The sequence below is a fragment of the Sparus aurata genome, chromosome 24 (assembly GCF_900880675.1).
Source record: "Sparus aurata chromosome 24, fSpaAur1.1, whole genome shotgun sequence".
In the NCBI taxonomy this organism is placed as follows: Eukaryota; Metazoa; Chordata; class Actinopteri; order Spariformes; family Sparidae; genus Sparus; species Sparus aurata.
Window position 1 is genome coordinate 5,868,635 of NC_044210.1, and position 288,358 is coordinate 6,156,992.

The following is a 288,358-nucleotide window of genomic DNA, read 5'->3' on the forward strand; positions in this document are numbered from 1 at the left end:
TGTCTTTCAGCTAATTGTTTTGGCTCCCACCTACTTAATGTTTTCGTCTACTTTTCAGTCACACTGCTCTCATTAATGTTACCTACATTTATAAGGCTTTGGTTTATATATTAAAAAAAAAAACCTGCATTCTAGCTGCTGAGCACCAAACGGCAGATACAGTTAGCGACTAGCTCGGGAACATTTCGCAGCTAAAAGGCCATACATCTCTGTCAGGATGTGCTGTTAATAAAAAAAAGAGCTAAAGAGAGTGAGTGAATGTCTGAAATTACATTCATCAGATGGCCAAAACTGCTGTTCGCCATATCTGCTAGGTGTGTGTAAGTAGCTGTATGCTAACAAGTTTGCCAGATAACCTTCGTAAGATGTCACTGATGGGTTCACAGCTTGTTTCTGCAGTCAAAAAAAATGAAATACTGCAAGTATACATAATTTTTTTCATTTATTGTCCTTCACTTCAATGTTTCGTTTTGGTTCTCGTGCATGTAATAGGTCTCGAAAGTCAAAAAGCCCAAAGTCCACACCAACGGGTGCTCCCGTCTCCCACAAACACTGCTTCTGAAGTGCCTGAAACACCTCGTCGTTAATTCCGTGACTTTGTGACATCACACTACGTCACCATGTGAAACATTCACATAATTTATGCTTAGCAGCTAGTTTGGCGCATACAAATTCATGTATCACAGCTGCCCTGTTGTCGTAAGCGGTGCCGGCTCAGCCGTGTGCGAGCTGACCAATCAGAGCAGGGAGCAGACTGACAGAGAGATTCAGATGAGTCAGGTCAGGTGTTTGTCCCAGAGCTGCATCACACTGACAAACTATTCCACTCTGCCCTGCCGTTTGAACCTCAGTGGTTTTATGACCGGCACACATCAAGGCTTCAGTGTTGAAAGCGGAGCGCTGCGAGTGTACAGTGAAGAAAGTGAGGATCAAGCCCATCCTTGGACCATTATTAGATGTGGTTGAACCTCATCTTTTGCTCAGGACTACAGTTTAAACACCATATTCTGCGGACCTACTGACACACAGAACCCTCCATTTGTGGTCGCCCCTGCTGCACAATCTGTAATCAAAGATTTGTGCTGCGGAAGTCATAAACACACGCGGAACACACACGCATGTGTATTAATCTGGCGTGTGTGCGAGTGTACATGTTGTAAGTGGATGTTGTGGCATATCTGTATTTATGCATGTGTTTTGCAAGAGGGACAGAGATGGGTGGGAGGCAACAGGCAAACAGCTGGCCAGGGCTTTCACACCCTCTGCGAAAAAGCATCACGGCCACTTCTCAGCAGAAAACAGCTGGGGTTGTCACCGCTCCGATACACCACCTTTCAGCATGCGGCGCGTGGGAGAGGAGAGCGAACGAGCCAAGTGAAGTGAGTCAGATTGAATTTGTGTCAAAAGCATTTCTTTGCACAGAAAAAAAAAAAAAAAAAAACATTTGGTGTGGTGCTTTCCAGGGAAACAAAAAGACACAGAAATTCAGTTATATGCAAGAGAAAAACAAGGATAATGGCCAAGAACGGGGGGAGAAGACTCGAGGGAAATGAATGAGAGCGGTGGGAAAGTAAAAAGGAAGTCAGGTGAAACGCATATGAAGAGCAACATCTGTCAATCAGGAGGATGGAGAGTGAGAAACGCAGGCGAGCTTGCCCTGAAATGTGAGAAAAAGAACAGAAAGATAGGCTAAAAGATGACTCTCTGTGTAGATATGAGGAAGAGCACGAGCTCTGAGGGGCGGGGGAGCGGCTTCCAGACTCAAGTTCAAGCTCCTCTCCCCTTAGCTCTGTGGTTGCAATTTCCCCCTCTTTATTGTAACCCTAACCCAGGCAGCCCGTATGAAAACACTCTATCTGTGGGCTCGGAACGCACTTTGACGTCAAGAGGGTTTTCCCGCGGGGCCTCGGGGACCCTTCTCAGAAGCGGCTGCCCACGTCAGCGGAGGTAAGCGCGCCAAAATCGCTCTCGTCCAATTGCCAAATTGCTCTCGCACTCAGGTCGCCCCTCCGTGCGCGTTGTGCTCCCGCGGGACGAAGATTATGCGGCGAGGCACGAGTTCAGTGATGCAGGCCTGTGTGGCTGCTGCGTCCAAGTCAAACAGTGGCCTTGTTGTGGTGGTGATCAGCTGTGAGGTCTGTGTTTTGTTACTCGGAGCACAGATCTTTAATGCTGGCGCAGTCGTGACTCAACACACAGGGTGATAATAGTTTTTTTTTATTGGGTGGTAAGCACCCTCACTAGTGTGGGGTTTTTCCACTGCACTTCTCAGAGGTCGCGCCGTTCCTGCAAGATTTGTTTTGAAATTAAAAGGTGCACTACGTAAGAAATCGCCATTGTAATTCATACTCCAATAAAATAGGGCCAAGTGTATCACCAAAGATAGCGCTAACTGCTGCTAACTGAAGCTGCTGTTTGACTAGTTAGCTCAGTTAGCCGTGCAGTAAGCGGACGTGGAATCAGAAAAGGGGGCTAGCTGGTTAGCATGCTAACTTCAGTACACAGATGTCTTGAAACGATGTCAGAGCAATTTTTTATTCACATTGTGTTGATAATTATAGTTCGTTTTTGACTTTTTTTCAACTTAAATTCTTGCATATTGCACCTTTAACTATTTGCATAAAGTAAACAACATAGTGCATAGGGATACTGGAGCTCCCAATGAAATGTATCCATGGTATTTATTTATTTCATTATCATTAAAGCTTTGCTTAACAAGTTAGTCTGACATGGTTTATTTCTATATGGAAATTAAACAGTAATGTAAGGTTTGCAACCATTTTAAGGTATTGGCAACCAATTCGTGGTCGTTTGCCTTCAATGGCAACAACTTTTTAAACCTAGATTATAGGGACAGCAGACATCCACCCAAAACTACATCATTTTGTAGTGTTTGTGTTGCATTGGTCATATTTAATTATTGCTGATACAATCAGAACCGGGTCCAGGCATCCGATTTAGAGATGGTGATTGGATGCGGGGTGAAAAGTACAATCAACATCACATACCGAATGCGAAAACTGATTAAACTGACAACGAACCACACGAACCTGCAGAGAAAAAAAAAAACAAAACAAAGGAAACTTTTAAAGTTTTGGCAGGTTAAGCATCCCGGCATCTTGGAGCCCGGTGGAAAATTATACTGTGAATCATGAACAGCACACAGCTCGATAAGTGACGCATCGGGACCGCTGGTTTGAGGTGGCGTGTGATACAGAACCACAGGGCTAGAAAGGGATCTGTTCAGCTCATGTAAATACTCAGACTATTAGGTGAAATGCTTACCGTCTTTTGCTTGGTTTCCCTGTGGTATGAATGCAACAACATCACGTTGACAGACACAGTAATGGCACCTCCGAGTGAGGTGTCATTGGAGCTGCGGTGTTCAAACAAGTGATTGGCCATTGAATGTGCGTGGCGGCACAGTATAATGTCAAAGTCCTGAGTCTCTGTGATGGTAAGTGCACCGCTCACGTCAACATGCATGCATAATGTTGGCTTAACAAAGCATAACTCGCATTAAAAATTGACATTTTTCTAGTTCACCGGCTACCCAAAGCACTCCTCTCTACACAACACTTGTCACATTGGCTGATTCACACACGCACATACCCACGATATTTCTATGCTCACACATTTTCCAATCAATGGACCAGCCACAGAGAGCAGCTGAGGGTTCAGTATCTTGGCCGAGGATACTTCGACGGGCAGCTGCGGGATCCGGAGATCGACCACTGACCTTCCGATGAGTAGACGACCCACTCAACCTCCTGACCCACAGCTGCCCCATTATTCCAAACATTCTTATAAACTAAATATTTGATTTGAGGACATATATTCTAGCTCCTGCTCTCACTAATTAAGCAAGCCTTTAGCTTATCCAGCCTCAGTTCTCTGCTGCCCGGACCTAACCCGGGCGACCTCATAAGCGGTCTCACAATTTTCGTTGCACAATGAAACTTTTTATGTCAAAATCTTGTGGTTTTAACTTAGCATAGTTTATTTGATGATATTTGTGGCTACTCATTTCACATTTCTGAACTGTGCGCGATGCTTTCAGACTCAAGTTTCACTTTTTTTTTCAGTGACCCACAGCAGATGGAAGTTCTGAGGTCGTGAAACTCATTTTTCACATTTGACTTTGACCTCACTGTGCTCCGAGCGGTCATATGTTGCCGTTAGCGAGTTTACCTCTGTGCACAAACCACAGAGGTGGAGTGAACCCAGAGTCAGGCTGCCCGGAGATTCACTGCACACCCAGAGGAGAAACAGGCCGGGACAACGTCTAAAGGACGAGGATCAAACACTTCAGGTTCAAGTCCGGCGTTGCTGTAACTCACTGACACATAATCTTGTGTCCCGGAGCAGCGACGCAGCAGAAGCCTATAAAAGGTTCGCAGGAGCTCCACAGGTAACACCTGTTGAAACGTCGGAAACCCTTGCAAGAAAGGCAACAACATCAGCACAACAACAACAACAACTGTGGCCCCGGCCGACTCGTCCCTCTCATCTCTGGTTCATTCAGTCTCCTTGAAAAGCGTGTTGGTCCATGCTGGCGAGGGCGGGAGGACCAGCACCGCTCTGTAATCATGCCTTCTCTGTCCTAACAGACAGCTGTGTAACCAGGTGAATCGCACCGCTTTCATCCTAATGACAACCCCTGGCTGACTGCTGTCAACGGGGCTAAAGGGGCTTAAGGCCAACTGCAGGGAGGATTAGGAACAGGACTGGGAACAGCAATAGGTTTTCCATGCAGCTCTCGGCTTCGTTACGTAACGAAAATCTGTCTTTTATGGAGAGCGGGAGCGCCGGTGGGATAATTCACTCCTCTGTGTCGTCAAAACGCACGGAGCGAGAGGCGACGCAGTCCGTGACGTCGAGGCGCCCGAGCAACAGCTGGACACCGAAACCAGGTGCACGTTGGGAAAACACGACGGCGAGGAGACTGACATTGAAAAACACACACGCCTGAATGTCAATATACGACCGGAATCCAGCCACATGTGGCCCGATCAGCGCTCGACACGTCCACGCAACGCACTTTCACATGGGGATCGCGTTAATCAGCATGTGTGAGTGGGTTGCACAAGCTGGTTCACTTGTGACTTTTAATCAAGCCATCGCCTTATGAGAAGTGTCGATGACTGACTTTACACAATACTTTTACTCAATGAAATGAGAAGTTGCATTTTGGGGAAGAATTAACAGACTGCATCAGTCGGATGAGATCAGAGAAACCACAAGCACCGCGAAGTTCCCTTTTCGCAAGAACTTTGGCCGAATTCTTGTGAAGGATTTTGGGAGTTTGCTGAAATATTCCGTATGGTAATCGCCTTTCATACTGGACAAGAAACCAACAAAACACCCAGCGACATCTGGCTAAAGTGGCCTCCGCGCTGACCGGCTGTGTTCAAAGAAAAATCACCCGCTTTGCTTTTTTTTTTTGTGCATCAATCGTCCGTTACAGGCACTGTCAGGGTTTTACAGCTTGCATATCTTGACATTGACATTGTCCGTATGTCAGCTTAGCCGTCCTCCTCCACACACACACACACACACACACGCACACACACACACACACACACACACACACACACACGCACTCCCTCCTCTTCTCTGTCCAATTTCTCGGAAGAGGCACAGGGGAGATGTGGACAGAGCATAGGCCTCTCTCTTTCTGTCAACCCCCCCCACCACACACACACACACACACACACACACACACACACACACACACACACCACCATTCCACCCTTTTCCCTTTGTTTCAGCTCACTTGGTGACTTAGATACAGGATGGTAGAGCTCGACTACTTTCTCACATCAGAATTAGCCAAAAAAAATAAAAAATCTGACACGGTAGATGCATACAAACAGCCGGAAACACCACGTCCTATCGGTGAGCGTCTTGTAGATTTCTGTTTCTGATGTTCAATTCATTCCAGGGGTTTTGCCGTGGTTTCCTATATTCCCCCAGAATGCATTTCACCAACCGTGACGGGAACAAGCCTGGACGTGCTTTCAAGTCACACTTCAGGGTTGATCATAAACAGATTACACACAATCAGATGACAGTGATTGCATGATCTCCCCTCACTCCCTTTACCCAGAACGCACCCTGTCAGTCTTGTGGCCGCGCTGCATTCTGGTTAAGTGAGGCTGCCGTCAATAACAGCAGGGCAAAGGTGCTGCAGCTTAAACGACATCGTTTTCAAAGACGCAAAGTCAGAAACGCACAAACCCTGAAAACACAAACAAGAAAGTATGTATTATTTCTTCTATGTATTCGCAGAGCGCTCCCCCTGGAGGCCTGGAGCACTTCCAATGTGGCGATGATGAAGATGTTTTCCTAATTTGCTCTTTAGAATAATGCACTCCTCTTTTTGTGAGCGTAGGGTATCAGACTTCCTTCCACCGTTAAAAAATGAAGCCTCAACACCCAGTAAAAGGTCGCTGCCATAGTGCACAGGTGATTTTTCATTTAGAGCCAGAGTCTGGCCATGTTGGAGCTGACCCTGCTTGGACAGGTGTCACCCAACAGCTGCCACCTGCTGATGGATCCACTGGCTATGCATCAGAACACCAAGTGGCCGGGCAGTGAAATGTAACAGTCTTTAAATTTGCACAAAAATACAAAGAAAGATGGCCAAGCCGTTCCATATTCCAGCACTAAAAGCATCATCTTGACAGCGTTTTGCGTCAGCCAAACGCTCGCTCTCTGAAATCTGTGTTTAGTTCGACGGAGGATTTTCAAGCTCCGCTGCTATTTTCAAATATGCTCACTGTAATCTAGATATTAGTTGCTTCACTCTGGCGTTTTGGCATAAACAGCGGGGCCCTGCTCTCTAAGGAGCCGTCTGAGCAAGCAGAAGTCAGAGTGTGTAATGTGAGAGCAGCTGCAGACACCTCGCTGCAGCTCGGGCAGAGGGAATGAAGCCAGACTGCCCCCTAGAGCCAGAGAGAAGAACTTCTGGACAGAAAAACACTGCACAGGGAAGCATTTTCATGAGGTTCCATTATTTATAAGTGCTACGTTTGTCCTGACTCAAACACATAAAGACACAATATCATCATGAGGTCTGACTGCATGTAAAGATGGACCTCATCTGGGCAATCTTGGTTTCTTTTTGCCATGTTTCATGTCAAAAGAAGGCTTTTTATTTTTTTAATTAAGCAAAGATACATGAACTCTCTCAGACCTGCTGACTTTTATTAAGATGCTTATCCCTCGTGGAGGTTCACAACATCCTCTGTCAAGCTGAGAAAAGCCATCAAAGCATCAAGCGGCACATTTTGATGACTCCTCACCACTGCAGTCGTGTTTTACAAGCTATGCTGCGTCAGGAGGCTCAGCAGCCTTTCACAGGCCTCGTTTTCATTCCGGCTTTGAGTGGAGCATGTCGCCGCGGTCCCCATAGAGCCAGCCTTTATGAACTTATTTCAACTTGAACACCCTCTGTTAAATAATTTGGCGTTCCCGACTTTGAAATGTCTCTTTCTCCTAAAAAACCAGTACAGACACTGCTGAAGGCAGAATTCTCCTCTTGCGTAATTACCTCTGGCTGAAGGATGTGGCGGTTTCCAGTGCGAGGGCCGCGACAAAGCAAACCGCCAGACTGGGGTTTATGATGCTTAGACGTGCTAATTAACTGACTTGCAGTTGCCTGTTCGACATCTCCCCATTCAGCCACATGTGGATATCAGCTCAGCGGTGAGTCGCGTCTCTATAAACTAGTTTCTTGTGCTGTCGTGTAAGGACATGTTTTTCCTTGACACCAATTTATGAAGGTGAAGTAGGAATAATCATATCATCGACAAAAACCCATAAAAGCTTAGTCACCTCATCTAACACAAGCTTGAATAGTCAATAGCCATGCCAGCAGACCTTGGATTTGAACTTAGAATTCGAATTGAGTTCACCCCGATGGCAGTGAATTTCTCTGTTTACATTTTTAAAAATTATATGAAAAGTTTAGCAATCACGCTTATTTACTTTCTTGCCCAGTTGGAAAGTCGATACCAGTGCATACCTGCCAACACCAGTATTATTAAGCCTTTCTCCCACTGTCCTCCCAATGGTAATTTCTCCCATTAAAGGTCCAACATGTAAAAATTGGACATCAGTAAAATTCGCACTCCAGACAAATATGGGGCAGCATATCAGCAGCGAGAAGGCTAACTGCTGCAAACCGTAGCTGCTGTTGGCTGGTTATCTTAGTTAACTGTAAAGCTAGCAGTCGGACTATCACCTCTTGAGGTTAAGTGGCCTGAGACTAGCTTGACTAGCCAGATGTCTCTGCAACACGACTTCAAAACTGTTATTTCTTTATGTTGATCATTTTTGTACATTTTTTTAGTGTTTTCAATTTAAACCCTTCTTACGTATTGCACCTTTATCGTTTTTATAATGATACAAATTAAATGGGTGCTTCACAGTGGCAGTGTAAGGTATGTGTCGTTATACCTGGCAACCCAACCTAAAGGTAAGCGTGGTAGCTGAAGCACTTCGCTCTGCTGAATTTGTCACTAAAATACACTTATACACTTGGTAAGCTTCCATTTCATATGATTTTAGATTGATTTTACTGTGAGCTATACATTTCAGAATAATTATAAGTAAATATGAAACAACAAGCCAGGCAGCTAGCTTATCTTAGCACGAACATAAACTCCCCATAAAACTAGAACTTAACACTTTGTGTTAGAGGTGCAAAAGTGCATTTGTTTTACCTTTAGACTATATCGTTCTCAACATATCAACTATTAATGCTGTCTTAATGCTAAAATATGCAAGCCTGCTGCTAGCTGTAGCATGACGTTTACTGCACACACAAGAGTGGTGTCAATCTTCTCATCCAACTCTTGGCAACAACACAAATGAGCATGTTTCCAGAGAAAAAAGTAGGGCGGTTAACTAGATAAATATAACCTTATTTAATCAGTCAATCAGTCATCTGTGGAGGTTTTAATTCTCAATACATCCCAAAAAAAAGCCACCCACAGCTGATTTCGGATGAAGCAAATACAAAAGGTTTCAACAGTGGCCTCAAAATAATGACAGCATTTTGACTGACTGCAGCGAGACGCCACGTTCACCAATTAGCATTACCACAATAACCATTATTAACTACCATGAAAGCTCAAAACATGTTTTATACGCCTTATAAATGGTACACATAGCTGCGGTAACACGCTCGATGCCGTGCAAAAGACTCAATTGTTTCATTCAACACTTGACGCCGACAGGCAATATAAAGCATAGATGCATAAAATCTTTTATAGCCGGCCATTAGCTGTAAGCACGTTAGCTGTTACAGTGCTGCAATAAAGCATGTTTCATTTCGCTGCAAGTTGATGGAGTGCTTCATTGTTGAGGTGGTTTGTTGCCACTTGTTGGCAGCTTGATTTTGCACTGAAATGAACTTTTTTAGAGGGCTGTTACTGATGGGAGGACGTGAACTGATTGATGGCATCAGTTAGCCGGGATGAGAAGAAAACCGCAGAGGCTCTCACCGCTGAAAGGTAACCTCTCTGACGTCACAGGCGCGTACAGAGAAAGGAAAATCAGGCGTTGTGATCGTTTTCGCGGTGAGGCAGAAATCTAAATGACACGGATCAGGTTTTTCGGAGGGATGGGAGATCATCCAAGACTTCAGAGATGATATGGCCCGTTCAAGCTCAAACTCTTTATTTGAAGATGGAGATCCAGTGACAGGAGCGCTGTCTGTTTCTAATTTGTCACTCATCTGTCATCAACCCTTTAGACGGTAAAGATCAACTCCTTCTGCTTCACGTGCTTGCCAGACCCATTTTTATCATCGCCTCACGTTTGCGTTCCTTCCCCTATCCCGGTAGCCAGTCTATCCCTCTAAGCCTCTCGTTCTGCTTTTCTCCCTCTCCACCTCTTCCCATGGGGGTGAGTGGGTAGGATGTGACTGTTAGAGTCATAACAAGCCGGTGGAAACGAGTCAGACATGGGAGCCAGCAGAGGAGCCCTGCTGCTTCGCCCACCTTCTGATGACTTTACAATGTGACAAAACCGCTCGTCCTTGTTTCACCAAAGGCGACGCGTGTGCCAGCATGCTGGGGAGCGCCCAACGAGAATAGATGAAAAATGATAACAATTTGGCAGGGGGTTGGAAAAGAGGATTGAGTTGTGGCGAGCTGAATTTCTGCATCCATGGATCTTTTGTTCCCACACACTTAGGCGCACCAATAGGTCCAGGAAGCCTAATAGCGCTTCAAGCTTCCTTCCTCAGGGAGAACCAAGCAGCCCACTGACGAGCTCAGCAGGAGCCTTCTGATCCACCGTCCACTTATCTTCCTTTTTGTATGTAGCTATTGGTTGGCTTGCAGAGCTATGTGGCCATCTGTCAGTTACACTCGAAAAACTGTTTAATGTTAACAAGACTAACAGACTAAAGCCAAGCCAGTGGCTTCCCAAGTCCGTATGTAAAGATGGAATATAAGTTACATTTCTGCATTAAAAGTGCTAAAATACAACTAGACCTGCGTAACATATTAGTCCCAAATGTTTCCAACAATGTTCAAACTCTGAGAAATCTGTAATTTTACTCAGGGTGACTGTGTGTATTTGGTCGCCTCTTACTATACACTGATTAAAACCACTGACAGATGAAGAAAATAACACTGATCATCTTGTTACAATGCAGTGTTCTGTTTGGAAACCTTGCAACTTGACACGCACAACCCACCAAATATTGGTGCAAACCAAGTACACTCCCTCATGGCAACAGCAGTCCCAGACAGCAGTGCTTTTCCCATCATCACAATGCACCACACCACAAAAACTGTTCCAGAACAGCTTTAGAAATGTGACAAAGAGCTGAAGACATCGACCTGGCCTCAAAACTCCCAGAATCTTATCCATCACGTTTGGGACGTCCCAGAGAAAGTCAGATTCATGGAGGCCCCACCATGGATTGTCCTTGGCACTGTGCCATCAAGGCGTTGACACGGGACTTTTAGGCAATGTTCTGTCGTGTCTGGCATCACAGTTTTGGCAGCAGATCCTCTCTGTCCTGTAGGTTGTGAGGTGGGGACTCCATGAATTGGAATTGCTCCGGCACATCCCATGGATGCTCAATCGGTTCGGGATCAGGGGAATTTGGAGACCAGGTCAGCGCCTTCAACTCTTTGTCATGTTCCTTGGGCCATTTCCTGTGCAGTCTTTGTGGTGTGGCGTGGCGGCGGGGCGTGGCCATTGGAAAGTGCCATTGCCATGAAAAAGTGTTTGCCAGGACTCAAAGTTTCCCAACAGGTAAACTTGTGGTGGTGCTAATTGAAAGAACCTGCATGTCAGCACCAGGTGTCGTGGCATTCCGTTAAGTATTTTGCAAGATATTTTACCCTGGACTAAAGTCATGGAGAGGTCGACAGTTCTTCTCAGGGCATGATAACAAAAAAAATACCTCTTCCACAACTTAACTGAATAAAAATAGAAAATGAAAATATTCCCAAGTCTCCAGAACAAGCACTAATAAACTGAGGCATTCGTGCTGGCCAAACTGAGATATAAATAATATTCTTTTCACGAATACATTTTTCTGCCCACTCATATTGTGTGGGCAGACAATGAGGAGGTAGACCAAAACACTGTGGCAACAAAATGCAGATGCTGCGTCTACACTGACGGAAATTATACAAGCAGAAGAAACAGGTTTTACAGCAGCTTTTCTGCTGCTGCCCAAATTTTTGTGATGCTTTTTATCATTTCTGGCATTTCAACTTTCCATGAAGATATTGAAAAAAGGCAAAAACAGAGCTGGGTTCTAATATACTTTGAGGACTTTAAATGCTGTTAAATTCTTGAATAAACACAGTGAAGTGCACACACAGTGCAACAGGAGCCTCTCCGGTGAGAGTCGACTCGCGCTCGGCCCGCTGCAGGGGTCCTGCTGTGGTCAAGCCAACTGCAGGAATGCAGACTGGTATCCCAAGGGCAGTGGGTTAAGAATCTCTCTGTCTGCTTCTCTTTTTTTCCCCGTCCACCCAAAACAGTCCAGGGCCGTGGAATGGTGTTAAAACAACAGGGCTCTCTTAAATTAGCCCAGTGCGAAAGTCCAATTCAGCGTTTCCTTCACGGTTCAGCAAGAGCTCTCCCTCCCTCCCTTCTTCCCTCCCTCTCCAATGCCGGGGTCTTCTGCAGGCCACAGCTATGGAAACCCAATCCAAACAGCCAAGTGATGGAGATGGAGGTCTGACTTGGCTTGACTCGGGTGGCAGCTGGCCAGCTAACCAACTTTCTGTGTGTGCCGTTGTTTAGCTCTTGTGCCTCGCCCTCGCTCGTGTAAACAACGCGGCGAGCATGATGCAACCGCGCAACTGCCAATGAAACCAGGAATAGCTTCTAGGTGTGTCTGTCACTGATTTAGATGAAGTTAAACTTTCGATCTGCAGCCAGTTTAGCTGCTTTCATTTGCCATCAATCTTAGCAGATGCTAGGATGTCTGTTGTTATGATTGTATTTATCCAGACTTTATGAACTCAATGCCCCATCCTTGGAACAAGGCTAAGCATATTGTCAACTCATCAAAGACAGAGCAAACCGCTGGAGCGGGCGATCATCTCCAGATCTGCTATTCTCTGCTCTTGCGAGCCGTCTGCCGTCCGTGCCATACTAATGAAGATTGATTCATATGTGTGTCGTGACTGGGCTGAAACAGGATGCTGATCCGACTGATTTGCTTTACATCAAGGCTCGGTCCAAAAGTGTGTGTCTGTGCATGCTTTCCTGCTGTGTCTCTCTCTGTCTCTCACACAGTTGGATACAGACTTGGACTCCTCCGACTTTTTTTCCCAATCCAAACCGCCTTTGTGGCTTCTCTATTAGAATCAGTCACCCACAGGTTTCTGACCTGCTGACCATGAGCCCCGTCAAGGTATCCGTCATGCCCAATAGAGACAGGATGAGGTTGTGACCTTGACATCCAGAGCCAAAGAGGGCAGTTGTAGGGATCCACCTCCCCTCAACACAGAACCTTTCCCAGAGTTACTCTGAGATTCTTGATAAGAGAGTTTCCGGTCCCATCACTCTCCCTAGCTCACGATCTCCAGCTCAATACCTCTCACCAGAGTCCATATGTTAACAGATACATCGAAATACACCGAGGGGTGTCATTTTTCCAAGCGCGACTTGCAATTTCAGATGTGCACGTGAGGGTAATGCAAGTGGGACCGCAAACCAATCTCCACAACCTGACCTTGTCTCCGACTCTGACACAGAACTCTCATATTGCCAAGGCTCATTACAGGCTAAAGTAGAAGCAGCAGATCAAGGGAGCTCCCCAGCAGGTTAATTTCCTCGACTAACCAAATCTCCCACATCAAATGGATCACCTTTCACTCCACCTAAGCTCTGGAGCTCTGAAGTCCGCGACTGAAACTCGGACAACCTCCAACTTTTACTTTGAAGTCGTAGAAATCAAAGTAAATGTCATTTGAGCGACAGTACCTTAAAAAAGGCATTTGTAAGGGAGATAAGCTTATCAAATGGACTGCAATTTCCTTATGAAGGATAGACTCCACTCTAATCTTGAAAGGGCAAAAAATTCTGAATGACCCCCCTGTCCCATTTGAAATTGCAGTATTTCTCCATCACCACGGCAGATTTTGCTGAGTCACACTGCTGTGCCCATGCTTCCTGCGAGCAGCCTCAGCTATTGTGATGGACTTCCTGACCTCACTTCCATAGAATTTTTTGCCCTCTCAATAAAGTTTCACTTCCCGGTGGCTTGACACACGCCCATGCCCTTCCACAACTGCTGGGAATAATCAAGGTCAGCTCGGCCTCCACCTGACGGCCCACATCTGCAAAGCTTTTCACGCCCCCCCCCGCCCCTCACCGTCCCGCCTGGGTGTCCCAGAACAACAACCTTCCCGCATCAAAAGCAGAATCATCGGTCGGTCATTCGCATGTACGGTATGGGAGGAAGTCAGGGCATTTAAGGGAAGCATTACATGCAACTTCCTCCGACCGCGGAGCAAGGCGACATGTATCCAGGTTATGACATATTCAAGAGTTCCTTCCTGGTTGTCCAATACTGGCTTACTGTTAGACTGATTAATATATACAATGGGATGAGAATAGAAGAGAATAGAATAAAAATAGGACCGAAATGAATAGAACAGAGCTTAATAAGTCAGAGCAGAAGAGTTTAAGTGAGCCAAATTGAACTGAACAGGGCATTCAGCAATTCCCACTGTGGGTGTTGAAAGGCTCTCTGATCTGCAGTTTAGCGCTCAGTCCACAGAAGCAGCGGCAGCAGCAGGCAGAAACCCTGAGTCTCCGAAAAGAGGTCAACCTTCTGTTTGGATAAAAGCTCGCTCCAGCTGATCAATGCTCTTGGAGTAGATGGCAGAAGTCTGGAGATCAAAAGGCTTCCGCTCCAGAAAGTATGAAATGTGTAACATCTGAGATGTTGCCCCGTCGTTTGAAACCGTAAAACTTTGAGACTTTATCAAAAGTGAAAAGTTTGGCAGGCCTTTTTAGGAGCTTGGGAAGAGCCAGTAACTATTTCAAAGGCACGTGAAGAAGTGTTCTTCAGAAATTCCAAAGATGTGAGTAAGGCCAAAGAATGCCCCAATTTAAAAAGCATATTTGCACTGCTTATGATTAGTATAAATATGGCTCTGAGAAGTGGACATTTCACTCTGTAAGCCTCAGAGTTGTACAAAATAACCATCATGCTGAACTCTAAGCTGATCTCATGCCCAGTTTTCAGTTCAACGCCCAAGGCATACTGTTCATGCCTTGAACCACAACGTTTTTAACACTTGTGCTTGTAGCTGGCTGCGGGTGAGTGAAGTCACAAATCAAAGGGAGCCAAAAGCAACTGATGGCCCTCTGACATCTTGTGAAGCTATTTTCCATGTATTATTTATTTCTTTTATTTCATAAAGTGGTGATTTTCAGAAAGACTTCAAAACAGGGAGGAATTTCTGGTTTTCATTCATACCAATGAATCAAAAGACTACTTTCAGCCCATCCACAGGCCATGTTCTCAACTGCAGATGTTTCTCAAGACATGTGGTTCTCCACCAACGTCCTGCACTCCTGTGTGGCGCTGAAAGTGAACAACAACCCCGCAATGCAATCTAGATACAGGAACCAGGCTTATACGGCGAGATAGGCAGGAATAGCTTCCATGTGTGGCTTATCTGCCCTACAACCCAACAATGGAGCCACAAAAACTCCCCTAGATTTAAATCTTTGTTGACAATAACAAGAACGCAGTTGGTAACTGGGCTAATTACAGTTGGTGGTGATCTGGCACATCACCAATGACTTAATGCTTCACGAGGTTGGTCAACAATGGTTCAATCACTCTTAGAGCAGCACCAAGAGATAACCTCTCCTGTAAACATTTGGTTTCTCTAACTGCACCCCTGCTCTGGCTCTTGAACAACTCAGAAACAGCCAAGGTGTTGACAGTCTTCCACCTCACTCAGCAGCCGCTATGCCAGCCCCCTGCTATTACCATCAGCCTACTGGAATTGAGCGGCCAGTCTGGTAAATGATGTCAGAGAAAGTGGCACCACTGGAAAACAGCGGCCTCGTAACGGGAAACTGACGAGGAGTCACCTGTTGCCCAGCGTCACGCAGCTGACGAATGCACCAATGCCAGCGTACCGACTGTCAGATTATATTAAGGTCTGAGATAACGAGTGGCGCTGTTGTAGAGCCGAGTCTGCAGCCTCAGGGTTTCACTTGGTCCAACTCACATCCCACAAAGATTTTCTGTTCTGGCAGAGGTTTTTATATTCTGAAAACTCATAATCGACTGCCAGGGAGTGAGGGCGAAGGACTCGTCCACGCACAGATCGAGTTCGCATTCGCTCAAGGAGCCCTCTCAAGTGACACTAAATGCAAAACGGGGGAATTACCGGCCTTTAAAGTTCGAGTTCGAGGGGTCTCCTGCGTGGTGTAACTCTAGACCTAGAACTGTGACAGGAAATGCAGTTATAGCTCCACCTTGACAATCAATGGTGCTGTAATTATCCCCGATGCAGCCCAGGAGTCTAGTAGCTGGGGGAATGATGATGATATAGGATACAGATGACGCACGTGCTTCCTGAAGAGCATTCATCAGGAACATCCTTTTCTTGACTGCATGTCAGGTCAAAGATGTGGGGTTTGATCCACCCCGATGAGAAGGAAGACGTGGGAAGAAAGAAGAAAGATGGAGACAGAAACGGAGTGAAAGGAGAGAGGGAGGTCGCTCCCCCTCGTCAGCTAAAGGCGATGAGAGGAACAGCTGTCGGGAGCTTCCTTTTTGGCTACGTAAATCCACACGCCCCACACACACACACAGGCACGCACATCTTTATTCAATTGCTCAGTCAAAAAGGCCTGAGTCCTCCTGGGTGGGGTGATGATGGAGGGTAATTATGGTGACACCTCGCTGACACCCCACAGCTCACCTAACAATCTGGATCTTCCTGCTTTGTTCGTCTGCCTCTATTACTACTACTACCACCCTGCACTCCAGCATGGCTACCGCAGGGGTGCCCCACAGTCAAATGGCTTCCTGACCCATTTGTCTGGAGCCAAGGGTGGGGGCACTGCACGGGGAGGATGCACTGGGTGTGTGGACAGTGGAGGCACGGGAAGAGAGGGAGGAGAGGGTGGTTTTTTGGCATCGGATCCTGAGGCCCTTTTACTTTTTTTCCCCCTCCTTCCTGTGGTTTTATGGCCTACTTACCGGTAGCAGACTTTCATCTGGCTACGAGAGGGGATCTCTGGCAGATCTGTTGCAGAGATTTTGACAGGGGCTCCAGGAGGAAAGGGAGCTCCAGCAGGGCTCCTGCGCTGGACCGGATGACCCAGGGGGGCTTGCAAGTTCTTGGGGCAATTTAACACCACTGGGTGGCCCATTATGGTGTGAGCTCGGTTGTGCAAAAACTACTGTGGGCCAGATCGCGTGAGGGCAAACATGATTTCAGAATATTTTAAATCTGGCTGTAAACATTCTACAACGGCTTGGTCCAAATAATGGCTAAAATCCCCCAACCAGCACCTCCAAAACTCAATAATTAGCACTTTATATCTAACTTGTTTAGTACAATATGTAAAAACTGAACACCTTTTGGATTCAGGGGGAAGCATATCATCAGAGTAACAGCTAACTGCTGCTAACTCTAGCTGCCATTAGCAAGTTAGTTCAGTTACCAGCTAGCGGTCCAATTAGCTGAACACAGCCAGCCCAGACTGGTGACTCTGGGGATGCACTTGTGGCACATGAGCTTTGGCCTGCCGAGGCTAGCTGGTAAGCATGCTAACTGTCACTGCTACACAACTCATTGACTTCTTTGACATGTCAAACCTGTTATTTCCTGTTAATAACCTATCATTATTGGATATTTTAGTGGAATTCTCACATATTGCACCTTTAAGCTAAGCTAACCATGTCTCTTAGCACTCTCTGCCAAGAAACGAACAGAGAGAAAAGTTAGCCACTAGTTATAGAACATAGCGGCACAATTAGCAGCTAAAGAGTCAGATATTTCCCTCTGGCCTCGGAGACCAAAAGACAGCTAGAAGGCGATGCTAACATGTTTTGCTAACATAATAGGTGTGGAAGGTGACGGTCACGGTAACATTTTACCTCACTTGATCCCGTTCTCGTGCTTTATATTGGACACTCGGCAGAGTGGGTGAGGGGAGTACTACAATTAACATCCACCCCTCTGTAAGCTGTTGTCTCTGAGCTTATAAAAGGGGCAGGTCAGTTATACAGCACACCTGAAACACATTAACCAATTAGCTGAGCAGGTAGGAGACTATTAAAACGTTTCTGTACAAACGGAAAGCACATGATACCACACAAGTGGAGCACCAGCGGAGAAAAGCAAATACAGACAACACTTAACGCAAATTTGCTCCATTTGGGGCAACATTATCCTTATGAAAGATGATGTGAAAATAAACAGACTCTGATGCATGAGTCACAACTACAACCAGAGGAAAAACCGCACAAGCGAGACCTGTTTTGCACAGATGAGATCCGATACGACGGGGAAAATTCAAAAACTCTGAACGCGTTTTAATCCTCGATGATGGCTTCTACGATGGATCCCTTCGCTTCAACCAGCTGCAAAAATGAATCCTATTGTCGTCATCAGAGGAAGATTGGGTTTTGTTACAAAGCAGGGCCACCCAGGCTTTGGTGTTTTGGATGAACTCACAAGTACGATCTATAGTACATTGTAGCAGTAGTATTCTATATGTTTACTTGCTTCCAAAAATGAGATTGTGGGTTATGGAAAAAGCTCCATCGTCACTTGGTTTATGTTGTCTGTTTACCAATCCTAGCACAAACTGATGGATATGGAAGATTGAGATTTTCATGTTTTGCTTGGTTAATTCTTGTACTTGTTTTTTTGAGCCGTGAGCAGGCCGCTGCCTGAAAGACAATGAGAGACAATAACGCGCCGTGTGTTTTCGATTTTCTGGAGTGAATATATAAAAAGCTCAAACCTGGGAGGTTGTGTGGGAAAAACCTCCTGCCCTCTCTGTAGTCCCGGAGCCCGAGGCGGAAAAGTCAAGCGTGACACATTAAGTACTGTGATCTGGATCACCTGAGTGTGTGTGTGTGTGTGTGTGTGTCTGAGAGAGAGAGAGAGAGAGAGAGAGAGAGAGAGAGAGAGAGAGAGAGAGAGAGAGAGAGAGAGAGAGAGAGAGAGAGAGAGAGAGAGAGAGAGAGAGAAAACAAGAGAGAGACACAAACTGACACAGAGAGTTGGAAAGAAAAGTCGAGGGCAAAAGTCTGATCTGCTCTCTGTAAATCACACTGGGATTGTTGTCAAAACATCACCAGGTCTCCATGTGTCTCAAATTCTTTATGTGTGTGTGGGTGTGTGTGTGTGTGTGTGTGTGGGAGTACTGTAGGTGGCATATATCTGTTCTTGTAGGTCAGCAAGTGGGTGGGCAGAAAACGCTCCGAGGCAACCCCACTGTTTTGTTTTGTTTTGTTTTTTGCCTTCTTTCTATCAGTAAAGCGTGCCGTCCTGCAGATGCTGCGGCCGCTTCAGAAACCGTTCGGCTTTTTGACTCCGATTGGCCGCGGCGTCTGGACTGAATAGGGCCCCAGTGTGTTTGTGCACTGATCCGCCGCTAGCCTTTTTCTATAGGCTACTGTATCACAGGAGACATAAATCATATGGTTGCAGGGGAAGGTGATCCAAGATAAGTGATGGAGTAGGTGTGCCGCAGTGCTGCGTGCTGTCAAGTTGTTGTTTTTGCAGTGTATAAAGGAAGATATTAGTTGACAAATAGGGTTAGGGTTCTTTATCTTTCTTGCAGAAATGCACATATGCAAGCTCATTAGATGGATTAATTTAAAGGTAGGTGGTGGACTTGGGATCTTTAAGGGGCTGGGGCAAAAAAAAGGGTGCCAGCGTGTAGAATAGTACGATTGGAGGCCCCTTTAACACATTCTGTCAACTGGAAGGACATCCTAGAGGGCCCTTTTGGGGTTTTTTTTAAACATGGGGGCACCAGGGAGAGCGATCAGAAGTGTTCCTGTGTCCGTTTGTAGTCACGCAGATCACGTGGGCTCTGGTTTGGTCCATGTACAAAGCAAAAGAGGCAGAACCCGTTGGCTGAAACACGTCGGCTATCGTTCCACACTCCAGGTATTGACACACAATTCCCGTCATTTTTCCTCTGCAAACCAAAGCCGAGATAACCACTGTGGCATCATTACCATCCTCTTTAACTCAAGGTCCACTTTGAAGGGTTTTTTTTCAGAAGCTTTCATCATCTCACAGCCTTTTAACAGGGGATCCATTTTATCATCAGTGCAGAGACTGTCATAGTGAAATAAAAGGGTTCAATAAAAGGCACTCAGAGCCACAGTTTACCTGCCCTGTGTAATTTATCATTGGCAAATGCGTTTGATTGTTTACTTTTCCCTTTGACAGGTGTTTGTTTGGGAGCTCGCCGGCAGCCAATCGGTTCCCGGTGAGCCCCTCCACCAAACGTTTCAGCATTTCCCCCCGCCGGTTCACAGAATATAAACATTTAGACTTCATGGGTAATTTTCCTGTCAAAGAGAGATTATGTGTCTGCTCGGCAGTTCCCTCCGGTCTCCTCAGAGAAGTGTGTCACCGAAAAAATGGATTCAAACAGAGATCGGATCGCTTTTGTTTTTCTCAGCAGTGCAAATATTTTGGGAGTGGGGAGATTGGGTTTCACTTCTCTCTTTTTTTTTTTTTTACTCTCTTTTCTTTTTTTTGTAACCGCCCATCGCTCCAAATTGTCGTATTGGAAAAAATCCTACACGTGCAGTCTGAGCCAGGAAAGTTTTCCCCGAGCTGCGGCCCTGTCTGTTTTTATGGTGTGCTGAGAGGCTAATTGGCTTTGCAGACGGGCCTTTTCCCCACAGTGACCCGCGGTGCTAACGGCCTCAGCGCCCGTCCAGGCAGTGACAGCTTCACTTTAGCTAGCTGATTGGCCCAGGAAAATTGAGTGGGGTCAAAATTGCGTGTTTGAGTAGGCAGACAGGTGATGAGCCTCCGCTGTGAGTCACCGCCAGACACTTATATCCAGAAATCTGCCTCGGCAGCGCCTGGAAAACGTCGGCTCACGTTTCGGCCCGATGCGCTCGCGAATAAAAAGACCGAGTGGGATAAGAGTGATGTTTTGTTAAACCCATATGTCTTCCACTTGTCATTTTCTGCCTGTATTTGGCTTTCTGCACTGATAGAAATGGATTAGCACGTTTCAAGTCCCTGACAGATCTTAAGGCAAATCATTTCCAAAACCTCCTACGTGCAATTGAATCACTCCTCAAGAGAGAGACCTTTACAGTCGAGCGAGGGAACAAGATTTTTTTTATTTTCTTTGTCTTAACTGTCAGACTCCCACATAAATGGCAGCGTACTGACACGGTGATATTCTGCAATAATCCTCCGTGGGTGGCAAACCTGGGACCAGTAATATTCATCAGCATTTCTTAGCACTGATGCATCACATTTTAATTTAGCGCTGGTGCCGAACCACTTACATGGTGAAAGAACCAGCCTACCTGCCCCTACATGAATTATCATGCCCCCGGTGGGAGTGTGGCGGTAAGGGGGGGGAGGGCACGTGACTCCCGATCCAGCAAAACAGTGCGAGGGGAGAGAGTGGGAAACACAGATGGCCTCCGCAAACGAGCTGTGACCTGAGGCCGCCGAGAGGTGGGAGTCCCGTGAGGCGGTGTGGGGCGTGGGCCAAACGAGGGCAGGGGGAGGGAATCTGAGACAGTTGATGGGTGCATGTGTGTGTGTGCATCAGTCTGTAGACTACCAGCTTTACATGGAGAGCCAGCGCACGGGACCGAGAGAGAGAGAGAGAGATATAGAGAGAGGAAAAAAAAGCGAAAAATGTGTGTGCGCATATGTGTTAATCCTCAAAGACACCCTGTCTGCGCTCGGGGCCCTCTTGTCTCCGGCTGCGATCGCGTAAAAAGTAGGTCACGTTTTTATTGCGTTTAATTATGTTTTGTCAAAGCCAGGGGGTTTAGGTTACCGAAAGGGGGCTCCGGGGATGGATGGGTGAGGAGTCCCCCGAGCGCAGGGCCCGCGAAAGCGCACATAAACACATGCACAAGTGCACAAAACAGAGACACTGCACAGGAGACGTGTTCAGGCGCACTCTGTTTACCTGGGAGAACTCATTCTCAGGTTTGGATGTGAGGTTACGGGCTGATAAATCATCGGTTTTTGCACATCTGTTGAATTCACATCCGAGGCAAAAACAATCATAAAAGAAAATCATAATTTTTTATAGCCCCGGGCCGCACTGTGCTCTTACCGGTGTTCTGTTTTTTGACGACCGAGAGCAGGCCCCGTGCCCCACTCGGTTGATATAAGCTGCGGCAATGCTGCTTTGTGTTACCATGTCATGCAGTTGGTACAATGATTACAGCCATGTACAGCAGAGAAAGTAAGAAATAGCCTCTGTGTTGCATTCAAAGCATTGTCACATCAATAACAAACCCCAGCACTGAACAGGACATATAGCCCAAACTTAGTGTCAATTATCACACGTTTTTACACAATATTTTTGCCAAAAGTGAAAAAAAAACCAACAAAAAAAACATATTTTTTTTCTTTTTTGTCCAAGCACCATTGGCTCCCAACGGGTCTGAACAGGTTCAGTTGGGGCATCCGTGCGCTACCTTAAACTAGCTTTAATTACAGTCTTTCCTGCAGTCTACCACTAACTTTAAGGAATTTACAATCAAATAAATACCATATCCCGTGAACAAACCCACTAGTTCAGCCTCATTTCATGCAGTTTTCGAGCCAAAACTATGTTAAAAAAGAAAAATCCTCAGTCATAAACATATCACAGTTCAAGTACAGATTTTGAAAAATATTATGCTTGTAATGTCCTCAATAAGAAGGTTTGTTTTACGATGAAAACTCGATCGTGACCTTCTCCGGGCAAACACAACACTGTTTTAGAAAAAGAATGTAAACTTATTCCACATTTGGCAAAAAAAAAAAAACCCCGCCGGCTGCAGGACGCTCCAGAGACTGTTTGTTTGCAGTTATATAGACTAATTTCTTATAATCAGTCCGACCCGTGACTCCCACCAAAGCACTTAATGAAGTGATCAGATAAGGTGTTCCTGTTGGCACCCTGCACCACATGAAAACATTTGAAAGAGGTGGACCTGCATAGAGGACTTGGCGCTCGGTATTGGGTCTGTTACTGGGGTTTTGTACTGAAGCCAAGGACAGATTATGAGACAAAAGGCCCTGAGCCACTGACACATAAAAAGGACCACCAACCTACTATACAGGACCGAGACACCGAAGCTCAATCCCATTTCCAATTATTACCCCGACCCCTCGCTTTTCATGTTCCACTTTACCCCTCAGGACATTTTTTTTTTTTTTTTTTGGTAGTTTTCTTTGTGTTCAGTTTGCATTTATTTCAGAGGTGTTTTTTAGAGATCCTTATCCTTTGGGTCTCTGGGCCTCCACCCAGCAGTTCTATTCAGTAATCCATCTATTACCGAGCCAACAGGATATACAATCTGTTGAACTGTACACAAGCCCTCCGGTTATTCCCCTAAAATAAACAACATCACTTACAATATTGTAACGCAGAGGGGGATGCTACACGTGGACAAGAAGAAGAGAGTGAAAACAGCTGAGAGTCTTTCCCCCGGAGAACATATTTGACTTTCCTCAACTATATTACAATTAAATTAGGATTTGCGTTCAGATTGTCAGTGTTTGGAATAAAGCCTCCTTGGCCTGCTATAGCCAACATCCCGCCCCTGAACGCACCATTGTTCCGGCCTCGCGAAGTTTGTGATGTTGTAACCCATCAGGAAGAGACCTTATTTAAATTGAACTGCCAAAAGCAAACTTTTTTATTTCACTTATCATGTTGAGACAGATGTTGATTGCACAATGTAATCACAACAGTGTAATGATATGTCCCTGTTATAGACTTAATGAATGAGTAGACTCGTGCTTTTTCTCCTGTTTTATTCTAAAAAAGCCTTTTAAAGTCACAAACATTTCACTTTAATTCTTCAGTGAGCATGCCTCTTCCTTATTTCCAAAGTGGGGCCGATCTTTACTCCGCGGAAATTTGAAACAAATGCAGTGTGTCTTGTGTTGTCGCTAGTTGCTAGGCTCTGAGGAAAAAAAACGGAAAGCGATCCGATTGTCGACGAGACGGCGTCGCCAGCAGCAATTACGCCTGGTCCTTGTACATGAGTGCAGCAGTGCCTTGGTCTAATGCTCATATCGGAATGTTAGCATGTCGATGGATGGAACAAATCCCCTTTATTTTTGTTTTGTCACTTTCTACTTCCTGCTCACCTGTGTTCCCAGTGTTCCCACCTGTGTTCCTGTGCTCCTCCCGAGTCTGATTTCCTCCCCCACACCTGTGTCGCTAGCACTGCCCTGTTCCCAGTGTCTTTCCACCTGCACCTCACCCCCTCTTTACATTAGCTGGTAATTAGCTTGTTCGTCTTGTTCCGTCCAATGCGTCTCCTGTGCTCCTGTGCCTGTTCCCCAGTCCTCATGTGTTCCCTGTGTTCCCGATTTTCTCCTTGCGGTTTTCTGGTTTGTCCTCCGTTTTGGATTTCTCTTTAGTTGTTTCCCTTGGACCTTCCTTTGCCCGTCTTTTGTTACTTGCTTTTTTTTCAACTTTGGATTTTGGGGATTTCATTGGACGTCAGCTTATTTAAGCTCGCTTTTGGCGTTCAACGTGCCTGCCTCCCCGAGCTCCGTATTTGATTTCTCTCTTGTTACACGTGACACAAATCTAGTGGCTATCCATCTGATCGTCAACCTAATGGTGGTGCTAGGGGAAAAGGGGATCGAGGTATGACCAAATTCAGCAGGATTCGTCCTTGAAGGCGCAAAGTTGGCGAGATATTTACCCCGGATCGAAGCGGTGGACGCACCAGCATACCCACATTTCCATCTCTTCAGCCACTGGTGTGTCTAAATATACATACAATTACTTTTATACACACATACACCTGCGCACACACTTGTACTGCATCCTAAGTGAGGCACCTTCCCTCAACAACACTCACTCCCAAACCCCAAACCCACACTCTAACCAGAACCGTACACCACACCGCTAACTGTAAAATAACCTCTTCTCAAAGTTAGATTCGACCGCAGTGACTTCAGCATCCACAAAATATCTTTGAGTTCGTCCAGTTCAGACGAGTCCTCAAATGTACCGCAGCGTGTACACACACACACACACACACACACACACATATGGGCATATCCAGAGCTCAAATACAGCTGTTTTCTATCCTAATCAGCTTTGTCCAACTGTACTTGTCAATAAATTAGCTCTCCTGCGCCATTATTTCTCATTATCGCATTCTAGAATTGCCTCATTGTGTGTTAAACAGTAGATTTACCATTGCTGTTCTTGGATTTACCATCCGTTTTAGACGAAATCCTCTTTCCAAAACATCCCAGCTGTGTATTTTATCGACTATTTTGTCTCACAACCTTGCCTCCTCGCTCTCATGGATGTGTCAGGATTTCTTGTTTTTGCTGTAACAGTGTTTACCTGAATGCAAAAGGAGAGATTTATTTCCCTTCGCCCGATCCACGCGCCTCATCACGAAACCATGCATCAGCATCGCGTTTCATCACGTAACCTCAAGTCCCTGTCAAACAGATGGCTGGAGTTTCAACAACACATTGCACCATCTTGATCCTGATTGAATTAGTGGTCAGCATGGCTGTCAACAGGACGCCGCGTTCCGATGCAAATCGGCCTCAGCTGTTTGTCTGTGTGTGATCGAGACCGAGGGAGCTCGCGGCGGTTGATATGGCTCACGTTTCGCAGTGGTCGTGGGCCGTGGATCCAGCGGGTTTATGAGCTGCTGCGCTGTGCTGAGCTCATCACCGCTGACCAGGGGACCCACATTTACATGGTAACAGACACACACACACATACACAGATCTGCATACATCTGTACGAAAATCCCCTGAATTGAAGTGATTAATGTTGCTATATCGACAGCAGGGCCACGCAGTATCAGATAACCAGAGGGAGGCAGCAGACCAGTGCTGACTCTGCAGACTTCGTCGTGGCAAGAGTTACTCAGCCTCTTTTTAAAGCAGCTGAAAGTGCGAGCTCTGCCTTGAATCATCACATGACATATTTTAAATCAGTGGTGTTTCTATGCTTTAAAGAAATTTGAAAAACTTGTCTTGTTGCTTCAAAGTTTGGCATCAGTTAAAAAGAGTCAGCATCTCCTGAAGGGACACATTTAAAAGTGGGACACAAGAAAGACAGCTATTAACGATGGGAGCTGATTAAAGAGGCTTACCTTGTTTCAAACATAACGGCGAGATTCTCAAAAACAGAGAAGTGTTGTCCTCAAGGAGACACGTGGTACTAGCGAGAGCAGAAACAGTCGATGTCAGCATCTGGGCGACGGGGGGTCTTTTTTTTTTTATTTGCCTGAAACCGTGCCTTTTTTAAAATAAAGTCCAACAGAAACATATGATAGTAAAATATCAGAGTCGTACTAACCTCAAGTGATTGGTAATACCAAAACATTTTCCACCGCAACAGCACTGTTGACATTATTCGATTTTTAGCATAGTCAGAATGACTGGTTATGTTGAAGCTTTGGTTTGCCTGTCTGATGTTATCAGTGACGGGTCTGACACGTTTGGCTGTCAGGAGGCGGCAACTGCAAAGAATTAGGCGCTCTTGTATTGCGAACAGGCCCAATAAACCACTGGAAGTCACACTGAGAGCACTCCTGATGCGTGTCTGCGCGCCTTGGTTCTGCTTTTGTCTTCATGAGCTCGACGCTGTCGTCCCCGCTGCTGCAGTCCAATTGATTTCAAGCATTCGTTCCCTGTATGACCAGACAAACTCTAACAATGCTTATGTTGTGATATTAGGTCCCAGCTAATATTTTCTTCCAATTCCCAAGCTCAAAAAAAAAAAATTAGGCCACGTTCATTATTTGGAAGATTGCTTTTTTTTTTTTTTTTTTTTTTTAATTTCTTCAAAATCTCCCTCCAAATCTGTTGACACTCTGAGCCCAAACTGTAAGTGGCTGCCAGATTATTGTGTAATTTGAGCAGTTTAAGAGGCTAATTAGCTCAAAAGTCAATCACTTTAAACCCGACGCGATGAAAGTGCTCGGTGTGCGGCCCTATGTGTGCGTGTGCGTCGCCGGGCTACGCGTTTGCAGCTCATTGTCCGCTCACGTGTGCGAGGAGGACGCACGAGAATATGGAGCACTGTAGTTTTGTTCGTGCAGACGTGGCCCTGACCACCTCTGGAGCCCCAGAAACTGTCCAGCTGCTTCACACTGATTCACATCTGGGACGAGTCTGGTTGCGGTTAAAACGTGAGCACGTGCGCACACACACACACACACACACACACACAGTAAATCCCCTTACACATCCATACATACAGAAGGCATTTCCACTTTCCCCCCCCCCCCCCCCCCCCCCCCCCCCCCCCCCGAAAAATGCCTACCTCAGCGATGTCCAATTGTTTTTGTACCGTGGCCTTGTTGTGGCCCGTGACCCCCTTTTTTCAATTCTGTAAAATATGAACAGATTCCACGGAAAAGCGGGGAGCTTTCCCAGTAGAATGGGGGTGAATAAACACACCCACCAGTCTTTCCTTTCCTCTCTTCTTCCTCTTCTCTTTCTTTTTTTCCTCTCCTTCTACCTATACGGCTCCATCAGTGTTTGTCTGCTCCGGCGAAGGCTGACCCACTTGGCGGAGGATCAGCGGTGCGGTTCGAGTGGGATTAACACACACACACACACACACACACACTCTTCACAGACTGCCATCAGGTACAGTAGCCTCTATAGGATAACTGTGGCATTGTTTGTACACTGAGGTGATTTTGAGCGGGTCCTTAATTTCGTTAAGGCCATTTCTCCATACTTAATCGCATTGCTCTGGACCTGCAGTTGCCCCCGAGTATTAAACACACGCTGCCTTCAAGTCTAGTGAGAAATATTAATAGGCCTACTGGTTGTGGGCAGTCCAGCCGCTCTTGCTCAAAATGTAAAAGCCTACAGAGAAGAGAAGACTCTCTTTAAACCAGGTAAATAGATAGAAGTTTCCAGGGACGGTCACTGGGGGAAATTATTATGGATGACACTGCTGGTGCTCGGAGGATCTAGCGTAAGTAACAAGGTGTCACAATTACTGATGCACAGGCCTCACCTTCAAGGCCTTAAAGCATCAGCTAAGTCGGCTAGGCAAAATAATAGTGTTAGTGGTTTTCACATGCTAACATTAGGAACCATATCGAGCTTCTTCGGGAGCTGCATGACTGTCCGTCTCTGTCCCAGGGCCAGCGTCCACTGCCCAAGCTGACTTCAGCGCTGCTAGCTGAGGCCGCACTGTCACCAGTTACTGTCGTCATGGCGGTGGCATGATGATGTCTTATGCACAAAGTTTTTAGATATGTTTAAATATCAGTGCAAGTCTATTTCCAAGAAGTGACACTTGTACACATCCAAATATGAACATGGACAAAGTGGGATTGGTGATGAGGGGGAGAAGATGAGGGGGATTTTCATTTTGCAGTGACATGTACAATAAGTAAATACCTGTGTTCCATCCGTCCAGAGAAAGCGCATAAAGAGTCTTACACGTTTTACCCGACTCATCCCTTCGACAGGCACGGAGAAGCCAGTTTGCCGAAAAAAGCTCATTAAAAGATTTTTGGGTTATTGAAGGGTGAGTTAAGAGCTCCCGTGAGAGATCGCCTATTGCGGCGTTCAAATAAGATTAAAGGTGAGGGTGAGCTTAGAGCTGATTCACACAAAGCAATACACACACACACACACACACTTGCACATAAAGTGGCTTTGCAATGTGCCTTTCACGGGATCGGTCAGAGGCGACATATTGTTCCTTGCGCATGGCAGCACTGGCAGAATTCAATTGGGCCTCAAGATAAAATGTCAGAAAATCTTCCCCTATTGGTCTTTGAATTTCAAAATAAATACAGTCTTAACATTTTTGTAATCTTCTCCAGTGTCAAGGTTTTTTATTCAAGTGGGTGATGCCGCGGAAAAAACCACAGTGCAGACAGGCCGACACACAAATACACTCATTTACCCATTCTCTCACACTCCTGGTCATACTTTAGCCTCGTCTAGACACACACACATGCGGAAACGCTCGGTTGCATCGACAGAAACTCTGACACGCGCTGCTAACTAGACACACAAATAATACATGAAGTCAGACATGCACACAGACACTTAATGCTCGACCGCCGTTCCCGCCCGCGCTCGCTCGCCCTCTCATCTGAAGCACAGGGCAGCCTGTCAGTGTGTGAAATGAGCTGGAAAAGAGCGAAAACAAGGGGAGAAGAAGCGGTTGAGAGGAATGTTAGTCCAGATCTCTCAAAACGGGCAGATCGTTGCCCGGCGAAACCAATCTCGCCGCAGCGCGCGGCCGCCAGCGGGCTCGCCTTGCAGGAATGCAAATACGCCTGAATGTGATCAATGTGGGCACTTTCGGGAGAAGTCGTCCTCTCGCAGGCCTGACAACTGACTCGCAGCTTTCCCCTCTGGCGATGCACGGGGGTTTCGGAGTGGGATGTTGGCCTAATTGCGGTGACTTGCCATATGCTTTGAGAGAGGAGAACGATACATCATCATTGGACATATGCACACAAACACCCGTGTGCACGTGCAAGCATGCATACTGGGTTTGCTGAGGCCTGTTCGGAGCCAAGCAGTGATAAATCTATCTCTCCTCTATGAGGTGTGCAGCAGGAGAAAGTTTTCTTGCCTGTCACATCAAATCCGCCCCGCAAATATCTGGCCTCGGAGGAAATACTGCAATCTGTGTGTGTGTGTGTGTGTGTGTGTGTGTGTGTGTGGGCTTACAGTTTTGTTTTTTATTCTGGTTGGCTGCCAGACGGATGAACTTTTCCTCGCAGAATAACACAATGAGTGCCAGAGCAGTTTCAACAATCCGAAAAAGTATTTGCGAGGAAACTTTTTTCGCCCATGAATCTGGCGCTCGATTCAGGTCAAAGCGACGTAAAAAAGAGGCGTGCGAAAGCGTACGCGGGGAATGAATGAATGAAGCCATTATGCTTATTACGCTCTATTCTGGGCATTGTGCGCTCACACAGGAGTCGCAGTCGTCCGCCGCCCGGCCCCCCGTTCCTCCTTTAGTTACACTCACACAGCGGGGCTTGTTGACTTTGGTCCGGACTGACGTTGTCGCACAGCGGGGGCGCAGCGCCTCGCTAGAGCTCATTTCGGGGTGGAAAGTCACTGCTGTCTTCCTCTCCGGAGAGAAGCCGAACAGAAATAGGTGATCCCCGCTGCCAGAGACCCAGACCTAGGTTGCCCAAAACCAACCCTTCACTGAGGACACCACTGTTCTTCTGTAAGTCAGCGAGTGCATTTGAGATCTGGTAATTTTCTCATGTCATGCAAGTAGAGTCGAGTGCGCCCCACACCATTTGCAGGACCTTGGGAGCTCGAAATCTACATTTGCTGGGATATAACGATCATGTAATGAATCTGTTCCCAATTAGTTTGGGTTATCTGTAGCAGTTTTTGGTGGGAGGGGTTTGTCAGACTGAGGTTTCCATTAAGAACCATTTCCATCCAAAGCAACCTCTCTGGAAAAAAAGAGTTATTCAAGGTTTTTCTTTCTTTTCTTAAAGTGTTGCGATAAAAAGATCCTCCAATTCAAACATTGACCTTTTTTCAAATGGTTTTATATGTGCATGTTAGCTTTGGGGTTTTGCTGCTTAAGTGTGCGAGCTCACACCGGGCTGATTTAATTTGAGCTGACTGAGTAAGTATTTGCTTTTATTAAAAGTTCTGGCTATTAAAAAAGGGGCAAGATGTAGATCTGTGTGACACTCTAGATGGAACCCTTGGAATAAAGAAGGCTCTCTGTAGAACCCGCTGAATGGGTTCCAGATGAAATCCGTGGAATATAAAAGAGTTCTCAGTGGAACCACCTCACTGGGTTCTTATTGGCCCCATTAGAAGGTGAAAGATTCTAGATAGAACCCAGAGAGAAAGTTCTGGGTCGAACCGTTACACCATTAAAAAGGGGGTTTCTGGGTGGAACCTCCAAAGATAATTCTAGGTATAACTCCTTGTGTTAGGTTTACAGGTAGAATCTTTATAAAGGGCTGTACCAAGAACCAAAAAGGGTTTTCCTATGGGGACATGCCAAAGAACCCTATATGGTTCTTGTTAGCCATTTTAGTTGTAGAGTTTATGGAAACCTGTGCTTTACTCTGCATTTGCTGCCACTGAACAGAGTAAAACTACATTTAAAGACAGAGAGGAGAACAGGAAGCCGATCACTGACATTTCATCAATAAAGCATTAACGGTAATGTTAAACATGTGGTTAAGGATCATTCTCCGGTGGGAGCCTTGACTGACTCAGCCCCGCTAAATCCCCACATGCAACGTGTCGCTGATGATTAGGAAACACCCGGAATCTTGTGTCAGACCTGTAATCTAGAATAGTACATCCTTTATGATGGGGCTGACTGTGGCAAGGTCCACTATTTCCATCTCTTACAGTAGGTCACATTCACTGCACGCGTAAATTTCACACATGTTTGTAGGTCAGTTATGTGGGCAGAAAAGAGCAGAAAACCACACGAGGCGGCCACGTGCCAAGCTTGTAGTCAAGCCACTCGGTCCCGACTGGAAATTCCAAATGTGAACTTTCCATGGAGGGTGTACAGAGACGCATTAGTGCTGCTACTACTACTGTGATTCATTCCTCACCTCAAATGGGGTCACGGTTGCTCACAATGTTGGACACAACCTCGGTGAAGAAGTGCAGCATGTAAGCATTTTTAAATGGTAATATATCATTTTCCAATTAACGGTAATACCTTGGTGAAATTTCCATAAACACATGAGATTTGTGGCCCTTTTCATGCCAGCGGTGTGGGTAGCGCTTGTGTTTCCAAATTTCCCATAAAGCCTCGACTCTGGTGACGCTGCATGTTTTTGCATGACTTTAAAGATGATTTTTGCACCTGCTTTGGTGTCGTGCCATAAGGCAACATTTCACGTGCTGGAGAGCATTGCTGCAGATGTTTTGTAACAGCAGCGCATGATCATTTATGAGAGTTTTAGCATGCTACCATTGACTTCCACTGCTTCTCAGTAGCTTTAAAACTGTCTGCCACACCATGCAGTCAAGAAAAATTCTGACTCAGCGAGACAAACTGTAAACCTCTGTGCCCAACGTACCTGATGTTTAGCATTTATATTGTTTACCATGTTCAGCAAGGTAGCATGCTAACATTCGCTAATTAGTTCACAGCAGAAATACAGCTGAAGCTAATGGGAATGTCATTAGTTTGCTCATGAACTACTGGATAAAGTGACATTTTGATGAAGAGACTTTGTTGAAAAGTCAGGGATCATCAAATGTATTGAGGTTCATCCTGAAGGGAGCTTGAATATCTGTATTTACAAGAGGGCAATCCAAAGCACTTCACTAAAAACCAAAAAGATCATCCTCAATGAGACGTTAAGGTGAAAGACGGGATCTCAAATGTCAGTCATGGCACGACATCCAATGGTTGGACCAAAAAGATGGGACTACTATCCAATAGGGCTGGGTATCACCAGGTACCACGCGATACGATACTATCACGATATTTTGCCCACGATAACGATAATATCACGATACAGTGATTCTGCGATAATCGATATATTGCAAGAAATTTCATCCACGATACATCACGATATCTGTGTCAATGAAGAAATTCAGAATTTATTGACTGTACTGAATCCATTTCACAGGAATGACAAAATATTGTCAATCAATTTCACATAAATGACAGCCAAGTAAACAGAGAGTATATTGCACAGTGTCTCTTAACACACACACTGACTACAACTATCATTAAATGTCTATATGTGTGGGTTTCAAAACTACTTAAACCATTTTTTAAATTTTATTTGGTTGTATACCTATGTTTGAATAAAGATAAAGCTGTCCTCTGAAGAGGGGTGGAGGTGGTGGGCCAAAAAAAAAAAAAAGTTTTTTTGCTTTTTTTTACATTTTTTTATATCGATATTTGGCACCAGTGTATCGATAACGTACCTCAAGACGAAATATCGCGATATATCGTAGTATCGATATTTTGGCACACCCCTACTATCCAAGAGGCTGATACTGTCCCTACAGCCACGACGCTAGCAGCATAAAATAATATACAGGTGATTTCAGGAGGCCCGTTGTGTACAGATGAGATGACCAATCAGATGGGAGTTGAGCTGGGGCTTAGTTAGCCATCCTCTCAGTCAACCCAGAGCCTGAATATATGTTGAAACTACAACTCACATTGTTCAAATTTCTCTGGAATCTGATGGACAAAAAAGGAACCCTAACCCAAATTTCTATAATAATTTATTCTTAACCATTATTCAACAGATCAGTGTGGCACAAACACATAACATGTCAAGCTATACCATATCTTGCAATGTTAAAGAAAGTGAGAAACATTTCCTAGATCCGACTCTTTATCTGGATTCTCATCAAAAGTTAATGAGGTCTATTCTGGGCCGAGACACATCCTCCATCTTGTCACCATTAATACACTAATTGAATTTCACGCCGATCTACCTGTTACACTGTGAGATATCTTGCATGTATCGCAGAGGAAAGCTCGGGGGGGGGGGGGACCAACACTGCTGTCTGAGCAGCGAGAACATATCCAACAATGGGCACGAAAGAAATCGATGATTAAAAATGACATTTTCAAAAGAGAACTCCAGACAGATTGAAGGTGTCTGCGGCAGCAAGAAATCGTCCAGACAGCCGTTGTACCTGAAGTCTTTTGATGTTTCAGTTATTGTGTCACCGGTTCATACCTGGATATGGTCTTTATAAAAGGCCTACGAAGCCTGACAGAGAGACAGCCACGCAGAGAGGGATGAACAGACAGGAGACGGAGGGGAGGAGGGAGGAAAAGCTGGGGGTATTGTTCACTCCAATTAAAGCGCCTAAGCTGATCTGTAACTGTAGACTGTATGGTTCAACTTTATCTCTTTCCGCATCAAGAGTTCCTTCAAGGGGCTGTAGGAAAATGAGCAGGACAAGACGATCTGACCCAGTTCGCTGCTGAACAGAACAGAACATCACATCCTGACTGTTTCTGACCTCAAAGCAAACATTCTCCGCTCCTCTCCTCCCTAAAAAAAAAAAAAAAAAAGAAAGAAAAGAAAGACCCTCAGCAACAGAGGCAAAGACGCGATCTCTATCTTTGTTTCGAGCCGGTTGGAACAGCAGAAGGGCTGCAGCAAAATACAAAAATGATTGGAGAAGATTTTAAACCAGCTGTTTTAACTCCTCGGGGTCTTTTTCAAAATGCGAGCGAAAAACAGCTGCAGACGCACTCGCGGTGATGCTTCGCCTTTCTTATTATATGACCACAAACGCACTCGACAAAATCGAGCTAGAGATACATTTTTTTTTTCTGCTCCGACAAAAGCCTGCAACTTCAAAGCGCACGCACTGCCCTGTCTGGTTGAGCTATATCTGTTCCTGTAAAAGATTAAGACCGGAGTGTGAATGAAAAATGGCGCCGTGGCGGTTCATCTGCATGAGATTAACCACATCCCCAGCAATTAGACACAGCCGAAACACGTAAAAAAGCCATTTATTGAGGCCCGGCGCGTTCCCCCAACAGAGGATTCATCAGGCCCTGACAGGAACGCTACAGGGACCAGAGGTGATAACAGACCAGCGAGTCGAGAGTTCTGCGTGTGTGCCGAGCACCGCCAGGGCACGATTAGGAAGACGCTATTGTTTTTGTTAGCGCTCTGCCGTATGTAGGCCAAGCACAGGGGGTTTACGAGACCCCTACATCCCACATAACGCGCAAACACACTCTGTCAGCGTCCTAACAAACCCCATCGCCTGACCCGCTCTCTCCTCCCACGGCTCGGCTATAACACAGGGCTGACGCTTAACAGTCCACAGCTGTTTCAGCTTGTGGGCTCCAAAACAGTGAGATGGGCTCACATGACCCCCTGACAGCACACACACACACACACACACACACACACACAGGTCCATCAGCATGGTAATGGCTACAGATTCATGTATAAATATGCACAAACCAGATATTTACTTCAAGGAACTGAGCACTTATTGCCAGCGGCAGTCGGCGAGGAGCGTCGGGTTGTATTGGCACTGTACACCTGCACGTTTGGGCAGCTGACGAACGTGAAACATGAATAAGCTGCTGGCAATCAGCTGTGCAAATAAACAAAAAAAAAAATGTAGAGAATTATGTCAAAGACGTGTATGTATTGTGCTGCAGAGATATCCACTGCAGTCAGCAAAGCTAACCAGCTAAGCTCGGCCTGTCCCGGTGAGTCGCCGTAGACGTTTTTACATTTAGCAGACCCTTTTGTCCGAACTTGACTTACAGTGACTTACACATTCGTCCACTGATGCAAGGTCCAGCACATCAGGGGCAGTTTGGGGGTTCCGAAGATCCAAGGACACTTGGGGCTCGAACCAGCGACCTCCCGATAACAAGTCGCTTGTCCTCCTAGAGATGGGTTCAGGTGACATGCTGCTAAAACTCGTCTGTTTCTAGCACACCCCGTGCATTTCTGTGAGTTGAACTTACATTCACATACACATAGATTGCAAAGATGAATAGCTCATTGCCGGTAGAAAGCAGCTGAGGCTTACCCGTCTCTCTGTGCGTCGTCCGCCACAGGTGGTTCGGGGCGTCTGCACATGGGCGCGTGGGTACGGCTCCGGAAGCAGCTGGAAGATGAACTTTTGTCTTCGACGAAGGAGCCGCGTCTGTCTGCAGGGCAGCAGCGGAGCTCGCTTAGGTATCGATCCACGACGCCCTTCCAACTTAACCGAGCCACGAGGGAGTTCAGCCGGCTGACGAATCAATAATAAACATTGGGTTTTGGTTTCTTTCCCTGCTTTCATTCGACTCGTACACTTGGGGTCACATGTCATCAGCGGCCTCTTTTAGTTTCATCTTACATAATTAGAAACGGGCCCTTGGCAAAAATGGAAGTCTAGTCATTGTAACGAAGATGAGACAAAACAGTAAACACTTCATCACAAGCTGTATTTCTCAGCTTTTATTTACCCAAGTTTGATGAGTTTTTTTTTTTTTTTTTATTCTGGATGATTGATTCTCTGCTCCGAAATTAACACCGTGACAGTTGCTGAATAAGCCCGATATCACTCACTTTGACGCCGCGACTCCAGTTCTCTAATTCACAACATCTTGTCGCTTCGCAGCAAAAGGCGAAAATGCTTCAGATCCGGAGCCAGAGCTTTTTTTTTCTTCAACAAAACGTGTTTCATCTTTTCTTTTGTTTACATCCAGTCTGTCACATTATATGAGATGTTTGACTTTTATGATTGTGGTTTTTTTTTTTTTTTTTCACAGCGCTTCCCTCTGCAGCAGTCAAAGCTGAGGCTGGAGCAGCCCTGCAGCGCCGTGGCTCTCGCCTGGGTCGCCCTGTTTTCATGGGCGACTTCTTTATGGGCGGCTTATTGGATTGTCCTGGGACTCCAACTGGCCACAAACTGACACCGCGACTGGGGCTGTGTGGTCCGTTCCTCACAGGGCCCGGGTGAAAAAAAAAAAAAGCAACTGTGCAAGAATTCTTCCCGTTTGTTTTAATGTACTTTGAGTAGCAGATGGGTGGAGTTTGCCCCATTAAGACGGATGTTAAATGAGGTTTTGCATACTTTTTCTGAAACGTCCTAACTTTCTGGGACTTTTTTTTTACATTTCCTACATGGCAACACCCAAAATGTACACAGAAAACGCAACAGTATGTCTGGTGTGCAAATCTAGCAGGTACATCTAGTATATTGTAATGATTAGAGCAGAACGTCATCGCCTCTTGCACCGACTGAATCCTGTCAGAACCGTAGATGCGGATCTCACTGGATGAATGGCGGCAACACTGCTGAAACTCATGGTTTGCACTTGGCGTGGAGGCTTCTACTTCCACTAAAACATGCAAATGGCTGTCCCGAGTGTGAAACCTAATACTCGAGTCTGCTCGAAACTTTGGAAGAAAAAAAAAAAAAAAAAAAAAACACACCAGCATTGCTTTATACGGAGTAATTCTGGGTCTCCTGGGAGGATATTCCTCGAGGTTCCCCCTTTTTTAATACATCTAAAAATATGTATTCTATACAGGTTATGAGGGGTGGGGGGCTGGCGATCGCCCAAGTGGAGAAAATGTGGTGAAGTAGCTTTTAAGGCGCCCTTCCTGTGGAGAGAAGACTTTCAACTTTCAACGTGCTCCCCCCAGCATTCGCTGCATACATGCACCCAATGCCCTCAAACATCCTGAGTCACTGGTTTTATCTTGTTAACTACAAAAAAAAACATCGATCCGTGCTGTAGTTAACAGGGAAATGTAACTCGAAATAGCTCCTCTCTCTGGATGCATTCGTGGACCGTTCTTCCTCTGAGTTCGTCTGTGTTGAGGGAGCAGCGGTAGCCCTGTGGTGAGGGAGGTGGACTTGCTCAAACCCTCAGGTAAAGAGTGGAAATCTCCAGTGCCGTCGTCCTGGAACCAACATTCAACCTCCGGCTGCTTCAGTGGAGCTGCACAGGCCGACATTGTGATACTGTGCCCCCCCTCTCCCCCCCAAGGCTGTTCCTGTAAATACGACTGTGTTGGTCCAGGTTAGAAGAAATACATAAATAAACATGCGTACAGCTAAACAAATATCTCCAACTTTCAATCTCTGCTGGGATGCATCAGCGTCTTGCGAATAATCTCGCAAAAAGCTGCAAACTTAGACGCGTGAAACCGCGACACGCGTCGTCGAAATCTCCCCCAGGCCAGGACATCCCGTCCGGTCCAGAAAACACGCCCGAGAAAAAAAAAAAAGATGTGCTGTGCCGAGACAAGGATTAGCCGAGGCCTCTTTCAGTCTTTTCGCTGTGCTCACGAGCGAAAAAGGATCAGATGCTGACTTGCCGGTTGCTTTGGTCTTGATAATCACCGCTCATAAAGATGCCACTCCGACATCTGAGAAAGGCAATTAAAGGGGAGACGGGAGAACTAAACATCCCAGCACCATCAGTCCTTATTAGCATCAGCAGTGGAGAAAGTCCCAGCAGAGAGGAGGCTTTTTTCGAAAATCCTCCTGGCTCGAGACCCTGTGTGCCTGGTGTGAATTAAAATGACTGAGGTGCAGCTCGTAACAGAGGATACAGTGACATTGATAGTAGTTTTGACGTATCGTCACTGCAAAATAACGTGACGTAGCACCTTCACCTGTCTGAGGCGGCCTGCATGCAAAGTAAAGCCCATGTGGATGTGATTTGGTGTCGTGTGCAGCGTCGTTGTTTTGAGCTTCTGGTCTGTGTTCGGTTTGTTATCTGCAGCGGCTTTTGTTCCAGAAGGTGGCCTAATCGAGTGGTTATCGTGTGTGTGTGTGTGTGTGTGAGGAGCAGAAGCTTAATATGATCCAAAAAAGGAGATATTCATGGAAAACCAAAGTAGTGACAGAGAGCGGGGAGAGAGGAAGGATGGGGTTGTAAAGATGTACAGTGCCCTCCAGTGGTGGTGGATGAAGAACCTTACAGCACACAGTGCACCAGTACATGGGCTCAAAAAGCTGTCCGTCACGAAGAATTGTGTTACAGGTGAGAAGAGTGTGCTTTTAAGTGGATGAAACAAATGTTGCCCAGTATGCTTGAATAGTGTTGGTTCACCTAAATGACAAACTAAAGTGCTTTCTCTCTCAGCTGTAGAGATTTTGGTCTTTCAGAGATATCTACCTCCACCACAACACAATGGAAGTGAATGGAATTTAGTCTGTTGAGCGCTCAGCATTGAAAATTACAATTATTAGTAATTAGTAGTCGTAATGTGTTGCCTTTTTTTGTGCTAATGGGCAACAAAAAGCCAACGTTAACATCCAGTCTTCCAATCTTATCCCCTATTTACTCTATAGTGTGCTATATACAGCGTCGGCCATTTTAAGTATCGGAATTCTGTGTTCATAAATAAACACGGCACTCTCAAAACTCCCAATAATGGACAAAAAAATGTTGTTTCCGTGGCGTGGACCATACTTTCTGCTAACAATCCAAGATTCCGTGTGCTACCAGGAGGTTTCATTGAAAAAATTTTTAAAAAATCTGTCGTCCATCTGTCAAGTTCATACTCCGGATAAATCGGGGGCAGCATAGCACCAGAGTAACCGCTAAATGTAGCCGCCTTTAGCTAGTGAGCGCGGGTTACCGTGCAGTTAGCGGCCGTATTAGCTGACTCTGCCAGGAGAGGCCACTCAGAGTAGCCCGCTGGGGGAGTGTTGGTGCCGTTTACTATTGGACCATCACCCCTGCTGTTAATGGCTAGCTGCCTAGCATGCTAACTTCAATAGACATCTCTTCATCACAAAACATAACGTCACCATTGTTATTTCTTCAATTTTCTTTTATAGTTTAAGTTAAATTTTCGAATGTTTTAAGCTAAAAACAGCTCTTTCATGATGCACCTTTAAGTAACTTGAAAAGATCGATCAGTAGTGTTTGTTTTTGTCACTTACCTCTCGGGGCTTCTGTGAAGAACCTCTCTTCATTTTTACAACACAACAGGCGCTCCCTTTTAGCCCCTGAGCCACCATTATGATTCAGTCGGGCTCTCCTTGGCAACCCTGATAAACGGAGTGGTGAGGGAGTCAAGGAGGGATAGATTTCAGACACAGCCATGTATATAGTAAACACTACCTGCCTTATATAGCGAGGCCTGCACAGCCCATTGGGGTTTTTTTTTTTTTTCATTGATTACATCCATTTTTGTTGATGAAGGTTCTCAGTCATCCAAGTCATGGGGATTCAAAGTGCCGTAACGTAGGCAACTGGATTGTTTCAGTTTTCTTGAAGACGTGTCACGGCTCATCCAAGAGTTTTCTCCGGTTCTAACTAACTGGAGGGGGGTTGCAGGTGTCCTCACAGGGTCGTTAAGGACAGGTGTGCGCTTTGAGTTTCAGAGTCGTTAGGGCCACCTGTGGGTCGTTGACTTAGCCGACTTAAGTTCATGTGGGTTGCCAGGGCCAGGTGAGCCCAGGTGTGAATGGTTGTTAAGCTTTTGTGACATCTAGCGTTGATTTCAAAATGTTCCTCTGCAGAACGAGCGTTTGGTTTGTCCATTCTGGGCCTCTGCAGAAACATGGCAATGTACAGTGTAAGGGTAATGAAAGCACGCCGATTCTAATATATATGATTATACATTTACTAAAATATGATACAATACATAATATTCCCCGTTTGCACTCAAACCCCACTGAATTCTACATGGTGGACCTAAGAGCACATCACCTAAACTAATAAACTGTATACAATTTAAATGTTGCCGATATCACACAACCAAATTCAACTCGCCTCCAGTGTATGTAAGTGACGGCGCTAGATAAAAAACCCGTTGAACCAAATCAAATTATCATCCCCCCACATGAATAGGTAACAACAGACCCATGGTGGTGAAAACCCAGTCCAGACATGTCCATGAAGTACAAGGCCGTCTCTGCTCCCTGCTCTCCTTGAGTATAAATGACATTTATTTCTAACAATGCAGCTTCTCTGCAGTTTTCCCTCTTCCGTTTGCTCTATTGACACTAGAGGGAGGCAGACCGTTTCAGCCTGCGTGAGTGTTAAATTGCCTTCACAGCTCGAGTTTCCAATAATGAGTGTTCCATCCTGATCCGACAGACCGTTCAGTTATTAGTTTTCGACGTATTTTATCTTGAACCGGAAGCCGCTTGATGTTCAGCGAATCGTGGCAACTTCCAAACAAGATAAAAGCAGCAGTGAAACACACCTTTTTCGATATGAATATCTCAGGCTGGCTGAACGCTGAAGCGCTCATCCTGCTTTTTTTTTCTTCTCCCTGCGGCTGGTGCCAAAAGTGCAGGAAAGCAAACACTTCTAATTGTTTGCACACAGTGTTTGCTCTCAGTCTGAGTGCTGGTGCTGCAGGGTTTAAACTGCACAGTAACAACCTTGGCAGATACCAAACGAGCCGCTGTAATTTCTTACACCGGCCGCTAGGGGGGAGAAGAGAACAGAAGAAGAAGAGGAAGCGAGGACTGAGCTCTCTGTCAGAACACAAAGTATATTTTATGTATGTGGTGATTAATCTTATTCGTCTTGAGGTTCTTTTAGTCTCAGTCCAACTCTTTCCGGTTGTTTTTTGTTTTTTTTCTTCCTGTTGACTTGCTTCAGAAATCTCAAACTTTTGAAACAAACAAAAATTAACATACTGTGGAGGACAGCAGACTGGGCGACAGATGTATAAGTTACACTGTGCTTTCGTTATTAATGCGTTGAGCAGCTTCGTGTGTCTCCGCTGCAGTTGTAATTGGCGTGCGGTAATGTGTTGTCATGCCTGCGTGCGCTGATGCTGCGTCTGAATCCTCCGCGTGCACGTTCCCAGTCGGCCTGTGCACAGTCACATGCAACATGTGACATGGGCAGGGAGAAAAGGAAGGAATAAACCCAGCATCCGTCGTGGAAATGCCCTTTATCAGCTCCTGAGCTCCTGAGGACATGATGTCATTGTGTTTCTTTGCACGCCATTGTGGGTAGTTTTTTTTGGGGGGGGGGAAGCAAAATCAAACCTCCACTCTAGGATAGTCAATCTAAGGATCCGCTTAGATCAGGTGATATTCCATGCAGGTTAAAAGTTGTGTTGGTGTAACCCTCCATCAAGACGCTAATCCTTCAGTTCCTCACTTCTGTTTGTTGGCTGTGCTTATCCCGTCTGGCACTCGGCGCTCGACCATTTCTGGGTGTTTGCATTGCACTTCCCGCAGATCGCTTGTCAATCGAACTGTGTGGGCGGGCACTGCGATGTGTTTTCACCTCGGATTTTGTGTTAATGAGGTTTTGTCTGGTCGCCGTCGGCAGCTATACGGTGGATCCGACAACGCGCGCGCAGGATGGGTGTCGTCGACGACAAACCCTGTGAGGTGAGTGATTTTGCCTGCGTCCGTGACTGAACTTCCGCCTCACCCGGGTCAAAGTTGACGTCGGTGAGGGGGAAACTCAACCTGCTCAATAGAAAGCTCAATTAGATTTGCAACCAAAAGGCAAAATCCAGGAGGGGGGAGTGAAAAATGGATCCAACACGCGAGTACCAAAAACTGCAGTTCCTTGAATGGCCACTTGAGGCTGGCTCCAAAAGCGAGTCATCCTCGTAAGACCGCATGTTAAAATGCCCCAATGTAGAGCAGCAGTTTTGAACACCTTCACAGCCTGGTACAGAAAAACTGATTTTCCCACTCGTGACAAGTGCACAGGGATTTTATTTTTATCCACCTCACTCGTTTGAGTTATAAGAAATAAGCCAACCCTGTTAGCTGGTGAGCTCCTGCAGAAACAGCCCCTGGCAGAGCTGGGAGTTTCTGGAGGAATAAACACCCAACGTCAAGAAGAGCACAGTGTTTAGTTTAGTTCAACATTTTGGGATTGAAAACTGGATTTATCTTCACTCTTGTTTCACACCCTGTCTGCTGTCACGAACAATCGGTGTGCCAGAATCCAAAATTCCAGCCTCCTTGCCCAGTTGGAGCTTGGGCGGAGTCGGGCACTGCCAAGACGGTGACGCCTGGCGCCACCCACTTCATTCTGGCCCCTTCAGAAAACCCACGGGCAACATCGCGGCGACTCTGTCTGCTGTTTCGCAGTCAGTGTTTGAGACGCCCTGTTCGATTTGTTTTCTTTTATCTCCACTTCATGTACACAAAGCGCCCAACCGCTCATGGGTTATAAGACACCGAAAGTCAAACATTTCATTTCATTACAAAATTACAGGTTATTTTGCAGCCCAGTCTAAACAGATATTCTGCCTTGCCCTCCCAAGCTTGACAAACAAAATCTGCTGCAAGGAGAGTTTTCCTTCTCGAGGCACAACTCAGGTTTTTCATTACCATCTCGCCAAAAGAAATCAACATAAACTGAAGACATTTAAGTGGAAACTACGCCTATTACATCCTGTCTCAAGAAAGGACAGCAAAGTATACCATATATCAGCAGACCACTGATGAGAAACAGTTTGCTCTCCTCAATATAAGTATTAAGTATTCTGTTCTGGAAAATGCATGACAAATGATTCAAACTGAATCAGGATTTCAGCTCATCAGCCTGGTAGTGTTATATCATGTAATCACTGGCTCTCAGCTCTGTGAAAATGTTTACTCCTCTGTATACATACTTGGAATTGCCTCTGTTCAAAACCTGACAAATAGCGTTATAATCTGGTATTGTCTCTTCCAGAATGTTGTCCAAACTAAGCCACTTTAAATTCTACATTGAAATAACCCATTAGTCAGTAATCCCACATTCCCATTGTGACTAACTCAGCTGATGAGTCCTCCTCTTCTGACTGCCTGTGGGCAGTACAAAAGGCTCGGATTGCGTCTATGTAATCATCCACAGCTACACTGTTTTCGGCACTTTAAATCGGTCGAGTACTTTTCTTTCTTCGCTTTTCATAACAGTACAGTGCTTTAATGAGCTTATACAGGCCGGTCGGTTTGAAAAGAACAAAAGAACAATCACACGGAGTCACGGATGCAAAGATTTTTCTTAAATACATGCCCAGCAGGTATATTACTGCTGAGGTGTCCCATCTACGATGAGATAAGATAAACTTTATTGATTCTGCACCAGGGAAATAGATTTATCACAGCAGCTAAAGGCAGGAATTGTGTAAAGTTTGTAATTTAGGTACTGGAAAGATGCAATTCTGCTCACAGATGTTCAGAATGTCAAAAAAAAAAAACTAATAATAATGCATTTTACAACAATTACATCTGGTATTTTGTCCATTGGTCGTTGGTGTGACACACTGATTTTCTGCCACTTTCTTTTACTTTTGTAGACAAAGTTGACTTTTGTCTGTTTCTACGGGTTTCTGCAGGTCAGTGAGTAGTGCTTCCCAAGCCCTTCACCAGGATAAATGTTGACTATGTACAGTAGATTTCTGTAAACCACAGATATGTTGAAATTTTACATTCTGATTTTCTGTTGTAACAATGCAGTGCTTATGCTCTGGTTGGGTTTAGGTACAAAAAACATTAAACACAAGTTTAAATATTGGACGGAGCAAATGTTCTCTCTAATGGCCAGCAGGAGGCAATGTTACTGTTTTTTTTAATGTCCTTACTGTATGTAAGCCTATGAGAAAATGACCCTTCTTCTCACTTAATTTATTTCCTCAGTAAATATTTTTCTCATGAGTTTATGGTCTCAACCGCTAGTTTCAAGTCTTCGTCAATATCCGCAATGCTCTTTTTGGAAATTGTGGTCTCATTTAGGGTAAATAGACAATAAAGCCCGGTATCTTTAAGGGCATAGCAGCCTTGTGATCAACAAGCAGCTAGCATACCGTGTCCTCAGGTTCTCTGTCAGAGCCAGTCCAATGCAAATTCTCTCCGGCTCCATCCTCTCAACCAGATATGTTCACTTCTGTCTCCAAAAAAAAAAAAAAAACAAGATGGCGACGGGCATGATAACAAATTCAAGGCTTTGGTGTTTACATTTAGATGAAACACACAGTAAGCGAGTTAAAGGTCATATTGCTAACATTTTTATGCAGACAAATCTTTTTGTTGTTGTTGACTATAGCCAGTGTTAGCAACATTAATGTTAGCTAGCGTTAGAAACGTTAACGTAAACGTTAGCAAGCTAGCGTTAGCAACACTAACATTCGTGACTTTTAGACCAAATTTGGCGGCTGATCATCATCAATAACACATTTAAGTTTGTTATGAGCTAGTTGTCAGCTTTCTAATGAACATAACGTTTTGACATCCGTGGTGCTCATCTGCTTTCAATAAGGTTCTTTACATCTAAAATCAATCATTCAAAAACATTCTCTGTGCATGTTTGTTCCTGTATTCTTTTAGGCAGAACATCATTTAAAAAAAACACACAACAATTGGCATCAACTCCACAGACGGAGCGTTTGTACATGAAATGAAATCACATCGGTTTGAAAGCAGAGGTCTCGGAAAAATCCTTCCACTGCGACTACTGCAGCAGAGGCCAACTTTTCTTCTCAGGCTTGCTGACCGCCCACACATCAGCTGAGTTCCCCCGGTCACTCAGCTCTATAGGACAAGGATGGACTCCTGATGACTTCTATTATGCTGTCTGCATTGCACTTGCAAGGTTACCGCTATAACTGATTGAGTTAGAGCGCGCATTTTTGCCCACGGGTGGTTAAATTCAGACCGCACTATCCTCGGAACAAATCAATATTTCTCCAAACCAGCCTTATATGTGGCTGAGTAAAAAAAACGAAAATCAACTCTTCCGACATGTCAGCCTCACAGCTTCCTTTTGATTCGGCCGGTTAAACGGCAGTTAACTTGATAATAGAAACTTCATTGTTTATGAGTGAGAACCGTCTTAAAGAAAATCCCCCTCCTGAACTGCTGAATTAAAGGGAACTGACCCCAGCCCTGCATGGTACTGCTGTTATCTTGTGATAAGCCCTGATACCAACACTGTGTTTCCCTTCCTCAGCCTGTGCGGAGGTGTGAGAGGGGGGCCGTTAAACCCCTCTCTATTTGCTTTCCCCTCAAAGGGACTATGCGAGGAATGCCGGGAATTTAACTGATCCCCGAGTGTCCCGGTATGGCTCCCAGCGCTCCTGCCCGCTCACGTTCTGGGAACAGCCGAGCTACCTGAAACCGGACACCGGTCGACCACCCCGCCGTGGGAAACCAGGCAGAACGAAAATACATTCAAGGAAATGTCTCCGACACATTTTTTCGAAGCCTTACTTGTGCAGCGCCTTGAGCTTCACGGGGCATTTGCAGCGACTCAGCAGCGCAAATATCACCCGGCTCAACCTTGGAATTCACTCAAGACTCTATATTGAATAAAGCATAGCTCGGAATTTGTTTCCTGGCATCTTCACCTGAGAAACACAATATGTGGGCTCTAAAAGCACAGCACAATAAGCTATAGCATGTGTTTCTCAGCCATATATCTGGCCCGTGGCGAGTTTTACTTTCTTTATTTTTTATTCAAAGATGGAAAAAACAGCAAGTCTGCAGGCCGACAACGAGACGTGAACAAAATGACTCCGGGGAAAGTGGACACCCTTTAACCGCCGACTTGTGCAAAAACACTGAGAGGGAAACAATTACAAGTAAACGTCAAGGCTGCACGCTGGTTACAAGTGGCGAATTTCCCTTGATTAGCTGCATAATAGCCTGAAAAGAAAAGAAAAAACATTGTTTGAAGATGTGGCAGCAATCACTGTAAATTGCAGGTAATAGCTGAGCTAAAGCCGCCCCGAATGAGTTATAATCAAATATATTTTGTAACATTCAGCTTTGAGAACGTTCATGGGAGGAACAATAAGAGTCACATATATGATGTGGCATATAGCGTTTTTTGCTTTTTTTCAGGGAAAAGTTTTGATGTGTTTAACTCTAATCTTACATATTGTACCTTGAAACTTGAATCAATAAACTTCAGTCGGCTACCCGGTGAGGATTTTCCTTCGTCATGAGTGCGGATGTCCCGATGTTCAGATAAAGCTAACGGGAATGTTGTTGCTTTAATGTAAAAACTTTCAATTTTTTAACCTGATGCTGGGTTGAAATTAAGATTCATGGGGTCATCTTGAATGCGTTTTCCAATTTTGCATCTAGAGAGTTGTTGAGCGATGTCACAAAAAGACAAACGTAAAACTCGCGGCGCTGCAAGGGGAGCAGCAAGATTGGCAGGGTTCATCCTCTGGTGACCCTGAATGTGCAACGTTTTTCTACCAATATACCCAGTTGATGTTGAGATCTCTCAGAAATCTCATGTTGGTCACGTCTGGACCAAAATTGAGGACTCGCTGATGCTAGCGTGGCTAAACGGAAATGCTGAAAAACATGCACGCTCCATCTTCGCTTACATATCGAAAGAAATGTATTTGTACAGCTATATGCATGTGCTTCATCCATTCCCCTCCTCTTTTAAGCCTTCACAAATGGGCTAAGAGGGGAACGCCCCAAGCTGCTTCCACTCTTCAATCAGGGGGTCAACCCTGCGCACGGCTAATCTGAATCCCCTGCAATTAGCCCAGAGGGGATTTGAAAATCATCCCAACATGAGGAAAGAAGAAGAAGCGCGTTTTAAACAATGAGACATGTGCTTTGAAATATCTACATATCAATTCATTTTTATCCCGCAGGAATCAAACCGTGCTCCGTACTGTGCTCGTGTATCTTTTACAACGTGATTTAGCCTTTAAAAAAATCATTTTTCAGCTCTGTCGCTTTAAGCTACTCTTCTTCTTCTTCTTCCTCTTCTCTCGGATCACAGTTGGTGTTCTCAGTCTGTTCACCTCAGCTCACATCCTTGAAACCTGCTTTTTTTTTTTTTTTTCTCCACCTCTCTGTCACGCGGCTTTCTCAATCATTATCGCCTCCCCGCTACCGTGGGTTTCCTCCACGAACAAACTTACTCTCCATCCAACCCGTCGAAAGTATCGCTTGTTACTTCACGCGGAAATTAGATTGTCACGTTATCTCAGCCTGTAAATATAGCAGAAGAAGCCATTCATATTATGTCCTTCAAACACACACACACACACACACTCAGCCTCTACCTCGTCTTTGACCTCCTCACCAACCTCCTCATCGGGTCACATTCAGAGGGGGATCGGTAGGGGGGCCGGGGGAGGAGGGGGGGGGGATGGTTGTGGTTTGGAGCGGCAATGCTGCAAAGGATTGTGGGAAACGGTGGAGAGGCCAATGAGAGCCCTCCAGACGGATTGCTGCCGGGCATCGCCACCCACCTATGACTGCTCTCCAGCCGTTGCCTTGGCAACAGCGGTGCTTGATGGGAGAAGATCCTACTTTTCTAAAAGAGAAGTGTGTGTGTGTGTGTGTGTGTGTGTGTGTGCGCGCATTCGAGCGTGTGTGTGTTTATGCGTGTTTATTTAAATCTTGAAAGCCAAACTCCTCGGAGTTGACCTTGGTACTTAACAAAGGCGAGGAGGCACACAGCATGACCCTTCATTTAGATAAAGTTCGGGAAAAAAAACTCAATACTGGCGTGAACACTCTATCGATTTTTTTATTTTTTTTCCCTCTGGCTCAGATTTTTAAAATAATGTTGGAAACAGGACTGAAAGTGATGGAGTCAGGGGTTCAGGACTCAACAGTATGATTGTGTGTGTGTGTGTGTGTGTGTGTGTGTGTGTGTGTGTGTGTGTGTGTGTGTGTGTCCTTTGAATCCGAAAGTTAAGCAAAATGAAAGATTGGCTCTCAGAATGCAAAAACAGTTAAAGATGAGCGCGTGCTTGTTGATGCGTTACTGGATTTTTCTTTTTGCACCGCATGGGTGCGTGTGAGAGAGAGAGAGATGGAGAGAATGTGAGAGTGATAAGAGAGGAACGATAGAGTGTATGTTCCGATATGCTCCTATGTGTTTAGGAGAGGTAAAGAGGAGAGATCGGCGTGGGCTGAGCCGTTCATGTTTATTCATAGCGGTGCTGATCTTTTCGCAGGTTTGGCGATCATTTGCTGTTTTTTTTTTTCTGTTTTCCTCCCTCCCGTCCATCCCTCCCTGTCTGTTTTCTCTCTCGCTGTCTTTTTTATTATCATCGTATCCTTTTATTTCCCTCTCTAGTTCAGCGAAAGTCAAACCCTCTCTGACTCTGCTGTTTTTCACTCTCTCGCACACACACACACACACACACACACACACACACACATACACACATACAGGTGTGGGTAGCTCGATAGGAGGGAGAGTTTTAGAGAGGCCAGCTCACACACACACACACACACACACATATACACATACACACACTCATGTGGACTTGAGTCGTGACTAGCGGTGGAGTTGACTTTGCAAGACAACCAGCGCACTCTTAAATGATCCTGTATAGATGATTGTGATAGGCCTGTAATTAATTAGATAGCAATTAATATGTAAACATGACAGCCTGCATGAGACGTTCTGATTCTGACATTTTGTACCAAAGATTTTGATGCTCAGCCTACTTCCTATTCCAACCATCTAACCATTACATTTAGGTGCCGCCATGCAGCTAGTATCTTTAGCTAACTATTTAAACTACTTATTCACTAGATCTACTTTTAGCGATTTCAACCAGTTACCCATTAGCCTACTTTAGGCTAACTATTTCCCCCATTTAGGCTGCCCATTATGTTAAGCAAACTATTTTTCAACCCTTTATCTATCACTTTTAGCTATTCCAACCATCCATTGCATCCGTTGAGCTATCTATTTGTATTTGGCTATTCATTTATCCATCCATTTAGCTGTGTACTTCGACCATTATCAGCCCCCTTAATTATTTTCCACCATTATGCCATCACATAGAGCTATTTAATATATTTAGCCATCAATTTAACCATTTCCACCATTCATCCATTATGTCTCCAACTGTTTCAGCTATGTATCCATTTCAATAGCTACAACCACCATTTATTCATTAGGTTTAGCTAACTGTTTCAACCATTAATCCATTAGGCTAAGTTTAGCTTACTATTGCAGTAGTTCATCCATTACATTTAGCCATTTCAACCATTTATCCATTGGGTTTAGCTCACTATTAATCCATTCTTTTCGACATTTCAACCATTTAAATTTAGCTATATCAACCATTTATGCATTACATATGCTAATTTTTTTCCATACTTAAACCATTCATCCATTGGGTTGATTCATCCATTCCTTTAGTTATTTCATCCATGTATCCATAATATTTAGCTATTCCAACCATCCATTGCATCTGTTTAGCTATCTATTTTAACTTGGCTATTCATTTATCCATCCATTTAGCTGTCTACTTCGACCATTATCAACCCCCTTAATTATTTTCCACCATTATCCCATTACATAGAGCTATTTAATACATTAAGCCATCAATTTAGCCATTTCCACCATTTATCCAGCATATCTCTCTAACTATTTCAGCTATTTATCTATTTCAATAGCTATAACCGCCATTTATCCATTATGTTTAGCTAACTGTTTCAACCATTAATCCATTAAGCTAAGTTTAGCTTACTATTGCAGCAGTTTATCCATTACATTTAGCCATTTCAACCCTTTATCCATACATTAAGGTATATCAACCATTTATCCATTGGGTTAAGCTCACTATTTATCCATTCTTTTAGATATTTCAACCATTTAAATTTAGCTATATAAACCATTTATTCATTACATACTTACTTTTTTGTATACTTCAACCATTCATTCATTGGGTTTAGCTAACTATTTCAACTATTCATCCATTCCTTTAGTTATTTCATCCATGTATCCATAATGTTTAGCTATTTCGACCATCCATTGCATCTGTTTAGCTTTCTATTTTAACTTGGCTATTCATTTATCCATCATTTAGCTGTGTACTTCGACCATTATCAACCCCCTTAATCATTTTCCACCATTATCCCATTACATAGAGCTATTTAATACATTTAGCCATCAAATTAGCCATTTCCATCATTTATCCATCATGTCTCTCCAACTATTTCAGCTATTTATCCATTTCAATAGCTATAACCAACATTTATCCATTATGTTTAGCTAACTGTTTCAACCATTAATCCATTAGGCTAAGTTTAGCTTACTATTGCAGCAGTTTATCCATTACATTTAGCCATTTCAACCATTTATCCATACATAAAGGTATATCAACCATTTATCCATTGGGTTTAGCTCACTATTTATCCATTCTTTTAGATATTTCAACCATTTAAATTTAGCTATATCAACCATTTATCCATTACATACAACTTTTTCCATACTTCAACCATTCATTCATTGGGTTTAGCTAACTATTTCAACTATTCATCCATTCCTTTAGTTATTTCATCCATGTATCCATAATGTTTAGCTATTTCGACCATCCATTGCATCTGTTTAGCTTTCTCTTTAACTTGGCTATTCATTTATCCATCCATTTAGCTGTGTACTTCGACCATTATCAACCCCCTTAATCATTTTCCACCATTATCCCATTACATAGAGCTATTTAATACATTAAGCCATCAATTTAGCCATTTCCACCATTTATCCATCATATCTCTCTAACTATTTCAGCTATTTATCTATTTCAATAGCTATAACCGCCATGTATCCATTATGTTTAGCTAACTGTTTCAACCATTAATCCATTAAGCTAAGTTTAACTTACTATTGCAGCAGTTAATCCATTACATTTAGCCATTTCAACCCTTTATCCATACATTAAGGTATATCAACCATTTATCCACTGGGTTAAGCTCACTATTTATCCATTCTTTTAGATATTTCAACCATTTAAATTTAGCTATATAAACCATTTATTCATTACATACTTACTTTTTTGTATACTTCAACCATTCATTCATTGGGTTTAGCTAACTATTTCAACTATTCATCCATTCCTTTAGTTATTTCATCCATGTATCCATAATGTTTAGCTATTTCGACCATCCATTGCATCTGTTTAGCTTTCTATTTTAACTTGGCTATTCATTTATCCATCATTTAGCTGTGTACTTCGACCATTATCAACCCCCTTAATCATTTTCCACCATTATCCCATTACATAGAGCTATTTAATACATTTAGCCATCAAATTAGCCATTTCCATCATTTATCCATCATGTCTCTCCAACTATTTCAGCTATTTATCCATTTCAATAGCTATAACCAACATTTATCCATTATGTTTAGCTAACTGTTTCAACCATTAATCCATTAGGCTAAGTTTAGCTTACTATTGCAGCAGTTTATCCATTACATTTAGCCAGTTCAACCCTTTATCCATACATTAAGGTATATCAACCGTTTATCCATTGGGTTAAGCTCACTATTTATCTATTCTTTTAGATATTTCAACCATTTAAATTTAGCTATATCAACCATTTATCCATTACATATGCTAACTTTTTCCATACTTCAACCATTCATCCATTAGGTTTAGCTAACTGTAATCCATTAGGCTGAGTTTAGCTTACTATTGCAGCAGTTTATCAATTACATTTAGCTATTTCAACCATTTAGCCATACATTGCGGTATATCAACCATTCAACCATTGGGTTTAGCTCACTATTTATCCATTCTTTTAGATATTTCAACCATTTAAATGTAGCTATATGAACCATTTATCCATTACATATGCTTACTTTTTCCATACTTTAACCATTCATCCATTGGGTTTAGCTAACTATTTAATCTATTCATCCATTCCTTCAGGTATCTCATCCATGTATCCATAATGTTTAGCTATTTCAACCATTCATCTATTATGGTTATTACATTTCTTCAACTATTCATCCATTCCTTTAGGTATTTCATCCAGGTATGCATAACTTCTAGCTATTTCAACCACTTATGCCTAACCGTTACCTTTCAATAATGGTCTAAAAGTCCCAATGCGTGGTGTTCAGGTGTTACAGCTGACTGAATACGACAACATGTATTCCTAATCGCATAATTTATTTCCAAATAAGTTTAGCTACTCCACAAGCGTTCCATGTACCACCTGACAGCTGCAGAGCCTCCCCTGGGTTACGTGTGCCACTAATTGGGAATGACTGATTTAGTCTGCATGGGCCGTATGGGCTAGCTCATACCAGTGTAACAAATTATCATAATGCTCAGAAGTGAATGAAAGCTAATTATTGCCTGAAAGGGAAGGGAAGGAATCACGAAATGACAAATCTAAAACACAGTCGCATGGTGTGCAGAATGCTTCACGATGATCACAAAGAGGAACAACGCAAAGAAAGATTAAGATGTCACGAGAGCAATCGCCTTTCACATAATCGCATGCATTTTTATAGAAAGTGTTTCACCGAGCAAGACTTACTCGAGCACTTTGTCAGTGTTGCTCCTGCAGACTCAGTCAGCGTTCCCCGACATTTGGCCAACTTTGTGACTTATTCATCTTTTGGTCATTAGCATGACAAAGTCAAGGATTCATTCATCTGACAGTGCAGACTCTCCCTGTTTGTTAGGTAATGTGCCACAGCACAAACGCCCCAGCATCAAAACCTGATCTGAAAAACAGTCGAGCAGCCTTTTCTTCTTCATCACCTGCCTCCTCCTCCTCCTCCTCCTCCTCCTCCTCCTCCTCCTTTTCCTCCTCTTCACCACTTCCACCCACGCTCCGCTTTTGTTGACTCTTGTCCTAAGTGAGTGTGTACTTGCGTGCGTGCGCCATTCTATTAAATCCCCCTCCTCTATTTTACATAGTCTTTGACACATTTTCGCGAGGAATGTGTCGCAGTATCCATAGTTTTCTTTTCTTCCTTTTTTTTTTCCCTCTTCCAGTCAGGGACACTGGGAGCTGCCCAGGTAGTGGAGGCGATTTTTGCCGCCATGTTACATTCAGCTGGCAGGAAAGGGAAAACAGAGGAGAAAATGTTAAACATCGCCCCTTAAAGAAGCAAGAAATAGCTGCTCTGATCAGGTTCACCAACATTTTCCGAATATGTGCGATTTAGATGCAAATATGCACGAGGCGGTGGGCGTATCTCTCCTCACCCCGTCTGAGAAAACAAAAGAGGTGTTGGCAGGGTTTGAAAGTTTCAACTGTAATCCACTACATGTTGCCGATTGGGCACATTAGAAAAAGGGATGAGCGAAATAATGCGTTCATCTGTGTCATCTCTTCGTTACTTTTAGTTTGCGGTCCCTTCCAAAAAAAAATCTTAAAAACAAACATAATGTAACTTGCAGCCCAGTTTAAGCAGGATTTGTTATAATTATTAATAACTGGGATTAGCTGATTTTTTTTTTTCCCTCGCATTGTGAATTCTCTGTGTATGCCAACAAAAGGATTGCTTTTTTATTGGAATTTAATTTCCCTATCTGCAATGCGTTGGCAGCTCTTTTTTTTTTTTTTCTCCTCGGCAATCGACAGCAGACTCCGTGCAGGAATTAACCGACCAATTTTCTGTAAAGCACAAACACACTCTTCTCATCAGCGAGATTCACACTTGACTGTTGCCATGGCTCTACGAATCTGCCAATGTCTATCCGTCAAGGCCACTGTGTTTGACAAAGATATTGTCTGGAACGATGATTCACTTTGCACTCAATAGCCAGGATGTGTGTGTGTGCCTGTGTGTGTGTGTGTGTGTGCGTGCGTGTCACTGCTTGTGTGTGCCGGAGTGCAGACTGTTCGAAATTTGTGTTTGTCCACCCCTCTCAAGAGAAACAAGCATATGAAAGTTCAACACAATGTCTCTCTCGATCGAGCCGGAGCTCCAATAAAAAGGATTAACTGAGGATTTGGCCTTCAAAGTTTTGCGATTCCGAGTTGTTCAACAGGGCTACCGCTCAATATAACTCGTCCAACGGCGCATACATCTGCGGCGAGCGTAACAGTGCAGCAGTATGCGAGCTCCCTACGAGCAAACAATTATGTTGGCATTTTGGAAGAACGGCCCCCGAAAAACAACAGGTGCCGCTCGCCGAAATCCACCAGAAATCAGGCAACTTTGCGGCGGACTCGTGACATTCTCTGTGTTTTTTTGGTTGTTTTTTTTTTAAAGCTGAACAGAATCTCACTGGCAGATCTGAAAAAATGTAGCGTTCCTCGTCTTTGTTGTAACGCAGGCGAATGTGGCTGTGCTTTGCCAGGAAGACGCCCACACACCCCATGTGTTCTTGTTCGCTTCTCTTTCGACATGAGACACGCGCGCACACACACACACACACACACACACACACACACACACACACACACACACACACAAACGCGGACACACGGAGCAAGGGGGGGAAAATGCTTCAACATACATAAAGATTTTGCACCGCCGAGATGAATCCGTCTCCACAGCGAGACGTGGCGGTGTTAAAGAATACAGTAAATTGTGAGAGCATCTGATGCGTCTGGTCTTCTATCAGAGCGAGCTGCTTCCTGATAATTCTCATTTATGGGAAAAAGATGACTTTATTATCATATTTGAGGACGGGTGCCATCACCCTTGTTCACTAGCCATCCCCCCGTTAGGAGCAGAGAGAGTGCAGGGGGAGAGGTGTGACATGAAAACCTATAATTTTACTAATCATTTATCTGAAGTTATATTGTGCAACCTCTGAGGCTGTACAATGTGCTCCTTTCAGCCTTTTTACAGGGTGAAAATATAGGTTCAAATGAATCATATATATAATCATCAAATCATTGAATGTAAAAATTACAGTTATAAGCCATGGCTCTGAAATATCAGCAGCCCAACTCTGTGTACAGCGCTGTGTATCTGTGAATCCACGGTGCTGTCCGCAGTATCCGACTGATTTGTATTTGTGTCTTTTCCTGTCGGACCCATCTCCCATCTTTAATACTCTATACAGTGTAATAATTCTATACCAAATTGTACCATCAGTCTCTTGATCCAAACAGAAAGGAGCGACATGTGGTCGCAGGAGAGCGAGAGGACCACAGAGACGCACCGCTGCCGCTAGCATTCCTGTAACCTCACCGTAATATTTCCCTTATTTTTCAGTGGCCGTCCCCGAAGAGTTTTATTTATATCGGACAACGCCACACCTCACAAATCGCACCGTCAGCTTCGCTTCAACCCCAAGTGCTTATGGGAGTATCGATGAACACCTGAAACCCCCCCGCCCCGAGTTCTGACCCTGACATTAGGAGGGTGAGCCTCAGGCCGCATCTGTAACTCTCCAAAACTGACAAGTTCCCCTCATTCACTCATCACTCGACTACTTCTGTCAATTTTTACGCGCGTACAGCGCAACTGCTATGTCGATACTGTAAATGCCTTCGGGGCGTGTTTGAAAAGTGTGCGCCATTGTCTCCATTTGTCAAGATTATGACACCTCGCTCCTGTAGCTGATGGCAGACGTTCACCACACCTTCGAGTGTGACCCTTTTTACAGCAATAAACACTTTTGCCTTAATATGTGTTTGGATATGTCGTACAAACTAGTTAATTCAAGCACATCCTTAAATATATGCTAATTTTTAAGTCCCTACTTTTATTATGGATTTCTACTACGAATTTTTTACATTTCAGCAGTTTAATGTTAAAACAAACATTATTTCTTTCTGATGAAGCGCCTCTATTCACCCTCTGTCTAAGTGCTCCGTTTTTGTGCCTGTCACTTTAAGACACTTAACCCCGAAAAAGGCCAGTCTCCTCTGATTGGTCAGCTCTCACAGACCTGAGCAGGCACCGCCCACTATTTTTTCCTCATTAGCTCTGCTGGTGTTTTTGCAGCGGTCGATGACTGTATAACGGAAGTCCAGAGGGCTTGTTTAATGGCACAATTCCTGAATATTGGCTAGGTGCATTTCTCTGTGGATTGAGGCTTTTAGTTATTGCACATTGTTGATATAGTAACCAGACCGGCTTTATGATTAAAATAAATAAATAAATACTTTCCGGCTAGCAGCGCTCCACAGAAAATTAACAGTGTACCTAGAATGGCTGAAAGGGAGGAATGGCGCACATAGAAGATGTTATGAGCCGTAATAAGTGGCTAAACAGACCTTGGTTGAAAGAGTATCACACTTTAATGGACTGGAGCCTTCCCATCTTAAATCCATGAATGTCAGGTCATGATCAAAAACACCCATGTGGCGCTGACACAAAACTCTCCACTCGCTCCGCATAAGAGCTTGGTTTTCATCAACAATCATTCATGTGCGTGTTGGAGTGTTTTCAGAGCAGTTCAGACGCTTTGCTAAGTGCCTCAGTCCTCTAACTATCACCGCTGCCAATCTAAATTGTTTGCCGCTTTTCAATTAGCCCGACTCATTTGTGCACTTCAGTATTTTTTATTTTTTTTACTTTTCATTTTGGGCACTTAAATCCAATTAAAAGCTGTGTTTTCCTGCATGTTCCTCAGCACACGTGTTCGCTCGCCGGGGCTTGTTCGCCCGAGGTGGATGGCAAATTCCAATATATTTGTGCAAAGTCGAAACATGTTCCACTCCAATTTTGGTTGACAACTGTGTAATATATTTAGCTGTGGTTTATGAAATGTATGATGCTCCATGGGACAGTAAAATAAAATTAAAAAAAATACCACTTCCTGTGCTTTGGGAGATTTACTCTTGTCTTCAGATATGATTTAATCTTAGGGAATACATGAGACATACTTCACAATCACGCCATATAACAGTAGCTGATGCTGCTATATAGGGGAACATATTTTAAGGGATAATATATTTGTTTAATATATATATTTTCCGTCAAAGTCCCCAACTAACAGTGCATCCAGCCGATTTATGCCTTAGGAAAATGCTTTTCGAAATACCGCTCCATTGTGATTTCACTCTCGACGATACAGAATTCATTATAAAGGAGTCTCTCTCCGTTCAGATGCATTGTTGGGAAACAGAGGCACGGCCTTGAGAAAAGATGACACAAATCAAAACTGTGAGACAGACAAGTATCAGTAGTTTTTGTGTTTGTAGGCTAAAGAAAAAAAATCCATCATGGAGGGATGGTGATTCAATGGGAGATAGAGCGGAGGTGTTCTTGCGGTTTAAAAACTGCTGCCGAAAAAAAGGAAAATTAATTGATTATTAGAGTCAAAGGTTTTGTACATGTGCATGTTGCAGACAGATTCTTCTTCTTTGGGGAACGTTATGTATTCTGTGTCTATACAAGAAGACTCTATACATAAGCACAGTGCTACTATGAGCTCAATGCTAATGTTGGAATGGCAACCTGCTCCCAGTGACACCGCTAACATCCTGTTATCATCCATTCTAAGCTTGATGAACGTTTTGCTCAGCTGTAAGCCCAACCCAATCGGTAAATATTTGCATTTCTGCAAACCACTCATGTGTTGAATCTTTATGCTTCTTTATGTTACAACTTAAAAGCGTTATTAATGATATTTAGCCACTAAATTTGTCAGTCCGTCTCCCCCTTCCGTTGCGTTCATGTGACAACCTCGCTGTTGCACGTTTCCTTGCGTTAACTTTGTTAATGCTGGCTAGCTTATGTTAATGTTGCTAATGCTAACCGGCCAACATTAGAAAGATAGCTTTGTTGAAGCTGGAACCAACTGTTAGGATTCTTACCCAATGATAAACAAAGCAAAACAATAATTTTGGACCTAACAAAAGATTTTCAAGTCTGTTTTAAATGAAAAAAGATACTTTTATTCTGCACTTTTCTACACGCTTGGTTGTTGTATCATTTCTAGGGCTGTCAAAGTTAACGCTTTATTGTTGTTAAAAGTATTAAGAACATGAAAAAAAAAATACATTAAGGTACATTTAGAACAGAAAAAAATGTGCCAAAAAAATTGCGATTAATTGGCGAGTTAACTATGGACAAAATGCGATTAATCACGATTTAAAAAATTAATCGTTTGACAGCCCTCATCATTTCTATAAAATATTTGTCTCCCTAAAATGTTATCAAAAGACCTTTAATGTTTCTTTAGGTCAACTTTTATGTTGTGGTTAGGGTGAGGAAAAGATCTTTTTTTTGGCTAACCTGGTTTGATGCCACAACATGGTACTTGACCTGATGTCCCATTAAAAATATCTGATTTTGTTGAAACTTACGCGACTGGAAAATGTTACAATATTCAGTGGTTTCACACTCACAAATGTTGAAATATTGTTTCCAACAGTGGTTTCTTGTGTAAACTACCCAGGTGTTTCACACTTACCAATGTTGTAATGCCGTCTCCAATAGTGCAATCTTGTTAAAACTACTCAGTGGTTTCAGGCACAAATGTTGAAAAAGCTGTCTCTAACAGTGGTCTCTTGTGGTGGTTTCACACTCAAAAATGTTAAACCGCCCTCTCCAACAGCGGTCTCTTTTCAAAAACATCCGGTGGTTTCATGCTCACGGATGTTGAAATGCTGGCTCCGATAGTAAGTTCTTGGCCACGAATGTGGAGTGGTCAAACAGTGGTCCCACGCTCGTCAGATGCTTTGCCCAGCTGTCCACCTTCTGACATGAAATTGAATATTGTAGAAAAATGCTGATATGAAACTTATGCCGCATCCAAATTTGAACGTTATCTGTGGTTCACCGCGACACAATGGAGAAACCATGTGTTAAAGCTACAGTTCTAGTTCTGGTTATTTGATGATAAAGTGATGCTACGATGCTAACCTTTGTCCGTTAGCATCGGGAAATGATGCTTCTCCTATGCTACAGTCAAAATAAAAATAGAGAACATTTAAGACCATGTTTTGTAGGGAATATGTGTCCAGCTCCATCTCTCTTGTGTGCATCTACACTCAAGCTATGGCATCAGCTTCATCCTCAGATCTTTAAGTCTGTGAATCATCCTGAATCTTACACCCAATGTGAAAAACAACAGCTTCAGCCTGCTTTGTTTTAAGAGACAACACTAGCATGTCAAATCTGTGATCTGTCATCGATTTCAACAGTTCAATCTGAAAACACAGGTGTCGGATGAAGCGATCTGACAGCTTTTGGGCGTACATTAGACATATTCCTCTGCAGAGAACAACCGCGGTTTTGATTGATTTTATTTATTTACCCGAGAGCACATGTTTGAGACTGCTTCCTCCGAGGTCAGTGATCATTTATTCGGCATGACTCATTTGCCTAAAGCGCAAATTCCTTGAAAGTATGAACTCATGTTAAAATAAATGCTGCTGCTCTCGCACATCGCACACCCCCACAACCCTGCTGTCGGTTTGCCTACACACACACACAGACACACACACATCCCCACACACAGACACACACACACACACATCCCCACACGCAGACATACACGCACCGGGCGTGCATGCACGTGGAAACGCACGCGCTCCCCCTGAACACGCGCGAGCTCACACACACCTACACACCTACACGCGAACACACACATGCGGACTTGTGTGTGGAAGTTGTTCATGCATGTCTAGTAGAGTTGAGCTATGTGGAGAGGATCTTTGATCTCAGCCAGGCAGCCAACCAGCTTCTCTACTATTTGCATTTAGTCTCCTGGGTCTGTTGGCTTCTTGGCCCCTCACCAGCTTCAGATGCAGGTTACAGAGGTAGCCAGAGGGAGATTCCCACACATTCCTGTTTGTGAGAGTGTGTGTGTGTGTGTTTAAGGTGTGTGTTTGTGTGATTTTTTTGTGCATGCACGAGCCTGTGTTGTTGCAGGCTAAGAATATAACTGTGTGGGTGTGTTTGTGTGTGTGTGTGTGTGTGTGTGTGTGTGCGTGTGTGTGTGTGTGTGCGAAAGAGAGAGAGAGAGAGAATGAAGAAGAGGCCAAGTGAGAGTACCTGGGCCCAGCACCACATCAAAGTGTGGCAGGCCTGACAGGGAGAAAGAGCGAGCGAGCGAGAGAGAGTAAGAGCGAGAGAGGGGGGAAAACAAGCTCGGGATACGCCGAGCGAGAGAATAAGACAGGAACAGAGGGAGAGGGAGCGGACGAATAGTGTGAGAGGAGAGGAACACAGAGAGGGAGAGAAAGCGAGCGAGCGAGGCCTCTCCAGGAGGTCACTGAGTTTTCTGGATCTCCGCTCCTTTTGTCCCACAGCACATTCCATAGCAACAATCTGACCAGTCAGCCAGGGAGCCACAAAAATGAAAAGAAATATAGTGAGGGGGGGAAAGGGAAAAAAAAAAAAAAAAAAAAACGCACTCACAGCCCACCTCAGAGTGGTACAGAGAGGAGTTCCTCTGCAGCGACGGATCGGTTTTAGCCTCTGCTGCAACAAAGGCCACAAAACAAATTATTCAAATTTCATTAGGCTTGCGTCAGTGGCATTTAGATTCCCGTTTCTTTGAGTGATTTGTAACTCCTTGAAAAGATTCTTCCCACCTGGTATATACTGTTCACTGCTAGTGAAAGTCATAGAGTTCCTGCGATAGCAAATCCGATGCAAAAACCCGAGAAAAACAACCGAATGGCGCACGTCACGGGACGGAGCATGTGTACAATATATGATGAGTTACATCACCGACTGATATCGCCTCTGCGCCGGCTTTGATTGACACTGATTAGATGGATTTATTACTTTTGTGGTTATTGAGAGCTCCGTCGCGCGCTCTGATTTCAATCTCTAACAAGCTCTTAGCGATGCAACTGTAAACCACTAATGCATTTTAATCGTAGTTCAGCTTCGACTAATATCGTTTTGAATATTATATGACTGGCGTGATTGCCGCGTATTAAAGTCGCAGGCACCTTGTCGCGTGGACGCATCCGACGCTGAAGGGATTGCACGAAAAGACTCAGGCGGCACTGTCACCTTTGTTTTTACCATGTGATCCCCTTAAAGGTCCAGATTGTAAAAAAAAAAAAAAAAGAAAAAGTAGATTTTTGAGCAGCATCAATAATGTGCTATCTTACAGACTGGACCTTTAAACTCAGAGATTGGCACCATGGTACCTTATGGATGCCAATGTTTGGTGTGTCCGACATCGCAGTTCAGCATCATCATTGCGAGCATATTAGCACGATGTTAGCACCAGCTGAATCAAGAAACAAAAAGACTTTATCGGACAGAAAGCTGGTTGTTAGGTTTTGGAGAGACACAAAGTGTTTTGGTGAGAAACACTGAATGTATGCGCACGTGCTGTTTATTAGAAAACTCCAAATCACTTATTTAATACCAACGCCAGTACCAGAGATGATACTTCGGTATATTTAGACTGAAGAGACAGGTGAGCCGTTCCCGGTGCAGATTTGGAAATACTCTGCTTCCTGCGTTTCATCACCGGAAGCTCGGCTCACTAATTGTGGAAGGAAATGAGTCCGAGTGAAATTGTGTAACAGGGTTGTGTCTCTCGTGTGCCAAGCGAGATGCAGAGTAAATCTGATTTGTTGTTTGGTGAAGTGGCCCTTTAAACTGGTATTTTCAGCTATGCAAATCAGCGCTGCCTAAACACAGGGATTCTAGAAATTACCTATTGCTCACTGATTTCAGCGCTCTTAATGCATTTCCCTGCGCACCAAAGTCAGGGAGTTCGCTCTTGTTCCCATCGGTAATTTGAAATGTAATTACCCATCATTTTAGAGTGCTTCAGGAGCCTGACACCTACATCTCCCTCTCTGCCTCTCTTTCTTTCTTCCCTCCCTCTCTCTCGCTCTCTCTCTGCCTGTTTTTGTATGCTAGTGGAGGATTGTATATTTTCCACCCCCACACATTTTTTGAGCACTACCCCTACCATTACCTATGTAAATGACTCGGGCTCAGACAGGCGGTTTACAGAGCCACCTCTCCTACACCGCGACTAAATGAGTGCTTTTACATGCGCGCAGGATACCAGATCATATCTCTGCCGAGGTTATGTTTGGGAAAATCTGTTATTGCGCATCTTCACGTCTGCATACCTATATGTATATATATATATAAGAATGTCCATGTGTGCGTGAATAAGCATGTAACAGACGTGTAGTATCTCCACTTGGTTAAACAGAAATGAACAGGAAATGGGGTTGCGGTGCAGTTCGGCGTGCTAGCACATAGCAGCATGTAGCGGCCGTCATTCTGAAGTCATTAATGAGCTCTTTTTTTTTGCCATTTTAAACTAAACTCAGACTCGTAACGTAAGATTATAAAGTGTTTCCCTAGACAGTCATGCTAGGAAATACATTTGGTTGCACGCTTTCAAAAATAAGATGAAAAAATAATATATAAAATCATATAATCATTCACTAATGGTTCTAATAGACCTATGTATGCCGTTAAAGGGACGCTAAGAAAATTTTACACATAAAGTTCGGTTTATCTGTCGCGACGAAAACCACTGAGCCCATCAGTGTCATCAGTCAGCTGAAAGATATGGCCAACATTTTAGTTTGAAACATTCCAAAAAATGTCCACTGGAGTTAGCATGCTAACCGGCTAGCCCTTGCCGGTGGTGTCTCGTAATACCACGCTGTACCTCAAGAGGGGGATATCCTGACAGCCCTCGTGGTTTCAGCTGGGCGATGGGTGCAAGCAGCGGTAGGTAAACAAACAAAAAAAAACACTAGATGTCAAGACAGGAAGTACTCTTACGCATATTTACCTCACTAAATCGCACAAAATGTAACCTTACAGTTTAGATGAGCTTCGTAGCCTGGTTAACTCATCAACATGGGCAGACCCCCCGTCAGCTAATAAGGCCACACATGGCCAACGAGAGCTCCAGCAGACAGTTTAGCGAGGAGCAGTTGGCTGTTATGCTGCCCCCTGTAGTCCTGGAGCTGCGTTCGAATTCAAAATTACACCTTTAAACTTCAGGGCTGCATTTGTCCTCAGTGTTTGACAGCGCTGCAGTCTCTCGCTTTCCAAAAAGCCATGAAGGTCTGTTGTCATAATTTGGAAATCTTGATTTGATTACTGTTGCGGCCTCCATTGTGATAATCTAAAACTACGGTTCAAAAGGGGGGCTGGGGGATGCAACGTAAAAAGGACACCACTCCTCACAAGGGTGCTGCTGAATGTGTGTGTGATCTCCATGCTCACCTTTCCCTGCACTCTCTGCCCTTTTATCACCTCCCCCCGCTCAGCCAGAGCACCGATTACGCTCAGGTGTGCTCAGGTAGAGGGGGAGGAGGGTGCCATGAGAAACACCCACAGAGAGAGACACACACAGCAGAGGGAAACGGAACAATTACAAAGAAAGTTTAGCAACTAAAACGCATGAGTAAACTACTTGTTATCATGAATAAAGCCACCAAATTGGTTCAAAAGTGGTACTTGTTTGAATGTCAACGTCAAAGAAAATGGATCGCTATGAAACGGGACGTTGGTTGCGGTTTGCATTCGCCCTCAAACCCCCTACTGGTTACATCATGGAATATCAAAAGATGGCTCTACATTATTAACAACACCCGTCTCCAAGAAACCTGCAAATCTGCCCATGGATTTATTAAGAAACCTTCTCGACTGTCAAACTTTCTCGGAGGGTACACAAGTTTTGTGAAGCTCAAGGTTGCGCCTTTCACCCGCTTTCTCCAGCCCGCCCGCCTTTTCAACCGCGCCACGTTTCATAATGCATCGGCCCCAGCCTGCCTCGCAAAACAGCACTAAAACTTACAAGCTCGGCGTTGGAGAGGAGATATATTAGTTTGGGAGACATCCACCGAGTATTTCGGAGTCGGCCGGTTTATTAATGAAGCAGGTCGAGCCCTGAAGGCAGAGCAGATAGAGCTGAGGCCGATGTTATTACGAGTGTCATGCGGTATCCTCGCTGCAGAAAAACGCCAGACAATTACATCTCTCTTCCTTTCACTTCCAGGTCTAACATCGCCTCTCAAAGTGCCTGACTGTGATCTGTATCATGGCAGAAGATGATACGCCAGCTTTTTTTTTTTTTTTTTTTTTTACTTGTGAGGAGGACTGTGGTTTAGTCATTTTCTGATTCCCCACCTACGGGAGAAGTGCAGAAAGAAATGCACAATTTCATTCAGTCTCCGTGCAGTCATTTGGTCAATTTCTTTTTGCTTTTCTCGGAGACGGTTACAGAGAAAAAGACTGAAAGCAAAATGGAGATGGTACCGGGGCAAGAGCGAAATCTGTGTGATTCATCGTGATGATTTCGGCGAGGCTCTTAGCACCCAGATGTATCCAGATGTGGCTCGGTGATAAAGTGAACCTCTGGAAAGTGCATTCGATCTTAGTTCCTCTCCCGTCTGTGCACTGAAATGCGAGTGTGAACGTCTCATTCTTCCGTTTGTCCCGCTCATCAGACCGACACCTGGCGACACACCATCACTGTTTTTTTTTTTTGGTTTTTTTTTTTCATCCCTGAGCTCCAGCAGTTGGAAATTGTTTTTCAGCTTGAAAAGCCACCCACGCACCGACAACTACCCGCGGACTACAGGCTGTTCAGAATGTCCTTGCTTTTATTCACTTGTTTACATTCACCCGCCTTGTGCGCAAAGAGGAACGGAAAGAAAACGCGCCCGAGTGCGTGCTGTCAGTCAACCCCACCTGCCACCTCTTCCCTTTGTGCGTCTCGCGGTCGAACGTACCTATTAGCGTTATAAGACAGATGTGCCCTAATTAAGCAAAAAATTGAAATCAGCGTTGTCTCCGACGGTGACGTTCATCAGCTGTGCCATTGAATTAGAGTTAATCAGGTGCTTCTGATTCTGATAAATGGAGCGAACCCCTGATAACCCCGCACCACATGCCATAGATTTCGGTTTCCAGAGCCTCTGTTGCTATGCAGAGAACAGGAAGCAGCAGTCCTGATCATCCCGTGTGTGAGAGTTGAACTAATAGATGGCCCGAGAATGTTAAAGAGACGAACGGAAACCATCGCAGAGTCAAATATTTTCATCGCCTTTACAACTTTTGGTTTTGAGCTCTGTGTGTGTGTGTGTGTGTGTGTGTGTGTGTGTGTGTGTGTGCACTCCAGTCACGTGACATAGAGTCAAACTCAGGTCATGAGTTGAACGGCTGACTACTCAGTTTGATGACTCAACTTTGGCTTCAGAGATGGATCAGATATTCAGGACAGACATTCATTTTTATTCTTTTTTTTTATGCATATAGAATGAAGACAGTCGTGTGTTGGCATTAAATATATTCAGGGAAGCAAAAGCTTTGTTTTTGCTCTGCATGTATGGGCTATGTTTACGTGACCCAGCACCAGCACCACCAACGCATCCGAAGGCGTTGATGATGTTCATATGACATTACATTACATGTCATCATCTAGCGACACCTGCGGGGACTGGTGGTAATGCTAAGAAATCTCAAAAGTGCCGTCAATAACCAGGTCTTCTAACGCGGACACTTACCTGACCCCCCCCCCCCCCCCCAACCCAAAGCTTCAGTATTTGACGACCGGGGAGTAAGACTATCTTTCTCCAGAACCGCTAATTCACCTTTAAGAAATCCCAGATTCACAATAAAAACAACCCATTCATTGCTTATCTAAAATAGCAAGTCATTCATGCTTCTTGACGTGTTGAAACTATACTTCATATACATACTGGTGCAAAAACATTGCTCTTTGTTTGAATTGGAATGAATTTGAAAGGCAGACCCCACCACTGACAGGGCTAAACTTACCTTATAGAGCGGTAACTTATGAATTTAACTGAAGTTATTGTCTGTAGAGGAGAAACTACCAGCCTAAATTGTATACAAATATAATAATATTTTTTTTTTTTTCTAACTATCGTTACTTTAAAGTTGAGTAAAGGTTGTGCAAAAACAATGCTGAATTGAGAGATCCTGCCAAGCTCCGCCCCCCCCTTTAGTTACTGTTGCTAGGTCGGATAAGCTAGTATGTGTGAGCAGTGGCGTGCGCAGACTTTTTGAAGGGCAGGGGCGAAAAGAAGGGCACTTTAGCGCGCGTTTTGGCTCCCAAGAGGACGCTTTAGTGCGCGTTTTGGCTCCTAAGAGAGCGCTTTAGTGTGCGCTTTGGCTCCCAAGAGGGCACTTTAGCGCACGTTTTGGCTCCCAAGAGGGCACTTTAGTGCGCGTTTTGGCTCCCAAGAGGGCAGTTTATCATGTTTTAACCGGCCAAGGGGGCAGTTTAGTGTGTTTTGCCAACCAAGAGGGCACCTCAGCATGCTTTTTGGGCTCTCAGGAGGGCACTTTAGCATGCGTTTTGGCTCTCAGGAGGGCACTTTAGCGCGCGTTTTGGCTCTCAGGAGGGCACTTTAGCGCGCGTTTTTCAACAATTGGGCCATTTGCCCCCCCCTTGTGCACATCACTGTGTGTGAGTCAACAGGTGAAAAGGAAAACAAGACAAGCCACAGAGCTCAGACCACGGTGCAGACCGCTCTGCAAGACGCAGGACACAAACCCCGGCCCACAGAGTCATGTGCTTCGTAAAACGGAGCCGTCCACCGAAACCTCGAAAAAGAAAGTTGCCGGTTGAGGTGATCCGGACGGAAATGTTCCCTTCAAAACATGTGTCCTGAAACAAGTTAGTCGTGTAGAGGTCATTTGTAGGAGACAGGGTTGCGATTTAAGGCGCGAGTGTCGAGATCCTTTGCGGTGCCTTTTTTTTGTCCGTACATTCCCGGACACCTCCCCCGTCAACCGCGACGGCACAGTTCTGTGGGTTGTGACCGTTTTGCACAGGTGGATACCGATAAGACTGTAATTACATTAAAAGCAGCTCCGGGCTCATTTTTTTTTTCGCGCGTTTTTTGTCATGTTGTGCCTCCGTCTTTTTTTTTTTTTTTTTGTTGCCGAGCAAGGACGGAGGTAGAATTAAAAACCTAACCATTATAATTGTGCCGGTGCCTGGCATCTGTCACCTGTCAATCAGCCTCTCCCTGCCTGTTCTGCCAAGGGTGCCAATCACTGTCGCTGCCCACCTCTTGTATTTTTCCACCGGCACACGAAGCATCTTCCGATTCCTCGCCCGAGTTTACTTGTTTGTTCAAACGGCAATAACCACACACTTTAAAAAGATGACATTTTTCAGAACGGCGCTTCTCTCGCGGTTGCTCAGCGGCGGCGCCAGCACTCCGGGGCCTCAAACCCGGTAATTTATTTGCCGTTATTAGGTTCAACCTCTCGTCATGCCGCCGCTGAATCGCCTGCATTTACTCTCTCTTCTGATGGCTTCTCCGCCTCACACAGCAGGCAGTACAGGATGAATTTAGATCCCTATTTATAACGCTGTTGCAGTGCAGGTTGCTCGGGATTCTCTTAATTCGAAATGAGCTTTAGCTGCCGAACGCGTCGCCGTGCCAAAACCTCATTTTTCGAAAAAAGTCGTCTGAGGGGTGTGAAAATGTGGATTTCGACGCGATTCCGTGCAGAGAAAAAAGGGAGTATTTTCAGTTGCAACAGGAAAAAATCTGTTCATCAAAGTTGCAGGATGGCCCTCAGGTGCCTATTGTGCCGCTAAGCCGCCTTCTTATGCATATAATAGCTGTAACTACTGCCATTACCAGCTACTCTGAGAGAATTGAGATGAGTCACAGGTGTTTCAGAGCTCTTCGCTGAGGACGCTTCGCTGCCCTTCTTAAGACGTGCCCCTCAAAAAAAAAAAAAATTAACTTCAGGTGACACCGAAATGTGTTGCTTTTTTTTTTTTTTTTTGCTTTTAATGGCCCTGCCGTGTGTGTGTAGGCGTGCACACGCATGCACACAATTGATGCGTAGGGGTGTGGAGTGGTCAACTGATGAAGCACTGTGGAGGCTGAGAGCTCTGGAGAGTGGTGTGTGGGTTGGAAGCCTCCTCTCCTCGCAGTGAAACGCACACACACATACACGCACACACACACACACACACACACACAGACACACACACACACACACCAAAGCCGGGGGAGGTGGAGGCAGCAGCGCTTGCTTTCACCGGCTGTCCATTGATCAGTGGAGAGGTTGGTAGACTTAAAAGATCAGTGTAGAGACTGGCTGAGAGCAGAGAGAGGGATGGATGGAGAGGAGGATGCCGGGGTCCTGCAGGATACAGCAGAGACAGGGTTTAGAGGAGGAGGAGGAGAAGGAAGGGAAAGGTAGAGAAGAAAGGCAGGGAACAGCAAAGTGTGTGAGGAGATAGAGAGAGGAGGGCGAAGGGGAGAAACAAGAGAGGCAGATCACGGCGTCTGGGGGTTGCCCTGGGTTTTTTTAACAGTCTGGAGGAAGCCCCCGCTGGTAAGCACTTGATGTTTCTGTGTCTCTTCCGTGCCATGTATGTGCACATTAAGCCTATTTGTATGCCTTGTCTGTGTCTCGTGCTGCCCATGCTTTCGCTGTTGAGCCACTGCAGAGAGAGAGAGAGAGAGAGAGGGAGAGAGGGAGAGGGAGAGGGGGTACGCCAGGCGTCTGTCTCCACAGTGCAGCAGGCAGCGGCAGGAGGAGCACTTCCAGGCTCCCTTTCCACTGCAGACAAAACCATCCAGCCTGTTATCTGTTCAATTAAAAACAGCAGCGCGCTCCTCCGGGCTGCCGCCACTGCTGCTGCCGCTGCTGCTGCTGCAGGATTCATTCAGACTGTGTGTATCTGTCAGTGTGTGTGTGTGTGTGTGAGAAAGAAGGTGTTAGGGTGGGAAAGAAAGAAATCACACACAGACTTGCCTTCGTTTTCAAGTTGTCGCCTGCGAGTGGGGGGGGGGGGAAGAACGAGTGATACTCCGCAGGTGCTGCTTCCCCGTGTCTGTTTGTGCGTGTCGTTGGCGTTCCGGTGTTTTCTATGAGATGTCAGGTGTGGTGTGATGTGGCGGGGGGGTGGGTGGGGGGGACTGACGGACTGCCCGGTGCTTTGCATTGTTCCATCACATCCACTCATCCAAAGTAAATCAACCGTATTGGATTTTATACATATTGCTTATGCAGCAGGCAGTTTAATAAGAAAAAAAAAAAACACACACCTTCACGCTGGACAAAAGAAATTCCTCCAGTGTTGCTGCAGCAACCAAATCTCAACTTCAAAGACCAGACATCTACTTTATGGCATTAACGTGCCTCCTGTAGGAGTACTTCTCTTCTTTATAAGGGCGGCAGCATTGAATGTTGAATATAATACTGCCACAGCTGCAGTCAGCGGTGATGCAGTCAGTGTTTCAACCAGGGAGGTGAAGCACCGAACCATCAGATTGACCCTCAAGAGACCGCCATTCAGAACTCCATCTGAATTTTACATGATTTAAAGATTTTTTTTTTCTTTTTTTTTTTGGTTCCATAAAACAAACAAGATTCTTTTGTATTTTTGAAACAATAGCGATAATATGTCAGAAACGTTCTCTCCGCTGCCTGTTTCTGATTGGCCGGGCTCTTGTAAGGATAGCCAATAAACACGTGCGAGTACAAAACAGTAATGTGCGCCAATCAGAAAAAGCATGTTGCTGTAAAAAGAAAAAGCGAATGAGCACAAATCCATGACGTATAGCACAAAATAATCTGAAAGTTACATTGAAAGGTTTAAAAAAAGACAGCAGGACAACTGAATCCAGCACAAATGTCTGATTTCCTCCCTAAACTTTCCTGTCCTGATCGATCACACATCCTGCCAATCAACCCCCCCTCCAAATTTGTACCTCCCATTTCATTGGAAGCTCGGGCGCAAACAGCAGCTAATGAGATGCACTGATCGGGAATCTCCGAGCTCCTCTCCATCACTTTAAACCACATCCACTTGTGGCTCGTTGCGCTCCTCGCTCCTGTCCCCCCCGGAGGTCCCCGGACCCCAGCTTGTGCAACCGCCGAACCAGGCAGCAGCTGAAGAATCCCCCCCTTATGATATGGAGGCAAACACGCGTTGACGTGTCGCGCCGCGCTTCCGACCTCTAGTATCGGTATGCGTCTTCTGTACACACACACACACAGACACAGACACACACATACGCACACACATGCACAGCACTCTCATGGGGACATGCGGCCAGCAGACGCAGCCACGGTAAGTGGAGCCAGTTTTTTCTTACGGCACTTTTAATCTCCCGGAGGGGGAATAAGAACTTTCTCCAGCCTCGGTGTGTCGGTGTCGTGGTTGTCCGTGTCGGAAAAGGGGAAGTTTAACAGACTTTTTTCATTTCTTTTCTCGCTCGTCGGCACCGCTCCGCCGATCACAGCCTCTCCATGCGGATTGCGCAACGCGGCGCATGATCGGACTGTTAAAAAAAAAAATAGAAACGCGAAAAACAATTCGGTTTTGCGCTTTTTATCCGACACCAGTGTTACCGCTAAAGGCTCATTTGACCGAAGTCCACCTCATCATCTCAGTTGGGCTTTTGCTTTGGCCATGCGGGGAGCACATTTCACTCCCCACTTGAGTTAAAAATGGGATTTTCGCGCACCGATCTGTCGTTTTTCTCTAAACCCGCAGCCACATCTACAGCGCTGCTGAACAATCGCTCGTGTTTTTTCAATTTCACAACTTTAATGTTTCGCTACTTTGAGATCCAAGCGTGCGGCTCGGTCCCGTGTGTGTGTGTGTGTGTGTTGGGGAGGGGAGGCAAATGCGCAAAGTGTGTGGTCTCCAAGCTCTCCACCCCCGCAGAGACGCACGGTTTGCGCGCACGCACGCACACACACACACACACACACACACACAGATTACGCGCACATTTACGCACACACACACACACGCTCTGTCTTTCACGGTCGGGCATGGATGTCTCCGGGTCTCAGGAATGCGCCCGGCGTTTTCTCTGTATTTTTCACATTAAGAGCAGTTTGGGAACCGCTCTCAAAGCCACTCTCTGAACCGCTGCCACCAGCGAGCAAGCGCGCGGCGGACGAACGGACACTTCCGGTTGCGCATTTCACAATAAAGACTTGCGCGGCGTGACGCAAACCAGGGAAACTGAGATTGTCTTTGCAGGCTATTGTCACGAACGAAAATGTTGAGAAATACTTTGTCAGTGGTTTTTCACTGAAGGGCATACCGAAATCTCAACAAAGACAAATAAATAGTGGAAAATGCTGGTTGATATTTACCAAATCATCAATCCAAAACCTACGAATTATGACTGTGCATGAACGTGAACATAAAGCAACAGATATTGTCAGTTGCAAAGCTGTAGCCGGGTTATATTAGTCACTTTTGCTTGAAAAATCTGGTTAATCGACCGTCAAAATAAGTAACCGATAATCTTCTGTCGATCATCTTGCAAACTGACCAACTATTTAATTCAGATATCCCAAGTCAGCTAACATATGCCATGAAAAATGACATTAGGTAACAATTTCTTTATGTAACTTTACTATCAGGCATGTACTATTAATTATTAATATATATTTTAGCCCACAAAACACATTGTAAGTCTTGTTTCTAGTCTCGTGCGTCTTTACTTTTCACAAGAACGACATGCTTTTATTTTGAGTGCGAACACTCGCACCGTTTCCGCTGTGCTCCTGTTAAACCCTTCCGTCTTGACGTCGCAGGGTGGGGGGGTAGCCCCCGCCTGGAGAGGAGAGAGGGGGAAATTCTTGTGTTTTTGGTATGCGATTACCCAGCGGAGAACCCATGACTGAAGGGGAGGAGGGGGAGGAGGGCCGGGGTTGAGTTTAGGATACATTCCTCGCCTTCCTCTTTAACTTAACCACATTATTGGAGCTGCTGACATGTTGCCTCCTCACATGACACTCATAATCTCCCAGCTGATGCCTAACAACTGGACAAAGTGGTCAGTTGACCCTCAGCACTAACGAAGAGGATACACAGACAGCAGAGGGGAAAAAAACTACAAGTCCCAGTTACAAAAAATACTGATAGAACTAAAAAAAAAAAAATCAGCTGAGCACCATTATAAATGTGATAAACTCTAATTTATAGTCAGCCAACAACATCTATCTATCTGTCTATCCATCTATCTATCTATCTGCTGTTAATTCATAACAAGGTACGCTTGTCAATCTCTTTTTCAAATGAATTAGGGACTGTCTGAAAATTAGTAGGAGGAGGAACCTTGAAAAAAACGAGGTTATTACTATTTGGTCTGGACACTGCCTTTAACATAGGAAAAAATTAGCAGTTAGCTGTGCAGCTAGCGGTCCGGACTGGGACCTCGGGGGGTTAACCAGGTGTGCATTGGTATTGGCACAGCTAGCGTAGGAGTTTAGGCGCGGAACAGGCTGGCGGTCGCCGTTTAGCTATTTTTTTTTACACCAGGTAATTTACTTCATTTTCGAATGTTTTTAGCTACGTTTTTATGCTTTACACTACACTTTACATATGGGCTTAAATCACTCAGGGTGTTAGCGATTATTGGATGTTAGCAATATTAGCTGAAATCATGGTAAACATGACAAATGTTGCTTTCCGTTTACTGAGCGTCCCAGCAGCGCTCCGTTTAGCTTAGCTCAAGACATTTAGCTTGACTGTACCTCTGTTGGAATAAAACCGAGGCGTTGCTAGCTAGTTAGTGAGAGAATGTTCTGTCCTTGCTGACTACAAAGATCCATGTTTAGCCTGCATTTTCTCAAAAACGATACATCGTGACACCTGTAACAGACTCGTGAAACGCACGTTTACGATCAGTGACACACATAGGGAATGTCTGCGACGTAGCTATTGTGATTCATCTATTTGGAAAAAAAAAAATCTTTAAAAGAGCAATTTGCAAAAGGAAAGACTGAAATAAGATATAAAAAAAAGGGTCGTGGAAAAATTTAAGACGGCTCCCTAAAAAGGAAATAAAACCTCCCACTGTTCTGCCCCCCACCTCCACTCTATTAACTTGTGTACGGTCCCTTAAAAACCTGAATTTCTGTCATTATATCCATCGAATTCCTTACACTGTTGACAGCGCCCACCTGTGAAGGCGGAGGTGGTCACACACACATGCACACACAGTCCTTAGTTTGATGTTAGCTTGAGAAATACAGCCACATTACATCTGACATATTAAATGGGGCTTGCCAGATTTGCATGAAACCAGCGGAGCTCTGCCTGTTCTTTGGCGTCACTCTCTCTCGAAAAAACTGTAATCGCCCACTCGCTAATGACAATTACTATAATGGACTGATTGTTGGATTATGCCACCAAAGTGGTTTCAGCGCACATCTGCATAATTGTTCTTAGCATATACGCACCCGTGGGCTCCCAGCTGCCATTAGCTGTTTTTTCGGAGAGGGGAGTGATTGAGGAGCCGTTTTTGAGAAGGAAAAAAGCTCGAAGAACAGCCGCAAATTGTGTGCCAACTGTGTGGGTGTTCTGAGTGTGCGTGTCTGTGGAGTCGGGTACTGTGCGAAAATGCACTAAATGTTGTCTAATTAAAAGAGAGGTTTTTATGCTGTAGACTATAACGCAGGGGACGGAGCAGCTGCATGGGGGGGGGGCCCCAATCCCGGAGCAAAGTTCATTCTCAGGCACTGAACCCGTGACCCTCTCGGCTCAGCGGCCACCAGGGGCCTCGCTGCACAAACAGGCGGAAAATGAATGAATTTTGAAGCAGGGTGTTTGTGGTAAACAGCATCACGCTGAGTCATTTTATATATATATATTAAAAAAAAATAAAAAATCAGAAATGAAGATTACACAATCACTCAAGTCATCCTCCGCGAATGATGCAAGCGAGCCAGGGGCCAATCAGTGACAGGATGCATCACTGGTGCCAGTGTTATCCAAACTGTACCGGCATCAGCTCATCCTCCCCTTTTGAGCTCGCCGTGGACTCTGAATAAGAAGTGTCTCGCTCACATCTTCGGTAACATCTTCATCTCTCGTGCGGATATCCCACTTTTACCGATCTGTGCTTTGACGTCGTCCCATCCCAACCTCACATTTTTAAAATCAAAGCTTCAGTTGTACAGCCTGGTGTTCAGATTTCTGGAGAGCACTATGAAGATGTTTCCTGTTTCCAGCGTTTGTCAAAAAAACCACAAAAAAAAAAAAAAAAACTCAAATCAGTGAAAAAACGCAGTCACGTGACCAACAGATGGACGGACACATCCGCGGCACATTGGGGGGGGGGGCTGTAGCAGCGTGAGCCAGATCAACAGCTGAACCCAGCTTTCCGCTTACAGTCCCTGTTTAAACATTCAGCGAGGGGCTGAGCGAAACAAATCTGTCGGGCCTGTTGTGTCCTCCTGCTAAAAAAAAAAAAAAAAAAAAGGTGCACATTTCCCCCCGTCCAATTCAGCCGGGGAGGATTGAGTCAGCACCGAGGAAATGATCGTCTCGGCGTGTGTGCGGCTCTACCTGAAAATCTGCACGGAGGGCCGATGTGACTTCATCTCCTCCTCTTCCTCCTCTCACTGCTCATCTCCTGAAAGCAGGCCAACATCCCACACACACACACACACACACACACAAAATCACGCTCCCTCTCACTCTCTCCTTTCTCTGAACAGCACTCTGTGCTAATTACTCTCCGTTTCCATAGCGATGGGTAGCACCTCTTTTTTTTTTTTTTTTTTTTTTTTTGGTTATCTTGGACAGCCCATCGCAAACATGCCTCGCATCACGTCGTGCGACAGTTTATTGTCGAGGGGAGGGGGTTTTTATCTCGCATTCAGCCCCAAATTATCAAGAACGTGCGAATACGTGAAGCATAAAAAAAGACAAACCTTTATATGATAGTCACTTAGAATCAATCTCTCGTTTATCGTGTATTCCAGGGAATATCTTTTGTAAAGAAGTGTGTTGTTTTTTTGCCTCACAGTTGAGTTAGTCATTCCCTATATTTCCCAGAATGCATTTCCACAACAGCAGAGTGAGACTTTTGCACCACTCCCCGCCAAAACTCATTTTAAGCAGCCTTAAAGGACCCACAAACCTCATTTCTCTATCAGCTTTTTCAGATTTCTATATTTGTTTTTTTTGTTTTTTTTCCCTGGGTTCTTCTTTTTAGAATCGACATCCGAATCGACGCGTTGTGACCATCATGGGGTTTGCTTGCTAGCTGTCGGTCAAATCCGATCACACAACGTACGCGACGAGGAGGACTACCCCGCGGTGAAAAGCTCGTGGACACACTTCGGCTGTGGTGTGCGCTAACCTCGTTAGCTCAGCAGCCACCAGATGAGCCGTAGATATATATGTTTTTACATTTTAAAACAAGCCCCCCCATCTGAACGTCAGTCGTGTAGCAGAAAATGCATGCCGCGCTGTTTTGCCGCGAAGCTCCTGGATTGTTTTTTCCATCGGACAACGTTAGCATTTTCACTTTCGCGTGAACTCGCCGCTTTAATCTTTGCTTTTAGTCATAAAGATATAGTCCGATGGTTACATAAAATACTGAAGTAAGTCTGTTTTTTCCGCACAAAGCCGACACGGTGATTCATCATTCGCCCTCCTAGCGCAGCGCCATGAGCGATCGGTGCTCAGAATTCTTTATTCAATGGGGACATTTCAACGAGTTATTATAAAAGAATCTATTCAGCTCGTACCATTGAGTGTCCCCACCCCCCTACGCCCGGCTATATGTCCGTGCCCTGGCCGTCACCCATTAGGCTCCATGTAAGTGAGTCATTTTGACACAGCCACACATTTCGTGTAACCCAACGCTGAAGCGGGTCAGAAACCTCACAGGGGCGGTGATTACGGCGGAGAGAGGACAGGGGGCAGAGAGCGAGCCCGGCAGCCTGACGGAACAAGAAAAAGGGGGAGATTACCTCAGCCCGAGTGTCCCTCGGTTCATTACTCATTAAACGCAAAGGAATGCTGCGTTTAAAGGCGCACTGCGTGGTTCTCGTTTGTTATTTTAAATCAGAAGAGGAAGGTGTTCGTTAAGCGTGGTCGAACTAAATAAACAAAACGACTGAGTAAGCGGAGTAAACAAAACGGAGCATTAAAGGGCGTCGCAACCAAAAGAACTGGCGGACCCTGCCACCTCTCCAGCTTCAAACAGTGTTCTGGAGACCTCTGAGAACAGCTTCTTTATTCAGTTATGGAAAAATAAAATGTACTTACTTTATAGTATTCATTTTTACTGTAATAATGACAATACGAGTTTGAATTTCCTCTACAAAAACTACACAGTGCCCCCCTTTAAAACAATTTTGAAATTTCACTCCAGATTTATTTAGGAAGGAGATCTGGAGACATCAGAACGCTCGAGCAGGAGTTTGCTATTCGCAGCTCCAGGTAAATGACTGCCAGGGAACGGCGTTACCACAGATTCGGTTGAGATTACGTCACCATTATGCGTAAACATTAGCAATAAATCTGTCAGACCACCAATTTGTCTTGTTCCTTTAATATCCTTTATCAATTAAAAAGTGGGTTCAGCCCTCCTCCTCCTCCTCCTCCTCCTCGCCTCAACACCACATTATTCTCAATGACCCTGGGTTTTATGAATGGGCAAGCAGGAAGCTCCGCCATTGGCTGAGAGCGACAGCCAATCGGGGGGGGGAGGGACCGTTTGCAACAGAGGCGGGAGCGAATGAATGGACGAGTCAGACATTTTTAGAGGTCAGGGTCCTGGGGTGTGTGTGTGCCTGTGTGTGCCTGTGTATGTGTGTCCGTAGGTGTGTGTGCGTTCCCGTGCGCTTCACACACTGACCTACTTGCTTTTATTGCGGCCGCCTATACATAGCTGTGGGAAAAAACGCGGGCAGACAATCGGCCCGGGTTTTAAAATTAGCAGTCAGGGCCACCTGTCTGTCCTCTCACAAAGGCGGAAACGCCAGAGCGGGGCAGGGATGGAGGGAACAGGAAGGAAGGAGAGGAGGGGGAAGAAGGATGAGGAGGATGGGGGGGGGGGGGGGAGCGTTGATCAGACTGCTGGTTTAACTCCTTCTCTTCTTTCTCTTTCTCTCCCCCACACTCTTTTTTTCTCCACGCTGCGACACAGGGAGACATTGTTAGGCGGGTCTGGATTCGAGGCGAGGTGGGGGGTGGTCGGTGGTCCGGGCCAAGCAGAGTTCACATACCTCTCCTGCTGGATCGCTGCCAGATCTCAGAGGATATAGGTGGAAGATATAGGGAGAGGAGGGTTAAAGGGCCGTTCCCAAACTTCCTCGCGTGACGTCAGATTTCGGTTAGGGGACGGTTCCCGGTGTTGAGGCGACACGGGATGCTCAGTTAAAGTGCAAAAAAAAAAAAAAGTGGCCCCTTTATTTTCAGTCTTTTTAAAACCTGCACACCCACCCACCTTCCAGTCCCCACCCACCTTCCAGTCCCCCCCCCCCGCTCTCACTCTACATATAACGCTACTGTCACTGTATCACAAAAAGTCTCAGGGTTTCCTGCCTTTGTCGTGTTCAGACAGCCGAACAGGAAGTCTTCATCTCCTTAACTGATAAAGACTTCCTGCTCTTAAAAAAAAGAAAAAAAAGAAACTACCATCTCGTTTCCTCGAATCACAATGTTTTTTTTTTTTTCAGCCCACACTTTGGTTTTGTTCCTGTGTGCCTCCGCCGCGGTGAGAGCCGTGGGCAGAGAGTCAAAATGTTCCCGGAGAAAGGGCATTACGACAGCGGCGGCCAGCGCACAGCAGCGCCGCTCTGTGACCGCCGGATGATTCGGCTCTTATTGCTGCTTTTCAAATGCGTTCGAAACGTCGGGTATAAAAAAAAAAAAAACGTTGGGATTCTTGAATTCCCGTCTCGTTGTCTTGTGTGCGGTTCTCACATAAATTGGTTCTCATCCCGGCGTCTCTGTGTGTTCTCTTTTTTTTTCAGGACCCCCTGTTGGACTTGGAACAGCAGATGGGCACTCCGGTGGGGGGGGGGGGAGGGGAAGCGGTGGAAAAGTCCTCCAGCGTCCATCTGCGGCAGTCAAAATGGACGCCGGAACAGCCGGGGCTGAGGCGGCCATCTTGGTCTCAGTTCGGGAGCAGAGAGGGACTGTACGACGGTTTAGCTCCTCTCGCTACGTGCACCTCAACGTGTACCTGAAGCCACACTGCTAGCACGGCTAAAAAATCGCCCCTATTTTGCATGTAATTAGCGTGTTAGCAGGTATTCCACGACAAAACACTGAAGGTTTGTGGTGTATGAGTAATGACGTAACTTCTGCTTGACAGTGTATCTATAGGTTGTAATTCAAAACATGATTTTCTACCATTTTAAGAGCCCTCAGATTGAACTTTAACTCAGTTCCTGCAGGGACACAGACGGCAGCATATCCGTTGCGTAACAGATTGTCGTGGAATTTTCCACAGGGAGATATCTAAATTTACGTCCTCACACCGATGCCCAAACCTGCAACACGGGAGGACGTGTGGAAAGGGTTTCGATAGGTTGACTTACACAAGTGACTCATGTGAAAGTCCAGCAAATGACCTCGCCATACGCGTTGATACGCGGAGCGTCTATGGGCGAAGGTGCAAGTGGGCGAACTGTTTTTCCTTTTTCTTGTCTGTGAACATTAAGGATGCTTTCAGGTGCAATGTTGTGATTTTTTCTTCTGCTGTATATTGCACAATATTCTGAGTCACTTCCTCACCTACATCAGAGCAAGCCAGCGCCGGTGACGCATCCGATACCCCCGGGGAAGCTGCTCGTTTGCCACATTTCCCTCGGCGTGACGTCGTTTGTCCCTTTCTCATCACTTCCCGTCTTGGCTGAAACACGGCGGCCATTTTGGCTCCGGAGCGGCAAAAGACCCACAGGGTGCCCAGCGGTTGCTCAGTAGTCAGTGTAGATCCTGTGGGGCTGGCAGCAGCTACATCTGGCTACTGGGTCTCCGCTGGCGGACATGTTATTCAGGATACCTGATGATGAATTAAAGTCTGACTGGATTATAACATTTGCAACATATTCTAGAACACTTTGATTACTTTAGAATAGGATTAGTGTATCATTCTCTAATGGGGTTTCCTGTGTGGTTCACACCCGCTCCTTGTGATCTTTTTTGCCACGCAGCTTTCAAATGTCAAAGAAATGTCTTGAAAGCCCACACACTGTGAAAGAGAAAAAGCCTTCAGCAGAGTTAATCCTGATTGCATGGCTAGCTTGGATGACGGCAGGCATTTTAGTTTTTACATAAAAAAAATGATGTTGTGAGATTTGGGGTAAGTTCTGGACCTGGCATACAGTGTAGGATTCTGTGTGTGTCAGTCTACAGCTACATTGTCTGCTGGGTTTCAGACCTGTACTCATACACGTCACATGTCTATATGAAATGTATGCAAGTGTTTCTATTGTTTTGACATTTTCTGTAAGTGATAAATGAAATGAATATACGGAAAGTGTTGTGGTGCGCTTGAGGAACCAAGACCCATGGATAATTTGACAACTTTGTGTTTATTGACTCATCATAAAACATTCTTCAAACAATAAAACAATTTTAAATGTCCGTTTTTCTGTACAATGCTTGCTAAGCAATTTTATTTATATATAGAAAATGTAAGAGGAGTCGTGTTAAAATGACAAAACTCCTTCAAATTTTAATGGCAGGTACTCTGGAAAAAATAACAGCATTCCATCAACAAATATTTTCAAGCAATAAATATGTATTTATAAATAGTGTAAATTTACATCAAGATTAGAAACAACGCAACAAAAAAAATAATCACAAATTAAACTTTTTTTCATAAGTCTATGTGCAACCCATTCTCTTTGTGACTTGGCTAGTAAGTTTTTTTTTTTTCTGAATTTTTCCTTTTTTTTTTTTTTTAAACTAAGAAACAAACAAAACGTCATAGTTTTGAAAAAGAACAAGACAAAGATAAAACCTAATGTAAAGTAAAAAAAAAAAAAAAGAAGAAAGAAAGCAAAGAAAAGATATAATCACCTAAACTCTTCACATTACGAAATTTTTTTGGAGATTTTGCTGTCGAAAGAGTCTTAAAATTACTATCTACCATAGAAAAAAGACCAGTTAGGCTAGTGCTCCTTAGAAGGAAATCAGAAGAAGAGTTGGGGGGGGGGGGATTCTAGAAACAAAAAGCCAACAATTTCATCCTGTTACCAGAATAGAAAAAGAAAAACAGGGAGAGTGAAAGAGGGGGGGGGGGGGGAGAGAGAGAGAAGGTTGTCAAGTCAGTAGTCTTTTACGGGTGGTGTTGCCAGTTGTGACAGTTAACAAGTATCTACAAAACATTTTTTATCACGCATTAAGAATCCCACTCCTCCCTCTGTTCCCAACCGTTTTTGATTAAGTCCTCCATTAAAACAGGGCGGAACCATTGTCACTAGAGGGGGCTGGGAGGGAAAAGGAGTCCTGTTAGCGAACTCGATGGCGCCCCCCCCTGGAAGGGCAAGGCTCCAGCACTTCAAAACAGGTTGCATAGACAGACACACTCGGCCGCCTCAGCCTCCAGCCGTCGCTATGGAGACCAGCCATGTGGTGAGGGGTGGGGAGACGGCCTTGGCTTTCCTGAATATCAGAAATGGTCCGCGTATGTAGATGTTTGTTCTGTTTTTTTTTTGTGTGTTTGTTTTCATCTTAATACAAGTTCCTGTGAACGGGCTTCATGGCTCCTCAGCAGAAGAAGAAAAAAAGAGGTGTCACCTAATGTCAAGATGAAGATGAATGAAGAGGAGGGGCCTGGGGAGGGAAGATGACACACGGGGATTAGTCGAGTCGGGTTTGAGGTCAGCGTGCAGCGAAGCAGTGTCATTTCAAGCATTTTACTTTCACAAATATCAGCGAGTGGTACCGCAGGTAGATGTGATCACTAAAATGGAAAATGTCTATCTAAAGAATAACTTCCTCTGGCTTAAAAATAGTTATTGCATGATAACTGGTCTCAATAAACATCTAGCTTCAAGCCGGTTTAAATGTCCGTATTGATGTAGCATTGAGAGGAACCACACCCATCACCAGTCACCTTATGAACGATATTTCTTTATTACACAACATCCGTGTCTCGTTGAGGTGTCTGTGAAATGTGAAGGCGATTTGAAAGCAGTGATAGGAAACCTGGTGGCATTAACAGCAAACAGTCACTTTTTCTAAAAAGAAATTCAAACACAAGTTGAGTGAACTGATTCATTGGTCCTAGTTTATGGGGGGCTGGAATGAAACCTGAAGACTATCAGCGCGCTCTGGCGTGACGTCAATCATCGAACGTTTTCAATCGTCCTGGCGATTCAAACAAATGTACTAGAATTCTCTTTCGGTCTGAAAGAAGAAACGGAGCGCCTCGAGTCCGCCTCTCTGTCCGTCCGGTGACTTACTAATGTGAACTGGTCGTAGACCTGCATCAGGTCGTCCATCCGGTGCTGCTCCAGCACCACGAAGTCGTCCAGCGTGGCGCTGCCTTTCCTGGCGCAGTCCTGGCAGTGGACCACGTACTGCTTCTTGGACAGGAGCTCGCGGCGCACGAAGAGCAGGTTGAACACCTCCACCTGCACAGCACACAAACACACATAAATATAAGAGGCAGCACAAACTGTTTGAATGACTTGAATCTCCTTGTCTTTTCTATTACATTGCACCTCCGAGATTAGATTTGTGAGTCTGACTGAAGTGTAACAACAGAGGCTTGCAGTGATGTCGCCATTTAGAGACAAATCATGGAGCCGCTTCGCAGAAAGTGTATAATAGAACAATCGCTGAGACGCGGTGACAGCAGACGTATAATGGGATATGGACACATTTCTGCTAAACAGCTGAAAGCCCTGCATTCAAATAAAGCCATTAGCACACCCATTAATTAGCTCAAACAAAGGCTGAGTCGCACGTTAATTCGATGTCAACAAACCGACTGATAACACCCTGTCTAAAGTCACTCAAACGGCACACTGCACGATTGTAGCACAAACGACTCACCAACGGACATCTATCATACGGTTCACGTGCATTTGTGTATGTCGCATTTGCAAATTATTTGATTTTTTTTTTTTTTGAGACAATATGTGGATACACTAGATTAAAGGTAGTTAGGAGAAAGCAATGTCTCAGGGTCCATACTTGTGTTGTATTGTTGTCTTTCAATACATGCGTGCACACAACTGATGCAAAAATGATCATATTCAGACCAGCACAGACACACAATCAGGAGACAAACGCATTTGGTTGTAATCCAGCATGTATGGTGCCAAGTATCATTCAGGATGCTGAGCACTTACTCACATGGTGAGACATTTTTTTTTTTTCTTAAATACTAGAAGTGTTAAGTGCTCGCCCAGAAATGTGAAATCCTGTTAAATTTCGCACCTCTGTTACTGAGATGTTCCCTGTGTGCTTACTGACCTCACAGATGGTGCAGTAGTGGGCCGGCTCGTCCCTTGTCCTCGGCCTCAGTACCGTTTCCTTGCCGGCTGACGCCAAAGCCTCCTTCACCCACTGGCACTGCTTCAATGTCCGCAGCAAGCAGTACCTAAGACAAGAAGACACCGTGTCAGATACAAAAAAATAGAACCTAGCTTGAGCAAAAAGACTTGGAGTCAAGCATGTAATACAAACAAACTGCTGGGGGTTGAAAGTGAAGGATTCTGGGACTCACTTGATCATCTCGAACAGCTTGTGGTCGGACACTTTGATGTTGCGTGCCATGTTCCAGGAGAGGTGCACCATGGGAACCATGGACTTGACGCTCTGGAGCTTATTCCATTCGTAACGCTCCACAGCCAGCTTGTACTGGTGAGCTAAAAAAAAAAAGAAAAAGCAAGGTAGCGGAAAAATATACCGCACATTACTCAACATGTAAACAAGAACCCAGATGATGCTTATATGCAGTCAACGATGTCGATTGTACAAAAAAAAAAAATAAGGGTTACAAAAATGAACTCCGACTGTTGTACAGGCCATTATGTTGACAAATGGAAGTGCATTTGTTCCATCATACAGACGAGAAAAATCATCTGAAATGCATCTGTCGCCGGCGGGAAATAAAATCCTGCAGCAATCAGCTCAGTTATCGACTAAAAAAGGTCATTAATCAGCTAAAAAGCATTTCAAACATCACCGTAAAGGTCGCCACATCAAAAAATTAGCCCTGCCAGACGACACTGCGAGTTTCCCGCTGACTCGTTAGGTACATCCACACTCGGCCACTTTATTACACACACCTGTTCGACTGCTCATTAACACAAACCCCTAATCTGCCAATCATGAAGTAGTAACTAAACACATTTAGGTACGCAATATGGATAAGACGATATGCAAGCAAATGCCTTTGGTCGGATTGGTTCGGGCTGACAGAAAGGCAGCAGTAATTCAAATAACCGCTGGTTATAACAGAGGTATGCAGAGGCATCCCTTAACGCGTAACGGTTTTAACCTTGGAGCAGATGAGCTGCAGCTGCACAGGACCACACCGTGCACCACTCCTGTCAGCTGAAAACAGGAAACTGAGGCCACAACTGGCACAAGCTCCCCGCAATTGGGGCATTGTTGTTGCCACATCCATCCCTTTATGACCACGGTGTACCCATCTTCAAAAACTATAAAAAGCCGTAACATAACACCCTCTAGATGCCTCACTACCACTAATATTAACCCATATCCTACAATCCCCCGCATACCGGTGAGAGGTCCTACGTTCCAGGCAATGTTGTTGCACCAGCCGATGGCCTGCACCCAGTGGACGGTGCCGGTGTTGAGCCACACCAGGTCGCCTGGACGCTGGATGAACCGGTAGACGGGCACGTCGGCCTCGTACAGGTCCTCCAGGTTGGGCCACCACGAGCCCATCAGGAAGTTGATGTTGTTCCTGGAGGTGAGATTGAAAAAGGAGAGGCGGGGTCAACTTTAGCTCTATACGTCACACACCTTCCATCCCGAGACCCTCGTCCGGTCTAGCTTACTTTTCACAGAAGTTGCTCATCACTCCCCAGTAGGGCTCTGGTACTGCAAACCATTCACAGTCTCCTGGTCCGATGTTGATGTTGACGGCGCAGAAGTTATTGTGTTCTTGGTGACCTGGAGGCACACAAGTCTCTTCAGTGCACACATCCACAAACCAAAACTGATGCACAACTAACAGAGTCAAGAAAGTGTCGCCATCATTTGTCCCAGAGAGAGAGGGAGCATCGAGCGTGTGAGTGTATTCACCTGGTATCCTGCTCCCGGGTACCTTCATGTAGAGCTGAACGGTGTTCATACCCAGGATGGTGTGGCCCACGTGGCTGAGCAGGTTGCCTGCGGAAACAACTCGGGCGAAGGCTGGTAGTTTACTGAGCTCCTGGAGTTGCTGTTTCCACCTGGTGGAGAGTGGGGGGCGACATTTTTATTAGTCACTGTAAGATCAGTTTTGAGACGTGGCAGGTGAGGTGGTGCACTGAGATCCAAACTTACTTCCTTTCGTCCGACACGTCGATATTGGTTCCAAACTTGATGTGCTTTAAGGGGCCCCTTCTTTTGCGAGCAACACTGAAGCGACACAGACAAAGAAAAATAAAAATTGGTGTCTACCTTTCAATTATACATTTAGTGGCGGTACGTTTAAAGACTCGAGCCAGTATGGAGTCCAGCAAAAACGTGAGAATGTTGCATAAATTCATAATTCAGCTGAACCGACTATATCCAATATTGGAGCAAAAATAATCTACCTAATCTAAGGTCAATGAATATGCAGTGCAAAGGTCAGTACCTCTCTGCTGACGCTGGCTCTGTGTCCGAGGGCTCCTTTAGTGCCTTCTTCTCATTTTCCTCCTGAAAACAAACAGGGATCACATTAAGAACGGCAGCATGCCACATATCAATCTTTTCATTATATCATAGAATACCCTCAGATGTCCTTAAACTGGACTTCCTGGCGCTGCATGGCGGCGACTGGCTGTCTGTGGCAATAAAATGTTTGTTTTGTGCGTTTCATTGCCATTTATCCAATTGTGACACCAACTACTGCTCTTGGATTGTCTGAAACCCGAAATACATCGAATCACAGATGTAATCTGATGGCGCATAGGCACTGATGATTGTTTTCTGCTCCAACATGACTTCCAACTACAGGAGAGCACAATCCCACAGCTAAGCAGAGCAGTATCGTTACTAGCATTTTTTTGGTACAACTAAGTTTCACTACAGGGACAGCTCAACGCTGTGGTCACTGACTTTATACGCTTTACTTTTCGTCGATACGACATTGGCCCTAAAGAAAAGTGGATGATCTAGTGGATGATGTGTGGTCTAGAAAATGGTGAAAAATGAAAATCACTGCTAGAAAACATCTGCATTTTAGAAGCTGGAATCTTTGTTAAAGAGTTACTAAAACTGATTCATTATCCAAATAGCTGCCAGCTCATTTAATAGTTGACAACTAATGGATTAATTGTTGCAGCTCGTCGAGATTTTTTCCGAATGATTAACGGTGGATAAATGGAGAATTGAAAGCAGCGCTGAGTAGGAGGAAGCCTTTCAGCAGGGTGATGACAGGCAGGTTAAGAGTTGTGCAGAGGGAAATTAGGCGAAGAACAGAAGGAAGATGAAGAAGAACAACATGAGGCAGGAATGGCAGGGAGTGCGCACAATGATGGGACCTGATAAAATAAATCACTTGCATGGAGATGATTATTTGACCTTTTTGCAAATGATTGTAGAGATACGACTGAAGGTTTGACACATTCGATCCCGATGTGGAGCAGAATTTGAGCATTCAAGCAAAAACTTGGCACTCAACAGGAACTTTTAAATACTTTACATAAGAGAGGACGCTGCTCTGTGACAGATAGACTGGTAGGGAAAGGAAGAGGAAGTCTAAGTTCCAAGAGGGGCGCGAAACAAACTACAACGTGGAGAATGACAGAATTCCAGAAGACATAGATGAAGCGGAACTGACCCGTAGGGACTCCTGGAAGGAAGCAGCCTGATACTGGGCATATTTGGCGATGGTGGTGTGGGCGCGGGCGCTTTCGCAGCGCCACATCTTCTTGATGCCCGTCGGGTCCCAGTTCTCATCGGCGGGCTGAGAGAGCTGAGTCCAGACCTCCACCAGGTGCTCCGGGTTGGCCTCTACCAACGTCTTAGTGGAGAACAGGCCCAAGTCTGCAGGGAAACGGACACCAGAGAGTGAGACAACTGAATAAAACACTGATGATGAGGAAAAACACATATTTAAAAAAAAAAAAAAGAAATTACCCAGTTTGAGTGCTCCAGCCAGTCCTCTGATGACAGTGACAGGGTTGGAGGGGTTTGTGCAGAACTGGTGCAGTGGGGGGAAGAAAGCATCCCTCTTGTTCTCTAGCTGCTCCAGACAGGAAATAGGAAGTTAAAAAGCAGGTAGTCACAGTGTTACATAACACTCTGTATGAACAAGACTGTTCAGGTAAAAAAGGGCCTGACCTATTTCTGAACAGACTGCTGCCAGACACTTTAAAAAGATGTCTTCAGCTCTCAGTCCCTCTGGGCAATACTCACGTAGATGCTGGGTGTAGGAGGGTTCAACTTGTCTTTGGGCAGGGCTGGTGAGGGTGGAGGGGGCAGCCGGGGCGGGGGGCACTTATCGAGGAGGATGCTGCTGTTGGAGAGACCGTTCCTCCCCAGGTTCCTGCACATACGTGACGCAGAAAATGTCTTTAGTGGACAGCAGACTGAGGCACAATCACACTTGCTGTTCTGCTTCAGATCGTGTACGTCTCTCAGCGCTCCTTTAACAGTCCATTTAAATGAATAATCAAACGCATTTGCAAGGTGTGATGTCACCTCCTTCCCCATCAAATCCGTTTCCATTTGATAAAAAGAAGTGCAACCGAATGGATGGATCTATTCAGCTGAATAATACTAGATAATATCTGCATGGCAACAAGGCTGCCCAGTAGCCATCGGTGTTGTTTACAGTTACATAATTATTTGCCTCTGGTTCTGTAGTTTCGCTGCAATTCCACTGGGAGGAGACATCTTCAAAAGTAACCACACAGTTCAGCTCATCCCTCTCTCCATTGCACCATTTGATTTATACAGCAGAAGCCTGTCAACTTTCAGATAAGTGATGACAAAACACCAGTAAATTCTGGAGGACAGCTTGAAGCCTTTCAGGCCAGGCTCACACGGGCCCCGCTAACCGTCTGTGAAACAATCAAAAACTTACACAAAATAAGGCGACGAAAAACAACTAAACTCAACCTCATACCTAGTAACATTCTAAAAATATATCACTCAGTGCACACATGCCTTCTATTCATTATAAAAAGACGTACTTGTTGCTTGGATATAGTTGGAGTCAGGTGTAGTTGTTATGAACATAATACTTTGCTATGGTTGGACTGATTCATCTGCGCTTCTGTCAACATCATAACATAATCGCAAGACCATCATTCTCGCTAGGATGAATAAAGCTGAGCTCGTCCGCATCTGCAGGACTCCACTCTCACCTGCAGGCCTTCAGCACGTCTGTGGAGCTCGGGTAGATGGATATTGAAGATGACGACGATGACGACGAGGAGGAGCTGTGTCCGTGTGGGGGCGTAGCTTTAAGACTGGTGACGGTGGGCGGCTCAGCCTTTAGTGGGCTTTGAGAGTCCTCAGAGATACCTCCTTTGCCGTTACCGTTCACAGCAGGTGCAGTGGTTGTGGTGGTTGTGGTGGTGGTGTTGTTGTTGGTTGTTGTGGTGGTGGTGGCGGTGGCAGCGGGACTATGGGCGCCTGTTTGGGTGTGTTCTGAGGATTTGGGCGAGGGTGTGGCGGTGGACATGGCAGAGATGGGTGACGAGGCAGCTGAGCTGCCCTGTGCGTGGGGGGTGGAGGGCAGGGCGGCCGGGTGGATGTTGTTGACTTTCTTGTGGGACTCGGGTGTGGCGGATGCTGTGGACGTAGTCCCTTCTGATGGTCCCTCGCCCTCCTCGGGGCCCTTCCCCCCTGCCAGCAGGGCAGATAGTCTAGGATTGTCTGCGCTAAGGCTCTGCTTCTCGCCACCCTCTGCCGCCTTGCCACCATCCCCAGAGTGTACGTGATTGGCTAAGCCATCTGCCTGCGGCGTTTTGCCATCAGCTGATGGCAACGGCGACGGCATCTTGCTCTCAGAGCCCCCGTTGCCGAGGGCGGCGGCTGCCGTGGCGAGGGCGGCTGCGGTGTTGCTATCTTTGGTAGCGGACGCACCAGGTGCTGCTCCACCTGAGGTAGAGGAGGGGGGCAGGGAGGGTGGGGATGGGAGATGGTTGTGAGCCTGCTGCCGTGGCGATGGGGCGTTAGTGGAATGTCCAACCTGATTGTTGGGGTGAACGGGGGCGATGGAGTTGGGTGTCTGGGGGTGAGAGAGGGTCCCCTCAGTACTGGAGCCCGTCGCATGTGGAACAGACCCCTTCTGAAGCCCCTGATGGAAGAAGAGAGCAGCTGTTATACAGTGACAGAGAGAGGACTGGTGGGCTGAGTAGTATTCAAACGTGTTCACAACATTGTGCCAGGTTTATACCTGTTGATGATCCTTGTGTGGATTTAGATGCTGTAACTTAAACAGGAGCATTCAATGAGTTGTGAGCAAACAACCCTTTTCTATGTTTACATGCGTTACATTCCTGTGCACATCAGCAATGTCTGGTGCTGAGCCAAAACATGAAGTCCTGCACACTTTCAATTCACACGTGTCTCATGGGAGGGATTTCACAGCTTGTTTCATGAAACCACTTCATGGATTTTCTCAATGGTTTTTGACAGTTTTTTACAACAGAGCCAAGTGGGTCAGTAGGATAAAACAGATTTACACTCATATCTTATCTGAGCAGCAGTGGACTTGCCAAAGGGAGAAGACCTGCATGTATAAAAGACAAAACAGCAAGTGAGGCCTAACCTGAGAGGAGTTTAGGTGCAGGGCCTGGCGCGGCGTGGTGTCCTGTGTTTGCGTGCTTGTGCAGGTGTGAGGTAGCAGTGCTGCGTCGCCGCTGCCGGCAGCTTGCAGATAAGGCACGTCTCCGTTGGGTCCTGTGGCCGTGGGCCCTGACTGATTATTACTACTACTGTTACTACCCACGGGGAGGGAGTCTGAGTGTCCGTGTGGCCCAGGGCCCATGGGCCCGTTGGCCAGCGGCTGAGGCGGGCAGAGGAGCCGATGGGGTCCAAGGTGGGGCCGGGTGGGGTGGAGGCTGGGGTTTGGGGAGGGGAGGGAGTTGGTGGTGGGGCCATTGGGCAGGGAGAGGCGCACCTGACCTCCTGAGGCATTCTGTCTCATCTGTCAATGAAAAAGACAACAGCTCAGTTTGGAATGTAGTAATTTATTGTGTTTGCTTAAACCTGGCTGGAAGAATGGGGTCAGTCAGTCAAACACACGTAGTGACATTAACATTCTCAACTGTCAATGTTGAAACTTATATTGTAATACATTGCACACTACACCGGTCTAACATCTGCACATGCCAAAACACACCAGGACAGTACTGGTCTGAACTACTATGGTATTTACACACTCATCGGATCAGCAAGTTTTTATCTATTCTACAGGATTACTTCATCTTGTTAAAGATCAAATTAGAAAGGACTTTTCAAGGACATCCCAGGCACCATTTTCCCCAAATCAGGGCCAAGTTTGAAAACTGATCAAGATTACCTTCTGTTATAACACTGTGAATAATTAGCTCACGGACCACATTTTAAATAGAGGCTTGAATGTGACACAATGACCATCTCGGAAATTATCAGTTTGATGGCATCAGTATTATTATCCTTACTATTTCTCTTAATAAAATTAGCATCACCATCATTATTATTATTCCAAATAATTGATTTAATTCATTTTTTTTTGGTTGAACAAATGTTTTATAAAATTAATTCAGAATGTTGTGTCCTGGGACCACATTATACCTTCAAATCAGTATAACGCTGCAACCCTTGAACACTTCTCAATAGTGCTGTATTACTGTGGCACCGGAAAGCAGACAGCAAGAATGTAACCCCGTTTAATGATATTTACTGAAAGATTATGAAGTCCAGTTCCTATTCTTGGACAAATCATAATAATCCACTTTCAATGAACCACACCCAGTGGACCTTTACTAATGTTGTGTGCACACGTGCTTCATCTATGAGGATGGCAGTAGTTATCAACAACATGCCGATTCATCACAACTTAATCAGTGAGTGCGCTTGGTTTGAACCAACAAACACTTTTGTGAGAAAAGCCTGTTTTTTACCGTTTCTTCCTGCACCAAACGCGCAGCAAACGTGATGGTGATATTCGCAACAAAGCGTGGCGTACATTATTTAAGTCAGGTTTTACATGGCCCATCTACCCAATGTAAAAACTGGTATAAAGTTTGAAGGCCGCACCAACACATTAGTCGGAACGGAGACTCACTGAGGCTGCGTCTTGTTGCTACGTCATCTTAAATTTGCCACATGATTTGGACGCGCCAGTGCGTTCATCGACCTCACAGGGTTAAAGTACCAATATAGCGAAGGATCAAAACCAAGACAAAGCTCAGGATAGTATTTTAATATCAAATTGATCCAAGATTAACACAATGCCGAATGTCCTGTTGATCCTTAAAGTAAATCCAAGTCTAAAGTGTGTTATGTGTTTAAAACAGTCTAGGTTTTTGTTACCTGGTGCTGGTGCTGCTGCATCATGGCGAGCTGAGCCTCCAGCTGCCCCAACATCTGAAGCTGTGGGGGCTTCAGGCTGGCCCGGTTACTCCGCAACTGTTCCAGCACCTGGAGATGAAAGACAGCACAGTTCACGTAAAAAGTGTAGATTATAAATAAGATACAACATGAGATCGGAAATATTACAAACCTGTAGTTTCTGCGGGGAGAGGTACCAGTTGGGAACTGGCTGCTGTGCTGAGTTACTGGCCCATGAATCGCCCTAAAAACACAATATGAACATTGAAAATATGCCCAACATGTAAGGTGTAAAAGAGTACACAGTACAGGATAAAATGCATGACTCTCACTGGTGCCGTCACTGTCACTTTACCTTGGAAGGGCTGGAGGCCCTCTTCCTCTTGGCTGGGCAGGACTGGTCCTCGGCTTGGCCCAGTGAGCCCACGTGAGGAGGCAGAGACTGACCCGAGCCTCCGCCCTCTGCACTGTGATTGGGCTTACAAGCCTGGAAGGGGAAGGGAGGGGTGGCGGGGAGCGCAGGCAGAGAGATAAGCAAAAGAAACGTAAGGCGGAAAAGAACGCAAATGGATGGACAAAACACAGGGTCAGGGAAGGTAGAAAGAAAAAAAGTGAAGCAAGCGTTGGGAAATAAGTGGCAAATGGAGAACGAAAAATAAAATGGAGGGAGCGTGGCAAGACGCGGTCGGGCATGTTTTTGGGGGAGAAAATTGCAGCAAGAGGAAGAGGTCAAAGGGCAAAGCAAAGCAAGGGATGGAGAATAAAGGAGAGAGAGAAAAGGAGAGCAATATTGTGATCGTGTGTTGGCGCTTAAACAAACAAGCAGGACATGGAGAGCAAAAACACTCCTGCGTATCTGAAGGTGTTACTTCATAGGGCAACGGCAGCCCCGGGGCAGTTCTCCTGCTTAAAAGGAATTCTGGCGAAACACTCAACACACTAACTGCTTTTCCATCAAACCCTGAAGCCCTCAACATGTCAGAATGACTTTGTCTTTGCAGCAATTCAAGGTGTTCCTTATTGCACTTTGCAGCCGTTTTAAGGGCACAATAGCATAACTGGACCGTTGAAGCAAAAAGGTCACAGCGCAATTCCACACACACACACCGTCAGCGTTACCCTTACCTGGGAGGACGCCTATGAGCCAGATGTGACTGCCACGAAATTAAGCTTAACAAAACCGCACTTTATTTTAAAACAGGAGTCGCGTTTGTTTGCTTTTTGTTGCATGTTGCCTTAAAAATCTAAATTCTCATACGCCTCCAGTGATCGTTCACTACACTTCGAGTATTGTCACTTTGTTTAATTCACCACGTCTTGTGTGTTTAATCGACCACAAACAAATGAGACAGGATCGTTTAACTTTGAATACCATTACTATATGAATAATAATTTTGCTATAAACGTGGTTCAACTTGAAAACATAACGGTTAAAATCCAAACGGCTGAAGTCTTTGTATGAACACGCGCCAAAACTCAGAGTCAAAAGTCACGATTTTAGTATTTCAAGTAAACATTTTCCATTTCATTTGTACATGTTGAACAAAAAGTGCACAAATAAAATGCTATATCATATTAGTTTTTCCTCTTGTATTTTGTTTATTTTTTCACGATGTATCGGCTTAAAAGACATGAAGTCACATCTGACCCATTGAAAACCGTCCATCCAAAACGCTCCCCGTTTCAAATTCACACTGGAACGGGTCTTACAGTGAATTGACCCTCACCAAGTCAAAGCCAATAAATCAACAGGTTCCAAATGTTATAAATTCAGTAACACGACATTGATCACACACACAAACATGAACGCTACTCACATCTACTGCATTGATGGGCATGAATGAGTGAGGTGGCAATGAAACACTAGGGGGCGTTGGGGCTTTTGTGAGCAGCTGCGGGACATCTAAGGTCAACTACTGAAGGGGGGAGGAAGATGGACGGAGCCAATGGGAAGCCTGGGTATAAACTCTACGGCAGCACGACCTCACCGATCACACTGGGCCCGGGCCAAAAGCCAAAAGGGGGCCAAAACATCAATGAGTGTGAGAATTATAAAAACACAGCCACTTAGAATTAGAGAGTTTTAATCCTTTCAGAAGGGCAATCTCTCTCAATCAAAACCAAAGCAGATTAAGAGCAAACAGTGGTGTGGTGCAGGCCACCTAAAAACTGGATTCAATTAACTGTGAGGGAGTAAAGTCCTCGAGAAATTTGATTAAAGAAAGCATTAATTGAAGGAGAAATTGAATGGGGGAAAAGCCTTCAGAAGCGCTTGGCTGATTTTTGGTTCTCTTGAGCCGAGCGTGATGGGTGAAGCCGAGTGACTACGGTGCTGTGGAGAAGAGAAGGGGAAGTGCAGGAGTGGGTAACACTTGGCCGGAATCCTCCTCGCTCAACGCAGATGCCATAAAGCAGCCATTATTAACATGTGAAATGAGAGTTTGATGCACGACTTGTTATTCAATTTGTGCAGAAACGGTGCGCTCGCAATTAAAGTCGAGGTTTTCCCAATCCGAGCGAGACCGCATTCGTGTTGCGGTGGAGTGAATGAATGAGATTCCTTGGGAGCCCTTTGTGCTTTTGCTGGCTTCTTTTAGACATCTGCGTTCACATGCACGGACGCAGTGTGGAAAGGCGGCGCTGAGCTCAAGTGTTACCCATCTGTAGGGACGACAGTGCATGCGCAAGTTGTTGGCCTGGTCTGTGTGTGCGTCGTGTGTTTGAGTGCCTGATGTGCAATCTGAGTGTGCACTCAGTCAAAGGGGGGGAAGGAGGGGGAGAGGGAGGGAGGGAGGGAGGGAGGCGGGGGGTGTAAGTTGCTCTATCTGGTCTCTCACCTGCTGTGGTGCACTGCTCAGGCCTCCCTGCCTGGAGGTTAGCTCAGCTGGGATTGGTAGACTCCATGCCTCCTCAATAAGAGGGAGCATTTTACTTTTACTCTGTAGGCTACTGAGCTGGGGGTTACTCAACTGAGCCTAGGGGAATGGAAAACGACGTGAAAAAACAAAAAAAATAATAAAACACAAGGCTTTTGTTGTTGTTGCTGTTGTTGAATAAATAAAAAAAAAAAAAAACGATGACCTCAAAACAAGGAAATGATTAGCAATGGTAGATAAGTAGAGATTATAACACAACTGAAGCTAAGTTGGAGACTGATATGCAACCTTGTGTCTTGGCTGGCTAATAGTCATGTACAGCATCGACCACACAAGGAGGTTAACACTACTCGAATGACACTCGGCGACAGGAATCCAAAACACAGTCACAATTCCATTAAAACAAGCCGCTGAGCTTGTCTTAATGCCATGAATTTATGCTGACATAACTGGTGGAAATGTGACATTCCTTCATGCATATGTAAAGGAAAAATGACACTGCTTGGACAAAAATATAGATGAATAAATCAACACATGAGATATGGGGATTGTTGGAACCCCTGGTTGCTAGATCTACGGCAGGGCGACTTTGAGCCGGCTAGCATTAGCGTCGACATGAATCAATCGGTGTGAAAAAGGTAAATCCTTAAATAAGGAATCAATCCTAAAGGATGCTGACCTACTTTATTTTTCCTGTTTCCTTTATATCATGTTGGAGAGTATACGCAACAGCTGATAAAGGTTCCAGTGAGGACTAACTACCTATCGGTCATGAGTTAGTTTCCTGAGAGAACGGGAGGGTGTGAAGCTGGGCAGAATTAAAATGAGATCAGAATTTTCAGGCCCTCTTGAGTTTGAAAGTTTTCCTTTGTGTCTGACAGGACACTAGTCACATCCCTGTGGAATAAGATACAGTACTTATTCGGCACAGTTGTAGCGGCACAGGGATGCTGACAAAGAACAGTAGAGGCAGGAGAGGGTGAAGATGGTAGTGGAGAGGAAACAGTGAAAAATCCCATCGTCTGCTCCCTACGCTAGCGGGAGGGAATTTCAGCTATTGGTCAATTTGGTGTCAGTGTTGTTACTCGGGTCTGCGTTCTGTGACGCTCGCTGCTTGTCCCCTTGCCCACCATGCGCGCACCAAATCGCTTTTGGTGAAAACTGGTTAAAAGTGAGTGAGCACGAGAGCAGCATGAATGAATCGGCAGCAGACGGCAGTTTTCATTAAGGGATGTCCTAAACTGATAAAAGGCATTTCTGGATAGATCTGTGTATGGGGTCTCATTACAGAAACTTCCTAAGTCTGAAATCCTGCCTTATCTCAGTTTAGGATAACATTTAAAAGTCTGCTATTGCAGAACCATCCTGACTAAAAGAACTTAACAAATTATGAATCTCAAGTCAGGATGAAAGAGACCCTGTCCTAAATTTTATACAATTACCAAAACATAGGAGCATCTTGGTTCTTCGATGTGTATAGGGTTCCAAATAAACACTGAAATATCATGATTGAACGGCTACTCAAATTGCAACTGTTGGAAGAAGGAGGAGCTCACACTGATGTCAGCCGATTAGCTTAAAATGTTGCCCAATGTGTACTTATGTGTGTATATCCTCGTCTCTTTCGACGTGCATTAAAGATAACAGACAACAGCCATCATTTCTTGTCAATTATAGCAAGCTAGCGAGCCAGTGACAACTGATGTAAGACAGCCATTAAGCCTCGATGGATACAGGCAGTCTAATGTACAGTCCAAACACAGATACAGGCATGACAGGACGGGTGCAGGTTTAAGAATTGGGTTAACCGTTCTAGTTATGATTTCTTAAGCTGAAATAAGAGACGAGGTCTGAGTTACACAGCCACAATGTTAGGAACTGCTTCTGTAAAAGAAAGACAGGAATTCTCCCATCTTTGAAACCTGACGTAAGATGGGACGATCAGTTAGGAGATTTTTCTGTAATGAGCCCTTGCTATATGAATCCTGCTATGTTTTTTTTTTTTAAAAACCTTTGTTTGTTGTGTGGAGAGGCCCTCTGTGAGATAAGCCCGATTGAAAAATGCACTACCTACCGAGTGCACAGAATATAGCAGTTCAAAAAATTCAATTAATGATATGACAGCGTGTCAGTAAGTGTTTCAAGCAGGGCAGTATTGAGATCCAACAACGCAATTCTCTCAACACCTCTGTCCGAAATATAACAGGAAAGCTATGATGCAGGCTGAATGCCCTTAATATGCAGGTGCACCCCATCTTTAAATGCGTGTATATCGTTTCCTTTTCTTCATGTATCGGATAATCGAACTGAGGCTGCTTTAAATTCCTTTCTCCACCCACCTGCAGGCATTTGATGCGGTGGGCAAGCGCCGGGATGTTGGTGCAGCCTTTGCTGCGTGTGGCGTTGATGTAGCACTTGATGGCGTCTTGCGGCTGGTTGCACGACTCGTACAGCGTGCCCAGATCCATCCAGGCGGCGGCGTGGCTGTGGTCCAGCTGCACGGCGCAGATGTAGGCCTGCAGAGCGTCCATGGGCTGGTTCTGCTGCTGGTACAACACCCTGAGGAGGAGGGGAGGGGGAGTAACGGGGCAGAGACAAAGGTAAGCAGAGAGGGGGGGAAGGACGCGTATGGTTCAGGGTTGAAAATGTGGAGAAAGCGATGATGAGGACCGACAGGAGAAATGAGAGTGTTTCACCTCATTTGTGTTTCACTAAGGATAGATTTGGCAAATAGAAAGCAAAAAGGTTATTGTTCACTCCCCACAGAAGCCTTTAGATGTCTAAACGGGGCATTCATGCTTCAACCTCCCCTGAACAAACGGACCCTTACCCTATGGAGCACCAGGTATCCGCACTGGCCTCTGATTTGTCTATGGACTGCCGATAAGAGATGAATGCGTCCTGGACCTTCCCAATACTAGAGTAGCACCTGCAGAAGACACAAACAGTCAGGGTTGTGCTACAGACGTGAAAAAAACATTTAAAACAAACAACGTGTGTCAAGTAACTAATACATAAAGCTCAGACAGCATGCGATGTAAATATCTGGGCTGTACAACCTCGCTTCCAAAAAGTTGTGGTTCTCACTTTTTGTGTTGGAGGCATATTTACAAAAAACAATAAAGATTATGGGTTTGAACATTAAATATCTTTGTACGAGTTTGTACTATAATCAACTAAATATAAGGTTCTATATTCTACCTCGTCATATAAAAATGGCTCAAACTAAAATTAGGGTTGGAAAGATGTGATAACAACCACAATAAATGGATGTTATTCATCCATTAAAAGCACACCAAAGTATTGCGTTTTAAGACATAGAGCCAGTGTTTGACCGAGAACAATGCTAGACAGCAGGCATACTCAGAGGAATAAGAATCAATCAAGGGTTATAAAGCTTCTCCTGATCAATGACAAGAGGCCTTGATTAATCCTGATACCAGCAGGTTGTCTCAGGACATTGGTATTTATTGTTTAACTCAAAACCTCTCTTTTTTTTCATAAAAAGAAATACATCATGTCTACTAAAACTTTAATACACCATGATCTGCTGTCGTGTGTGTGTGTGTGTGTGTGGAACGTACCTGCCAAGGAAGTACCAGGACTGTCCAGAGTTTGGGTCGGCCTCCAGAGATTTCTGCAGACACTGGATGGCATAGCTGTCCCTGCTGGCTCTGTCCCCGAGCTGTTCCACTGTGTGATGCATCCAGCCTGGGAAACGTCAAATCAATCAATCTTCTGTTTTTCTACTGAGCTGATCTCTCGAAGTCAGCTTTTTTTTTTTCAAGCGCAGTTAACAGCCGTGGAACTACATGACAAGTAGTGATGTTTTTGCGATGAGATTTTTGTTGAACCAGAAGAGAAACTGAGGGGAGGGTTTTTTTAATCAGTTTCACAGAAAAAGGAAGTTCCTTCAAAACATTTCAGATTGTTTAACATGGTTCTATAATAACTGCAGAGATAGGGTATAGTACTGAATTCACTCACAACAGATCCAGTTCTATTGATTACATTTTTATGCTTTCTCTACCCAAATTCTGCATTACTCAACTTGATGTGGGCATTCTCTTACCTAGCTGCTGCAGGGTAGTGGCCTTCACCTGTGCAGGAAGATCCTCCGTCTGCAGGAGGCTCTCGTAGGCCTCCTTGGCAGCCCGGTATCTCTTCTGGACACGAGGAGAGGAAGGGGCAGTGAGGGACAAAAGAGGGTCAAAGAAAGCAGTGGGAGAGGATAATGGTGGGGGGGTAGCGAGAGGAGAGGAGAGAACAGAACACAAATTAGAACAGGGCGATCTCTTTACAGCATCTTTCTTACAAGATTTGTTTTTTGAATCCAAAACTTTCGCCGGGTCATTTATTTTGTTTCCCTTTCCATCTCTCCAATGTGCAGAATAACAAAACAGGAGTAGAAAAGTAATAATCTTGTGGGCCCTCTCTCTTAATTTTAATCACACTTTTGCATCCAAAGATTTGCTGCTCAATGGCAGCACACAACCTAAGCCTAAGAGACCTGAGACTTCCACTGCAGCGTTGTCTTCTGACACAGCACAAAAAAAAGGAACGCATTAGTCGCAAAGCGCCGCTTCTCCCAGAGCTGGCGAGAGCTACTGTACTTCTCTACTGAAACCGACATAAAGAGAGAGAGACCACCAGCATACAAAAGAGGGGGAGACAGACTTTCTTGTTTCCGTGGCAACCCCGTCGATCGGCCGAGAGTAATCTCCTATCCCCTCCCGCATGCCACCCACTCGCGCGCCCCGCTCCCTCCTCAAAATTTGTCAGCACCTGGTTCAAAATAGACAAAAACAGGGCTATCCCCGGCATTCTGATGATCTCACAGTGGAAGCTGGGCTGCGAGCTGTCGCATTACCTTGGACGTTAAATGAACCTGCCGCGCTTATGCTCACAGTTACAAATGACAGAAGCCAAACAACTGTCTCGTGTCCTTGGGCACTAACTGAAGCACAGGCTTAACAAAAGAGCGAGCACTTACCTGAATCTCATACAAATGAGCAATGTGGAACTGAACTGTAAATGGGAGAGAAAAGGAAACATGTTAGGTAAAGGTTATTTAACATTTAAGAAAGATTTCCCACCCCCTCTGAGAGTTAGTCCTCCTTATAGTCTTTTCAAGTCTGTGAAAAAGTACTGCTGCATTGCCAATAAATAGGTGTCAGAAGTCCATGGTTGCCTGTCTCCATTGAGTGTAACAGACTAGATAGGTAGCTGTGCTCCTGGCGGCACCTTCCTTTGTCTGGAGCGCTGCAGTGTCTGATCTAAGCTGCCTGAGTGACTCTCAGCAGATGGAGGGAGAGAGAGAGAGAGAGGGAGAGGAGGGAGAGAGAGCGAGAGAGAGGGGAAGAAAGACGGGGGCTGCCCTTGCTGTGTGTGTGCATGTGTGCGTGCGCGCGCGTGTGCGCGCGTGTGAGTGAGAACAGGAGTGAGGGGGACACAATGAGGCAAAGGCAAACAGCGAAGCGATGGATATTGCTGTCGCCAAGGTAACAGGTACCGGGGTGGGAGAGATGAGATGGCAGCGGCATATCAAATAATGCCAGCGCTCTACCTAGACTGAACCCCCCCGGCAGATGAGCATAATCCAACACTCTGTAGCGCGGACGGCGAACACAATCAGACAGTTGAGTTCCTCCTGCTGCTATTTTTAAGATGCAGGGGACTTTTTTCCATTCCAGGATCAACTGTTGTGAGTGGTGCCGTGTAGGAATAGCTCGTTTGGATATTTACACCATCAAAATCAATGCAAACCAATGTACAAGGCACATAAAAAGGGAAAACAAATACAAAAACTAAAGCAACTCTATGAGCTCGTGAAAAAAATATTCACTGCATGCCCAACAATGTTACAATGTAAATTTTAAACACAATTTGTTAGGAATTATTCCGAATTGCTTGACATACATTGTTAAAAATAGATAAAAAATGAAAATTTACATTTCAGAAAGTATTTGATATACTAATTTAACACAAGTCTTTTATTAAGGAGTGAATAACTAATTTAACATGTGGAATATATACGAGAGGTGCTTACTTTCAGCTTTGGACAAAGTGCAGGGGTTGGAGTCAATCAAAGCCAGCTGAAAATGCTGTGAGAGAGCAGAGGCAGAGGTCAGTGAAAGCACGCACAGAATAATCAGCAAATCTCCATGAATAATACTGTTGAGTTATCACTAGTTTCCAGGAGGAACATGCAGCATCGTCAGAGCAGGGGCCCAACCTTTTTCTGTTCTGTTATTAAGATAATCTTGATGCCTAAAGCTGCTGTTAAAAATAACTCAACGCTTCCTGTATGCACTTCGTAATAGATGCATTTTTAAAATAAAAAGGTAGTTTTGAAACCACGTCGCACAACAGCAATCCTACCCAATATAAACTATTTTCTATTTGTACGATAAGCAGGGCTCGAGGCTAATGGTGTCGTGTCAGAGACGATGGATAACAGACATCCCCTGAAAGCCTCGGAGGACAAATGGGGGATTTTGTACATATTATTATCCGTTGGCAAGTGACCAACTGAAGCAAGTGATGACTACAACGGAGTGCGTCTTCTCATGCTGTTAGTGAAGTTACTGTCGCTGGCTGACGGACTGTCCTACGAAAAATGCGGCGCTTTAAAATCTAAAAGTCTAAAGCCCTGACAATGGCTGCTATAGCGTGAAGCGTTATTATCTTTGCTGCTCAAAGAAAATTAAATCAAACATCGCCATTTCTAAGCAAAGTTTATTCCATGACTATGACACTGGACTGGGTATTAAAGCTTGGGGTTGGCGTACCTTTAAGCTTGACTCGTAGTCTGTGTTGACCTTGAACATGAGACCCAGGCGGAGGTGGATCTCCTTGGCCCGGGAGAACCCTGGGTCGATGTACAGCACCTCCTGGAATGCTTTGATCGCCCTGTGAGGGATGAATGGAGAGTATGGTGAGCAGAAGGAGGGAGGAGGGTATCAAAAATAGACAGAGGGAATATAAAAACGTAAAAAAAAAAAAGACATATGACAAGACCGAACTGTTGGACCAGGCTGTTGGTAATAAATCTGTCTGAACCCCAATTAGATTTAAACTTAAAATGAAACTTTTTTTTTCTCCATTTGCTCTGCACCAAAAGGAACCAGACAACAGATGTAAACTCTATCTGGGATGCAGCACATTCTGTTTATTGCCCATTCAAGTCACGCTGGGTGCTTTATTGAACAGAATACTAAAGACGCTCCTTGCACAGTACCTGAGGAAGTACCCCACTTGGTTTTAATTTGGTTGGCTTCACAATCAATCAATGGAAGCAGAAAACTGGCAAATGCACACTAGATTTGCTTATACTATTGTGGTGGCTTAGTGTCGAGGTGCAGAACTTGCTGTAACAAATGTCGCAGGCATGTGGGATGTCCTCAGCCCGTTCAAAATATCGGATTTGCCTCTTGAAATCAATTTGACTGCAATTTGGCTGCGGCCATTGAGAACAATAGCTGCGTTTGCTGACGCTTGCGTCTTGATGCTTTTCATCTATCCAGAGGTTTCAGCTGGCTGATTCATTTTGGTTATTCAGACAGAACCGAGTCCTCTCTGGTTGTGGCGTTACCATGGAAACAACATAGGACACAGATTCACTCGCAAGCATTTCTTCAGCTGGTTACAAACAACAGATAAACACACACACTGCCAAAGTGAGCTGCGTAATCCTGGTCACGCATTCACGGGAGCGATCTCTCTTAAATGAACCTGCCTTCTCTCATTGTCTAGTAGTCAACAGTGCATTGTTTCGCCTCGGTTGAAGTGTGCTCAACTGCACTGCAAGCGGGATTGCTGCACTCTGTGCAATAAAACGCAGAGCGAGTTCTTTGAAAAAAAGGATCAAAATTACATGTTGTGGTTTTACTGTATGCCGGGCTTTTTCTTGGCAGGCTAGCAGCGGTGGCTCCAGGAAGTCACTGCTCCCCGCCAAGAAATTGTTATGCACATAACCCCCCCCCCCCCCCAAGCCCCTGACATAACAGCAAATTGTTGCGTTTTCACTTTTGTTTATGCCCAGATTAAATGGAGATACTGTATAATGTATCAATCAGTGAGCTGCAGAGGTAACTGCGGATATTTTGTTACCTTTGGACAGAGCCAGGCTAGCTGCTTTCAATATTTATGCTAAGTTAAGCTATATAGTGACTGGCACAGACATATATACATAGACGCCTCATTGAGCGGGTTGGCCCGCTGCTGCGATACGTCAACGTCGCCGCCATATTGGAGGAGGCAGATCCGCCCCGTGAACTACTACGAGTCAATGGAGTGAACTTTATAAAGCTCCTTCTACAAAGTGCTATAAGTTAATGTGTCTCATTTACACATTCACACACATACGGATATATTCAGGAAACAGAGAGGAACCAAAAACAACGTCTGTAACGTTCTCTGAGGATTATAAATGTTAGCTAATCCTCATATGTTCAGTATACAGGTCGGCACCAAACCATTTTATAATGTTTTTATGAGTGTTTACAGCTGCTAATGTATGTTACGCTGTTACTGTGATGATACGTGACAGTTAAATATTTAATCTGTCCACAATAACCACATCCTGACATGCAAATGTGGCATCTGTGTGAATCAAAAACACCGTCATTTTATAAATGCAGTGATTTTTGACTAATAATATCATGGCGACAAAAATAAAGTCTGCAAATCAAGATGAGAAACTGCAACAGCAGTGAAGAGATACACACCATGACAAATATGGTATAAAATAACATTTCATGGTAAAAAAAAAAAGTGAAGTATCAGCAGGCTACTATTATAAATATGCACCATATATAGTTTTCAACATTATTATTAGTGAAATCATAGTAGTAGTATTTTCTGCATATTCTTGACTTTGAATGGGAGCAGCTGTAACGCTTGAATTTCCCATCGGGGATCAATAAAGTATTTCTGATTCTGATTCGTATATTATGCAGTCAGTTGTCCATATAAAGTTAAATTAGATTAACCAAGTTGACAGTATGGCGGACAGATGTCTCATTTGCATGTCAGGATGTGGTTATTATGGACAGATTGAATATTTAACTGTCATGTATCATCACAGTAACAGCGTTACATACATTAGCAGCTGTAAACACTCATAAAAACATTATAAAATGGTTTGGTGCCGACCTGTATACTGAACATATGAGGATTAGCTAACATTTATAATCCTCAGAGAACGTTACAGACGTTGTTTTTGGTTCCTCTCTGTTTCCTGAATATATCCGTATGTGTGTGAATGTGTAAATGAGACACATTAACTTATAGCACTTTGTAGAAGGAGCTTTATAAAGTTCACTCCATTGACTCGTATTAGTTCACGGGGCGGATCTGCCTCCTCCAATATGGCGGCGACGTCGACGTACGGTCCAGCGCTCAATGAGGCGTCTATGTATATATGTCTATGGTGACTGGCTCCAGCTGCATAATTACTGTGCAGGCGTACGGTGCATTGTAGGGCTGTGCAGTGCATGATCAAAATCTCGTATGCAGATGAGGTTAATTCCATATCAGGATGATGACGTGCATCACGTTATTGCAGGCCCTTGTAAATTTATCTAACTCGGCAAGAAAAACAAGAAAACATCAAACCCCTTTCCAAAACTAAAGACTGCAGATTTCAGGGCAACAATGTGAAACTCAGTCACAATGCCTCTAAGATGAAAAGACTTCCTGTCCCTTAATCACAACCAACTCATTAGTTTGTACTGCAAATTTAATATAGATGATTGGTACTCACCACTGAAAGGCATTATAGTGGAAGTAGACCATTCCCAGGCCATACAGAAAGGCAGCATTCTGGGTGGGATGGAGAGAGGTGCAAGGTCATTAGGACACAAAACAAAAAATAAATACAAAATTTTGCTTCCTTACAGCACTAAAATGATGCAGATAGCTGCTAAAACACAACAGAATGGACCATTTTAACATTGGACAACTTAACTAACCCAGTTAACAATGTACACTGCATGTGTCCTTGTAAATAAAGCCGTACATATTTACATAACCTTGAGGCTTTTTGGGCACAGGTCAGTAATCAGAAAAACCACTCACTAGTTATCAGTCTCACCGCAAAAAAGTATCGTATTCCAAGGAGAGAAGTTCGAAATCACTCTGACACGAAACCTGAAACCGCATCTCGCACCAACATCTAACCCAACTGAGGCCATACGCGCTTCCTGTGCATGGGCAAGTGCGTGTGTGGGAAAGAAAGCAAGAGTGTGTAGGCACGTGCGTCTGTGTTTGTGTGTCTCACCTTCCAGTAGTCTGACTGTAAACTGTAGTACCTCTGGTATGCCGATAATGCTGTAATTAAAAAGGAGAGGGAAGTGGAGCGTTAATCTATGTCAACACAACACCGCTGAAGAGAACGTGAGCAGTCAGCATTTATGTCTGGCTGGAGGGCGGCCAAGTGCACGCCTGCACATACTCATGCATGCTCAGAAAGCGTAAGTCAGTGGAAGTGTATTAGAAGTGTTTGTCAAAACCCAAGATGGAGACTTAAAAAAAAAACAACAAAAAAAACACTGCATAATAGGGGACGACTGTACAAAACACTCGAGTGCAGCCTTTGAGCAAAGGTTACTCACCTTTCGGGTAATCCTCCAAAAGGAGGTTGAAGTGGCCGAGCTGACAGAACAACTCTGGCTCCACTTTGCCCTCGGCCTTCAGGATGAGCGAATCGTAGCAGCGAACAGCCTGGGGAGCAGACAAAAACAAATTGGTGTAATGCAAAAGGAAGAAAACACGGGGATAAGGGGACAAAATCGGTGAGAGTAATGTCACACCGCGGCTGACGTCAGCTCCCCAACTCTGGCCAAGTCGACTCGCATTCTTTTCAGCAGATAAATATCGGCCCCAGACTAACTCAGTGGAATGGAGTTTGCTGCAGATAAGGACCTGTGCTTGAGGCTTCGTTCGGGGGACTTCCATTACAGATCTTCATGCGCTGATTAAAAAGGGATACAAAAGTAGCTGCTGCCTCTGAGCTGGATCCACACTGCAACATCTATGGAGTTAAAGGGCGAAGGTATGCATCAGCATTTATCACTGCTGCCACAGTCAATGGGAAGTTGTAGCAACGTCATTAATCCTTGTAGGGGAATTTTTTTCCTGTGCATTTGACCAACTCCATCTAATTAAAAGCAACAGGAAGCTACAGCGCATAAAGTGAGGGAGACTTATATGCAAAGATAAAAAAATAGGTACATGTCAAAATGGTTGAATTTAATATAGGGATGTCCAAGTCAAGATTTTTGGCCCCGATCCGAAGGATATCTGTAAATACCGAGCTCGATCAAATACAAATGCTTCGTTAACCAGATAGACAATCTTTGGCAAACTACAGAAACCAACTGCAGAGAATAAGGCCTCACCTAACTTAACATTAATTTAGCATTGGCGGATGTGACCCACCTGCAGTGTCATACTTCAGTGGTGGCAATTAACCTCAGCTACAAATGAGAAGATTCTAGCTGAATGTTTTGTACACTGCTGTTTGCTAACAAAGAGGAGAAACGGCAGAATCCATAGGAGCTCAGCATATACAAATACTTCGCCGACCCTGGTGATGGCACACTCTAATTTCACTGCAGCCAAATGACTGCTCCAGTTGTCATTAAGGAAAGCAGCAACGCTAGCAAAACTGAGGAGGACACGCACTGTAGAGTACAATAAAGAAAGCGGGATTTTGCTGAGCTTTGTTTCAGCCGCCGACAATCTGATACAATCTGCCCAATTACAGATCCTTTCCTCAATAGTCCAAGTTGCAAAAAGAAATGCATAAAGTCGGTGTCACTGTACACACCCAGGCAAACAAACCGTAGAATGAACTACTCTCGCACTTGTGTTTCTCTGGTGCCACACTGAGATCCCATCAAAGACAGCCCAGCTGGTCCTCAGCGCTGAGAGCTGTTCTGCCGTTCAAAGCCAAGGAGAGGCAGCTGCATGGGTGAGCGAAACCGAGAGATGACTTCCAAGTTCATCCGGATCATATTTCATCTCTCAGTTTTTTTACCTAGATCATTTTTCATTTTATTTGAAATATAAGCCCATTTATCACCTTTAACTTCCAAAACCCAGAGGACCAGCTATTTGCTCTTGGTGGGCAGCGCTACCACTGCCAAGAAACCCTTACATAATCAAATCCATTTATTTTGTTATCAGTAGACTGAGGAGTAGAACTTTTGCCAAGACAACGCACAGAAGGAACGCACAGAATTAGACACTGCAGATGTGCTGCAATGCTGCCTTTACGCCGTCTCAAGGATCTCATGTAAAAAAAAAAAAAAAAAGGTCCTTTGCATCATCTACGCTCTTCCTATTCAGATGGGAAGATTAATAAACTCTACTCAGAAGCCAGAGCAGTATGAAGACCACAACTTTTCGCTCTGCAATGACAATCATAACTGAGGTCATCTTTATTATCACACAGGATTTATTTTGGGTCATCACTTCGACAGGGTTTCTACTGTTATTTTTGACTTATCAAAGAATGATGAGGAAGTGCACATCTCATTACTGACTATGAGAATTTTTTTTCACGGATTACTTGGCCCTTCTTCACCTTCCTTAATGTTTTCTTCATTATCAACCAAGCAGCCCAAGTTGACCAATCATAATTCTTTCCACATGCCATCACTGTTACTACAGTCTTGACATGTAGTTACACCTTTATTAAGGCAAACAATAGCTACAGTGTGGATAGAGGGGATACATAAGTCTCTGAAGCTGTGCCCGGACACATGAATAAAAGTATTATAAATCCAATTAAAATCCTGTAACATACAACCAGTAGCATTCCTAAAATATAACATGAATTCTCTTTTTTGTATTCTAAACTATTAAAAGTATTGGTATTGATTTATAAATGTATTTCTACATATTTACTTGCTGAAACGTAGTCCGTCCTTTATTCTATACTCAATGAAAATACATTTCAATGAATATAGAATAAAAGGATAGGAAGAAGATCATTCCATAGAATAGACAATGTCCAGGGAAATCCTCAAATCTCAACTCAGGCTCACCCTAAAATGTACAGGTCAAGGTGTAACTGACATATCAGCACATCAACGAAAGACTCAATTGTTTATGTGCATTTGAATCCGATCCTAACAATTCATAAACTGGTCATGTGAAGCTTCTGTTGATGTGCAAAATACACAGCTCAGTGAAGATAGAGGTCATTGGTTGGTACAGATGTACTGGGGGAAGGCCAGGGCCGATGACTGACAGGACAGCTTACGAGAGTAATGGTGGGAGCCTGGCTGACACTGGATTCTCAGTAGTTTCCAACCACAGTTTAATTGCGTCGCGACAATGTAATACTCAGCCAATGATTACGAGTATGTTACTGCACAGATAAACACAGTTCACCATTGACACTTTCTTCTAAATTACACGATATTTCCTTTGGTACTGTCTAACCGATTGTGCCTAACTGACAATAAAGTCAGTAACTGAAGGGTAGAAGAGGGGTGTGCTGACACAGCACTTCAGTCGGGGCTGATTGTGCCAGTTTCTCTCACTTACAGTCAACTAAAGTAGTCATTTTGTGCGCCTCTTCCCAGAAATGAAAGTTTGATTTGCCAAGATTGTCAACAGGGGAGCTCAAACATCTCTGAGGAGCAGTCAGAAATTAATTCTAATATCAATTTGTAAATCAGATTTTTTGACACCAAAAGCAATGTCATATCAAATCTTAATATTAAATCACAATCGTCATAATACCCATCACCTTGATAGCTTTTCCAAACTTTCTCAGTGTAATTTACAATGATGGGACTAATCCAAACCAATAGATCGATATCAGGTTCCAATCTTTTCACAATTGATTCATTGGATATCAGGATTATGTCACCGATCCATGTACAAATCCAGATTCCATAGTCTAATGTTTTTTTATGAGCTGCACTGTTTCTTTGTCTCATCACCAAGTGCTGTACATGACTGAAATTCTGAAATACTGGACACTATCAAAGTAAACTCTGGGGATGATGGTGTCCAATACAAAATAATGTTACCAAAGTTAAATATCTTCAAAAGCTAACAGTTAACTATTGTGATGTCCCACGGGGGCTCTGGTGCCATCATATCCCTTTTAATTTTTTTTGTAAGTCAGCCTTAACCGGCAGTATCTTTTTGGAGACTTTATCAAAGAAATCCATAATGAGAAATGCCATGAGTCCAATGCTAATCCAACCCCTCAAAGTCTGTTGTGATTGCTTATTATGTGAGTTAACCTTTTTAGCCAGTTTTGACCCTGGATCACAATGCAAATATAACAGAGCCTGAGAGAGACGCATAAAGCTTTCAGACTGGATTGGGCCCAAACAAAGTCCGTCACGTGAAGTGTCACCACAAGTTCAGTTTCAGCCTCATGTAGGTCTTACCTTACACATAATAACAACAAAAGCAACAACAATATTAATATCATTAATAATGATAAAGAAAAGAAGCGGTCTAGTTTCAAGTCGACAGAAATCCAAATTCCAGTGTTGGAATCAGATCGAAACTGACAAAAGTCGATTGTGCATCTCAAATAACATTGCATTATATCAAAATGCAGTCGAGATTTTATCAACATCTCAATTGTGAGAGATTTTGCCACGCTGTTTATACCACAATATAGACAAAATGTTGTAGTTTCCTGCCTTCAAGTGGCCTTTGAACAATTGTTAACTAACACAACAAGGCATCTATTGAGATGTATGTAAAAGTGTTCCAATTTGCATACTCATTGTATCTCAATTTAGAAAAAACAAATCTCCGTCAGAGGAAAATGATGACGAATAAAGCCTCATACACGCAACCGCAAGCAGCCGTTTTCCAAAAACTATCAATGGTTGAAGATGAGCAATGATCAACACCTCCTCCCCCCCAGTTACACTCTTCCATCAAGAACCCATTTTATCAAGCCGATGGAAAGAAGGCCACTGATGCATGGACGTATGTAGCCATTGAAGCATATATCTTGGCATTACATCAAAGATGATGGGACAGAGTGGAGGTAGCAGCCAGGTTTGATACTTCTCTAACATTACTGCAGTTGTGCATGACAGTTGTCCCAATCATATGGCTGCAGCAAACACACTGGGGGTAAAGCATAGGTGGTCCTCTGTATGTTGCACCGGCCAAACCTTGAAACTCAATTCTGCATTGGAGCACCCAAACATTGAAAAAGCTAACAGCCAACAAATCATCAGCAACATCTGAGCACAGGCTCATTCTGGGCATAAGCACAAGGCTGAACAGTACGTTCTACGTGTCCATGATGAGCTGACTGCTTTAGCAAAGGTGGCCAGAAGCAACGCTGTCCATCTCCTCTGTTGTTGCACAGAGGAGGTACTGAAGTCCACCCAAATGTCAGCCTACAGGTCAGCCCTAGTGTAGGCTCTCCAACTCGCTGATATGGAACAGACACAGAGGCAAACACAGTGCTCCTCTCCACTGCCCTGGACCCAGGGTTCAAAAGACGTACGACATTTAACACCTAAAAGTGCAAACACTGGCCCTTGGAGTGAAAAACAAGATGGATGAACAGCAGCAAGGCCAGTGAGCATATCAGTGCTTCACCATTACTACAGCTGCAGACCTTACAACTCCCATTTCTTCACTCCCCTCTGGAACCAACAGTGAAGAAGAGCATAGAGAGCGGGCAGCTGAAGATCTGAACAGCTACGTGAGGAATGAAGCCCTTGCATACTTTGGAGAGAAGCCGCTTGCAAAAAGGAGCAAAGTCCATTACACTGATGGACGGCTACCAAGGAAAGCTATCATCACAACTTTGGCCAGGCTAGCCTAGTCCTAAATGTTGCATCCCTGGCACCTCAACAGCTTCTGAGCAGCTGCTCTCAGCAGCTGGCATCATCGCTTTTGAGCAGATAGCTAGTGTTAGCCAGGAGCTTGTGGACAGGACACATTACTGCATTGCAATGCAAAGTTTTTTGTTGTAAGAGAAAGGGTGTGTGTGTGTGTGTGTGTGTGTATGAGAGAGAGATGGCGAGTGTGTTACTGCAGAAACAATCTGCTTCCATAGTCCATGGCCTGTTGTTGAAGCCATTTGATGTCACAAAGCCTGTTAACACTTAGTTTGGGATTTACATTTTTATTTTTTATATCTGGAATTCATTTTTAATTTAGGGCGTTGCCAAATACCATTTTTTGGGGCACTGCTTTTTTGAATAATTCTTTAGCCTCTTTTTCGGTGCAGCCGACACAACGTCTCGTTCCATCCAAAACTGATTTGGGTGTCTGTGATCATGAAACGGTAGAAGCTTCAAAGCATTTGGGTCAGCTCAGTTTAACAGCCCTTATCCATTCAAGCAACCCCTAAAAAAATGCCTGTTTCATTTTGCTCTTTAATGACAGCATACATCTTTCTCACATGTTCTATAGCCTTCATTTAGGTCTCCTCCTTGGGCTTACATTGCCAATTTGGGATAAAAAAACAAAATTTTTGTTGTTTTGTCATTCTGTTCATAGATTCCTGTTTGTTCATTTCCGCCATGTGGAATACACTGACTTATTCACACCTGGCTCTGCTGTTTAACATACAAATGTGGCACCAAAGTCATATTGTGTTTATAGTAGATGTCCTTCATTGCTGTGTGCATGCATGCGAGTCAAACTGCATGCTAAATGGCTGTGTATAACTGATATTATTTCAATTATTCTTTATTAATCCCTGTGGGGGAAACCATTTTCTGCAGCTCGGCCGGTGCTTTAGTCAAGGGCAATACAAAAGTGGGCCTAATACCTAACAAGCATGTCTTTCGCTTGGCCTCCCTGACCTTGAGTCAACCCATACAAACACAGGGAAAACATGCACATGACACCAAAAATCCAATCTTGCTACAAAAAGTGCAACCTTGTAATGCAGGAAAAAACTAAAATGGCACTCAGTGGAGTGCATATCTCCACCTAATTAACGAAAATGTGTAAAAATGCCATCTAAGAAAATTTCCTGGATCCGTTCCCTTATTCTGATCCAAACCAAAAGTCAGTGGGGTCTATTCTGGGCTGAGACCCATCCTCCATCCAAGTTTCATGGAAATCTGTTCAGTAGTTTTTTGTTTAGTCCTGCTGACAAACCAAATAAACAAATTGGCATGGGTGGAAATATAACCTGCTTGGTGGTGGTAAAGAAAACAAAGAGGTGAAAAAATTATCACCATTCAGATTTTGTCTCACATGTAGGAAGTACAAAATAGTTAACTTAACTTCCATCTAGTTCTACGTTTACATCATTGCCACTTAGTTACTGGTGATGATACAGTGACCTAGTTCTGTCACAAATGTTGAACCCACAGTTATCTCCATGTAGACAGAGCAACAGTGCAGCGGGGCGGACACTGCAAAGTGCCAGACAGGGGAGTCACTCAAACTGATAGGCTCCGAGCAGAAATTGAGTCACAAAACACATCAAATCTTTTTCAAATTAAGAATACGACAAGATGAGACACTTCATGCTACACCAATGTTTTTCATTACTCTCAGCAGGCTCAAATACAAACACTGGAGTCGGACGTAGTTAGTGTCAATGGTTTCTGAGGCCACATTCTGGTTCATTTGCCATTTTGTTTTTATAAGCCATTATCAGGTGACAGCGCAAGAAAACCATTATGATTCAATGTGTCGAGTGCAACTAGGGAATCTTTCAGCAGATAGTCTTTATTGTAGCACAAGTCCATAGTTTGCCTTCTGTTTCACAAGACACTGACAACTAATGGTTTTATGGCCTCGGGAGGTAAATTGGAAGCAAAAATAACACGCTGATATAGTTTGCCCAAACTATAGACCTAGTAATGAGCAATTTGCATAATGTCTCATACTGTGCTCTGCATTGTAACTATGCCATTTTCAATGAGAGATGTGGCGTTCTTTTCCTGCTAACCGTGGTACTTAAAAGCTCTATAGGATGATTTTCTCTTGGGGAGGTGATGTCCAATCCAGTACATCACATCTATTCATCACTATTTTACTAACTGGAGGAGTAGCCTTGGTATGATGTATCAATGATAGAGACAGACATGACATCACATGACATGATATCAGCCAGTTACGCTACCTGATCTATCTGACCGGTGTCGGCGTTGGATTGCAATACCTTTATGTAAATGACATGGACATGGCAAGTGGTCATGCAAGAGTCCAACTGCAACAAGGAAGTCGAGCAACAGAAGCAGACTATGGCACAAGACAAGTCAAATGTTACTGCCAACCATAACCTTCATTGTCATCTGCAACAAATGTGCTGCGTGTAAGACACAAAATGACCTAACTTCTGAAGGTAACGGTACCAAATGAAGCTTATAAAAACACTTCAAAATTTAAATAAATCAACAAATTGCGTTAATCCTTTGCATCAGTAAAAGTAGTGTGTTGATGGGCAGGCTCTGCTTTGGATATAGGGGCTGTACAGTTTGATTTAAGCCTGAAGCACTGGCTGCATTGCACATTGTCTCTACTCTCTAACAAGTACAGTATCCAAGTGCCTTCTGCTGCCTCCGTGCAGCTAACGCTGGATGGGTAGTTACACTTCCTAGGTATCCCACACCACCTAGCGAGCAGATTCGTGGATGGCCCTCCGAACACGAGCTGTCAACAGCACCATCTTCTCCTCATCATCCACTGTTCAAGATAATTCCAATATATATATATGAAAGGGTTCTTTGCTCTTCTGCTAGCCCTGCAGTGTTCGGTACAGGTAGACTGGGCCCGTTTAACACGTAGCTACCCAGTGCGAGAGCACATGCAGAGGCAAACAAGGTGCCTGTAAACTGTAAACAAAGGACTCGCACACCACCTAGGTCTGCAAGAGGAACACATATTTACAGAGAGCAAAGGCTAGAGAGGGAACCCAAGATGCACCTGAGCAACACACAAACGATTCGGAGCACCTTATTCATATCAAATAGGTTATATAGCGATCAGTGTCACTCCGCCATGTCCCGCCATCTTGGACAGGCAGCCAGCCATTAACGTTACTTGTAACGTTTGTCAACTCGTTCACACCGACTCCGAGCGAACAAAAAACGACCAGAGCACGTCCTCAAATACGTCTTTTGGAGCAATGCAGTAGCAGCAAAACAACCTAACAGAGTGTGGTCGGGACAAGCGCACCAATGCAAATGCTACGGGCACTAGCTAACCTTATCGAATAACGTAAACGGCCGAGCTGTATTTGGTGCACCCTGAAGGCTACAGCGTTAACGTTACTTCCAACACTTGTAGTCAGATGATACCCGTGTGTTTAAGGCCATGCGTGGCCGCCTTAAGCTTGCAATAAAACAATCTCACAACTTCCCCAATTAAAGTGCAATGTTTCCAGAGATAAATGTGCTACAGAAAACCGTGACGACGTTGTGTTGTTGGTGGTGGTACAATTGCAAGTACACAGGGGTATGGGTGTTTGGAATAACGTTAGCTTCACCAGCCAACAGAGAAGGGCGTTTGCCTAACAAACATTAACATTGCGCTAACGTGAACAAGCTAGTTAAGAGAACCATGGCTAGTTTGCTAACAGTTATCATGGCTAGCGACACGGCGTAGCCGCAGGTGCAGGGTCGCTGTTCATCGGATGAGAGTAGCTAACTAGCAAGCTAGCTGACTGGCTAATAGAGGGGCTGCGGCTAGCTGGCCTTGGTCTCTTTGGCGAGTGGGCCACTTGCGTTCTGGCTGACTTGCTACTTTGAGAGCAAATTCACTGCCATGCATGGTTGTTAAGCGGTTGGAGTAAGTCCAGTGGATCAGGGTGCTGCTTGGTTGTGAAATACATCCAATTAGATTTGCTACCTTCATCAACAGGGCCTTCGTTCTGGCGCCATCTTCATGAAGCTTCTGAAATCCAAACAGTGAGCTGCAAGCAAGAAGACAACATAGGCGGCTCAGAATCACTTGCAGAGCGGCTCGGAAACATTTTCGACATGCAAGGACAGAAAACAATTAAATTTCAATCTGTGCGTTCGTGTGAGTGCATGGGGCTACTGTTCCGACCTGTCGATCCCGACCAAACTGTCCCTCTCCTGGGCTGTCAGTGTCGGAAAGTCCTCCTCTGTTTCACTCGCTTTTCCCGCCGCCATTTTCTTTCCCTCATCACCACCAGAAGAAGCCGAGCCGAGACTCCGAGCAGCAGCGCAGGCAGCAACGGCGACCGACACACCGCACGATTGCATGGAAAATCGCGACACGGGGACAAACGGTTTGCTCCGCCGAATCAAAAAAGAAAAACTGAAGAAAACAAAATGATCAAAAACTTTTTTTCCAGGATGAAAAGATGCGATTCGATATAGTAAATCCTTTCGGGGGGACAGAAGCGCTCTCCGGGTAGCTCCTCAAACGTCACATTTTTCATCACAAAGTGAAACTGTTCCGCTGAATGAATGCGAATAACTGAGTACAATATCCAAGATGTGAGTATTTGACAATAAAATGCGTTTCGGCCGCGAAGATAAAGTTGTTATAATTGTGTCACCCAAGCGAACCCACGCGCCGCTCTGGCCACGCCCTCTCCCCCATCTTCCGCCAATGGGAGCGCCCGCATCCCACCATATGACTTCCCTGCTCTATCATTCTTTTATCTCAAATTTTCATATTCCCCCCCTGCAAAACACTCACATTTAATATCACGATTATTCTGGAAGCACGTTCTAAAACATTTATTCCCTGAACGTGCCTGACGCCCATGTACATTAAAAAGTGAAAGAGCTTTGTTTCCCCTGCAATACCCTCCACATGGTAAAAGATAATCCCGTATTCAGTAATATGTATTGACACTTGGGTGTCAGTTGTTCTCCTTTACAGGCTGGTTAAACCATGACTGCAATGCATCACTCGTCCCGAGCCTTACCCATCACGCAACCCCCTAATTTGCACTTTACAAAGTCCCGTCCCAGACCTGTGATATCTTCCATAATACCAAGAAAAAAGTTGGAGCATTTTTAGTAATAACGCTGCTATGTTTCTGAGCCTAATCAAGCGAGATCAGGGCATTTTAACTGACGTGGCAGAGCATCATCGTGTGGGCGTGGTTTAGTATTGTCAACATCCTGGTGACATAACCAGTTTCTCCAAAATGGCGACGGTGGACCATAGAGAAGGTTAGTGATGGTGTTTGTTAGAATACGGCGCCATTACCTTCATTATTATGCATTTTTTAACCTTTCCCCCCCAACGATATAGCCATTGCGGTGCGGTCTTGAACTCGGGGTTCGTTAGAGGCGGAAAACGAAGCCTACAGTGTGCGCTGTATTGACTTGGTAGCCATTTGACGCTAGCCTGCTAATATTAGCTTTCCAGTGCATTTGCATAGAATAAACAAGCAGCACTGAGAGCCTTTGTTAGCTAAACTGCCCTCACGGCTAATACGATTGAATGGTCGCCTTCCCGCTTTGGGTTTTACCAGCCAAATCTGACCCTGTGAAGGACTGAGTAGCTTGAACTATAATATAAGTGCATGTAAGTGCTCATTACTGTTGATGTACTGTCATATAATGCCAACACACCCTTTATTCTCCCTTAGTTTGAAGGGCTAGTGTTTTTTTTTCTATTTAAGATATTGTACTTTAACTTGTGCTTTTCTTGTCTCACAGCAGATCAGGACGACCCTGAGAGTGAAGATGAGGTGTACGAGGTCGTGGACCTGACAGAATATGCCCGGAGGCACCAGTGGTGGAGCAGGGTGTTCGGGAGCAACTCGGGCCCTATCGCCGAGAAGTATTCCGTGGCCACCCAGCTCATGATGGGTGGTGTGTCTGGATGGTAAGGCATGGGGATCTACACGCTCATGGGTCACATCTGTAAGCACATAGGCTGAAAAACACTGTCCCAACATTGCCCCCTTTTGAAAGAAGAACATCCAACCTACCCGAGTGACTTGAGAGAATAATGTTGTTTGAAAAAGGAAAAACGTGACCAGGTGCACACGTGTAACATGGCAATCTCTCGACACACACAGGTGTGCCGGTTACCTCTTCCAAAGAGTCGGGAAGATAGCTGCTACTGCTGTTGGAGGAGGGTTCCTTCTTTTACAGGCAAGACCACCGTAACACTGCTTATGCACCTCCATCACCTAGACCTGCATCATATTTACGTTGTCTGTAAATGCGTTGAAATGCATGCAATTCTTTTGTTGGATTCTCATTTTGCCATCTTTATTGACGAGTGAAGACGCAAGCTGCACAGCATGACGCTCAGCTGGTCTCCTCTCCACGGCAGAAAGGCCAGCATTGTGTGTCGATGGACGCAGGCCATCTGGAGGCTTACCGGGTGTTGCGATGCCATCGGCGCGTTCATTTCTCTACTTGTAACCATTTTACAAGTCGATCACACCAGAGTCTTGACTTGATTCAAAGGCTGAACACATGAAATAGTTGTTTAGATGTGTTTCACGTTAAAGCTAAAATTGCGCCTTGGAACAGGTCGACGTTCTGTCAAGTCTCAAAAAGTCATAAGTCACCCATTACCTTTTTGAGTTGGTATTTAGGGAGAGAGTCATCTTTTATTATTATTTTTTTTTTGTATCGCACAAAGGGAATCTGTTATGCAGACGGGTCTAGATGGTCTCAATAAAACGCAGCTACCGCCTTAACCCGCCAGACAGTCTGACAATAAATCTCAGAGAATATCTGATAAGGCCAGACAAGGAGTCAGTAGCCCAGTAGAGTGCAACAAAAGGTTACTTATTAGTGCAAACACGTGTTATGTCAGAGGGCAATTCTGAACAGAATCTTCACAGCGGGAGGCAGGAACCAAACACTAATGCAGCTCCATAAAGCGTCATTGAATATTTTTAAATGATCTCTGTAGAATCAGTCTTCATATTACCAATTTGTTTCCTTATTCAGATTGCCAATCATAGCGGCTACGTGCAGGTGGACTGGAAGAAGGTGGAGAAGGATGTGAACAAAGCAAAGAAGCACCTGAAGAAGAAAGCGAACAAAGCAGCCCCTGAGATAAACACATTCATTGAGGAGGTAAAGGTACCTGTAACAAAGCTTGCTCTTTTTTTCACGCTTTAACTTATTTCTAATTATATATTAATTATGTTAATTATTCAACCTTTGCTTTAATTGTTTTTTATGCCTTCCACTCTTACCATACCTGTGACATGTAATTAATTAGAACTAAATGCATGTGCTTCAATTGTCCTGGTTTTGGTGTGGCGGTTCTTCTTCATTTGCAAACTAGCAGTGCCCTCTAGTGTACAGCTAGAAATACTACACCCAATAGCTGTGACACAGCATGCTTAAGAGAGATGGGATATGATTCCATCTTTAGGTGATGTGTTGCACGTTTCAAGAGTAATGTTTTTCTAACTGAGACTAGAGCTACAGCAGTTGGTCAATTCATCAATCAGCTGATCAAAATAAAATTCATTGCTAACTTTTGCTGATTTCAGCTTCTTAAACGTGAGGACTTGCTGCTTTTCTTTGGCATTTATGATAGTAAATGAAGAGTCTTTGGGATTTGGGAAAAAAAAGGGCACGCAAAGACATCACCTTCGGCAATTCTTACATTTTGCAACTAATCATGAAAGTAATCTGTAGATTAATCGATAATACAAATAATTGTACTGCATTTATAGTCCTGACTATATGCTCTTGCTTTTGCTCTTTGCAGCCACTTTAAAACAGTTGACACCTCTTCACTGGTTAATATTGCGCACCAATTTTAAGCTCTTATAAACTCATCTCCCTTTTCCCTCTCCTTCTCCCGCAGGCCACGGATTTTATCAAAAGGAACATCGTAATGTCCAGCGGGTTCGTCGGCGGCTTCTTCCTGGGCTTGGCCTCTTAAAGCTGCTGCACGTGCTGCGGCCTCCCCTTACTGTGAATCACAACTCTACATAGGTCACTTTCCTCTCCATCGTTTACCTCGCGGCTCCACGTGTGCATTGATTTGCGCTTAAATGAACCGAACAAAGGGGGGAGTTTATGTTGAACATTTAAAGCATGATCTGTTGTGACAGTGGTATTAACTGTATAACTAGCCCCCTTGTTTTAAATCAATTCGTGCTAATTTCCTTTTGAGAACGCAGAGTGTCTGAGGTGTGTGCGCGAATGTGTGTGTGTGTGTGTGTGTGTGTGTGTGTGTGTGGTGGCTCAGTAGGGAGTTTGGATTATACTGTGAAGACTTTTTTCTGTTTTTTTTCCTTCTGTGGGATCTTTGCCACACTGCTGAATATGTCAAGCTGCCACAAACGAGCACAGACTCCTCACCGCTTTTTGCAACACGGATCTGAGCCTATATCGTCCATCCCCTCATGTATTTGCCTGGCGGATGCTGATCTCGGATTCTTATACGTTTGCATGTGTGTGGGGGGGCGGGGGGGGGCCATTGTAAATATATTGCCAGCCCCCTTTTTCAGAGCTGTAAATAACCCACACAAGAGTAAACATTATATAAATGACACGGAAGGCGGCAGAGTGGGAAGCTAACACCCTCCTCCGGTCTGGTGCTTATGGAGGTATTTTTTTATGTAGCTGTGAAAAGTTTGGCGAGCTTATGTGCCGTTTAAAACACGTAAAGCCATCCAGTTTTTACAAGTTGATCGCGGCGGCCGAGGGTTTAAATAAAGTTGTGTTCCCTACTCCGAGCAGACGTCATTGATATACAACACATATCATGAGCATGATTCACAACTTAATGATACATATGTGAATCCCCCCCCCCCCCCCCCCCAAATAAAAGAGTATTAAATACAGATGCTTTATTCCCACAATCCTCAGCTCCACAATGGCCTTTAACGACAGGACGAGCCTCTGCTGTAACCCTAATTACCACCGTCATGGAGCTAGACACCTAAAGACACACCAGTCCTGTCATTAGGGAGCATTAATGGAGCAGCGATTGTGACTCCTTACGCCCTCGCCATCGTCGTCGTGCATTTAGTGGTGTCGGCTTAGCAATAACATAACGGCGAGTCCACTTAAGTTGATCACAAGTTGCTTACTTTGTCTTATTTTCTTTTTGCCTTTTTTCGCCTTTTTCTACCTGTGCAATATACAGTCATGTCTTTTTGGTTTTTGAAAAGCTTCTCATGTCTACAACTGGCATTTTGTACACTCGTGTTCCCGCCTTGTTTCTACTGAACATTACTTTCGTTTACCTCGGTTGTCATGATTTTGGTTGGGTCGTCCATTTTAAAAAATAAAAGTTGCCAGATTTTGTTTTGGATAACGAGAACGTTCTGTGTAGTTTTTTCTGGAGGGGTGGTGGAGGAAACTGCTTCAAGTTGATTTAAGGGATAAATTCACCCACGCGTAAAAAAATCTGCCATTATATTCTCCCAAGTTTGGCTGTCCACAAAACACTTCTGGAACTTTCAAGCGAAACAGTGTCGCAGCATTCTGAAGCAGACAGTGACTTGTCTTTTAGCGCAGAAACAACTAGAAAGACACGATCCTCATCATAATCCAAGACCTAAAATTCCTTCCTTTCTTTATTTTTCCACGTTTTAAAACACCTCCCTGTCTACGTCAGTCGTTTAGGAGAATGCTACGATGCCTTTCTTGTGCCGTGAAGCTCCAGAAATGTTTGGTCGGCTATGAAACAGCCCTGACTTTCATCGCCACGGGGGGTAGATTAGTAGATTATGACCCGATTTTTCATTTTTTTGGGTGAATTTCTCCTTTACGTCTTTCTCGTCAAGTCGCGTAATTAGACTTGCAGATGGAGATGGGCTTGCACCATCTGGCCATTTTCAACGGTAACTGCATTTGATAAGAACCATGTCAAATTCGATGGTGTAAAAAAAAAAAAAAGGGAGAGGAATTAATACAGCGTGAGAACATTTCGTTAATTAGTGTTGATTGGCAGAACATTTTACAGCTCTAATGAGATTTTGTTCCATTTTGCAAGACAAAATGTTCCTCTCCCTACTGATCTGCCCCGACAGCTTGTCCGTCCAATTGTGGAAAGATATTCATGAAATGGATGTGAGTTTGTATCATTACCTTATTAATGAGTATATAACACATTTTTGAGTTTTGAATTTGTTTTCCAAAACCACGTAGTGCACCTTTAAACTGAGTATAAATGTTGGCGAGACAAAACAGGTGATTTGGGGACTTTGACTGGCATTTTTCATTGACCTAGGTGTTCATTGATGGTGACAGTTATTAAGTGCAAACCTGCAAATATGTACAGGCGATATGGACTTAAAATAATATTCAGGGTTCGTGCACATTTTTCAAGGTCAAATTCAAGCACTTTTCAAACACTTATAAGGGTCATTTTCAAGATTTTCCAGCACCTTATTGCTGGGGTAAAATACGTATCTACAGGAATATATATACTCGTGATTTTTTTTCTTCACTTTTTATCACAATTATGTACATTGTATTATGCTGTAAACATCTAAAAATGATGTTTCATAATAGTAAAAACTTCAGAAATCAATTATCCAGTCTGATCCCAATTTTGTGAAAGACACAGAGTTATGTCAAGCACTTTCAAGCACCTAAACTAAAATCCAAGCACTTTTCAGACCTTGAAAACGCAACATTGAAATTCAAGCACTTTCAAGGATTTCAAACACCCGTACGAACCCTGAATAATGTAATAATTTTGGTCCGCAGCCACCATGCGCTTCATAAATGCCAGGACAACAGTATTAAATATCCCAATATATTTGACCTAATAGCTCAACATTGATATTGCAACAATATTGGGGGGGAGATGACTAATGTTACTGTCATCAGTAGTGTGGATGTAAAACCAGAAGACTGTTCTCACCGTATTACGTCCAAAATCTAAGAGGATAAATAGTCTTTATATTGCCTAGTTCCATCTTTAAATGAACGGGGACCCACAGTACAGAGCAGCTAGTTAAAGATTTTTAATACCTGGCAGGTAAACAACTGGAATAAATGCACAACAAATAACCAAATGGACAGATAAAATAAAACCGTGGCTGCTTGGAAAAGATTAAATGTGTGTAGAGGAGAGAAGTGTGTAGATTTTGGGATTTTCCCTCCAACTGTTCCTCTCTCAGGCACCAGTCAAAGTATTCACCACCACACCGCATCCTACAATGCTTTTATTTACAACTATGAATGACAAAAATACATTAAAGCATGGACAAGAATATGTACAGAAGAGTATTTACAAAAGGAGCAAAAGCAGAAAAACGTGGTAAACAAGAAACACTGGAACGTTTTCCTCAATAGTTCAACTCATAATTATAGCCACAACATTGCCTGGGTTGGAGGAAAGAAAGTAGATTTTACTAAAAAAAAAAAAATTATTCCCCCCCCTCCCACCAAAAGTGTGATGAAATATCATACATCTATATATTGTGCTGCAGAGATAACTAGCTATCCCTGTCCTGCCCTGTCTTGTAATGCCATTTGGAGAACATAGTGAATCATTGACGCGTCTGAGGTGGCCTCAGTCCAACAACACCAAGATGGTTTTCTAACCAGGTTAAGCTCCTGGTTCCCCGGGGGCCACCCTGCTGTAACTACCACTCAGGCTTCCAGGTGTAGATGCAGACTGATGCCCGACCCCTCTCTAACACTGTTTCAATGTCATTGTCCCGAAAGCCCATTATATCAAATGTTTGTTTGTTTTTTTTCCCCATCTGTATTCCGTGAGGCCCCATTACTACTCTGCCCTTGCCATTTTTTTTTCTAACCTATAGGTGGATTACATAAAGGTAATCATTTTGTTAATTACATATCGCACTGCTAAAGAGAATACTGTGCAAAAAATAAATAACAATTTCATGTTTTTTACAGAGTTTAATTAAAAAAAAAAAAAAAAAAAGACCAATTTTTAAAAAAAACATTGAAAAAGTTGCATGTCCAATTTTCCATGTCCGTCTTTCTTTCTCCAAATGTGGCTATTGCAATTACCTGTTGCGCTAAAAAGTCTTTATTCAGTCTCTCAGAGGGGCATTTTGAGGAGGGCACATTCTGTCAGTAGCGTAAAGGTGGTGATCATGTATCTGCTGTTGGAGATCTGAAACAAAGGGAAACATTAGTACAACTGTATCTTGCAGGGTGTGTGTTATGAAAGACTGTTTGTGCCAGACAGTACCTTGATTTTCCCGCTGTACTTGGCTGAGCCCAGTGCTGTGGTGACCTGTTTCAGGCTTCCAGCTGACAGATCCAGCCTGAAGTGTCTGTAGAAGTGGCCCTTCAGCCCCTGCATGAACTCCATCACCTCCTCAATATCAATACTGTTCTCCTCCTCCGCCTCCTCCCCTCCTTTGCTCTCCTCCCGTGGATCCTTCCTCACACTGCTCCACAGCTGCCATGCATCGTGGGGGTCGACTGTGTATGTGACCTGCAGCGGCGGTGCCACTGGGAGGGTCCAAATCATTTTGAGGTGCTGGATGCTGGACTCGGCGTGGCAGTTAGTCCACAAGGCCGCCAGCCACTGCAGGCTTGTGTGGTTGATCTCCAGGGTGCCGAAGCAGCAGTCGAAGGTCTGCTGGAACCAGGATTTGACCACGGCGGTGAGGCCCTCGCCCCCACTGCTGCAGAAGAGCGGCAGGCAGGTGAAGTCCTCTGGAAGCGAGCGCAGGTAGTCGGGGTTGCCGTTGATGCAGGTCAGCCAGCCGCTCCAGACCGGCCTTTGAGGCTCATCCTTCTTGGCAAACAAAAGCTTTGAGTGGATCTGTAGTGGGAAAGGGAAACAGAGGGATAGTCTCACTCAGAGAACACAGCATACTAAAGACATGATGCAGATACCAGCTATACCAGCTATCCTTCCTCAGTCTCTCTTGTTTCACTGCAGTGTTCACAAAGGCCCACCTCCTCCTCCATCTCTGCCCAAAGAAGAGGTAAACTAACCGGGGCTCCCTACGCCTAGGTGCGCGTCTTATTCTACCTTAATATTTTGCATCAGTAATATTACTAAATATTCTCTTTAATAAATAAGAACCAGAAAAGAAATTAATTAAAATTCCATGGCGTCTGTGTGCCCGTGCTTACTCACTGCATCCGTGGCAACGATGATGGATGCAGCCTGCCTCCTTGCAAAGAAACAAGCTTTAAATTTGGTTATCTGTGGTACTATGTTTACATGCAACGCAAAGATATTTAAGCATTTTATTTCTAACTAGTTTGGCCTTCCTGGATTTGGTACAGTTTTAAGGCCGAGCTGTTTTGCGAGCTGTGACATGCAGCTCAGCTCACACGGTGCTAAACATTTTGGCAACGAAAAACACTCTGCTTGTATGATAAAGTATGCGCAATACTCTGAAAAAGACATTTACATTTACCTGTACTACCTTTTTTTTTTTTTCATACCTACTTCCACAAATTACAAAAATCAGATTTCATACTTTTCCATACCATGTAGGAACTCTGCAAAATGCAATCAAATGTGATTCTTCTGAAATGCAGACAGCTGTAAAGCATCTAAACTAATTTAGTCACCAATAATTATGCCAATGTGATTTTTATCTATTGGACGATGTGGAATATACCGCCACTCTGAACATTTTTTTGTGAGTGAGTCTGTACGCTTACAAATCCAACTGTGCATCACAAATCCAAATAGACACCAGTACCCTGGAAAGCTTCTCTCTGCCTCTGCAGTAGGGCTGGGTATCACCAGGTACCTCGCGATACGATACTATCACGATATTTTGCCCACGATAACGATAATATCACGATACAGCGATTCTGCGATAATCGATATATTGCAAGGAATTTCATCCACGATACATCACGATATCTGTGTCACTGAAGAAATTCAGAATTTATTGACTGCACTGAATCCATTTCACAGGAATTACAAAACATTGTCAATCAATTTCACATGAATGACAGCCAAGTAAACAAAGAGTATATTGCACAGTGTCTCTTCTTAACACACACGCTGACTACAACTATCATTAAATATCTATATGTGTGGGTTTCAGAGCTACTTAAACCATTTTTTATTTTATTTTATTTGGTTGTATACCTATGTTTGAATAAAGATAAAGCTGTCCTCCAAAGAGGGGTGGGGGTGGTGGGCCCAAAAAAAAAAAAAAAATTATTATTATTTTTTTTACATTTTAAAATATCGATATTTGGCACCAATGTATCGATAACGCACCTCAAGACGAAATATCGTGATATATCGTAGTATCGATATTTTGGCACACCCCTACTCTGCAGTGTCCTCTGCTTACCTGTATGAGGACTGTCTCAGCGTCATCGTCCGCCTCGACCATCCCTTGCACCACAGAGATGGACACTCTGAAGCTGCTCTGCGCTCCCTCCACCTCCACGGCCAAACCTTGCTGCTTCTCCGCGGCAATGAACGCCGAGAGCTGCCTGGAGTAGCTCTTCAGCTGGGTGTGTCTGAACTGGTAGAGGGGAGTAACGTAGGACAGCTGCCACTCTGTCTTCATTAGTAAGGCCAGCTGCTGTGGATTCACTTTGTCCTTTGACAGGAAGAGGAATAATGATGTTAGGATTCATTGTATGAGATTTTTGAATAAAAACTGATTAAAAAACAAAGGTGTATAATGGCCTGGGTTGACTCACAGTGACATTGTGTGATTTTGGAGCTCTTCTGCTGGCGTTGAGCCTCCGTGCTGTGAACCCAGGGGTAAAGCAGAGTCGTGAGGCAGCACCGACGCAGCTGCGGTACGACTGACGATAACTCTTGCTACTCTTGCTCCTCCTCTCAACTACAACACTGTTTGTGGGAGTCCTTGCGGCACTGGAAAATAATACACAGATCATCACATCGTTGTTCCAGATAGTAGTAGAGAGTTGCAATGCACTTCAAATAATTCAGATTGGGTTCAAAGTTGTAGTGACCATATTTCCCTTTACTTACAGGATGATATTACAAACCTTTATAGCCCATTGTCAATCCATTCATAGAGATAGATTAGATTTTGAGGAGGAATATTATACATCAACACAACAGTTGGTCCCACTTGAATGACTGTTCTTTAAGACAAATGCAGCAGCAACAACAAATACACACAAACCAAAGCTCTGCTAAGCCCAATGTTTTCTTATGGTACGTTTGCAGTAACATTGACAGCACGGTCCTTGGGCTGTATGTGCACATCTCACATGTTTAGAGGCAACACAACGTGAAAACTGTAGCTAAAGCCTCAATTTGTCAGGAGAACTGAATACAAAACAGCTTCAATGCGCATTCATTCCCATTTAGTTTACTTAGGACGAAGCTCATGGTCAGAATAAGGGGACAAAACAATTGTAAAATGTGAAATTTTGATGTAACACAATGCTCCCCTGGGTATAGGATGTATGCCGAATACAAAGGTACAAATCGACGATTCGTAAAATGTATTGTATAGGATTGTACTCGGTCTGTACATGCCATGAAAAGCAAGAAAACATTAAACCACCCGATTATTGAATTTAATTTGGCGTTACCGTCGCTTGATACGGACGAGAACGGCAAGTATCCGAGCTGCAGGAGCCGCAAAGCAATGCTGACGAAATTGTGCATTTTTTGTTGTAGCGAAGACAAATACATTGAAGAAAGCTGTATTTTGTACGAAATAAATTGATTTTAACCTGCTCTGATGTCGCTCCATGTCTGGCGGACCGACCGAAGCATAAGGAAACCGGAAACAAATTTGAACGTCGCGCTTTCCCAGGAGTCTGCGCAGTAGGATCAGCCAATCACATCGATCCAAACAGGAAGTGGGATTTTTATTTATCGTTTTAACAACTTTTTTCTTATTTCTTCTTTTTTCCCTTTTTTAAAAAATAAATTACAGTGTTTGAAAAAAAAAAGTAAAATTGATTAATTAAATACATAAAGGGACAACGGGAGAGGCAAAGGGAACAGTAAAATAACAGTAAAATAAATTTGAAAATAAATAATATTATATATATAACATTCATAAAACCATAAAAACATCACAAGTTTCAACATTAATACATAAAATGATAATTGTTCCGCTGAATTCCATGCATCAACAACTTTGTCCAACATTTTTTCCTATAGGCCTATTGTGAAACTGATCAAGCTTCTGCAGAGTCAGTGAATCGAAATTAAAGTTCAACATTGTTCAACTGAAGTCAAGAAAAATAAGAAAATAAAGACTGGCATTTACATTATATTAGATAATTGAGAGAATGGTGAATGTCTAATTATAAAAGCAGTCACTGTGTGAGGATGGTTTTCCCTCTTGTTATGTTGGATGTTGCTGCCCAAGGAGGCACCAACCTCGACATGCACTGCAACCTGAGTAGCAGCCAGTCCTAAGCCTATATTTCTTTTTGCTTCTTCTTGGCTGCGATTGCACTGCAGTTGAGCAGATTAAATGTCTCATTTTTTCTGCTTTAAACCGCTCCCCTCCATTTTTCTTTGTGTCTTCCTGGGGTGATGCCAGTTATCACCTACTTCAGATTAATTCTCAGGAGAACAGAGAATGAGTGAATTTATAGTTGAGCATCGTATATTAGATTAACTGTTGATAAAGCTTTATCAGTCTGGAATTATTTCATGGCAGAACAGCAAAGAATATAGTTTTACCAATAGGACAGATTCCAAATAGCAAGGCAAAATTGGAGGACGTACATATACACATTTATAAAATGAGCAGAGATACAGGAGTGTGCATATGTGTATGTGTACCTGCATTGTTCTCGTTATGTGAACTCACCTTCCAGGACAGAAATCTGCACCTCATGGGATAGACATTACATTTTTCAGTTAAGTGTCAGGTTAGCTGTGCAGTTAGGTGTGTAAGGTTAGGCTCTTCTATGGGGAGCTGATGTGTGTCAATGCAATGTCCTCCGAAGTGACAAAAGCAAGTGTGTGTTTTTGTATCAGTGCAGCGAATGTTTCACTCGCTGCCAGATTCACAAGCAACCACCAAAACCGTTCCCCTCCCTGTTACCATGGAAACTGTGCTTTTTCATTTTTTTTCTCCCATGTATGCTGCTTCCCATTTTCTTTCTATTCATCTCGTCGCTCTCTCCTTTTTTAGCATATATTGTCCTCCATGTTTACTGTTTCTAGTCTGTCTTTTCATTTCATCCTGTAAACCCATTGTGTATGCGCTTGTGCATATGCATTTATATGTTTTGCAAGCATCTGTGTATTGAATGGAGGACTGTTCAATAGCACGTACACTGCCATACATACAGTATGATGACCACATCAACAGCCAATCGGGTTATCGGTAGCTGCTGGTGGGCTTCAACCAATGGTGGAAGCTCGCGGATGATGTGTGAGCAGAAGGGATGCAGCACCATGGAAACTGCAGAGGGTGCCATAGGAGGACAGCGCTCTCTAGTGGAGCCAGATGTCTTTGTTTATCCCTGTCTGTATGGATGAGTTCACCTTTCTGCTTGAGGGAGCTTGTATTGCCTTGTGGTATTGCAAATCTCCTGGCACAAACTTTTTCTTCCTCTTCTTTTTTTTAGAATCTCTGATGGCCTCTGGAAAAAGGTCTGGCTGATAAATCCTCAATATCCAATGCTGTTCTGTTAAAATTGGTAGTTTACTTTGGTCCAGGACAGTCACTTAGCAGGGTTTTCATTGGATCACAACCTTAAAACCTTAAATTTAACCGTACCATCATCACAATTGTTTACAATAGCTATATTTTGTGAGTTTGTACATAATTGAAAAGCACAATTCCCCTAGTAAACAGGCAAATAGTTTTGGCCACTTTATGAAAATAACGGTAAATGATTATTGTAAATACGGTGAATCCTGTGGTAACATTGCTTACAAAGAACATATCTAGACAGATTTTAGTTTATTATGTGTATAATTCACCTTAGATCATTTTTTCTATTACAAAGTGGTATTATTCCATATCGTATCCTCTCGGTTTAAACTTTGACCTCTGTCAGGTATTCCTCATTAAAATGCAATGCACTTTATTTGGGGATGCTCAAAATGGAGCAGCGAGACGTGCAGGGCTCCTTACATCACCTCCAGGGGGCGTCACTCACACATCTCAGGCCTTGCCTCCTTCCCACACCTGAGGAAAAAATTCCACCTGCGTCCCTGCATCTGCCACCTGCACCTGCAGAACGATTACATGAAAGCAAATCAACTTAATCCTGACATTAATACACACTAATCTCCTCCAAGACGGTCCTCCAGAGCCTCCGGCCAAAATGCTAGCCATCTGATGAAAAAAAAAAAAAAGGGCTTCAGATTTGCTGGATAATCATGTAAATCCCGGTAGGTAGAGTTGAAGATCACAACACCATAATCACCTGTGTCACTAATACCCCGTCGTCAAATGTATTCAGACACTAGGCTGTCCGTCATTTTGCTGAGGAACCTCCCTAAGGACCCATGGGAATTTGGGAATCACTGGAAATTGCAGTCTCCCCTTTTTATAATCTAGGTGAGAAAATACATCAGTTTAATCGTACTGCTGACAGTCAGTATGTGGGAAATACGTTATTACTGTCAGAGGAGACCATTTACAGGGGGATAAACTGCATATTAAAAGGATGGGGATAAGAAGGGGAAAGGGTGACGTAAGATGATGGGGTTTTGATGGTCGACGCTTGCGCGGGATCCACTGGATGCAACCGTTGGAGGAGATTAGGAAACTGCACCTAAATCGGACCGCCGCCGTGCGCCATCTTGGCTCGAGCGACTCGAATGCATATACAAATCTGAGCCCAATCTCCCGGGCCATTTCGGCTCTGGTCGGACCAGTTTCCTGGACGATAGAGGGAGGAGCCTGGCATTTCTGGAAGTCGGAGGAGCAGCCAGTCAAAGCCAGCCAGCATCTAAGCCAGCGCAGGAACTGGAGCAACGGCGGACGGAGGGTCGGCGGTGTTGGAAATACGATATTATTTCAGATATCCACAAGCACAGACGGTGTATGCAGCAGCGTAGTCGTCGACATGCACGCGAAGGTCTTCCAATCGGGCACGGGAAGCTGAAGCATATCGCAGCCCGGTCACATTACGTTTTCGCTGGGATAAGCCATCTGTGATACACTGGGTGTGCACAGCGCAATAACGGCGCGAGCCAACCGCTTATTCCATCGACAGCTAGCTCACATTAACCCAGCTAGCCAACCATTTTCGAGAGCCCCGTTAGCTTGCGGCGAAGGGAGCATCTTGGTCGGTGAGGGAAGCGTCCGCGGATGCTGCTGAGGGGAGTCCTGTGTCTGGCAGTACCCAACAGTAAGATTCAAACCCGAGGCATGCAAAGGGGGTTGTTTTTCTGCAAACGAGTGAGGAAATCTCCACGCCCTGGGGTCTGGTCTGTCGTTACTATTTAGCTAGCTCGCTGGCTAGCCAGCCTACCGGGAGACTAGCTCAAGTGAAGGTGGGGCCGCGGAGTGACAGCCTTGGACGCCAGCTAATGTGGCTAGCCGGCTAACTTGGACTCTTTGAGTGACCACTGTTTTTTTCCTGTCACTGACATTCGGGGGGTTGAAATCGGCAGCAGTGTGCAGTCTCGCACAATCGTAACCACATAGGGCGAAAAGATACGTTATCATTGATTCTTCTTAAAACCCGTGTGGGTGGGATATCTCGAGGAGAGCATCCTCATTTACCTGAATGACCATGGCGGACGACGACGTGCTGTTCGAGGATGTCTACGAGCTATGCGAGGTGATCGGGAAGTAAGTAGCCAATTCTCATGTATGCTTTTCTGTGACGTGTGTTTTACAGTAACGTTATCCTCTCCCCCAGCCACTCAAAGTGGCATCCTCAGTTTGACAGGGCACTTATTCTCATGTTTAGGCTTGTCAATGGTATAACGTTAGTTCACTGGGCGGGTGGGTGAGCTGAGGACGCCCCTCAGAGTTCCCAACCATTTAACTTTTACATGGGGTTTTTATAACAAGCACATCATTTCTTTATATGTAGAGCTTTTTTACAGGAGCCATTTTGACATGATATAGGTAAACACAGGTGTTACTCACGTCACTAATGGAGATTCTGATCTAACTACAGAGTAATGAGTAACACCTGTGTTAACTGACTATTTCATGTCAAAATGGCTGCTGTGAAGAAAATATATCAAGACTCGCACTGTACCTGACACCCTGACCACCATGCAGGACAGTGAGCTTACATGACTGAGTTGGAACATGTGTTAGACCTTAACGTCTGTGATTACAGCTGGAGTAGTACAGATCTCAGTGTCCTTCCACCTTGTTTAAAAATATCATGTGGTTGGAAAATTCCAACATTCAACCATATTCCTACTCTTTTTTTTCATGTATTGGGAGGTGGTGGAGAAAATAATTCTCATTCATAGCTGACAGACTGTCAGTCTGGGTTTGAAACACAGGACATGTGGAAGATTCCCCTGGCTGCACATCTTGTGTTTGCAGACAGGATTTTCCTAATCCCCTGTTTGAAAGAAGTCACACCTACATACAGTCAAACACTCTTTAGCTTTTTGATACTACCATGTGTTGGTTATATTAGAGCTACAATGTGTAATAAGTCCTTAACTATTTGAATTAGGACTAATCGCCAGCTATTATAATAGGTTTGATATCTTTAAGTAAAATACATTTTTTTTCAGCTTTTAAATGTGAATATTTTCTGGTTTCTTACAGTTAACAGTAAACTGTATAACTTTGCTTTGTTGTCAAAGTATGACATTTTAGGAAACACTGGATTTTTTTCATTTTCTGACATTCTATAGACTAAACGACTAATCGATTTATCCAGAACATGATCAAAACATGATAGCTATTATATATAAATATCATGCCTCATAAATATGTCATAAACCAGGAGACTGGCAAAGACATGTTGAAACAATAACATTCACAAGATCAAGGTGCCATGTAGAGCTGCAAAGATTAATTGATTAATTGTCAACCATCGTATTAATCTAATAATTAGTTTGAGTACTTTAATTAAAAGATTCCTGTTTTCATTGCTTGTCTATGACAGTAAAATGATATATTTTTTGGTTGACGTCATCTTGGGCTTTATCTAACACACATTACATTTTTTCCCAATTTTCTGATTGTTTATAGACCAAACAACTAATTTATTTCTAATATTTGACAGATTAATCAACAAAGAAAATACATTTTAGTTGTAGTTACTTCATGTAAAAGAGGAAACTGGCCAAGGCACAAATAAACCATGAGATACAAAGAACCAAAGTACCATGAAAATTGAAAATTGTCCCAGCATACATGCTACTTCTGTGTGGTCAGAGATGGCTCCTCTGTCCTACTGGAAGTGAGGCAGAAAGGCTGACAGGCCCATCACAGTCCCGAGCAACCAGTCAGTCCCCTCCCCCTGCAAGCTTCACTCACTGGAGGTCTGAGGCTCCATTAAGTTTGTTCTAGGGAAGAGAGACACACTCTGTCAGACCCTCAGGCCCTGTGCTTTATGCTGAGACTTCCTGATGCCTTGGTTACTAATTGATGGTGGGCCCAGGACCACTACCTTGGAGTCCCATAAACCGATACAAGGACTGCAGAAACAGTGCAAACCATGTAAGTCTTGTATGGTTTAATGTGAAAATACAAATTAAATGGGGTTGGTAAATACAGGAAAGTGGGATGATTGTTTTAAATCAACTGGACATTGTGAATGATAGATTAAAAAGTATGCTATGCTTGACGTCAGGGGGTCAACAACATTTGAATTGTTTTTTTGTTTTTTTGATATCATGTATGATCCACCTCAGCTGTCAAATGAGCAGAGTTTACATATAAGCTGTCCAATAGATGCCAACGTAGCATTCACATGTTTTCTTTTCATCAGTTATCAACCCATGTGTAGTCTGCATGTGGGACCACAAATACTTTTATAGCCAAAATGTAGTAACATCCACCAGTTTCGTACCAGCCCAAGCTGAAAAATGCAGTATTTACATATACTTGCACTGAGTAGCTGTGTGGGACATGGTCTAGTTGCCCTCAAAGTTGTTTTTTTTTTTTTTTTTCCAGTTTTTCCAATAGTATCAAATGTCAATATTTGCTAAATCAAAGTTAGAAATGTCAGTAATCTGACAACACTAGTATGGTCACACAGTTCCCACATGTCTGTAGAACAGTAATGCACGAGGGAAAATAGTCTGGAGCTAATTGTAAGCTTCAGTAAAGAAGCAAAATGCCACAATTATGTCAAAAGAAAAGACCAGAAAATCCCCCTTATCCTGCCAGTTCTTTTGTGAAACCGCAGTTGATGGATCAAGTGAGTTGAGTCCTGGTGTCTTGGGATGTGTTGCAGGAAGAAGGGGAGGATCGTTTTTCCTCGGCCTCTGGGGTGGGAGGGGAAGGGAGACAGAGGCAGATCAATGGAGACAAGTGGAGTTGGGAATGGGATGGCCCTGAGGCTAAGGATATAAATAATGCCGGCAGACATTGACTGCAGCACTCTGCCATCTCCCACTTAGTTTTTAACCTCATGTTTCACTGTCAGCACTACTGTAGGTAGTGGACAACATGGCAGACAGCAGAAACCTCAGGCCGTTAATTAAAAATTTCAAATGAAAATGCTTTGTAGCCTCAGGAACCTACCATAAAAACCTTATTCCACATTATCTTTTCTGGTTAGATCGTATTTGTGGGCCTACTTTGTAGTCCTGGTATGTTTTGTGACAGAAGCAAGGCTATTTTGGCACATAATGGGATAGCATGGTTTATCTGTGCACAGAATGGATTGAAGGCAGGATCATAATTTGTCCATTCATTGGGTTAACTGGATTGGCAGATCTATTTCCTCAAAGACCTCCTTCAGGCGTTCATTACTTTTGTTTTTGTTTGTTATTCCACCTTAAATGAAATTCAGGAAGTTTATCTGTCTAACTTTTTCTGAATGAATGAGACATATGTTAGTTCAGAAATGTCCAACCAACACAAATAATTTGTAGGCGAATAAAAAAAAAAAGAAAGAACTGGCACACTGTCTTGATCAGATACAGTCATCAGTGTCTGATCAGGACACATTAATTGAATAACACTAGGAACGATACCAATTCCAGTAATGAATGGAAGGAATGTTTCTGATAAAACCTAAAATGCTGGATAAGATATCGGTTAGTACACAAGAGCATGCGTTGATCTGATACTATGTAATTTATTAGCCCCAAACCTAAGGCTGAACCATTTGATGAAGTTAAAAGGTGTAATAAAACAGCATTATAGTGAAGTGTAATGAACCAGCGTTTCCCCAGAAGGTTATCAATCTTGGTAGCAAATATCTTTTCATGCAGGTCATAGTGGATGCTTGGTGTAATATTTGATGGAGGCCCGGTGCAGGCTTAACCAACATATGGTTTGCTGATGAATTTTCTATCCACTCTAACTGTGGTTCAGTAAACATCTTAATAGTTAGAACTGGAATGATACACTTATCTAACAGTTCAATACAATCACAAGACTTGCATGACTATTTGCTTCAGAATCTCTATTCAAAACCAATTGAATTAATAGAAAAAGGGGCACTATTTGTAATCTTCTGCTTCAGTATATTGTGTGTCAAACCATTCACAAGTGTCCTAAGTCCACTGAAATACAATATTGAATATTACTGGCAAATAAGAAAAATGGCGCTCTGCCATTTTATTTAAAAAAGTTAACTGCATTATTTAATTAGTTTGAAAGCAAAGTTAATAGTGTTTGATAATAATAAAACGAGGGGGAGAGCTATACTGTGTTGTCAGCTCCAGGGAAACGTAGACAGAAACAGAGTGAGCTGAGATTTACTCTCTTCATCTCAGATTTTGTTTAAGTTGTTTAAGTTGCAGTGTGTGTGGGTCAGTCAGTCTCCTTTGTTGTAAGTATTTTAAGTGACAGAGCAGAAATAGCAACAGAAAAAGTAAAAATATATTTGTAAAGGTAGGCTAATTTTTAAGTCATTAAATCAAAACAAGCTTGCAACCGTTTGTGTTTTTGAGCATTAGCCTAGCGTGAGCCTGCTGTAGATTGGCTGGGTGCTACACTCTCTCACAGTTGAAATTCCACATTATCTGATCCGTCATCAGCACATTATTAACCATTATTTAAGAAACAATATTCTTGAAATTCTCAAGGTTGAGGCCAGATGGGGGGTCACCTTAGGGCTGCAGTTCACTGGAGGTAACCCTGTAAAGTACTGTATTGCTGCAGAGATACTCCAGATGTGAAATAACACGTTTGGTTGCTACAGACCCATAACATTATCAAGATAGTAATAGTTTTTTCAGTAAAAATGAAAACTGTGATGCACAAATCACAATTCAAACTAATTGTGTATCATATTGAATTGCAATATCTGCAATAATCTCTATGATTTGATTACATACATTATTGTGCAGACCCAGGTAATTCCCATCATGCCTTGTACACCTTTATGCAACATAACAGATTGTTTTCAGCAGAAGTAGCCAGTTACCATGACCAACAAGCAACTTGTGTAACTTCAAATACCATCAAATTTACAGTTGGCCTTTTGCGTTTCCATTGGGTGACAGGAAACCTGCTGAAGCCATTTTAACCTACTGGTATCTAATTAGTATTGACTTATAAACAAGTTCAGGTATCAGAATCAGGAGGGATAAAATGCCATTGGGACATCTCTCTAAAAATACTATAGTTATCAGTGGGTAAAATGAGTAAAAATTGCTAATATGTTTATTGTGATAAGCTTTTCATTTAGTTCCTGCCTTGCAATGTCAGAGTTGTCATTGTGATTGTCTTGCATTATTGGCTGAACGTGGGGCTGTTGTCTACTCGCTTGTCTCTGGCTAACCTTTGACCTCAGCTCCTTTCAAACTTCCACATAAACCCTATTATCCAGTCCGTCCCTCCTTCAGACTTCTATTGTTGCTTGGAGAAGTCGTCTATTATTGTCCCTGATCGGCTTGTGTCGTAGAGGAGCAGCCTCTGTGGGTGGGATTGAGAGCACTGAGGAAGCCATCACTGTCCAGTAATAATCTCCTCTAAAGTGGGATTGTAAGGAGAGCCATGTTTTGTGTGATTTCTACTGAAAGACGGTTAGTAATTTCATTTTGAGATTTTTTCTTGTGTAAATTTATGCAATTTCATCTTATTCACCTTTTTATAGTGTCGTCTTTTTCAAGATATAAACAGTCTCCAAGATGGAAAACAACTTTGAGTTTAGACTGTGTTTAGGGCACTATGTGAATGCGTTTATATGTACCTGGATAGGCTCATTGTCCACTGGGATTCTCTCCTTTCACTGCCGCCTTGTTCTTCTCATTATTTTTACCGGAAATATTTGCTTTTGCATTGCTGGCATCACTGAGAGCTTGGTAAGTTTCAGAACTGAGAGCCAAATAACAAAAAGTCAAAAATATATGAACTTGGACCCCTGATTCATCAAGGCGTATAGTTGCATGGCAACTGCAAGAGCTGCATATGTCTATGTAGCATTGCTATAAAGAGGCACACTGATTTTACAGCTCATGTATGCATACGTTCATTCAACTCCCCTGTGGTAATACTAGCCTTATCTCAATAGAGGAAGATCAGATAGGTCAGGTGTCAATTTAACTCCTGACTGGATTAACTGTGGTGAAAGATGACACAATCTATTGAACAGGCGTTGGCTGTGCAGGCCCTATTCATTATATGCTCATTGTTTGTAGTTTACATGTTAAATATGTGATGAAGATGATTTGATGTGAACATGTTGCACTAGCAGCGGCTTGTATTTGAGATTTCAGCTCTAGTTGAAGTGTTGGCAAAGCACTGAAGCAATTTAAATCCATTTCTGTCTGTAATGATTCTGTTTGAATAGGACTTAGGTTGTTGAGAAGCACTGTTGCAGTCACAGTGCTCTTTATTTCAGCCCTGGGGTGCTCATTAGAGCCAAGAATATTGGGATGTGCGACTCACTCTAACCCAATGAAGTGATCAGTCCTCTGGCTTATTCTGGGCTGGATAATTAAATTGCTTGGACATTAAAATCTGCAATGCATTTAAATCTCAAATTTTCATTGATTGTTTTATAGTTTTTTGTGGTTTAATGAAAGTTTTCTTACCAAACCTTTAGCATAGAAATCTTACATCACATGCTTTGCTGCAGGAAAGTATTTTTTTATTGGTGTTAGCTGTGGCTTATGTATTTTTCTGGTTCAACAAGCATATTAGATGAGGCACAGTTACTCAAGAAATATTTACTATTAGCCTTTCAGTTTGATATAGCTCTCATCATGTTCACTGATTAGTCAGATGTTTGTCAACATCTTGTCCTCACAATATAATTGTAGCAGTGCATTTTAATTTAAACATGGAAATGTGAAGAGTATTGTTCTAGTTGTATCAATACATTTTAAGGGTGTGAGATTTTTTTCTTTTTTGATTAATCCATGAGTCCTTTCAAAGAGTTGTCGGTTTATTGGATACATCTGCACAGGGGTGTGCCATTACATATTTTTCATGATGATACTGGATTATTTTCAATAAGATAGAAAAAAAAAATTATAACATAATGGCAATAGTCCAACTGATTCAATGATGTCACACTGTTACACACAGCAACAATAGCATGGCTTAGAGTGAAAGTTAAATGAATGTTAATTAAGTAATTAATTCATTAATGATGCAATTTTGCATGCTTGCATGCTGTAAGAACACGGTGTTGCATATTTAACATACTGAATCCTTTGAATATACATTCTGTTATATTGCGTTAACCAGCTGCGCTGGATATCAGATTGGAGACTTAACCACTCAAGTAAAAGAGTCAAGTCAAGTACATGTACTGTGATATGTAGATGTTTCTCTCGTGGACATGATATACAATATAACCAACAGCAGGTAGAGATAGAGTTAGAACACTCCAATAGGAAACAATGAAATCAAGCTGATTATGTCACGGACGCCCACTTCGCATGCAGTTAGGACACAGTGTAAGAAGTGCAAGAAGACTAACAACAAAAGGGGGCAACAAAATCACATGACCACTTCAGGCAGAAGCACCTGGTTGAGTGTGAGGAGAGCTCAGCAGCTATTGTGAGTTCTAAACCAAAAATACTTTTGAATAATTTCCTCATATCTTCAAGAATATCGTTAGCGCAGAAATGCCCTGAATTATGGTGATAATATTTTAAGGTGATATCACATCTGTGTACACATTTTAAGACAATTCCTTGCAATACCAGGCAGTAAATCCTGTCTTTGTGAACCATTAATATAGACCTTTTGTAGATATTGTGTCAGAGTTTTAAACATTCATCTCCGTAGTGATTTGACCATATTTGATGTTTTTGCTATTTTGGCTTGCACACGAAGACATCTTTCTAGTATTCAGTTGGCTCATTTATGTAAATTGGATTGGAGAGACTGTTGTTCAGCTGGAAAACCAAAGGTTCAAGCCCCCAGCTTGGCATGCATCCACTCAGCTGAGGTTTCCTGAAGCAAGACACTGAACTCCTGCTGGGATCAATAAAGTATCACATTATTGAATGTGTCATCTTCCCATCTGTTTTCTAGAGGCGGATGTCAAGAGAGAGGAATGTTTATGTCATTAAAAAGTAATGTTGTCAGGTTATTTTCAGGTCGTCTTTGGCTTGGAACAGTAAAATATGTTTACTATGATATCTGTGCCAGATTGCGGTGCTTAGGAGACTGTGTTTTTAAAGCCCTGCCTATAGTACAATGATTAAGCAGTTCCTGTTTTTCTTTTTATATTTTCTGTCCATGTACAGAATATCCCCGTCTGAGCTCCCCACACACGGCAGATCAATAGTTGTGAATGGATAGTGTAAAGTTGAGGCTTTCTTTCGGACTAGGCCAGACTCGACAGGGTGGTTGAACAAACCTGGGTCCTTTTTTCTGGCTTATTTAGAGGAAAGGATTTTCTTCCAAAGCTTTAGAACCTCCGGAGGGTATCTCTGCTCTAAATTTCACTTTGCAACTGGAATACTAATTTCCCCGCTAATATTCAAAGGGTTGATTCTCTAATTTGCATAAGGAAGCAGAAGCACTCTAGATTATTGTTGCTTAGAGATTCACAGACTCCAGTTGAGCAGCACTGAACTTTGTTGAACTTGTTAAATTGACAGCTTTGCACTTGAGCTCAGTTTAGGCAGCAGGGCAAACAGCACTTATCCTAGATGCCTTCTGTTGGAATCTCTTTTTATCTGATTTTCTTCTTTTTCAAAGCAAAGGCCTTCATCTAAATTTATAAATAGACAGTTGACAGCCCTGTATAGACAACACCAAGGCCCTATGAGATCATATCACTGCCCTCGTTGCCCTGTTTTTGCCCACGTTGTTTCCAGACTCCAGACACCTGGTTCAAATGAATGGGTCGTTATCAGGCTTCAGCAGAGCTTGATGACGAGCTGATCATTTGAATCAGGTGTGTTGGAGCAGGGAGATGTCTACGACATGCAGCCTAGGGGGCCCCCAGTAGCAGGATTGAAAAACACTAAATTAAATGCTCACAGAAGAAAATAACTTTACACCCATTTTCAGCCACTATATATTTATACCACTGTGTTAGTCATTATGGTGTTGTATAGTCATAGTTTGCTGTACAATATATCTTCTCAGAGGTAATTGTGATAATTGTAATATTGTCAATATTAGGCCACTGACATAGTAATATAATAGCACAATAATCAAAGCACACCTTTTCAAAGAGCAATAAAATTTTATTTGTATGTGTTCAGACGTTGGAATTAAAATGTGTGCAAGTGTAAGTCTTGTGGTCAAAAAGTGATCAATGTCATGTACATGTATTGAAGTGAATAACATGCGTGTGATAACTTAATTATTGTGACAAACAGGGCTAGTAGTGTTCCATGTCCGTAGTGTGGTTCGCTAAATGTAAACTTTTCGTAAAATAATTAAAAAGATGGTGTGGAGAAAATGACCGGTGTAGTCTCATCACTGTATGTGATGATAATGTGAAGGATGAGAGACCAGAAAAAGGTGCAGTTAACTTGGTTTGAGATTAGAAGCCAGGAGCAACCCCAATTGTTTGCCTATTTGGGAATCTCATATAAATTGTTTCTGTATCTTGCAGGTGAACAAACAACCCCCTCCCAATATTTGGGAAAAACTAACAGAGCGAATTATGCTAGATGATTGCTCCAGCACAAGAGCAAAATGCTGCTTTCAGCAAAGACGGTTTCTCTCATGAGAGCAGTACTGGTGATGTTGAGTTACAGCTACAGATGTGCCCTGTCCCTATTTGGAAATGAGAAAACCTGAGAGGAAATTTGGCTTGCAGCCAGCATAGATGTTGAAAATGCACCTAACATCCAGCCCTTGATTTCCATAGAGCACAGAGTCTCAACGAGCCAAGGAGCAGTCTGTAAAGATTGCCACTTTGGGCTAATGTTTGATGACTGCCGCTGTCGGATGTGAGCCATGTGTGGGCGTTTTGTATGAGCCCACTCAGCACAGCTGCAGTGATGTCAGTACGGCATGCAGCCTCTCCACTTCCTAACTCTCTCTCTCTCTCTCTCTCTCCTCTCTCTCTCTCTCTCTCTCTCTCTCTCTCTCTCCTCTCTCTCTCTCTCTCTCTCTCTCTCTCTCTTTCTCTTTCTCTCTCTCTCTCTCACACTTACTTGCTCTTTTAGCGTGTTTGTAAAGTAGATACGGCACATGGGCGAATGGTCATTTATTTATTTATGATAAGATGAATTGTATTCTAATTTATTAAATGAAATGGCACCCCCAACCCCCTTTCACTTGTAAGACAATACTATTGTAAACAGCCCCAGTTCGGGAAATTGATTCTCCATGCAGCTCCCTTGAATTGACAGCCAAGATTACAAATGGGGTTGATGCATAAAATCTGGCAGGTCCACCGTACCCCACCTCATTGCTTAATGGTGATAATGAGTTTTATTGACACACATTAGGTCAGTGCCAAGATGGCCTTAGCCTCACTGCATCAATTCTGTCCCTGTGGGTGCAGCCTCTGAACCTTACTCTCCAAACCTTCACTAGTCAAACACAGATGTGGGGCCGTTGTAGGGCTGCAATGGGGGTGTCGCTCCATCTCAGGAAGCACCCCACACCTCTGAGGGTTTCTTTTTAATCGCAAATACAGCTGCTACAGCTCATCATCTCAGGAGGGCAAAGGTCAGCAGGGTTGTCGGATCATCAGCAGGATTCCTGTGTACTCTTTAGGGGAGTGTGCTGGGCTTTACAGCTCTCTCCAGAACGTGAGCACGCTGCCCGTGTTTGTTTGTTTGTATGGGCTAAACATTACAGCAGACGTGAGAGACAAATGTTAGCGCAAATCAGCTGCAGCTCCCATTCTCACAACATGCCCAGTCGCTTTAACTGGAGAGCTTTTACTGTTGGTTTGATTCGATTCTCACATCGTTAGGCAAGTTTGCTGATTCAGTTAAACCATCGCCTGTTAATGAACACGACTTTCCTTTTAGCAAAATAAGTTATATTGTTTGTGTGTGTGTGTTTATATATGTGTGTATGTCTCGAGCAGCATTGGTTCTGCCTCTGAGGATTGTAGACCTGGGAGATGTTGAGACAGCTGTAGCACGGCAGGGGTGTGTTTGTGTGTGTGTATGTGTGTGCGTGTGTGTGCATGTGCACGTTAGTGTGTACGTGTCTCTACTGTCAGTGGGCTAGCAGACAGAAAATGTGCAAACATCTCGACTTTCAGTGTCTCCTCATGCCACCTTTTTCTCATTTAATCTCATACCTTGTGCTTTTGCATAACGAGAAAGAATTATCATATACATCAGGAAGATTAATGACGTACAAGGCATTATAGGTTCTACATGGGCCTGACCTGTGTGTTCATGCGAGTAGTGTTACTTCGTGTGGCTTCGACTGTGCAAATCCTCATAGGAAGGATCAGGGTTGCATCAACCAACAGCAAACCAGTGTGTTAATCCATAGGTAGTCTAGTAATGATTAACCTAATGACTGTTTAGTCTGTAAGTCAATTAGCTTGCAACGAATCAATGACGATATGAGAGTGTGAGGGATGTTGAGATTTTACCATGTACCATGTTGAGATTTAAAGTCTAATTGAGCAATCTGAGCATGTAGTTTCAATACTTCAAAAAACAGGCTATGGTGTCTTCCTAGTATTCTCTCCACCCTCACCTGCTTGCATGCACAATGGGACCATATGGTCTTAGTTTGGTCTTTTATGACGTTTGAAACATTTGATATGTTTGATACATTAAACGACAGTCTCTCACTGAAGTTCTGATTATTTGGGGTTTTTTTAAATCAACGTTTCACAGCCCACCACAAAAACAACAGCTGTCATAACCCACTTTTAAAATTATGACAAGACTGTAATAAAAAAATAAAACAAATTGACAAATTGGTTAAAACCTAGGGTATATGAATGGGAAACACTGAGATGATCAAATGACTGACACTTTTGGCATTGTCCTCTGCTGGTTGACTTCACCTCATGGATAACAATATTTCAACATCAGCATCTTGTCCACAAGCCCGAAAATGTGTTTCACTAATCCAAAAACATTTTATGGGATTACACCTGTTAGGCTATTATCTCAGTCAAGAATATAAGGCAGAACAGTGTCAGTCATATCTAATATCATGTGCCCTGTGTGGGCTTTAAAAATAGTGGAAGGCGTTTTGATTACTGGGAATTGTCTCACTGAACCAGAGATGATTCTCATGTTAAAAAACAAACGCAAAATAATGTATGGGAAGTCTCAAACATGACATAAACTTTAAGTGGAGTGTCTGGATTATGTCATATCTGGACTTGCATGTTCCACCCCCCCCTTTAATGCAATTTCTTGAGAATTACTTGCATCCAATAACTGAAAAGACATGCTTTATAGCTTCTGCATGTTAGCTGCATTCTGTCAGGGCACACAACCTTACAATATCTGGCACCTCATTTTCCCTGAAATAACCTTGTAGGGCAGGCCACCCTTGCTCAGGTCTCTATAATAAAGCTTTTATTTTAGCTTTTACAGCTGTGCTGCACGCCACTACTCTATAATTCCCATTGGCACGAGTATAGAGGCTATGATGCCTGTTCTCAAAAATGGCTCTATGTCTGCCCAATGCACTAAGTGTGTATGTGCCAGCTGAATCGAGGCATTTTCCTCTGAAAAATCATGTTCCAGATTTGTGTATGTGTTTTTTGTCGGCGTCTGTGACTAACTCAGGATGTGTGTGTGTGTGTTGCAGGGGTCCCTTCAGTGTGGTGAGGCGCTGCATTAACAGGGACACAGGCCAGCAGTTTGCTGTAAAGATCGTCGATGTGGCCAGCTTCACCTCCAGCCCTGGCCTCAGCACAGAAGGTGAGAAAGACCGCAGCCCTGGTTCAGACTGTGGCTGCAGTTCAATCTGAGTGTTTCTTTTGAACAGATTTATTGACATATTTGAGAAATGTATCAATCCATGCTCTGCTTGAATGCAACCATCCCACCTCGTTCTCCTTGTGTGTCAAAACAAATGTTGGGAATAATCTGCAAATAGCCGACTGTTTGGCCAGATATCAAACACACACAGTGTACAATGGCATTCTCGCACACAAATAAATGAGGCATAATGTCACACATGCTACACCAGTATGAGTAATCTGTTGGAACCACATTTGTTGCCTGTTTGTGTTTGAATGGATCTTTGTGTGTGTTGATTAGGTTGTTGTGGTGAGTCTGAGCAAGATATAGAAACATGCAATCTCTCACCATGTGTATTTGTGCTTTGTCATGCTGAGGCCTATGTGTGTGTTTGTGTAAGAGAGAGGTGGCAAGAAGGATTGTGTGTGTGTGTGCGTGTGTGCGTGTGTGTGCGTGTGTGCGGGTGTGTGCGCGGGTGTTGGTGCTAATGTTGGCATTCACCATGTGCCATCTGTGATGCCCCAGTCAGAGATTAGTCTGGTAGCCAATAACAGCAAGACAAGGAAATGACCCAAGGGAGGAGAAACGGACAAGTATAGATTTATAACCGTGTTTCCCAAAACAAAGTCATTATTCCACATAATTGTGAGTGTCATTATGTTATTACTATACTGAGACTAAATGTATTTTCCTGAAAAGTTGAATGAATCTGAAAAGTATTTCTCACCGCGGAAATTTTAAACGGTTTGGCATAATCCGCCTTTGGTCAGTAGCACAAGGCCTGGTAAAATAAAGCTTGCCCACAATATATGTGATGACAGAAAAGTCTGGAAGGATGTGGAAGTCTTCAAATATGTAATGGGTTAGAGCTTATGATTATTTTGGATGCATTCCTACCATAGAAATTAACAATAATAATGTATTGTTATGCTTTGTAAAAACTGAAAAGCTCTCTGCTTTTCTAGTCTGTTCGTATCATTGTAAAAATGTGTGCCTTTTCTCTTTATGGGAATCTGAAAGGTTTCAGGGCCTAATGCTCTTTTACAGATAAACCACAAATACACAACTTGATTAAAAAATTTAATGCACAACTTGAATAAGCCACGTGTTTATTCTCTTCTGCCTGCTGCAACCATTCATCCATGTCAATTGTCAAAATATTTTTCTTTTTGCTGGTGTTTTAGCTGTGGAAATGTAGTTCTTATAGAGTCTATGAAAGATGTTCATCACAGCAGCACACTTTGGAGCATTTTTTTTACACTCCCTAGCAAATATTTAGAGCTACGAATAAAGATTATTTGTATTATTGATTAGTCTGTTAATTATACATTTGTATTTATTGATTTACTCCAAAATGTCAGAAAATAATGACAAAATGCCTGACACATGTTTCTAGATCTAGAGTGAGGGCAGTCCAAAACCAGTCTGTAATGGTAATAAATGGAGAAAAGCAACACATCCTTAAGTAGGCTGTAACCAGTGACATTTTGATATTTTTGCTTTTGCTGACAGTTAATTAGTTATTTTACTCAATTAAAATTTTGCTGATCAGTTTTCTGACAACAGGCTGATTGGTAAGTTTTAAATCATGTCGTTTCAGCTCTACAACATTTTTTTTACTGTCATAAGGGATTAGTGTGTTGTCAACACTGTGAGAGTGGTCATATTGCGCTTAATTGATGGACAAGTGACATTTTTTTTTATCAAGCAATCAGTCTGTATCCCAGACAGTATTGTTAATTCATATTGAATTGTCATGTTTCTCATGGTACGAATATGGCAGATTTGGAATATTTAAAAAATATAATTCTAAAATGGTACTGACATTGAATATGCTCAGTATTAAGTTTCTGTTCATGTGCAGATCAGAGAGGAATACTGCAAGTTTCACCACAGGCTGGAACAAAGTACATTTTTAAGAAATAAGCAGGGGCCCACTCAAATTGTCGAGGTAGAGAACTGGAGTGCAGCCAGATTTGGAGAGTGGTTTCCTGAGACTGCATACCTTCGCTTATTAAGAAAGAATCTGTGTCAGCATAAATGTAAGTGAAAAGGAGACAGAACAGCTACAAGCTGCGTAACAAGCATTCAGAGTTAACTATGAATATATGTCTCTGTGTGTATGTGTGTATGCTGTAAGGGAACAATGACAAATGGTGTAATTAAGAGTTTGGGAGTATTGAACAGAGTAAATGAGTGTCTGGACTTGTAGAATATAATAAAGATTAATATAGAGTGTGAACCAGTGAGCATTTTTAATCAACATTAAAGCTCTATGGGTATTGAATATCAGAGAAAAAATTTATGCAATTTGCATTATTATTAGTGAGATGTGTATTGTACGTTTAGCCAAGATACATATCAGAACCCTAGACAAACTAAAATCAATGCATGTATGACCAAGCATTTTTGACTTTTCAGTGTGATTCCTATAAGCCATGAAGATGAAAGAATTTTGCTCAAACTGACCCTCTAACTGAATGAAATTATTTAACATGGTCTTGGATGTAAGAATTGATTTTGAGTATGCCCAGTGAATTTCATTGCTTTCATTCAGAGTCTTCCCAGGCCTCTGGCTGCCTCCCTCTGTCTGAGTTCGGACACTGGGCAGCATTGTTAGGTTAAAGAATAGATACTCAATGAGACAGGCCGAGGACAAGTGTAAAGAGGAGAGGAGAGAATTAATGAAAGCAAAGGAACAGTAGAATGGGGCCTCTGTAGTGGGGACACAGCATCATTTCTCTCTGTTGCATAATGATACTGGTCTGTCACGACACAATGAGCGAGCACACACTAACACACACACACACACACACACACACACACACACACACAGATCAGTAGACTCGCACATGGGGAGTGGAGTGTGTAAATGAGGTTTTTATGGAGTGAGGAGCTCAACAACAGTACATTATGTCTGTCAGCAGGCTGTGTCTGTGGTTTGTCTTGCCAGTTGTTGGTCACCCTGTTCAATATTGAGCATTTCCTTTTCTTTGAAAAGAGAGAACGTCCACTTGTCTCATCAGTGTATTCCCATCATTTTTGTCTCTTTTTATTGAAGCTTTGAAAAGACGAGAAATGCCACAGAGTCATGGTGTAGATGTATTTGCAGTGTGGATCTGGATGTGATGATAATGAGAGGGGATGATGTTAATGAGTGCAAACATGTGAAACAGCATGTGAAAAAAAAAACCATCACTTTGTTTGCTCAGTGTCTATAAAGAATGGAATCCCTGTGTCTGCAAATGAAATGCTATGTAACCCCCTCTGGTGGTGAAATTAAAGTGCTGCAGGTTGGTTGAGATGTGAAAGTAGGAGGGTGGCGTGCTGGGGACGTCTGCTTCTCTTTTCATCTCCTTAACTTGTCACCAAGGGACTCAAAATGATTTACCAAAGCACCAACCAAGTTTAAATAGCATCTCAGCAGAGTAGCTGTCTTTCTTCCTCACCCAAAGGTCCTCTGATGTTTTCTAAATTATGTCTATATTATTTGTATTTGTTTGTTGCATTTTCATCATAATATGTTCCACCTTTCAATGAAAATATGAATGGAAAAATAAGATGACAATTCTGATTCTGTTAAGACTGCATTTGTTATGGATGTGGTTCCACAGTTAAGTCTCTAACACTATTTTGTGCCTCAATATCGTCATGAAAGCTTTTTAAGCCTTAGAAAATGTTATTAGAACTTCCCACCTTTTCTGTTTGTAGGTCTGTATATAATGCTTGGGGTAAATAGCACAATGGCACATCAGTTCCTCAGTGCTGACATTTAAAAGCATATACATCTAAAGTGAAGTAAGTGGTTTGAAAATGACAAATATTGCTACAGGGAGATTCAGAGCACAACACTGGAATGACTAATGCTGCTCATTTCCTTGAAAGAGCCAAAGGAGGAAGCTCACGATGAAATGTCATTGTGAGCTTCCTATATTGGCACGGAGAAATTAAAAGGATAAATCAGTTAGATTGTTTCAGTGTGCAGTGGATAAATTAGGATTTTACAGTATGTAAGTTTCTTCAGCCAATGAGAAGGCAGAGCACATTTGAGTACATTGTGAATGGAAAATTAGTTTGGTGGCTTAGACGTTTTTCTTCAGTTCAGTTCATATCCTCTTCCAATTAGTGGATTAAGTTCCCTGTAACTGTAGCATGGACTCATGTTGTTGTTACATCTGGTTAATGATAGAACGATAAACCAAAGTTTTTCTCTCTAGCCATGAAAAGATAGGAAATAACCTGAATTATTATCAAATTCAGATAAAATTGAATTAACTCTCCTCACAACCTGCTGCTGAACTATAATCATGCTGGAATGCTAATTGTGGGATGTGAACAATGTCTTATTGTACCCTGTCTTACCTGATAGATCTGAAGCGAGAGGCCAGTATCTGCCACATGCTGAAACACCCCCACATCGTGGAGCTGCTGGAGACCTACAGCTCTGATGGCATGCTCTACATGGTCTTTGAATTGTGAGTCTGTCTGCAGCAATGTATTTCAAACCCTAGTACGGTTTGATTTTTTGTCCTTTTTACTATGGTCTTAACCAGGACAGGAAACGCCTGTCATATCCGCCACCATAGCTGCCCGTTAGTCCCACATAGGTACATGTGTGCATGTGGTGGCTTGCTAAAGTACCGTGAAGTGGACAAATCTCAAAGCCACAGACTAAATTTAATAGCAGTTGGCAGGTGGTTGCTGCTGGTAATTTCGCACTTTATCTGTAACACTACCAGCCCACTCATTTTAGTGGTTACAGACCTGTTAGGACAGAAACATAATAAAGGTGATGAGTACGGTGGTAAGGCTCAGTAAGAAGATATGATTCTGGTTTACAAAATCTAAAATGTAGGTCTGTGTATCAAGTGATAATGTTCAGTTGGAGAGGAATGAATAAAGACAGTGTTAAAGAATGTATTTTCAAAAAGATAAATACTGGGATATATATGCATATATATTATATATAGCCCTATATGAATCTATAAAAATGCATTTTTAGTGGGAGCTTGATGGAAATAATTTTTTAAAATTTTAGTCTGGAATAAAATAAATTGATTGGTTGATAAGTCCTGTCAAGTCAAAGGCCTTATGGCAACTACTGACAGAATCATGTATATCTTATCTGAATCCTGCAGATCTTATTAGATTGCAGCCATCCTTAATTGCACAATAACAATAATAATGATAATAATAAAGAAAATGATGTACTCTGACCATTGGTGGTTAACATCCAGAAGAGTTGTTGGAGAAACGGCTCTTTGCCTCTCCCCCTCCCGTTGGCCTTTGTTTTAAATATATTTTCCTTAATCAACTTTGCACCTTAATTAGTTTTTCTTTGTGTGGATTCTGTGCTATAAAACTGTATCTTCCTAAAAGGTTCCTCATTGATTGTTCTGGCTAAGAAGTGCTATAATGAAAATGTAGTGCCTCTGTGTTTATGCAAGTGACAGCAGGTCATAAAACTGCTCCCTGATGGATGTAGATTTATGCAGAGTTCCTCTTCTCTCTTGTTAACTGTTATCTTAAGCCCTGATCTTCTCTTCCTCTTTCTCTCACTGTTCTCAGTATGGATGGAGCCGACCTGTGTTTTGAAATTGTGAAGAGAGCTGATGCTGGGTTTGTGTACAGCGAAGCAGTGGCCAGGTAGGATACAGTCTGAGACAGAACATTTTAAACATTGACAAAGCTCAAAATAATCAACAAGTTTGTTGATGCCCTAAATGATCTCCCAATTGACTGTGTCGGCTTTCTGTCCATCCAGCCACTACATGAGGCAGATTTTGGAGGCACTTCGGTACTGCCATGACAACAATGTGATTCACCGCGATGTAAAGGTGAGAATCTCTCCTGTGTGTCCCACTGAAATCACCAAATGTGTCACTTAGCGTACACAAGTTAACTGAGGCCTAAAACCATAATTAAAATGCGTTGTTCCACAACTTCTCATGTGAAATTTCTCTGTAACCGTACAAAGATGGTTATCTATATGTTTTGTGGGGACGCTGCTATTTACACACTTCTCGTGTGGATTTTAGCGGAAACACAAATTCAGTGTAAGAACCCGAAAGCCCCTCTAGTTTGCAAGCCAGTGCGTCATGCTGAGTTGACTCGCGTGTGAAATGCTCCCTCTGCAAGTCCTTTAAGTGTTCTTATAGTCAGATTAACATCAAACAGTGATTCCAACAGGATTAGCCAGCCAACACAGGTGACAAACTACACCAGATGGAGCAGTACTGAACCAGGCCTTTGATCCACACACCAGTCCCCAGAGGGATCAACACAGCCTTGTTTTCAGAGTTTAAACTAATAGCTGTGTGTGCTGCTGGGTCAAACTGGGGTTAAACAGTAGTTGCACATTACTGCTGTTGTTTGTGTTTGCTAACAACAGATGGGTAGTTTTTTGTAACACATTCAAGACATTAGAGTCTAGGAAGACTTCAGACCAAGTTAATTTGACAGAAACAATATGCATTTTTGTCTGTCAAAGCATCTTTTTTCATCAAAATAGACATCAAAAGAGGGTAAAATGTATTTAACATATTTCATCAGATACTCAAGCCATTATTACAAACACATTACACACACTTCTTTTAGAAACATTGTAGCACTCTCTGATGGGAAATACAGGGCATATATTCTTAGAAAAGCTGCAGTCACAGTAGTTACTGGACTGCATCACTTCAGACTTTTTTTCACACTCACATTTGACTAGAAATAAAACAATGATTCCCACTAAGCACTAATGTTCAGAAGCTAACACAGTAAAAACAGTCAAGTATTTAAACAAAACACAATTATTTTTTGTAATGGTAGACGGATGGTTTAGAAATGCTCAGTTTGTTTAACAGAGAATTGTCCTGTGTTAGAAATGTCAAATATTTATTACACCAGTCTTCAGGCTTACATTATTTGTCATCACTGTTGGCTTGCGGGTGGAACCGTAGTTAGTCCTGTGCGGTGCAAGGTGGAGTTGATGACACAGATACTTGTTCTAGGGGTGACTGAGGGAGTGTTGGGTAAGGCCATAGGCACAGATGGTCGTCTGAACTCTATAGTTGAGCTGTTAGATGTTGCGTCGTTTAGGAAGAGAAGCCGGTTGCCAAAGTGGTGTCCCAATGCTTTGAAGGCGGTTTTGCGAACTGAGCCAGATAACAGGAAGTACATGACAGGATCCAAACAGCTATTGAAGGCAGAGAATAAAAGCATCACCTCATTGGTGCGATCCACTCGTTGCAAGTAGTCACAAGGTTCTGTACCGCTGAGCTGGGTTGAGATGTAGACGGGTCGGAAGGCATGGTAGGGCCCAAAGCAGACAGTGAACAGGAAGAGAACAAAGAAGGACTTCTTGGCGGTCCGTTTATATCTCTGTGCGTTGGGAAGGTCAGGCTTGTCCCTTGACACCCTCAACAACTGCAAAGCGATCTTTGCATAGGAGACCATCAGCATAGTGAAGACGAGCCAGAACAACGCCACCAGCACTGCATTAAAGTAGGCTTTCCCTGTAGCTTTGCTGTTACGCTGCTTATACTGGAAACATGTGTCACTGCTCTCTGTGTCTTCTGCCATTGCGATCATGGGCACCAGCGCCACCAGTGACAGACCCCACAGAGCGCTGCATGCTACCCAGCTCCATGGCCGGCTGTGCCCCCACAGCGTCATCCTCATGCCTCTCCTAGCTCTGCCTTTCCCGTTGATCCTCAAGTATCTGTCCAAGCTGATGAGTCCAAGCAATGTTATGCTTATGTACATGTTCATGTAGAACAGATTCCCAACAATCTTGCAGGCCACAGATCCCAGCACCCATTTATTTCCATTAACATGGTAGAAAACCCTGAAAGGCAAACATGCCAGCAGGACCAGATCAGCCACAGCACAGTTGATGAGGAAGACCCGCACCGAGTTACGGCTTTTATGTAGAAACAGGAATACCCACAGGGCGAAGAGGTTACCCAGGAGCCCAAAGATGAAGAACAGGGAGTATAGGACTGCGAGTGGCACACGGAGGGGAGGGTCATTAAACGGACACGGCTGAGTCTGGTTTGATGTAGAGGTGGAGGTGGAGATGGAGAAAGGAGAGTAGGGAGGGGGGAGGGAGGTGGCAGAGACGAAGGATGACATGGAAATGGCAAGAGATGTAGTAGGGATGGGAATTGAGGAGTTAGATGATGCAGAGGCTGGTGGAGCAAAGGTTAAATAAGAGGCAGAAGATGAAGTGGTCATCGTGTCTGACGGTTAATCATCAGGCTCTGAGAATGAAGGGAAAAAAAGTTGAGTCAGTTCATTGTTTCTCCCAGAGACAATAAAAAAGCAGACAGACTTCAAACAACTAAAATGCCCAGACTGTAAAACTGCACTTGTGTATTTTATGACTAAGGCAAAGACAGATGAGTAATATGTGGGTTGTAGTTTAAAAGGTCACACATGTAATACTCAGTGTGGAATGAAAATTATAGTAATTCGGGTAATGCCGTGAAAAAGGTAGAGCACCCTACAAAGAGAAGCTCCAGAAGGTACATAGTCTGTTTTCTGTAGCTTACAGGTTTAGTTTTTACTGGGAGCTTGAGACATGACTAACATAATTCTTTGTGCCTATTTAACGCATAAAGTCCAGTTCCATGGTATTACAATAAAGCCAGGCAGCGTGAGTGCATGCTCATGTGTGGACACTCTTGCAAAGTCACTCTCTGACTGCTACACACAGATGTTTGGATTAAGGCGGAACACTCACCATCAATATTCCTTCCGTGGGAGATTGAGCACAGCTGCAGTTTAAAAGTCTGGGAATGTGCAGAGAGGTGTGAGAGTGCAGCAGTCCGGTGTGTGTTTTTCCTCCATGAAACAGCAATTTGTTTAAAAACTTAAGTTACATATGTAATGATGTATTATACAACTACAGTCCTTGTCTTGAACACTTTTGCTGTCTTTGCCTTTCCCTCCAGTCCTTGAATGAGTCATAAATCGTGCGGTCTCCTCTTCTCTTCTCTTTCTTCTCACATCCTTTTCAGAGTGCCTGCTCCTCCCCGTCCTCCTTGCAGCTCTCAGCTTGCATTCACTCTTTCGTTCTAGAAGTCCTTGTCCTCTCTTTCTATATTTTTTTGTACTCTCTTGGACTCTTGTCTGCCTGTCCTCTTGTCTCTGCCTCTTGTTTTCTCTCTCTCTCTCTCTCCCTATCACTGCATCTCTTCGATTGTGCACCGCCTCAGTCAACATCCTCCACGCCCCCTGTTACGAGAAAAGTGCACATAAAATTACAGGAAGTGAGCCCACCACAAACACCCACATTTTCACCGTATTCGTTATCTTCATCTGTTATGCAGGTCCACTCAGTGCTTCTCCTGCACTATCCCATCAGTCTAATTACAATTACTTAAATTTGCAAGAATATGGTGCAAGAATTTATTCCTCTTAGAGAAGTAGGGGTGTTTTCAACAATACTGCACGCACAGATTAATTACGTTAGTCTTGTCTGCATATGATAAATGTGCAGCATGTCCCCTCCACCTCCAACTTAAGTATTGATTACAGTCCCAAAAGCTTGTTTTTCAGCACGCCCTCCTGGAATTTAAGCCTTGTTCCTGGAGAAAGTTTGCTTTCTAAACAGCATCTCTGAGGTAGACAGACAGAGACAGACAGAGCTTATTAACATCAATGAGAGCTCTTGTTCTGGTCTTGGTGAGTCTTTTGAGTGTTTTTAGATCTGTTGAGGTCTGTTCAAATAACCTGATATGAAATAAACTTTAATTATATCACGTAAGTTATAAGGTTCCTGGAGAGTGATGCTTCCAAGAGGTTACTTCTGAATATTGTTATCTCTATCTTTATGAACCACTAATGCTGTCCTCTAAATGGCTTTATTTACAGACACACCATACATTTTATTACTCTCCTCCACCTGCAATATCAGTACTATAGAAATCTGCTGCTTGTTCTTCAACACGCCCCACTTTCACCTTACTCTCTCTGTCAGTAATTTTTTAAGCCTTTTTTTAATTTCTCTTCTACTGTATGCTGTAATGAAAATATTATTTCACATTGTGCTCCGCAGTTCTCTGAAAGCCAAAAAGAAATCACATATTTCACTGAGCGCTTATTATCCCTTGTGTGCTGACAAAATCCTAGGGCAGGAACTGTTTCTTGTCTCATTCAGCATCATAATAAAATTGTGGTTATACTTGCGCAAGTTGTCTTGTCAATGTGAAACCAAGGTTCAATAACCAACAATTGAACAAATGGGGTTTTGCACTTTTGCACAGTAAGAGCAAAGCAATGCTCTGCACAGTTATTGTAGATGCAAAGAAATTGTAGTGGTTTTTTTGTCAGTATGATGAATAAGTCATACTTGTGTGCATGTGTTGCTGTTAAGTAGTTGAATATAATTTAGGGCTTACAAGGATGGTCCCTCATTAAATTGGTTGAATATATGAACCATTAAACTAAATTTGAAGTTTTATTTCATGCATTATTTAAGCTGTCTCTTTCTTTTCTCTATAGCCTCACTGTGTGCTTTTGGCCTCGAAGGAGAACTCTGCTCCAGTCAAACTGGGAGGGTTTGGAGTGGCAATACAGCTGGGAGAGTCTGGTTTAGTGGCTGGAGGTACAGTATGGAAGCTTTCATCATCTCAACCTCAAAGGGCAGAGAAAACACTTTTGCATGCCTTCCCCACTATAATGTTTACACACATAACAAAAAGTCAAACAATATATAGTTAATTGATTGTAATTTTGATGATTGATTATGACATTGATTTAGGACTAGCTTTCTTATTTAAATTTCCATTTTGACATTATTTTATCAATACAAAAACACAAGCAGTTCCTGGTTTCAGATTCAGAAATTATAACCTGATGATTTTTACTGCCAAAAATCTGTTGGTTCCTAATAATAATAATAATAATAATAATAATAATAATAATAATAATAATAATGATAATAATAATATTGATAATAATAATAATAATAATAATATTGATAATATTGATAATAATAATAATAATAATAATAATAATAATAATAATAATAATAACAACAACACTTTATTTCTATAGCATCAAAGTGACAAGATGCTACACAGAATATAATAACAAGTAGTACAAGAAAGAAAAAATAAGCAAATAAAATGAGATGCATCACAAAATATAGTATTGGTGCTTAGAGCAGTAAACAAGCATTGTAAAACACAGATGAGACAAAATATAAAAGGCCAAGATTAAGACTTTGATTACACATCATGCAAATTAAAATGCTTGTCTGCATAGCCTGTGTATTTGAGATCCTTATTTCTTTTATAACACTAGCTATCTCTTTAGATTTCCAACATGCTTCCATTTAACTTTAACACTAATCACTCTTTAACTTGTCTCCCTGTCTGCTGTCTTCAGGTCGTGTTGGTACTCCCCACTTCATGGCCCCAGAGGTGGTCAAGAGGGAGCCATATGGCAAACCGGTGGATGTGTGGGGATGTGGGGTCATCCTCTTCATCCTCCTGTCTGGCTGCCTTCCTTTCTATGGCACCAAAGAGCGTTTGTTTGAGGCTATCATTAAAGGGAAATACAAGGTAGTAGCATATCTCCCAAAAACTATTATTGACTTTCGGTGTACATGCTGAATGTGTTCATCAGCGCACCACAGCTGGTTCCTTCAGCTCTCACTGTGCTGCAATGTGAGTCAAGGTTGATCTCTTAATTTGTGTTTTCATTATGTTTAAATTGAAAAAATGTTTTGCTAATCCGGTCAGATATTAGTATCTCTATTTTTTGGTATCAGTAGTGAACATTGTGACCAAACTTATTGTACAAGAAATGTATTACAAGAGAGGAACTTTCCTTTCCTGTTGTCTGTCAACCAACCAGACATAATTTGATACAGCCTTAATGAATTAATATATGTAGTGAGCTATTTTTACTCTTACCTCATTTAAAGTTGAGTGCATTAAAAGGGTAACAGTAACAACTTCTTACCTTTTACAAACGGCAGTTAGTTGTGATGTATAAACTTTGGTGACAGTTTCAGCAGAAGGTACTGTGACAAAGGTCAGCTAACTTCTCTGATTTCAACCGAGAGCATGAATTTCCTGCTGCACTAATCCGTGGCAGATGCAGTCATAGCAGGCCCACCACTACAGTGTAGTCCCATCAAGCTGCGAAAATCCCAAATGTTTCTCTGGAAAAAAAATAAATATTGAGCTCTTCCAACACTTCTACTTGATTTTACTTTGACTGACATTATAGATAGTGATATACTAAGAGTTATACATATTCATAATAAATGGTCTTGGTTGCTGATGTTCTTCCTGTGTGGTTGTTCTCCTGTGTGTGCGCGTGTGTGTCTGTGCGCATGTGCGCGTGTGTCTTTGTCTAGATGAACCCGCGCCAGTGGGCCCACATCTCGGAGAGTGCCAAGGACCTGGTGAGACGCATGTTGATGCTGGACCCTGCTGAGAGAATCACTGTCTATGAGGCCCTCAACCACCCCTGGCTGAAGGCAGGTTCACAAACATGCACGCAATGCAGATGTTGCCAATTTCACCATCATTAATTTTTAAACATTTTTTGGATCTTCCATTTTATGGTTTAACATTCAAAAAGCAAACCATTTAGTTTTTAATGTTGATATTTGGCGATTTAAAGAAAGTAGCTTCAGTAACCACTGGCCTATTTAATGCTGACATGGGCACTTCCTTCCTTGTGGAGTCACATCTTTGCTTTCACATCCGTTCTGTGACTGCTCATATATGTGAGTTCATGGTTTCTAATTGTGTGTGCATGCGCGTGCGTCTGTGTGTGTGTAGGAGAGGGACAGGTATGCCTACAAGATCCACCTGCCTGAAACAGTGGAGCAGCTGAGGAAGTTCAATGCCAGGCGGAAGCTGAAGGTCAGCACCGTGTTGATGCTTATCTGAATGTCTACAGTTTCAAAGCGACTATCTTGAGTTGAGAGGAAGTAACACCTCCTACACAGGATGCATCTGCTTCTGACCAGAATGAACTTCTTGCTTATATTTTCTAAGATTCTTAACAGGCCTGTCCTCCTGCGGCTTCATATACAAAGCATTCATATACACGACACAACATGAGGCTCTGTCGAGGCTCTATTTAATAGCTGTGTTATCCTTACTCTGTATCCCAGGGTGCAGTTCTGGCTGCTGTTTCCAGCCACAAGTTTAATTCCTACTATGGAGACCCCCCAGAGGAGCTACATGACTTTTCAGATGACCCCACCTCCTCAGGTAACGCATGCAACAGAGCACTATGTTGGTTTTGGTAGGTTTGCTTCTTGTATGTATTTTTTAACAGAAATTGAATATATGCAGATGCAGGTAGGATAGACAACCTAAGGAAGTTTTGAGAAAAAACCTACTGAATTGTGATATAATAAAAACCTAAAGGACAATAAAATACTGTCATTTCTCAGTGTGTCACGCAATGTCAAAGATTAAACATACCATCATGCATCTGTACCAAAGAACATGTTTACTTTCTTGCCCAGTTTCTATTCTTGCAGTTTCTATTCCAGTATTTTAATGTGATTTCCAGCTGTCTGTGTAGCAGTTCCTCTGTTTGCATGGAGACAGATGTTGCTCAACAAACCTCATTTCCCTGTCTCAGCCATGGACTTTCACTTCCTTTGAGAAGGAGGCTACAGGCTACACCTGCCATTACCTTATTAGTAAACTGAAACCATTTGTGTCACTGTCATAAACAGTAGAAAATGAGCAGTGTGTTACATCATCACCTAATTAATCAGTGGCTAAGCTCCTCACATTTATCTGCTCAGATTTGTATGTAGCTGCTGCAGCCAGATATACTTACACCACTGCAGATTTCTGCTGAGGCTGGCAGTCTGCTGCAGTCATGCTTCCTGGTGACTGAAGGTCTACAGTGGCAAAAATAAACCAGACATGTTCCTGGTCATAGACTTGTGTTGTATGGTAGATGCTTGCAGGCAGCAGCTCGGCAGATTATTCAGACTTGGCTGCTTTTGCTGATTTTCTCTCTGTTGCTGCTCTTTCCTTTATTTCTCCTCTGCCTCCCTTTATTCCCTACCTGCCCTCATGCTTCCTCGCACTGCCACCTCTCTCTCTTTGTTGTCGACCTCTCTTTCCTCTCTCTCTCTCATTGTGTGAGCCATAGTTCCTGTAAACCTCCTCTAATCTCAGCCTCTCTTTCTTTGGTGTTGTTTTTCTTCTGCTGTGCTGTCCCTAGGACTGCTAGCTGCTGAAAGTACGTATCCCCCCACCCATAGAAACTTGATGTGTGATATCATCATGGCATTATCATCATGTGCATTTTATTTTTGGATGTTGGTTATTGTGGGGTCTAATCCTCCATCCTTCCCTCCTGTTTCTCTTTAAGAAAAAGAAACATGGTTATTGGCGTGCCTTCAATTAAAATTCTTCCTCCTTTAAAGACAATATTCTGTCTACATGCATCGTCTTTACTCCAATTACAGGGAGCTCTGTTTTACTTTGTGGCTCGAACAAAAACAAAGGTAAAGGTGAAGTGGAGAAAAGACACTTACATGCTTCAGTGTCCTAATAAACAGTGAAACTTCCTATCGTAATCAAGATCCTGTTAAAGCTCGTCTTTAGTCCTACATGCAGCACATTGTATGTCACACCATTTTCCTTGAAGTATTTGCACACATTTTATATTTCTTTTACTTATTAACCAATTATTTATCTGTACATGAAATAAAATTGGGATCCTTAACTGGAGTAACGTGATGCATGTAAATAGACCTTTACCAAGGTTTTCTCAATGATGGTAACAGCTAAATAGCATGTTTCTCCTGTGCTATATCACTTTCATGCCTCACAGTCGTAGCTGAGTTAAAGATCATTGTTAGCCCATAGTTTTGTTTGTAACTTTGATATTTTTTGGTTCATGACCATCTTTCATCTGGTATTTCAGGGCTTCTTTCTGGAGATGTCTTGTTAATCAAATTTTTTTTAAGGCAGTGCTTGTTTTCCTGTTCAAGACCATATCAAAAATTGGAGTCTGTTCAAGGTTAAAAACTTTCAAGGATGGAGTGTATTTAATAATTTTAACGCATGAAATATTTATTAAATCATCTGTAAGAGATACAGGTTATTCTCTGGTTTGGCAGTGGAGACCTTGGAAAACTCCAAACATAGTTGTGTAAAATCATCTCCCCTACCACTAATAAAGTCTGTGGTAATTTAAAGATCAGCTAGTTGTATCAAATATCTGTATCAGAGAGTTTAAATCTAAATTATTTTGAAAGTACTTTTAAACTTCCTGTAACAAACTGTCTGTCATCTAAACATACAATATTTTTACTTCTTCTATGTAAGCAACACACATTTCTTTGACTTTGATGTTATTACATGATAAATTAGTTCTCAGACAAATGTAGCCTTCTACACCTTTGAAGAAATGCTAATTATTTCTTTTCGTTTTCCTCTGCATATTTTTGCATTTTTCTTGGGTGTATTGCTCCTTACTCATCATCCACACTGACTTTTTTGAAGTGACTTTCTCCTGATCTTGTATTGATGCCATGTACCGCTGTTTCTCTGGTTTTGCTGCATGTGTGGGCGATGCAGCAGGTACTTGGGGTTAAATAGTTTTGAGTGTTTGTGTGTGTTTTCTGTGTCTCCTGTCGTGACATCTTCTGTTTGTCTACGTTTGGTGTTATTTTTGGTATTTGTCGTTTTTTTGCCTGTTTGTAGAATGTGAAGTGTGTTTGTAGATGAGTCTGTCCACGTTCAGTGTTTGCATTTTGTGTTGTGTGTTTGCAGGGACTGCTTGGTGTACTTGTGAGTGTGTCTGTGCGTGAGGCTCTATTTGTTTGTATAACCTTGACGTGCGCGTGTGTGTACAGGGGCAGTATCACAGGTTTTGGACAGTCTTGAGGAGATTCATGCGCTGACGGACTGCAGTGAGAAAGACATGGACTTCCTCCACAGTGTCTTCCAAGATCAGCACCTCCACACCCTGTTAGATGTGAGTAAACCACAATACCACACCTTGCTCTGTAATACTGAGAGTTACCAGTAGGTGTAATGACAAGTCAAGCATAAGATAAGTTTTAGATGGTATTTCTTTAATATGCTGCTTTCACTTACTGTCCTTGAAACTTTCTTATTATATGTCGTTGTCTGTCATTTCAGCTTTATGACAAAATCAACACGAGGTCGTCCCCTCAGATCAGAAACCCTCCAAGTGATGGAGTGCAGAGAGCCAAAGAGGTAAGGAACCTGCAGCTCATGTTCACTAAATAAAGGGCCATTCAAGATAAGAACTGGCATTCAAAAACTGGGGGCTCCTTTGTGTGCCTTTAAATCCACTAATCTAATTTGAAAATGCTGATTTTTCTTGTGATTATAGTACAAAATTACTCAGTCAAGTCCTGAACAATGGGTGATGCTTATTCAAAAAGCTTTTTGGCAAAGCAATGGGGGATGCTACAAGGAATAAATGATCACTTATTAAAATAGTTGTCAATTAAAGTTCTCTGAATCCACCCTCTTAAATGTTAATGTTTTCTGTTTTTTTAACGTCTTAATGATAGTCAACTGTTAATCTTTGACTTTTGGACAAACCAAGACATTAGAGGACGTCAAATTGGACTTTGGGAAACACTGGTCAACATTTCTCACCTAACTAATAAACTAATTGAGAAAATGGTAGTAGTGGCTCGGGTCTGCTGCCAACCCAAAGTGTCAGTATTTGATGAGCTGGGGATGAGACTTTGTTGCTTCAAAAGCAATTCAATAATGAACAGAACAGGATCAGACATTTTGCTGTGACTTAAAAATTCTTTAATTCTTAAGACTCACACCTCTTTGTTTTCTTGCCCAGGTACTGGAAACTATCTCGTGTTATCCTGAGAACATGGAGGCCAAGGAGCTCAGGAGGATCCTCACACAGCCACACTTTATGGTGGGATATTACAGACACAGAGGAACACACACACACACACATTCTTCTCTCAGATCTGTGTGTGTGCACGTAGGGCATGCTTATCGGTGTTAGAGATTATAATGTAATGTGTCAGAAGTAGGGTTCTTCTCAATCCACATAACTCCCTCGGCCACAAAGCTGCTTAGCACCTGAGCCTGGCGAGCCCTTGGATGGGGACAGGCACTAACAGGGTAAGAGGAACGGAGGTAGATGCATAAGTATGGTAGGAAGAGCTGAAGAGAAAATGTGCTGAGGGGCTTCAGGCTGGCTTCAGTGTGGATACACAGAGACTGTAGACTGAGACTGTCTCGGACTGAAACAGACCTAAGACGAGAAGGAGAATTTGGGAGGATATTATTGACAGACATGGAAACTGAGTCTGTGTTGGATTTCATGTGAAGGTATGACGTCATTGGAGTCTGTACTTACTGCAGCTGAAGGTGAAGCTTGGCTTGAATCTGAGTTAAGTAGTTTTGTTATATTCCTTTGATCTATTGTCACTTAGAAAACTGCACAACAGCTATATTTAGGATGATGGAAGTTTGAAATAGAAGAGGCTGGGGTGTTTCCCTGTGCTGATTCAGGCTGGGACACTTACTGGAGCCGTCATGCCTTAGGGTTGGTTTAATCCAATTAGCCCATCTTGTCCCCTGACCTGACTAGCTGGGGTTTTCATGCTGTGGTGCTGTTGCCTGCAGAATTTCTATGAAGGGTTATGAAGTCACACACATGCCTCACTTGCTGATTCTTTCACTTTTAAAACCTTTTCCTAGGCAGGCTTCATTTATAAGGCAACAATCAGTTAATTATTTAGTTATGGTGTCAGTGGTTTGTTGGTATTCAGTGACAAACACGTGTTAGAACCCACTGTTGACTGCTGCATTGATAAAAACATTTTTTTCTGCAACAGTTGTTCACCATGAGCATCTAGTGCCAGCTGTTTCAACGCTCTATGGCTGTCATGCATCATCACTGAACATGTTGCTGCTCTGATGAACAGATGTGATCATTTGTCAAATGTAGCCACTCCATGTGTTTGTAAAAACTCAGTGTGTCAGTAACATGATAAGTGCCCAAAGAGGATTAGTGTAAGCCACACTCTATCTTACATTGGAGTTATCCACTCACATACACAAAGTGATGCTGTCTGTACAACCACATGTACCTTCTTGACCCTTCTTGATTGGGTTTTGATAGTTTGTTTTATTATTGTCATTGACACAGGAGTGTCTTTTCTCACCAACACAGCTTCCTTCTAACCATTGTTTACTTTGCCTATGGTCATTAAAAATATTGTCTGTGTGTACAGCATTAATAGTTGTGTTACCTGGCTTAATTCCCACTGTGTCCACTGACAGAAAGAACAGGGATACATAAGTCACTGTGCAGTTAGATCTGTCAGTCTTAACATTCATGACCGTCTGTGTACATTCCAGGCTCTGCTGCAGACCCACGATGTGGTGGCCCACGAGGTCTACAGCGATGAGGCACTGAGGGTGACTCCCCCACCCACTTCACCTTACCTAAACGGAGACTCCCCAGATAGCACCAACGGAGACATGGACCTGGAGAATGTCACCAGGGTTCGTCTGGTGCAGTTTCAGAAGAACACCGACGAGCCAATGGTGTGTAAACTGAAACAGAGAGATACACATTTTCAAGATTCTTGCCTTACATTTTAAATATCAATGAATTTACTCGCTCACTTTGCCTTTTCATCCAACCAGTTCACTTCTGGATACATGTACCTTGACTATATTATTAAAATATAGTAGTCTAGAACGTACTGTCACTCTCAACTATTATCAGTTATCACTCTGAACTTCTGTCGGTCTCTTTCAGGGCATCACTCTGAAAATGAACGAGCTCAACCACTGCATTGTGGCCCGAATCATGCATGGTGGAATGATTCATCGACAAGGTATGCATCCATATAAAATTAAGAGCAACCATTAAACCTTACATGCATATATATTGGTCAATATTTAACCAATACTGTTGTCATCTGATGAGATTTTGAATAATGTCCTTGGTCTTCCTCTATTTCACTGGACCACACCTTATAGTTATTGAAAGAAGAATTAAATGCAACTCTTCCTTACATTAGTCGGGCTCCCTCTTGGGTTTTCCAGGCCTTTGCTTTGCCAGGCATGATGTTTCAACACCCAAGAGCCTCATTTGTAGCCTTTATTAATTTATTATATCTCTGCTTCAGGGACTCTGCATGTAGGAGATGAGATCCGAGAGATTAATGGCATCAGCGTTGCCAATCAGACTGTAGAACAGCTCCAAAAGATGCTGGTAAGTAACAGATCAGACTTTCCAGAATCTGGAGTGTGTAAGTAGCTTTTCTGGCCCTAAATGTTACTGTCTGTTTGTTTAATCTTACATTTTTAGCATGTATTGTGGTTTTACTGTTTGTCATAGATTGTAAAATTTGCTTTCCATTTGCACCAAAATATGTTATGTGGGGTAATATAAAATCAGTGATACTTAGAGTTATATTTTACAAGAGTGACACATCTTACTTTGCCTGAAATATGAAGAACATAGTAGCAAACAGAGATTTGAAGTAAGTTAAAGTGAGCAGCTGTAGTACTGGGCTGAAGGGGATTTGACCATATCACTTTCTTTATGATCTTGCTATCAACGTAACATGCATCATTTATTGTCCACACAGAGGGAGATGAGGGGTAGCATCACCTTCAAGATTGTACCCAGTTACCGATCCCAGTCCATGTCTTGTGAGGTACGGAAGAAACAGACACTTGCATATATATTTGCACCTTCTAAAAGAAAGAAAAAACAATTTATTTTGTATTTTCTGTTGTAGAAAGAGTCACCGGATTTGTCCCGGCAGTCGCCAGCCAATGGTCATGCTAGTGTCACCAGCTCCATCCTGGTATGTTTGTGCTTCTGCTTTTCACTGTGAAACACACAGGGGGAAAAAATCCCAAAGGGAACACATTTAATATGGCATTTTCTTTCTAAATTACTATTATATTCATTTGTTATTGTAATTCATTTCTATGTTCAACACGATGACAGCACACAGATAAAAGTTAAGTCATTCCTGGGGTAAGCCAGTGTGTCAGGTTTATACCACCAAATCACTAAATCTGAACCAGCATCAGTGTCATTATCTATCTATCAATATCCTCACAGAATAATCTTTGACTATTTTTTTCCCCTGTTTCTATTTTGTGGTTCCTGTGATACAAATACTTATACGTAACCTTCTGTCATCCCACCCAGGACCTGCCATCAACGATCCAGCCAAAAGGCCGTCTGGTGAGATTTCCCAGTTCTCTACACCTTAACTGCACTCCTCACTTTACATTGTGTCCTCCTCCATTTGCCTTACAATGCATTACTGAGATGACAAACTAACACTCATCCCATCAAGTCCAAATCTGCATGTATGTACTGACTGTGTATGCACTTAAAAGCACCTATCCATTCTTCCGTCCCCACTTCCATCAAGTTTCACTCTCCAAAGTCGGGCCTCAACGCTTGACTGCTTTTGCCTTCCTTGAACATGGGAAAGGATTCTTACACAGTTGTTTAAAATAAATAAAAATCAAGGCAGATGTTAGAGAAAATGTCCCTGTATTGTAATACAATCCTGATGATGGGCATTATTGCTAGATTTTTTTTTGATGAGAAATGCAAGTCTGTAACAGGTAACAAACTTTTAGATTGAAAACGTTTTGGAACCCTGATTTGCGTTAGTTATGTCCTCTTAATCATTTGTTGTCGGCCATTTTTGTTTGTTTCATGATGCGCTTATTCTCCAAGATCTCACACACAAACATAAAATGCAGTACAAACACTTGAATATATAAGATTCAGCATCCAGTTGTGGGTCCTTTATCACACCTCCTTTGTTGATGCCCCCCAACGTTTTCTACTGCATGATATATGTGTAAGTGTGTGTGTGATGCTCTCAACCCCATAGATCTCCAGACCTGCTATCAAGGACAAATTGTCCATCAAGGTAAGATGTCTCTAAGTGGACCCTTCGTAGAAGTAGAAACCAACTTCCTCCACCCCCATCGCAAAGTTCGGTTCCTCATCATAGTGATGTCTAGATCCCATGCTAGCTGTCAAGGCTTAATCTTCATAACTGGTTTGTCAGTGGACATAAAAGGCAACAAAAAAATAAATAAAAAAATGTGGATGTTAGCTGCCGATAAAACTGATACGGCCACAGGTGGAGATGTGGCAGAGCGCTTTGGTTGACCATGTTCGTGCTGTTGTTCATTTATCTAAATGTCTGTGCCCTTTCCTGCTTCGGCTTACACGCTACGCTCTTTGATTTTCCCTCTGCTGTCTTTTTATCTTTTAATGACAAACGTCAGCGCTGCATTTCTAACTTATCAATTTTTCAGCCAGCCAGTCTCCACTCATATGGGCAGCTTCGCAACACTATCCTTGCCACTGTGTCAGCACCTAACAATTTTGTTTTGTCTCACTGTCCTACCCTTTTAGATTTATGTACGTGCTCAGTTTGAGTATGACCCGGCCAAAGACGACCTCATCCCATGTAAGGAGGCGGGCATTCGCTTCCGGGTAGGTGACATAATTCAGATCATCTCCAAGGACGACCACAACTGGTGGCAGGGAAAGCTGGAGAACACCAAGAATGGCACCGCAGGCCTCATCCCCTCACCTGAGCTACAGGAGTGGTGAGTAGAACACACAACAATTAAACAATACAGTTCAACAGCACCACCACCAACAACACTAGAAGCTCCATTAAGGTACAGCAGGACTTATACCAGGGCTCTTTTATTGACTGCATTAACTTGGTGTACCTAGAGTTGCATTGATTTACCTTTTTTTTTTCATGCTGTGATGTGAAAATTGACAACTATCTTACCATGCACCTTTACTTATCACTATGTACTATGGTACTGAATTTTACTGACACTACAAACATGTGTTTAAAGTTGATGTCAAGTTCCATGTCTGTCATACATGCTATTTTTTTAAATTAAAACAAAGCATTTGTTGAACGAAAAAAGATACTCATCGTCCTATTAAAGGCCACTGATATTATTATTATTATTGTTATTATTATCATTATTATTATTACTGATAGCTGTGTAATACTGTGTACTGTGGTAAATTTCTATGGTCAATAACCATATGAAAAAATATCAGTGACCCTTCTAACCCTAGGTGTTGTTTCACAAGAGTCATTATATAACGAGATGTTTTCATAACATTCATGTACTAGGTTCGTGCCATCTGTCAGCTTTTATGTGTTAAGATGTGATTGAACCTGGTACTTCTGTCAGATGCAATGTTGGGGCTCGTTACTCAAAAAAGTACTGTATTACTACTAAAAATAGTAAAGCCTTACATTACATGATTACGCCCTGAAGAAAGTAATTAGTTGCATTAGTTACATTACTCGTTACATTCATGTTGCTCTCCACGGTTCCTTTGCAACAAGCTTCGTGTGTGCGTGCTGTCTCTGTAGGTACTTTGTTAAGTTTGAGGTAGTGTTAGCAGCGGTGGAGAGAAGTTTCCAACACGGGCAAAGTGTGCACCTTACAGTCAAGTTATTTTCCTTATGTTCAACAAATTCAAAGTAATGTTTGTGTCTCCAATCGTCAAAAGTGGCTTTATGCAGCGGGGGGGTCTTCAGGCAGGTTGCATGCAGCAGCATGTTCTGCTCGTGTTGTTGACGCTGCCATTGTTATCCCATCTCCCTTTGCGGGTGGCGACTAACCAATCGGTGATGGTGAAAGATCACTGATTGGTGATCCCCCAGCCCGTTGTGTGTGATGCGTGCGACTAGCAATGTAACGTAAGAAATGAGCTTGGCGAACTGTAATGTGATTACTACATTCAGAACAGTAATGCCTTACACTACTTGTTACTGAAAAAAGTAATGTGATGTTACTTTGTAACACGTTACACCCAACACTGGTCAGATGTGTTACCAGTATACCACAATAGTTCAGAACAGCTTCATCACAATGCTGAGCAAACTTACGCTTAAACTTAAGCACTTATAGAAACATTATCTTTCCAGAGGGCCATACTGACTTACAAAATGCAAGCAAAGAGCCACAAATTGGGCAATTGAATCGAAACACTGAACACAGTGCTGACTTACGTGAAACTAATTCTCACGACCAAATACAGCGCTGGATTGACTATTCAACCAACATCAGGTCTCATACTTCATGTATAAAACCACATTAACTGATTTTCTGTGTTAACAAATGTAATTGTTACTAACCTATGAGAATGAATTATAACTAAGATATTTATGAACGACAACATGAAAAGCAATCCCTACCTATATAATTTAGCCTGATGGGAACAGTTGAGATGTTCACCTCTCTTTGAAAAACCATCAAAGTCTAGTGTCAGGTTTGATGTTGAAATGCACAGCACAAGGGACAGTTGTTAGACAGTCACGATCCATAATGTGACTTGTTTAAGTTCAATTATGTCTTGACAAGGACGTTACATTAAGTGCAACCCATGTAACTTGTCACCTTTTGTCCAATTGAAATGCAGACAGCGCCCTCTGTTGGATTTAAGATAAACAGTAACAAAGACTCATGGTAGTCATTTGTCTCGAGATTCATTAACATGCTTCCTCTTATTGATTTTTGAAGATTTTGTAATTTTTTTTGGAGTATGTCGTGGGTAATATATTGCCCAGGTGTGGCTTATACAGTACTTGTTCTGAAAGCCGCTGTTATATGTGCAGTATTGACCAGAAAAAATAATTTAATAAATTTTTATGCATGTATACCTTCAGGTCTTAAGTGTCTATAACAGGGCTTCCCAAATGGTCTAACAAGGGAAACAAATGTAAAAGTAATTTTAAAAAATTTAAATCGCTGAGATTAAAAAAAATCTTTGGGGCATCCATTAGCTCAGTTGATAGAGCGGGTGTAGAGAGACCCTGTCCTTGCCGCGGCGGCTTCAGGGTTGAGTCTCAGCGCGGGGCCCTTTGCCGCTTTTGGCCCACCTTTACATTTAATTTTGGAAAAAGTTTTGGCACCTGAGATCTATAATAATCTAAAGCCATACATAAATATAGAGTGACAGACAAGGCCATTTAATTTAACAGTACGTACTGTATGTTCTTTTTAGGCGTGTAGCATGCATAGCAATGGAGAAGACCAAACAGGAACAGCAGGCCAGTTGCACCTGGTTTGGCAAGAAGAAGAAACAGTACAAAGACAAGTACCTGGCCAAACACAACGCAGGTAAGTCAACAAATGGTGCAACAGAGCTAGGCTAACCTACTACAAGCATCTCATTTGATAGCTCACTAAGGCAATATAGTGCAACTCAAAGCAATGAGGAAGTCCTCCATCTAGCTGCGCATTGACCCTAATTGAGGGTGCAAGAAATCCACACCATCCAAAATGCAGTTTAAGTTAGCATGACAAAAGTTTTGTCAAGGGCTTTGCTAGTTATTTGTCACATGTTCCATTATTGAATTCAAAGCACAATCACAGTTTCAGGAGTATTATTGTATTATTGAAAATCAGATGTTTTGATTGAAGTGTCTAGGTTCAAAGGTCACGTGGGATAAATGATCACATTGTTGCACCTTTGTAATGTAATGGTTTGTGTAACTGCTGCACGTGTGTTGCGTTTTCCCTCTGACAGACCTCTCCAAATGCCGCCTCGTTTCTCAGTAACTAACAGTGTTGCAATTAACAGCTTCTGATGTCTACAATTTTTGTTATAGTGTTTTTTCTTTTTTTGTTCAATTGTCTTCTTTTATGGTGTCCTTTTATTAACCCTTCCGCTCCCACCCTTTGTCCATATTTCATGCTGTCTCTTACCCAATGACTTGGCTGCATGTAAGTAACTCCAGACAGCTGACATCCAGCTTCTGTGTTTTTCTTCCTCCTCTATCTGCTTTTAAACCTTGTCCTCTTCCTAATGTCTCCTTGACTTTTGAATGACTGCCGCTTTGTTTGGTTTGTTATGAGAAATGTAATTCAAATTGATGAGATGCTACTCAGCTCAGCTTGGTTATGTTTTTCACTCTGACCAAGGTTAGTGCAAATAAGCAGGTTTTAATGCTTTCTCAAGGTATCTGACCTTCCTCTAGTCTGCTGGGTGCTTGTTTGAAAGAGCAGTTGTTGTACATTATGGCATAATTTGAATAACTCTGCTCTAAATATTAAAAACCCATGTGATTGAGCTCACTGGATTTAAGCCACAGGGACCAAGAATTGAAATTAATGTTAATCTCATTAGCATTGCTAGTGCCCCCTCTGATTCTCTATTAGGTTTGCATGTATTTATTGAGATGCTTTTTTTCACACCATTGTGGAGTATGTACACTCAGTTTCCAGTTTATCACTTCCAACTAAGTTAGATACACCAGCCTAGAAATAAATCCTACCATCATGTTGTAATGTTGAGCTTTTGTTTCAACAGATCATGATTCAACTTAATGCTTAAGACGGTTTGAACTTGAGAATACCGTCACACACTAAAGCCTCCAAAGTGACCAAAAGTTAAATCAACAGGCTTAACAAAAAACTCAACAATATAACCTTCAACAAGTAGCATTTATTGTGGGACTGTTGTATCAGACTGTATAAGGTGAACCTTATGAACTGGTGACTGAGGGTATTTTATCCATTTGCTTCACAATCCACAGAGAGAGTGAGTCAAATTATTAATATTAACACATATTTACCTTTTTAAATGGTGAGTGTATACTCTATGTTGCATCTAACCCTAGAAAAGACCATTTACAGCTGAATGCGTGCTAACATAATGTTTCTCCTCTGCTCGGCAGTGTTTGACCAACTAGATCTGGTAACATATGAGGAAGTGGTCAAACTGCCATCGTTCAAGAGGAAAACACTGGTGTTGCTTGGTAAGTATTTTAATACGTTAAAATTGGTGTTTGTCTGTCTGGTTAGTGGTTATTAAAGTGACTTCCTCCTTCAGAGATTTGGGCTTTAAAGGTTTTGAAAAATTGATCAGAAAGAACACAGAAAGGGGAAGTGGAAAAGTTTGTGGTCAGTTTCACAGTGGAAGAACCATAGACTATTCAGCATTTGAACCGTAGACTGACATTTTACTGGCTTGCACAAAAGAATACTTTCTCAAGGTGCCCTCATACAATGCCCACATGTGCACTGAATTAATTATGGATTAATGTAATCATTTCTCTACTCCATACCAGTCATGAAGCAATATGTTGTTAGATCACCTTTCGCAGAGTCGTAGGGCTGGGCGATGAAACGATCTCAATAATTTTCACAATAAAAAATTTCACGATAACGATAATACATTTATTTTATTCTAGATAAAGTTTTTATTTTTTTAGTCTGTTTTCCTCTACCTTGATAACACTACACCAACAGCCAATCACACAGCAGAGAAACAAATGCATGTGGTAAATGCATGTTTCTGGCCCCTCCCACTCACAACAACTGACAGTTGTTGAGCTGACACAAGAAAATGGAGTGATGCCGAGATCGAAAGTATGTCAATTGCTGCTCTGCGGTATATACCGATCCTTGAAGTGCTATGTCGCTGTTAGTCCTGCTGGTATCCCACCGACACATGACGGTATGTGCTGCTTGAGACTGTAATGCCATTGAAAGACTGTTGGATGGGTCCCGTTGACTCGAGCAGAAACTTTGAGCCAACCAACCAAACAATACTGACAGGTTTTCTTTATAAGGAGAACACAAAAATGCACTACTGCATGTAAAATCGATGTCACAGAACATTAACCAGTGTGGCATATTATGCATCATGTTCACTGTACTTTGAATGACCAGAATCGACAAAGATTTTATGGTTGGTTGGCTCATAGTTTCTGCTATCGATTAGTAAGACTGGCTACAGTGGCTGGGATTATAGACATATACATACACGCCTCACTCAGCGCTAGACTGTACGTCGACATCGCCGCCATATTGGATGTGGCAGCTCTGCCCCATGAACTGATACAGGTCAATGGAGTGAACCTCATAAAGTGCCCTTCTCCAAAGTGCTATAAGTTAATGCCTCTTATTTACATATTCACACACATATGAATATATTTGGGAAACAGATAGGTACCAAAAACAATGTCTGTAACATTCTCTGATTATTGTAAACATTAACTACTCCTTATATGTTTAGTATACGGGTAGGCACCAAACCACAGGATGGATTTTTACATTTTTTATACATTGTAATGTGTTTACAGTTACCTATGTTTGTAATGCTGTTACTGTGATGATACATGACACTTAAATATTTAATCTGTGTCTACAATAACCAGATCCTGACATGTAAATGTGATGTCTGTCTACCATACTGTCAACTAGTTTAATTTAATTTAATTCAATTTAGAATATGGACATCTGACTTCATAGTATATGAATCAGAATCTGAATGGGAGCAGCTGTTACGCAAGCAATTTCCCATCAGGGATCAATAAAGTATTCCTAAGTCAAGAATATGCAGAAAAATGGAAGTCGTAGTAATAATAATAATAATAATAATAATACATATTGTGCATATTTATAATAGTAGCCTACTGCAACTTTACTTTTTGTTTTACCATTAAATGTTATTGTATTCATTATCTTATTTTATAATGTTCTGTCATGGAGCATATCACTTCACTGCTACAAGGAAAGAGAGCAGGCTCACTGCCAGTTGCAGCTTCTTATCTTGAGTTGCAGACTTTGATAATCTAAGTACTAATAATAACAATCATGGGAAAAAAATTAACAAAGTGCTGCAAGTTAATGCGTCTCATACATGGGTGAGTTTTCGAGGACTACGGAGCCGGATCCCAGAGCAGCAGGGTGATGTCCTGATACAACAAGCTGCTGTTGAACTGATGTTTGGGCTGGGCAACGAAGACAAAGTGACAGCCTGTACACAAACTGAAGTTAAGGTTCAGACACCTGACGTCCAGGTAGCTCAGTGTGTTGGAGAACTGTCATGAAGTTCTGAGATTGTCAGCTCAATCCTTGAGTCGGTCTGAATTGACAGCCGGAGACAGCTCTTCAAATAAAAGAGCCAAAAGCTCAAAGGCAGGACAATCAGGCATCTGATGAGCTGGTCTGGAGGCTGTGGGTTTGAATCCTGACTCTTTATAAAGTTGCTGCTCAAAATAATGAGTGAAAAACTCAGACTCTTCGCTCTTGTCATACTGTTAGCTCAGCAGGATGAAATTTGGGTTAGAAGTTTTGAGGTCTTGGGTTTGATTCTTGATTGAAATTTGAGGGTTGATGTTCAAAAAACTGAAAGAAACAAAGAGCATCAGTCAGATCCAGTAGTTCAGGCTGATAGAGGCTCAGTCATCAGTTCTGAGGTTGCAGGTTTGATTCTTACAATACTCAATGAAGTCTGGACTATACAGGTCAGAGTTTTCTCTCTCATGAGACTCAGTGACTTTTGAAGTCCAACACTTAACATAAAAGAACGAGTGAAAACCTCTTGGAGACTCTCTGTTTGTTGCATCCTGTTAGCTCAGCAGGGTAAAACCAGGGTTTGAAGTTTTGAGGTCGTGGGTTCGAGTCTTGATTGATTTTGAAGTGTTGAGGTTCAAAAGAGTGAAATGTGAAAGAAACAAAGTGTATCAGTCAGATCCAGTAGCTCAGGCTGATAGAAGCCTGGTCAGCAGTCCTGAGGTCGTGGGTTTGAGTCTTGATTGAGTTTGAATCTTATAGAAGTCTGAAGTACAGAATGAAAAGCGCCCAGAAAAGAAGATCCATTGCTCGGTGGATTGGTAGTGCAGTGGGTCTGTTCCCGGCTTGTAGTCACCACAGAGGTGCTTGCACAGGTTCGACTCCTGCCTCGTCCTGCCTGGAGCCGAAGGGTGGGGGGCTGTGTCCCCTCCCCGGGGTTTCTCAGAGATGAAAGCAGGGGGTTATGGGAAAATGAACCATCAGCAAGTGAACTTTTATTGAAGTGTGACGATGAAAAGTCATCTCGTGTTACTTTCCAGCTTGAGCAGGTCTACACCAAACTCTTTGATCGCTTCATCTGCAGAGAGCGACATTTCCCTCATGAGTGACACCTGGTGACAGAGGAGAGAAAAAAACAGGGTCAAGGGTTGTTCTGTGTGTGAAGTGGTAAACCTTCAGTAACGTTAACTACTCCTTATATGTTCAGTATACAGGTAGGCACCAAACCCTGGGATGAACAATGTTTTTAGGAGTGTTTTCAGCTACCAATGTATGTAACATTGTTGCTGTGATGATAAATGTCAGTTAGATATTGAATCTGTATCTGTAATAACCAGATCCTGACATGTAAATGTGACATCTGTCTACCATACTGTGAACTTGTTTAATTTAACTCTAAATATGGTCAACTGACTTTATAGTATATCATTTTTTGTCATGATTGTTATTATTAGTACTTAGATTGTGCTATAAATGCTATAAGTTAATACCTCTCATACCTCAGTGAGGTTGAATGAGTATGGAGCCATACATTTCCCTCATCAGCACCTGGTGACAGAGGAGAGAACAAACAGGGTCAAGGGTTGTTCTGTATGTGAAGTCGTAAACTTCAGTAGAGTCAGAGAACAAGACGTATCATAACGTACAACAGATATGCATATTCCTTTATTAACGGCAATGTGTTAAGTTAGTATAGTAAATGAAGACTCAAAAAATGTATATATTTTAAGCAGTACTTGCTATAAAACCAGCCTGGTGGAATAACCGTGACATACCACTCCAAGGATCGGTATATAACGCTGAGCAGCAATTGACATACCTTTGGCCACTTTTTGATCTCTAAGAAAATGAGCCGTCCAGCAGAACATTTTATCGGAGAAGGAAGAGGAGGTGGGTAGAGGGGGAAAACTAACTGTTTTATAACTGGGTGATGTGACCAACTGCAACCAGGTAGGACACTTCTGAATGAATGGGGACTCACTGAGTCGGCAGAAACCAACTCAATTAGTTTGAAACATGAGCTGTAAGAAACAGGCTGCACACCTCCAACTTCACAGTGAGGTAACGATTCCTTTCCCCAGGCTCCCTGTTAGCATAAGGTTTAAAATCAAAATATTGCTTAAAAGGTGCAACAAATCCTGCAGCATCTTGTCGGTCAACTGACTGTGATAAGTGAAATGTGACTCCTACTCTGTGTGCTGCTGCTGCATGTAGCACACACCTTCAATTTATTATTGTAGCGTGCGTCAATAAGCACCTAACCCTAACCAAATTGACAACTATGGCAAACCTAGTATGTTTTTCCTTGAAGCCCTGTGTAGAGGACAGTTCTGTCAATACCTACACCTATATGCTACTGCCAGGACTTCAGCAGGGAAACAGGAATTTAACTGAAAAGACTTGCTTTGTAAAATGCCTGATCAACTCAGCCAAATCATAATACTGAAGCCTTGTAGTAGCTTAAGCTAAACTTTCAAATATGTTGACATTTCCATACAGGTACAATGAATATCAATTTTGTTCCCGTATCCTACAGAAAATGTCCTCTATAGTGGCATTGCATCCTAGGCAGTGCAGACAGGAGAAATGGTTGGACCCTAAAATCCCTGAGCATGACCACGTTATCACATAACAACTCGGCAAATCATTTGCTTCCCTATCATTTAATTTTTAACAGTGTATTACAGGATTTACCAGCCTATTGTTTAATTCAGTATTGTCTCTGTGTCCCCTCATTCAGGTGCACATGGAGTTGGTAGGAGGCACATCAAGAATACACTCATTACCAAACATCCTGACCGCTTCGCCTACCCCATCCCTCGTAAGGACACACACAAACATAACAGATACACGCAACAAAAGAGCTGAGGTGGTTACATATGTTGCACTGAAAATGCATCTGCAGACACCAGCAGTATAAACTCTCACATCACTCTTATTCAGGGGTGTTTCTTAACACTGAATAGGAGAAAGACATCACCAAGACTCAGGGCCATTATTCTCTCAGCTATCCTTTATGTAATGATTTTCATATGTATCCCTCTTAACTGTCCATCTGTCTCTCTACTCAGACACGACTCGGCCTCCTAAGAAGGACGAGGAGAACGGGAAGAACTACTACTTTGTGTCTCATGACCAGATGATGCAGGACATCAGCAACAATGACTACCTGGAGTACGGCAGCCATGAGGATGCTATGTATGGAACCAGGCTTGAGACTATACGGCAGATCCATGCACAGGGCATGATCTCCATCCTGGATGTTGAGCCACAGGTAACAAAGGAATGTAGTGTCCCAATAGCAAATTTCAAACATGCACTTCATAATGCAATCTCATAAATGACAATCTCATGTAAAAAAAAATAAATGAATAAATAAATTCCCTTCCCCTAAAAATAATGACAGTGCCATCACATAATTGGGAAGGCCAGAGCAGCCCAAGGAAAATATTCATGTTATATTCATCCACCTGAAAAGAGTAACAGATTCAAGAGTCAACTGAGTAGCATTTCTTTTACACATATTTCAACAATCATGAAATACTGTGAACCACAAATTTGGCAAACATGCGGAGAAGTCATCGTCACCGCCATTGATGTTAGTCATTAATAAAGCCACCAAAATCAACAGTCATTCAACTACAAACAAAGTTTAAACATCTATTACTTATATCTTTATTGATATTAATTCTGTTCAAGTTCAAGAAAAAGTGATGCTCAGTATGAGCACTGCAGCATTAGGGATATAACAGAGCTGTCATGGTCGAGTTCCATCATTACAGAACAAGTCTCAATCTTTCCACATAGATTGGAATAGCAGAATACATGCAGAATTAAAATAAAATGAACTCTCTCTGTCTCTCTCAACAGGCATTAAAGATCCTCAGGACAGCTGAGTTTGCCCCCTATGTTGTCTTCATCGCAGCTCCCACTATCACCCCGGGAATGACTGAGGTACTGTCACATATACTTTGTTGCATCCTCTCTCACTCATGCTAGCTGTTCCAGTGTATTTGCACGTACTAACTCTCATTCAGTCTGAATTCAGTTGCACTGGCATTTAGCCTGAATTCAGAGGCAATTGTATGACAACTACCTTCATCCTTTTGTCATCCTGTTTGCTTTGCTCAATGTTTCTCACACTGCACTGCCCTGTGTTCTTTAAGCATGTTTATATTTTCTTTGGCATGCCTATTTTCATTTGCACTCAAGGTTCCAAAGTGGTGCAGGAAACTGCCTGTAAGTACTGGTTAAATCATGTGAGTTAAGCTTGTTTGGAGATTGTAGAAAGGCATGTCTGGCCTCTGTGTTTGTGTAGCTCTAGTAGTAGTCTAGCTTTGTCCACTTCATTCCACTTGATTTCCTCTAAATCCTCTAATCCCTCTAATAATCCTCTTAATTGTGTGCTCTCTCAGTGGTTCATCTTCATTTTTGATGCAACCTCATGCATCGTTCTTGTTTGGCCCAACCCTGCCTCTCTATTTAATTTTTCCTCTTCTTCCTGGATCCTGAACGGTTTGAGGGAAACATCTCATTGCTATTTTTATTATCAGTATTGTGATTTAGATTGCAATCCATAAACCTCTGGCCTGCATTGGTGGTCTAGTTAGCATTACATTTGAAGTTTGTAGTTTGAACTGTATGATGTTTATGCATAGAATCTGGCAGCTGTTTAAACTGAGCTTTTCAGCTAACTTTAGTATGACATCATTACTGGCAGAATTGGCACAAGTCAAACTGTAGATAAATGTAACGCTACTTCAAAATGTTGTGATTTTGACACTCTACAGCTGACATCTGTCAAGCTAGCTGCTAACTGAATTGCCCAACAATAACATGGTCCAGAGAAAGTTGGTTTTATTTAAACAAAAGAGATACAGTTTAAGCTTTGTTTCAATCATCAAAATGTTTTTGTCCAGTCAAAAAATATTTCTTGGGCAAAGTGTTCTGCTTTAATTTTACTTAGTCATACACAGTGCTGACTTAATTCAATTAAAAAGTTGTGGCATTAACTGCTGCCATCCAAAAATGATGAAAGTCACAAAACTTGGCCCTTGCCGGTATAAAATTACTCTTTAATATAAAATCACTGTAAATATAAAATCACTGTAAATATGTGCAAATGAGTATAAACATATAGAACTGGATCACAAATGTGTTGAAGCACAATACATGCAGCAAATATACACCTAAACCAGCCACTGAACTCTGTTCTGTTTTCCCCCGCTCACACCCTTAGGATGACTCTCTTCAGCGGCTCCAGAAGGAATCAGAGATGCTGCAGCGGACCTACGCTCACTACTTTGACCAGACCATCATCAACAATGAGATTGATGACACCATCCGACTGCTGGAGGAGGCTGTAGACCTGGTGTCCACCACTTCTCAGTGGGTCCCTGTCTCCTGGGTCTACTGACATACGCTAAACGGCAATTAGCTCATCCCCCTGAACAATCCATCTTCGATCCAACACGGATGCTAAACTTTGTTCAACATCCCCTTGAATCACGTCTCTCTCATCAGAATCATTCATTTCTGTAGATAAACTGTTGCTGAAAAAGAGGGAAATGAAGAAACTAATGACTCACGACAGAGACTTCATCCTGCCCCCACAACCCCCTTTTTCTCAACAGCCTTAAAAGGCATATTGTTGTGTATATATATACATATATATATAAATGATAAAAAACTAAGTGAATATGGTTCTGTCCTTATATAGTTGAAGGGTGGGGAGTGGAGGGGCAGTGTGGTAGATATTTTGTACTTTTCTTTTGTAATCGATGGATGGGTGGTAACATTGGAAAGGCAATAGCGAGCATGACCATAAAGCAGTCTTATGTGGGTGCCTGTGTGTGTGTTGACCTTTAAAGGCACTTCTTGTGGTACTCTGTGTCCTCCCCTCCAGCATCCCCCTGATCTCCTCGGCCCCTGTGACAAACAAGCCGAACTTTGAAGCACATTAGAAGCTGCTATAGTGGCGACAAGTAACTCCCTCAGCTCCAAATGCAAGTTTGAGTGAAGCAAAAAAGCACAGGAAACTTGGCAGTTTCTTTCTCCCTCACCCACCCCAACCCTTTATTTATTTCACTGGCCCTCTGTGCCTGTCAGTTTGTTGAAGGAGCACACTGCATCCTCTACGCTGTCTTTCTGTGTGTTGCTGTAGCCTGTTGTACCATGCTTCCCTTCTCAACCTCTGATGGTCTTTGTTTACATCTCAGTTTGCACAAAATGGACAATGAAGAAGACGTGTACTGGATCTCGTCAACTCACAGTTCTTATTTGGTCTTGCCTACTCTCTTCTGGCTATGTTTACCCCTCTTCCTCCGTACATGAAATGCTAATCAGTGCTAAATGGACCTGGAAAATCATTCTTGGGCCTTGATCAGCGATGAACAAGCACTTACATCAACCACTAAACATGGCTCCTGAGCTGAAGACAAAAAAATCAAATAAAAAAATAATGGAAAGGAGAAAAATAAACTGCCTTATCAGAGCCTCGGGGAGGACATCGGTAACACCTATGCACACCCCTGGTTCCTGCCAGGCAGACCGCCACGACAGCCATTTTCTTCTTTCCTCACTCTAATAGTGAGCTACGCTTGTGGAAATTAAAGTGTTGATAGGAATCATGGAAGGGGAGGGCCTCATGTAGGTGGGATGAAACCAATCCTAGAGCCACTGTTTTGGAACTGTTAACTGTTGTCTTTAAAAATATTAAAAAGGAGTATTCTTGTTTCAAGGGAGAGAAAATAACTCTAAATTTTGTGTGTAAATGTTTCAATGGTGCGTAAGTCATACGAGTGAACTACCAAGAGCCAGTGTATATTAATCCTTAAAAGAAGCTCAGTATGTGACATAACCTCTTCATGCTTTACCAGAAGTGGCACAACTCTGCCCCACCCTCAGTAACTTAGTAAGCAAGTTGAAGGGTCTAAAAAAACACTAAAAAAACAAAAACAAGTCAATATTTTCAACTGTGTGGTGTGGCTGCTGTTGTTCCACTTCAAGTAAAGTGTTTTCATTTCAAGTCCTGTGTAAATTACCTCTGCAAAATGACAAAAGCAGCTCTTCTGTATGAAATGTTGTTCTTTTTTGTTATTTCATTTTTAAAAAAAATATATTTCCTTTTACGTGTTTAAAGTTAACTGCCTCGTCTTCCTTCTGTTTGTTTTCTGATGTGTGAGTGTGGAAGCTAATGTATGTGAAATAATTTTGAAGAATTTAATACATCAGTCCATCAGGGATTTCACTTCGTGTAACGTGCTGCAGAACTGCTTTTTGAAACACGGCTTCCAAAACAAACAAAAATCCTGGACATTGGCTTGTTGTATCAAGTGAAGGATTTGTCTATTGGATTTCCAAGTGATCCGTTTTTAATGAGACACTCCCTCAGACATGACTATGTAAATCTTTTCTATATTCAATGTCATGCCCACAAGGAAAGCATAATGAAGGTCTATATAAAATCAAATTCCTCTCATAAATAACACAACTTGCATTGTTTGCTTTAGTCATAATTCTACTGTCTAAACCAGCCCCATTCGCTGAAAACTGATTGATACCCTCATGACGCTCAGTTTAAACAGCTGCCAGGCTCTGCTTAAGTAACACTGGAACACGTAATAAACAGATTTCCTTCTCCGTCTGTATTGATTTGAAGCACAGTTTTCAAGGAGACACAAGTGTCTGGTCATTAAAAGAGGATTGCAAAGCCTCAGTGGAATCTGTTTGGGTTTACTGGTCGGATCCAAGGCCTGTACTGCTCAGGTGTCCCTGAGATTGATAAGAAGTATGTATTTGCACAGTTAATTAAAAAGGTGACATTTAAATAGGATTTTTCTTTTCAACATACTACGAGCTCAACCGTAAAAAAAATGGACTCTGCTCAATGTTGTGCCATCAAAAACAACCTTTGGTAGTTGGTGTGAGTCTTATTCAAAATGAGTTGAAACAATTACTCAGTGACTTGTCATGCGTTCATTGAACTTTTGGAAAAAAAAATATTTCAAATAATTGCTTTCTTGATTAACTTTTCATAATGGTTGGAGGCCTAAACAGGAATTTAAATTATAATTCCATTGATTGATGACCCTACGACTGAGAAAATCAAGTTCTCCAAGGATCTCAAAGTGTAAAGAAATGTCCATACAGTAGTATATAGATTTAAAAAAAACCTAAATTATTGTTCACAGCTAAAGAGCATTTAAATTTTCCAAAGTTAAATGGATTATTCACCTCATAAGCACATTTTTAGCTGTCAGTTTCATACTTGATGCCCCTGTTTGTTTTTTTCCACTTTCTGCCTGTCTGGCTGATGGAGCATTATGTCAAAATGCAGCATACAGGGACTACAAATGAGTCTGTGTGTGTAAAAAAAAACACACTGTTTACCCCTTAAAGCGCAACCGTAAACACTTTCTAAATTCAAACCAACTTCAGAATATTGAATATCAGAGTTGAAGACTGAAGTTTGGTCATCGAGGCTACAGCTATAATTCAATAATAGATGCACTGAAAGAATCTGCACAATATCAAGCTGACTAGGTTGGAATGTTTCCACAATCTCTAGTTAAAAAGGACAGGTAGGTTTCTGGTGTGAACACAGATCAGAGAATTGAGGGGTCAGCCATGTAGTTCAGGGCTGCCAAGTAACTCCTCTCGTCACCTCAGTACAATGGAGGTGAAGTGACTTTCATTCTTACTGTTGAAAACAAACACACAAAAAACATCTTTTACCAACCACAGATAACCTACAAGCCTCACTGTCGACAGTTTATATTAGAACCACTTTCTACCAAAGAAATCCATTAGATGTGTAATCTCTGCAAGTCAGGTTAATTGAGCCTTACAATTAAGTGCACAGAGCAACAACTTTATGGAAGCTGAACAGATACTACATCAGCTTTCATTAAGACTCTGGGGTCACATGGTTCCCATCATTTACTAAATAATTTGTATTTATGTGGATTCAAAAAACAAGGCCCAGAGCAGTAAGGTTAAGCTTATCTTATTGCTGTTCAAAAACAGGCCTGCAACAGGCACTCTGACTGCCTGTACACACAGTGATGAGGACTACTAGAAGGCAGGGCAGGTGGACAGAGGGTGGGGAGGACAATCAGAGAGCTCGCCAGATGGGAGGAAACAATCAATAAAGAAAAAGCTGGGAAGGCGGGCGGAACAGTTGTGGAAACAATCAGAAGGCTGGGCAGGCAGCAGGCAGAAGACACTGGGAAGACAATAGAGACTGTGGAGACAGATTTGTAGGTAGTATCACCCAGGAGAGTGGCCCTGAGACACTTGGGGTCAGAAAGAAGCAGCAGGCCCAGGAGAAGCACAGATCCACAAGCAAGCGCCTGACCCTTTATTTATATATAAAAACATGTCCTTAGTTATTCCAAGAACAATGCCACAGGAGTGAACAACCTTTCTTCACTGTGACCTTTCATTAAGGTATGGTGTGGAATCCAAGACATGACAAGAACTCCAGTAAATGAGGGTTCGCTTAAATGTCCCGAAAATGTCCAAATAAGGAGCAGGAAAAATCTAAAAAACAGACGGAAGAAAACTGTTGATGCTTTCCTGATCACCTCCTGCTAGTTGATCAGACTGAACAGGGAGTCCAACCTGTCAGTGCTCAGTGTACAATAATCTAACCAGAAGGTGAATGCTCACTGCTGCTCTTCAAAACGACACAAGCATGAATCCAACTAACAGCTAGCAGCATTTCTTATTGACAGGCAACAACCTTGGAAATGTACTTCAGGTGAGTTTTGATTGGTCAACAAAATGAATGTTGAACCAGAAAGCCAGGGAACATTATGACCCTTCGGTCTGCACAAGTTTGTCCAAACTTCTTGTCACTCTTTCACACGGTTATCAGTTAAAAACAGTCAATTTTTCTAGACTCCTGAAAAGCTGACAGATCAGAGATAAAAGGTCTTTCCCTGACAGCGGTGATCTGCTGCCTGTCCATTCGCCTGCTGTCCTTGTGTACAAGGGCGAACCGATCAGTCTTGTGAGATGCGGTGAGCTGATGGGTGACTGATGTTTTACCTCAAGACACAGACAGACGGGCCTGATGGAATAACTCAGTGCTAAATGGACCGGGGAGTTTGCTGGCTCATCTAGGGGCTTCGCTTCGCGGCGGACTGTTGTTTTTCCTCCGCCGTGTGTTTGCAGAGATGGCTGTTTGACTGTGTACTCTGGCTCTGAAGCACAGATAAGTCAGTGCTTGCTCCAGCAGTTATGAATTGGTTGCTTTGAGCTGAGAAAGCAGGAAATCCTGTGAGATGATGAGAGGTCAGCAGCCACTCGTGAACCATTGTCTGGCGGTTGTCTCATTTTGATTTACTGGATATTGGAAGTATTCTCTTCACCCCAGTGTTGTCTGAGCTACAGTAATGACTCCGCTGCAGAGACTGGCAGCTTCACAGGAATACACAAACCATGTGAAATGAGACGGTGAAAAGTCTTAGAAAACTGATTTGAAATACATTTTAATAGATCTTTTCCAGACTGCTGGCTGGAGGTCAGTATTTAATCTGATCTGAAAAGCATACAGATGAGTTTAAAAACTGTATAATGCATGAGAGCTGCAATGATTTATTATATGGTTGTCAAGTATTTAATCAATTGCCAATATTTTTGATATATTGATTAACTTATATTTTATAGTTCTAAATATTTTTTGTTGAGAACAAGTCTAAAGGATCTGATTCCAGCTTCTTCATCTGGAATGTTTGTTGGTTTCTTTGAACTGTGAAGTGAATATCTTTGGGCTGGGAGATATGGCCTTTAACTAATATCTCTATATTTTGAAATGTCCTCCAATTCAATTCAATTCAATTCATCAAGAAATATAATTCTTCCAAAAGTTATGTCCTCCTTATAAAAATAAAGTTTAGAACTTAAAGCAGAATAATAAAAACATACACAGAATTGTTAAAGAGCCTTCTCTGTCAGAAGACAACCAACTGCCTTGCAGACATTCTCATATCTAATGTGGTCTAGTGGTTGCACATTACAAAGCATGTAATGCAATATATGAGTCAAAAGCTTTGTGGTGGCAAACCACAAGTGCTTCAGGAAGAAGTGCATCACAGACTTCTCTGTCAGTTTGAGCACAAGGTCGACTCCTCATAAACTAGGTATAAAGACAAAACTGTAACAAAAGCAGAGCTCTATGTTTTGACCCGAGGCTTTTCTTGGCATTGGAGCTTGTTTAAGTGCATTGTGAAAAGATGTGAAAGGCACTGATGATGATCCAAACTCTTCATAAACAACCCTGAGAAGTACAGTGAAGGATCATTAGCAACAACTTTGATGAAAAGCGCCTCAGTCCTTCAGAATTCTGCATAAAATTCATCCTATTTACGTCCTGGAATGATCTTTGTATAATCATCATGATTTGTTCTTGGGTTGAATTCAGATGCATGTTTCTGCAAAACTTGGTTGCTATAGAAACAGTTTGCTGTACAAGGAGAAACATCTGGCCTTGTCATGTAATTACACACCGAGGACAGCTTTCCTTTTATGCTCCCGTCACTCTGCTGCTTTAAAACCTGTGGCTGAGGAGATGGAATTAAACTCTAATGGCTGTCTGCCTCTGGACAAAAAATAACCTCTGATCAGGTGTGATTAGAATCAATGTAAGGAAACTTTACTGTCCTTCACAATCTGACAAAAAGTGGAATACTCTGTTTCAGGCATTCAACATTAGTCTGACATCTTTTTCTGTTTTGAGCCTCTATCAAACATTTCTGCTTTTTTTCCCGCACAGTCAGACTCCCTGATGCATTTCTTGAACCAGTGCCTGATCAGATGCAAATACAGTCTGCAACTGCTGTTCATTATGGCTCATGTGCTTTGGTATTTCTGCATTTAAATATGCTATAAACCTTAAGAGTTTTTCAGAAGGAATAAGTAGAACTTTGAACTGACTGTCACTGGTGGCTGAGCTGTGACAATTTACAGAAGAACAACCATAATGATCATTTCATTTTTCCTCTTATATTTTTAAATGTTTTCTTATTGTGCGTTTTGTCCATTTTTTGTCAAATGAATAACATTCCCCATGCAAGTCTATGCAACCATACATGTCTGTCGTTCCGACATGGTTTTAAGTCAATGAGTAGCAGCCACAATGCAGATCCATGCCACAGCTACTAGCCACTAGCTTGGTAACAGTAAATTATTACTGCAGCCTTTTCTTCTTTTTCCGTCGTATGGCAGTTGGCAACCAGTTTTCAGGCACATTATTGCCATCAACTATAATGAAGTGAATCTGGATTATTTACACGATATATTTCAGATTTCTATTATTAATGCATTTTCAATATTTAATCTTTTTAAATATCACAGTTATTGTCAATTCCAGTAATCGGCCACATGCCTGCTGTCTGAAGGCAACCTATGCAAACACTGTGCTATGTTGCTTCCATGTTTGTGTCGAATTATTGAAATGGATCTCACATTAACATGAGTCCATCATGCTCTCTGAAACCAATCTGCAGGAATCTCTGACAGTGTTCCCGACTGATCAAAAACATCTCAAAATCGGCCTCTGAGAGTGAGCACAGGGCTGTTTTATCACGTATTCATAAAACTCAAACAATAAGCTCTGTTGTGTGCTGGCTCATACAGGTCTACTGCAGTAATCACAAACACACAGATGATTGATGTTTCAGGGATATACACAATGAGGCAAGGGCCCCTACAAAACCTGATCAGCGCCCCTCAGTGTCTTGGGTTGACCCTAATCTGACTTATTAGCCTACAATAAGCCTGTTTGGAGGTTGCATTAAGGAAGCCACAGACCGCCGCAGTAAGACTGGATGTTAGCTGATTTAACTTTGAAAATTAAGGCTGACGTGTTGCACTTATAAGCCTGTGGCTAACACGTCTTTGCAATGTATTTACATCACCTTTCAACCATCTTCTCTCATCAATGCAAACATGGAGAACACAGTGACACAGCCAACTTCCCTCTCTTGGTTCATATCAGACACATACACTCTGCAGTCAACAGGTGCACTTGTTACAGCCAAAACATAAAACTGCTAACTAATAAAAATAATATAATGTTTTTACCATTGGATTTAAAATAATGAAAAATACTTCCACAACACTAACTCACCAGTAAATTATAGATTGTGAATGTTAAGTAAATACAGTAAATCAGGCCATAATGTGTACAGTAACCACAGTTGTATATGTACTGAATGGTTGACACTGGATGTGAGTATAGACTAAAAGGGTTTGTCCATACTGTCATATAATTGTACTTCAGTATGGCTGACAACCTGTATAAATCTCACACAATCACCTGCTGCTATGCTTTTATTTTGAAAATATTGACCGGACGTATATTCTTGGTGCCCCAAGTCTGGTCTATAAAAAAGATGATATTCGCCAAATCAAGCTCATAATCAGTCGGGCACATTGAGAGGCGTCATGTCGTGTTGTGAGTGCAGAGAGCGGGAGGACGCAGCGCGGGGGAGCATCCTCTACAGCATCCTCAACAGAGGCGCGCAGTGCCCGCGGGGACACCTGGAGACGGCCACTGCGCAACAGCTTTGCTCGTGCGCGTGCAAGAGGAAACTGGTGCTGATTCGGGCTCCGAGATTAGTTTTCAAGGCGGCCTCAGAGGTGCTGGTGAAAACTTTCAGATTCGTGAAAAATGTCCCGTGTTTTCGGGGTTTGCCGCCGGAGGACCAGCTCCGGCTTGTGCGCAACAGCTGGGCGCCGCTGCTGGTTCTGGGCATGGTGCAGGACTCCGTGGACTTCGACACGGTGGAGACGCAGCAGCCCAGTCTGTTACACCGCATTTTAACGCACAGCAAAGAGCGACAGCAGCGCACTCCGGCTGAGACTCGGGACCCAGGGGTGCCTGTCGGTGATGCAGAGGGGATCAAAATGTTTCTGGTCAGGTGTAGAGGACTGAGCATCAGCGTCAGGGAATACGCGTTTCTGAAGGGAGCGATACTCTTCACTCCAGGTAACCACATGGGACAGTTACAGTCAGTCATTCTCATAGTTGAGCACATTCTCATTCACTACAGAAGTTTTTGCAGTTTTACTGTAATACTCTATACTATGACGTTTCACTGTTATAGCGCTATTTTAATCTCCTGTGATTTAACAAGCCTGTAATATTCATACGAGGATAATTCCGCTAAGCTACATTTATGATGACTTCATTCATATGATATTTTTGTATGGTATAGGCCAACGTGTCTGTATTGGTCCGTCATTAGCGCTGTGGATTTAGCTAAACCCCTGCGTGATTTCTCTGTGTTTAAGAATGAACCACATCTAATCCTGTGTGTCTGGTCCTGTAGAAGTGATGGACTTGGAGTGTCGCGAGTACATCCAGGCGCTCCACACAGAGGCTGAGCGCGCGCTGTACGAGCACGTGAGGACGGCCCACAGGGGGAATAAGACGGGCCGGTTCGGCAGACTGCGCGCGGTCCTGAACACGCTGCGCTGCATGGACCCCGAGGCGGTGGCCGGACTCTTCTTCAGACCCGTGACTGGCACGAGCAGCATAGAGGAACACGTGCTCGCGATGTTCTATGAGCGGTAGAAGCCACAATAAAGGAAGACGATTGGGAGTGAAGAGGGACAATCATTTCATGTAATCATGCAGGCCTGTTTATGCAAAAGTCTGTCTTTTTAAATACGAAGAATTTACCATCAGATTCGAGTGGTGGAGCGTCACCTACACGTGATGAGATCTGCTGGAGTGAAACTGCTGCACATCAGGACTTTTCAGTTTTTTTTGTCAGGACACACTCCAGCCACGATGGCCACAATAAAAGACCGGGTGAGACTGATGACGACCATGCCTGCTTCAAACCCCGGTGCTGTTACTTTGTGGCCAGTTCCACTCCTCGTGCTCAGCTGTGCCATTAAAGGACAGCATTCAGAGTGGCCTAGAGCTTTACAGTCTGAACAAATCCCCTGCTGATTCACAGAGGATCAACTGAGACAACATGAGACTCTAGGAGCCTCATTGTGTAAATCTGTGTACATCTGTGTAAACACCTACACTTCACAGTTAAGCTCAACTAATTCACATCATCACAGCAAATAACAAACTTCCAGGTACAGCTGTTTGCACAAACCAAAGCTTGAATACATCAACTACAACAACACAGCATATGCTTCCACAAAACAAGCTCCGGTGAAAATGAGACAGCCACCACTAACACTACACTAATCATGATCAGAAATGGCAAGTGAGCTCTGCCACATGTTTGAAAAAAGTCACATTCAGAAAACAAAGAGAATCGCTGCTTTACCAAGAAAAGGAAGAAGCAGTTCCTACCACTGATGCTCAGTTCAGATGGTGAAGAGGATGATCCATCAATTTCTGAAAAGAATCACACAAAAAAAGAATAAGACCAATAAACATAAAACATAATTCTATTGAATATCTGTAATTTATGATAGTTTTATTTTTTTTTATCACTGAGTTTTATGAGTGAGTTTGGAAAGCTAGAAATCTTAATTCTTTGCCGAATAATTGTTGGATCAGATGCAGTTTACTGGTCAATGAATTGGTGGTACTGATGAGCAGTGCTGTTAATCTCCTGCAGATACATCATGCTCATTTCAGAGCTGTAAAATCCATCTTATTGCCCCTTTAAAACATTGAAAGCAGGCATCATAATCATTAGCACTCAGATTTATTTTTCACAGCTATTTAATTACTTCCCGTGGCCAACCTTGAGCACACAGATATACAGACATACACACTCTCTATCATCAATCCGACACCTCAAAAAACAAAGTTAAGAGTGTCGATTAAAACAGCTGCTACACTGTAACACACCGGTGGTTTGGGCTCCATCCCTCTGTTCAGACAGCTTCAGTAAATACATCTCCGCAGCGAGCATTCGCCTGATGTCTCGTTTCATTAATATTGTCAGGAGCCGACGCTCAGCTCTTTCTCTTCCTCCTCCTGCTCCCAGGTGTCGGAGGATGCTGTTACCTGGGAAATACCAGCCTGAATTAAACCACACAAAGTGATACTGCACATTATCCCTCCTGACCCAACGGGATGCTGTGTGTTCATAATGCGAATTAACTTTTCATGCTGAGTCACCTCCCAGGATGCACACTTATTTCCCAACTTTGTCTCGACTTGAAGATGTGTTCTTAGTTATTTAAAGTTCCAATACTGGATGTGATTACAACATGATGCTCTGTGCTGAACCTCCACAGTAGTGCCTGTTTTTGTAGTGATGTAAGTGATTTGTACACATTTCTTCCGCATTTTGAATGGTTTTAGATTTGTTTGAGATTGTGTGACAGGTTAACTTGGTTATATTGCACCAAAAAAAAATCCTAATATCTTATTTTTACCGCTGCAACTAACGGGTGTTTCATTACAGCTGCAACACATGATTATTTTAATGATCAAATAATCCTATAAATCCTAATTAACTATTAATAGATTGTTTAATCTACGTCAGAAAAATTTTAAAATGTGCATCATATTTCCCAGAGCCCACAGTGACGTCTTCAAATTGCATCTTTTGTTCAACTAACGATCTAGAACCAAAAGAGCCACCATTTACCAACGTAAATAACAAAGACAATAAGTAATGACTGCTGAAAAACGACTAATGGTCAAAATAGTTGGCAATTGTCTTTCGATTGACTAATGGTCTAGTGTTCATTTAAAGCCACCCACAATGATTTCCTAGAACCCAAAGGGGTATCCTCAAATTGCTGCTCAGTCCAAAGAACAGTCCAGATAGAGAAAACAATTCCATATTAAAATCTTTGATAGATGTGTATTAAGTCCAAGCCAATCACCAGTATAAAATAAATGTTGGGAATGTAAGTTTCTCGACAAAAACATCCAGTGGTTTCACACTTACAGATGTTGAAATGTCGTCTCAAACAGTGGTCTCTCGCCTGACAGCAGATTTTAGTGAAACTTAATCTTCGATATGCTTAACCCTTTACATTTGTGCATGTTGTGCCTTCGTGTTTCAGCTGCAAATCGTCCTGATGTCTTGTCAAAAATATCTGCTTTTATTTCCATGAACAGGCTGGAAAATGCTCTGATGTTTTGTCACAAATATCCAGTGGTTTCACACTCAGAAATATTGAAATGCTGATTCAAACAATGTTTGTCTTTGCAACTGCTTTGTCCATCTGTCTGATTTTAACAAGACATAACATAGTTATCTAATATTAAAGAGTTTCAATGTAACAATTTGTAGTATTTCATGTGTTTCAATCACTTTTGAATCTGTCATGTGTGAGCTGATTGTGACCTGAAAATTGAGACCATTCCCCTCTTTGGACGGCCTATACACACCTGTGGTACATTTGTGTAACTTGTCTCATGCTTGTGGACCGCTGACTCTTTGTGAAGTGCCCGGGTCAGATTTTCTGTAGGGTGTGACTTTATTCACATTCTCGAGAGCCTTGTCTTGGTGCTTCTCTACTCTGCTAACAGAGAGCAACTGTAGCTAACGCTAATTCAGAAAACGTTCACTAACATTTGCTAACGACTGGCTATCAGCGCTACACAAAAGTTCCTCAGAGCACCTTTAAAATGGTTGTTGGTTATATTCTGTTGATGAACTGGTTATTGCAACACTTATTATTTTATGCATTTAGATGGTCAAATAAACTGAGTTGCATTTTAACATGCACTATACGAGGTACAGAACAGCCAGATTAAATAAGTTGCTGTTCATGTCAAAACGACTTAACACAAGAACTTGTTTGAAAGAGTATGCAAAGATAACATAGCCCTGACCCATTAGTCACAGCTATTGGTAGCTCATAAAAGACATACGTCACAGCCGACAGGCTATTGTGGCTTGAGAAATAAAGTCTGACACCCACAGGATAGACAGTGTGGGAAAACACAGGTTATACAGCACACAGAGATGTTAGAGCAGCATTGTGATCACAGTGACCACTTGACGTAACTGTACTTCTTCACTCGAAGCTGTTCGATCTTCCCTCAAGGCTGCAGACTCTGCATTGTTCAAAGTCAGGTATCAAAGTGTAAAAGTTACCAACTTCTCATATCTGCTGTTTATGACAATGAGCAAGTGCTGAGCACAGCTTCTGAGCTTGTTCTGTCAGGGCTTTTCTTTCCTCCAGATGCAGCCTTTCAAGGCAGCCATAGACAGTTAAGCTTAGCCTTGAGTATTAGCACCACAATCTTCCAAGCATTTGCATTAATGGTTTTTTCCTCTCAGCTACTGAGTCTAACACCAGCTAAGCTTTCCTCAGATTACTGCGGTCTCCTTTCGGTGCAGGGTCTCACATCACAAACAAGGCAGCCAGTGGGGCTTCGACATGAAATCTCAGGAAGACAGACTGATCCTGTGTACACAGAATCCCACCTTGCACTACACGTGGACAACAAATAAACCCCAACCTATAATAAACACACAGCATTATTCTACAGCTGAAATTATTTGGCAAAAAATCAGAAACTATTTTTAAATTAAATATTGAAGTCATCTGAGGTCAAAATGTTATTGCTCTTATTCATAATCTTACGCGACAGTAAACCAATAACTGGAGTTTTGGACTGTTGGTCAGACAACATAAGAGATCTGAAGACTAGGGCTGGCTCCAGGAAACAGTTCGACATTTTATTTTGCATATTTTCTGAATTAATCGATGCTGATTATAATCATTACTTGCAGCCCTACACGATTCCCTGCTATGTCGTTTCTAACGGTGTGATAACACATTTCATGTTATCTTGGATGTTTATAATAAGTAGTTTATAATAAGTTATTCAGATGTCGTGTGTGCAAAAACACGTCTAAAGCTGCCGTGACGTAGCGCAAAGCCGTGACGCTTCACACACCTGACGTCCGTTCCGTCTTAATTAGGGGAGGTAATTAGCATACATATTTTCTTGTAGCAGCTAAACAGAAATCTAGCTTCATGCTAACATTTTTAATTAAGCGTGCGTGGAAGTAGTGACTCTGTCGAAAGACACTGGTTTAAAATAAATGTCGACTATTAATATTTTGACGATGGAGAGGATAAAACTCCCAAATGAACCAAGTTCCTCCCACTGGAGTTGTTTTTTTTCCTTAATAATTTAAGCTAAACTAACAAGCGAGTGCAAATATTGTACTGTACATGTAATTAAGTCGCTTACCGGGTCAGGGGCTTGACCTGGAAATCCTTAAAAGCAGAAGAAAAAGCCAGGGCTGAAGCGACGAGAAAACATGACGATAGATTTTGTGCCCTACCCACAATTCCTTGCGGACACACCTTGCTTCACTGTACATCCTGCTCCTTCTTCCTGCAGAAAATGATGGATGCCTCACACAAGCTGTCAATTAGTCATTTATATGTCATATGGGTTGAGTTTGGAAAAGTAGTCAAAGCTAACCTGAACAATTACTGAAATGCTACAAGCTGAGCCAGGACACATTCTAATACATCCTGTGGCTCAAAAGTATAAAGTCATTTGCAGCATATTCCTGCAAACAGGAGGGGAGTGTTTCACTTTAGTTGTGGAGGCAACGTGATAGCATGGTCATTTAATCGTTTGATATAAAGTATGCGGTGCAAACACACATACCACAGCATATCCCTCATTATATATCCACCCTGTGCTTTGTCTGCATCATTGCCTGTTTGGGAGCCGCAAAAAGTGCCCCGTAAGTAACAGCAGCAGTTTGTCTAAAGGCTGCTTTAAAGGAGAATACGCACACTTCCATTCATCACAATTACAGGTTTCAGAAGGCAAAAAGGATCTCGAATGGGGCAATTTGGAGGGGATGTGTGTGATTTTTATCGTGACTGAATGATCTACACATCACCCCGCTTTCGCCATAATGGCTCAAATTGGGTCTGTCCCTCCCAGCATGCCTTGCGAGGGGGCTGAGTCAGCTGCAGGACGTGGTGCGTCCAGCAGATGACAGCGTTTCACTTTCAAATTTCCTGCCGTTGCCAGTTTGTCTTCCTCTATCTTTTAATTGGAGGACATAAACCGGTCGCTGCTCTAATTCAGTGAAGTGACGTTTTATTCTGATGGTAATGAGTTAACATGATTTCACTTGCATGTTTTTGATTTGTCCAATTAAGAAGAGAGCGGCGAGGGACGCTCTGATAAACCCGCGGTACTCACAGTCAAATCAATACCCAGCCTCACCACGCAGACATCGATACTATAGTTAAATTATAAATAATTAAAGACGGAGCCGCTCTTGCAGGAAGTGAGAGTACATTTAAGGGCTTGGTAAGTGATCAGTGATCCATGACTCGCATCTTCCACACACACACACACACACACACACACACACACACACACACACACTCGTACAGGCAATTATGCCGTGCTGAACCATGGTGAGCTCAGAATTACTCCAAAACTGGGTTAACAGCTGCCTGCATCCACACTCCAAATGCTTTCAGCTCTCTCTCACACACACAGCCTCCACCGCCACCTATCCATGCACAGACAATTGGCCCGGTTCTTCGAGTGGAAGACATGTCACACAGGGCATGGAGCACCGAGCTCCGAGTAACAAGGCCCTGTGGGACGTGGAGGGGCATGGTATACCTGCCAGAGTGAGTAATACTCTTCACCAGTACATGTGTGTGAGTGTGTGTGTGTAGGCAGAAGAAGAAACAAAACCTCTGTGTTGCCTGATTCTGCTCTCGCTGCAGCGAGTGTCTCCACTCTCTCCCCCCCCCCCTCCATGTCACATGCCTCTTGCTCAGGGAGCTTATTAAGCCGTGACACTGTAATGAAGTGAAAATGATTTCATTTGGGGGGAAAGTGCAGAAGCTTAGGAACTCCCCCTTCCCACAGACACACACTCTCACACACGCCATATGGCGACATGTCGGCTCAGACGAAAAACATCTGGCGGCTTTCCATGTTCACACGGGCACAGATGATTAGGATGTAGCTTCATGTTATAGCATGTTGGCAGAGGAACAAGATGGCTACGGGGAACATCATGCCTTCTCTAGTTGGGTACGAGGCACGCGAGGACGTGACGCGGCAGCGTGCAGCTGCTCAGCTCATCTATAACATGGCCGGGAGAAGGTTGGAAATGAGTATTTCTTTCCGCTGCATTCAGGAAAAGGTTCACTCAGCTGGTCCGTGAGAGAAGAAAGATCAAATTCAGGTATCAATCCTGAGCTCCCGACACCGAGACACCCCAGGTTTCACTCCGAACCGTATTCAGCAGATTGCAGCAGTTGCAGTCATTTAGATCAAAAGGCAATTATAATGATCAACACAGCACTCTCATTAAAGTGTTCCTGCTTTCAGGTAAAGTACGGATTGCTTAACCAGTGTACAGTTTGGTGCATCTTCTGTGCTATACTAATTTGCACACGCAGCCACTTGGGTTGTAATGTTTAACCTAAGTTGCCAGCGTGTTACATTATGTTAAAGCTGAGATGAAAATCTCACGAGTGTCATGAGTCACTACACTGCATCTTATTTAACGGTCAACTATCTTTTTCTAGAGAGTTACATTTTGTTGCGTTGACTCTCACCGAGTACCGACACCATGGGTTCCATCAACCCGAAGCGTCAGTATGTGATGACTCAACGGTCGACTCTCTTCCTCCAGAAAGTTACATTTTATTGCCAAAGTTCCACGTCTTGACAAATACAAACCCTTAACACCTTTAATGAGGGGATAATGTGCCAGGCTATTTCCTGGCTATGTGAGTTTATGAGGTGGAGACTCAGCAAAGTCACATCAGACCCTGTAAAACTGCAACTACTTTTTACACTTCAATTCTTGTTTTATTACACGAGTGAAATATAAAGCTTAGTGAGCTTCAGAGGTGTTGGTAGATTTTGCAGATTTTGTTACCTTTGGACTTACTCCATATGTGAGTAAGTGTTCATCACCTTCTTAATCAAAGCATTAAAACCTTTATGCACACTTTGTTAAAACGCCTAGTGGCAGCTATGTTGGCCATTTTGCTTTCAATGACAGTCTATACAACACCATAAACAGTTCAGGTGAATAGTTAACGGTGAAATCAGCAATGTTCTGATGTGAACAAGTAGTAAAAAGCCTTTCATGACTCCAGAGGACGCTGCATGTAGTCTGATAAACGGCCCCCAGTGATGTCACTCAGCGGCTAAGTTGCATCATGGGTAATGAAGGCGCCATTCCACTGATCTAGCGCTTCACTCCTGTAAAAGTTATTGACGGTTTTAAAAACAAATGTCCACAATCATACAGCAGAAACAGACACATCGCTATTTTTGTTCCACGCATTTTTCTTCTTCTTTCGAACACCTAGTGCCTTCATTACCCACAATGCAACTCAACCACTGTGTGACATCACTGGAGGCAATTTATCAGGTTACCTGCAGCTTCCTCTAGGAGCACAAAAGGCTTTATACTACTTGTGTCACGTGCAAGTTGGACTCCATAAGACCTGTAAACACACATCAATAAAGTTGGGAGAGTTACCGTACCGACTTTCATGCTGTCATGTTTCAATTCGATTATGGACTCAGAGTAACCACAGTGAACTAAACTAAGCTAAGCTAAGCACTTGCAGACAGACATGAGAGTGGCACTGATCGAAGCAGAAAATCTAAGTAAGTCAGCATGTTTCCCAAAATGTCAAACATTTCCTCACAAACTGCAACAGGAGCAGCACACACGAACTGACGTCAGCGTGGCGCCATTCGGTTGACTCTCCGCCGCATGGATGTGTGAGCACTGTAATCGTGACATATTATGGGTCGCTGTAAGTGTCAGAAAGCAGCCGCATTCAGTGCCATTTCCTTTGACTGCAGAATTTATTTCAAAGCGGTCTCGCCGGTCATGCCTGAAATCTCGCATCTTGTCGCTGTAACAGGGCTGCGGCGGGAAACATGATCGATGGTCAAGCTGAATAGTAGCTACAAATCCGTAGTTAGTGAGCAGCAGTGCCGTTCGGGGGCGAACCCGATTCTGCAAAATTAATATAAGTCCTTCACTTGCTTGACAATTACTGTGAGATTTTTTCCAAATTATGCAGATTTTTACTGGCAACAGCTCTGAGCTAGAGAACTCAACAGTGACATTCAGACGCTGGAGTGCTTGAAAACAAACATCCGTTCACGTTATGACTGTTTTCTGAGCTGCTATCATTTACACTGTTAGACATTACAAGAACATATAGGGAAGGAATTTCTGAGCCAAGGACTGCTGGTATACTTGTGCTACACCCACCTGTAATATATTGGTGTTTTCTAATTTAGCCGATGCCAGCCTCTCGTCATTCAAGAGGAGCAAATTGAGGCTAATTAACACCGCCTGGCAGTATTTTAAGATTACTCCCCTTGCGACTTTGGTTTTTCCCTTTTTTCTCTCCGATGTTGTTGCTTTGATCACAGCTAAATGAGTAAATGGCTACACTATGGGCACAAATGTTCAGAAGCGGGGGGGTGGGGGGGTGGGGGAGAGAGAAAAGGATTGTTTATCTGCCTCTGAGCACGCTAGAGGAAAAAACAATCCGGTTTTCTTCCAGACATTATTAGATGTGACAGTTTAACTGAGCAAACTTGCCTTTAGTTTTTCAATGGACCGAGCCACTATATCTTCGGTTGTGTCTTTAGAAACGCGTCGACAATCCTCGCAGTGTATTCACAATTGCATGATCATTTTAAATTGAAGGCTGCATCTTTTATACTAAACCCAAACCAATTTCCTGCTCCGGGAGTCCATCTGTGCCAGCTGTTTGTGTGCCATCAGTGCACTAAGGTCAAATAACAATCAGGACACGGCGGGGGTGGTTTAAAGTGTTTTTCAGTGCATCGACTCCACTGATTTAGTCTTATTCTAAAATGAGGCCCCAGCTGATTCAGTCTCTGAGTGGAATAAGGAGATGTATTGATTGTTGTTTCAAGGTTTTTTACGGGAGAAGGCAGAGTTATGGCGTTTTGGGGCCCCGCTTCGGCTCCCCGCCAGGAGAAAGGGATCCGGGCATCGTCAGCAATCTATGCCGCCGCTCCATAAACAAAGTGAGTCGGGTGGTGTTTTTTTTTTTTTTTCCCCTGCTAACAAACACAGCGACTCTCTCTCTCTCTCTCCTCACTCACACACACACACACACGACTGAAGAATCACATTACCGTAAATGTGGTTTTATTAATAATAACAGTATCTCTTTTAATGAACATTGCAGATACATAATAGAAAATAAATCAGAAACAGGAGAGACGTCGTCTCAAGAGTCGTGAAAGTGCCTGGAATAATTCTGTGCTATATATTGTCATTGTTATTCATCGTCATCGTCTTCGTCATCAAAGCCAAGTCGCCAGAAATGTTCAATTCATCGTGAAACGAACAAAAAAACAAAAAAACAAAAAGTGTATCGCCCCAGAAAATGCAAACATTTGTATTCACACAGCCTCCCTGAAGCGGAAGCGCTGACGCCAAACTCCTGTCCAAATCTCATCGATTCGACGCGTTAACCCTCCGGTCAGGATTTAGTATTTCTAACTTTGAGAGGCCCTGTGAATAATGACCATTGGTTTCATGAATATGGCTCGATTGTCTTCATCTTAATCACGTTATTGTCTTGATTATATTTACACAATGCCATGTCGCAGAGCACAAACAAACTCCTCTGTTCGGAAAAAAACGGTGCTCTTGATCAAAAGTCCATATCTTACTTATAAGGGGGGGGTTTGATTGAGAAGGAAAGAAACAGGCCCGGCTCTGATAATCTGTTGGTTGATTGATCCTCCAAAATGCAAATTTTGAAGAAAAAATAACCAAGGCCTGTTTGAAATACTGTGTAAAAAGTAAAAATCAAAAAGCAATAACTGAACAATGCGAGATAAAAGGGGGGGAAACGACAATTCTTCATTTATTGTTTACAAGGTTCCTCATTTTGCATATTTTATGGCACTAAATGAAACACCTACGTTATGAGGCGCTGCAGGTATTTTTAGTATGAGGTTAGTTTTCTTGGAAAATATGAATAATATGGCACAGCTGCAGGAGGAGTGAGTACACAGGCCGCCTTCACAGGTCTCAGTGGAGATGTGAGAATAGCTCTTGTTTCATGTGATTTGATGAAATTCGGACCGTTAACGATGAAATAGAGAGAGAAGAAAGAAAACAGAAAGACCGGTTTGTGAATGGAGAATGGTTCACTGTAGCTCGCTTTGGTCTAACTTGCTCTAAGTATTGTACAGTTACATATACTTCAGGATCCTATTATTTGCCTTTCTCGTCACTCTTAAGCAATAATTACATCTCATTTGGAAGGGTTTCATTCTAAAAGGCTATTGGTTCGAGGAGAATACACCCTGTGGCGATTAGTGGTCAGTAGATCAAAAAAATATAATCGATTACATCAGCTATAATATTACTTTTACATATCAAGAACTAAACATTCAGAACATTTTAAGTTGATCATGAGGTCATAAACTCTTTCAGATGTTTCTAGACTCATTTTGGAATGAAACTCTTCGTCATTCTAGTCGCTCTAGTCCTTCGTCCAGCAGTGCCGAGCAGCCGGGGCCGACTCAGCGTTCGGCGGGCCCCTATTTCACGGAGCGTAACCGAGCCAACAAATCATTTCTTTTGACAAGAGGGGACGGCAAAGAAATAACAGAGCTGTCATTTAAGAGGAAATGAATAACAGAGATAATGGTTTAGCCCTGGACAGCCTTGTTTGGTCCTACAGAGGGAAAAACCAGGTGCAGTAAATGCTTCAGGTGACACTTGGAAGTCGAGGCTCATCCATCCGGTACTGACATCATCGATAGCGTAGCTCCATCCTCGTTTAAATCAACCGTGAATCGCTGCGACGATGTGAGAGAGCCCGCTGAGCTGCAATCAGTGTTTGAAAATGTCAAAACTCCTTTTTTTTTTTTCCCTAATGATGAAAACACAAAAAACTTTTTCTTGCAATATAAGGGTAAGACATTTAGTGAATGACCTATCGATTTTCGTGAGCTGTGCAGTTCCACATAACAAAACATTGTTTTTTTTTTTTATTTATTATGTTTACCCAATTCCTTCCATCAGAAACTTTATAGGTATAACTTCTCTCGGCAAATATCCCTCAGTTACAAAAATAGACTTTTCTTTTTTCATAAAATAATACACATAATTAATTTTTCGGTGATATATTCATCTGTTAAGGTAAAGAGCAAGGCCTTTTTTTTTTTTTTTCAAAGTAAATGTTATCGTGAGAAGGAACAGAGAGATGTGAAGCCTAGCACCATATTCTTCATATCCGACTTTTCTCGCGATCGTTCTCCCCGCTCCCTGGACTCCATATTTTGCATATTCTGGTCGAGTCCAGATTCTCAACCCTTACAAGGAACTCCACACCAAATTGCTCACAACTCCTTAAGACTGAGATTTTTTTTTTTTACCCCCGCCCGCCCGCCCCCTGAAAAACCCCAAAAGCTTTATAAACTACACCAGCCAACAAATTATGATAAAGGTAACAACGGTTTATCCAAAACATCTCACAGGCCATTGCTTCACTTTTGTACAAACTAAAACAAAAGAAAAACAAAGAGAGTCCCAACTGATGTTAAAACATAAACAAGTCCCAAACACTGATGCTACAAAGAATTAGAAAAACGTATGTACAGGACCCTGTATTCCTTGACTCTCTGGGTAAATGATCATACGTGTTGGCTTTGTGTTACGTGAGTGTTTATACAGGCATACAAAAGTTCTCCTTGCTTCTTTTTTTGTTGTTCAGTTTCAATAAAAGCTCTTATTGGACCAGAAAAAAAAAAAAAGAGAGAGAAAAAAAAAAGAAAACACTAAAGAATATCTGCCACCACCTCCATCACTAATGTGTCCAGTGTGTCTTGACGCCCCATCCTCCCACCCTCCCCTCCATCCCTCCCCTTCCCACCCACTCCCTCTCTCCCTGGTGTTTTCCTGGTGCAAATTCAACAGCAGCAAGTAGCTTTAGTGCCATTCAGGTCCATCTGGCTCTGGTGCATTCAGGGTCCAAGTGCCAGTGGTGAGTCCTCCCTGTGACGGACATCGTGTAGCTCCACAGTCTATCCCGCCCGGCACCGTCTCTGTCACCAGATGACGCTGGATATACTGGTCTCTCTGGGCAGCAGTGGCAGCATGGCGTTGTTGCCGTGGGCCTCCTCGAGGCTCTGCTGACGCGGCGACTTGGACTGCGGCCGCTGTCCGTTGATGAGCGTCATGGGGATGTTGCAGTAGGTGTGCTGGTTGCCTAGTGTGGAGAGCGGCGGGAGCGTCCCGCCGGGAGGCAGGTCGTAGTCGTAGCTACGGTAATAGTGTTTCTGCCTCATCTGGGTGTGGCAAGAGTTGTGGAAGGTCGAGCGCAAGTCCGGGTGTGCCGTCGCCATGGCGGTGGAGGTGGCTGCCGCCATGGAGATGGCCGAGACGGTCTGGAGCTCGCTGAAGGGGCCCTGCTCGCTGACGTCCAGCACCTGCTCGTGGGAGATGCTCAGGGGCTCCATGCGCTTGAAGGGCATCTCGTAGAGGAGCTGCTTCCAGAACTTGGAGTTGAGCTTGTTGCTGGACGGCCCGCGCCACTTGATGACCGTCAGCATCTTGATGGTGTGTTTGAGGGCCTCCACCTCCTGGTAGTTCATGATGCCGCGCAGCTCGGCGCACTCGATCAGGATGACCTTGATCTCGCCGGTCACCAGCATGTTGCGCAGCCGCGTCTCCAGCTCAAAAATGCTCCACCCCCTCCGCACGACATAGCTGGGCGTCATGACGATGATGAGGCGCTTGCTCTGGTCCACACAGCGCGCCACGTCCTCGATGTAGGCTGAGTACACAGACAAAGATAGAGAGACGGATAGATAACTTTGCATAAATAGCAGTTCAAATGGAAAGCATGTTGTCTTACTTGCCTATACTGTATTTACTCTTCCCATCACTTTAATTGTACAGGAGAGTACACGGAGCCAATGGGTGATGGAAATATGATGAAACGTACCATAGCAGCTGTTTGAAGAACTCTCTTGGCCTCAGAGCGACTGCTTACCAAACTACTCGCTTTCATCAAACTTTCAAACAACCAAATCCAATTAATTTCAGAGGGAAACACTCAGATTTTTTTTTTTAAAGGAAGATTGAAGACTGAAGTCGTTTAAATTAAACATCGGATGAGTTCTAACCTCCACAGCATCTCTCATTTCTCCCACAGTCTGGCGTGAGGATACCGATGCATAAAATGAAGATTAAACAGGTGTATTATTTATTCTGACTCAGTAATTCATTCTAAGATACAGTTAGACAGAATTATAGACAAAAACAAGAGGGCCGGGACGACTTGGGTCTGACTATAAGATGACATTAAACAAAAAACACTCAAAGCCAAACGAGATACCTGAGTGAACCTGAATCTGCATCTTTAACACCTGAGGATAAGTGAGAGCTCACAGTGAATACGGCGTAGTGTTTGCATCCTTAATGAGTGGCTCAGCTGCTTGCGTAATAATGAAAGTGATTAAGTGTTTCCACAGCCTGTCCTGGGTGTCAGTGTGGGTGCCTGTAATGACTGCTTTTAGCCTTTTCTCAGCGGAGACAAAGACAGAGCGGCTCCTCAACAGCAGCTAGACGGGATTAACTGGGCTTCGCTTCACAATCGAAGCTTATGACCCCTCTTGTCTGCGTGTGTATGTGCGAAGACGATTCGTGTTTCTATTTTCATTCCTCCCTCTCTCTTTAAGTTGAGTGTGTGTGTGTGAATAATTTCGCGCGGGTCTTTTTTCAAGCAAACACAAATGCCACGTCTCCGCGCCGTCCTCCTCTCCATAAAAATGAACTCAGTCTTTCATGTCACGCTCAGCCTGAGGCTTCCGCTATGAGAGGGACCTGATTAGAGTAAACCTGGATTTGAAGTCGCCCCTTTGCTTCGACATGACAACTCAGTCTCTGCTGTTTGGTAATTGGTCCTCACGCTGTAATTCATCACAATGTGTCCCCGGAGCTACGACTCTCCTGGAGGGCTCGGAGCCTGTTCGGTTTAGGTCAAACCAATCAGGCCAAAAAAAAAAAAAAAAACACCCAAGTTTTTCTTTTATCTGATCATGCACACAACAAACCGGAATGGATAAACGGATACTGTATAATTAGCTAATGAGTCGTAGTTCCCATTTTATGTTTTGAATTGATTGAGCTGAAAGTAAATCTGCCCTCTTGGGGTGCGCTCTGGTAACACTTTATAGCTTTATAGATTACATTCCTCCTTTCAGGGACCTCACAGGCTTTACAATCAAAGTGTTGCATGTGTAATAATTGATTCCTGCCAACATAAAAACAAAATCAACGCTAAATTATATCGAGGCAGGAAATCACTGTTAGCCTGTGATTCTGGACTGCCAGAAATATCAACTTCCTACCAACTGAACTGTATTAAAAGTCTAAATTTCAGGTAGTGCCGTTGTGCATGTAAGTCTTGTCAAAAAAGCAAAATTAACCACATATATTATCCAGTATTACTTTGGTATTCAGCACTATTCGTCACAGGTTATTAGATATTTAAAGTTGCATTCGGAGTTAATTCTTTCAGCTAAGCAGCTAGAATGACATTTATGCGAGCCATGAGAACTCTTGCGGCCGTCTTTCCTCCATATTTCATCTCTGGTTTTTCAACAGTAACCAGCCGACTCACAACGAGGTTGTAATTTACCAGCTGAGGAAATACTGACTTCCAGACTTGCATGCAGCAGAAATCTGCTCACAGTGCAGCACATTTGACCAATTTTGGCCCTCTAAACCCACATATGAACGTTTACCTTTTACACATACCATATCAACTTTTCTACAAACTGATCTGCTGGCATCTTCAGTTTACAACTCTCCTCGGCCGTCACATTACAGATATATATCATCATGAAATTCACATTGTTCCCCTGTCTGTCACAACTCATGCCTCTTGTGACCTGATTGTGTCTTGATATGACTTCTATACGTTGTCTTAAGGCCTCATTCGGATCAAATCAGGTGTTATTTTAGACTATAAGCACACTACATTGTAGTCACATGACTTCAACGTCACCACCGCTAAGCTTCCTACTCGACTACACTTCACAGTACACAAATAACAGTATGAATGATCTATGAATTGATCAGTCTACAAGTTGACTAGTGAGTAGATGAGTTTCCATGTTATTGGTGGGATGACCCCTGGAGTCACATTTAGCCACTTGTTAGTGACTGTCTAGTATTAGTCACACAAAAGCTTACAACTTCACAAGTTTGGATAAAACATAAAAATCTCTTAAGCTTCTAATAGCCACTAACCTTATTTCAGGCATCTAAGCGAATACGCTTAGACAAAACTGATGGACTTTGATGAGAAGAAACGGGATTTCAATAATACTAACTTGTTCCTAGGTTTTAGAATTTGATTACATTGCTTGGTGCCTCAAACAGCATCATGCTGAAAGGAGACGCCAGCAGCAGGAGAGGAAGAATACTCTGTAAACTTATCACATGAGGGAGAAAACCCTCTCTTGGGAGTTGTTAATCACCGCAATGCCTGATTTGGTCTGAATGAGGCCTCATACCTGAATTTCACACAAAGTAAAGATCCCGGATGGCAAGCAGTTATAATATTTGATGTCCAGTTAGGTGAACATCATGTAGCTTTAAAGTTTAAACACCACAAAACTTTTTTCTATTTATATCTGGGACTGAAAATCTGTTTCAATAGTTCTGATGCAGTAAACCTCACGCATCTAATTTTCTAAACACATCGAAAAACACAAAAAAACTCTTTAACTAATCTTTAATTCATGTAAATGTAAGTAAAAATGAAAGAAATGATGGTAAACCATTTAATTTTATAAAGGCTTTATAAGTTGTAAATAATGGCTTTAGTAATATTGAATAAATAGTTTATCAATGCGAGTTTTGTCACAACCAGGCAATCCCAGGCCGTTGCCTTATCAACCGTTAATAAAACCATTAGTAACAATTCATGAAGCCATACAAACTATGAACTCTTAATCATATACATATAAAGTGTTACCAAAAAACTTTCTACATTAATGTGTTTTGTTATGAAAAATCAGTGTGTGTTGACACGAGCGTTAAAAATCTGTGGAAGAAGTACCTCTAAGTAGTCTTGTGTCATCCTGGAAATGATCATTGGTGAAACCTAAACATAGATATTTACATTCAAAGTAAGATCAGAAGGTTTGCAGAGAAGCATTTTTAAAAAGAAAACAGTTAACTGTCAATATGGGGACATGGCTCTGGCATAAACTGTGTTTTGTACAACTGATGTTCCACTGGCGATTGTGTGGCGGTAATCGCGCTGACCAGTTTATTCCAGTTTAATATGGGATATGTAGCATAAAAACGACAAGGAAAATCCTTTTATTTTTGTTGGCAGGAGTTCAGCCAGGTTATACAGTCGCTGCTGTATATTAAAAAATACTTAACACACACTAGAGATCTATCAGAGTGGTGAGTAGTTAAAATAAATCCAGCATACTGCGGAATAACACTTATCAGCAGCTCAGGAGAAGGATTGTTGACACATGCTGAAGCCCCAAATGGCCAAACTGTGTTTATCTACAGCTGCGGATTATGCTTTATTATATCGACTGTTGAGATGCTAATACGTTCCCAATGGGAACTAAATGTTTATACATAGTCGCAATAAGCTGCCGAGCTGGAATAGCGACAGACACTCTTTAAATTCCCCTCAATCCTTGCATTTTTATGCCATTTTCCCATATTACAACAGTCCCCCCGCATCGAGCACATAATCACAGCAAGAGATTCAGTTTATAACCTTGGCACAATGCCACTGAAGAGGAACATAATTAGTAATGGCGGTATGTGCGGGAAGACAGGCAGATGCAAGTATTCAAATGGAGGCTAACAACATAATGATATTATCAAACTCATCCGTGTGATGGGTTAATCAAAGATAAGCACGGGGCATGTGAGACGCGCCATTAGAAATATATACTGTGGCAAAACATGCGTTAATGTCCATGCATAAAGAGCTGTCTGATTATGCAGCTGACATCACTACATGGCAGCATGCAGTATGGAGCTGGATCAGGAACATGGACTGTAATAATAGGGTTGGCTCATTATGCTGCATATGAAATAAAGGCTATTACGCCTCCCACTGGCCATACATAGTGCAGATAATGCACTTTAAATACTTGAGCACATAAAGCACCAACTAATAAGTGCAGACCTTTTTCGAGTTGGCTAGTACTTATAAATCATAATGTATAGGTTTTCATAATTCCCCCATTTATGTCTGCAGAGATTAACCAGCAGTTTGTACATTACATTATGTAATTTCAAAAGCCTGTGGTGAAAACGTTTTTCAAAAAGTGGTAAGCTATTATCTGCAAAATATACTGAAATGCAATGTGCCATATTCTATTTTAAGGTGACCAAATGCTTAATAGGAAAAGTCTCAACCTGATAACTAACTTGTGTCTATTACTGTCAAATAGCTGTTGTTCAAGTACAACATTCCCACTACAGTACATTTTTAAAGTTATTTGTCCCAATTAAGCTATTTTCAGCCACGTACGATTTATCTATGAATCTTCTAGAAAGTGCAGACTGTAATTATACCACTTTTTCATTACTACTATCTGTTAAGAGATTAATTAAGCCTCTGTTATATTGTCCTCTCCTTAAAACTATCTGACTCTTTTTGTCAGGTGATTATATTAAATTAGTCAGCGATGTTTCATTTTTTTTTAGTATTGGATTCATTAAAACATTGTTCAATCTAATCAGTTGCTCTGTAACCCTGTTTCTTAATATACGGCCTCCCTGCAAAGCATGTGCACAATCTGAACTTCAGGGGTTCCTCAGAGGTGCTGCTAAGAACACTGGGATGATACAATGACCCAAACTATTATTATTATGACCTAAAGGTTCCTTGAATAGTCACATGGATGGCAGGTTTCATAGAAGTGGAATCATTGTTTGGAGGTGCTTTCAGCAGTGGTTCCCAACCTTTTCTGATCAGAAGAAACCCTACAGCCCTCATAAAAATCCCTTGTTATGTTCCATATCTTTTCATTTTAATTGGATGTTGATCAACTCTATTAATTACATGAAAGAGGATCTTGTTACCATGTTATTTCATACAGTTAAGATGTCATTGTTTGGGTATTTTTTTGTTCAAACTACCATTTGCACAGCTGAAGCTTTTAGTGGCAGTTATTCATTACTTTTCGCCACTGCTTTAGCCAACAATTTCAACTGTTTAGGCTATTTTGAAACCATTGGCTTACAATTTCAACTATTTGTTGTTACTTTTAGCTAACAATTCAAAATCGTTCAGGCTAGTTTGAAACTTTTAGCGTACCGTTTCAACTGTCTGTTGTTGCTTTTAGCCAACAATCTAAACTCTTTTTTGGTGTTACATTTAGCTAACGGCTTTAGCTGTTTACCCAATACATTTAGCTCTTTGTTACAATCATTAACATACATTTATTTTTTTGCAATCCTAATTGCTTAGTTTTTGCAAAGTTATTTCAACTGCTCATCCATTACTTTTCGTTAACTTTTATTACTTTAGCTGTTTCAACCTGTCTGCTGCCTTGCTAACTAGTTTTCACCCACTCTCACTTACAACACATGGTGTTCAGGAGTTACTGCTGACTTAAATTATAACTTTTTTTAATAATTTGTCATTTCATTTTTTTTGTATTAGTTAGGCTCCTGCGCAATCTTTCCAAATACCCCCTGGTGAGTATAATACCACCACAGGGGTTAAAAATATCCATACACTGCTATCCTGTTGCCAGGCTTTACCTGAGGAAGACGACTAAAAAACGAACTGGGGACAAGACAGCAGTGTGCCTTGATTGTACAGCCTATTGTTATCCAGCAAATAATGATAGTTGTGTGTGTGCTTCCTAATCGCAAAAGTACCCCCTGGGATACAATACCTATGGTTCGGAATCACTGCTTTTAGGAAAAAAAGCAACTGTTTGTTCACAACTGTCTTAGGATGTTTCTTGTGGTGATGTGATAACTGTCGCCATGTGACATAATTGCAACTTCTCCCCCTTAATAATATGCTGCTAACAAGCAGGTAAAAATCAATGGAGACTGCTATCAGCAGCTTTATTTAAAAACCTACCCTCTAATTTTGTTGTTTCTTTTTTTCCCTACAAAAATGTCAAGTGAAGAAGCCCTAATTGCCACCTTTTATCAAACTGATCCACTTCTGTTCATCCAGCAGTTAGAGAAAAGCTTGCTTCGTAATGATCAGATTAAAACGATGATGGTCTTACGGGTCTAGTCACGCCACAACACAAATGCAAAAACAGAAAAAAAACCCCACAAAACAAGGCATGTCACCACTGCACTGACAACACGAGCAAGACCACAAGCGACACAACATTCGACACAACGTGACATCGCCGTGAGAGAGAGAGCTTACTTCCTGTGGGGATCAAGTCCCTGTCTGGTATGAAGAGTTTATACCCATAATGCTTCTCGAGCACGTCGGGGAGGATCTCCAAGGCAAAGCGCTCCTCCTCTCGGGTCTCCTGGCTCCACTGGTCCGGGTCCACTTTGGTGTAGGACAGGTAAGCGTCGTAGTCCTTGTTATCTGCAGGTGGAGAGAGGGAGATCGACACAGAGGTGGGTAAAATATTATCTCCTGTTATCCACCAGGCACATCAGCAAGGACTGTTCGCAGAGCCTTAACTGTCCTCAGATCCTTCAAACCCTTTAGTTTTATACCCCCTGCTATCAAGCAGGGGCAGAGGGAGAAAATAAAGCCTCGATCTCAGCAAAATGATAGAAAGAAAAACTCTGTTCGCTTTAATAACTGCATCACTTCTTATGTGGCATTAAAAAGCTCCCCAAACCACTTTGCTTCAATTAAATGCGTACATGTTTCATGATTTGAACATAACCTTTCCTGCTTTGCTCAGCAAGGTTATGTGCTGCTACACCCCAGATGCTCACAATCTATTTTCATACAGGTGCACAGAGAGCTGTTCACTCACTGGGAGAGACTTCATTGAGACAGGACGCTTCCATTACACTGACCTCTGGGCACCTCTGCCCATCTGAGTGCTTTTCATTACAGCTCCGTCCCCACTGACGAATAATGTTACCTTGATAGCTACTTTGCCTACTGCGGGCAAAACAAATTAAACTCCAGCCTGAGCTAAATGCCCAACACTGCCCGCTAGGCCGAACACATGGCATGGCTCCATCACCCACATGAAAGCGCTGATTGATGACGAATTTGAAAGGGCTGAGTGCAGAGACGAAAAGCTAGAAGTGAGGGAAGACTTTAATGTTTTCTTCTCAAGCTGGAGCACTTCTGCACAATGAGTACGGAGGGTGGGAGACATGGAAGTGTGGTATCCCAGGGCCCCTGACTGCACTACAGGAAGGAGGTAAGAGCTCCTGGCTCCTTCAGTAACAGCTCAACTCTAATGTTCAAGCTGCAAACCACTTCATCAATTAGAGGAATGCGGCCCTTGAACTGGACATACTTTGGACGTTGCCACTTCATTTTACTGGAGACGTGCGCAGTCATTTCACTTCAGGGTCAACTTCTTATTTTTTCCTGTTTGGTGTGAGAGAGGTTCACTGAGATGTCTTCCTTATTCCATGTTACTGTGGTCTTTGGCAATTAGGATACTCCCCACTTGTCCATTAGAACTGGAGAAGCCTCTCTGATGAGAAGTGAAACGTCTTCAAGAACCTCAAGTCCAGTTGCCTTTGTTTAGCATTTAGATAGAGATCAACCAGAGACCGGTGACAAGTCAGTCACTGTTAGATAGGTCAGATTCTGTTCTTGTCAAATGTATTCACATGCTGCCTACCAGCACATATGAGACTGCCAGCCCAAACTGAGAGGAAGGAACAAAATTGCTTATATTGTTTTTGGAAAGTCGCTGTGCTTTGGGAAGCCAACAAAGCAGGCTCGACTTAGGAATATAAAATAACAACATGGAGGCTCCGGGGTCGGAACCAGAGCAGCAAACATCGTATTCGCTCACGTCAACTGCAGCACATTACAAACAAGTTCCTTCTGTTTTTACTCCTTTGAAATGTGTTTTTGAGCAAATGTAAGAGTTACTTAACAGTCACAGTTTCATTATCAATATCTAATTAAATTTTTAATTACAGAAAGGTTATAAAGATGTCTGCCAACAAAATTGCAATCAGGGAACTTCTACACATTTCTTTCACTGTCATAGTCTGACGGTAGAGGGAAAACCACTGGGATGGATATCTCACATCATCTGTGCGTTAAGCAGCCACAAATCAGATACAATGTTCGCCATGTTCATCAAAAGCAAAAAGTATTAGATTCTGTGTGTTTCTGTGCCACAAAGGGAAGCAAGAAATATGAAATGGGACGTTCGGAGCTGCAATGTGAACACAGCCGTTTAGGTAAACTCATTAGAGGCACGGGTGGCGTTGGATGTACGAGTTCCTGCCTTCATTATGAATCTGGTCCCTTCACTTTGTGGTGGCTACCTGCGATGCAAGAGCTGTGAGGGGACCTGTCAAGGCCACATAGAAGAAGACCTGAGGATGAGAGAGTCAGGTCAGGAAAAGTAGAGCAGACGGGGTTTCAAGAGGATTTTAGGATCAATTCTTAGCACTGTATTGCATTTTTGAAGCTTTTAATATCCTCTCCATTTTTACACTCCTGTCTCTCTCAGGGCCATGAGACTGTCAACAAGATTCACTCACTCCCCGTTGGGTAATCTTGATATTTGGCAAGTGCTCGCTGCTCCGTACATGACACCACGTAATTAATCTAACTCGTTTTTATAAAGTGCAATTCATTTTACAGCATCAGGGACATGTAAAAATAATTGAAATGTAACCTCATAATCACTTAGTATAACTAACTCTGAGGCTTATATTCTGCTTCGCGGCGACATAAATCTCACGCTCTGTTTTTTTTTTCTCCGGTAGCATTTAAATGAAAGCTGTGTGGGCAGATCAAGCATTATTTCGGTGGAGCTGAGTCACTTGTCTGTAGTGAGGAAAGAGCGAGAGAGAGAGAGAACGATAAGGGAGAGGTAGAGGCAGAGGGTGAATCTCGAAGGCGGAATGACCCCCTCCTCTTACATCTCGAGGAGTCACTCCTTACAGGTGACGGGCAAGGTGCATCTGAGGGCGCAAAGCACCTCCAAAACCGCATCCAGCGCTCCTCCGTCCCACACGCTGACTGTGAAGGCTCTACTGGCACTCGCTGTACTCGGAGGGAGGGAGGGGTGGTGCTGAAATATATGCATGTGCATAGAGAGCCCACAGTTAGATTGTGAACTCTTGAACTCACGGTGGAGAGCGCCAAGAGAGTTGGAGGCGTAATCTCTGGGATATCTCCGGGCTCCATTACAGTTAATGGAGAGTGGATTGGCGCTAACGCACACACTTAACTGGGAAGCTACATAAGCTCATGAGGTGGACTGCTAATGAGCAGCTGAGCGCTTCTTTTTTACCATTTTGTTTTTTCCGTAGATTTAATTTAGCCAGAAGAATACGGCATTGCATCAGACAGTGGAAAAGTAGACTCCCTTAGAGATACAGTGTGATTTACTGCACTCTGTGTTTATTATATTTAAATCCCTTTTTCCTTTTGCATGTACACTCACTTGATAGTTTGTTTGGTACACATGCTAGAACAAGTGCAGTCTAGTTTGCTGTCGTCAAAATAAATGGGGAATGCTGAATATGAGTGTATATCTCTGAGTGTATCACGATGTAACAGCCAAAAGAATGACCTCAAACACCTCTCTGAAACAGGAACAAGAACTGAACATGATGAAGGTAGTGCTCTCAACTATACTGTAGTAGTTTCAGATAGGTAAAGCTAATAGAAAATAACTGAGCATACACAGGGCTGGGACTGATGATAATTTACAGGACTAATCAATTCTTAAGTAAATAGGGCACTATAAGATGTACAGAAAGTTTATAATGTCCTTTTTCTGACTTACTGTACAACCAAGTGATGCAGTTAATCCTGGCAATGTTTGGTGTTTATGCTTTATAAATGACTTAAACCACTTGCATCAGCACTATGTATTTTTATATTCTTGGAATAAAGTGTCAATATATTTAAGTGTGATAATCAATATTTCACCCACACAGACGCTATTTAGTGTAAACTTTTAATTTGTTTGTCCGCCTTCTGCTGAATATGAAAATATCACTTTGGAACGACCACACAACACTTGACCTTTTCGAACGTAAATGAGCAACTTCGTGTCTACCTCTGCATCTTAAATATGCAAATCTAACAGGATACATTACAGTTATTAGTGCGCGGTATCACCAAACTAGAGTGAGCACAGACGGAGCCTCGTAACTCCGCGCCGCGCTGACATTGGTATTTATGGCAGAGTGTTGATGAGTTCCCACCTCCTTGACAAGCTTGCTCGGCTGTTGTCATTGCGAGGCCTATTATTGATTCCACTGACACCCACACAATGTGACAACTGAGTGGTCTTTAACTAAATTGCGCTGCTGACAAATAGCTGACAGTCCCCTCCTATTGTTACTTAAAGCTTACAATTTTACATCTGGCAGAAGAGGGAGGCAGGCGTTCAATTAGCTCTTCGAGTGGCCACAATGAAGCACGAGCACTTTCTTGGCAGCGCGTGCAGATTTATGTTGCGGAAAAAAGAAAAAAAATTCCTGTGCATCTTAGACTCTGGCTTGAGGGGCTTTATTAATGAAAAATATGTGTGTGCAACTGTATCTTACATGCAGCTACTTCTCCTTGTAAGTGCAGCGATTACCATAGAGATGGGCTCTCGGTTAACCTCTCCCTGCCAATGCTTAGCAACTATTTGTCTCCACTCAACTGGCAACCGTCTCCAGTTTGGTATCCTTCACCGTTCACCTGCAGTACGCCAGCATTGGTAGTCGGAGATGACTTCCTGGTGCGAGTGTGTGCACGCGTGACCGTCAGAGGTGGCAGTGAAGTGATCTAATCGACCGCGGCGTGGAGGAAAGTATCTGGGGTCTCCTGAGAGCTCCGGAGGCAGCGTGCTGTGTCTTATTGAACCTGATCCCCTTATACTGGAGAACAAATTGAAAATCTGTTTCTCTCTCTTCAAGCACTCACTCGGGTGGCACAATTAAAGGAGACAATTGCTGTTTGGCATTAAGTTCAAGGCCCGACATTTTTTTCTTCCCTTTTTCAACATAACCGCCCCTGGGCCAGCCATTACGGCAAAGCTCCGCTTTCCGAGGCCGGAAGCCCAACACAGCCAGAGGTAATGACTTTCATTCAAACGTCTGATGTAGCAGCCATCACAGTTAAACAGAGCTGAGAGTGTATGAGGAGAGGAGCCGGGTACGGAATACTTTTTACCTTTTAACGCTCATAACTCTCCTGCTGTCTTTCTTTCCACTACGTACAGTCCCTCAGCCGCTCTGAACTAATCTCATTTCCCCCTGAATTCACTGCTGCACTGCTACTTGAGAGACTCATTACAGGGGAATCAAATTAAAACTTGCTCCTTGTCTCAGTTTGATGCATTCTCAAACCAAGACTCATCCACAAGGCCCAATCAGAGTTTTTTTCCCCCCTCTCTTTTACTATTGCTGATGGGGCCTCAGAGTTAATGTTTCTGTCTGGCACAGGGACTGTGTTTGGATTTGCTTTACAGACAGTGTTCAGCAGAATAAAGCATCCTCTCGCTCTTGCACTTGCTCACGTGCAGTTTGCATGCGGGTACATGGTAAACCATCTGCAGCAGACATAGCCGTACATATGCAGAATCACAACAGAACCCCTCTTTTTCTTGTTTTCTGCAGAATTCTGTTTAACATCTGATATCTGAGGTTTGCTGTGTTCTCTGGGTTTGCCTCAACTTGTCTACTTAAGTAAAAGAAAGCTGACACATCCTCTATCAACAACAGAATAACTTGGTGTGACTTCGTCTAGCAGAGTACAGAGATCAGCCGGAGCAACACTGGTGCAATATCTTCTCCTCCTGACAAAAACTAAAGCACTGCGCCAATAAATACAATCCCCTTTTAAATCTACTGTTAACTGTTTACAATCGTCACAATAAAGTATGAAACAATCATCGGTGTTAAAAGCTTTAAAAGTATCTTAGACACCAGCACAGCTGGTAACCTTTCAAAATCATGGATGTTATAATTCACTTCCTTCTTCCTCATCACTTCATGATAGCAGGATGCTCACAATAAATAGAAACTGGCAGCTTGTTTGGGTGCAAAAAGCAAAGCCAAAGCATTGGTAAACAGGAGAGTCTGTTTCCCTGTGTACAATGGCCTTTTTTCCTCATTCACTCCCCGACACTGCCACTGCTGCCTTATTCAGAGGCACTGACACCGCAACGTGAAGATTCTCTGCTGTCACATGCCATTGTAGCTGCTGTGGAAACATACAGGCTGGATGGAATACTATATACACCTCAGATAGAAGCACTAAAACTCTCCGAATCCTGATTTAGGATCATACCATTGAGGGGCAGACGTCTGGTAGCAGCACTTGAATTAGACACGAAATATCGCAAATCACAGCAGGCGCATCGGTCCAGAAGATATTGTAACGTGTAACAGAGACGTTTACTGAGCAGCAGATGGCATATTTGCAGCTTGACAAACATTTCACAATTTTAACATTCACATTATTTTGTGTTTTTTCGCTGGTTTATCCCACAACCAAATGTACCCTGAAAAACACAAAGCACATCACCAGGAGCCGCTTTATTCACAGTGTTTAAGTGATCAAGGCCGCATTTCCTTTTAAAGCTAAACTCGGCAACTTTTGCCTGTTGGGGGCTCGGAGACGCAGTGTGAGGGAACCGTTTGAAAACCTGAACTTCATTACCCAAAAGTTGTGCGTTGTGATGTCAGGAAACAGCGCCCAGCATGAGCATTTTTACAAGGCTGGCTTGTGATTAGTTTTTTACAAGGATGCAAATTTGACAAGAAAAGGAGCCACATCAAAGACTGGTGGGTTGTTTGCTGCTGTTAAGGAGACAGTTTGCACAATATTCTGCATACAACTTCTTGATTTGGCTCTTCCAGTGAGTTTGGGAGGATTCCCTGAAATCGACAACAGATTTTCTGAGTTGGGAGCGATGGGAGGCTCTTTTCTGTGTCGTTTCAACTGATAAAGCAGCTGCGTATTTACATAAAAATAGTGCCACATGCGGCTTTAAGATATGAAAAATAGCCCAGGTGTTCTTTGAGTAAAAATAAATATGCACGCAGAGCAGCGCTGATACTGCTCCGGTCTGGGATTTGATTCCTTCTGAGGAAAGAAGGGATGCTTTCACAAGCAGCGTAGAGCGCTTTAGAAGTCACCCACTAAACAGCAAACACGGTGGTATCGCAGATTATGGAAGATTATTGTATGACGGTGCGAAGTCAATTTTCGTCTTGCACCTTTATCTCATCTTACCTCCGTCTATATCCTCACTGCCAAAGTGGTTCCTGTAGAAGAGCATGAGCTCGATCCTGTAGCACTTGTACAGTGTGACCAGACAGATCAGCAGCAGCAGGATGGCTCCCAGACCCCCGGCCAGCTCCACCGTGTACATCAGCTCTGCTAATGTGGCGACACCAACAAGAGGGAGGAAGGGAGGGAAGGCGGGAGAGAAACAAGGAAAGGTTAAAGTGGTGCTAGATAACTGGCAAACCACACAAAGCATTCAGTTTTAAACCGGGTTTATATGGCTGAGACTACAACAACTCAAGAAAATTGCAATTACACTTCATAATCTTCCTCTCCCTCGTTTCTGTCAGCACTCATGTATATAAATGTGTTGTTTCTGGACAGTTTGGTTGTTTGGTGTCCGTAGTTTTTGGATGTACATCCCTTGTGTTAAGTGCAAGGAAACGCATTTCTTTACAGATGGATAGAAAAGCCATTGAGAATGTGGGAGGGAATCTAATTTTCTCAGTTTTTATACGCGCACATCACAATATCTAGACAGCAACAGGACCAATAATGAATGGTGACAAACGGCCTGCCAGGTGTGTAAACAGTTTTGTGAAAGGTTCTGTTGAGAGACACATGAATCACCGACATTATGCGGGCACTCTATATGTTACACAGTCAGCACGCAATTAATGTTAGCTTTGCTTATGCTGATTATCTGTCCAATATCTGGCCAAAAGCTACAATTTTTGATCGTACTTGAGGCATATTTCACAAACATATCATAGATCACAGTCGCTCCTATAGAAATTAATAAACTTTGGGGTGACCCTGCATCTACAGGAGCCCGACCACCAATCCAACTGTAGAACGCCAATACATGTGAAATGATGCGTAATGCAGTCATGATGGATGAGTAAAGTTGCATGAGCCATTGTTCAAAGATTCTTTGCCATGTGAATCTTTGCAGTACCTCCGTATTTGTGGGAAAAAAGGCATAGAAAGCATCTGTGGCTGTATTCATCCAGTGCGTGATTGGATTTTTTCTTCCCCCCCCCCCCCCCCATCTTTTCTTGTTGCTCGTGTTCTCATTGTGGCTGGATTGTATCCAGATGACACATAACTCCAACCGGAATAAAAGTGTAACGACTTCTATACCCGTCACTTACTGCCTCCTGGCTTGATTGGATAATAAAAAAAAAAATCCCATCGAGGCAGCCGGCGCGACAATAGCATGTGACAGATCAAACCGCCACCTTATGAAGATCGGTTACATGTGTGTGCGGATGCAGAGAGGTACGAGGCGAGGAAATATGCTCGGGGCTGTTAGCTGAACCGCCTGTTCCACGACAGATCGAAGCACTCCGCTCTCCCCCGCCATCCGTCATCACTGTAGCCTGATGTGAACTCATGAAAAGCATCAGTGGGAGCTGAATTCAAGGCACTGCAGGACTCATATATTTCAGCTTTACAGGACCGATTATTCTAAATCGTGTTACTTTAGGAAGAGGTTCACAAGACAAAGCTATTGAGTAGAAGCCCAGACTAGTAGTGTTATTGAGGAGGATGAAAGGTGATATTTTACACTACAGGACAATGGACTCAACCATTAAGCTCCATGGTCTGGTAACTCGCCTTGAAAACCGAGTCGTTTGCTTTGTCTTTTCGCAATCTTGTCTCTTTTTCAAGGCTTTCTTTTTTTTTTACAGTGTTTTCTGTTGGATGTCACTCCATCGTTCGCAGCTCAACATTCCCTCTTGGCTACGCCTCGCAAAACCCGGGTGGTCAGCCTTCATTGGCTGACTAATGGACAACAGTAAAAGGCTGGAATTGCAGCGATTCCGCACACGCGCGCACGCACGCATAAACATGGACGGAGAGGACTCGCGCGCATCACCATCCATCACTGATGCACATTTAACCTCGTTGGAGTGCGCGATGCCCATTCCACTGCAGCGGCCATCAGGCTGACAGCTCCCATGATGAAGGATGATGTTCCATAGAGCTAACGAGCGTGGCCCGCGCCGGTTCATCACGCCTGTCTGGGCGACGACCTTCAGCCGAACCTACGGACGGACGGACGGACGCGCACGTACGCAAAACAAAAGAGCAAACAAACTTGAGGCACACTGAACACGGGTTTCCCTATTGAGTTTTCTGACTTCCTCCTTTTGTCTCGTCGTCTTCCCTCTCAGCCTGGGACTCGTTCTGAATTTGTTTACTTTTCGGAGAGAGGTGTAGCAGCTAACTAGTACGCCAAAAACCTGGATCCGAGCAACGCCGATTCTCCACTTTACTCCTCAATGTCCTCTCTGCCCTCCCGCCCCAGTGAACACTGCTCCTCTCCTCAGATATCTGGACAGTGTAACGAGCCAGCTGCTCCTCAAGCAGCAGAGATTACAGCGGAGGAGGCCAATTCTTCTCTGCCCTGGCATCCATATTGTAGCAGTGCTGCAGTGGGACGGATTAAGACAAATTAGCTCCTGACGACTAGAAGGCTGGATTTGATGGAGCCACATGGCATCGGGGCGATTTATCACCGCTTTCTCTCCCTCCATTCCTTCATCTCTCTCTCTGTTGTCAAGGGAGGGAGATGAAAAAAGAGACGAGGGAAAGGCAGAGTAGGAGTCGAATGGTAAAATAAAACCGGAGAGCACCGGTGAGGATTGTGAGAGCTGAGTTTGCACGCTGCTTCCCATGTTTGCGAATCTTGTACATTATCGGCAGCTGTCAACAAGCTGATGTTGCTGTTGTTGTGAGAGAAAAAATATCTGTGGATTTTTGCAGCTGCTGGAGAAAATTGGTCAGGAGGACTTGGAAAATCGCAACTTCAAGTCTACAAGAAGTTGTATAAGAAGTGGAAATAGGGGCGCATCTCCGTGCTGACTTTACAAGTGAAGACATATTCTGATTGATTCGGCACTGAGACGAGCAAATTCAAATCAAATTCAAATTTGTGTCGTGTGCTGTCTTCACAAGCAAGGAGAAGTTTGACTTACATAAAAAGACAGCGTGAACGCTGACTGGCCTTGTGCTGCACCACACCGTGGATGCAGCAAATAAAAAAGGAAAAAAATAAATAAAAAGAGTGAACCGGATGATTTCTTGTAGACCCACAATCCTGCGAGAACCAGGCTAATCTTCTCTGGTTTATTCTGAGATTCGACTGTGCAGCATAAACCCCTTTAATATAGCAAATGGAGGGGAACTGGGCTGCCATCAAAGCTGGATCCAAAGCTGCGAGCTTAAAAGAGAGGAAAAATATCTTACTATGTAAATGTATTCAACACTGACAACTTTAAGGATGCAGAGACCCCCCTAGCCTCGCTAAAAAAGTAAAAAATCTTGCTTATATAACCACACTGGAAAGTGTGCGTCTCTATTTGAAATCAACACAGAATCAAACTTTCAGTCATCCTCAGCGAGGCGAAATCAGAGGTAAAACTCAAAAATGTTTGCTTGAATAAAAAGACATGGACAAGGGGGAAAGGCAACAGTAGCTAGTGATCAGTGATGAGAAAATGTCTGAGTGAGAGTTTGGCAATCAAAGAAGGACTTTTGTGTGTGGGTGTGTGGGTGTGTGGGTGTGTGTGTGTGTGTGATGGGGGAGGTCATTCCCAGATAGTCAAACAGCTTGTCAGGAATCATAACACCGAAGGCTGCATCTCTCTGAAAGCGCTTTTTTTCTTTGCCTTCACACTAATACCTCCTCAGGCTGAGGTGGATGAATAGGCTTTCTGCACTATCTACAATACTGTCCCATTTTTTTTCTCTCCCCGAGGCGAGAAACAACTGGTCAAATCCCACAATCCCACTAGTTGTTCTTCTTTGTATTCCATAAATTGCTGCGAGAGATTCACTGTACTGTCAGAGCAAAGGCCTGGGGGTATTAAACTCCGCTTCTCACCTCCAAAGCTCTAACATGCCATTATTAAATATCAAGGCTTTTTTATCCATCGGCTAGATTCACGGTAAAACACTGTATATGCTTTAAACATCTTTATTCTCATCTCACACATTAACCTTCGTGCTGGTTTGTGTCCTCACTCGCCTCACCTTTCTTGGTGAGCTGGATGTTGGCCTGTCGCCGCCCGTTGCCGTTCTCCACGTAGCACGAGTAGTTGCCGAGGTCGCTCTCCTCCAGGGAATCTATTGTCAGGGAGATGGAAACTTCCTGCTCGCCCAGGTGCTCCCGGATTGTCCTGCAGGGTGTGGCAGAGAGCACAGAAGGCAGGGTTTGTAGTGAGTGAAGTAGATAGAGGTAGCCGGTTAAACAAGTGTTTTCATCATTAAATGAATGAACAAAAAGCTAGGTTTCACTGACAATCTGACACACCTGTCACTGATTTTGGCTCAATCAGTTTAACGTTTCTAAGATTATTCTCATAAGAAATGACTTTCATTATATTCTGTTAAGTGGTTGTGTATGTCTATTACGCCATTAGTTGACCAAATTCTTCCAGCATTGAATTCAGAAAATGAATACATTTCACACAAACATTTTCATTTTAAATATTGGAAAACGATTATACTTGACGAGCTGAACCCAAAGTGAATTATGAGCAGTCTCAACAACTTTAATGTTTTGCTTCACTCTTTCGATTCTCATAAACCTTGTTCTCAGCCACATAAGGTTTTCAGTGAGTAATCCAAGATGGTGGACAGAGAGAAGTAAGAGGCTAACTTTTGAAGACTGAGTAAAATATGTAATTTGATAGCTGGTGGAGACCAAAACAGAGAGTGAAGGACAATGAATAATGGACTTACACACATGAGGGGGGCAGAAACATTACTCCATATCCATTCTAATGTTGCTCTGTGACTGGTAAATAGGTAACTGTTCGCCGATATATTCGCTCTATCAACTTCAAAAGTTTAAAATATCACAATGTTGTGTTTACGGGCTTAACGTGCTGCCCTCAAAGTGGCCAAAACCAATCAACGCATCTTTAACCCAGAGGAACAAGCGGAAAAAACTTCACATTTGATGATATGTTGGCAAACAGCTGCATACTCCCACGTCCAGCAGAATGTAAGTCTCGTATTCCCCCTCATTTAGCTGCCTCAGGCTCCACTTCCTCCAATAGCCAGGCTCCGACCCTGACTGTCTGCCATTTGCTGCTGTGCCGGTAGCTTTTTTCAAAGCAGGTTGTAAAAACAAAACAATGAGATAAAAGAGACCAATATGCTCTAAAGAGCTCAGCAGAGCCGAGTGGAAATGCGGAGTCGGGGAAGTATGTTTATCACAAAACGCAGCACCTTTCCCATTCCATCTAAAATACTGATTGCTGGAGCTTTCATCAGCATGCCATCATTAAAATCTGCCTAGTCCAAAGGCTGTTTTCAAAAGACAACAACTGTGAGTAAACAAGACAAAGAAATGCTTCTTAAGTCACAAAATCATTGTTCTAAACTTGATTTACCTCCTAATTCACCAGGGTAGTGATGAATGTGTGTGCCTGTTGTGATACGGGGGATAGCAGCTCTAACAGGCCGCGTGGAAAATGGACAAATCAAAGGTGGAAATTGTCAGATTGTTCAGCTGTGCTCATTTGTACTCAAGAGAGTCAAGAATAATTGCTTCTTTCAGTTCCCCTTCTTTTGCTTTAGAAAATACATGCAGAAAGTGTTTGCCTGGGGTAACAAGGGAGGCACTGTTGACTTTTGGAGCAATCCCACTCTGAAGAAGAAATAATCCGTGTTTGCGGTTTGATTTGGACCCAGGCAGATTAGAAAACACTGGATGTGTGTGGTGTTGATGAAAGGAGGATTCATCGCCTGAGCCAATGACAACTGATGGTGGTAAAGAACCATCAATTAATCAAACGGAGCCAACTGCTGTATCGCTGTCTGCTCAAAGCTATTATGGGTTTATGACTCATGGTTTGGTAGAATGAAACCAACATGCAAGCTGTTTGGTAACATTTCAACACCAATATGTCTTCCAACCGTTGCCAAAACAGCGGGTCCAAACGCCTCATTACTGACTATGAGGTGTACATCAAAGTCACTTCAGAGTCTTTGTTTAAGAAGTCTGATTGGGATGAGAAAAAAAACCCGTAGAACAAAGAAGCCGGCTGAAAATGTCGGAGAAAAAGCAGAGCTGAAGGTGTGTTTTTTAATTTCATGTTCCCAGTGTTTGTAGGTATGCCCCGTGACTGCAGATTCCAAATAACAAAGTCGGATCAAATTTCCCAACAAAAACCTAAATAAAAAAAACTATGGAAAACAATAACTCTAGACTCCAGGCAGTCAAAAAGTCATAAGTAGAGAGTACTGACTCTAATAAAATATGGATTTTTCTGGCAAAAAGAAGAGTTTGCCCCGAGGAAATGTGGGTTGTGTCTACAGTAGGCATCCCAAAATCCATAAATCGTGACCTTGGAATTATAAACATCCATCTGAGGTGCAATTCTGAGACACTGACACTTTCTGGGTAAACTTACTTTGCACTTGACTGTGAACCTTTACACCTATCTTTCTCCAGTCAAAATTACGCAGATAACTACATCAGACAGATGCTTAGTTTAATTCCTTTTGCCTTCACTCTGCGCTCCATCTCATCCCAAACCATCTCGATTGGATGGTAGAGGCCAGGTTATCTGGCGCAGCACTCCATCACTCTCCCTCTTGGACAAATAGCCCTTACACAGCCTGGAGGTGTGTTTGGGGTCATTGTCCTTTTGAAAAATAAATGACAGTACAACTAAACTACTAGAACTCTGTGTGGTATTCATCTCGGCTCTAATCTGAGGTGCTGTTTACTTGTGATTTCTGAACCTGGTGACTCGGATGAACTTATCCTCCGCAGCAGAGGTGACTCTTGGTCTTCCTTTCCTGGGGCGGTCCTCATATGAGCCAGTTTCGTCGTAGCCCTTGATGGTTTTTGCGACTGCACTTGGGGACACATTAAAAGTTTTTGCAATTTTCCGGACTGACTGACCTTCATTTCTTAAAGAAGTGATGGACTGTCATTTCTCTTTACTTAGCTGATTGGTTCTTGCCATAATATGAATTCTAACAGTTGTCAAATAGTGCTGTCAGCTGTGTACCAACCTGACTTCTGCACAACACAAGTGATGGTCCCAACCCCATTAAAAAGGCGAGAAATTCCACAAATGAACCCTGACTTCATTGAGAGAAGGCCAAGGGTTTGCAGCGCTGTCAATAAAGCAAAGGGTGGCTACTTTGAGGAATCTAAATTATGAAACATATTTAGAGTTATTTCACACTTTTTTGTTTACTACATAATTCCATATGTGTTCATTCATAGTTTTGATGCCTTCAGTGAGAAGCTACAATGTAAATGGTCATGAATAAAGAAAAAACATTAAATGAGACGGTGGGTCCAAACTTTTGACTGGTAGTGTACACTTACAGTTCATCAATAGAACGAAAGTACACAACAAAAGGGAGGAGCTGACAGTCCGTGACTGACAAGAGGCCAGCATTATATGACTCATGACAGATTTTCCCTCATGAAAAATTATTCTCCGTTGACTTGCTGAGACTCCTGATGTCTATTGGTTGTGACATGTTGGTACGGGGATAATAGTGTGACTGTCATGATGCACTACATCGCCGACCGATCACATAACATTTTGCCATGAGGGAATACAAACCTCTTTTGAGGTTTCTTTTATAAATCCAAAAGACTAGAAGATGCTTCTTTGACTATGAGAACACTGACTGTACTGGAAGGACACTGTGATACTTGCTGCTTATTTTCCAACACTGGATACTTGGCAGGGTGTTGCGTTCATTAGCAAAAATTGATTTTAGTGGCCCCCACATCATTAGCAGTGACTTCTTCATTTAAATGAGAAGTAAGAACAGCATCAAGCTGAATTTAGATGGCTTCAAGGGAACACACTGGCAGTGCTAACAAGCCATCGGGAGCAGAGTCACCCATACCCTCAAAATGTCAAGAAATTCATGAACACTTTTCAACAAATTAAGCACTTTTCAACAAAACTACAAGAGCATTGCTGCTGGTTCGTAATCTTTAGTTGAAGCTCAAGCCTTTTTCATCTTAGACATCAGCCGATGTGGTTTTTGTCAGGTATGTTTTTTAAAGCTTTTTTACAACTCTGAACTAAATCAGATGTGTGATAGCGAGTTTGTTACAGCGTTGGAGCTAAAGCAGCAGTACAAAGCAAGATTTAACAAGACTCTAAATAAACTGATTGAAGTTGTGGTGTGGAATCAAAAGCAACGACTGCTGTCAGCCTCAGAGATGAAAGGTAATGCTCGATTTTCAAAACTTACAACAAGACAAGAATCTGCAGCCATGCTAGTTGGGATGAGGCTCTACTTAGACACAGCTGTGCCTTGATCTTAATCCTAACATTTGCATGTTAACAGGCTCAAAATGACAATGCTGCTGATGATTACCAGGCATAAAAGGTGCAATACAAATCTCCACTGCATAAACGTGCAATGAAAGGGCCAATAAAGTCAGAATTCTAAATCAGAAACTCAGGTAAGAATTTGGCAACATAAACACATCTGACATCAAAGCAATATGGTGCCGTGGTAGAGAACGAAAGGGAGAGAAAAGAAGTTGGAATTATTTTTTTTCATACATTTTTACTTCATCTAGTGTTTGTGTTGTGAAATGTGCTGCATCAATTGTATTTGTAGTTTTGGTAGTTGCCACCTCCCATTTCCATGCAGTTGATTTTCATATAATAATTTTTAAATCTGTTAATGACCAACCACTATATTTAACATTTTAAAGAAAAGCCCCACAGCCCCCACTAGTTCTTTAAAGCTGTATGGGAAAATGCAAAAATCCACTTTGGACAATAATGGGCTCATGACATATTAGATGTTGAAAAACATATTTACTAAAGATGTAAAAGGAATGCCGCTCAATCAGCTCATCTTAGAAAGACTTCTACGTGGCAAAATAGACCCAGCACTACAGAAGGCATTTGTTAGAAACCCACATGCCAAGAGGAAAACAACAGGAAAACAATGATGCTTAAAAGAGCTGAATCTCCTGCTGGGGTTACTGTGCAAAAGTAGGGATGATATATGAGGAGATAATCTTTTCCAGGTTACAAAAATTGCATCTATTTCAAAGCCCTGTTTAATGATGCATGGGGCTAATAGTGCGAAAAGGTACTAGTGCCACTTGGGCATTCAGCTGGTGCCTGCCGCGGGGCATCTGAATATGAAAACTCATCTAATTCTTGCTGATCAATGAACAGACTAAACAAAGCAGATTTTGAAGTGTTGGGGAGATAAAGACAAACTAAAATACAACCACGGCTGCCATGGCAATATCTCACATTAGCTTTACAAAGTGCTGCTAATAATTGGTATCCCACAGAGAAAATATCACACTCGCAGTGAAATCCCTTTTATTGACCATGCACAATGAAGGCCCATTAGAGCTAATCATTTTGTAGCTATATGGACTGGCTGCTTCATAAAAAACTAATCATCAAGAAGTGCTTTTTAAGCTGGTCTTCTGAAGGAAAGCACAGAGGTTACCTGGATTCAGACTTGTTTGACTACGTGTGTGGGAGCGAAATTAATTCAGCCCTTTCTCTTAAGTCCTGTGAGCTTCTCCTGATACTCATCCTTCTCCATTGCGCTGCCAGTCATGCTGAGAGACGAGGCTCCTCAAGGTTGGGATATAGATCCATGCTGATGGCTTTTTAAAGAGGCGGCACCCATGTGTGACTCAACATAGGCTGTAGGTTGTTGGCAAAGGAAAAAGCAGATCCATCATACTTGTTAGTTTTGAGTGGTGGACTGTCTGTGTTTCCACAAACAAGTGAAGATTCACGTGTGTCACAGAGATAATAAAGACCTGGAGAAAGAGGAGCCACGGAGGGTGAACACACCCACACGAACATCTGGCAGGTGGTGTGCATAAAGGTTGAGGGCAGCAGTAAACTGGTGCTGTGTTGCTGGATCGAGATGAAAGTACACCAGGATCCTGTACACAGCGAGGAGGCAACACAATGACTCACTGAGATGCTCAAGGAAAAGCACCTGAGGCTAATCTGGAAAAACATCTTAAAGTTTGAGTTCGGTTTTCGGACTTCATATGGTAAAACAACCAAAGATCCAAAATCAGGTTTAGTGTAAATTTCATTTTCTAATTTGGGTAAAGTCCAAAAAATCATGAGCGAGGTTCGCCTGACCTATAGTGGGGATGAAAGCACCCTGCGCCATTGCTGCAGGGCAAAATAATACAGCATCGTTAATCATCTCGCACATGAAAAACGTCTCACATACCATGCCTGCTTTGAAACCTGCTACATAAGGATCATATGAGATCCTATCATCATCTCCAAGCAATGCAATCTATCTCTACCTGATATTATCAAGTGCAGTCTCTCCAAGCAGCCTCAGTGACACCTGAACATTTTAAATACATCATGCTTGTCATGCTGTGCGTTGTTTTTAAATGTCTCACTGGCTGATGCTTGATAAAAATAGTTTTTTAGCTGTCTGTACATCTCCTTACTTAATCCAAAAAGTACATTTGAATCAGATAAATGCAGCTATTCAAACTAAACTGAATGACAGATCAACCCATAGGTGTCAGCTTGGAGTTCACCTTTTCATGCTGATATGATAAGATGTACAGGTCTGATACAGGTTTTCAAGGATTAAGGTCTCACACCTCAAGTATTAAGAATCATGCTTTGGAGTTTGGATTTTCTGATACGTTTACACTGACCAGTCAACATTTAAACTAATAAATAATATTGATGATCTTGTTCCCATGCAGTATTCTGCTGGGAAACCTTAGGTCCTAGAATTCATGTAGATGTTACTCTGACATCAAACACCTACCTAAACGTTGTGGCAGACCAAGCACAAGTGATCCTTGGAGAACAGGCAACCGAGTGGAGTGAGAGAGATCGATACCACTCCCATGTCAGTATGGAGAATATGAAGCTTGAACTAGCTCAGCTTAGCATAAAGACTGAAAACAAGGCGAAACCACAAGCCCACTGCACAGAAAATAGAGTGGTTTTGAGCTTTTTACGGGAAAAAATTGAATCAGCACATTTCTTAAATTGTCTAATTATTCTTTTAATGCTCATCAATGGGCATTGTCCCATATACAGGAAAAATAGCAAAAATGTAGCTTGAGACAGACTTCCTCTACTCCTGCAAAGAGTGTCTCCGTTAAACCACCAAATTAAATAATCTCAACAGGTTTATATGATTGTTTGCCTGAAACTGAGGCATCAGTGTCAGACTGTAAAATGCTAAGCAGTACTTGGTTTTCAGTGCTAAAAGGCAGTGGAAGCATCGCTGGAATATAAGCACCCTGATTTCCCATGAATATATCTGGGAGAGAATTAATTAGAGTTGGAAAATGAAATTTTACACTTGAACTGTTGCTCAAAAGGGCGCTAAAGGCCCCTGCACCGGGGACTGAAACTTCTTCTGGTTCTCAAACTTCAACAGCACGGCCTTTATGTCTGCATTCCTGCTGTGACTTCACCTCCGAGATCCATGCAGTCTTGTTCTGCAGCCACAACATTTTTTATATCAACCCAGAATCTCAGTTGGTGAAACATTGTGCCAAAAGCTCCATTTCATGTATTACGGGCGGCCCTTCAGGGAATACTCCTGTGTGATTAATTTCCATTTCAAAGCTAAAAGCTCATGGAATGATGTCAGGGAGCTGGGGGGTTTGAAGTGGTGCACATTCAAATGGGAAGAAAAAAATTAAATAAATAAAAAAACACACAGGAGACAGTATCACGCGGTGGCACACAACAAAAATATGCACTTGAAAAACTTGAGTGAACCGTGGGCACCCACTGCGTGCACACAAGCCTCCTCCCTTCTGCCCCTGCACACACGTAAACACACACACACACATGTAAACACACACGTAAACACACACACACACGTAAACACACACACACACACCCACACACACATACACACACACACACTTTCAAAGTAGCTCACGGTCACAGTTTTAATCTATTGCCTTGTTTGGTTTAGGTTTCTAACGGCATGTAAAGCACTCCTCTGTACGCTCTCTTCTTATCTTTATTTTACCACTCACCCAATGCTGCCACCTGTCCCCTGCCCACCTCCACAGCCCCCCCTAAATCCTGTAGGCTCTAATTGGCCTGGTGTCCTTCACAACAGAGAGCGTTGCTGAGAGCCGGACGCGGTGTGCTAGAAGGCTAATAGAGACATCTCGAAATGCCAGGTCACTGGCTGGGCCGCTAACTCTCCTCCCAGCCTTGTCACGCTGCTTACAGTTAACCTTTTCATTAGACGGCATTTGTCGGCAACAGGGATCTTCTAGTCATGTGCGGGGGACTGTCAAAGTAAGTGCAGCGGAGCTGGATATGAAAGGGTGTGTGAAAGTACAATCAGACACAACAGCAAAAATGTCTATCTGAACAAATATTAAGCTGGAAAATTCATTAACAGCAAATAAATCTATTCTTCTCTTAAAGGGTAACTTTAATTTTACAGGTGTGGTTACAGGTTTTAAGGAGTTCTTGGTTAGAATAAAGTATGAAGCCTTTTGTTTCTCACAAGGAAGCTACATGCAGTGAAATAAATGGCCTCCAGTGATGTCACTCAGTGATTAAGTTGCATTGTGGGTAATGCAGACACCTGGTTTTGAAAAAGTCGTCCACTGGTCCAGCATTGCACTCCTATTAACCTGCTGGACTCCTTTCTAACAGTTTGAAAACAATTGATAAAAAATCGAAACGGCAGAACCGGAGATATCACCATTTTTATGCCACAAATTGTACTTTCTTTGCAAACCCAGGCACGTGTCCTTTGAGATTTCAGACACAGACATCTCAAAACCTGGACAAATAAACCAAAATCATAGCCAGATGCCACTTAATGGGAACAGTTTCTGATCTTTGCTTTCTTAATCCATTCACATTAATGCTCGAAAACCCTGGTGGCAACAGGAGTGCAAAAAACCCCCAAAACAATTTCCTTCCTACTGTTAAAACTCAATGAAAGATTATTTGTTGCTCACATTTTTTATTATAACATCTGGGAGAAGGTGACCACACCACTGCACAAACAAGGCAGTTGAGTTAATTTTGAACACCCTTCCCACATGTACATCTGCCAAGATATGTGTTCCATTTATTTCAATATTTTTGAATCGTCTTTTCTTCTGGAAGTCTCTTCTGCTCCCACTTCATCTGACAATCTGACACTTTGTATTTGCTGCTGTACCAGACTGCAGTAGCACCCCTGTATTTATCCAGGTTTTCGTCAAACCTGGAATAATAACTTTTTTTTTTTTTGTGATTCTGTATCTAATCATCCATCTATGTATATAATTTGTTTTTATTAGTATCATCACAAGACCACAGCAAAGCATTTAACAGTCAAAGATGGAAAAAAAAAGAGATGGCTACTGTATACTAGCAAAAGTAAGCAATGACTGCTGTCGTCTGTTCACTGCTAATCAACGAAAAATATCCTGGATGAGTTCCATGTGTCAATGTTTGCAAACTAAAACAACACTTTGTCCTTCACTTGGTCCACCTCCTCCAATATGACCTGAATGTAGCGCGGGCCAAAACAAAGAGCCCCCACAATCAGAAAACATTAGCTTGTCATTCAGCCAACGCTGCATGCACCTTGAGCGGTTTTCTGTAGTCTGGTTTCTCCCAATTTTTTTTACTTTTTCCACAGCAAGCATCGACAGTTCGACTATAAGTAAAACATTCATGCAGCTGTTACCTGATGTGAAGCTAAGTATAAAGTTCTTATAAAGAAAGAATACATCATGTGATGAAAACGATTCATATGTTTGTTTGAAATGTAGAGATCAATAACAAAGTGAAGTTTCCATATTCTTTATACCAACTGTAAGTTTTCACGATATAAACCTGTTTTGTTTTTCCGGTATGACCTGAATGCATCGTTACCTAAAGCAAGGAGAGCTCCTCTTTAAAAAAATATCCTGCTACCAGCCAATTAGATAGCACTGTCTGATGGTCAACCAGCTTCAGGCAGTATGTGTGCCTGGCTGTCAGGTTTTCACCTGATTTTGGAGAAAAAAAAACGAACTTGGTTTCCAGTGATGAGTGTGAGCCGAAAGATGGAGGTCACCCAAATGGATATGGAGGCCAACGCGGACTTTCAATTGGAGTTTCCATCTGCTGTGCTGCTCTGCTATTATCACCTCCACTCATATTTCAGGGCAGAGTAATTGCTGATCACTGATGGAGCAATGCCTGAACTGTGCATATATATTGTACATGATAAAGAATGCATGGCTGTCTACATTATTAAACAGCTACATAAAACATTCATGAAAATCATTCAAATTGTCGCTTGGTAGTGAAAAGTTCCCTTTATTGTTCCGTGTGCTGATGTGCGGTCACATGGTTGTGGTAACTGGGTTTAAATAGGTGTTTACCAGTTCAGCACTGGAGCTTTTTGAAGTACCTCATGAATTTGTTATATTGTGCTGTTCAATGCTTGTTCGAATGTTGAGAGGTTTAGAAGACATGTACATTGAATAGATTTAAATGTACATGCATCATTTTCTTTCATATTGGTTCTATTTTGCTTGGTAATTTCACCAAATCTATAAGGTGGTTGTGTCAGTTCTTGTCTAACAAACCATACTCCAATACGCCAATAACAATTAGGATTGAAACCCCCAAATTGGGGAATTTTCAAAGTCTTACTTGATCTCGCTCTCCTGGACCCGCTCCTCGTCCAGGTCCTCAATGAACTTCTCCCCCTTCATCCAGTAGATAAGTGGACTGACGTCTCCGCTGTATCCAAAGAAGGCTCTGCATGTCAGGTTGACGGGACTTCCTGCAGGAGAAAAGACACAGGATTTGAGGTTACACCTGGGTACGCGGATGTCTGTGATATGTGTAATATGCTGATACAGAGGGAGCAACATAAAAAGCAGAAGGGAGAACCATGACACAATAATGTCTTCTAAATGATGCTACCTGCATCTAAGCCATTATCTAATCCCCCAAAACTGATTTTAAGGGGAACACACATCAGCGTCATGTGATGCTACCCTTGGTTTCTATGCTAGCCCACACACCAGGCTAGTCTCGTATTTTCCTCGCATCAGTGCACATCAACTCTCCGGAGAAACTGTAATTTTATCAAATTAGCTCCCTGGCATTGACTGTACCATGACTACTACTGTCTGTATCAACTGTTACAGATGACACAGCGCTGTGTGACATGGCTGTGTGTGTGTGTGTTACACTAAAATCTCCATAGGAAATTGTCCTGTGGTTTTTGCACCACCATCAAAATAATACATCTTAAAAATGTGCAATATAGAAAAGAAACAGACTGAGAATGTACACAATAACCACTCAATATCCCCACATTATTCTAGCTGCATCCAAGTTACAGGTATTGGTTGCCAGCAGCTCAGCAGGAAACAGCATCTTTACTTTCAATAAACAACATCGATACCTTCTGTCTGTGCCCTCGGGTGATGGATATCTGGTCATAAGTGATACCGCATCAATGAGTGCCATCCCCGAAAACCTATACTTACATGTGCTTCCTGTTATAACACCTTTTCTCTTTTCAGACTACAATTTTTACCCTTCAAACCTCCATAACAGCCTCCTTGATTCTATCAATTCCTAAAACAGTCTCTCACTCTCCAGAGGTACCATCTTAAACCATCCCAGACCCCATTTCTAATTCCCTGACGGCCTCTTAAACTTTAAAACACTCTCTTCAACACTCTTCCACGGCAACTTTGCAGCACTGCTGTACCTTCATAAAAGCTCTTATACTCTTCAGCAGTCCCTCCCGCTCCTTTCGCTGACGGACCATACTTTTTAAATTTAAATTTCAATCACCATATTCTGCAGGAAGCACTGCAAACAATTAAAACAATGTTTTAATGAAAAAGTACAGCAAAGCTTTTAAGGGCAGTGATTAGCATGATTAATGAATTCATACAGCCTACATATATGTTCCTTTTGTATTCACACAAAGTCGGAGATCAAATGCACATTATCAACTTAATTATACTTGCATACCTTCACTAGTATTTGTGACAATGAGGGGATGCTGTTCGCCCTTGTGGGTCTATTGAACTGGACTGTGATTGAGTCACCCTTCATTCCACAGATGCTATATGCAAAGCTTTTCAGTGAGAAAATAAAAGAGTATTTATTCATTGCCGATGGAGCTCAATGCTTTCATGCTTGATTGTGCCCTGATTTAATCGTAGCGATTCCACTTCACTTCTAAGCTCTTTCAAAGAGCTGTGAAAAGTTGGATGATTCAATAAAGGCTGCATAGCGACGGTGGTTATTTAGGCAACCATCGCAACCATTTTAGGATAAGCAGGTTCCAGTGGAAACCTACAAACCTTGATGGGACAAAATAATAACTAGGGTGGGGCGGAAATACTGAATTTCTCAAGCCTCTGCTGTTCTCGAGGAAAGCATTATATGAGGTTATGAATGACAATGTAGCAACACTGCAATCCATCAGGGCAACTGTGACACATCGTGTTTTTATTTCTCAACAGCAACTATGCAACTTTATATTCTGAAGTTCAGCATCAAAAAAAGAAAAGATGTTCTGCAGCTGCATTTCAACTGCAAATGGGAATCCTGTAAGTCAACAAGTTTTCCACAACACGTTCCTGCAAGTGTTTCACAATAAAAGCATGAAGGGTTTCTGTCCCACCCTAGAGGGAGTGTTAAGTTTGTACTGACTTTGTATTGCAGTAACGTTAGCAAATGGGAGCGGAATCAAACAAGGCTTCGTACTGACGTAGTTTAGCGTGTAACACAGACGGTATTACCAACACATGTCAGTCAGAGTGGTAAAGCGATGTGTGAATTACTCCTCATAACATAACGCTCTCTGTGGCGCTGAGCTAATCAGCTGTCTTGGGGCTCTTTTAAACTAGCCGTATGCTGCTAGCGCTCTCCATCTACACCTTAGTCGGTTTGCATTAAATCAAAATAGTTGTAAAAAAGCTTGTGCGCTGGACTTGAACAGCAAAACCAGAAACTAGCCTAACCCTATAACAATAACATGATAACCTGATAACACACTCAATTCTTTTAAATACTAAAGACTTATTAAAAACAAAAGAGAGATGAGTAAGAGACAAAAAAAAAAAACTCTCGTGAATAGAGGTTTTTAAAATGCAAAAGTTTTGCACCTTCATTACAAGTATGGTGACAAAATGAGCAGGTTTGACTAGCCTGCATACCAAAGTTTGATATTTGACAAAATGACAGAATGTATGCAGATTTATAGCGCGTGCATACATGTAAAGAAACTGAATTTTAAAGTTAGATGTTTTTTTGGTTTTCCAGCAACAGAACGATCACGAAAAAGTCGACTGGTAACACTAGCCTTTATCTGGTCCAGTATTCCTCACCAACTTCAGAGGGAAATAAGTTGCTGTAGCAGTTACATGCGACATGCTCACTGGCTTGTGACTAACTTCTTTTGTCTGCCATTCAAGAATGGGCAAGTAGTGTGCAGTTGGTTTATCAGGGTTTTTTGTCGCTGAAATTAGCCACCTGCTGTTTCTGGAAAACAACAACACTGTTGAAAATGACGAGACTGAACCAAAACATTGTATTTGTCATTGTTACTGTCGAAGAACTGATTAGCGCAGCTTTAAAGTTTGAAGCACTTCTGCACACTTTGCACTTAAGACATCAAACGTAGTAATGGCTTATTATGTCTGCAAACTCAAATGGCTTAAAATGTGTGTGCTAACTGTGAGAAACAGCTTCAATATGTTAATATGTCGATTCTCAGGGTGTTTTTCACATTAGTTACAGCTAAAGTGAAAGCAGTTGAGACAAAAGCACGGAAGAAACTCCAGTTGGGAAAAGCAAGTCTGAAAGCAGCCTGGAAAAACCAGGAAAGAAAATTCCGTTATAAAGAGCTTTGAGGTCAATTTTCTGTACTAGAATTCAATGTGACGTGCAGATAGGCTTCCTGGGATGACGAGAACCGTGTGAACAAAGGGGAAAGTGCACAAAAAACACATATCAACAGACAAGCCCCCTGCCTTCACATCAGCAGGAGTTCTCCTCTCTGCTCGGCTCATTTTTTTCAACACACATTCTATCTGACTGGAGTAAGATAAACCGCCTTTTTAAACCTGTTTTCTCTCTCTGCCGAGGATTAGAGACCTCTCATTCTTATCACACGCATGCTGCAGCCGACGGCGCATCCACGAGTGTGTGGCCTGCTCTGCGACAGGCTCACCGGGGGGAAGAAAAGAGCTGCATCATCAAAGCCCGGGAATGACTCTGATCCATAAAAAAAAAAAAAAAAAAAAAAAAAGGTGCCTATGATCAAGGGGGGCTCCACCAGTTGTGCGTCCAGGAAGGCAAAAAGGTGATTCAGCATCTCTTCAGTAGCAATCCCTGCTCATTGGCCCCGTGGCGAGGACTCAGAAGTCTGTGAGATGGGAGATAACTGTGGCGTATAATTGGGTGCTTGCTAGTTCAAAGATAATAGGGATTGTATTTTACCAAGGCCTGCTCTAATTTGGCCCTCTAGTGCAACATGTTCAGATAATAGCGAAAATGTTAACCGGGAAGATCTGGTTTTGGGATTCAAGAAAAAAGGCCCCGAGTTGGTGGATGGTTTTACTGAGCAAAAAATATTGTCCAGAGCTGAAGAGCTGTGTTTGTATCAGAGTGTGTGTGAGAGAGAGGGAGTAAGAGAGAAAGTGTTGGGGGTCCTGGACCACACACACACACATATTTCCACACATGCACGCAAATGCTGCTATACTTCCCAGCTCCACCAGGGGTCTCTGTGGGGCTACAGAGCAGCAGGGCCAGTGTGCAGGAGGAGCACATAAAACAACAACAAAAAAACAAAACACACCATTTTGACAGGTGCAGACAACGGTAAAAGGAAACACAGATCCTTTTGTGTGCCACCTTTGATGTCAAGAGGCTTCACCCACGGATCCAAACAGCATGTTGTGTTGTAGCATTGACAGCTCCACTGCTGTGCCGACAACAGCCGCGGTGTCACTCTCTGAGACTTATTCCAAGGGGCTCCTCCATGCATATGGCTGCATGTTGCTCCCTTAACGACTGCGTGCTAATTTGCGCGGCTTTACTGCGAGCGGCTAAGCCTTGCGCGGACGTAGGGTGGTGTGCTCGGTTCGGGAAATGCACAGCCGTGCAGGGACTTAAATGCACAGATTCTAACATCCAAATCCCAAACCTCTGGTCTTGGTCAGGGGGGCAAAGTGAGTCTTAATGTGATTGTCTCTTCTCTCTTATCTCCCTCCGCCTCTAGAGCGTCTCTCTCTCTCTCTCTCTCAGTGGCTGTGGCTGCAGGACGGAGACGTCAGCAAAGATTCCCGTGGCTAAGCAGACAGACTGGAAGCTATGAAATCATGAAACAGCACAGAGGAGCCAGGAAAGAGATGCACAGAAGGACAGAGAGAGAGAGAGAGAGCGGGCATGTATGCACTACTGCATCTGTGTGCATGTGACAGAGGCACGCATGAGAGAAAGGGGGCATATGTGCATGTCAGTGCGGATGGGACTGAGAAAAAACACGAGCTAGACAGAGGAATCCCACAAGAGAGGGAACAAACCATTCGCCATGGAGAAAGACTTCCCACACAGAGTGAATAGAGCATCGTATCGCCCTTGTGCACTGAAGATTACATAGATTACAGATCAGTACATCCGTATGCAGTGCGTGCACCATGCATGTCAAGTTAATCTACCAGCGTTTCCCATTCAGATCCAAACAATCCACCTCTTGAGTAGGGAAGCCTTTCTCTTCTTTTCTTTTTTCTTTTTTGCTTTTAACAGCCTTGAATAAATTAAGCCCTACAGCAAGCAGGAATAATACTTCAGAGGGAAGAGACTAAGCTTTTCAGAGTTTTTTTTGGAAAGGGCATTCGCAATCGTAACAGGAATGAGGACACAAATAGCTTTAATGCTTTTGGTGAGATGGGAGGCAATGGAGCTAGCAATTAATGGCAAACGGTGAAAGTTTTAAATGATCAGAAATCTGCAGGGCAGTTTGATCTTTGTGCTGGCTTTCATACTAGATTGAGCCTGGAAGATTGTGCAGGACAAACACATAAAAATGTAAAGACTGTGAAGATCTGAAGTTCATGTTTGCAGGTGACATCCACATTTAGACATCAAACAGATGGAAGGCCCAGCAGGTCAATAAGGTGACAGTTAAGATTTTTTTAAAACAGATCTCACCATGAAGCTTACACAATTGCTTTCCCTCATTAAAACAAGTTCTCAGATTTTTTTTATGTTTAAATATGCAAATGAGTAGTTATCTTATTAAGACGATAGTGCTGGCCTTCAAGGCTGTCAGTGGAACTGCACCATCTACCTCCAAACACTGGTCAGACCACACGCCCCAGCGCGAGCACTTAGCTCTACTACATCAGCTGGCCGGCTGGTACCGCCAAAGCAAACAAAGGCTGCTCAGCGAAGTCGCATATCTTCTCAGTTCTGGCGCCTCAGTGGTGGAATGACCTCCTGACAAATGTCAGGACAGCGGAGTCACTCGCCATCTTCCGCCAAAGACCTTACATAGCATGAAAAATAAACTCATGTGTGCCATATTTCTAAGAATAAAATGTTCTATGAGGGAGCTATCCGGCTGAAATCACGAGGAAAAACCCATTTTGAGAAAACAGCTTTATAAGACTTATATTGTGAATTTTCATTCATTTTCCATGCTCATTTGCCTTAATTTCTCAAACAGAAATGAGCCATAAAATAAACACCTTCATTTTTAGTTTGAGTCTTTTCTCTCCAGTAGCCTGAAAGAAAAGATGCATAAAAAAACCTGTGTTGTTTTTCACCGTCTCAACTTAAGTGCTCAGAAAAATGAACATTTGAAATTTACAGTGCCATGACAACTGTGCAAAAACCCATCTGCTGTGGAAAATTGTGTGAAATGATCAAAAGCTCTAAACTGCAACTAAATGTTAAGTGTGCCTGATTCACAGATAATGCGTTAAAACACACAAAAACACAGGTATAGAGGAGTTCGTGCCCCTTAATCATCTTCCTTATTTAAGCTAAACCGTACTGATATGAGTAGAGGTGAGACATTAATGGTAGACACATACAGATGCCTACACACAGTGCTCAGGGACTTACTGAATTACAGCATTTACAGTCACCAGATCTGAAACCAAATGGAACCTAGTGAAGACTATACACAGACGTGTGAGACCGTGCTTTCTAGACATCAGTTGAGGAAACATCTTTGGTAGAAAATGGACAACCTATGCCAAGCAGCAGTGAAGCCCTGGAGGCTCAAGTTGGCCCCAACACCTTACTAAGGCACTTTTTGGGGGGACTTTTCTTTGAATCGCTGCATAATACTGAATGGATCAAGGCTGAGTGTTAAAGGTGTTTCTTCAGTCATAAAAAAAGCCTTAGAGCAAGTAAGCTTTCACAGCACAACCAAAACTTGTTCTCAAAATGTCAGAATGGCACGTCTGTCACTTCTGGCATTGGAGGAAAACTCCTCTTTTCTCCCTTCTTCCGCCTGACATGATATTCCCTCTTCTCTCTAATTAGGCCTTCCTTTAATGCAAAGGTCTGGGCTCGACATAAAAGCACTTGAAGATTGCCCTGTAGCCTGTGATCAGCGGGATAGCGAGCGACTGATCTGGGCCGAGAAGAAGCCCGGGAATTGAATCAGCAGATAATATGATTGTCGATGGTGAAAAGGGGGTTTTCCCAGATTCAGCGGGGCATCTGGGCAGCATGAAGCAATTCCTGAAACCATTTTATCAACTCTGAATGAGAGTGACTATTATCTTCATCTTCGGCTCCAGAACAACATCCGGGCAGTAAAGAGTTGCACGAGTGATGCATCCCTTGTAATTGCAGTGGCTGGGTACCCACTTGCATTGGCGTGGCCAGATGTGGTGGTCTAATTGTCTCTCTATTCAGCATTCACTTTGTTTTGTTTGTTACAGCTCCAAACCTCCCCAATCACACATTTTAGAGCAGCCACTGACTGTGCTGTGTTCAGGATTGATTTAGCTATGTCCTCCCCCCCCGCGTATGGTCAGTCTCCTGATATTCATACTTAGCACTGCACCTCATTATCGCTGAGCCTTTCCCTGTAATTAATGCAGGTAAAGCAGACATAAAGAGACACAATCTTTAAACTGTATTGCTGAAGTATATGAGCATGTTAAGGTGTGGCTATCATGAAAGAAAAGGGTTAATGATGGGTTGTGAAATTACGATTTTCTCGGCTCTGTGTTACTGTTGCCGAGGACAGGCCATAATTAAAAATCGTATGAGGTGGTACTGTTGAATATTACAGGGCTAGGGAAACAAGCAGGCTGGGGGTTGGGTGAATAACAAGTCCAATTTGAGCCTTCTGGAACAGATCATGACATTTGCAAAGATCAACGCGCACTCTTGCATTGATGTTCCCATAATACAATGTTCTTTGAAACAAAAGCAACCCCTATTATTACTGCGCAATCCGCTAAAGAATCATTACCGATGTTAACCCTTGCGTTGGTTAAACTTTGCGTTGAGAAGTCACAGTTGGGTTCTCCTAATGAAAAGCTTATAAGACATTAATGAAACACTTAAAGGCTACTTTGAAAACATTAGACAGATGCAATGTTGAAAGGAGGAAACAAGGTTATACCACGATTAGAAAAGCATCAGTCGGTGATGGCAACATCGGCTTTGATGGAGATGCTCATGGTTTTGTGGCGCATTGCAATTTTTATGAGGTATACCTTTTGTATCTTAATTGATAGCTGTTCTGCATCAGTTATTTATACTAGGCCCTAAACAGAATCATTCATCAAGTCATGTCTCTTATCTTGTTACCGAACCAACTTTTGTCCTCAGACACATAAGATGTTTCCTTTCTTGCCCATTGAAAGGGGCCTGTCACTTCCAATGACAGAATACAAAGAGTTAGGTAAGAAACTTCATCTAAATCCTAGTCTTCCTCCCCAACCTGATTCTGAGCCTGAAATACTCATGTTGCTGTTAGCTGAGAATTAAAAGAAAATCTTCCCTCACAGTGAGAAAGGCACCAACAGGACCCGAACGCTTACTAGGCTTTGGTGCACGTCTATGCAGACAGAGGAGGGACTTCCTCCCGGGCTTAGTGCGGAACGACGAAGCCATCTAGAGAATCCCTAAGCGGCACCATTTCGTTTAGCAATTGATGGAGAGCCAGAGAGCTGAAGAATGTGGAAAATGTGGTCGAGAGGAAGCAAAAGAGACATAAACACAATGAGAGAAAGAAAGAGACTGATGGTACTAAATAGCAGGCTCCTTGAGGCCTTGCTGGGTCACCTTTGAAGCGTGCCCGCACCCCCAACAGTCCTATTTCCTAGCTGAAGCTCCCTGTGGTTAGATGCTCAGCTTGGGCTCACTTTGGTAATGCTGGCAATGAATTCTTTTTCACAACTGTTACACAGGAGAACTGAAATATTTTTGACATCTGGCTCTCTCCTCCAATGTGCGGCATGACTGTCAACCTTCAAATTAATTTAGCAAAAAAGTGCAAGTCCCATTCTCTGTCCAGCCTTGCTTATGTACACTCGAATTTGCTTGTTAATGATGAAATGTTGTGACTCATGGCAGTTGCATGGCTGCCCATCAGGAGGCTGCCCAAACCATCCAAATGCTATTTTGGGCCCAAGTCTGGCTCATTCATGACAAATTACAGCAGTGTAGAATTGTGTTACTTACACTAACACGTGCTAGAAACAGGGTCAATGCACTCCCAAGTGAAGGGAGTCTCTTTCACTCATAAATCTAAAGAATCTCATCTTACATTTTCTGGAGCTGAATAAGAAGGAGTCATGCTAGGGTCAGACTGCACAATATTGTCCTGGAAATCACAAGCAAAAGTGAGTGTCCTTCAGTTTGTGAGGATCAATACTGGCTTTAGGATGCATTTAGAGGCCCAGATAGACAGAGTGTCATGTAGTTATTTTCTTTTGAGGCCCTTTGTTAGGAAGAAAGAGATGTGGAGCGACATGCAACAAAGGTCCTCAGATGGAACCCATAAGCTAAAGCGTGTCCCTGTTGCATTGATTAACAATTTCTATGTTCAGCGACAGCATGGTTGTGATCCTGGGAGTCTCTGGACCCTCCTGCCAAATCAACTTTGTGTGTCAGGCAGGTCATGAAGGCTGTAAACTACTTGTGAGTTATTGGTCGGGTTTCTAAATGTAGTCTCAAATATCTCTAGGCCAAGTCCATGATGCATCTTGCTCCAAATCTACGGGGATGAATCCGCTGCCACAACCGTCTCCACTCGTCTGGGAAGGCTTAGTGAGTTTGGGCACGATGGCTCGTGGTTGGCAGTCCAAAATGAATGCATGACTTTAAGCGAGGGGCATTGTCATGTTGAAACAGAAAAGAGAAATACTAGTTGGTTAAATGTATCATTTTCTTTTATGAATAAATACCAATTTCTGACTCTAACCCAAATGTTTCTTTATAAAACACATGTGGGCAGGCTCTCACTCTGGCTTTAACCCCTAATACTGTATGTTCACACGTCCAGCGGTTCCCCACAGCACTGATTGGATGTATGTTATTGCAGCAGAGTGGCCCTTGTCTCCTAAGCCATCAGTGAAAAGAATCTAGTCCCTAAATGGTCCAGTGGAGCACACTCACCAGCTGAGATCAAGACAGCTTACTGTGCTCAGTGAGTGAGGGGAAAAAATGAGACGGACGGAGAGAAAGAGGAGTGAGTGCAGAGCGAGGGAGGGCTGCTATATCCATACCCTCTCTCCTTGGGAGTCCATGTAATGAAAACAGGACACAGCAGAGTGATCAGGACTGTAGGTGCTTTCCCCAGCATTTCGGCGGGCACTGTGTTGGATATCTGCAGCGCATGTGAGCCGAATGAACAAGGAACTCGGGAAACTTAACTGAGGCGGCGACGTGAAGTGAATGAGTGGAGCAGGTTTTGAAAGAGCGGGAGGACAAGCTGCTGTAACTTATCACCTCGAATCTAGCTGATGCCGAAGGAGGGGGGGGGGAGGGAGGGGGGAGGAGAGGGAGGCAGGGAGTTAGTGTTAGTGGGTTTGGAAATCATTGCATCACATTTCTCCAGGGGGGGAGGCAGGAAAAGTGGAGAACCGGGTTTACATGGTGTGACTGTAGCTCTCCAGTGGTAGGAGTGCATGTACTGGGATGTTCTCTTGAAAATACATGTGGAAATGAGGAGTCGATGCTGCATCACGTTTTTCGAGAAATTATACCGCCTGCTCTACACATGTGTAAATCACGAAAAAAAATCTGGTTTTCTTTCAAGCCTTTCAAGTCGGAATTTCCGGTGGGGAAAGCTACAGATTTGCAAATGGTTTCATATAGATTTTAATGCTGCAAATTAACATTTGAATTATTGATTAAAGCCGCACTAACATTTCTTTTTTTTCATGTTTATAATAACTCAAATAAATGTTTAATACCAAACCGTTTTGACCCATGAATATCACCCAACTCTGCAGTATTTCAGCCCTTATAGGCTTATTGTTTGGGTTTGATTCTGCTCTCATCAGCCTCACAATCAGTAGCAGCATGCAATGTATATCTTATTTAGGCTTTTTAGGCTCTGATAAACCCAATGTACACCATATGCACAGCGGGTGGAAAGAAAAACAAGCAACTAATGACGTCAATGTTGGACGTACACTTGTCGTGTGTTCCTTTGCCACAAAGCGGCACAAACAGAACAAACAAAAACTGTTTTGGAAGTTTAAATCCGTCAATAAAGTTTGATGAATAACTGATGAATTGTTTAGTGTACATAAAAAAAGTGAAAATGCTCATCACTAGTTGAATGTTTTGCTGAGTACATTTAGAATTTGTTTGTCAATAGACTGATTACTTTATTTACTTATTTAAGGTGTTATTAACTGGTGCAGGTGCTAATGCTAATTGGCCACCAAAACTGTCAAACATCTCAACTTCTCCATTCATATTTTCTGTCTTTTCACTGTTCATTCTTCGTCTGTCCCTCCTCCACTGATCCTATTCATCCCCTCTCATTGTCTTCCGCCTCACCTTTCTCCCTTCTCTCTCATGCCTCGCAGCATGTCTTGGGAGAGCTTTGTGCATAAGCAGGTTTCTAAAATGAGTGCCAGTGTATCAGGAAAAGAGACAAACAATAGGACTGTGTGACAGAGGGGCCGCGAGGAAAAAGAGAGTCTCTGCAGGAAGGACGCTGAGGAAAAGGTTAAAGCTCTGGTGAGAGCAGGCATCATCGACACAGCATCCTGCTGCTTTCTCCCTGTCCGTCATGTTCACAGAAAAACACAGTGTGAGATCCCTGCCTGGGCGTTTGTGTGTGTGTGTGCGAGTTGGGGCGAGTGTGTGGTGTTCTGGTGCATAGGCAGGGTATGTGCGGTGATTTGTATTACGTATGCTTCTGTCCTTCTAATTTGCATGAACATATGGAGATAAATACATTCATGTTCATGTATTCAAACAGCGCATGTTGGAACTGTGGACTGAAAATACATACAATTCATCATGTGTATTTGATAAACATGCCATTATGAGAAAAGGGGTTCAAAACCCTCCATGTATTCATCTGGGTAAATGACTTTAAGATTGACACGAGTGTCTGGGGACATCAAAATGTCACCATGATAGGAAATATCTACCATGAGAAAGGAGGCGAGGGATCCTCCTTCGGGGCCGCTGACATGACTGACTGAATGGTGCATTTGTAATATAAAAGATTTTAATGCTGTAAGGTTAAGGAAGGTCATCAGGCCGCGATTGCTGAATGTCAGATCGCCATCGGAATAAAATCAGAGTCTTGTGAAGGGCTACGTAGAGCAAATAACCTTTGAGGCATTCTCTCCAGTGACCTGATATATGGGGAAATCACATTTAACGCCAGTCAGAGAGAATAAACTCTGCAAATCCATAGCTCACCCTCCGATTATTCCGACATACATCTCAGCTTGGACTGTAGATAATCAAATTGATTTGCTCGTTCCCACCCACAACTCCTTGCTGCAGTATATTTTCCTTATGAAGCACTCTGGTGGTCGGACCGAACTCTTTCAAGGTTTACGCTGGACTACACACACAGAGAGTGGACTCAAGCGATTAGTTATTTTAACAATTTTTTCACAATCCTCCTAACTTCCTATAATCTCGTTTCATGAGACATGTTTGACTGAAGGAAGTATTGCTGTGCTGAGCCTGCTGCGACTCCATTTAATTTAAAGTTCCCTCTTTATCGGAGCTGCATCTCTCTAATCCAAGGCTGGTTCCTCTCTGATCCTCCATGCCAGACTGAGAATACACATGCCAGACTGCTGGAGCTGTGTATCTGTGGTGTCTTGATGTCTGTGAAGTTTGTATTCACCACTACCAAGCCGTCGCTTTTATTATCCCCGCTCTTCCCTTCTAAAGGTGACATTTGTCTAACTGTTCAATGCCTCGAACGCGCCGCGTAGCAGTTTGGGACCTATTCGGCTTTATAGTCCCGCTTTTACAGTAGGTGTGCGCTGAATTTAGAATTTCAGATAAGAAATGGCACGTCTTGGAAACTGCCGGGCACTTAAACCCCCTTGCCATCCATTTAATTAAAAACAATACAATAAATTACTGGCAATGCTATCAAGAGGTGGGAGGGAGGGAGAAGAGGAAGTAACTGGAGGCAAGGTAAATTATGACCTTATGCCGGAAAACATTATAAAGGGGGGATATCATGGTGTGTGCATAAATTTAAGAGTGCAAGTGCTGATCTGTCAATCATGTGGTGTTGCCAGTGGGGGGACTGAGAATCAGTATGCGCCCATATTTCATGGTACACTTCATGCTGTAAATGCCACAAAATTGCAAATTTGCGCATTTATGATGAAAGAGAAAAACATGTGCATTTGATGTCTAAAACAGTGGGATAACACAAAGCCACTGATGTCTAGTGACCTTTCATTGATGGCATTATATGAGCTCAGAATAATGATAAGATGCAGATGGGGTCTGATATAACAGGAAAAATCACCCCTGCTGAGCCAGACTGCAAAAAAAAAAAAGTATTTTCATGACAATCTTCAACCAACAACTCAGTGACGTGATCCACACTCGTCACCAAAAAAAACCCCTTTATCACTGTTTGCAGCCACCACATTTCACCACGGAAACAGACTGACAAACATCTGTTATAATCTGTAAACCAGCAGGCACATTAGGAGCTTTTGGGCTTATTCCCCTCATCCACTGTTAGACTAGTAGCTTCTCTACTGTGGAGACTTAAGCAGCACTCCCCAAATCCGCTGTGCGATCGGGCGCTCTGTGATAATCCACAAAAATATTGCAAATACTGTATCAGCATGATTTCCAATAAAATCTGAAATAACATAACGTATCAGATGCTCCGTTCATGCCCACGTAATCAGTTCAGATGTAGCTTTAGGGGCAGAGTGAAATGAGGGAAACTGTGTGTTTAGTATGTGTTTTTTCAAGTGTGACTGAAGGTGCGTAAGTGTTATTCTCTAGAATTAAAGGGGTACTGCACCAATTTTACATAAAAAGATGTATAATGAGTTATCTCAGCTTGGGCCTGAAAACTTCAAATTCTTCACAAATATCCTGCACGGCAAGTTTGTAAAGACAGGGGTGTTTACCCAGCAGGGAGGTTGTAACGAAATATGTTGTTGCATTATGGGAATTCTAGGATCCAGCATTTTTGGATATATACCCTCCCCCAAAAGATATGTTGACCGCATTATTTATTCTATGACAATGCTTTTAAAAAGTAAATAAATTAAATAGAAATAAATAAGAACAAGTAGATCATATCAGTGGCATTACAATTCCCAAGTTTCAGCACTATTACAAAACCTTGGGATACCTAAGTACCTCAATTTGCGAAATCTGCTGAATTCGTTCAGGGTTGAATGAACTGAAAGCATCTGATGTGCTTATTTTGAGGTCCACCTATTGTTTTAAATGGCCAAGTGCACATCAAAAGCATTATGAAGTGCTTCACACTGCCTGGACGCCCGTACTGCCACTTTGTTTCAATTCGAAAGCTTCAGATGAGGACTCAGAGACCATAACCACTTTTCTGCAGCCACAGCCATTGGACAGAGCTAAAAGACAAAAAAAAAAATGCAAGGAGAGAGAGTGAGAGAGAAATATTTCAGCTGAGGCACTGCGCCCCGCTGTGCCCTGTGAGGACAAACTGCTGTGAAATCTCTCATCGGTAATGATCAAATTCAGCTATTGTGAGTACTTATTCCAGTTCCATAATACTGAGATAAATGTAATAATTTTCTGTCGTGATTGCGAGGAGGCAGCAGAAGAGGAGACTGTCAAAGTGATGTTAAGACAGAGGTGGAGCTCTTTGTGGGTTTATGACTGTGTGTGTGTGTTGGGGGATCCTCAGGCACAACGGAGGTCCCTAAGGAGGAATATAAATACTACGTATAAATAGCAACATTTTCCTAAAATACTGCTAGTTCTGTGGTGCTGGCATTTCAAGTGACGGGCTTCAATTGACGCATGTCAATTATTGCTTTCGGTGCGTATGGGCCTTTGGTGTTAAATAAAGAACTTCCCAAAAATAAAATCATCTACAGTTAAAGCAAAAAGTTTCCTGATTCCCTTTAGCAAACAAATCTAATAATCCAACCAGGTATTTCATGCCAACTCCATTTAGCCGTACTGGGGTTCAATACTCAGCCCTAAAAATAACAGTCAGTGTGTGCATGTGTTTGTGTGTGGACTGCTGGATATGTAGCACAATGAGAGTGTGGAGTGTTTACATGATTACATTAGTCTGTTATTTGTCTATCTTGACTGCCATCCTTGTGCAACTTCTGCACATATGTGTGTGAGTGTGTGTGTGTGTGTGTGTGCGTTGCACAAGGGGATGGGGGCGTACGTGAGTAGCATACTGATGAGTTCCCAGCATGCGCCGATCAAATTACACTACCTACTCCCATTCCCTTTGCTTGTCTTTCAGTCAATCTGGCCTGTTGCCCCTCCTTTACCCTGCTGCTCTCTCTGCAGGTAAACAACTCGGCTATTCCACAGACTGATGCCTCTGACCGGCTGCTGATGACCTCAGAGGCTGGCCTTGTCTAGGATAGCTAGCCGTTGCACCTTTGTGTATGTTCCGCAATCAGACCTACAGCTGCTTAAATATGCACCCTACCCTTTAGATACTTTATACACCTATTAGCTGGAATATGTGATGCCGAATGTCATTTTTGTTTTCTACCGGGTTAATCGGGCTTTATTGAGAAGCATCTGGAATGCAATGTTAAATGAAAAACCTTATCTGAAATAACAACATGTTACAGTACACTGCCAACTCTGACAGGATGAAACGCTGGTGTTATTTTAGGAAACTTGGCAGTAGATGCCCTATTATCTGTTAATTGAAGCGTTTCTGGGCAACACTCACTCATTTTATTTTTACCTTGGTCATCTCTGTGCTGATGGGAACTAAAAGTGCTCAATATCAAACTAGACATGATGAAATGAATGATATCATATAAAGAAATACAGAAAAGGCCACACATCAGCATGGATTTGTGAAATAATCACATTTTTAGAAAATGTAATAAATGAATAAATATTATATAAATATTGTTTAATGCAGGTCATTAGTTCAAAATGTTCTTCTCCAAAGTTTTTTTTAAAAAAGTACTGTTTTAAACTATTATTTTGTATTGCTGTAATGGAGCCCCTGTAGAAGTGTGAGGCCCCTCTCCATCGCTGAGGTCTTATACTTTAAAACCCAGCTGCTAGTGCACGCCTCACTCACATCAGAAATTGACTCAGGGATGATATAAATCCAAACTTCAGGAGTAAAAGGTAAGAAGAAGTGAATGAGGGAGACTCAACAGCTATACTAGCGACTCTGTCAGGGTGTATTTAAGGCATAGTGGTACTCTGAGCTAAATGCTAACATTAGCATACTTAGTTTCTCACATTGAAAATGCTAATATGCTGATCTTTAGCAGATATGTTTACTGTGTAAACCATTGCCATGTAATGTGTTATGTTCCTGGTTATCAATAAACATAATGCTAACAGAATTTCTCACCTGGGAACCTGGGAACCATCTTCATATCAAATCTTATACCAATCCACCTTAGATGATGATATATTCTACAGGGTAAACAAAATGTTTGACCTGCTTGTAGCACTAGATGAAAAATTAGGCGATCAGTGAAGACACTAGAGCTAATCCTCCTGCCTGGTTAATATAAAATAGTTGGGATATTGGGAGTCTGAACCAAAGCGGTGACTGACTCAACTGACTGATTCTGCTATCCCTAGAGCCAGTGTGGCTAACAAAAAAGACTCTGCTTTCTGCCTTTGAAAGAGAAGTAAAAGAAGGGCGGACAGGGTAAGAGAGATTGAGTCAAAGCAATAGGTCGATAGAGATAGAGAGAGTGAGACACCATGAGTGAGAGAAGAAAGAGAATCCATAAAACACAGATTAGGCTTCCTAAACCAGTTTAATAAAACATCTGTAATATCAGTTGCTGTGCACTAACACTGGCATGCAGAGTGGAGGCAGAGTCCCGCTGAGTCTCTTCACGCACTGCAGGCTGGGAGTGTAAGAGCTTGCTTTGAATCGGTGTGTGTGCACAGACGGACGGGATGTTGTCCTGAATGTCGATCGGCTCGGCGCAGGGCTGGACACCGGGTCTAGGTCAAACGCTTTCAGAGGTGAGGCGCAGCAGGGCCGGTTGACCCAGAGGTTCAGGGAGTGGAGTGGAGACAGAGATGAGGTGGAGTCGGGGCGCAGGAGGAGAAGTAAGTGGGTACAGCTGTTCTAGTGGCTGTACTGTTGGGATTTTCTATAGCGTGGGGGAGAAGGAGATCAGGACCCATTTATATAAAGTTGACTGCATGTAAAGTTACAGGTAGGCTAAAAAATTGTATTAGCTAGTTATGCCCATCACAGTCAGGTGATTGTTTTGGTGCACCTAAAGGATGCAGCAAAGGGCCACAGGTTGGACCTGAACCCCGCTGATTTGAGGGCTACAGGCCTCTGCACACGGGACGCCTGCTCTACCAACTGAGCTAATGGGCACCCCGATATTCAGAATTGTTATGATTCCTGGAATCAGTGGATGTTGTTTATATCCTTTGACTCTGATGCAGCATGCAATCTGAGAAGTAACTAAAGTTAGCAAATAACTGTCGCTAAGTATAAAGTATAATATATGCCTCCAAGATATATAGTAGTGGAAGTGTAAAGATGCAGAAAATGGAAATACTCCAGAACCTCAAAAATGTTATTCAAGCGCAGCACTTGTGTAACCGTACTGTACTTGATTACATTCCATCACTGCCAACAGTGTAAAACTTAAGGAGCTTTAGGAGCGGTCCACCTTAACTCTCCTCCATGTTAAGTCGCATTGGGAGATCGTTACTTCTCAGCTCGCAGGATGGCGGCTAGTGGAACAAGCATCTGCTAACGTGAGTTGTTCAAAAACGTTCTTTTTAGTAAACTCCGTGTTCAAGTTTCATGTTGTGTCGTGCCTTCTTAGTGTTTTAAAAAAAGCGATTTTGATGCTAGTGTAAAAGTGCCCGTAGCACTCCCATTGAAAATGATTTTGACCCGAAAACGAAGAAATGGTAAATCTTAAAAGTGCCTCTTTCGTCATAATCATTCTTTTATATGAAGGTTTGACTCGGGTACATTCACAAAAAAAGCCTAGGTTGCATTTTGGCGAGAGTTTTGCTTTAGAGATACTCAGTGGTACAGAACGAGGACAACAGAACATTTGTGTTGCTGTAATCAGTTAACGTTTGTTTGTTTTCTTGCTCCATAATTGACTTGAAAGAATCAATTATCAAAATTGCTGTTGCTTAATTTTTCTGACAATTGGTTGACTGATTAATCCACAAATTGTTTCAGCACTAATTGCATATCACGGGTGCATTTGTCTTTGCTCGAGCAAATGGTTATGAAGATTATTAAAAAAACACCCCAATGCTTATCACGCATTTTTGGATCTTTTAAAGTTCTGATGATGATGATGATGATGTTGATGATAGAAAAAAAAAAACATACAAAACAAACCAACACCCAATATGTTTTAATACCAGTACTGGACAGTGCTACTAGCTAATGAACTACATCTGAAAAGAAGAGGTACCTTTGTAGACATCAAAAAGGACGATTCAAACATTGAAATGAAGAGGCTAAACTGGCAGGGTGAAGCCCTGTGCCGCATCACTTTGAGTCCGAGGGTGCGGGCGGTGGTGGGGTGGGGTTGGGTTAATCTGAGGCCGGGTAGTAAGGCAGTAATGCCAGAGCTCATGGGGAATTACTGGGGAGATTTGGAGGAAATCTGCTGGCAGCAATTTCCCTGTCGCTTTTATTAGCCTAGATGTGCAATTTGGTGCCGGCTGCTTTAATTTGACAGGCTACGTCTTGCTTGTGTTTTTCTTACCCCCTCCTGACTCCCACATCAGCCGGGTGGTGATTCAAGTTCAGAGATCCGCAGGAAGAAAAGAAAATGTGTCACTGTATATTTGTTATGTAATACAATCAGACTGTACTCTGCCCTGAAGGACAGTTCCTCGTTTGCTTGCCCTCTCTGAAGAGGTTCAAAAGGTCAGAGAGTGGGATCAAGTTTCTTGCTTACGGGCACTTTAACAGGGTGAATTCTTTTCCTCGGGCCGTGTCATCAAAACATGGTCTATTTGCTTTGTTTTCTAGGCCACCCTGCTACCACACAACATAGCCTGTTTGTGTGTGTGTGTGTGTGTGTGTGTGGCGACAAACCGTATCTGTACCGACCCATATCCCCCCTTAGGATGCATGCACACATCAAAGCATCCCCCCGGCAAAAATGCTATACATGCACCTAAGCACGTATTGTCTATCTCGCTGTCACACTCACACACGGTCTCTGTCCAGGCCCACGGGCTCTCTGCGGTTCAGTATGTAAATGATAACGAGGTGACAGGCGCTGAGTAACAGCGGCAGCTAATTGTAAAACATCATGGTCAAAATGGAGGTTAAAAAAACACTGCAGACTGGCAGCAGGGTAACCAGGTGTGAATGTTTCTGAAATATAATTCAGGACGTGCTGACTTGCTTAAACATTACTTGGTAGGAAAGTCAATAGTTTCAGATTGAGAGGCATGCTGGAGCTTAATTACTAAGCATTGTATCTTGCTGAGCCCTTGAAATTAAGTTTGTTTCATTCATAGCAAATCAAACACTGAGTGCAGTGAGTGATTAGCTGCATGCGAGGATGTGAACGCACAGAGGGTACAGAGTACAGCATCTTCATTCTGATTGCTGTCTGATAGCTTTCCCATGCCTCCTTGTGTCTCATTAGACCCGGAGATAAACAGCAACAAGATTTCATTTTCTACAAAACGCTAAAAACACCCTTGCATTTGCTTCTTATTAAGACGGAAAGCCACACTGTGAGGGATGACTGCGAGGAAGGCAAAGATGCTCGACGGAACTGCAGGCAAAAAAAAAATGTGCAGGAGCCGTGCCAAGACGAGTGGGAGTGGAGGTGGGAGGAAGAGGAGCCGCAGCTTATAGCATCGCTGTGTTTCAATCAACAGCGGCTTTGGCTTCTGATCCCGAGCTGGAGTCAGTATGAGTAAGCGCAGATAGAAAAGACGGTGAACAGTAAAGACTATACACATGACAGCTTTGGATGGATCATGTGTTTGTATTTGTCTATTCACAGACATTCAGATACTAGAGAGTTTTTTTTTTTTTGAAAAATTCATATGTAACTCTTAAAGGATAAGTTCACTCAAAAATAAAATTTCAGTTATTATGAACTTACCCTCTTGCTGATTGAAAGTTGGCTGAGGTTTCGCAGTCCACAAAAAATTTCTGGAGCTTCACAGCAGCACAGTTTTGGAGCATTCTCCCACACAACTGAAGCAGGACTTGCTTTAAAACATAATAGCCACGCGAACCTCCCCCCATAAAACAGCTCCATACAGTTTGTTTGGTGTAATCCAAGTCTGTCGAATTTAATTTGAAAAGACATTAGTCCCTTTTTAAGTCGAAATCTTCACTTTAGCTGCAGATCTAAAAGTGTCTGAAGCGGGTGCACAAGCTTGACTGTGTGACAAGGGTGTTAGTAATTGTGTTTTCAAATCAATTTGGGATCTCTGGGGGCCTCCGGAGACTCGAGATTACACCAAACGAGCTCTATGGACTCACTTAATGTTTTTTTTTAGGTCTTTAGTCTGTTTACGTTTTAAAACAAGTCTCTGTTTATTTCAGCTGTGTAGGAGAATGCTGCGGTGCTGTTTCGCGTGACGCTCCAGAAAAACTCAGTTAGACTGGTTGAATTTTGTCTACATAAAAAGATCAGTGCACAAGTGGTTTAAGTTATATGAGACAGCATCACTCAAGATGAAAATAAGTTTTCATGCCCTGTCAACTGGCATGCTCCTGTCTCATCTGGTCATGACGACACATTGTGTCAGAAGATAGGTCATCTCGCATAGCCAGACCAAAATCTCTCTGGCTTGTTTGTATTTCTTTAAACACATGACAGTTGTCTTGGAAAGAGCGCAATCCATGATGCAGTCCCTGCATAAAAACAAAAGATAACAGCTGCTAGCTTGTTTTGTTTGTTCTGTTAGCGACCACATAGCTGGGTAACTTGCCATGTTCAGCATGTAGCTTGCAGGGCTTTAAGTTTTGTTGTTGTAGGTTGGGGATGCTGTCACCGCACAACTCGAGCACAAGCAAACGGAGTGAAATCCTGTCTGTGCCCCTGTGATAAAGTCAAACTGCAGGGGGGAAAAAAAAGCATAACCAGACCCACAGCGACAGCATTCAGGCCTCAGTCCAGAAGCTCTGGAGCGACTTAGGGACATAAGGACCCCTTCGACATCTCAGATCATGTGTTTTTGTGTGGCTGCACTCACATTTACACATATCCTGCCCAAGTCTAAATCTGTGTGTCTCTGTGCTGCGCTGTAGGGTGCCGCTTGGTGCCACCACACATCCTTGGCACTGAACAAAACATTCAACAAGCAAGTTGTCTAAATTAGAGGGAACCAATTAAGAACGCACTGGGTGGTAAACACAATCAAAGGCAACATGTTTGCCATCTAAACCTATCTCCGAGGCATATTTCTTGAATACCTGTTGCTGTTTCTATTTTGTGAGAAACAGAAAGAATCTCAGTGTGTGCGAACAGTCTGGAGGAAGTTTCCAACCGGATCTGAACAAGCAGCAGTTGCTGAGCGGATGCTTCCTGCTGTGACGAGTTTCTTTTTTTTGTGTAGATTTCACAACCGGTGTTTGTGAAATCTGCTGTGAATATATAAGAGGAGGCGAGCTGGATTCTAGCAGAAAAAGATACACACAGCTGTGTGCATAATTCACACTTTTTATTGAATGTCTTGTTTTCACCGCACCTTTTCTCTGTGGACAAGGCAGAATGAAAAATCATAATCTGGTTTTCAGGAGATACTAAGTGTTGTCTTCGGCTGGTATATATTAAGAGAGATTAATAACAGAAATTATTGTTTTTACTGAATGCTTTGCTTTATGTACAAACTTTTGTACTGATGCAGAAAAATAATACTTCTAATGACCACCAAGGGATCAACTGTAGAAAATGTTCTGATTAAGTGATGATTATGCCATTTATTTATGAAAGGTTAGAGTTTTTACACATGCTCAGTCATGTGGATCCATTAACTCTCCTCATGGATGGTATTTTTCTATTCTGATGTCAAACCCTTGAGGAACATAGCACAGGAAACCGCCTGTCTGGCATTCTGTGGTCAGAGTCTCCCAAAATGTGGTGTTAGAGGAAAAAAAAAGACAATCACAGAAAGTTGCCATACCTTGAGGGACAGAACTAATGAAGCGGGTAATGAATGAACTTGCTTTCTAAAACATCAGCTTGCACAGCTGGAGCATAATGGACTGCAAAAACAAATGAGTCACCTATCAGGTAGGTAGTGTCTCACCCACTGATGTTGTTGGCGTAAATACCAGAAACTATTAATGTCCGAGCCATTATAATAGGAGACAAATATCTCTGTGATAAATGGAAGCAACGAGGTGGATGATTATTAAGCAATTCTAATATGCAAATGGGCAATGAGTCACATTTGCAGTCATGCTCTTAGATTGAATGGTTGTGTGTGGGCACATCATGATCCTCCTGACCGGCGCTGAAGGTCCGACGCAGCTTGACTTTCATCTGAATGGGTTCAGAATACTAGTTGCCATTCAGGAACCTAATCAGTTTTAATTTTCAAGACTACAAGACTCCTCCAGTGTTGTGTCTAGAGGCACCCCTGTAGCATTGTAATATAAAGGGCAAAAAAAACTCTACACTGGGGAACTGGTTATGGTGGTAGGAATAGGCAGGACGTCAGCCCAAGAGACCTGAGTTTAAAGGTATACTCCGGTGTAAGTTTAATCCATGGTCTAAATCACTGTGAAACTGTGTTAGACTCCCTCTCGAGACATCAAGTTAGCAGACCGCTAATTTACGGAGTTTTATCAACCTCAGAAACGGCCGCACGACAACAATACACTGCAGTAAATGGATCCAAATATAAACCTCCACCAAAAAGCCACAAATAATGCTCAGAACAGCACCAAACTTCAGCAACAGTACAAATAGGGTCTCAGCACATAGTCCGGGGCATCTAACCTCCGCTAGCTTAGCTGGATTTCTATTGGGAAGCTAAAAACAGATTTCAACTCTCCTCCATCAGCTTCCGGGTCGGGGAAGTCCAGACGCGACGATTACCGAGTGCGGTTAGAAATGCTAAATTCCGTTCTTTTCCCTGTCCGCTCTCGATAATAACTGTTATAAACTGGCAGGTAAGACACATATGAACTTTGATTGCTTTTCCATGGAGACATAATCATACATTTTCATCCATGAGCCGCGGAACTCTACTGCACTCGGTAATCGAGTCGTCGGGACTTCCCGTCAACAGGAAGCTGCTGCAGAGTGGTAAATTTAGTCAGCTTTTCAGTAGAAATCCAGCTAAGCTAGTGGAGTTTTAATGCCCCAGACTATGTGCTGAGACCCAATTTGTACTGTTGCTGAAGTTTGGTGCTGTTCTGAGCATTATTTGTGGCTTTTTGGTGGCGGTTTATATTTGAATCCATTTACTGCAGTGTATTGTTGTCGTGCGGTCGTTTCTGAGGTTGATAAAACTCCGTAAATTAGCGGTCTGCTAACTTGATCTCTCGAGAGGGAGTCTAACACAGTTTCACGGTGTGTTAGACCAAGGATTAAACGTACACCGGAATATCCCTTTAAATCCAGTGTAGAACCAAAAGTCAAAGTTAACTTATAAAAGTTGTGTAACTCAACTTACATAGGTTTAACCTAAACCATTATCTTTTCAGACACCGAACAAAGCAAACGTTAAGCTGCATAAACACAACTAAGACCTTCTCACAACATAAATGGTCCAATACAAGCCTTATTTGAACACCTAACCAGATGTTCCATATTTGTTTTATTGCTAACTTGACTGCAAAACTGAGAGGTGGAGGGTCAAGTACAGCAACATAGTTTGAAGCTTATCATGCCACTGACCATACTGCCATATTTGACAAGCACACATTTTAAATACTATGATTTAGACAATTATAAAAAATAGAATTGGGTCGTGCATGGTAATTTAACATCTTCAAACTCCACCCGGCGAGTTTATTACGCAGGGCAGCAGTCACACATTTGTAGTTTCCAAGCCCAAGCTGGACAACCCTGAAAATGTCATTATAGTATCATCAGTTTTATATTCTCTGACACAAAAGACATTATACAACAATCTTCTTACCATAATGACTGCCACTTTGTACATAGTAATACAAATATGCACTGCATGTGTCTTAATGTATTGTACCGTCAGAATCAAGCCTGAAGTTCCCAACAGAAACGAGGCTGAGAGAAAAGAAACCAGGCCGATTCATCATGGGTGAAATGGAGTGGCAGGTGGCCTCCCCACTAGCCCAGTGCTGTGTCCTCTGGTGTCTTGCTGCCCCCCTTTTGGCTCACCCGTCTGCTCCCCTTCTGGCCCCTGTTATGCCCCATCAAGCCGGGGAGCCACAGTCAGGAGCCCAGACCTCCAAAACCCCTGCCTGAAGGATATGTGTGTATGTGTATATAGCTGTGGACCTTCAGGGCGTTTCCGCCTCTATCAACACAGCCCCCGCTGAGGGTGACACCTGCGAATAACAGTTTAATAGCTGAGTAATGTCTCTGGCCTCCTCCCCAGCTGCGCCTGGGCAGCCTGGTGGGGCATGAGGCAATTGAAAAGCTTTTTCTCTCTTTAGTGTAAACACGCGAACATGTCTGAACACACACACACGTGGACATACACAGTATATATGTTTGTGTAGGCAGAGACACAGTGATATGAGCTGATAAAACAGTCAGGAGGCTGTTAAACTGAGGCACTAGTGCCAGCAGCCGGCCAGCGAATGGGCTTATACATCATATATCTTCATACTCCACCTGCTCCTGATGCTAATGTTTTTCCTTCCATTACAGGTATGTGTGTCCGCTGGGGGAGTTATTTCACACAGCGCAGGGCATTCTCAGGCTGTGCAATCTCTGCAGATACAACAGCTTCACGGAGGTGGTGAGCATCCGTTTTGTTTTTCCGTTTTGTTCCCAAATTTAATCCGTACATTTTGCCGAATAGGACTATTACAGCAAAACGCTTCTGCCCGCGCCGAATATTGATTCTGCAATCTGATGAAGTATTCCTTTTCATAGAAGCCTCTGATTATCCTCCCGAAGAGATTATCAAACAGCGCAACTCAACTGTACACACATTCAAGAGATGCTGGAGAGGATAAATATTTAAACGTATGAAATTAAAGATTTTCAATGGTATATTGGCCACGGAGGCGTTCAGATTGAGCAGAAGCAGGTTTTTTTTCTACTCAGTTTCTGTTTGAGTGCATGGCTGCATCTGTGTCTATAACTGCTCCAACAAAGCCAATACTCATCCCTAAGCATTTTATCCCTAGCCCCGTGCTCGCAGCTGATATTTTATCTTTAAGCAGACAAAGTTTAAATTGCTGCTTCTGTCGGCATATGAAACTTTGTTGGGGAATTTTAAGTATGTCCTCACGGACCAAAACTGAAAAGATATCTGGAACAGCAAATGCTCCTTGGAGAAATGTGAAATAAGGGAAGATGTTACAGAGAACCTGCTATGAGGCGAAGTACAAGTATGAAAATCTTAACCACTATTTGTGATATCTATTAGAACACACTTCATAGCTCTGACAAGAAGACATCTTGAGTCAGACAAAACTCCTGCTAAGTCCCTGTCTTTAAGTAAATGTAAGACATCTGCAACCTCCTTACCAGATAAAATCACTCACATCACAGATAAAATATTCTACTTGATTGATCCAGTCTCTCTTTTCCTCATTAGCTCTGGTAATTATGAGGCGATGATGCAGTGGTCAAAGTCTTAAATTGTTCCCTAGAATCCACTCCCAAGAACAAAGAGGAGCTTGCACTGCCTATCAAAGCAAACATACTGTGATAAAGATGTTCCTATAGGTGCACTGGTGACCATGACCACCGGATGTCCCAATATCTTCTAAACTAAAAGACTGAGAGTTTCTAGTATTGCATTAAAAAGGCTCAGAGGCAAGCAAAGGGTTTTTATTTCACCCACTCTTCAAGTCTATCTATACATTTACAAAAACATCTCGTTCCAGTGTGACTCTGAAAGATACAGTAGCTTACTGCCCTTTTTCACTTGATATCCCAAAAAGAGTGCACAAAGCTCTCTACAGCTCAAGATGCTGCAGCCAGAGAGATCAATGATCCTGTAATGGAGCTATATCACATGAAGCTGGGCATTAGCAATTTGGAGAAATATCATGAATAATCAATAAAAACTTCTTTGGCTTCAAGACCAAGGCATAATCCATTTTAAAATAGCACTCACTCAACCAACCACTGGCTTTAACACCTCTCAGCTCATCAGGGTCAGGTCTCATGACTGTACTGAACACAACCTGAATCCAGTCAAGGTGTATTAAAACACTACAGTCTGTCTTTCTGAACTAACAAAATGAAGACACGATGGTGTCTTGCACATCAAATGCAAACCTTTCTTCTCCTCTCAGGCACTTTCTTCCTCCTAACTTGCTGCTGTATATACGGCTTTGCTGTGCTCTGCAGGGGTCAAAGGGTGTTTTCATACAAAGCCATTTAGTGCATTTCAAACGGACTCTGGTGCATTCTTCTTCGGATCAGTTTGTTCGAGAGGAAGCCTGGCGCTGTAGAGTTAGGATGATTGGAGCTTACTAGACCTCTAGCCCGCTCCTCATCTCTTACTTGAAGCTCGAGGCTACATTAGCTGCTCCTGGCATTACACGGCAGAATCTCCAAGCGAACTTTTGGCCGTGGAGTTGCATAATGTAGGAAGCATGATTGGACAAAGACGAAAAATGCACAGAGCAAAAAGAAAAAGATGAGATCCCTGGTTCTGCTGCATCGGTTTAATAGTTTAAAAGAATGTCCATTGTTAGTCTGAGAATGGTATAGAGTGCAATGCTTGAGTGAGGGAGTAGACTTTTAAGGCTGGTGTAAAAGTTGCCTCCTGAACTTATCAACATTATGACTCACTGGGAAGGTGGGTTTCTAAAATAATCTGGAGATAAACGGCACACAAATGAGCAAATACAGACTCCACTAATAATGTTCATAACATTCCTTATTTCTCATCCTATTTATAGGTCACTCTAATAAACTCTCTATACCACGAAAACTTTTTTCGTGGTATAGAGGTATAACTTTTTTTTCTGCACCAAGTAGGCTGAACTGCAGGTGGGAAAATGGAAAAGGTGTCTAACAATGCTTAAACAAGCTATACCTAATCAACGTCGACTGGCCATGGAAAAATTCTCGAAGTTGCCATAAACAGTGCTTGTGATATGAGATGACTGAACACCTTTATTAGTGAGGTTTTCAAACTGGGACCACCAGGGGACCATCAGTTGTTTGGGGGGAGTCCCCAGAAAAAGCAGGAATAGAAATATTTAACTTTTAGCACATTCTTTGCAAGTTGGAACAAGGCTGTTATTGCTTAATTGTAGTTTATTTCATTGTAGTTTGATTGAGACTTCTTTTTTTTACTTCAAACATAGCAGTACAAAAAAACTTCCTGATGACAACACCTCTCCAAATTCAGGTTATGGTGTATGATGTCTGTCTATTGTGGGCAAAAGGTTTAGGTAACCTTGTATAAGTAAATTCCCTTGAGGCCATGCTTCTCCCTGCCTCATATGTTGATCTATGAAGATTTATCCCTGAAGTCATGCTTTGTGATGAGGATACACTTGAATAAATAATAATGAGAATCTGACTCATCGTACTGTATGCAGGATAATGGGCTCTCTAGCATTTGCCTGAATAATTTCTGCTTTCTCATGCACTCAAACAGACATGAGCACATAGACTGCAGAGACAGAATGCCGGGTTCACCCATCTTTTGCTCTGCACAGAAAGAGTATCCATCTAGCAGCCTAATTATTACTGACAGATGGATGGCAGGGTCACAGCAGATGCACCCACTTAGTACTAAAACCACCAGTGCACCAATTGATCTTGATGTTCTTGTAATGTTAAAACCTTAGAGGACTGAAATGAGAATGGCAGTAGTGAATAATAGTGGCGGGGAGAGAGAGAGAGGAGAGCAGATAACGCACTGACCGAGCGGACTAATTAGTGAGGAGAGAACAAGTAAACCGGAAACCAAGATGAGGAATGAAATGAGTTTGAGAGCTAATCACAAAATCTTGTGATTGCCAGCAAGTGATAATTACCCTTCATAATTTCTCCTGGCTGCATGTTCCTTCCAAACACTATGGAGGGAAAAAGTTAGGCAAAAAGCCCGTCAAAGAAATGGTGGGAGCCCTTCTTTGAATCTGTCAGCAGTGGGAGCTGAGTGGCATTCATCCTCTCCTCTTCCTTCACCGACTAGGTCAGTAAATCACACTCTTTTTTTGTGCCTTTCCTGCCTTCTGCTGAGGTCAGCTCTGAGCGGTCCAGACGTAAGGAGGAGGCATCCATCACCTTTTTATACGTCCAGAGCCTCAGCCGCTTAATGCAGCCTGAGATAGAGCAGAAGACAATCCAATCAGCCAGCTGAGATTCAATCCTGCCACATTCCCGTGATTCTGCTATTTTCGGAGAGAAAAATGCAGAGAGTTGCAGAAAGGGGCTGTTCGGGGAAAAAAATAAAATAAAATGCAGGGATGAAGACGGCTGCATACTGCGTGACTCAATGCATTCGGGATAGATGCAGGTAAGTATGTGCAAGTTGAATACAATGTTTGTTGAGAGGGACATAATTTCCCAAGAGGCGGTTCTTTAAAGGGACTGTGGTTCAACATAAACACAAAATTGATGAGCGCTCTCACATCACGGACTGGAGCAAGATACATTTGGAGCCATTTTCTGGAAACAGCCTCTCGAGACTAATAAGATGTTCTCAGAAAAGAGAATTAATGTCCACTGCATTGTCCCCCTCATTCCTCAGATGTGTGTGCTTTGTCAAAACAGGGAATGAGAGAGTCAGTATAAACAGATTATGTCTACTAGAGACAATGGCAGATAGCCGACATTACGCCCCACTGCTGAAAAGAGCCTATTAACCTCAGTTTGGGTGCCAGGAAAACAGAAGATAATCCACTGCCACACCAATTTTTAAACCCTCAAATCCTCACACAGTCGACGGCTACCCAACCTCCGTTTGGTTGTCCAAAACTGGGTCCATGCTGATCCCAGAGATAAGGACAAGATTTGTGAGGATAAACTGATCTAGGAACTGCTGTTAGAAGGCAGCCTGTATTACCTGGCCATTAAGTTGTTGCTATGGTATTACACAGGCCATAAAGGTTGTTGCCAAGACAACCTTACACAGGTTGAGTAATGCTGGAGGTGCATGATTCCAGGAAGTCTTTCCATGGCTTTTAAGGAAACCAAGTCCTGAGTTTTAATGCAAATTTTCATTTTTTTCCTTTAAATTTTTAAATAAGTAATTTACTTAAGTGTATACTGTGTGACAGGGAGGGAAACTAGTTACTATACAAATTATTAGGCACAAGTATGAGGGCAAACACCAACTTGATTGGACAGGGAGGAACACTGACTGTAGATAAAGATAATATGAAAATAATCTATAGTTCAGTAGCTGTTTAGTGTACTGTAAATGGCAGACTACTGGTGGACAGAGCTGCAGCCATCTCCTATTGGCACTGTTTAGATGGTGGCCAGTTTCCTCTGATGTCATGCGAGATGGGAAATTCAAATATCATACTGCTGTGTTCCAGGTTTCAAGACATATAAATATAAGGAATTTGACAGATCTAAAATTTTCCACTGCCTCCCAAGAGATCTGCAACTGAAAAGACAATGATAGTGGAAACCTGAGGGGACACTGGGTCTTATTTCAAAATAAAACAACATTTAATAACCTATTAGCCAGCTAACATTAGCATAAAACCACTTCCAAGCTAACATTATTTGTTAGTTTAACATGATGGCTTCGAAACGATGTAAATATGAACATACTGAAATATCAATGCACACATGGTCTATCACACTTTACAAGTGCATTATAACATAATTTTAAACTAATATCAATACAAGTGCACTTTAAACTTCAATGCTTTAACTTGGACTGCTGGCAATCAGAGCTGTGAGGCAGTTTTTCCTGTCAGTCTATGTCGCCTGTTACCACAACGTAACATCATAATACATTTTGCATCAGGAGAAACTCCACAAATACATTTTAAAGTCTACTTGAGCACACGGATTGAGTACAATTCTGTACCAATTCTTAAATCTGTAGACAACGTGATGTTTTGTATGTCATACAGCTCATTCTCAAATGTTACGGTCTTTAGTTTTTCATTTAGTTTTCCATGCGATATTGCAGCTCTTCCCATTCATCAAAGCCACCTGTTGGTTTGTAGTAGTGGTGGGGTAGTAAAAAACTGCCATTTTTAAAAAATATACCCCACGGTTGTCTGAGATCAAACTTCACTGCCTCTCCTCTTGCCAAGTCACTGTCCACTTTCAGAGAGTAGGAGTCGAGGAGGGGTTTGGATTTTGTTTTTTGTTTGGGGGCTGACTCTACATCAATAATAAAAGGTCTCAGCACATGTGATAATCAAACATAAATTTGGAAGACTTTTAGTTCTTTATTTTCATCTAAAAAATGGAGTGTGTTCACACGCACTGAGAGGCTGAGTTGGTCGGCATGTGCTTGTTTGTATTCTGCCGCAAGGACATATTAAGATTCAAATCATGTCTGCCTCCCATCTTGATAAATGGAAAGAGTCTGCAAAAACTTCCCTAAATGGCCCTCTGGCATGGCTGGGGAATAAATTGAGCTAATCAAGGGTGGCCTCACAATCACTGCATCCACAAAGTAATCAAAGAGTTGAAAAGGAAACACACTGTGCATGTAGATGTGAGAGTGTGAGTGGATGTGTGTCAGAGTCAGTTTGAAGATATCTCCTCGTCCGGGCACTAAAAGCCACTTTGGAGCATAGCGGTCATAATTGGCGCTTTTCCGCCATTCATTGTACATGTGCGTTGTCACAGCGCACGTAACAGCCTCTCTGTCACGGCTGTATGGACGCAGTAAGCACACAAGCAAATGTCTACATTAATAACCACCTCATTCAGTTGACAGGCTGCTCAGGGCGACCCCGGAGAAATGTAGATTTACGCAGCCACAGCGAAGATGTATGGTAAACTAAATGTTGACACTCAATAAAAACGAGCTCTTCTGCTCAAATGGCTTCTTCATGTCAGGATCCAAACCTCAGTGGAGGCAAACAAATGACTGAAAGGGGGATGACTTTGCAAAGTCCCAGTTAGCTTAACCCTCCTCGCTCTTCTCCCATACGGTTTCATTCTGTTCAAAATGAAACAAGGCCAAATAACAATCTATTCCTCTGGGCATGATGACCGTGGAATAAATCCTGGGATTTGGGCAAAACAGCACACCTGCTTTCCTTGCTAATGGGCACGCTCGCTCTCCCTCCAAAAAGCGTTTCCTGCATCCAATTTAGTCACTGGCGAGGATATTCTCAGAGGTGGCAATCGCAGCAAACAAACAGTGAGTGTGTGTGTATGTTTCTTTGACCGGTTTCCCCTGTGGAGACAGACTGAAGCCTGATGGATAACCACTCGGCCGAGCTGCTGTTCTTTTCTACGAGCCTGGGTTCGGTTCCCAGGGGTAATGCTACACAAAACTAGGTTGGAAAGGCAAATTCCACACAAGTTCAACCTTATCATCTCACATTTTGGGCTCTGGATGGCACTTCAGTTCGAAACACTGTTGATTTTATCTGCAGGCACAGACTAACTTTTAACATTCTGACAGCTCCTGCTGGCTTTTAAACACCGCTCATTAACCTTGTGTCACTGTCTATGAAAATCTTTGTTACTTATGCTCATTTCCCCCAAAAACGCCTTAACCTAACAAGCGCAAAAAGCAACAGCCTAAAGCTAAACACTCTGCAAAGGTGAATCGGGTATAACTACACATTAGAAAATATAAAACTGCGAGCAGACATTTAACACATAACCGGAGGCAACGCTGTCCATGATCATTCAAAGGTTAGGGTGCTCTTAAGTGCCAGCTTGTGCCAGCGTTACAATTTTGCTCGCTCACTCCAACGCATTTGAATGCCCTTACTTACTACCAATGTTAAGCATCAACTAAATATGTAAGTCACCTTCTCAACTGTCATCAAAAAACAATCAGTTCCACTAAACCAACAGGCAGTGCTCAGCTGCCGCATAATGAAAATGTGACATTGAAATCCAACGTGGGAAAAGTCACAGAAAACTGAACCAAATCACACTGTCTAAAGGAAGGACAAATGCAAATCTCTGATTTATAATGGAAAGTATGGTTCACCTACAACCTCTACAGACTCCAGGTTTCAATTGCCGAATGTTTAACAGCTTTCCTTGAACCAGTCTATGCCAAATACTTTTATCATCGCAGCAGAATCCTGTGACTTGTGATTTTGTCCTACCAAAGATCACAGATGGCCTGAATCAATTTGACACCTTGTGACACACAAGGACACGAGTTTCCGCAGGTAGCACAAAAACCTGCCTTTCTCACGCAACCCAGCATGGCCAAAGTGTTCAGTAAGTCTCTTGAAACAGGCACTGGTGAGCAGAGTATTGGTGTAATGGCTCAGTGATGGGAACATCACTGAGAGGACAGAGAGAGGCTTTTTCAAAAGGCAAAGGTCCATAATCCCCTCTGTTTGTTACAACAAGAGGGTATATCAAGAATATGTTGGACCTGAAACAACTCCCCCATCCCCTACGTCTCTCAGTGAAGAGCCCTTGTTGAATGAAGGGAACTGAAGCGAGGGAAATAGACATTGCATTTGGAAAGGAATTACACAGATATCCTCCTGGATATCCACTGTTCGGAAGGGCAACCAAATCTATGCCGGGATTAAACGCGATGTACCTTCACAAATCTCCTTTGAATGTGGCAGGGCTTCAGATATATTCTTTTTTTTCCAAGTGCAGTTGGATCATTTGGACTGAGCTTGTTCTGCACATTATATATTGTGTTTTCACACAATCATAGATGGAGAGTGGCAGACCTCAGGAAATACAATATCCTGCCTGTTAGCATTACTCAGGCAGGAAAATGAATACAGTATTAGATGTCTTTGATTTACAATGGAAAGACAAGACAGTGATCGGCACTGCAAGCACACGCAGGCACACACACGCACCTGAGATTCACTGACCATATTTGATTGTTCGTATTCCTTGCCTCTGCTCCCTTCCTCAGCTTCAACCCCCTCTTTCACCGACACTCTGTGCATCTTATCTTTGTCGACCCATGCCTCCCTCGCTCACACACCGCTGCCTCTCCTGTTAAGAGGTGGGACTGCTGTGAGTGAACAGGCCCTTCCTCTGCGCAGCGCTGATAGAGCCTTAATCTGAAGACTGATGCCCAGGAAGAGGCTGATTAAAGGGGGCCGATGAGGAAGAAGGCAGGGCCTTATCACGGCGAGTGAAAGCATCCCAACTCTCTGTGCTAATTGGCCGGGGAGCGAGTGGCCAGCTGCTGGGCAGAGATTGGGTCACCTGATGGCTTTCCTTTCACACTGTCACTGGGTATACTTTTACGCACTCTCTCCCTCGAGTTTGCTCCGTTTTAATGAACCCGGCCTTGTGATCCACAAAGCTTGCTCAAAGCTGAGCTGACTGTGCTCCAGTGAACTCCCCCACCCCAAACGGGGAGACCCTGGGAAGCTTGATGTAATTTTTTTTGAAAACCGGACTCAAAGAGGGTGGGGGGTAGGGGGTGTCTTGACAACATTTAGTAAAGGGATTAATTGAGCTTAACAATAGGGCCAGGGAATCACTCGCGGGATCGCTGATATAAATGCCTTGTTTACACAGGAACATTTTCTCATGACACCCCCTTGATACTGCACCAAATTGCTGATATAATTTACCCACTAAAACCTGTCCAAACCTTCAGGCCTCATGACAGTGTTGGTTTGGACAAGGTCTAGGGCAAGAAATTAATTACTTTTTTGGGGTTTTCTCAGAGCTCAGCTCTGTTTGGCTTCCTAGACCCAAGACCTCGACACAGCAGCAAAAAACTCACAAGAGAAATAATGAATCCAAAGATTTCACTGCAATACAGAGACAGATAAAAGTGCTTATATATGCATGCTGATAAAGGTATAATGTTTTGCCCACAGTATCTAAATGTTTCTTTGTGTTTGTCCGTTGTGGCCCTGGAGGGAAGGTTACATTTACACAAAAGTCCTGTTCAAATGAAATGTAACCTGACTAATAGGTTATGTTAATTAGTATTTATGGTAATTGGACTCTTTCTGTATTCCTTAATCTATGTAAATTTCACCGAGATATGGGGAATGACAGGAAGTACATTCCTACAATCTCTCCGACCCTTGTACTTTACATTGTTACTTTCTGGCAGCTCGTGTATAATTAGGCCTTAAGAGGAGCATTTTAGACATAAAATAAAATAGCTTAAACCTCAAATGAGGCGAGGAGCTCTGTTCTACATGCTACCAGTACAAGACGTCTGCTGGATGTACCCTGGTCCCTTGTCATCGCCCCTCATCCACCCCCAAACTGCCTGCATTAGCATAAAACTCTTGTCAGACAGCCTGCGAGATTCAGCAGAAGTGTGATTGGAGAAAGAGAGGGCTTCTGGAAAAAAACTATGTGAAAAGGGAAGAGTGCTAGACTAGCATCAAGTCTAGGGGGGGAAAACTAATTTCCCCAACCCAGATCTGCACTACAAGCAGAATGGATGCGAAGCCCCTTAAACGTGCCAAGTTCAAGCCCATTTCAATATTCGCTCTTCAGCAAATCTAATACCTGTGACATTAAAATAAAGCTGCTTCCGCCGGATTTGTGCTCTAGCCTCCCTGATAAGATCAACAGGGCAAAGCAACACTTGAATACTGACAAAGAAAATTGGCTGCGAGTGCACTTCAAATCCACATGAAAACGAGACCAGACACTCAGTCCCCCCATACTCGCAATTTTGAGCATAAAATCATTGTAAAAGTCTCGAACAGAGAACTGATTACTAAGATTTTGGGTTATCAGAGGTGAAATAAAAGCACTTGTCAGCTGTTTCGCAAAAACAGTGAGACATGGGAATATGATGATAAATGTATGAGCAAACCATCTCAGGGATCACTACTGACATGTGAGAATCTATAAGGTACAAAGCCACAGACGCTGCATCCGGAAAGGGTTATATCACTTTGTGTTACAGAGCCTTAAGTGATATGTGGTGTCACGCTCAGACAGGTAAAAAAAATTACTTATTAATCCATAGGATTTTTTGGAAATGTCTGAGATTATATCTGCTGACGTAGAGTGTTTTCTTTGTTCTTCTTTCGGCAGATTTTAAGACAAACCACGACAACTCCCTGGTTGAAGTTGAAAAGTGCAAATCAGCAGGAAAGTCCTGAAGAAGATATCAAAGATGAAACTGTCAAATTCCCTGTGATTTAACAAGCTGTACTGCTGCATGTAGCCTCTCACTTAACCTGAGTGATAGCTGGTGAATAAAAATAATGAGACATGGGGATCAGATCCACAGAGGTTTATATGTCCGTTCTGTATGCACAGAGGCACTCAGTGTTCACAAGGAGGATCATTCCACATCACACTGAGATTGAACAGTGTATTTTTTTAACGAAGTGTGCCAGTCTGCAAATCTTCCTTTCACGGTGAAGATAACTGAGTCTATAAAGAGAAATGCATCACCTGAAAAGCAGCGCAACAATTGATTACTCGCTATGTACTTCTCCATAAATTTGCTCACTAGCGTCTTGTTAGTTACCCAAGAGTCTGTTGGGGAATCATGAATACTAACTGACTGGAATTTGGGAATGTCCTTACTCTACATCACAGCGTTACAAAACCTTAAACAATCTATGATTAAAATATTCAATAACAACACTGGTGTAATTAAAGAGGACCATAATGTTCGATCCTTTCAAACCGTGGAGCCTTCGATGAGATGACAGAGACCCTCTGTAAAATGCCTCAGGAACTTGGGTGATAAAAATGTTGCAGTTTTTCTACCCTGAAGCAGAATAAATGTCTACAATACACACGCAAAGAAAAAGAAGTAATAGTCAAACTGACACTAAAGTAGATGTGGAATCATATACTTACGCTAGCTTGCCAACAAGAAACAAACCTTTTTAATGCAACAATCAACTGAAATCACAATTTTATTTTCATGACATTTCTGCGTTTGTTTGGTGTATATATATATATATATATATATGTATATGTCTTAGTGTCCTATGTTAAGCAGAGAGAGAACTTAGGACCAAGGAAACACACAACTCTGCGGAATTAGGGCTCTGGGAACAAAGTACCGCAGAGTCATAGGGACCTTAGAACATAGGACCCTGGGAGCATAGGACCCTGGAAACATAGGACCCTGGGAGCATAGGACCCTGGAAACATAGGACCCTGGGAGCATAGGACCCTGGGAGCATAGGACCCTGGAAACATAGGACCCTGGGAGCATAGGACCCTGGAAACATAGGACCCTGGGAGCATAGGACCCTGGGAACATAGGACCCTGGAAACATAGGACCCTGGAAACATAGGACCCTGGGAGCATAGGACCCTGGGAACATAGGACCCTGGGAGCATAGGACCCTGGGAACATAGGACCCTGGGAGCATAGGACCCTGGGAGCATAGGACCCTGGAAACATAGGACCCTGGGAGCATAGGACCCTGGGAGCATAGGACCCTGGGAACATAGGACCCTGGAAACATAGGAACCTGGGAGCATAGGACCCTGGAAACATAGGAACTTGGGAGCATAGGACCCTGGGAACATAGGACCCTGGAAAGACATGGCCGTGTGAACATTTGACCCTGGGATCATCAAACCTGGGGAACTTAGGGCCTTGGGAACATAGGACCCTGGGAAAACATGACCCTGGGTACATAGGACCCTAGGATACATGACCCTAGGAACATATTACCCTGGAAATTCCTGACCATGGGAACAAAGGACCCTTGAAATGCCAAAATAGTCTACACGTATAAGCACAAAATTATACACATTATAATATACATATACATTATAAATAAAGTAAAAGGGACAGAAATAGAAAACGTATTATCCATTATGTGACCAGCTGTGTTTCATCATGTGCACTGCATATGTGTGCATACTGGTGTCCACTTGTTTGTGCCTTGTAGGTTGAAAGTAGCATGCTTCCTTTCAGGAGAATAACCGTGTTGCACAACACGAGCCTCTGACATGCTGCAGGATACCGCTGGCTCAAACTATTCAAGAGTGAAAAGAAAGGCAGGCTAACATACTAGAGACTGGCAACATAACCAATCACACTGGCTGACTAACAAATGACATTATGACTCCTTGGCAAGTTTGCCTCAGCGTGTTGATCCACCACGACATTAAATGACAGTTTTTACAAGGGAGAGTGAAGAACTGGTCCCGGTCAAACTGCCGTGTTCTGTGATTCGTGAGACGAGTAGAGACAAGCCGCAAGAATTAGAGGGGCAGAGACACTGAAAGAGACAGACATTAAGAATTAGAGGTACACAGAAGCTGAGCGAGACAGAAAGAGAGAGAGAGGGAGCAAGGCTTTGCATGGTGTAAATCACTGGGCCTGAAGCATGGTGCCAGGCCTGCCAAGCAGCTGTTTGGTATGCAGTGTGTAAAGCCCGTTCTCTATCGGAGCTGACATCCCGGGCAGAGGAATTATGATGAGAGATGATTGTATCATGACTGTAATTGTAAATGTAAATCCTGCTGCACGGCCACCCTCTTTTTTTGTGCATAACGATGAGTTGCCCAAACAAAATTTACATTACACTTCATATCGTGCGGCGACTGCATTACTTTGACAAACAATAACCATTGACAAATGAATAACATAAAAGGAGATGATTAACTCCTGAAAAAGCAATCTGGGTGGATAATTTACGCTGCGCTCACGTGCTGAAGCTTCCCCGGGTGGGACTCGTGTTTTCTGTGTATGCATGTGTATGGTTTTGTCAGCAGAGATTTATATTGTGTATAGTTAGCGCACAGGAGGCCCACACATTCACCTGTCTTTGTCATTAGAGCCTCATATCATAACTGTTACGCTCTAGCTGGAAAACTTCTGGTATTGAAGTTTCTAGTTAAAATTAAATGCCACATGTGATGGAACAGCTGCTGATTCCTCTCAATATCCAAATAACAACAAATATGTGCCACAGCAATTAGAGCAGTGTAATCACTGGTCTATGGTGATTATACAAATACACAGACAGATTTGAAGGTATGGTCTATCGCCTTCTGTACAGGACTCCAGAGGCATCTATCTCATGTGGGCAGCGCAAGGAGACTCGACGCTGCATTAAAACAACAACCGCAATTAGTGTACAGAAAAAGCTATTTGTTGCTGCTCGTTTTTCATCAGCCAAAGAGGTAAATGAGCTAACAAAGCTGGCTCAGATTAGCCTAATTAAAGAAGCTAATTGATCCTGTTTTCTTTATACTAGCCCTCCTGTCTTTGGAGGTTTGCTTACAATGCTACATGCCACACCTCAGACCCATCCTTTTTAGGGATTGTGCCAGACGTGTCAGTTCACAGAGTATGTGACCATGCAAATAGCTTCTGTTTTAACATTTTCCTTTTGTAATCATCTGCCAGATAACAGCTTCTGACGACAACCAGACACGCTGGAGGTAAGGGAATGGGATTTCATTTATGCTGCTTGCAGCATTTGAAAATGACATTTTTCAGCATTTCTTTCTATAAATAATATCCAGCTGTGAACAGTTTTCATCTGAAATAAACTTTTTATCAAAAAGTAAAAAAAATGATGAAAACTGTTGATAACACGATGTGTAGTTTGAGCACCACAAACAAAATCCTCAACATCAGAACTTTGAGAAACAGATATCTATAAACCTTTGTGAAGAAAAACAAAACTATCTGCATGAGCAAGTAAGAAAATCTGTTTTTATGGATGACACTTCAAATCAATTTCAATGTAATCAATCTTGATGCAACTTGATTGGTTTAGCTGTGTCATATTACTGTGCAATTATTGTTTTATCTAAACCACAGACTGTGACCAAACTTTGAAGAAGTTTTTTTCAGACTCTGCAGGGGCCTAACTGTTGTTACCATCATTCAGGTCCTAGACTATAAAGACAATTAAAAAGAGGAGCTGCTGTTTTGAGGTCCCACCAATTCCCGCCCACTTGATCGTGAGCAGAGCTCAGCTGTCGATAATGACATCACAAACTTATCAGAAAAACTACTGAACTATACTAAACATACCTAAGCATACTAAGAATGACCTAAAACGACACAAAACATCTTTGGAAAAATGTAATTCTGCTATGTCACTTGAATGCCTGCTACCTAACAGATACCAGCGTCTTGGCCAATAGAGACCCCTTCTATTTCTGCACTTCACTTTCTTGTCCATATCCCCTCCCAATAATGTGATTGGCAGCTCTGGTTAAATGTGCGACCCAGAGTCCAATTACACGGACGGGGTGTAAAGTATATGAGTCCGATTACGGGCCCATCTTCCCAGAAATAAGGACTTTGTCACCGGGGAGCTCTGGGCCTCACAGAGCCAGCCAAGCCTGGCTGCAAACGAGAGTGGTATTCTCTCCTCTGTCACTTCTCATTGTTGTGAAGCAGCCGCTCCGCATGCGAGCAAAGTAACCTGCAAAGGGGCAGCGTAGCAGAAAATGCTAAGACATAGTCTAGCATTTATATTTATCAAACATGTAAGTGTTTAAACATCGTTTACTCCCTGTCTTTCTCTGGTGTCATGCATGATTGCACACCCACGCATACTTGAACAGTAAGCAGCCTATTTTTAAATGTTAATAAACCAAATTCCAGAAGAGCCCCGTCTCACATCCCAAAACACAACACAAGCATTAATAATGCAGATCCCATCACAGTGGTTAGTCTTATCTACTTATAGAAAATGAAGCCCATAGCATAGTGCACCAAGAATGCTAAAAAGCAATTATCGCTCTCAGCTGTGGTGAGCCCCAAATTAATGAGGGAGAGTGAGACAATGGAGGTTTGGGTAAAAAATCTGCAGGATAATTTGTTTAGAGCGTGAGGACTAAAAAAGTTCTGGGAGTCTAGTTAATTGTATTCTTCGGGTGAAGTTGGGAAAGTGCAAAGGTAAGAGCGCCCCTGGTAGAGTCTAAAGGTATGCAGCTCTTTTTAAGACCACAGAAACATCTATTCTCTTTGTAAATTGCATGCTAATTACATTGTTGCATTCAATTATACAAACAGGTTCTTGAGAAAATTTTTTTTTTTTCATCTGGTGCTGAACTGAACGTGACAACAAGTTTGCATGCTCTGCTGCAGCGTTTGAGAACATTTTCTTCTCCTCTGCATGACTAGATAACGATTGCTCTCCCCTTCTTGCTGACACAGGAGTCAACCTCTCGAACAATGCAAGTATCTCCCATACTGGTACCACTGGGGCCATAGGAGGCTGACTTTCAAGTGGGGGCATGAAGTCAGGGCTAAAGCCTTCTCCGAGTCCCCCGGCTCTAAAGCTTAGGCTACACACACATATCTGTGCACGAGCGAGCGAGTGTTTATGTGGGAGTGGTGTGCACTGAAAGGTCAAGAAGCAGCCCACATCCTCCCTCAGAAGGAGGAGAGAAGAACAGAGGAGAGCTGGGTGCTGGGTGTGGGTGGGCAACTGTATAAATATCATAAACAGTATGACAGTATGCCTACCTTGTTCCTGAATGTATTTATTTATTTACAATAAACATGTAATGTCAGTGCATTTTCATTAGTTTTCGTAGACAGAAAGAAACTGACATATGACCTTATTGTATAAGCAAAATAAGTAGATCTGTGTGCCTCCCACCATTTTCAATGAATACAAAAGAGAATGCATTTTAATGAGTGCCAAAAGGTTTCAATAACAGAACTGGGAAGCCAATTATCACACTCATTTGTGATGCAGTAAAGTCGCATCTAATGATAAATAAAAAAAAGAATACAACTCAAGGCCCACGTTCTAATTTTTTTCTAGGGCTTCCAACTGCATCTCATAGTGAGCAGACTAAACCAGTGGGAAAATCTCCATGACAACAGGGCAAACTCCATCTAATGACGGAGGTGATGTGATGTGGTTGCAAGGTCCAGAAATATCTGGGCTGGTGGACCTTGAGATAAGTTTTCTTGTTTTTTATAAGCTTAAAGACAATCCTAAAAACATTATACAGATATTTCAAGGTTACCTTTGATAATATTTTTCTTAAAAAAAAAAAAAAAAAAAAAAATCAACAGAATCACATTCAAATATTGAAAATAATGTCCTACTATTTAGTAATTTCTGTTGATATATCTCATTCCTTTGTGCCATAGAGCTCTTTTGACATCCAAACACCATTAAAACACCACACTATCTATTACAATAACCACAACTACTGCAGTTTAAGTCAATGTCATCCTGCTGCTGAAGGTACTCACTACTGCCCACTGGAAGCGAATTAATCTGGAGCTCAAAATACTGTTACACTGTTAACTATAGTTCAGGTAACATTTGCTTACAATAACAGTGCCCTGCTGCTGTATGTTTATGACCTTTTGAAAAAAAGATTTACGGATTTATGAACAGATGGTTAGAGTATGGAAGTCTGTAATGACAGATTTTGTTGTGGGCTTTTCAGTGGATTTATTCACAGTAGGATAAATATTGAGTAATGTGAACATTATTCTTTAATGCTCTATCCCCGCTTTTTAATAAATATTTTCTCTAATCTCTTGATACTTAAAAAATCAGTTCAAAGAAATTATGTAACATGTTTTCCTGCTTACCCCGAGTGATATGTAGCCAGGCTGAAAACTGCATTTTTTATTTTATAAACTACGATTTCCAGATAGAGCCCTGCCTTTTCTTTCTTCATCCAAATGTTATGGAGGTGGATGGTATGTATATTGTGGCGTTCTAAACATCGGAAGATCTCTGTCAATGACAGCGTAGAGTAACACAGATTTTGTCTCCGGCCCATTGTATTTTCATTCATCAAAATTTAAAGTCTTAAATAGCTTTAGTGGAGGACGTCTGAAAAGTTTGAAGCGACTACCTGCATTAGAGCTGAAACTAGCAATTACTCTCGATAAAATTTGAAAAAAAAAAAATAGAAAAATGCTCATCACAATTGTGTCTTTTGTCCAACCATGGTCCAAAGACTCTTCATTTATGTCATAAAATACAATGACGTGCAGCAAATCAGTAGTTAAAGCAAATGTTTGAGAATTATTTGATTATAAAAATACTTCTAAACTAACTTTTATTCAGTCTACTAATCACTTAATGAACTAATCGCTGCTACAAAACACTGACGGGCACAGTGTGAAATATGATTTTGCGATTTTTGTAACTCAAGTGAAATTTCCACCTTCCTTTCAAATAAACACATTTCATCAACATTTACATCTTACATGAACGCCTCTGCACACCAGCTGCACTGCTCTCACTCATATCTCACTGCAAATGTTGCCATTACAATAATCGACTTCTCTTACGAGCAACTTTGTTTTCTTGACTGCGCTTTAATCTCTGCAAACCAGACCCCTATATCAATGCCACCCTGCATTACCCCTGACACTCAACGGTGCTGTGGTAAAACATGAAATATACTCTCATAAAGGTCTTATCAGCCAGACAAGTGGACCTTAGAGTTCCAGACGAATGCGCTTAAAGGCTCATGTGCAGTTTAAAGGATATAATGATGTCTGGCCTTAGAATAATTCTAGCCGGATGCCTGCCACAGTACAAGGCTCTTTGGTAACCATGTAAACACTTGGGCAATGGGCATGTCCTTTAATCCAGGTGCCAGGTAACTTTTATTAATAAATGTGCATCAAATACAACAAACATGCAACCAGATTTTCCGTCTTTCTTTTATGTGTGTGCTGGCAGTGATTATTTGGTATATTAAGAATCCAGATTAAGCCTCTCTCTTAGGATCATGGCTTTAGACGACAAATTTAAACAGATGTCAAAATCACAAGAATATGCCTGGAGAGAAAAAGTAGAATGCTTATTTGTTGTTACTCATATATGTAAAGCCACGCTGTAATGATCAAAAGCCTCAACCGCTGTCTCACTTAGCACATGAGATAGCTTTCAGTAGCAGAATTCAGTCTCATTAAAATGTGGATGCAAACTCGTCTCCTGCTGTCCGACTGTTAGCTGTTTACCTGTCCCTCTCGTTCAGCTGTGATTCATGTGGATTTTTCCAATAATCACTGATGTTTGTTTATCCTTTGCCTTACCTCCCACTTCACCACTCAACAGGAACTATTCAATCAGTTTACAATGAGGCAAATTATAAAAAAAGAAACACAATAATTACTCGCAGGGTAATGTGCTCTTCTTGTAATGGCTTGCTTAAATCCTGTATCACAAGTCATAGAAGGTTAGAGACTTTCTTTTTCTCACTGGGCTATTTTTTATTTAGTGCCACAGTGACCAAAATACCTAAGCAATGACGTTAAATTACAAGTTGATACTGCGAAGCAAATGAAATAACCAAAGCAGCATTGAAATAATTTCCCTTATTATACAAGGAAGACCGACATACAGGTCTTTGTGTTCTCCTTTTTAGAGAGAAAGCAAGTTCTGCTCAAGCTCTGGCCTTGGGCGGCGAACATCAACAGTGTGGCAGAAGCATTCATGTTGAAAAGCAGGTTGACAATCCTTGGTACTACAAAGCATCATTACATGAGACATTGATCAGTTTTTAATACTGCTGAAACTCCTGTCACTGACAAGGTGCTCTTATTTAAAAAAAAAACGGGGGGACCAGGTTGAGGTGGAGAGACGCAGTTTGGTCCACAATCATTATCTTATCACACCTATACTACTAAGTAAAGGGGTACATGAATGTTATTGTTTTGTTTTGTTATATGTTATTTCTGATGAACAAAGTGGGAATAACAGGATATTTAATTGGTACGGGATCACAAGCAGGGAAAAAGAAACATGTCTTCTAATGAGGTGTCAACGTATTGTTTTTTTAAGAACCTTGTGGTGGCTAACATTTACCACCATTAGCTACTAGTCACACTAGTAGTGGTAAAGCCTTTAGCTGACTGTAGGCAGTATATTAAATTAATTGCATTGAAGTAGCAATTCATTTTGAAAAAGAATGTGCTGTTATCTTTTCTTTTAAAAGTTACACGGTCGTCACTGGGCCACTGTTAATTTTGCCGTTCATATATACGACTTGAAGAGACATATAATTTACATGTCCATACAGTTCTTACATGTTTGTATGAGTTATCTTTGAACATTTGCAGTCCCAAAGTTCAAGACCAGTTCAGCTAAAATCTCACAATTTCTCTGCTGAATATACAGAGCGTGCATTACAATCACACAAACGACTCTAAATTACGGAACTGGCCTAAGCAGGGGAGCCCTTCACGTGACTTATTGTTTGAGAAACTACTTTTTGTAATTTGTGCTCAATAATAATGTAAAAGTTTACTATCCTGCTGCAGTTATCATGAAGAAATCAAAAAGTGCTATCAAAAAAAACTGGGTCACTTTGAAGTTACACATTTTCAAAGCACTAACTAGAACTTAGACTTTCTACTGATACCATAGCCTCAACAAGTTATGTGTTTTTTTTCAGTATAGACTAACATCTGGACTTTTTTGTCCAATGGTAAAAGGTACAATCAGCCTTCACTCCCAGGCCTAAGGATGCAGCAGTAGTCACAGGTATCAATTGGCTCCTTCTCCAGTGGGCATTGATGGAAACATGCCACCTTGGTAATTTTCACCCCTTCACTGGCTGAATGCCATGACGCACACATTGATGTTTTTAGACATGGGTGAATGAATAACATTCCATTCAACTCTATCAAAGAAGTGCTAAAACATTGCTTAGATGGCGATGAGTTTGAAAGACTAAAAAATAAATAAATATCACAGTAACGTTTTTACTGGCCTCCATGTGGCTTCTCACTGTTCCCTGTTATTGAGCACATTTATGACGTTGAATGTGACACACCAAAGAGAGGCAAACTTGTTTACTGGTGATGGGAAAGGAGCCAGTTTGGTTATTTTAAGTGTTTACCCCTGATTAAAGAACCCACATTCATATACGCTCTAATTTTGTTGTATAATATTCAACAAAGGCAATACTGGAAGCTATAATAATTTTAAAGTATTGATTTGATTAACAGTAATAGGTGTCTATTTCAACAAATGTAGACCGCTGTCAAGCCATTCAGTAAAGGGTTGCCAAGCCCTCACTGACTATTTAACAGGCCCCCTTAAACATGCCGCATGGTCCCTCAACTGCTGCAGTGGAGCTGCTAAATGGCAAACACTGGCGACGACGTTGCTTGTAAAAGTCAGTTCCCAGGTGTGAAGGTGTATAACTATGAATGTGAAGCAGGATGATCCTAAAAAAAGGACAGTGGACTGAATACAGAGTTGCAAGTTGGCCTCAAGAATTGATGACATACCTTTGGCCTCGCTATTCAGTGGAATACAAAAAATATTATTGGCCCGAGGAAAGGCTTTCACACGGAGACTTTTGTGGCGTCTGTTGGTGGCAGAGTAACAGATTTATTCAATCTGAGGGACCAAAAGGCACATTTTGCAATAACTACAGTGACAATTGGTAAAATTCAAACCCATATTATTTTCTACAGTTGGTGGAATACACCTCATAACCCACTTGACCACGTGACTAGTGAGACATGGTTGATAAATTAGACTACATAAACTTGAGTGAATCATAACAGTGACCCTCTTTACTTTTATTTCACAAAAAGAGCCCTGGGTATCAGATCAAATTACACATGCTTCCTACAGTTGGCAGACTGACCCCAGGCATACTGCACCCTTATCATGATGAATTACTGTTATACTGCAATGCAACTCCAAAGGGTGGACTGCATTAGAAGAGGAAGCCATGAATGAGCCACCCACCCCCCCTTGGGCTGGAAGATTATAACCCTGCTGCTAAACCCAGGGATAATCAGAATTTTCTGTCCTTGGGTGTACTTTGCTCGATAGAAAAGTCCTTCAAATTCTGTCAATCTCTACCTGTGGCTATAGATAGCTCAACAGAGTTGTCACAGCTAACCAATAATTGCAGCCATTGAACCACACAGTGGTGTCTCCCTTTCGGATGTTGAGGTTTGGCAGGGGAGAAAACCCCTACAATTTCAAAGTGTGAATGCCTTATCAGACTGGTTTTGAAAAGAGCAAATGAGAAGGAACAAACGATAATTATAAAAGCCCAATTTGACCAGAATTTAATGAATAATATAAAGATTTCATCATCAACATGTTTGCAACACAATTAGCTATGCGATTGAGAAGTTTGGACCTAAATGCTCAATAAATTACACTACAAATAAATGTGTATTCATGGCGTTTGGCATTGATTTAGCAGTCAAAGCCAAATCAAATCATTAAGAATGATTTAATTAATTAAGAATTAATCAAATTATAAAAAGCTTCATAAAATGCACCTTTTTCTTTGTATGGCTCTATTTTTTGATGTTGAACTGTATTGCTGGGATTTGTAGACCTGTTTCATATTGATTCTTTGATGGTTTGTCTGGCTACATAAATTGCTATAGAAATAAGACTTGTGCTTGCATTAATAGTTCAAGTATTGTATTAGAAATGGGTCAACTTTTTATCAGTCTTGTAGTTCTTGTTGATTGTCATTAAGGATAAACAAATCATCACATTTTACAGAGTGTCGGATATTTTGCATACTATGGTCGGTGAGTTATGATCTTGATCGAGAGTAGTTGAACTGTGGATGGAGCTCCATCTCCCTTTGTAAGAGGAAGATGCACTAAGCATGCAACTAACGGCGATGCTTAACAGAGCACCAAATCTGAGAGATGTACGTCAAAAAAAGGTGACATATCATGAGGCAAACTGATAAGTGTTGAGTAAGAGGGGGAGTGAGACTGCTTCAAGAAAGAAGAATAAGCAATTGAAAACGGGGCTGCCTTTGTATGATAACATGAAAACAGGTATGAGAAAATGTCTTTCTCATTGGTAAATGTAAAATGTGACTTGTCCCAGGTTGTTGTTTGATTTACTTGGCATGGCCACAAGTGACAGCTGAAACCATGATCTTACAAGATTGGAAACATGTCCAAGAAGGTCCTGCTTAGTATCATAACAGCACTAATGACAAGATCAATGTAAATCAATACCCATAACGAGCCTACTCTAGGTCCCCTCATTTAATTGTTGCCTATATACTTATCTTCGACGTAAACCCATAACCACAAGTATTCTGTGCTGCGTTCGATTAATGCTTAACCACCCCCCCAATCACTCTCTAAATCAGTATTGTGTCCTGTGATGCACGCAGCCGCCCAAACACCTTGAATCAACAACCTTGACTGTGTTTTAGCTAAAGTCATGGAGACTGTAATGATGCTTAACAGCCCATTCAGGTGATGGAGACCTCCAGTGTGGTGTGGGTGACATGTCAGGGATTAGCCACGGCTCTGAACACCCAAGGGAGGCCATGTTCACACAGGCAACATTTTGCATGTCTGATACATTTCAAGGGACTCACTTCTTATCTCCTTTACTTACACTGGTTTTTCCAACTATCAGGTGAAGTTTTGGAGTTACTCCGTCAAAAATGTGTTTTTTTTTCTCCCTCTAATATGTGTTATTATGTTTAATTGTTGAGCAGAATAGGGAATCCTTGCCTTGCATAAACACAGGGTGGTTATGATGGAGATTTAGCAATTCATGAAAGCCCTCTGTGTTTCCCTAGCTACAGCGCCAAACAACTAACCAATGCTGGCTAAGTTTCTTTTGTTTCTGGTCTATTGTTTCGTGACCTCAGTTGTATAAGAGGCTTGTTCTCCATTGTTTGCCTCTGTGGTGAAATTGATTAACATTGGGCTATAATTGCAGCAAAGATTCAGGGACAAACATTGGGCACCATTATCTTTCACACTGTGTGACAAAATGGAGCCATAATTACTATCAACCGATTCAGAAAACAGCGCATCTGAATCCAGTTGAAGTGCAGTCCATTAAGTCGCACGCCTATTTGCACTTGTATGGGTAATTGATGGTTCCCCCTTGCTGATCAAAAGAGACTTAATGTTGCATCAGATGGCGATAACCGAGGAGGAAGAGGAGGTTGCAGAGTATGTGAGCGAGGCTGCATAAAAGCCAGAGAAAGAGTATGAGAGCAAATGACAGGCTAAGTGTAGGCAAAGTCCAAAGTGATTAGGCATATGTAAAATATGTCTTGTTGCCTCAGTGTGAATGAACCTTTTTATGTAAATAATACAATTCTCTTTGCTGCAAACTCAGTCAATGTTCAGATGCCAATGTTCTGTTTAGAGGAAATTCATAGGAAGCCACCTTGAAGTCCTACTTGATTTGTTTACATTGTGTGACAGCTGGGTTTGACTGTTTCAGCAATAATCTTTTAACTAAATTGTTTCAAATGTGGTTACACTTATGCATGCATCCACACACACACACACACACACACTTTCACATGTACATTACTATACACAATGCACGCACTTGGAGATTACACAACATGACTAATCCCACATGACACAAATAGATCTGGCCGACAGGCAGATTTCACAGCCTTCAAAAGCCTCACTGACGGTGGGGGAAACACTGAGGCACACAGACCTTGGATGTTCCTTTGACTTTTAGCAGCCAAAAACATATACTGTAAATAGCATCCATTTATTTTGCAGTCAACAGACCTTGTAGGTCAAGACTCTGTATAGCATAAGCCAGATATTACATAACTGGCTGTGGACTGTCAGGTAGAGTTGAGCAGGGATTGGGAGCAGAAATGTTTCAAAAGCACACACGCATTTCTGCACACAATCACACACACACACATACAAAGACAAAGACACTCAAGCACTCTACTGTGCCGCTCTTTGCCTTTATGCAGGTTGACACACTCGTTTCACTGCTTCAGGCTCTGACCGCATTTCACTACTGGAAAAAAAAAAAAAAAAAGATCTCCATGGCAACAGCTTCTGCCGTTTGTAGGTTGTAACGCGTGCAATGACATCATCCAGACATCATCCAACAACATGGATCAGAGGTACCTGCTGATGCGCATCTCCCCACCCGTCAATCAAAAACCCATGCGCCCTCAGACAAAAAGGGTAAGAAGAATAGCAAACGCATTGTAAAAATAGATATCAGCCCTCTGAAACAATAATCAAGATCATAAGATGAGGCGTTTAAAGTGCCAGATGTTAAAAGAAGTTTGGTCCTTCTCAGTTGATAGAAAATTAAATAAAGTTTGGCAGGGAACCGTGCCAATGGTTGACTTCATGTTCTTAAAGGACAGCATTTCTTTTAAGTTGTCATTGGACAAACTACAAAGAGCATACTGTACTGAAAGATCCACTAAGGAATTTCTTCCCACTGGTGGGCAGAAATACTCCGAAACAAACTTTACAGTGGTATGCATGTCTATATGCAGTAGATATAGAAACACATGGGAATCACATTGTAGAACCATAGCTGTGCATACTCGTCAACACCATTTTTCCTTTTGGGGCAATGGAATAACCAGATGTGCCAGATGGTTTGTTAGAACGAACCATCTTATACAGAGTCGTCTGGGAAGTAGTCCTTAGCTATCTTCAATCATCAGACCAACGAATTAAATGTCAACAAAATGAGATAGCAGGAGAATGCTGATATAACTGATGTTATCTATCAGCAACTCTTCAAAAGCCACATAATATGGAGCCGCCATTGTTGTTTTTCAAATGCTGCTAGCTGCCAGTAGTTCCTCTAAGACCAACAATTGGTCTGAACCCGCTGTGTTTCTGCTACAAGCTGAAAAACTTGCAGCCTGGCAAGATGGATCCTCGTTTCACTTGATCTTGTGGAATTTTTTGATCCTTCAAAGCTGCAATGTAAGGTAAGCAGTGGAAATATATTGCAAATACAAGACAGTGAAATTATTAGCCAAAAGTTGGGTGAATAAGAAGGCAGGAAGCATCTGCTTTGTAACCCCATTCCTGTGAATGACACATGAATTAACAAGAGACACTGGATGTTTCATTACAGTACAACAGTTCACCGCTGAGAAAAATCACGTCAGGTACATGTAGACTGTAATGGTTGTCAAATATAAAGAGTACAAGGGCAAATGTGAATGCCTGTGAGAAAGGAGCTACAGAGGATGTTAATGATGGGACACAAACATTGGAAAGGCGGCAAAGGTAACGCTATACAAGTGGGAGCAAGGATAAAATGTTGGGACAGTTGAGATGAGAAGAGTGAAATATAGCAGGGAGGGAAGACAGATAGAGAGATGCCACAAGCATGAACAGATGGCTGAGAAGGGAGTCAGAGAGAGTGAGAAAGAGAGAGAGGCAGCAGGAGAACGACAGACAGACAGAGAGAGAGACAGAGAGAGAGAAAGAGAGAGAGAGAGAAATCTGGATCAGGCTGAAAAAGGCCTCGAGTTCACTTTGGGGAATGCAGTAAGTAGGACAGGCAAAACTTAAATTCCAAAAAATTAGACCCAAAAATAACCCAAAGGAGAACAAACCACTGAAGCCTGGGAGCTATGTTAGATGGTCAGTCAAAACAGAGCCGGCTCATCCGCTTTGAAGAAACCGTCCTCTCTTTAGGATTCATAATCTACCTGAGGATGAGCAACAAAAGGGGGCCGGGATCTTCATGGTAATCTATGCAAATTCAGAAATGATGGAAAAATGATAAACAGGGACAGTCCTGATGCAAATTAAGTCTCCTAAAGGAGGCAGCATCATCCATATGGATGTATAGTTGGAATATAGCATATACTGTATAGTAAAAAAGAAGATTTGAGAAAGTAAGAAGAATTTCTTCAGAGTTGGGTTGGAGGCTTTGCTGCACTGGAAATGCATTTTTTTCCTGGCCAATGAGAGCATCAACTTTGTCTCCCCCACACCTGTGTTGCATTCAGCAAGTAAAGAAACAGTTTGTATTCTTTCCCCTATGCGTAAGGCAATGGCAATATATAGTAAGAGCTAGTCATTATCTCAACAATTCCTTCATATTGTTTAATCCCTAAGAACCCCATCTGAACATAAGAAATGCTGTGACTCATTAAGTGGGCTGAACCAACACCATTATATTGCACCATGAAAACCAGCCCCCATGGCTGATATAAAGCGGGCCTGTGGCGGTGTTCTACCCCTCTCCGCTAATCTCTTTGCTTTTCCTATCTCTTCTGTGCGTGCTCCACACACTGCTCCACTACGTCATCTCAACCGAGTGATCTCACGCACACACATCTCCACGCACAAAGCCCCCCAGGAGGTAGCGCGCATTGGTATTCTCCACCAGACGTGGGATGGGAGTAGAGTGGCTGGCAGATTGACAGCTGCTGGATGTGTAGATAGATAGGTTACATTACACACCCCAACAAAAACAACACGAAGATGTGAAGATGTGACACGGGCGTATACGTACGCATCTCAATTAGAGCGGAAACCCCACTAACGCGTATGCACATGAACGGCACGATCCAATTTGATGCAGTGTTTGCCGTCCGTGCCTTTGAGGATGTGTTGGCTGTGCCTTTCACCTGATGAGTCATCCCACTTCTGTCGGTCGAAAACAAAAAAAAGTGACGTAGTGTTCAAGCGTAGTATGATGTATGCCCTTGATTTGTATGCCCTCCAGAGAAGACACACTTGTTTTTAAGATGAGTTTCAGTGATGGGAGCTCAGTGTGCAGAATGTGAGGGCTTCTCTTGGTTGCTTTTGGTTCTTCTTTTATGCCGAGTTCACTGCAGATGCATGTTGATATTAAATCAACTTACATTCAAACGTTAGTTGCCACTTTAGTCCACCTTAAAACATGATTAATTCAGTAAGTCTTTATGAATGGGGATAGCTCTCAACCAAAGCCCACACTCGTGATCCAAACCTTCAGCCTGTGTCAAATTTACATGTGGCTAATTCATTGTTATTGAACTGCTGTAGAGATCTTTTTAAAGACCTTTTTAAATTTTAATTTGTATTAATTTTATTACAGCACACTTCAATACACTCAGTTCTGGTCACGGGTCTATCCTCATGAACATGACCACAGGTTAATGTAAATGTATGAGGGAAGAGTTTTGACATGCCTTTAGCCCATCAAAACCTTCCACCTCTAACTCACACAAGTTTTCCCAGCATGACTGACGTTTAGCTGACATTATTACCCACCTTTAGAAAATAAGCAGTAACATTAGCTGGTAAAGGCCAAGTTCAGATGGTAACAATCATGACAGCCCGTCAAAATGTGTCTACTGGACATCCTGTCTGACAGGAAAAAATCAATACAGCCAAAGTCATAACCTATTGTCAGATTCTGACAAGTTCTGTGAGAAGTGGCCTTCTACTCTGAGTGTGTGTGTGTGTGTGTGTGTGTGTGTGTGTGTGTGTGTGTGTGTGTGTGTGTGTGAGAGAGAGATATTTGGCTTTTTGCTCACTCAGCTGTTGGAGTTGACAATATAAGAAAATTCAACAATAGTAATTACATACCAAAGTCAAAAACAACATGTATCTACTGTGCAAGCTAGTCTGTTAGGGAGCATGCAGCCAGGCGTAACCAATTACTGTTTGGGTAAATTCAAATGTGTCTTTAGATAGCTGCAAGCTGTTGCAAATACTTTGCAGCACCTTTTCTATTTTCCCAGCCATACCACATCATATGTAAAATACGTATTAATTCATGCAGATGGTTACTTTAATCCACAGCTAAAATTGTCCCCAAACACTTTAAAATGTACACCATTGAGTAACATTTTCCATGAGTTACAGTGCCAGGCTGTAATACATTTGTCACTAGCCGGTCAGAAAATATTGAGTTAGACTTGCACATTGTTGGTTTTAGTCTTTTCATGCGATACGTTTACAAAAAAATCTATTCACTCATGCCAGCCTTGTCATTTAGTTGTACATTAAACTGCTGTTGGTTGAAAACCAAACAGGATCATGCAGGCAATACTGTACTTAAAATATTACAGGGTACAATAGAAGGTATCCTATTATTTGAAACCATAAAAGAAAACGTACGGTGCAGTGAAGATTACATAAGTAGTTGCATAGATTAAGCATGTGCTGTGCAGCTGCATCATAAAAGGAAAAAGTACATAATAATACGCCCTAAAAATAGATCAGACGTGGCCCCCTTGGGTCCTTGAGCCTGTACCCAGTCCTTCGGTCGTCCTTGTTCAATAATCCATCCATGTGTGTACATGGCATTTTATTTTCTCGCTGCAAAGGCCACGAGTTCATGTTGGCATGGTCATCATGTGCCATAGTCTTGCACTGATTTCAAATGATGTAGAAACTTGCAAAAACTGGCACTGCATCCGCAAACTCCAAATACTACAGCCATTACATTATTAAGACATCAGACCCATTATATCATCAATTGATTAAGAAAGTTAAAATACTACTACTTAATGGTCTTCTCTTGTCAACAACTGATCCCAAAACTGATGCATTACGTCGTTGTTTAGTGATCAGGGTAAATGGCTATATGTAGCATTGCTCTATTATTCTGAATTCTGTGCTGGAACTAGTCCAATGTGCAGAAATTGGACCCCATTACATTTAATAGAGTTTTCTGCAGGACACTGATAATACTGTAAACTGTATTTAATTATGACTAATGAACTATAAGCTTCAACTGAACAAACACCGAGAGCCGGAATTAACATAAATGATTGTCTCTATTAGTCCTGTAGCAGCCATGTATGTGGCATCGACATAAAAGCATAAAACGTAATGGACAATAACATCGGCTGGCGAGTGCACAGCTGCTCGTAGCACTGCAGCTACTGTACAGAGAGAGAGTGAGCGCCGACGTGACAGCACAGTGAGAACGACTAAGGACATGCAGTTCACATTTGTGATGAGTGGATGCAACACAGTTTGAATATTTATCTGGATACATTCAGTGCATCAACTAATGGAAAATGAAGCATAGGGAGGATTGTGTGCATGTGTGTGTGCGTTTACAAGGGCACCAGGTACAGTAGTTGAAGCACTAGCACAACTGCCCCCGTGGTCCCCAGTCACTCTTGTTGTGTTGCTTTTTTACCTTTAAAAAAATGACTGCACGCAAGCAGGCACGCACACGCGCGCGCGCGCACACACACACACACACACACAAAATTCATAGACACATACTGGCACAGTCAGTCACGCAGGCATGTCGTCTCCCTCTCAAACACACACTCGCCGTTCGCCCCCCTGCTTTATTAGTTGATGAGTCATAGCTTTGGGTCTTCTAAACTGGGACAATCCACACACACACGCGTGCGCACACACACACACACACACACACACACAGCTTATACAATAGAGCACCACAGATACACCTACATGCACACACAAACACAGGCACACACACACACACACACACACACACAGGGGCGACTTGGCAGCAGCCAGCCTCACAGCCCGGGGACTCTGAGGCTGCCTGGTGTTGATAGGTTAGTGCTGTTTTTCTTTCACACGTCCAAAAAACTCAGAGTGCTAAATATCAGTGCCACCTGCTCCTTCCATGAAATGGGCTAATTAAGTTTATCCTGGGAAAACCTTACTTATCTACTCTACCTACCACTCAGTGGAGACGGGGTTATTGATTGTGCAAATGGAGTATAAAAAAGTAGTAGGAAGTGAACCTTATAATTACCAGTAAATGCCATGCAAAAATAAATTTCCCAAGGGGCAAAGATACAATACGAATTTTGCCTTGGTAATGCTTTTTCCCCTTGTATTTGGTTTATTTATTATACTTTTGATGCCACTTTGAACTCATGATCTGTTTGTCTGTCCAAAAGCAAGACCACCAACAGGTCAGCCAAGTTCTACTTCCAGCTGCCAAATAAACTAAACTCAAGTTATTTGTTGGTGCAACTTTGGAGCGTAAGCGCTGACTTTCACACCTTTTTTAGCGAGCTGCACTGGGCACTTTTGCACTTTGACAGCTCAAAGTGGCGGCGAAAGATAGCTATTTGAAAGTTTTGAAAGTTTGATGGACTTTATTACCAAGAGAATACACATGTGGTGTCAGAAAGATGCACAGTCCTAAATCTTTAAATGTTCTCTTCCTAGTCGCTGCTATGGGAGGAGATGGAGAACAACACAGCTATTGAAACTGGATCATAATGGCTGCATATGGAACAGTGTGCCTTGTATCATTATTTTGTATGAATATTATGGGTGTCAGAGAAGAGGTGGGGAAGAAAAACAGAGTATGAGTTAGTGATGGACAAGCAAATAAAGAAGCAGGGAGAATGAGCTCTTTCTGTGCTTTTATGTTTCTGTGTTGCCAGTCTGTGTAGGGAAGTAAACCTTCCCCAGTCACAAAAAAAAAACAAGATCAAATCAACAAACTGTGCCAGACAGGGTGCATAAAATGTTAGCTGATCTTTGGTAAAGCAGAACTTAAGGCAGCCAATCATGACTGAAACTGGCAGCTTTTGCCCAGAGCGTTAGACAGGGAGCAAATACTTGGACAAACCTTCCTGAAGCCTAACCCTAACCCAGTAGTTGTATTTGCCTGTACTTTACCGTATAGCCTTAAGGAAGCTTAGACAGTCACGATTCCATGTGGTTTGCATGCATCTTCTTTCCTGTGCCAGAGGAAAATGTAAAGGAGAGCTTCTTCCAAGAGCTTCAATGTCTGTAGTACAATATAACAAGACAAAACCTGAAGTCACTGCATGTGATGAACAGTAAAAAAAAAAGCTTAATCCAGTCCTGCTGGGATGATCCAATTGTGGAAAAAATAAAGAAACTTCTGAAAGACTGACGACCCACAAGTCCTCTAAAAAAAACATTTGTCTTAGCTATGTGGCTGTCAAAATTGAAATAAATATCAACACTCTGTCACTGCATGGAAGGATGCTCAATATCTCCTTTCTGTCCTGTGGTTGGCAGAGAGAGTGAATAGTCTGGTGTGTGTTTGCTAAAGAAGAGAGGGAGGCTTCCATGTTACGGTTAGCCTGAGTCTCAGAGATTAAACCTGAGTGCTGCCAAGACAGCTGGCACAGCGGCTGTGGTTTCTCTCAGCGGGGACCAGGAAAAAGAAATGAAATCTTTCTACAATAAAACTATTTTTCTGGGCACTTTGATTCCATTGTTGGGAACATTTTGGTCCCTTCCAAAAAGCAATAGGTTGAACTGTGAAGTAACAATTTTTTGGATTCCACGTTGGCAAGTACATCTTGCGACTCTCACCCAGAATGCTCAGGGAGAAACTCTCTGCTCATTCGCTATTTCCCAGCCACACACTGGTCTGCGTACTGATTGTATTCCACTGTGTCTGTTCAGTGTGGAAAAATGACAAAACTGTTTATACCCAACAATTCCAGCTAGCAAGCAGAGTAAAATTGCTTTATTTTGAGTGGTGTTGATGCAATCTTTTCTCCCACACAGCAAAACATAATGTAAGAGAAAAAGACAGAAACAAACAAAAAGAAGTGAACCTAACTATATATTCTGGTAAGTAATTTATAATATAATAACTATCTAGATGAATTTCTTAGTCATCAAATGCCAGCCAGTACTTAAACATATATTATGTACTTGATAATGTGGTGAATATAAAATAACGATTTTGTCACAATATTTATACAGTATGTATGTATATAACACTTCAAATAAATACATTTTGCATTGCATTGATTACATATATTAATATTTATATCAGTACAATTGTGCAGTCCAATCTAGAGCCTTTATTATTTTTTACAATCACTACCATTTCTGTACTTTTATTCACAACAACTTATAAAAAATACCTTGGGGTTTGATTTTGAGTGCAAAAGTTTTTAGCAGTATTGCAGTAAGAAATGACACATCCATCCTGGATTAAAAAATTGACGGGGAAAGAAAATGTTGACCTACAAAACAATGACAAACTCTCCAAACCCCAAGAAAATACTCTTTAATTTCTTTTAGAAACTTTCTATGAATATTCTATGAAATTTGAGAGTAGTAAATTAAACCTGGGAAATAAAGAGCTTGTTTTTATTTGTCAAAAAAACCACATTGCATGGTTGGATCAGCCCCATACACCTGCTGTGTATTATGCCTGCAGTGGATGACCTAATCAAATTATACTTTGTAATCAGATTAAGCAATAAGAACATGTGTGGTATTTAGCCCAAAATAACGGTGTGGTAGTTCCTGATGCAAAAAAAAGCTCTCTTCATCCAAATTAGCATGTTGTTTTCTTCTGAATCTTTTGAATATAAACCCCCTGCTCCTCCGACTCCCTCTTTTTTTTTTTCTTTTTTAATCGTACAATGGCCCCAATAAGATGCATAAAAAACAGAAAAATGCAGTGGTTAAAAGGTATCCATGTGAAGAGGGTATAATACATGTATGGGCGATATTAATTCATGACAGAGGTAAGAACAAGGGCATGATGAAACCAATCAGTGCAAGAAATGTCATTGGAAAAGAAAATAAATAATAGAAATAATAGAATAGAGAGCATCCTATTATGCAACAGCATAACGGGATGCTCTCTATTCTATTATTTCTATTTTATTTTATTCTATTCTGGTCGGCAGGGAGGTCAGGGCCTATCTGAGCATGTCAAAATCCCTCCCACTGCCGAGGGGAAAATAAAAAAAACACTGTTTCTTTACCCAAGGTATAGAGACAAGGTGTTGCCTGACTCATAGCGGTTATGAGACAAATATCCGCAACATTTCATCTGACACATTCATATTCCCTGTTGCATGATCGCCCACGGACCAAACACAGGACCACAACTGCAGATACAATGGACCAACACAGGGCAGATGAATACTGAATCTTTTGGTGGAGAAACGACAAATATGACCATACCAGATTGCTTTAGCACGTATAAATCCCTCGAGGTGACGGTGTGAAGCGGTAAAAGCTGCATAACACCTTTGTGTGTGTGTGTGTGCGCGTGAGAGCGAATGTGCAGCTGGGTTGTGAGAATGCTAAACATTTGCTTGTGTTTGGGCTCATTCTTTGAAAATTGTATTTTGCCTGCATGTGCACAAATCTGCGTGTATGTGTGAGCAGCAGCTTATCACGACATCATACTGTAGATCTTTGCTCTCATGTGTTCTTCTGTGTTACTTGCCAAAGTTTGTTGCCACTGTCACCCCCCCCCCCCCCCTGACCGTAATCCTGGCCCTCTAGCTCTCTGGCTAGACATCAGAGGCCTCTCTATCTCTGTCTCAAACACGCACTAACACATGCGCACAACATGCACACAATCAGAAGTTGGCCCAAAAGATCAATGTGAGACCAAAGACAGTGCAGGGGGGGGGGAGCATCGCCAAACCAAGGTCATGCTCCGGGCGAAGAGGAGGCGCTGTCATCTCTGTCCAACCTGGACGCACGGTTACATAAGGGCAGCCAGAAGGAAACCAATAAAGCCACCTGTTTGGCTGCAAATATAGCAAAGGCAATTAGTTCAACCAGGCAACACACATGCGCTGCCAAGGGAATGGCGATGAGGAGAAAGTTTGCAGGGGTTTGCATTTTGGCTTCCACACTTTGCTGTGGAAGGCTTTAGAGGGAAGGCTGATAAATTCTTGAAAAACAAAAGTGCAAGCTACTCAGCTTCTCTGAGCGTTCAGGGGAGGAAAGCACAACAAAGTCCAAGGACGAGACAAAACTTTAAAGAAAAAAGAAAAAGCACTGAACAACTTAAAAAATTAGAGAGAAAAGATTTTCTTGGTGTCACCAGAGCAAATGAATGTCTCCTCAACTGGCTAACAGTTCAAGTTTTTCCAATGGTTGCTCACAAAAGAGCAAGGTGGCACAGCCGTGTTCAGGTTAAACTGAGAGCTAATTGAATGGCTATAAAAGTTACCGTGCTTAACTGTCACACTAAAAGGTGAGTTTAATTTTAAAGCAGGTGGCTACGGGTACCAAGCTGTCACATGGTGCCGAACGAGTTGCAGTGAGTCTTCCTGCTGTCGGTAGTCCATATGCTGGTGCTTGAATCAAGTTGACTATCAGGCAGGGTGTATCACTGAAGCTACTGATACATGACGGCAACGGAGGAGCACAAGAAAACAGAGATGCTGCAGTGTGTGTGTGCGGAGGAGGAGGGAATTCAATTTAAAAATTCCTGCTCAGTTTTGAAGTACACAGCTGTTGAGAGAGCAACAGCTGCAAGGGAACTGCACAGACTGCACTCTGTTTGGTACATGTGCTGTGGCGGCACTGGAGACGGCAGACAGAGAAAGACTAAATAAAGCAAAATCCAATGATAACTCCAAAAACTTGTGGCTTTTAAAAGTTACACTGTGCTGAAACAAACCCAAAAGCACCAGAGCAGCAATCAGGGAACAAGCGCCTGAAGGGGTTGTTGTACTGAAACATAAGGTCCTGCACACACCGTGACTGCAGCCCTGACAGCCTGAATAGCGACTCCACAGCTGGTGGACTGTAATTTATAGTGTAATCCAAAGAAGCAGGTTGACGTCAAAACACCTGCAGGACTGCAGTGGTATCTCACTTATAAACCTGCATGATAACACTGTAGTGTATGTAAAGGGCTTCACCCTTAAACTGTAACTTTCTTGCATCTTTTGCCAAGAAACGTGTCCAGATTACCTGTTTCATGTTATTATTGTAATGTGGCTGAAACAATAAAATAGCAACAAAGCTAGTTTAAAAAAATCTTGTATCCTTGACGGGTCTGATTGTAATCAAACACATAGATTAGATCAAATTACAAAGAGAAAATAGGGCTCTGCTTTATCAGCTGCTCAAAAGATAACTTTAGGCTGTCAGAATTCCAGTTTCATTGTGAGTTATGTTCATATTGGATTATTCTGCAGTGCGTAATTTTGCCCAAATATTCAGCATTTCTTTTTTAACACATTGCTTACAAAAACAAAAAGATTACAAATGTAATACTTGATGCAGCATCCTTCATCTGTCTGTTGTCACCAATCTGTGGCCTTACTTACTTGTCTTGCCTATTATCCGTCAGTACTGTATTATCCAGATTTGAAAAGTAGCTACTTATCTCAAATTATCACCTTGTACTTGCGTTGAAGAACAAAGTAGCAGAAAATGGAAATACTCAAGTACATTACCTCAAAATTGTACTTAAGTGCAGGACTTGAGTAAACTTTAGTTAATTACATTCCATCGCTGGTTGCTCTGAAGTTTGACACTAAGATTTTAAGTTATTTAGTCAGTTCCAAATACCGGCTATCCGCTTCTTGATTACTAATATTCTGTATTGGCCTTGAAACATTTTCTCAGGAATGTGATTCCGTTTGAAGATACTACACATCACTTTCACATCTGTCCTGTGTTGTTCTTATTTTGAAGTCATGCCCAATGTCACTTAACCATTTTCAGACAAAATAACATCTTCTTTAACTTAGACTGCATTCAGTGATTAGAGGGGGATTGATTGCAGACAACAATCAATCCGACATCCTCACTCTAACTGCATTCAGGACCAGTAATGGCATCATCAGCAGATAGCACAACACCAATGAGCTGGTTGATTAATCTACCGTCAAAACTGGCAAAACCACTACCTGGTATTCATCAACTTTCTTTCTCGATTGTCCACATTACTTGAGTTAGACTTTCGATGTTTCATGAACAGCCTGTTCGTGTGTCAGAGAGTTTGTTGGGCCTCCTCAAACAGTTTCATAATCTATTGATCTGCTGAATGATACAAGTTTGACCAAGGCACGATTCTCGTAACCTTCCCGGGGGCCCACATGCAGGTGCACTGCAGAAAACACTTTAGCCCTTGAACATAAAAATAGAAAACAACAAACCAGAGTTTCTGTAAACTACATGCCAAAGCCCGATTTATGATTAATAGGTCTACCTAGAGATGGGAAGCATTGCTGGCACAGACAAGAGGCAGTATATCTTAATACTCAAGTGCCGTGGCCAGTTCTTGATGCTATTTTCTGCTAAGGAGAGCAAATGCCTTTAGCCATTTTTCCTCCTAGTTTGCAGAGACAGGCACAAGGCTGCAGGTGGAACCCCATGACAGGAAGCAGAGCGGGGAACGGTCAATGTGGGACGAAAGCTTGACTTTTGAGGTCAAGCACGATCTAAAATGCGAACATAGTATCAGCACTGCGGTCATGCTTTGGTTAACTTCCTCAACTGTTGAGTAAAATGATCCTCCTTTGGTCCAGCAGGCTGATCAGGTCTAGCGCACGGACTGTCCCCCTCATTACCATACTTATGTAAAACACTAATGGGAGCATTCCTTTGCCAAGAATTCCTTCCAATCACCACCAGCGACCCCCTCTCACCTCACTAATATGACAGTCACGATTTATGCCTCCATGCTGCAGGGCATATTAACCATTTGGGACAGTGTGCTGTCTTATATCCACTTTCATCTGTAATAACTCAAGGTAAGACACAATCATATTTCATATCCTCTGTGAATCTTAAATGATCTTGCTCACTTTTTTCTCCCTTGCTCCGACTCTTCGCCCAAACTCCCCTTACCTTCATATCTCTCTCATTCTCTTTCCTCCTCTCTCTTCATCTTTATCTCACTCCGTCTTCCCCTCCCTCCAGGGCCTTGACTCATCTGGAGACTTGCCAGGAATGCAGATGGGATCACTCGCAGATGTACAATAACTTGAGGGGAATAAATAATGCCCTAATTGAGAGAAATGATGTAATATTGATCCGAGGGCCTCTCAACCTTTGGCATCGTTGGAGCGTTCTGCAGAGCCTGTGACATTTAGAGGGATGAATGGTGTGTATTTGTGAGTGAGTGTGTGTGTGTGTGTGTGTGTGTGTGTGTGTGTATGTGTGTGTGTGATATTGGGGATAGGTGTTGCTGGGGCTGTGTTGTGTGAGACTCTTTGTGAAACTAAAATGTGGCTTGTGATTTGATGAGAACTTCTAGGCTCCAAAGTGTGAGACGACCTAGGAGTGAGCTAGACGGAGATGCTCCCCTGCGGGCAGAATACAGACTATAACACCGAGCAACAGCACTGAAAGGCGCAAAGCTTTGACGATGCATTTAATCTAAAACTTGAGTGGGAAAATATCAGCGTGTGCTGTCTGTACCTTAGCCATAAAGGCTGGTGAATGGCTTTAACACTCCAGGCTGTCTTTTGGGTGAGAGTGAAAACAAACACAATCAGCTTCATCGATTAAGAGTGAAAATTCTGCGCACATCCAAGCCAAGTGGTGTGGGTTTTAGGTTTGAATATTTTGTTTTTACTTTAGTTATTGTGTAGGATGCTTTCATACCTTGTGCCTTTTTTGACTTTGGTCTGCTTCCAAAGTGGTGCCACGACTTGTAATATATAATTAGTGAAGCTAAACTACCATCTAACGGTCTGTGAACTGTCAGAAAGCACTCTCCACAACTGTGTAATTGATGTATCCTTTTATGCCGGGGCATCTGGTTATCATTGTAACATGTGTATGGACATGAATATGGGGATCTGAGTGAAAATGGGGGGTTCATATGAAACAACTGGTGTGACAGTGACATTAAGTACCCCCAGGACGTATGAGGGTCTATGTGATGTAAATGTATTCATCTGTCAATTACACTGACCTTCCACTCAGTATATCAGGGTTATTGCGTCTCAACCTTCATTGTATTACTTCTGGTGTTTTTTTCCATCCTTTCCATCATTTTACTTTATGTTTTATGTTGTTTAATGTTTGTAATGTGTTTTTATGTGCAACAAAAGTAGAGCTATGGAGTGGGCAGGTGTCATCTACAGACTAACACATGACCCCCATGTAACAAGTGAGAAAAACAAAATCAATAAACCCTTATGTGATCATTATGTCTTCCTGACCCTTCGACGTTTACATCCTTTCCCCAGGACTCGTGGTATTTACCTTGAACATGATCTATCACACATGCCTACCTATCTGTGTCACAGTGGGCCTTCATCCCACAGCAGATTGTCAGCAAGACACCCAAGTCGATTTTAATCGTTAAATTTTGAAAATGGTGCCGGAATCAATGCGAGAAGATGCCGCTACGAGAATATCAAATCCATATAGCTACAGGAAGAAATCTGCTCCCGGATAATAGCATGATCAACATTCATAGATTGATAAAGTCAAGTAAAGGTTATATAGTTCAAAACCATCTGTCGGCATAAGTTTCAACCACATTCAACAATGTGGAAAATTATGAAGTTTTTTCTGCTGTCTGAATGTGGTTTAAAATTACTTTCTAATAGTGCTTTGTTACTACAGAGGGTTTTAAAGGAAAAAACTTAGAGA

At 42.7% G+C, this 288,358-nt stretch overlaps 7 protein-coding genes and 3 long non-coding RNA genes across 42 annotated transcripts in view; 5 read left to right on the top strand and 5 right to left on the bottom strand.

Moving 5' to 3' along the window:
• Nucleotides 1-67,721: 67,721 nt before the first annotated feature.
• LOC115577317 (uncharacterized) lies at nucleotides 67,722-79,102 on the top strand. The gene is made up of 2 exons (XR_003983083.1): nucleotides 67,722-68,070; nucleotides 77,485-79,102. It is a non-coding gene; the product is annotated as an uncharacterized LOC115577317 (long non-coding RNA).
• LOC115577314 (histone demethylase UTY-like) lies at nucleotides 79,032-113,625 on the bottom strand. 5 transcript variants are annotated; one of them, XM_030410326.1, is made up of 30 exons: nucleotides 113,086-113,624; nucleotides 112,885-112,948; nucleotides 103,677-103,785; nucleotides 103,343-103,392; nucleotides 102,827-102,885; nucleotides 99,852-99,972; nucleotides 99,110-99,164; nucleotides 98,054-98,088; nucleotides 97,133-97,226; nucleotides 96,645-96,771; nucleotides 95,891-95,989; nucleotides 95,400-95,619; nucleotides 93,022-93,159; nucleotides 90,540-90,671; nucleotides 90,357-90,428; nucleotides 90,167-90,274; nucleotides 88,419-88,796; nucleotides 87,007-87,944; nucleotides 86,054-86,183; nucleotides 85,775-85,880; nucleotides 85,476-85,681; nucleotides 84,288-84,349; nucleotides 83,993-84,067; nucleotides 83,750-83,898; nucleotides 83,503-83,617; nucleotides 83,221-83,408; nucleotides 82,200-82,341; nucleotides 81,947-82,073; nucleotides 80,929-81,099; nucleotides 79,511-80,296 (listed from the first exon to the last, which is right to left on the bottom strand). In XM_030410326.1, exons 1-30 carry the CDS (start codon nucleotides 113,262-113,264, stop codon nucleotides 80,267-80,269), a joined length of 4,479 nt encoding a protein of 1,492 aa, XP_030266186.1. In that variant the 5' UTR covers nucleotides 113,265-113,624; the 3' UTR covers nucleotides 79,511-80,266. The 5 variants fall into 5 exon arrangements, with proteins under 5 accessions (XP_030266185.1, XP_030266187.1, XP_030266188.1 ...); XM_030410325.1 differs by having other exon boundaries at nucleotides 79,032-81,099; nucleotides 113,086-113,625; XM_030410329.1 differs by lacking the exon at nucleotides 93,022-93,159 and having other exon boundaries at nucleotides 113,086-113,623.
• Nucleotides 113,189-118,275, top strand: LOC115577315 (FUN14 domain-containing protein 1). 6 transcript variants are annotated; one of them, XM_030410330.1, is made up of 5 exons: nucleotides 113,189-113,290; nucleotides 114,681-114,849; nucleotides 115,046-115,121; nucleotides 115,935-116,069; nucleotides 116,809-118,272. In XM_030410330.1, exons 1-5 carry the CDS (start codon nucleotides 113,263-113,265, stop codon nucleotides 116,884-116,886), a joined length of 486 nt encoding a protein of 161 aa, XP_030266190.1. In that variant the 5' UTR covers nucleotides 113,189-113,262; the 3' UTR covers nucleotides 116,887-118,272. The 6 variants fall into 6 exon arrangements, with proteins under 6 accessions (XP_030266190.1, XP_030266193.1, XP_030266192.1 ...); XM_030410333.1 differs by having other exon boundaries at nucleotides 115,935-116,063; XM_030410332.1 differs by having other exon boundaries at nucleotides 113,196-113,290; nucleotides 114,684-114,849.
• A 1,837-nt stretch (nucleotides 118,276-120,112) lies between these two features.
• cenpl (centromere protein L) lies at nucleotides 120,113-124,692 on the bottom strand. Its single transcript, XM_030410035.1, has 5 exons — nucleotides 124,593-124,692; nucleotides 123,579-123,756; nucleotides 123,221-123,475; nucleotides 121,132-121,713; nucleotides 120,113-121,053 (listed from the first exon to the last, which is right to left on the bottom strand). The coding sequence occupies exons 1-5, from the start codon at nucleotides 124,610-124,612 to the stop codon at nucleotides 120,979-120,981; spliced, it is 1,110 nt and encodes a 369-aa protein (XP_030265895.1). The 5' UTR covers nucleotides 124,613-124,692; the 3' UTR covers nucleotides 120,113-120,978.
• Nucleotides 124,693-127,332: 2,640 nt separating this feature from the next.
• On the top strand, nucleotides 127,333-176,266 carry LOC115577157 (peripheral plasma membrane protein CASK-like). Of its 18 annotated transcripts, none has more exons than XM_030410014.1 (29): nucleotides 127,333-128,638; nucleotides 141,113-141,225; nucleotides 145,637-145,742; nucleotides 146,836-146,913; nucleotides 147,032-147,104; nucleotides 151,762-151,864; nucleotides 152,650-152,828; nucleotides 153,629-153,751; nucleotides 154,059-154,142; nucleotides 154,397-154,496; nucleotides 155,473-155,490; nucleotides 156,828-156,839; nucleotides 157,115-157,236; nucleotides 157,404-157,481; nucleotides 158,095-158,175; nucleotides 159,633-159,821; nucleotides 160,039-160,117; nucleotides 160,412-160,497; nucleotides 160,877-160,945; nucleotides 161,030-161,098; nucleotides 161,452-161,487; nucleotides 162,155-162,193; nucleotides 162,688-162,884; nucleotides 165,322-165,437; nucleotides 166,997-167,077; nucleotides 171,862-171,942; nucleotides 172,193-172,404; nucleotides 172,992-173,075; nucleotides 174,361-176,266. In XM_030410014.1, the coding sequence occupies exons 1-29, from the start codon at nucleotides 128,574-128,576 to the stop codon at nucleotides 174,535-174,537; spliced, it is 2,850 nt and encodes a 949-aa protein (XP_030265874.1). In that variant the 5' UTR covers nucleotides 127,333-128,573; the 3' UTR covers nucleotides 174,538-176,266. The 18 variants fall into 18 exon arrangements, with proteins under 18 accessions (XP_030265874.1, XP_030265880.1, XP_030265875.1 ...); XM_030410020.1 differs by having other exon boundaries at nucleotides 167,012-167,077; XM_030410015.1 differs by having other exon boundaries at nucleotides 152,650-152,825.
• gpr34a (G protein-coupled receptor 34a) lies at nucleotides 147,740-150,573 on the bottom strand. Its single transcript, XM_030410034.1, has 2 exons — nucleotides 149,999-150,573; nucleotides 147,740-149,516 (listed from the first exon to the last, which is right to left on the bottom strand). The coding sequence occupies exon 2, from the start codon at nucleotides 149,488-149,490 to the stop codon at nucleotides 148,186-148,188; it is 1,305 nt and encodes a 434-aa protein (XP_030265894.1). The 5' UTR covers nucleotides 149,491-149,516; nucleotides 149,999-150,573; the 3' UTR covers nucleotides 147,740-148,185.
• Nucleotides 161,059-188,383, bottom strand: LOC115577162 (uncharacterized). Of its 3 annotated transcripts, none has more exons than XR_003983036.1 (6): nucleotides 188,278-188,383; nucleotides 184,957-185,115; nucleotides 184,450-184,494; nucleotides 170,621-170,669; nucleotides 168,967-170,233; nucleotides 161,059-161,122 (listed from the first exon to the last, which is right to left on the bottom strand). It is a non-coding gene; the product is annotated as an uncharacterized LOC115577162 (long non-coding RNA). The 3 variants fall into 3 exon arrangements; XR_003983034.1 differs by having other exon boundaries at nucleotides 184,424-184,494; XR_003983035.1 differs by having other exon boundaries at nucleotides 170,612-170,669; nucleotides 184,424-184,494.
• LOC115577161 (nuclear receptor subfamily 0 group B member 1-like) lies at nucleotides 182,536-186,348 on the top strand. Of its 2 annotated transcripts, none has more exons than XM_030410036.1 (2): nucleotides 182,536-183,117; nucleotides 183,461-186,348. In XM_030410036.1, exons 1-2 carry the CDS (start codon nucleotides 182,574-182,576, stop codon nucleotides 183,703-183,705), a joined length of 789 nt encoding a protein of 262 aa, XP_030265896.1. In that variant the 5' UTR covers nucleotides 182,536-182,573; the 3' UTR covers nucleotides 183,706-186,348. The 2 variants fall into 2 exon arrangements, with proteins under 2 accessions (XP_030265896.1, XP_030265897.1); XM_030410037.1 differs by having other exon boundaries at nucleotides 183,464-186,348.
• Nucleotides 188,384-195,556: 7,173 nt separating the features above from the next.
• The window catches only part of LOC115577155 (interleukin-1 receptor accessory protein-like 1), a 290,011-nt gene continuing 197,209 nt past the window's right edge, over nucleotides 195,557-288,358 (bottom strand). For 2 of the 4 annotated variants that reach the window (XM_030410011.1, XM_030410012.1), the window contains 6 exons: nucleotides 225,161-225,293; nucleotides 214,539-214,684; nucleotides 210,504-210,650; nucleotides 203,514-203,684; nucleotides 200,190-200,234; nucleotides 196,165-196,892 (listed from right to left, as the gene is read on the bottom strand). In XM_030410011.1, the coding sequence (XP_030265871.1) occupies nucleotides 196,165-196,892; nucleotides 200,190-200,234; nucleotides 203,514-203,684; nucleotides 210,504-210,650; nucleotides 214,539-214,684; nucleotides 225,161-225,293 (1,370 nt within the window). Of the gene's footprint in view, nucleotides 196,893-200,189; nucleotides 200,235-203,513; nucleotides 203,685-210,503; nucleotides 210,651-214,538; nucleotides 214,685-225,160; nucleotides 225,294-288,358 lie in introns of all 4 variants that reach the window. The other 2 variants (XM_030410010.1, XM_030410013.1) reach the window with 2 other exon arrangements.
• LOC115577156 (uncharacterized) lies at nucleotides 242,084-260,948 on the top strand. The gene is made up of 3 exons (XR_003983033.1): nucleotides 242,084-242,266; nucleotides 249,994-250,084; nucleotides 260,431-260,948. It is a non-coding gene; the product is annotated as an uncharacterized LOC115577156 (long non-coding RNA).

Bases quoted from the DNA above. Each gene is read 5' to 3' on its own strand.
- cenpl (XM_030410035.1), bottom strand. From the start codon at position 124,612: ATGGAGCGACATCAGAGCAG. The intron at 121,714-123,220 runs GTAAGCAGAGGA...TTCCCACTACAG, and splicing joins CTGAGACAGTCCTCATACAG to ATCCACTCAAAGCTTTTGTT. The intron at 121,054-121,131 runs GTACTGTCTGGC...CCTTTGTTTCAG, and splicing joins AGTACAGCGGGAAAATCAAG to ATCTCCAACAGCAGATACAT.
- gpr34a (XM_030410034.1), bottom strand. From the start codon at position 149,490: ATGACCACTTCATCTTCTGCCTCTTATTTAACCTTTGCTCCACCAGCC.
- LOC115577157 (XM_030410014.1), top strand. From the start codon at position 128,574: ATGACCATGGCGGACGACGACGTGCTGTTCGAGGATGTCTACGAGCTA. The intron at 160,946-161,029 runs GTACGGAAGAAA...TTTCTGTTGTAG, and splicing joins CCCAGTCCATGTCTTGTGAG to AAAGAGTCACCGGATTTGTC. The intron at 162,194-162,687 runs GTAAGATGTCTC...CTACCCTTTTAG, and splicing joins AGGACAAATTGTCCATCAAG to ATTTATGTACGTGCTCAGTT.
- LOC115577315 (XM_030410330.1), top strand. From the start codon at position 113,263: ATGGAAAATCGCGACACGGGGACAAACG. The intron at 115,122-115,934 runs GCAAGACCACCG...TTCCTTATTCAG, and splicing joins GAGGGTTCCTTCTTTTACAG to ATTGCCAATCATAGCGGCTA. The intron at 116,070-116,808 runs GTACCTGTAACA...CTTCTCCCGCAG, and splicing joins CATTCATTGAGGAGGTAAAG to GCCACGGATTTTATCAAAAG.
- LOC115577161 (XM_030410036.1), top strand. From the start codon at position 182,574: ATGTCGTGTTGTGAGTGCAGAGAGCGGGAGGACGCAGCGCGGGGGAGC. The intron at 183,118-183,460 runs GTAACCACATGG...CTGGTCCTGTAG, and splicing joins AGCGATACTCTTCACTCCAG to AAGTGATGGACTTGGAGTGT.
- LOC115577314 (XM_030410325.1), bottom strand. From the start codon at position 113,264: ATGCAATCGTGCGGTGTGTCGGTCGCCGTTGCTGCCTGCGCTGCTGCT. The intron at 97,227-98,053 runs GTAAGTGCTCGC...CCTCGTGTCCAG, and splicing joins CTCATTTGTATGAGATTCAG to AAGAGATACCGGGCTGCCAA. The intron at 81,100-81,946 runs GTCAGTAAGCAC...TGTGCTGTGCAG, and splicing joins ACTACTGCACCATCTGTGAG to GTGGAGGTGTTCAACCTGCT.